The sequence below is a fragment of the Pongo pygmaeus genome, chromosome 11 (assembly GCF_028885625.2).
Source record: "Pongo pygmaeus isolate AG05252 chromosome 11, NHGRI_mPonPyg2-v2.0_pri, whole genome shotgun sequence".
NCBI lineage: Eukaryota > Metazoa > Chordata > Mammalia > Primates > Hominidae > Pongo > Pongo pygmaeus.
The window spans coordinates 117720377-118008734 of NC_072384.2; the positions used below are offsets into that span (position 1 = coordinate 117720377).

Sequence of the window (288358 nt, forward strand, 5' to 3'; positions counted from 1 at the left end):
TCTTATAGCGGTTCTATTTTAAGTTTTTGAGAAACCTTCATACTATTTTCCATAATGGTTGTAGTAATTTACATTTTCACCAATACCCCTTTAGAATGAATGTTCATGTTTTCTCTTCATAGGAGGCCAATTGTTTCTAGTCTTATTGTCAAGATGGTGACCAAACTGTCATTTGATAATCCCTCAGCACGGAACCTGGCACCACTGTGGGTGAAGCAAGCTACAGAGGCCGGATCCTCTAATGCTGTCTATTATTGTTAGACCAGACTTCTGCAGCTGGCTTCACCCAAAGGGCTGCAGAGTCTCCCTCCTTTCCACTCTGCCTCTGCTAAACTCAATGTCTGAGTCCTTGAGCACTTCAGTGAAGGGGCTTGATGGAAGGTCTCAGATAATATGTTTATTCTTTCCCAGACACCCTCCCCTATCCTCAGCTCCAAATCCATTTATCTCTCCCATAAAGTGCTTATTGACAGAGAACTTGAGTGCTCAGAATGATGCCAACTAAAGACAAGCCTCTCCAAATACAGCAGTCATGTCTCCCCTTGATCTCCCCAGGCTGAATCCAAAACAGCTGTGTTTCTGCCTCAACCTCAAGGATTAGCTTGGGGACTCTCCCTCCTCCCACCACCAACTGCTTTCTTGGGTCGTTGATTTTTCAGAGAGAAAATACCTGTGGTAGAGGCATGAAATAGCACTGCTCAACCTCTAGAAGAGGTTTGCAAGCTCATTCAGCCAAAAAGTAATTGTATTGAGCCTCCCAGAGAGTCTCTGCTCCACCCACATTTGCAAATACTCTTTTACTACATACTCTGTGTTTCTAAGTCTGTAATTCAGATTCTTCTTTTGTTAGTTGAGTGTGGGTTTTCAGGTATGCAGCAAAAGAAAAAGAGTCCATAAATAATAGAACTTAAGGGAGAGGCAGAGCTTAACACACGCATTTGAGCCCAATGTCTGATTTCATGTAGGTTGCAGCCTGATTTCTCTTGGGTCATTTCTACTCTAGCTAGGGCCTACTTGAATGATCTGATCTGGTTAAAGTTTATCATCCGAATGAATTAGCTACAGTCTCACTTCTACAGGAATAGCAGGATCAAATGACTTCCAGCTTGATATTTCCCTGAATTCTACCATCAAGCAAAATTGTCATTCATTCACGCTACAATTAGTAAGGCACTGTGCAAGAGTCACTTGGTTATATAGAGAAATCCTCATCTTCAGGAGTTTACAGTCTGGAAAAGAAGACAAGAGGTTCAATGTGGCACTTTGTTATTAGGAGATGCAGAGGCCTGGATTCAAATTCAGCTCCTGCCCTGGGAAAGTCCACTTAACCTCTCTGTGCCTCAGTTTTCTCATGTGTAAAATGTGGCTCACAATTGTACTATCCCAAAATGTTTCTGTGAAGATTAAAAGAGATAATATATGTAAAGCATGTAGGACAATGCCTGGCACCTAGTATTGCTTTTAGCTATTACTATCATAAGAGAGCTACAAATAGAAACAATATATAGCAAAATACTATGAGATGCTGTGTTAGTCCATTCTCATATTGCTATAAAGAACTATCTAAGACTGGATAATTTATTTAAAAAAAGATTTTATTGGTTCACAATTCCATAGGCTATACAGGAAGCATAACTGGGGAGGCCTCAGGAAACTTACAATCACGGGAGAAGGCAAAGAATAAGCTGGCACATCTTCACATGGTCAGAGCAGGACAGAAAGAAGAAGGAGGTGCTACACACTTTTAAACAACCAGATCTTGGGAGAACTCACTCACTACACAAGAACAGCAAGGGAGAAATTCGCCCCCATGATCCAATCACCTCCCACCAGGTCCCTCCTCCAACACTGGGGATTATTCAACATGCAATTTGGGTGGGGACACAAATCCAAACCATATCAGACCCAGAGGAGGATGAGGTGCCATTTATTTGGAGGAGGGCAGTATAAGGAGTGTGGTTATATTCCAAGTAAAAAGCTAAGCAACAGACAATAAAAACCTGAACTAGACTATACTATACCATACTATACTATATACTATTATTAAACAAGGTTTATGGAAGGCCATTGTTTTGGATTAGCCCCTTTCACTAGGCTCCAGCAGACCAGACCAAACCAGAATGGAGTCACTCATGTTAAGTGCCACATAATCAATGTTCAGGTGCCACTGAATTCTAAAATGTGAGAGTTTTCCAAAAAAACAGGAAATTCACAGCAACCAATCAAAAGGGGTTCAATTTACCCAAGCCTGCATGATAGAGAAGTTCCCTCTGCTTTAACTCTATGAGGAAAGTAATTTGAAAGCATCTATTCAAGTTTTGTTTTGTTTCTGCTTTCTCCAGCCCTTTTCTGCCTATAAAGCCAACCCTTTCTACTCAGCTTCTTGGAACATTTATTCTATTTTATAGAATGAGGTGTTGCCCTATGCTAGAATCACAAATAAAAGCCCACTAGACCTTTAAACTAGATTTGTTGTAAATTTCACTCTTGACAATACACTATACTAGAATAAAGACAAAGGGGCTGGCCAACTTTAAGAGATGTGGTGGTAGAATAAACAAGGGTTTGGCATGCATTAATTAGGGTGGACAGTTGATAAGAGGCAGTCAGAGGCTGTTCCAAGGGTCAAGTATCAGCAAGTTGAGGAATGATGGGGTCATGAATCAACTGGGAAGTCAGAAAGAAACAAACTTGTTTGTGGAAGAATGTGACTGGCTTGTTTTTGGTCATGTTGAGTTTGAGGCATTAGTGGAATATCCTGGTAGTGACATCTTGGATCTCTGAGACAAGTGTCCTCAAACTCCTGAATTATTGCCATACCTGTTACCTGCTTTTCCATCTTTCCCTCTTTTTTGATCAATCTAGCAGTTGGAAACTATGTTCAAGGGAAAGGATGAATTCTGGAGATACTGAAATGTCATCAGCAAAAAGACATAGTTGAGCGTTATGATTAAATGTCCAGAGAGAAGGTAAATATGGAATCTTGGACTAGGTGTGCATTTAAGGTTCCAGAATAGAAAGAACCACTTTGCAAAAGAAGAAAAAGAAGTGCCTCTTTCCAGGAAAACAATACACCAACCAGCCATCAATGTAAGTATTTCAGGCTCATCAGCAATATGAATGTCACTAATGCATTGCTCTACATAAAAGAGAGTGGAGAGTAAGTTAGGGAAGGCAAAGGAGGCTGGGTGCAGTGGCTCATGCCTGTAATCCCAGCACTTTGGGAGGCACAAGGTCAGAAGATCAAGACCATTCTGGCCAATGTGGTGAAACTCCATCTCTACTAAAAATACAAAAATTACCTGGGCATGGTGGCACGTGCCTGTAATCCCAGCTACTCGGGAGGCTGAGGCCAGAGAATCGCTTGAACCAGGGAGTCAGATGTTGCAGTGAGCTGAGATTACACCACTGCACTCCAGCCTGGTGACAAAGCGTGATTCCATCTCAAAGAAAAAAAAAAGGTATCTGTCAAGCCACCTTTGATTGAGTCATCAAACTATCATTCACTTTTTTTTTTTTGAGATGGAGTCTCGCCCTGTCACCCAGACTGGAGTACAATGGCGTGATCTCGGCTCACTACAACTTCTGCCTCCTGGGATCAAGTGATTCTCCTGCCTCAGCCTCCCAAGTAGCTGGGATTACAGGTATGCAGCACAACGCCCAACTAATTTTTTATATCTTCAGTAGAGATGGGGTTTCACCATGTTGGCCAGGCTGGTTTCGAACTCCTGGCCTTGTGATCCACCTGCCTTGGCCTCCCAAAGTGCTGGGATTACAGGCATGATCCATGGTGTCCAGGCTTTTTTTTTTTTTTTTTTTTTTCAGTAAAAGGAATTCCGCCAGTTCATTTGGAGTCTGATCAATGCTGGGCGAACAGATTAAATTCTCTTTAGAGTAGCAAATCTTAGGACTATAAGCTGAAGTGGCACTAGAAAGTCCAGCCATACCTAAGTCCAGGCTAGCCACTCTGGTCCTTTTCTCTATTGTATTCCATTAAAGACCCTGATATCTGGGACTAGAGTTCCTGAGCACTCTATATCCATGACCTGGTCTGGAAGCAGCTCTTCTTAGCTGTCCTATCATGCCACAGTAACTCCGGGTCTCTGAGACAAGTGTCCTGAAACTCTTGAATTCTCACATGCTCTTTCATCTTTCCCTCTTTTTTGATCAATCCAACCAATTCATGGCTTCCTGTTGAATGTTATTTTATAATAACGTGGTTTATGTTATTAACACTCTTTAATGTTATTCAAGCCCATCTTCTATCATGTCATTGCTCAAAAAGCCTCAACAGTTCCTTAGAGTCAAGCCCACTGTGTGTGAGCTTCTTAACTGGGCATTTGGAATCCTCCCCAATATCCTCCACTACCTATGATTTATATTTTAGCCAAACAGGACCCTTTATAATCTTGAACTTCATTGCATATCTGCACTTCTATACCAGTGCTGAATCCCAAACTGAAATCTGGTTCATATTTCATGAAACAGCTGGTTTTTACACCCACATCTTAAAATCTCTTTCTATTGCCTTACCTAGATACAAACTCTTCAAGGAGCCAGTAGAGTATAGTGGCCAAAATCTTGGATTCTAAAACTCAGCTGTCAAGGTTCAAATCCCAGCACTCACACCACAGTGCTGACTGTGAGATCATATACAAGTCTCTTTTCATTTCACATCTGTTTCCTTATCTGGAAAATCAAGAATATTAATCAGATATTAAATGAGATAATATACATTTAATCTAGTCCGTGGAACCCTGTAAGCATGCAGCAACTGCAAGCTAGTATGGCAGATGCTGTTGCTAGCCCACCCACATCCCCTTGGTATTTGTCTCTACATTCTCAACCTGTTTATAGAAAACATTTGTGACTCTATGTAGTCAAGATAGCATGCTCAGCTCTCATACAGGGCAAAGCAGAAGTGTCTGAGACGTAATCAGTCTCCCAAGAAGCGACACTCAGACAATGACCAATGGAGAGTCAGTGGATGAATACCCCTTGTTAGGAATAACTCTGAAACCTATTCTAGAATGTGGACAGCATAGAATCTCTTATTGTCTCCCAGACTTCCCCAGCAGGCTGTAACATCAGTTGCCCGCAATGGTAATTGGCTTGGTAGATACCTTCTATCAGCTCTGTTGCCTTCCCTAACTTACTCTCCACTCTCTTTTATGTATTTCCTGGGATCGTTTCCCAAAACTACTTGGATTCTTGTCTCCGGGTTGGCTTCTGGAGGACTCTAAAACCGTAATTGCTCTTATCACTACAGCTGACTTCTTTGAAACCATCAAAATACTGCTTTATTTGCATTTGTCTTCTGCTAGTTAGAGTCTACCTTCATAAAACCTAAAATCCAACAAAAAATTAAGACCAAAATACAAATATTTCTCACAGTACCTCTCACATAGAAGTTACTCAATCTGTATTTAGAGAACAAAGAATAATGGGAGATCAAAAGATTACTCTGTGAATATAAAAATAGAACAAGGACTATTGATTGGTTACTAAGAATATTTTACAAACTTTTATGGTTCGACACACCCTTTTAATTGTGATATGTCTACCTGATATATCTGCAGCTTCTCAAAATCCCCTCCCCTCGACGTCAGCATCAGGACTCCCCTCTTCCTCCAGCTAGATTTGAGAGACACTTGCCATTATCTCATCATTATTTTATCATGTTAATGTACTTGTGTAACCTTTTATATTTTCTAAATATGAAAAATATTTTACAGAGATTACATTTGATGCAGCTGCTTCCTGAAGACCTAGAGGTCACTTTAATCTTATAAGCACATTCTTCAGATTGTCGTGTGGGTGGGTAACTTCCGCCAGACTTTTCTGGAGATGGCTAATCCAGCCGTGGGATGTGGTTTCTTCTAACAGCCAGTCAGGAAAATCTTGCTTCTCAAACTCCTGTCTTGACCCCTTCCTGAACTTTGCCTCCTGGATCTTGAGGTCTGCCTTCTGTGGAAGAGAAATACTAGAATCACTGAACTGTGAACTAGAGCCCTGGGATTATCAACAGGTAATGGTGATACTGCAGCAGGTGGCTGCATGAGATTTGTGATTACAGACTTGAGAGTGGCTGTCACCTTTGGTGCTACCAGAAGTAGCTTTCAAAACTGTCCTTCTGTAACAGAGAATTCTAGAAGGGTGGTCCATGGACCATCTATATTAGAAGGACTTCTGGCTCTGCTTCACCTGCAGATTACTGGTCCTGCTCAGGCAAACTGAATCAGAATCACTTGTGAGGATGCTTCAATTTGCATTTTTAGACAAACTCCTCAGATGATAAGGTGACCAAATTATCCAAGTTTTAGCATCGAAAGTCCCACATTCAGGAAAGCCTTTAGTCCTGAGACATTTGGTCACCAAGTGGATATGTCTTATGTACATTGAATTCTTAGAGCTGTCTTACAGACCCCAAGGTATGCCACAGTAACACAGATGCTACTTTTACTCGGTAAGAATCTCTGAGACTTTGAGATGACTTTAATCCAGTGTGACATTGGGTGGGGAGCTCCCTCAGACATCGATCTTGATAAGACCCTTCCATGGGAACTTGAGTGTTTGAGAGACCCAGAGTGTGTGTTTTGTTACTTTACTTTTCCTTTCTTTTGAACCTCATGTGCAAGGAGTTGAACTTGGTCTTGAGTTTATAGTACACAATTTAATGCTGTATCTACAAGGCCCTTCTCTGGATTTATGTGGTTATTTATTTTCATTTCCCCACCAGCTCTCCATGCCCAGCAGGCAAACATTACAATGTGATTGTTTTATACTCTGAATTTGTTTGTATCTTTGTAAAGCATATAACATTGTTCCTGTGTATTTTAATTTAAACAAATTATATTCTGCTGCAGACTTCACCCTAACTCTTGCCTTTTTCCGTTAAGTATTGTGTTTAATGCTGCATGGTCCTTTGACCTGTTGTTTCTTGTGATAGGCAGCTCTTAAGGTGGCTCCCAATGATGGTGCCCTGTTGGTACCCATGTCCCTGTACAATCACCTTACCTTGATTGTGGACTATACCTAGTGACTTGCTCTTAGTGAACACAATGTGGCAAAAAGTGACAGTATGTTACTTTTGAGACTAAGTTATAAAAAGCCTTTGTCTTCTTCTCTTGTGCCCTCCCTTGCTGGCTCTGGTGGAAGCCAGCTGAAATTGTGAGAGCCACCTTATAGAAAGCCTAACAGCAAAGACTGGAGAGAGGCTTCCAGCCAACAGCCAGCAAGGAATTGAAGCCTTCAGTCCAATAGCAGTGAGGAATTGAATCCTGCCAACAGCCTCGTGGGTGAGCTTGGAAGCAAATCCTATTCTAGTCTAGTAGAGACTTGAGAGGGCCCATAGCTCTTGCCAACACTTGATTGCAGCATTGTAAGAGACCCTGAGCCAAAGGACTCAGCTAAGCCATGCTGGCTCCTAGCCCATAGAGACCATGATATAATAAATGTTTGTTGTTTTAAGATGTTAAACTTGGAGTAATTTGTTACACAGCAATAGATAACTGATATGTTTCTAATCATTGCGTGGTGTCCATAGCATATCTTTACCACATTTTACTTGTCCGCTCCCTGTGGTTGGGTTGCTTGCTGCCTGACTCTAACTCCTGCTACTACTGCAAACACCACTGCCATGAATATCTTCAGCAAGACCCCCTTCCAGACCTGCATGAACAGTTGTGTGAAATGTATATGCACAAAGGGACTGCAAGGGAAGAACCAGAGACTAGGGAAGAACTTGGAACAATAATCTCAGTTTCTTCAATTCCTAAACTGAGAGTATTGCTGTTTTTAAATGAAGGTATTTTCCCCCTAAGCATTTTGTTCTAAAGTTGAGCTGAAATAAAGAGGGGAAATAAAGAGACTACCAGATTAATGGGTTTTTTTCAATTGGGATGGTGGGGTAAGGAATAGTCAGGGTGGTCTGTGGAACAACTTGGAGGATTGGTGTTATGTCTCGAAAAGATATTCAGGTATGTTCCTCCTTTTTTACTCAGACTGACTGATTCATGCTGGGCTTCAGACATGAGAGGCTAGGAGTAGGAGGCATGCCTTGTTCAAAGGCGAGTGGACACATCTATAACCATTAAAACAATGTTTTTCTGTTTGGATTTAGTAAATGGCCTCAAGTTCCTGGAAATGTGTGCAGAGACCCCGTGGCCATGAGAAGATCTGTCATTTTATTTTTTACAGTAGGATGAAATATATTTGGAAGTCACTGGACTGTAGCTGTCCTACATCAAAAGACGTTTCATAACAAAACACTATCATGCCCCATTTATAGTAATAGCATGCTGTGCTCTGGCTGCTGTGGGCAAATAAAATATGTTCCTGTAATATAAACAGCCTCACCTTCCCTCTAAAGACTAAAAGGCCATGAAAGATTTATTTAAATAGGCTTTTGAAACATAGAGACACATGCAAAAACATGTTAAACATATAGATATATAGATAGATAGATGGATAGATTAGATATATGATAGATAGATAGATAGATAGATAGATAGATAGATAGATAGATAGATAGATAGATAGAGATGGTCAGAAATGGACTATAAACTCTAAAATTGAATAAATAATGTTAGAAGAGAGAATATCAGAGCCAGAAGGGACATTAAAAATTTTTCAGTCCAGGCACCTTTATTTTGTTGGCTTTTTCTCCAATTATTTTTATTGTGGTAAAATATACATAAAATTTCCCATCATAATCATTTTTAAGTGTACAGTTCTGTGGCATTACATACATTCACAATGTTATGCAACCATTATCACCATCCATCTTTATAACCCCTTTTCATCTTGTAAAGCTGAAACACTATATCCATTAAACAGTAACTACCCATTCCCCACTAATCCCAGCCCCAATCAATCACCATTCTACTTTCCATCTCTATGATTTTGACTACTCTAAGTACCTTATATAAATGGAATCTTGTTTTTCTTCTTGTGACTGGCTTATTTTTCTAAGCATACTGTCCTCAAGGTTCATCCATGTTGCAGCACATGTCAGAATTTTCTTCCTTTTTAAGGCAATAATATTCCATTATATGTATACACCACATTTTGCTTATCCATTCATCTTTCCATGGACACTTGGGTTGGTATTGTGAATGATGCTGCTATGAACAAGGGTGTGCAAATATCTCTTCAAGACTCCACTTTCATTTTTATTTTTATATTTTATTTTATTTCATTTTATTTTTGAGACTGAGTCTTGCTGTGTCACCCAGGCTGGAGTGCAGTGGTGCAATCTTGGCTCACTGCAACCTTCGCCTCCTGGTTTCAAGTGATTCTGCTGCCTCAGCCTCCCGAGTAGCTGGGATTACAGGCACGTACCACCATGCCCGGCTAAATTTTGTGTGTTTTGTAGAGAGGGGGTTTCACCATGTTGGCCAGGCTGGTCTCGAACTGCTGACCTCAAGTGATCCACCTGCCTTGGCTTCCCACAGTGCTGGGATTACAGGTGTGAGCCACAGTGCCTGGCCAAGACCCCATTTTTAGTTCTTTTGGTATACATCCAGAAGTGGAAATGCTGGATCATATGGTAATTCTATCTTTAATTGTGTGTAGAATTGCCACACTGCTTTCTACAGCATCTCTACAACTTTATATTCCCACCAACAATGCACAAGCGTTCCAATTTCTCCACATCCTGGCTAATGCTTATTATTTTCTGGGTTTGGTTTTGTTTTGTTTTTATAGTAGCCACTCTAATAAATGTAAGTTGGTACCTCATGGTGGATTTGATTTGCATTTCCCTAATGACTTGTGCTATTGAGCATCTTTCCATGTGCTTATTAACCATTTGTATATCTTCTTTAAAGATATGTCTATTCAGGTTCTTTGCCCACTTTGGAATCAGGTTGTTTTTTGTTGTTGAGATTTAGAAGCTCTCTAAATATTCTGGATATTAATCCCTTATCAGACATATGACTTGCAAACATTTTCTCTCATTCTTTTAGTTGACATTTTACTTTGCTGATATTATCTTTTGATGAATAATCTAAAAATTTTTTCATGAAGTTCCATTTGTCTATTTTTCTTTCGTTGCCTGTGACCTTAGTGTCATATCCAAGAAATCACTGCCAAATCCAGTGTCACGAAGCTTTTACCCTGAGTTTTCTTCTAAGAGTTGTATAGTTTTAGGTCTTATATTTAGGTTTTGATCCATTTGAGTTAATTTTTTGTATATGGTGCAGGTAAGCATCCAGCTTCATTCTTTTGCCCATAGATATCCAGTTCTCCCAGGACCATTTGTTGAAAAGGCAGGCACCTCATTTTACAGAAGAGGAAACTGAGGCCCAGAAGGAGAAGTGGCATGCCCAAGGCTGTGCCAGAAACAAAGTGTAAAATAGAACCTGAGCTTCCGACTCCTGGTCAGTACTATACATACATTTACATTTAACATAAATTTAAATTTAAATTGTTTGAATATGAAAATAAGTTATTTTGTTAGCTCTCAGGTTGACTAATGATGTAATTTTTAACAAATGAATAAAGGTTAGGTTGATAGAGCAGGTGATAATTTTAATGTGTTGTTCACCAATTCTTTGGTATTTCTTTTCTCAAGAGGTGGAACTTAATTCTCCTTTCTTTAAGTGTGAACTGAACTTAATAACTTGCTCCTAAAGATTAGAATGTGGCAGAAATGACAGTGAGTGGCTTCTGAGACTAGGTCATAAAAGGCATTACAGTTCCTCCTCGGTTTCTCTCTCAGTAACTCCTCCAGGGGACATTGGCATCTCTTCTGACTCTTTGCTTCCATGTCTTGAGGAAGCAGCCTCCTGCCTATGGCCATCTGAGGAAGCCATCTTGGAAGCAGACCCCACAGCCCCAGTCAAGCCTTCAGATGACTGCAGTCTCAGCTGACATCTTGACTTTAACTAAAAAAAAAAAAACAAAAAAAAAACTCCAAGCCAGAACTACCCAACTGGAATTTGAGAGCTGCTTTCAAATCCTGACCTATAGAAACTTAGATAATAAATGTTTGCTGTTTTAAGCCACTCATTTTTAGAGAAATTTGTTATGCAGCAATAACTAGCTAGTACAGAGAATTAACCAGCCCCTTTTAAATTACCACCACAAAATCAACTACCTATTTTATTAAAAGGTAAAACCAGCTGCTGAAGAACGTTTTTCCTCTCAAGGCTTTGGCACTTAAGATTCAACAGTAAGAAGGATTGAAGAGTGAAGGCTTCCTGGCTACCCTGTGGCATCCTGTGTTTGGTTTGAAGCCTGATAAGCCTGGGTTGCTCTTCCAGTCCACCTTGTAAGAGACTGATGTGGAAAAATGTGTCTCTTCTCAAGGGCTAACTCTGGAAGCTTGGGAAAATATTCTAGATTTGGATCACATTAAAATGGGTATTAGACCTAGGTTCTAGTTCCAGCTCTAAGATCTGGATGTGTCAAAATCCTTTTCCCTTTGTAGGTTTTAAGTTTGGCCTCTTTAAATAAAGAAACAATCACCCATGCTTTGTCTTTTAACTTGCTACTTAAAACAAGGAGCTGAAGACACTGGCCATCATCAAATAACTAATGGACAATTCCCACTGCCTCGCTGAAATTTGCAGTCTGACTGTCATCATCTCTTGCCTTTTTTTTTTTCTTTGGTTGTGTTTGTGAAACTGCCTTTGCAAAGATGATGAGAGGGAGTCTAGCATGGCCAACTCCATCTTGCTTCTAGCCTCATGGGCTGGCTTCCCTTGCTCATTCCTAGCCATAGGCCAAGCTAACCATGGGAGGAATTTAGTTTATAGTTTAACTTTGAAGCAAGGATGATAATATTTTATCCCTAAAACAGATCCCTTCCTTGTTCAGGTTCTGAAACTACTTTTGTAAGACTAATGAAAAGCCACAAGATTAGGATTATGGAAAGGGCCTGAATCCTGCTCAAATGGAGGCATCATTTCTATACTTCCTTACTGCTCAGGGGTTATGTGGCCAAATGTCACAGAGTTGTGACTTCCTCAATTGCTCCTGTAGATAACATCACTATTGTAGAACCTAAGGCTGATCTTTTGAGATGTTTTTCAGATTTTTGCATTCTGGCAACTAACTGATGCCTCCCAGACTCATGACTCAGCCAGTCCTATGGCCTCCACCCAGAGGTGGACTCAGCACATGAGGACTGTTTTCCTCACACTCCTGTGATTTCATCCCTAACCAGTCAGTAGCACTCATTCCCTAGCTCCCTGCCCACCAAATTTTCCATAAAAAGCCTAGCCTCTGAGCTCTTAGGGAGACTGACTTGAGTGATAAACTCCGGTTCTTCTCTATGGCCAGCCTTGTGTTAATTAAACTCTTTCTTTACTGCAATACCATGGTGTCAGTGAATGGTTTTATCTATGCAGCAGACAGGAAAAACTCATCAATTGATTACATTTGTCACTAAGTACTCTCAGCTGGAGACTCATCAATGATATTAAATTTTTAAAAACTACCAAGCAAATACAATTCAAGTGGAAGCTCACCTGTAGAGCAATGGGAACACACTGTTATTCAACAGGGCTGAAGTCTGAATCAGATGCCTGGAGATACGTTGTCTTGGCTTTGCCACTCACTGGCTATGTGATCTTGGATAAGTCACCTCACTGCTCTTGATCTCAGCTCCTTCTTCTTTAAGAAAAAAAAATAAAGTAGTGATAATTTTAATAGTCAACATTTACTGACTGCAATCTAAAAATGGGGTTAAGTAAATTGCATGCATTACCTTTAACACAACTCTGTGACATAGGAATTATTGTAACATAAACAGCCTCATAAAATCTGTATTTTACAGATAAGGGGAAACTAACTTTCAGAGATAATAAGTGGTGGAGCCAGATTCAAACCCAAGTTCTTAACCACCAAGTTCATAGTAATTATAAATCAGTTTCAGCTTGAATTTGAACTCTCTGGATGCTCGGATTAAGAAGAGATGTGACATCTGTGAAGAACTGATGGTGTCAGTCTGCCAGGCATTTAGTTATATGAGGAACCCAGAGTGAGGTTAGCATCAGGGAGTCACTGGTTCTAGGGCAGAGGGAAGATTCTACTTACTTTTGATGCTGGTCACTACAACGTTATGGTGCCAGCAAGAGAGCAAAGTAAAAACAAAAAGGCCTGGGATATTAGTATGCAGGTCATCTGGAGAATTGGTGCCAGCATCTTCTGTAGTAATTGATGAGGATGCCCCGCCATTGACATCAATGACATGACAGTGGACACTGGCAGGGATTGAATGCCTTGAGCAGACACCAGTGACAGTGTCGGCAGTGACTGGGAGTCATTACCCCAAATGTGCCAGGGCAGGAGGGGATAAGTGCACCAGATGTCACGTGGCAGCCCAGAGGAGCAGTTTGCAGAGCACATGTGAGAAACCCTCTGAGGCTACCCAGGAGACACCACAGGAGACAGAAACCCAGGACTGTACTTGAATGAAATTCGAGAGAGAGCTTAAATTTCTATAGAACAGAAGTGTATTTTCCTGAATAAATTTTGTGTTTGCTCTTGAGATCCTATTTTTACCCTCAGACTTGGGTGGTCTGAAAAATGTAGGTTACTGATGAGATGGAAGGGTGCGACTCCACAGTGCTCTGTAAGGGTCTTTCACTTTGCTTCATGATTCCCAGAATGACAGCATTTCAAACTCCATTGACAGAAACACCAGGGCTGGCAAATGCAGTGCAGATCCATTGGTGAATCTTGAAAGGATTTCTGATGCTAATTTGTTGCCCTTGGGACTAACTGGAGTTGAATTATGAATATTTCTAATGCGGTGGTCCCAGTACTTCTTGGCGAGGAAAGTGAATACTTTCTCTAACTGGCCACAGTGCTCTCCAGGGAAAGATGTTTGATCTGGGGCACTGAGGCATTCTTCCTTGCTGACTGTTGGGAAATACAGCTTCTCTGTGGGAAGGGGCTTTGCTGTCATCGTATTGAGGTAAGTGCCTGTAGGGAAGAGAGGTGAAGTGGGGGAGATGTGGACCACATTCCTCCTACCAGGAAAAAGGGGCTGGTTTCTTTCTGAGAACTGCTTTCTGCTGGGAAGGGGCTGGATGAACCATGTAACCCCACCTTTTGCTTGGAAATGAAGAGCTTTCCCACTCCAGAGGAAGGAGAGGGGAGGAGAGGAGGGAAAGGGCTGGAGAGCATGTTCCTCCCGTTCCCTCTCAAGCAAAAAGGAAAGCTGTCTTCAATTAGGAAGGGGAAGGAGATTCAAAACATCTGGCGGGAAAAGTGCTGGTTCTGGAGGGTCTTTGGGAGGAGGATGGAGGCTTGTGGACAGCGTGCCTGCCTTGCTGGACCTGACACAACCCTCTGAGAGTCTGTCACCACCCCTTCCTCTTCAGCTCTGCCTGGTCTCCTTGTGAGGCTCAGGCCTTTGGCTGCCTCCTGCCCTGGACTAAAGGAAGCAGTAATAGCAGCCGCAACCTGGGCAGCACAGCCCACAGCTTTCTCCTTGGGGTCAATGGGTAATTTGCACAACAGCAAGACCACCCATGGAGGCAGTACAGAGTTCACAACCTCTAGCACTTAGGCATCTAATCAGTTTGGTTTTGCCTGTGGAGATCCTCCCCTTGAATCTCAAAGCTACCAAGCTGCCTTCCTCCCCATCCTTCAAAATACTTCCAGGCTCCCATCTCCTCTTAGGAGCCTTCTTGAAATATTTGCAGAAACTTTATATTCCTCCTCCCCAACCACATACACAATGTCACAGCTGCCTCTTCCATTTGCTTGCATCTCCTGTGGACTGCTCACCTTCTCCACCCCAGGCGAAGCAGATGGCTGAGGGACATTAAGGTTGCTTGCAGAGCTGTGGAAAATTCTCTGGAAATCAACCTCCTGTCCTAGAGACCCCAGGTTTCCCAGGAGTCACAAGGCACCAAAGCCTGGAGGCTCCTTAAAGATCACCTGCTGGGTGGGATTTACTACATTCCCCAGGAGGTCACGGCCCAGGGCCTCTGATCAGGATTTCCCTTGGGGTGGGCAGATTGGATGTGGAAAGGAGGCCAGGAAAGGCCTTTTGGTTTTCTCAATGACCGACAGAGCAGAAGGGTGATCTGAGAAGGAGCTGGGCATTCCAGGATTGTGCAAATGTGGGCCCAGCGTCTGTTTTCCATTAGCCTCTTTCATTGAAACATGGTGGTCTCTTATGGGTTTAAAGTTTGCATTAAGCATCCAGTCCCTAGAAAGTTCTTTGTTTCATGGAAGGTGAACTCCCCATCCCACTTAAAAGCCATGGAATTGTGTGCCATATCCCAAAGGAGCACCCATTCAAAGGCACATGCCAAAGCTTCATCCCTGCCCTATGGGTCACGATGGCTTCTAAGGCTTTCAGCCATGATGGCAAGAAGCAGTTGACTATCACTTCTAAACCTCAGCTGGTTCATGTATAGGAATGCATATTGCTGCAAAATTATAGCATCATGGACTTTAGAGCTGAAAGGAATTTTAAACGTTGAGACTGATTTTTATTTGACACAAAAAGAAATGAAGTTCCAGAGAAGTCACGTGATATAACCAAGGTCACACAACCAACTAAAACACCTAGGTATTAGTCCATGTTTTGCAAGGACCTCTGACATTGCTGTTTTCATGATATACTGCATTAGAGTAAGACACTAAGAGACCCTAGGTATGAAAAAAAAGATGTAACATTAAAAATAAATACAACATTAAACTTAAAAAGGTTAGACTTCCACATTTTACTAAAGGGAAAATAAATTTTTGACCCCTAGATGTTTTGATTGCAAAATTCTGCAAAAGTTCGTTAGAGATGAGGTTTTCTATTTTTTGTTTATATCCTGCTCAGCCTGGTGCTTTGTAGCAAGTAGTCAGTCTTGCCAATTGGGTAGATAACCAACAATGATATATGCCATATATTTTGAGAGTAAGCACATTTAAAGAACAGGAGTCCCACACTCTCTTTTTCCCTTTGGTTCTTCCGTGAGGGCTCTGTGAGGGGGAGGAATTTCAGGAGTTGTTTAAGGGCTTGAAAGGGACACCGGGCCAGAATCTCCCAGCTAAACTGGTTCTGGCATTATCTTGCTAGCAGTCATTTCTAGTCACTTGGTATTTGTGCCATGCCTGGCCTCCTTAGGAATCTGAGGAAGCACTAAAGCCTGTTTGGTGTGATCACTTTTTCTGCCCCAAAGGCTTCCTGCAACACCAGCCAAGAATCCAACCCAATGAGTGAGTGAAGAGCCAGAAAGACCAGACTGGTGCACACTGGGACATTGGCTAATTTTAGATCCAGGGACTGGGTGGGGACCAGATATGAGGGTGGGGATCTTGGATGGAGGCCACTTGAAGATTCAAGGCTAAATGTTGGGGCCTAAGACTCTCCAAGAACCTGGAGGAGAAAGACTTTGTGGGTCCCATGGAGCAGGAATAAATAGGGGGTGCAGCAATGGGCACAGGAGTGTGAAAGTCTCCTGAGAAAAGTGGAAAAGGCCTTTTCAGTCTAGTAAGTTGATATATTAACTCACACCAATCTTTTCCTCCATTTCAGAAGCAGAATTTCATCCATTTGCATAGCCCTTTTACACTGATCCTTTTAAGACTGGAAGGCGATTGTTACTTGATAAACTCAAAGAATTGAGGACAACAGACAGATGACAGACAGATAGACAGACAGACAGAATAAAAATGAACACAAGTGATGACCACACCATTCAGAATCATAGGTTGCCGCTCATCCTTCCAGGCAAAGTTGGCTGTAAAATATAAGATTGACTCTTCTTTTAGTATTTTGAATTTTTTTCCATATCATTTTAATTGGGAGATTTGCTTGATTAAAATTTTCAAAGAGGATTTCAAAGGAGTATCCAGAACCTTTGAAAGCTGCTCTCATGGTTGAGGTGTGAGTGGAACATATTATTCTTCCGTTCCCTCACTTGGAAGCAGCAGTTGAAAATATTTAGGTTTTTTACTTCTAATTTCCTTTTTTTTTTTTAATTTTATTTCTTTTTTATTTATTTATTTATTTATTTATTTATTTATTATTATACTTTAGGTTTTATGGTACATGTGCGCAATGTGCAGGTTAGTTACATATGTATACATGTGCCATGCTGGTGCGCTGCACCCACCAACTCGTCATCTAGCATTAGGTATATCTCCCAATGCTATCCCTCCCCTCTCCCTCCACCCCACAACAGTCCCCAAAGTGTGATGTTCCCCTTCCCATGTCCATGTGTTCTCATTGTTCAATTCCCACCTATGAGTGAGAATATGCTGTGTTTGGTTTTTTGTTCTTGCAATAGTTTACTGAGAATGATGATTTCCAATTTCATCCATGTCCCTACAAAGGACATGAACTCATCATTTTTTATGGCTGCATAGTATTCCATAGTGTATATGTGCCACATTTTCTTAATCCAGTCTATTATTGTTGGACATTTGGGTTGGTTCCAAGTCTTTGCTATTGTGAATAATGCCACAATAAACATACGTGTGCATGTGTCTTTATAGCAGCATAATTTATAGTCCTTTGGGTATATACCCAGTAATGGGATGGCTGGGTCAAATGGAATTTCTAGTTCTAGATCCCTGAGGAATCGCCACACTGACTTCCACAAGGGTTGAACTAGTTTACAGTCCCACCAACAGTGTAAAAGTGTTTCTATTTCTCCACATCCTCTCCAGCACCTGTTGTTTCCTGACTTTTTAATGATTGCCATTCTAACTGGTGTGAGATGGTATTTCATTGTGGTTTTGATTTGCATTTCTCTGATGGCCAGTGATGGTGAGCATTTTTTCATGTGTTTTTTGGCTGCATAAATGTCTTCTTTTGAGAAGTGTTTGTTCATGTCCTTTGCCCACTTTTTGATAGGGTTGTTTGTTTTTTTCTTGTAAATTTGTTGGAGTTCATTGTAGATTCTGGATATTAGCCTTTGTCAGATGAGTAGGTTGCAAAAATTTTCTCCCATTTTGTAGGTTGCCTGTTCACTCTGATGGTAGTTTCTTTTGCTGTGCAGAAGCTCTTTAGTTTAATTAGATCCCATTTGTCAATTTTGGCTTTTGTTGCCATTGCTTTTGGTGTTTTAGGCATGAAGTCCTTGCCCATGCCTATGTCTTGAATGGTAATGCCTAGGTTTTCTTCTAGGGTTTTTATGGTTTTAGGTCTAATGTTTAAGTCTTTAATCCATCTTGAATTAATTTTTGTATAAGGTGTAAGGAAGGGATCCAGTTTCAGCTTTCTACATATGGCTAGCCAGTTTTCCCAGCACCATTTATTAAATAGGGAATCCTTTCCCCATTGCTTGTTTTTCTCAGGTTTGTCAAAGATCAGATAGTTGTAGATATGCGGCGTTATTTCTGAGGGCTCTGTTCTGTTCCATTGATCTATATCTCTGTTTTGGTACCAGTACCATGCTGTTTTGGTTACTGTAGCCTTGTAGTATAGTTTGAAGTCAGTGTGATGCCTCCAGCTTTGTTCTTTTGGCTTAGGATTGACTTGGCGATGCGGGCTCTTTTTTGGTTCCATATGAACTTTAAAGGAGTTTTTTCCAATTCTGTGAAGAAAGTCATTGGTAGCTTGATGGGGATGGCATTGAATCTGTAAATTACGTTGGGCAGTATGGCCATTTTCACGATATTGATTCTTCCTACCCATGAGCATGGAATGTTCTTCCATTTGTTTGTATCCTCTTTTATTTCCTTGAGCAGTGGTTTGTAGTTCTCCTTGAAGAGGTCCTTCACATCCCTTGTAAGTTGGATTCCTAGGTATTTTATTCTCTTTGAAGCAATTGTGAATGGGAGTTCACTCATGATTTGGCTCTCTGTTTGTCTGTTATTGGTGTATAAGAATGCTTGTGATTTTTGTACATTGATTTTGTATCCTGCGACTTTGCTGAAGTTGCTTATCAGCTTAAGGAGATTTTGGGCTGAGACAATGGGGTTTTCTAGATATACAATCGTGTCATCTGCAAACAGGGACAATTTGACTTCCTCTTTTCCTAATTGAATACCCTTTATTTCCTTCTCCTGCCTAATTGCCCTGGCCAGAACTTCCAACACTATGTTGAATAGGAGTGGTGAGAGAGGGCATCCCTGTCTTGTGCCAGTTTTCAAAGGGAATGCTTCCAGTTTTTGCCCATTCAGTATGACATTGGCTGTGGGTTTGTCATAGATAGCTCTTATTATTTTCAGATATGTCCCATCAATACCTAATTTATTGAGAGTTTTTAGCACGAAGGGTTGTTGAATTTTTTCAAAGGCCTTTTCTGCATCTATTGAGATAATCATGTGGTTTTTGTCTTTGGTTCTGTTTATATGCTGGATTACATTTATTGATTTGCATATATTGAACCAGGCTTGCATCCCAGGGATGAAGCCCACTTGATCATGGTGGATAAGCTTTTTGATGTGCTTCTGGATTCGGTTTGCCAGTATTTTATTGAGGATTTTTGCATCAATGTTCATCAAGGATATTGGTCTAAAATTCTCTTTTTTGGTTGTGTCTCTGCCCGGCTTTGGTATCAGGATGATGCTGGCCTCATAAAATGAGTTAGGGAGGATTCCCTCTTTTTCTGTTGATTGGAATAGTTTCAGAAGGAATGGTACCAGTTCCTCCTTATACCTCTGGTAGAATTCGGCTGTGAATCCATCTGGTCCTGGACTTTTTTTGGTTGGTAAGCTATTGATTATTGCCACAATTTCAGCTCCTGTTATTGGTCTATTCAGAGATTCATCTTCTTACTGGTTTAGTCTCGGGAGGGTGTATGTGTTGAGGAAATTATCCATTTCTTCTAGATTTTCTAGTTTATTTGCGTAGAGGTGTTTGTAGTATTCTCTGATGGTAGTTTGTATTTCTGTGGGATCGGTGGTGATATCCCCTTTATCATTTTTTATTGCATCTATTTGATTCTTCTCTGTTTTTTTCTTAATTAATCTTGCTAGCGGTCTATCAATTTTGTTGATCCTTTCAAAAAACCAGCTCCTGGATTCATTAATTTTTTGAAGGGTGTTTTGTGTCTCTATTTCCTTCAGTTCTGCTCTGATTTTAGTTATTTCTTGCCTTCTGCTAGCTTTTGAATGTGTTTGCTCTTGCTTTTCTAGTTCTTTTAATTGTGATGTTAGGGTGTCAATTTTGGATCTTTCCTGCTTTCTCTTGTGGGCATTTAGTGCTATAAATTTCCCTCTACACACTGCTTTGAATGCATCCCAGAGATTCTGGTATGTTGTGTCTTGGTTCTCGTTGGTTTCAAAGAACATCTTTATTTCTGCCTTCATTTCGTTATGTACCCAGTAGTCATTCAGGAGCAGGTTGTTCAGTTTCCATGTAGTTGAGCGGTTTTGAGTGAGATTCTTAATCCTGAGTTCTAGCTTGATTGCACTGTGATCTGAGAGATAGTTTGTTATAATTTCTGTTCTTTTACATTTACTGAGGAGAGCTTTACTTCCAAGCATGTGGTTGATTTTGGAATAGGTGTGGTGTGGTGCTGAAAAAAATGTATATTCTGTTGATTTGGGGTGGAGAGTTCTGTAGATGTCTATTAGGTCGGCTTGGTGCAGAGCTGAGTTCAATTCCTGGGTATCCTTGTTGACTTTCTGTCTCGTTGATCTGTCTAATATTGACAGTGGGGTGTTAAAGTCTCCCACTATTAATGTGTGGAAGTCTAAGTCTCTTTGTAGGTCACTCAGGACTTGCTTTATGAATCTGGGTGCTCCTGTATTGGGTGCATATATATTTAGGATAGTTAGCTCTTCTTGTTGAATTGATCCCTTTACCATTGTGTAATGGCCTTCTTTGTCTCTTTTGATCTTTGTTGGTTTAAAGTCCGTTTTATCAGAGACTAGGATTGCAACCCCTGCCTTTTTTTGTTTTCCATTTGCTTGATAGATCTTCCTCCATCCTTTTATTTTGAGCCTATGTGTGTCTCTGCATGTGAGATGGGTTTCCTGAATACAGCACACTGATGGGTCTTGAGTCTTTATCCAATTTGCCAGTCTGTGTCTTTTAATTGGAGCATTTAGTCCATTTACATTTAAAGTTAATATTGTTATGTGTGAATTTGATCCTGTCATTATGATGTTAGCTGGTTATTTTGCTCATTAGTTGATGCAGTCTCTTCCTAGTCTCGATGGTCTTTACATTTTGGCATGATTTTGCAGCGGCTGGTACCGGTTGTGCCTTTCCATGTTTAGCGCTTCCTTCAGGAGCTCTTTTAGGGCAGGTCTGGTGGTGACAAAATCTCTCAGCATTTGCTTGTCTGTAAAGTATTTTATTTCTCCTTCACTTATGAAGCTTAGTTTGGCTGGATATGAAATTCTGGGTTGAAAATTCTTTTCTTTAAGAATGTTGAATATTGGCCCCCACTCTCTTCTGGCTTGTAGGGTTTCTGCCGAGAGATCCGCTGTTAGTCTGATGGGCTTTCCTTTGAGGGTAACCTGACCTATCTCTCTGGCTGCCCTTAACATTTTTTCCTTCATTTCAACTTTGGTGAATCTGACAATTATGTGTCTTGGAGTTGCTCTTCTCGAGGAGTATCTTTGTGGCGTTCTCTGTATTTCCTGAATCTGAATATTGGCCTGCCTTGCTAGATTGAGGAAGTTCTCCTGGATAATATCCTGCAGAGTGTTTTCCAACTTGGTTCCATTCTCCCCGTCACTTTCAGGTACACCAATCAGACGTAGATTTGGTCTTTTCACATAGTCCCACATTTCTTGGAGGCTTTGCTCATTTCTTTTTATTCTTTTTTCTCTAAACTTCCCTTCTTGCTTCATTTCATTCATTTCATCTTCCATTGCTGATACCCTTTCTTCAAAACCCAGAGGCATGTTCTGATAGGTGGCCAACTGGCACTTTTATAATTTTGAAAAGAGCTGATAATTAAAAAGATGTGGGATGGGGGAAAATAAAGAGAATTCCTCCCTAAAAAAGTAAACAAGTACTAATTTTTTATTATTTGGGTGATCAATGCTAATCAGATTGACTTTATTTGGAGTCCCTGAGAACCACATGTTACCAAAAATCCGGACTCAGAATAATGCCATGTGTGAGATACTGAGCTAAGCGTGAGAAACTAGATCCACTTCTGTTTGGAGAGGAGGTGAAGAGGGGGATGAGGAGGAGGAAAGCCCAATTTTTCCTTTGTTTCCTTTGGAAATAAAGCAAGAAAGTGCTGAAACACCCTTCTTAGGCTGGTGGGAAATCAAGGCTAACTGATCCCAGGTGGATTAAGTAGCCAGCAAGTCCAGGAAATGTCTAGTCCACTGACTTTCTGACAGGTAGGGGATTGGGAGCTGGCTATGCCCACTTCAGGACCTTCAGGAATCCCACACCTGCCCTCTGAAGTGCTGCTGCCTTGACCGACCTTTTCACACCCAGAGCCAAGAATTACAGCCTGTCTGAGCTCACCTTTCTGTGACCTCCCAGTCCTACTCTTTTACCCGGAGACACATCTGGGGCCCAGCTGAGCTCATATGTTGGAAGGGTTTATCACACCCATCCTCCTCCAATTGCCCCAGGTGTCCAGGGAGAGGTGATCACCAAGGCAACAAAAGGACCTCCTGCAACCTTGGGTCACCCTCTGAGATGAACATTTGGAGAATGAGGTTAAGGGATCCTGGACCAGCATGCTTTTCCAAAAGGACACTGCTCATCCACCTCTGTAGGACTTACTGGGCCATCCTGACCGCACCACCCAGTGAATCCCACTAGAAAGCAGGTCCATACAGAGCAGAGGCCTTTTCTATTAGGTTGGTGCAAAGGTAATTGTGGTTCTTGCCATTTTTTTTTAACAGCAACCTAATACTTCAAACTGCATTTCCACTGCCTTGCACAATGCCTGGCACAAGTAGGAATGTAGCACATGCTTGTTAAATGAATGCAGGAGTGAATGAAGGAGGCTCCACAGGCCCCAATCTTCCTGACAATGTACTGTGCTCCAGAACCTAGGCCTTTTTTCTTTATCTCCCACCCTTCTTTTCTTGATCCATGCTTTCCTTTTCCAGGGCCCTTTCTCTCAGTTTCATAACACTTGGAAGGCACTTAGAGCCCATTTAAAATTGACATGACTATGCACAGGACCATACTCATGCCCAGTTGCATTAATTTGCTCAGGCTGCCCTAACAAAACACCACACACAAGGGACCTTAAACAACAGAAATGTGTTTTCTCACAGTTCTGAAGGCTGGAAAGAAGCCCAGGATCAAGGTATCAGCAGGGTTAGGTTCTGCTGACCTCTCTCCTTGGTTCATAAATAGCCGCCTCTGGCTATGTCCTAACATGGCCTTTTCTCTGTACATGTGTAGAGAGAGAAAAAGAAAAGGAGAGAGAGTGAGTACGAATCTTTGGTATCTTTTCCTCTTGCTGTAAGGACATCAGTCCTGTGGGATTAGGGCTCCATTCTTATGACCTTATTTAACTTTTTTAAATTACCCCATTAAAGGCCCTATTTTTGATTATAATCCCTTTGAGGATTATAGCTTCAACCTATAGATTTTGGGGGGATACCACTAAGTTCATAATATCAGGCAAGAGGAGTTCTCTGATGGGTCCCACAATCTGGAGGTACCACTCTGGCCCTCCTCTCGTCATGCCTTTCCCTAGAGCATGAGGAACCTACCAGATTATAGGGTCATGTCCATCCAGAGCTGGTGCTCCACCTTCTACACTATATTCTGGGTGCATGGTACCCCAAAATTCCTTTCCCAAGGAAGGACCCTGCCTCCCACTCAGTGAGTGGCCATGGAGCAGCTATTTCAGGGGAGCCAAAACAGAGCTTGGAATGTGAGCCAGTTTGTCTACACATGAGCCTGCCAGGCCCTTCATGACGTGGGAAGATGCCTGGGGAGGAAAAAGAGAGGGGGTAACCCAGGATCATGGGGCCAGAAGCTGGGACTACAGCCAGTTTACACAAGCCACCATATTGTGGCAGGAGGACAGTACATATTTATTTAATACTTCCTTAGCTTCCTGTAGAGCTTTTACATATTTAGACGTGATAGGTGGGCCTCCTTTTGTACTCCCCTGGGCACAGTAAATGTTACACATGGGCCTGACCTTACATTCTGGTTTGTCCTAGGACAATCTGAATTTATGCCTGATGTCCTGCAGTATTATTAATACCATCACACTTTCATTTTCAATTATGTCCTGTTTGGGGACAATAAATCGTGTGCTCTGCTCAGCTATGAGATACAACATTAACACAGAAGTTGGGGAACCGACCGAGATGAGGTTGATCTAGAATCATGAAATAGTTGTTAACCCACCCCTGAGCTGGCTGCAGGATGTACGAGATGTACAAGACACGCTTCCTCCCCAAGGAGTTTGTTGATTATGTCTAGGGCACCAGACTCACACTTTGCTTTCTCTAGAGAACAATGCAGGAAAGCGCACAGATATAGTTGAGTACTTAATTAATCAGGGCCCAAATATATGGTGTGGATAGTGAAAGGAATATGACTGTCTGCAGAATTCTCCAAACTAAGGCTTCTTAGGCTGGAGCACATAAAATGGAAAACTAGTTCAACAGAAAGAATAGTAATACAAAAAGAATAGAAATCTTTCTGTATATATAAAACAATAAAAAAAGAAGCCCATGAAACTCCCTTAATGCCTCTCACAGCCCCCTGGGTTAAGGACTGAGCAAAGGTTTGAGGCATTTTCTTTATCTGCATCCAAGGCCTTATTTCCAGTTAACACTCTCATCACATCCTTTCCTGGGGACAGGAGCCTGAGGAAGCTTGAACAGGCAGGGACCATCTGGACCAGCTGCACTGGCTGTAGTCTGGTTGTTTTAAATCTCACCTTGCTCCTTCCCTCTGGTCCCTCAACTCCCTTCTCCAGATGCTGAGGCCTATATGTCTTGATCTCATGAAAGCTCTGAAGCTCTGTGACCTTTTCTGACAACTTACTCTCTATGCTGATTTTCTTTTGCATAAAGCACCTGCCATATGGACACATCTTCCTAGTTATCCTCTCCTCTGTGAGAGTCCACTTGGATTGGAGTACCACAGTTAGGTTCACAACCCTGAGTCTGTATGGAGTCTCTGAGGTCATTACCTCTCTCTTTGTGCCAGTATAAGGGATGGTTTTTTAATTGAGATCTTTATTAATTTTCACATGTAACTTTTACACAATAGATAATATATCCCCACGGAACAATATTCAAAATATACAAAAGGGAATACTGTAAAAAGCCTTATGTATTCAGTTCCTTTCTAGTTTTGTGTATTTTTTCCAGAGAGGTTTATTTTCTGTCTCTTATTATTCCTTTAAAAAAATACAAGAGCGAATATGCAAAGCATATTGCTCTACACTGGCTTTTGTTTTAAATAAACCTTTTGTTTTAGAATAGCTTTAAATTTATAAAAAATTGCAAAAGTAGAATAGAGAGTTCCCATTAACCCCCTACACACACACACACACACACACACACACACACACACACAACACACGTTCCTCTACTAATAATCGCTTAACATTAGTAAGGTACATTTGTTGCAATTAATAAGCCAATATGACACATTATATTTAATGAAAGTTTGTACTTTACTCAGATGTCCTTTGTGTTTACCTTATGTCATTTTCCTGTTGCAAGATTACCTCCACGACACCACAGTTCATTTAGTTGTTGCGTCTCCTTAGGAGTCTCTTGGCTCTAACAGTTTATCAGATTTTCCTTGTTTTTGATGACCTTGACAAATTTGAGGAATGCTGTCAGGTATTTTGTAGAATGCTCCTTGGCTGGGATTTTCCTGAGGTTTTCACACCGTTAGACTAAGGTTATGGGTTAACACAGAGGTAAACTGCCATTTTTCGTATCAAAGGTACATGCTGTCAATATGACCTACCACTGGATGTTAACCTTGATCACCTGACTGAAGGTGTTTGCTAGGTTTTTCACTATGAAGTTACTTTGTTTTCTCTCTTTGCACACTCTTTGGAAGGAAGGCACTAGGTACAGCCTACACTTCAGAAGTGGGATTTATGCTCTATCTCCTTAAGAATAACTGCACAAATTATTTGAAAACTTTTTGATAAGGGATTTGTCTTTTCTCTCCCATTTATTTATTTATTTATCCAGTCATTTATTTGTAGCCATAGGGACACATACATACACATTTTATACTTTGTGTTATAACCTGTGTTAATCAGCTGTCATAACAAAATGTCATATACAGGGAATTTTGTTTTTTCTCTGTTCTAGAGACTGCGAAGTCCGAGATCAAAGTGCTGGCCAATTTGATTTCTCGTGAGGGCTCTTTTGGCTTACAGAAGGCCTCCTTCTCCCTGTGTCTTCACATGGCAAAGAAAGAGAGGGAGCTCTCTCCTGCCTTTTCTTTTCTTTTTTTTTTTTTTTTTTTGAGACAGAGTCTTGCTCTGTTGCCCAGGCTGGAGTGCAGTGGTGCGAACTCGGCTCACTGCAAGCTCCGCCTCCAGAGTTCATGCCATTCTCCTGCCTCAGCCTCCCGAGTAGCTGGGACTACAGGCACCCACCACCACACCTGGCTAATTTTTTGTATTTTTAGTAGAGATGGGGTTTCACCATGTTCGTCAGCATGGTCTCAATCTCCTGACCTCATGATCCACCCACCTCCGCCTCCCAAAGTGCTGGGATTACGGGTGTGAGCCACCGTGCCTGGCCTCTCCTGCCTTTTCTTACAAAGACAATAATCCCATGGGATCAGGCCCCTTCCCTGTGGCCTCATTTAACCTTAATTACTTCCTAAATAAATATCCAGTTCCCAGATACAGTCACATAGTAGGTAAGAGATTCAACCTGTGAATCTTGGGGGCATATAAGTCAGTCCATAGCATAATCTAATTCTACTTTATTTTGTTGCTGAAATTGTTCCAGTTTTGGCTATTGGGAGCTCTTTCAGTTGGCTCCTGTGTTCCTTTGATATAATCCAATCATTGAGGGCATTTTTTTTAGCACTTCCTTACTTTGCACTTTGCTTTTGTCATTTAATAATCCAGTTTAGAAATCATGCCCAATTGTGAAAATCTTCGTCATTTAATTTATAGCTAAAGAGATTGCTACAGAACAGTCATTTGGCTATCTAGTCTCTTATTAATGAACATTTAGGTTGTGTTCAGTCATTTGTTATTAGAATCAATACAGCTTTGAGTGACATAATATGTATGTTGGTATAATGTCAGATAATTTCCAGGATGAGTGTCTTAATCCATTAAGGCTGATGTAACAAAATATCATAAACTGAGTGGCTTGTAAACAATAGAAATGTATTCCTCAGAATTCTAGAGGCTGGGAAGTTCAAGATCAATGCACCAGCATATTCAGGGTTTGGTAAACCTTCTTGCTGTATCCTCAGGTGGTGGAGGGGTGACACTCTCCCTGGGGCCTCTTTTATTAAGGGCACTAATCCTCATCACTAGGGCTCCTCACTCAGAGTCCCCACTCACCTCCCAGAGTCCCTAGCTCCTAACACCATCACCCTGGGGGTTAGGATTTTAACACATGAGTTGTGAAGCAATGTAAACATTTAGTCCATCGTAATGGGGAATTGTGGAATCAGAGGAATATGTGCCTGTCCTTTTGATGGATGTTGACAACTGCCCTTCAATGAGATGGCTCCAGCATACATTTCCATAAGTAGTGGGTGGGCAGTGCCTATTTCACCCAGCTTTTCCCACATGGTGTATACATAAATTATTTTATTTTATTTTTTTACAGGTCTTAAATGTGGGAAATAGTCTATAGTTTGGAAGACACAAGAGAAAAATGCTCCACAGCTCGCCCTGGTGACTCACTACAACTTATGGAAAGATGTGAGATTATTCTGTATTCTAATGTATGTTAGCAGGCACACTCCACCCAAAGCCTTCCTGTGTGTTCCTCCCTGTGAGCTCACATCCCGTTCACCAGCTGACTGGGAAGGGAAGTCAGGACCAGCCCTGACCCCATCACACCATCATAACCTCGGGATGGCAGGGCTGGAAGGCACCTCAGACATCATCCTTTGCAGACTCCTCATTTTACAGTGAGAGGCATGACGTGTCCACAGCTGGTTAGTGCCAAAGCCTGGGACAGGCTTCACATTGTCCAGCTCTTAGTCAGATCACTGCTGACAATGTCTGCCTTCACTTGGAATTCAGCACCTGCTTTCAGTATAAACCCCTGCATTTCACTAAAACTGAGCAGACTGCTGGTTTAAAAAAGAGAGGTCCATCCAGCAGGGATGACGTTTTTCCTCCTTGAAAGAGGAAATTCACCTAATGGGAGACCTGGAGTCAGAATCTTTCTGATGTGTGACTTGGCACAGTAACACAATGCAGGATGCTGGTGTGTTAATAAAAATAAAAATTGCATCTGCCTACCTCAGAGTCGACAACAATGTCAAGGAGTTAATATGAGTACATCTGAAAATGTTACTAATCATGATGATGATATCAATGTCTTTTATTTGCAAGTTCCATTTGTTTTTACTGAAATAATTACTCCTGAGTGGGGCTAGAAGCCAAGCACTTGACAAGTTTGCTCTTTGAGGGGTTCTAGTTTCACTTCCCCATTCATGGGCGACCATAAACCACATACAGCAACCTTCCATTTGCTTTTTCATACCTACTTTCTCTCTTCCTGTTTTCTCCTTGCCCTTTCTCTCTCAGGCTTTTCTCCAGTGTGACCTTGTGCAAATCATTTTCCTTTCACGGCCTCAACGTCATTTGAAAAATAACAGACTGCACTAGATGACTTGTGAGTTCCTTTCCTTCCCTGAGATTCCATGATGACCTTACATACCATTTCTTTATTATTTTCTCTTATTCTCCAATAACACAAGAACTGTAGTCATACTGTGGGAGCCTGATATGGTTTGGATGTGTGTTCCCCCTAAATCTCATGTTGATGGGTGATTCCCAGTGGTGGTGGTGGAGCCTGGTGGGAGATGATTAAATCATTCATTAGGGTGGATCCCTTCTGAATGGCTTAGTACCATTCCTTTGGTGATAACTGAGTTGTGGCTCTGAGTTCATGCAAGATCTGGTTGTTTAAAAGAGCATGGAACACCTCCCCCCTGACTCCACCCCTGCTTTTGCCATGTGATGCACCTGCACCCCCTTCACCTTCCACCATGATTTTAAACTTCTGGGGGCCCTCACCAGAAAAAGATGCTGGCACCATGCTTCCTATACAGCCTGCGGAACCATGAGCCAATTAAATCTCTTTTCTTTATAAATCACCCAGCCTCAGGTATCCCTTTATAGCAACACAAATAGATTAGCACAGAGCCCAGTAATTTATTCCTTATAGAGATGTCTAGAACAGTGCACTTTTAAACAAATGTGGTAGCCTCCGTAGTTCATTCTGTCCAGGCCACCGCTAAAGCATTGGGATCCGTTCAGCATTCCTAACTGAAGAGTGACAGTTTCCAATCCAATAAATTTAGAGGAGAGGAGTAGCAGGAACTCCAAATCACATCACAACCATACTGGTTCAAATACAGATGTGCCGATTGTTAAAAGACTGAACTACTTCTTTACTGGTTGGTAAATAGTCACTGCTTCAAAAATCTAGGGTGACACCCCATTTTGATCACTTCTTGTTCACCCCATTTGTGAGCGAGAGATTCCCCACCCTACATAGAATGAGATGGCTGAACATGATACCCAACAGTGGACAGATGAGATTAACAGCAGTTTAGTAGTCACATTTACTCACAGCTCACAGGAGGAGGATGCCAAATGCCTTGCAGGGCCACATGGAGATTGCACTTGGGAATAGAGTGAGCAAGCAGAGGCTGTGGAAGGCAGACTCTGCAGTAACAAGAGGGTGAGGTGCCCCCTGATTCCCACTGGAGGAAGTAGTTGGTTTGTCTGAATACTTTTGTAGGCTTGCAGGGAACTAAAACTCACTAGGTTGAAGGCCACGTGGTGTGCAGCTGGTCTACATGAGAGGTGAGTGAAGGGGTATATGTTACAAGAACAGGAGAATTCACAGTTAGGCCTTTTTGGGTCCTGTGAAGCTAAAATATGTCAAGGCAGCACATGAAATTTTAGGCCTTGTAATAAACATGACCACTCACTTCCCAGCCCTGTACCCAGCTTGCATCTGGATTGCCCCAAGATCCAGCAACAAAAGCATTAATGTGTGATACAGCAGAAACCTCCAGTCCCTGATCCAACACAAAGGCTACTTGCCGTCCTTCTGATTTGGTCATGCACATGCTTTACCAGCTGTTAAATATTTTGAATATCATCCTGGCCACAGCCATTAACACATGGTAGAGCACTTTGACTCAGACCCTTTTTCTTTCTTCCTCCTTGTCCAAAGCTCCCAGGATTTTTATTCTTCCTATTGACTGTACAATTGGAATGGCCTGAAAAATCCTTATCTTCTTTAAAACCTTGTTCCATCCAGTTGGAACTAGAAAGGAGAATGAATTAATTCACACTGAGTTGCTGGTTATTCACTATTTCCAGGAATATTTGTGTTTTAAGAATAGACTGTGCTTTAAAGGAATTGTGTTTTAAAGAATAGACTCTGCTTTAAAGGCAAGCCATGAGCCTGCAAGCCAAACCTAGCACACACCTGTTTATGCACAATTCTCAAGCAAAGAATGATGTTTATATTTTAAATGTTAAAAAAGAAAACAGGAAATAACATGCAGTGAAGACTATATGTGGTCGGTTAAGACTAAAATATTTACTATTTGGATCTTTATAGAAAAAGTTTTCTGGCTCCTCACTTAAAGCAAAGATTATGTAATGGTAGAAATGAGGACAGTAATAATAGGCTAGGACACTGATTTTGGAGCAGGAGTTCTCATCTGGTTCAAGTGGAAATGCTAAAATCAGAGAGACAAACAGAGAATAAAACCAGATTAGAAAGCTGAAGTCGATAATGCTGAAAGGGCCATTGGCAGGAGAGTGTTCAGGACCAAAGAGCTGAAAACAAATGTAATGAGGCATAAGTATGTTACGGCAGAAAAGGTGGTTCTGGAAGGGTTGCCAAATCCATCCTTCTGATATATATTGTTTTCTTAAGGGCCCAGGAGCTGGGGAGTCTTCAAAAAACAAGGGTAGACATAGATGGAATGTGCAACAGTGAATTAAAACCATGTAAAACTGACCTACCTGAGGACATAATTTTTTGCTCTCTTCTTACCCTCATATGCTGTTACAAAGAAGAGGACTGGAGGGTTTGAATGGTGTCTTCCAAACGAGACATCCTTGTCTTTGAAATATTAAATGCTAATAAAATTGGCACTTGATATGGCCTGCAATTGAGATAAAGAAAATGGGTAGGCCAGGCATGGTGGCTCATGCCTGTAATCCCAGCACTTTGGGAGGCCAAGGCAGGCGGATCTTGAGGTCAGGAGATCGAGACCATCCTGGCCAACATGGTGAAACCCTGTCTCTACTAAAAATACAAAAATTAGCTGGACGTAGTGGCGCACACCTGTAATTCCAGCTACTCAGGAGGCTGAGGCAGAAGAATCACTTGAACCAGGGAGTCGGAGGTTGCAGTGAGCTGAGATCGTGCCACTGTACTCCAGTCTGGGGACAGAGTGAGACTCTATCTCAAAAAAGAAAAAGAAAGAAAGAAAATAGGTTAAAGTAACATGAGTAAGAACCTTTTTCATAGAAAGGATTGGAAAGGTGATAATGAGTGTCTGAAGGACTACGTGGAGTTTCTCTTCCTGGAGCCACCTTATGGCAGCCTGTTGTGCCCAGGAGCAAGGCCTTCCTGGCACCTGTGAATCCAACTTGGCATTTCTGCCTCCTGGAACCCCAACAGAGTCTTGGAGGCAGGCTTCTGCCAAGTGTCATGGCCCGGCATTTCCATTACGTGCTTGCATGCATCTTTGTTTCGAAGGGAGGATTGGTGGGTGGGGTGCTCCAGTCTGGGAGACAGTGGGTGGTAAGAGTTTCCAGGAGGACAGAGACAGACTGATTGGCCCAGCTAGTTAGGGCGCATGGCGTTAATGAGGCCACGTCATATCCTGGTCTCCCACCACACCCAGCCAGCAGTCTCCTTTCAGGGGTCACAAATTTCACTCTTCCCCAGAAAGGAAGTGCCAAGGGAGAGGGTGGGGATAACTCCATGCAAAACCATCTTCTCTGCTGAAAGAAGAATCCTGCTGGTGGATGGTTCTTGGCCTCTTCCTTACATATACCATCTCTCATTCATTTGGGACACGAACACATAGGACACTGTATCCATTAGTTTTGGCTGGTTAACAACCTTCCCCAAAAACTGATGAGTTAAATCAATAACTATTTATTTAATTGACAATTCTTTGGGTCAGCTGAGCAGTTCTTCTGGTTTAGGACATCTCAACTGATCATTCCCCCACTTGCTTATACATTTGCAGACAGCTGGAGAGTCTGCAGGGGGCTGGATGACTTAGGATGGTCCCACTCATACAGTCTAGCAATTGCTTAGTTGTCATTCAGGGCAATGTGGGACATAGGACTTTGTGTCTCTTATTCTCCAGTAAGCTAGCTTAACTTTCTTCCCATGCTTTGGTGGCAGAGGACCTAAGGGCAGCAAGAGAAGGCAAACTCCCATGCATATTGGCCTTTAAAAGTTACAAAAATAGGCCAGCTGCGGTGGCTCACGCCTGTAATCCCAGCACTTTGGGAGGCCGAGGCAGGCAGATCATGAGGTCAAGAGATGGAGACCACCCTGGCCAACATGGTGAAACCCCATCTCTACTAAAAATACAAAAATTAGCTGGGCGTGGTGGCAGGTGCCTGTAGTCCCAGCTACTCGGGAGGCTGAGGCAGGAGAATCACTTGAACCTGGGAGTCGGAGGTTGCAGTGAGCTGAGTTTTCACCACTGCACTCCAGCCTGGCAACAGAGTGAGACTCCGTGTCAAACAAAACAAAACAAAACAAACTTACAAAAATATTGGCTTAGACTTATTCTAGAAACAGAAGTGATAAGACAGTATTAATACATTTTACACAAATGGTGGTTATTTTAATGCTGATGCTATACTCAATGCTTTACACATATTATCTCATTTAATCTCATGAGGTAGGCTGTAAGCATCTGGTCCAAATTCACTCTGCTATAAAGTGGCAGAGCCAATATTCAAACTCCAAATTTAAACCACTATCACACACAATCACAACTCATAAATTTTAGGAATTGCATGCCTGTTCCAACCATGCCACCATTGTTCAAAACTCCACCTAAATTCCTGTTGTCAAATCCACAGAGTCTTGGCAACACAGAGGCCACTGGACAGAGGCATAACCTTGCGTGGCAGCTGCACAGGAATTGGATTTGGCTCAGGTGTTTCAGATGACTAAGGTGAGTGATCAAGCTGGATATTTTTGGATGACAACCAAAGTGTGATGAGAAAGAAAGACGATTCAGTTGTGTAGATTGTGAAGTTTTGTGTACCATTTCATCTTTGTAGTATTGGAATTGGGATTTTTAGCTCTTGTTCATAGAGCCAATGCTGCTTAGTCTTTCTGAGATATCAGGCAAATTCTCTTTTTCCATGTTTCAGATTTCTCCTCTGTATAATAAGGGACTTAGGTTCTACGGTTTCTAAAAGATCCTTCCAGTCCTAGAAATCTCTGATCCTACAATATATTACCCCTTAGAAATGATTATTTTAACTAAAAAGAATGTAAATTTCTCATCTTCAAAATAAAGACATGCCTTTTCCACTACCCCCACTCTCCCACTTTATGACATGGGGGAGATTGAGAAGATGCTGTTTAGTGACAGACCAGATTCCTTTGGAGACCAGGGAGTTGGGGGGAGTACAAATATCATATTCAGGACAGGAATTCAGACTTGAATGCTGCAAGTCTTGCCTCTCAACTCTCCATGCACTATCAATTTTATTATTTATCTACTGACTTTCCTGAGTAGGAAAGAGATCAGGTCAAGTAGCATACAATATCCTTCTTATTCCCATGCAGATGTCTGAGGCTTCTTTCCCCTTTGGTCCAATCTGATTTGTATGTCTTCTTGGTTAATACCCCCAGAGTGCTCTAGGCTGCTTTCTGCCTAAATGTCACATAAATCAAAGTGTGTAATCTTGCAAGGGTGAGGAGAAGTGGAGAGTCAGCCAGGATGGAGATGCTAAGGACAGACTGAGCCATCCCATTTCCCCACTTCCCAGACCTTGTTCTTGCCCTCCTGCAAACCCTGAGGAAGGCCTCATGGGGGGAGCTTGAACTCATTCCCACCCACTCCTGATGGTTCCAGCTACTCAACCTTTTACTAAATGGCTCTTCACAGCTGTTTCTAGTTACGTGTCTATTTATGTTGTTGGTGTACGTGTGCTTGTGTACCACGTGTGCATCTTATCCCCTCAGTTCCCCAGCTACCCGAGGCCTCCAGTGAATCCACATGATGTCATTTGGAATCCCAAGTGGAGGCAATCACAAAGCAACATAATGTTCAAATTCAGGAAGCATTTACAAAGGTTGTATGCATCTTCTTTGTCATTCATAAAGGCAAGGGAAGTTAGAATTCAGGAAATAAGATGCAAAGACTCATGAATGTCTTCAGATTCCAAAAGAGTAAATTTTACTATTGGAGTAAAGTTAGATTGTAATCCTCTTGAAACAGATACTTTTTCCTTTCTTAATCACCTAGATGACAAATGTAAGACTTATCCCTGACTTGGTCCATTGATTTGTTCATTCATTAATTCAACAAACATTTATTAAGTTTCTCCATGTGCACTGGACTGCTCAAAGCTCTATAGGAGATACAGTAATATGCTTTGCTGCCTCTGAATGGAGCAGTGTCCCTCCCAGCCTATGGGCATGGCTAAATTTTAGAAGGATTCTTCTGCTTGTCTTCAACTTCAAAGATCAGTCTGAACATGGAGTGAAATCACCAGTGTCCCTGGCAGGAACAGACCCTGTTCCACACCCAACACATCATCCTAATAGTAGGCTTTTGACACAGTCCTATTAAATAATGAAGCATGTCTCTGTCTAAGTTTATATAATCAGTGCTTCAAAATTCAGAAACTTTGCCCATCAGAGGTCAATCGGCAAGCTCAGTGAGTTCCTATAAACCAGCTTGAAAGGAATTACTGTCTGGAGGCATGCTCCCCATTCTGCCTGCCATGGTTGCCAAATGGTGGCTTTTCTAATTGTTTCATTCCTTTCTGCATTTATTAATTGACTTTCTAATATAAGGAAGAGCTTTCTTTTCCTTCTACTCATTTAGTTAAATCAGAAAAATCTGATTTTATCTAATAGGCTATAATCCTTTACTATTACAAATTTATTCTGATGTCCACGATGTCCCAGAGTTGGCCAGTAGAAGCGCCCACAATCTGGCTTCTGTATCCTTTTGAAATGTCTCCATCATTCTTTGGGAACATTCTTAATCTCTGAAAAAAAATATATATTTCAGGTTCATCTTTTACTTTCTCTCCCTTAGCCACAGAATCAGTCATTTTTTTTTTTCAAAGAGCCCTAATTCCTTTTAGTAGAGAATAATATTTAAAAACCAAGATCGGGAAGCCAGGTGGTCTCGCTGCACTTCAATTCCTTGGTTTTAGGCCCTCTAAGAATACACAGCTAGGAAATAGATGTATGTACACACACACACACACACACACACACACACACACACACACCTGCATCCACATACATCTCAATATTTATATCCACATAGGTCGATCTCTTTTTGTAGCTATCTAGATAGTATATGCCATGAGTTCTCACTGAAAGCTCCAATTCCAATCCAACACCACTGAAATGTTGCTAACATTTCCCCTCACCATGTTTGTAACTACCTTCTCTTATAAGGAGAACACTGGCTGCCATCTTCTATAATATATTTACTTATTTGCTCAGTACTAGAATTCACACAGAATAGTTTCAGAGTTGCTATCCTGTGCCTCTATGAAAAGCAAGCCTCCCTCCACATAACCAATGATTGTTTAGAATTTTATTCTTTGGCCCGAGCACATCTTGTCAAAGAATACATGGGTTAGTTCTTTCTTTAGCATCAGGTTAGTTCTTCTTTAGCACCAGCTTTATTTCCCCTCTTCAACATCACTTTGAGACATGCCCTGAATCTTTGTTTTAGCCATCTCCAAAATAAGCTAAAGCCTCATTTTTGGTGCTCTGGTGCTGCTGCTGGAGCCAACACATGTCTCTCTGGAACACCAAGTAAATATTCAATGCATGTTTGCTCACTCCGCCTTCCTGTGAAGCTAATCCAACAAATAGATGACAGAAATATCTTCATTTCCACAAATGCACTTGTGAGCTTATAATAAGAGTCTTATCTCCCAGGGCTATCCACATTCCCATGGCTTCCCCATTCCCCATGTTTAGATACCAAAATCTTTCTTCACTTTCAGACAAGTCTTAATTCATCTTCCCTATAAAGGCTTCGTAATACCTCTTTACCTAAACATAGAGCATAGCCCCACAAATGCCGTGTTCATAGATTTAGAAGCTCGTTTCATATTTATCAAGTTCTCACATTCTCCATCTTTCATATTTTAAAATATTTATTTAATTAAATTTATGAGCCAGAAATTGAAAAACATATGGAGTAAAGGGAAGGAAAGAAGGAAAAAAATAGCTCATTCATTCAACTTTTCCCAGCTGCCATTCCTGACTCAGGAGATTTGGCTGAGTTCTTGGGTAATGCCATGCAATAAAACTTCCATAGGGTGCCAAATTTAGGTCCAGCATGAAAAGAAAACAAAATCCCTCCTATAAGACAAACTATTCAATTTGGAAATGGGATTTTTTTTTAAGTCCTGCATTAAACCTTCATAGTGCTTGTTTCCACAAGGGCGAGAATCAGCCCACCCCTTGGAAAGCTTCTGAATGGGGCAGTATAGAAAATTTTAAGAAACATTTATTTCTCTGAATGGAGAACTGTTACTCTTGGGGGCTCTGCTTTCTCCTTTTTGGACAGAATCCACTCTGCCCTATCCTGGCTAGAAGAAGAGAAGGTGTAGCGTGCAGGCAGGGAGGACGATTCCAGGTGCTGGACACTGCACAATGGGTCCTATTCTTTGTTATTTGCAATCCATCTTTCTCAAAGTTGGCTCACAAGAAGTACATCTCCTTGTGCAGTTAACCCACTGGACTACCCTACCTGATAACATGGGTGGGTACTTTCTCAACACATATAAGGTCCAACACATGACAAGTGACAGAGTGAGATGAAGCTTTCCAAACTGGCATGAGTTTTGTACAGTTTCATATATGGTCTGGTTACCTGGTTACCTATGGTCTGGTTACCTGGTGACTTTTGTTGTCCTGTCTCTACCTATGTATGTATGTATCTCCACCTATGTACTTTTATCATCGTATCTCTACCTATGTTTTACACACACACACACACACACATTATATATATGTTATGTTGCAGTTAAATTTTATTATCACTTTTAAGATGGAAAGTTTTGCATTCCAGGAAACCCTCAGTCCTGAGAAGACTGGGGCATTAGATCACCCTGTGTTGCAGACTTTTTCAAATGGCAAGTATTAATTATTATTTAGATTGCACATGTATTTATGCCCCAAACTAAAATGCTCTGAAACCACATCTTTAATAGTTGGAATTCCAGGCTCTTTCCGTGGTTCCTTTGACCTGCTATTGCAGAGAATGTTCTGTGGCTGTGAATAAATCTTGGCCAATCTTCTATAAGCAAGAAAGGAGCCCAGATGCTCCCCTCAAGATGAGACCCTGAAAGAGAAGTCTGATTGTCACCACGTGATCTGCCAGGGTTTTCTAATGGATCTGCTATTTCAAATGATGATGAACCTGATTTGGCAAAGCCAGAGGCCCCTCTCATGACCTATGTGTAGTGAGAAGCTCCTCTGTGTGTCACTTGAATGTCGAACGGTCACGGCATTTATATTGAAATAATGATAACACTTTGCTCACAGGACACACATGCCCATTTAGATCCAGGCAAGTTTTAGCTCAGGCAGCACACTGTTTTCATTACTTCTTTCTCATAGTGAGGTACAGTCTAGTTTGTAAATCCAGACTTTCCCTTTCCTTGGAGTGAGTTCCTTCTCAGGAGTCTTGTTCTGCTGTCCTATGGCTTATCATCAGTTGGGAACACCCTAGTTTATTAGACACTGGGTGTGTAATACTCATACTGCCCATCTCTTCCTGTACCTATGGCTGCATGGATAAAAAGGGAAGGCAGGTCACCCATGTTTACTGGCCAGAAGCACTTGAACGCCAGAAGAAAACTCATCTATCACAGAGGGTGAGAAAGGAAGAGTTGAGGAGAGGGACTCTGCCATAGTAACTGGGCTGCAGGCCCTACGACCAGTCAAAATATTTTACTGCATGGCATTTTATAGCACGTAATCATTGTCTTAGTCAGTCTAGGTGACTATAACAAATTACCATAGACTGGGTAGCTTATTTCACAGTTCTGGAGACTAAAAGGCCAAGATCAAGGTGTTGGTAAATTCAATGTCTGTTGAGGGCCCACTTCCTGCTTTGTAGATGTCCATCTTCTTGTTGTATCTTCACATGGCAGAGAACAGAGGGAGGAAGCAAGGTCTCTCACGTCTCTTTTAATAGGGCATGAATCCCATCATGAGGGCTCTATCTTCATGACTGAGTTACCACTTAAAGGTCCATCTACAAATACCATCATCACACTAGGGATTAGAGTTTCAACATGTGAATTTGGAGAGGGACACAAACATTCAGTCCGTAGCAACCATTCATGCACTGGGGCTATGCAGGGGATAGACACTTTATTCAGCTGCAAATTCGTCTTGTACAAAGTTTCTCTTCTACGATGTCATCAAGGTCTGTCATCTGTTTATCTTTTTCTTCCCCAAACACTATAATCTGAATGGGTTGAAACCATTTTCTGATGGAAATGTATACCTTAGACCAGTGGTCCCCAACCTTTTTGGCACCAGGGACTAGTTTCATGGAAGACAATTTTTCCACAGATGGTGGGGTGGGGGATGGTTTCAGGATGATTCGAGCACGTTGCATTTATTGTGCACTTTATTTCTAGGATTACATTGTAATATATAATGAAATAATGATACAATTCATCATCATGTAGAATCAGCAGGAGCCCTGAGCGTGTTTTCCTGCAACTAGATAGTCTTATCTGGGGGTGATGGGAGACAATGACAGATCATCAGGCATTAGATTCTCATAAGGAGCGCATGACTTGGATCCCTGACGTGCACTGTTCACAATAGGGTTTGTGCTCCTTTGAGAATCTAATGCCATCACTGATCTGACAGGAGCCAGAGCTCAGGCAGTAATGCAAGTAATGGGGAGTGGCTGTAAATTCAGATGAAGCTTGTTTGCTGCTCACCTCCTGCTGTGCTGCCCAGTTTCTAGCACACCACAGACCATTACCAGTCTGTGGTCTAGGGGCTGGGGACCCCTGCCTAAGACTATTGCTCATTGTCCTGTGCAATTTTGATAAGTTCCATAATGCTGGCAAATTCACCACTATTATTCTCATTATTATCAGCGTTAGCAGTAGTATTCGCAATAGCTAACATCTGTTTAATAATTTGACATTACCAATATTCTTTGACAATCCTGAAAAAATGGGTAATTGAGATAATTTACATTTGTTAACTTGAGATAATAATGCATTTCTGAATGAGAACATGGAGCCTCAGGAGGTTCAGTAACTTCTTTAAGGTCACACTGCTAGCAAGTGGCTATCTCTATTTTTATTAAATTCAAGAGAACCAGAAACCTCCCTGAAGTCTGCTATCTCTAGGTCATTTAAACAGAGAGACACCAACTGGAGGCATCCCAAGTAAGGAGTTTTGAATCCATGATAACTTTGCAGAGGCTGTTGTTATAGGGAAGGTCAAAACAGATCTGTCTGAAAGCTGTCCCCACCCACTACAGAAGCAAGAAGGCCTCCAGGCTGAAAAGACGCTGGAGGCAATTTAATACAGCTGCCCTTAGCAGGATAGCACTTTGATATTCTCCTTTAAATATTTATTTTCTAATTTATTGAAAGGTGATAGTCACTGCTACATGGGGAAAGGGTGGAGGACGGTGACCCTTGCTGGATGCCTTCTACTTCCCTCCTTGCAAAATAATTTGCTGCATTTTTTCTTTGGAAAATGAATTATAGCATCAACAGATTCACCCTCCTCAGAAAGGAATTTTAGCAGTCATCAGTCCTCCCACAGGCCCCCTGGGGGTCTCGCATTGTCTGTTTGCACCTGCAGCCCTTCCCCCAGTGTGGCATGTCCTCATAATCTTTGACAACTTCATGGAATGCCCTCCTGGGAAATCCAATTTTATCCATTTTGCTGCATTTCTGGGTGCATTTTAGCATTTCTTATGGATTAGCACTTCAAGCAGCCATTTCATAAGCTTATTCTCCATCTATCTTGGCATTTATACACAGACATCAAATTGTATTAGAATTGAAAATGGAAGGGGGAAAGAGGGAGAGGTGGAGAGCATCTGAGTAATCAATTTGGTTCTCTCCTGCCCTTAGGCTGTGTTGACACAGCTTAGCTCTCGCCTGCTCCTCCCAGACAAGCTTATCTGCTGCACACTGAACTCCATTAATCTTCTTGAAAGGCAAATGTGTTCAGGACAATGTTAACACTTAGCTCTCCTGAAAAGAAGACAGATTCTATGAGGTACAGAGTCAGGGCTCCAGGGCCTGCACTGGCAGTTCAGACAGGCCTCAGCCAGAAGGATTCCGTGTGGAAAGAGTGGACAGCAGAGCAATGGGCTTTGTGAACCCAAATACCAGCATCAAACCAGGTCAAACTAAACCAAACCAAACTAAGGGAAACCAAATATCAACAGAAAACAAAGCCAGCCCAAAGACAACAACGACCAAATAAATGCCTGGCCCATTTTGAGGCAGCATTAGCCAGATTTACCTTTGAGTTTCAAGTGGACAAAACAATTAAATGATCATTATTGTTTAAATTTTAACAAGTGATTGGCATTGTGTGAGGAGTCCACACAATAATAGTAAATGACTTAAGAGAAAGAAGTATTATGGAGTATGTATTTTTGGCCATAAAGACACCTAAAGCATTTCCCTTTGATCACCATTGCATTCTCTGCCTTGTGGAGCTCAGAGCTGCCCTCACACAGACAAGAGGATGATCTACCTGGCCCTGTCTAGGAGGCCCTGCTCCAAGATCTCCCCTGATACCACATAGTCTCTGGGATCAAGTCATTGCACTGGAAAGAGGAATGAATTGGTATGTGTTTTGTGGGCCCCTTTGTGCTGACCCTCCCATGTCATGTCACCCCTGTCCCCCTGCCTCCTTCTTTTCTTTCAATAAGGAGATTTGATAGACCATTCTTATCACTCATAGATCTGTAATCCCTGGCTGCATCCATTTGCTAGCAACCCTGAAAGACACAGGGTAATTTTTAATGTTTCTAGGGCAGGAATTTGAATGGCCATACAGCTCTCTCCTGCACCCCAGTATCACAGTATTCATTTATTATATATGAACCGAATCTGGGAGGAGAGGGTTGCTTCTCAGTGGGGCCTTATTACAAGAGCTATGGAAACAATTTAATGCAACTCCATTGACTTACACTGAGTGATTTTTTTTTTAAACCTGCCATATATCCATCACAGACATCCAGAACCTATTGTATTGTACGTGTAGCCCCCATTCCCATGCTTACTTTGGGTAGGAAAGTGTCTGGGTAGGAAAGCAGGGGAAACATGTCACACTGGGGGCCAATTGGTTCACTTCTAAGGGTAAGTAATAGGAATCCCAATTTTGGCCACTTGATGTATGTCCCCAAACCAGTTTTCCAGGATTATTTATGGCTCCATGCTTTGCACTTATAGGGTGCCCTCAGAAGGCTTTTCTCCATTAACAATCCCATCAGGTGACTTTGAGAGCCACTTCCATGAGATGGCTGTGTTGACAACTCAGAGAGTTCCACCACAAGGGCTGACTCAGTCCGAAAAAATGACAGCACATAGATGGAAGGCAACAGGTGAAAAGCAGAGGTCAGACTTTCCAACGTTGGCCACTCTGGCTTTGATTACACCAGGTAGATGTGTGGCACTGAAACGGGAGAGTTCCCTGATGCCCCTCACCAGATGTTAAACAAGGATGTGGCCCACCTGTTCAGTCACCCTGCTGCTGAAACCCCTTGTGGGAGGGAGAGCAGGCACGCAGGCAGGCAGGCAGGTGCAGAGGCTGGGGTGAGTGCTTTGGGCTTCAGCCCCATGGTAGTGTCTAGGGATGGGTGCTGCAATCCAAGTGTTACAAAGCTCTTTCAGCTTTGCTGTCCACAGAGAGCTTGAGTGTTATCCAGCTCAATGGACCCTCTGCCTTTTTACAAGGACAGAAGGCCAGTGTGACAGCTTTCTGTATCCTAAGCTCTTGCCCAGTGTCCCAGAAAAATTGGGTCACACACAGTCTTGAAGGATGAATGTGAGGTTTTATAGAGTGGTGGAGCTGGCTTTCAGTCAAATGGATGGGAACCCAGAAGCCGGGGATGGAATGGGACGATGATCTTCCCCTGGAGTTAGGTTGCCCAGTGGCTGGACTCCTCTCCAACCACCCCAGCTGAACTCCTCTCAGTGTTCAGATGTTCCTCCTCTTCCTTCTTTCTCTGCCTCATCGTTTGGCTGTCCACCTGCTGGTCTGCTGGTTTGCTGGTCTGCTTCTGGAGCCCGGGCTTCGGGGTTTATATGGGTGCATAATAGGGGACATGGCAGGCCAAAAGCCAACTTTTTGGGCACGAAAACAGGAATGCCTGTCCTCATTTAGTGCCATGGATCTTCAGGCTTGAGGGTGGGGCCTTTGCTGGGAACCACCCTCTTCTACCCAGTATTTCGGTCTCCTGTCCGTATCAGCACCCTTGTGCAATTGCTCATGGTTAGGCTAGCTACTGCCCTCTTGACTTAGTAAATACCCTACAGCCACTGTCCCCATAGACATGGCCTGTAAATACTTTGTGTAAAAGACTTGCCTTTGTCTAATTATACGCCAGATGTTATGAGGGCCCACCAGCCAATGGCTCATATACAAAGGAAGCTTTCTCTTTTTCTAACCAAGTGACTGCCTTGGCCCATAGAGAAATGAACTCTTGTCACCTGTTAACACCTTCTTTCTGCTCCTTACTACTAGCTCTCCAAAAAAAAAAAAAAAAAAAAAAACAAACAGTGTGTATCTAATTGGTGAAGGTGGGCCTGGTTACCATTAGACAGTATTGTCTGTGCTACTAAGTAAGATTACTTTGCTTCAAAAGCAAAACATTCATTCTCTAGTGTGCTTTCCTGATTTGTGGAGGACTCACTTTACTCTGGCAGTATCTACATGTTAAGTGAACAAGCCAGGAAATCCTCCCTCTTTCTGTTTTTGCTTTTCCACCAGTGTCTGGGTAAGAAAGTGGGGTAGACATGTCATACTGGGGGGCAATTAGTTCAGTTCTAAGGGTAAGTAATTAGGAATCCCAATTTTGACCTCCCATTTGATGCATGTCCCCAAATCAGTTTTCCAGGAAGATTTATCATCTGGATAACAAAGCTGGTGTTTTCATCCCATTTGACTCAAGTATTTCTGTGTATATTTGATTGGCAAAAACCCTGGAGGGAAAGAAGATGCCTTCAACCTAATCTTTACCAATGACATTAGTAACATCACTCTGACTTCACACCTGCTGCTGATGCCAGAGCGCAGCCTCTTCTCAGAGCAATCCCAAGTAGTATCCTGTGAGACATAGGTGGTGTTTCACTTGTGCTCAGAAACCAGTCCCTTTCTGCTTCAGTCTCCTCATGGCAAAGTGTTACCCACAAGTCTTTCAAGGGAAGAGTTTCCCCATATCTGCTGCTGCAGGTGCCTCCCCTGATCCTCTGCGAGGCCACTGTGGTGCTCCCTTCCTTACACTGCTGTTGGTTCTTGCACAGAAATGGGAAGTTTGTCCTTAAGTTTATTCCGGGTAAACTTTGGCATCTGGTTTCCAAGGATCACTCCTTGTGGTCCAGATTTCATTACGGAAGATGCTTCAATCAAAAGCATCTTTAATTTCTGCTGAAATCCTCTCCTTCTATATCTGGTCAATCTCATCTTTTAGATTCTTAGGAGATTAGCATCTAACAGATTCTAGACTATTACCTTTATTTCCCATTCCCCTTCTGCGTCTATTGAGAGACCTTCCTGCAAATTGAGCCCTATTTGTAATTAATCCCCTAATCATGATAACCCCGAATCTCTATTTCAGTTCACCAGATCTATCATGGCCACAGATTTGATTTGTATAAATTTGGTGGCTGTATTAAATAGGATTAGGCCAAGTATGCTGTAGTTATAAACAACCCAAAACCACAGTTCCCATAACAACTAATTCTGGCAGAAATAGAGAAAGAAGAATTAGGAGAGCTAGAAGCTCACAAAATTGTAGAACCTCTTCTTGATCATTCAAAGGGAAATTTTCAGGCATTTTCTACTAGAGTTCAGATGAGGACAAATAGATACTTGTACCATTTGAATAACATTCAAAACATACTGGGATCACAGAGATATGGAGACACCATAGATTCAAGAAACTTTACATTTAGCTTATGTATGTATTTATATGCTATCTGATGCTCAGAAGAACTTGAGGTAGCTTACAGCACAAATATAAGCAATAAAATAAAGACTAAATAAGAACAAAGAAAGACAAATAGAAAAGTAGAAAATCTAGACCATGACAAAGAAGAAAACTGATGTATAAAGGCCAACATAAATACAATAAAAGAGTTCAAATTTACTCCTGGGTTTCTTGGCGTTACAAAGCAAAAGTGACATAATTATTATTAACTAAACAAATAAAAAAGACAGCTTCAGAATGCCCATTCTTTCAGCTAAGCAAACTTGAACGAAACATAGAATTTAGAATCTCCCTTGTCAGCCAAGCTTTTGTTAGATTTTGAATAGCAAACAGTTCAAAGTTGCATTCATTGGTGAATAGTTGGTGTTTGCAAAAGTTTTTGAGAGCAGACCTATAAGCTCCAAATCCTGATAGAAAGATAAAGTTGAGTAGCTTCCCCCAGGTCTTTTGCCTGCCATCTGCAAACCAGAGGTCTATACTAGGGACTTTGGGACAGATTCCAGCACACAAAAGGTCTCAACTGATTTATCAAGTGCTTCTTATGAAGCTTTTGCACAAGATTATTTAGAATTGAAAAATATTCCAACCAGTTGCTCAACCTGTCTGCTAAAAAAAAAACATAATGAAAGCTTTAATAATACTACTGTTTAATGTTCGATGCGGGGTGTCCCTGTTCCTAGGGAATCTATCAGGTTGAAATAGTGCCAAAATATTCTCCCTCAAATCTCAAAATTAAATAATTTACTCTTCACTTGAAAGTAAGTTGACAGAAACGAGTGGAAACTTGGAACTTGTAGCCAATTATGATAATTTCGGTTTTGAACTTGTTTTCCATATTAACTGAGGGCTAGATCTAACGGTTGAGGTCACCTCTGATTTGTAACAATGAAACAATATTATCAATGTATACAATGTATCAATGTACACCTTCTTTTCTTTATTGCATCATCATCTGCAACGTGTTCATCTAAGGATGGTTTTACTTAGTAAAATTATAAGCTAAAAATAAGAGAGACCAGAATACAATCTCAAAAGTATTCTATAATTTGTCAGATAGTTTTACTCAACACTCATTTTTCTGAAGTATCAAGGTGCAGGGATGCAGATTCAATACGGAAAACACTACATAAGAGTTTATGTTATATAGTTTGCCCCATATATGGTATCTGTTACAGGTCTAATATAGATTAAAAGTCCAAAAGAGTTGGAAGTCAACATATGTATGTTAAAGTCAACATATGAATGTTTAATTATAGTAAGAATTATTGGCTGGGCATGATGGCTCACCGTTGTATTTCCAGCATTTTGGGAGGTTGAGACAGGTGGATCACTTGAGGCCAGGAGTTCAAGACCAGCCTCACCAACATTGCAAAACCCTGTCTCTACCAAAAAAATACAAAAATTAGCCGGGCTTAGTGATGCATGCCTGTAGTCCCAGCTACTGGGGAGGCTGAGGCCAGAGAATTGCTTGATCCTGGGAGGTGGAGGTTGCAGTGAGCCAAGACTGCACCACTGCACTCCAGCCTGGGTGATAGAACGAGAGAGACTCTGTCTAAAAAGAGACTCTGTCTAAAAAAAAAAAAAATTATACTGACCAGAGTCAAGCAATCAGAACATTTTTCAAAAAATTATGGTTTCACCTTTTAGGCAGGATGTAATAGATTATCATTCCCATGGCCACAGTCAGACAAGCCCCTACAAATTACTCAAAAAAGTCACAATTTTGAAGAATCAGAGATCTTTGGAAGCAATGAGAACTGGAAAAATTAAAGCTATAGAAAGAAAACCATTTCAAAGTGATCTGATGAACGTGTCGTCTTTTTTTTTCCCAGTTGGGAGCATTTGACAATTTTAGATGTGGGATGAAAATTGCCTTATCTAAGACAGAGGGCACCTGCAGAAGTAACAGGCAAAGCTTTTGGCAGTCACACAGACTTAAAGTTACCCATTAGAAAACTTACAAGACTTCAAAGGCATGGCCATATGGGACACTTACCTAGTTTTGGGTGTGTAAGAAAGCCAAACAAACTAGACAGAAATCTTTAAAGCATAAAATTTTACACATGGTGCTAAGAAAAACCCATAAGAGCAGGGGGTCTACCTCAAGACATTTCCCAAATTTAGAATTTGTGTGGAAAGTAAGGCTGAAGAGCTACACTGACAATCTGTGAAGGTAAGGACTGAATCTCCCACCATTTTCAGGACTAATGCTCTCAATCACAAACTTAAGAGCCATACCTGGCAAACAGAAGAAAATCAAAGGAATGAAATCATGTTATCAATGTATACAATCATGTTACCTTCTTTTCTTTATTGCATCAGCATCTGTAACTTGTTCATCTAAGGATGGTTTTATTTAGTAAAATTATAAGCTAAAAATAAGAGAGACCTCATGCAATCTAGTTTAGAACCTTCAAAAGTATTCTATAATTTGTCAGATAGTTTTACCCAACCCTTATTTTTATGGCAGTATTTTTATGGTAGAACTGGGTTTTACAACTGAAACCCAGCCCAGGTTTAGTTCAATTCCTGATTATATTGAAGTAATTAATGACTGACCCTTTCCCTTTCTGCCTAACAGAACAAAGTAGACCACTCTTGGTATAGAAGTTCATCTCATCAGGAGCATCTGTGGTTCTTTTATATGCAATGTACATTCTACAATAGAGGCAGACCCAGAAATAATTCAGATATTGGAGTTAGAAGATCAGGATTCTAAAATAAGTACAATTAATATTTTCAAGAAAACAAAGGAAAAGGTGGACAGAAGAGATTAAAGTATAGATAAATTTAGTTAGCAATTTGAACATTTTTAAAAACAGCATTAAACAGATATTCTGGAAAGAAAATATACAATGTTTGAAATTAGGAACTCATTAAATGGACTTAGCAACAGTTAAGGTGTTTTTGATCCAAGTATTTTGCTGTCTCCAAACTGAGGTACAGAGAGGGGAATAAAGTAAAAAGGAACAAAAAACTGTAAGAGGCATGCAGAACATGTCAAAAAGCCTAACATATATATGATTGGCATTTTAGAAAAAGCAGAAAGAGGAAATGGCCCAGAAGCAATATTGGAAGACATAATGACTAAGAATTTTCAAAAGCTGGTGATGATCACATAGATTTACAAAGCTTAATGAAACCCAAGCAAGATAAATATAAACCAAAGCGTATCCAAGCACATGATGGCCAAATAGATGAAAAAACAGGAGCAGAGAGAACGTCTCAGTAGCATCCAGAGAAAAAAAGACAAGTATTCTCAAAACAGCAACAATAAGAATTATAACTGACTTCTCAATAGAAATGATGGAAGCCAGGAGAAAATGGAACAAGGAGGTAGAGGACATAGTTAAACTGCCGAAAGAAGGAAATACCAAACATAATTCTATACCCAGGGAAAAGACACTTTAAACTGAACGAAAAATATTTTTCAGGATAAGAAATAGTAGAATTTGTCATGACCAAGCATGCTCTACAGGAAAGACCAAAAAACGTTCTTTAGGAAAAAAAAAAAAAAAATCATTCCAGAAGAAAACATGAAAATGTAGGAAAGAATAAAAAACACTGGAAAAGATAACTATGTGGGCAAATATAAATTAATATTGATTCTTCAAAACAATAATTGCAATATTTTGTCATTTCAAATACAGTTGACCCTTAAACAACACAGGTTTGAACTGTGAAAATTCACTTATATGTGGATTTTCTTCTGCCTCTACCACTCTTGAGACAGCAAGACCAACTGTTTCTCTTCCTCCTCTTCCTTAGCCTATTCAGTGCAAAGGTGATGAGGATGAAGAACTTCATGATGATCCACTTCCACTTAATGAATAGTAAATATATTTTCTTTTCCTTAGTTTTTTTTTTTTTTTTTGAGACAGTTTCACTCTGTCACCCAGGCTGGAGTGCAGTGGCATGATCTCAGCTCACTGCACGCTCCACCTCCTGGGTTCATGCCATTCTCCTGCCTCAGCCTCCCAAGTAGCTGGGACTACAGGCGCCCACCACTGTGCCCGGCTAATTTTTTGTATTTTTAGTAGACATGGGGTTTCACCATGTTAGCCAGGATGGTCTCAATCTCCTGACCTCATGATCCACCCGCCTCAGCCTCCCAAAGTGCTGGGATTATAGGCATGAGCCACCATGCCCAGCAGAATTTTCTTCATAACATTTCCTTTTCCCTAGCTTACTCTATTGGAATAACACAGTATATAACACATAGCATACAAAATATGTGTTAATGAACTGTTTATATTATTGATAATGCTTCCAGTGAACAATGAGCTATTAGTAGTTAAGTTTCTGGGAAGTCAAAAATCATACACAGATTTTTGGCTGTACAACGTATCAGTGTCTCTAGTCCCTGCATTGTCCAAGGTTCAACTATGTATGTAAAACTAAAATTGATGACAAATGTAATGCATTGCAAAGGGAAGTAAGTAGAATTAAAAGGTTCTAGCACTGTGGAGAAAGTGGTAAAAGTGATAGTCTGTTTTGACCATAATAAATCAAGGCTACATGTCATAATCTCCATGATAATCACTAAAATATAGTTTAAAAAATGTTCATAGAAGAAAAAATGGAATAATAAAAATATGTTATTAATCCATTATAAGTCAAAAAAAGGATTAAAAAAAGATAGAGGAAAACAGGTGAGCCAAAGAGCAAACAAATAATACAAGGTCAGATATATACATGATTGCAATCTGATACACGATTATATTAGTAGTTACATTAAATGTTGGCTATATTCTCCAAGTAAAAGATTAAGATTATCAGACTAGATAACACAATATGGATTTGCAAGTTGTTTATTTTTAGCTACAAGAACTACAAGGAATGATATTATTGAGTCCCAACCTTAGAAGGTCTAAGTTCTATCATACTTGACTTAGCTGATCTAGAATTACAAAGTTGGGAGGTGAACTATAACTATTCAAGTCCAGGAAAATGATATTGATCTAAGTCAGATTTAGTAAATATCTAAAAGTTCTGAGATGCCTGATTACATCTAGTTTGTATTGCTTTAAAATTTAATCTAATATATTATAATGTTTTATAAACAAAGGAATTGATTAAGAATTCAAAACTTTTAGGTAAGTCGTTCTATCTTCTGGGAAATTAGACTCAATGCATGTTTATTAAAGGAAGATATGTCCGTATCAATCCCCCAAAATGAAAAACTGCAGTGAGAAAAGCATTTTCTCTCTCCCTCCATGTCTAGGAAGACTTGAGAGTAAGGATGAAGCCACTGAGTGCCTCACTGACTGTCTGGTTGGAAACCTCTGCAGCCAGGGACAAAATCCTCTCAAGACATTCCTTTAAATATGACTTTAAATGAGAGGCTGGAGAACGAAGCTACAAACATTGTTGGGTGTTAAACTCAACGAAAAGCCCAGTTTCTGTCTCAGAGAAAACTAAACAATTGTGTCATGTCTCATTCAATAGCCTCTAGGTAGTAAAATGACTAGGGTTGAGAATGAGGGAAGAAGCCTACCCCTTCTAAAAATGTTCAGAATCTTGATGAATATGAGCCTAAGGAATTAAAGAGGACTGAAAAGGGCATTTCTTTTCCCCCTGGCAGCTGCTCAATGCTAGAATTCCACAAAAAAAAATCACAAGGGAGCTGTTTTTCTGAGTTTGTCAGGTGTAGCTCCTTACATGGAAATGATTGTGTCAGTAAGACTGGATTATTCTGGTTTCAATGGCTGCATTTGTTATCTGAAATCTGAGCATTGCATCACATGAAAATTATTTTATTGTATGCTAATTTATTGAAACTCAGTAATCCCCGTAACATAAAAACCATATGGTTTTATCTTTATTTGGTTATTCAGGGAACACACCAAAATCTTGCAATGCCTCACAGATGTCATTCTGAACAAGAATTATCAAACAGTACCAAGAAGGAAAATATGATTAGTTAGGCTTTCAAAACCTCCAGATTAATGAACTCTGGATAAGCACGAATTAATCAAAATTTATTCAAATGTTACTGAATATCTATATATGCCATATATATTTACCTCAATTATTTCTTTTAAACCTTATAGCCTTTAGGTACATTGTTATTCCTGTTTTACCAAAGAGGTAATTGAAATTCTAAGAGGTTACACTATCTCTTTGAGGCCACAGAGCTAGTAATAAGGGTTTGGACCAGGACTTCTGAATCTAAGTCTAATATTCTTTCTACCACTCCTCTTGTTTGTCCACAATCTTTATATTTGTCATCACTGATAACCATAAATAACAGCAATGATAATCCAGAGAGTGGTACTTCTACACGTCTTTCTAATCTCTGCCACGTGATTTCATTCTATAAATGGATTCCTCTGAAATTCTTGAAAAATAAAATCTGAAATGCCAAAATGAGCTTATAAGATGTAAACTCATTACAACACTGTAATGAGTTTACAAGATAATAGTAATAATGATAAAGTTGGATGAAGATGAGGCTTTGAATGCCGAGTGCGGTGGTGGCTCATGCCTGTAATCCCAGCAATTTGAGAGGCTGAGACGGGTGGATCACATGAGGTCGGGAGTTCAAGACCAGCCTAAACAACATGGAGAAAACCCGTCTCTACTAAAAATAAAAAAATTTAGCCAGGCATGGTGGCATATGCCTGTAATCTCAGCTACTCAGGAGGCTGAGGCAGGAGAATTGTTGAACCCAGGAGGTGGAGGTTGCGGCGAGTCAAGATCACGCCATTGCACTCCAGCCTGGGCAACAAAAGTGAAACTCTGTCTCAAAAAAAAAAAAAAAAAAAAAAAAAAAAAAAGATGGGGCTTGAATTTAGGCATTCATACGGCAAGAAAGGCTGCATTAGTTTTCTTGGTTCTTTCTAAATTTCAATGACCAGAAATTTATTTAGGGGGCAAGGCCAGGAAGTACACAAATGTGTTTTGGCCTATGGGGGAGTGTGGGTGATGATCATGTGACTTCACTCGTGCGTAGGTGTGAGTGTGAGTCTCTGGATATTTAACAAGATCATCAGTTTAGACCCACATGCCCAAGGGCAGATGGTCCTGGTGGCTAAGGAAAAAGGCAACTGGAAAAACAAATTGAAACTGCTGAAGGAAAGATGGCTCAAGGCTCAGCGTTTCCTGTAAAGTGGCAAGTGAATTTAGCATTCGTGAAAATTTCCAGTGCTGTTTGGCATCCAGAGGGACCCAGGGAGTGCATTCTGCTTGCCTGTGCCACCTCCTTGCTCTGGCTGAGGCATAAATTGCCCTCTGACTCTGGCCTGGCACAGCACTGCCCCATGTTGAGGTCCATGCCCCTTTGTCCGCATCTGCTCTGCTCAGAGGTGCTCCTAAGGGTGCCTGCCAACTATGCTGCCAGGAAATGTGGGCACTGAGCAGAGCTGGTCCAGAAAGACGGGGAAAGCAGAAAGCAGAGAAAGAGCCCATGCCCTTGAGGGCAGAGAGCAAGGGAAGAGCGTGGGCAGGATGGAGTTGATAGATGGGAGCCCAGCAAAGGTACCACGCCCTCCTCACCTCCTCAAGCCACTGGCAACACCCAAATTGGGTACTGGTCTTTTCTGGGTTTTCCTCAACTCTATCTAATCAATCACATAACTCAAAGGTTCTCAGGGACCAACTAATTCAATCTTATTTAATTGAAGAGAAAAACAGACTCAGAGAAGTGAGATTCCTGTGGTCATCCTGAATTAGCCAAGGCCTGGGAATCAGGATGTGAGAGTCTAGTCCTTCCATATGCCAGTAGTTTTGCTACATTATTCTGACTAGGCTGAACTGTTTTGCCAAGAACATCCCAAATCCTAGCTGCTCACTGTCCCTTACACCCTCTCTACCTATTCTTAATTCTGTTTAATTCCTGAGTCCAAGCCTCACTCAGTTTACCCCTTCCTTCCACAAACATTGTCCTTGAGCACCTTGATGGGACAGGCACACAGTGAACCAAGTCCCTGCCCACCTTCTAGCAGTGGAATTTATGTTCTCCTAGAGCCAACATGTCAGAGGGTTTCTTCAACATCTAACTCCATTCATTCACTTACTTTATAGTTTCCGAAAACCGTCTGCATTTTTAATTTTTTAACCTGAACACTTTAATTTCCTTCTCTTCCCATTCAAATCTCCCAAAACTAAATGATTTAAGTATTATTTGAAGTAACAATTCTATTCACTCTGATAAGACTTTGAGTGCTTTGGTGAAAACCCCACAATGACCTCAGGCCTTATGAGCATGTCTAAGGAACGGAGGTTACTGCCTTTTCCCAGTTTTTAAGCCCAAAACAGCAGGGGTTGGGGATACATGTTGAACCAGCTGTATGAGAAGCAAGTATAAATGGAACATGTACACGCAGGACAGAAAATGTGTAATGGTTGGGCTGGGTGGCCATGGCCAGCTTCTAGAGACATTCCCACTGACAGCTAGATATGCAGAAATCAGGCTGAGGTCCACAGATGGACAGAACCACCAGGGAAGGAAGCACAGCCCCAAAAGGCATACACCAAGGCTTGTTCTGGCAAATGAGAACTCATGAGGCACCCAGGCTTCTTTCCACAAATCTCAAGCAGTGGAATATGTGTGTTCATTTGTTCTACTTAATAGTGGGTTATCTAAATCTGTTGTCTCTTTCCTTCTTTTAAAAATTATTTGTTTTGTGTTCTTTTCTTCTCAGAAAACCAAAAGAGCCTGCCTTACTATGCACCTATGGCCCTTCAAAGGTGAGAGTAGAATCTGCTATGATTTAGAAGCAAACAAGAAAAAGTACACATCAGGAGAGTAGCTGCTAGCTAAGACCTTGGGCTTTGGGGTCAGACAGGCCTAGGTTTAAATCCTGGACCTGTTGTTCTGGGGAAACATGTTTCTGCTTTCTCCTATATGAAATAGAGGCAGTGGGTATCCTGAACATGTCACCTTTACTTGTCCAACTTGTCAGTTAGGGTTTGGTTAGGGAAACAGAGCTGCTGTAAACATTATGGGAATAAGGGATTTTATTCAGAATTGGAGCCTGCACAGATGCAGAAGGAGGCATGAAGGGGGTATTGGAGGATTGGCCACTATGCAGTCTGCATCCTGAGTCTGTGGTGAGGCTGGTCACGTTCAAGCTTACAGGAGAATTGGAGAAAGCAAGCAACACAGCGGTGGAAGTGAGACCACTGAAGGTAAGCTTCGGAGGGGGTCCCGACACCACCACATCAGTGGATCCACAGCTAAGTGATTGGTGGTGGCCTGGGGTTCTGCTGTTTAGCAGGGACAAGAGTGGAGGAGACAAACTGGACTCAGAACAAACTGGGAGCCTCTGCATCCATCTGTAACTGTCTGGCCGTGACAGCGGTTAGAGACGAGTGGCTTCTGTGAAACTCTCACAATCTCAAATCTCCCATAAGTGCCTCTTTCAGCTAACTCTAAACTGGTACCATAGAGGAAATGGATTCTGAACACTTGGTCTCCAACCTTAGACAAATTGAATAATATGTCCTCTCCTGCTTCTTCTGTAACTGAATTTGCATTGGGAAGCAGGCCTGCCACTCTCAGACTTGGTGGTTTGAGTAGGGCTCACTTCAGCACCACCTTTTCCTCCTCTCAGCCCCACGGACTGGCATGAGACTCAGGCCTGGCCAACTGAATGTCACACACCTATGACCATCAGATGGCTCAGAGATGGACTTAGGACACCATCACAGCCAATGAAACCCTGTTAGGGAAATTTGTCAGAACGATACAAAGAAATAGCTCCATTTTTCCATAGAGATGAGACATAAGCCTGGACTAACTGGTGTCCAATTTGCCATCAAGAGAGCCGCTGAGAAGAGAGAGGAAAACTGGGGAAAGCGAAGTCTAAGGAAGGTGAGTAAGGACAAGTCCAGTTGAATCACTGGACCTGGAAATCAAGGCATTGCTGGATTCAAGGCCAAGAAAAATTGGAAGCTGGCTTGAATCAGGTTCTATCACCTGCAGTTGAAAAGGTGCAGACTAATACGATAACAAAGGAGCAAGTAGGCAAGATTCTGCCCTACAGTAAGTGCTCAATGCATGTCAGCTGGTATTATTATTATACAGACTTCTATTTCTAGCCCTTTTATTTCTACCACCTCTCTTCTGTGTTTTATGTAAAGTGCATAAGGATTGTTCTGTCTGGAAACATCAAACCATATAAAATGACACCAGCAGGTCCCTTTCTGTCTGTCAGTGTCCACAAGCTCAACAACCAGGATCAGCAGACAAAAACAGCTAAGCTGGAGTCAGTGTTTTTATGAAGAAACAGGAAAAGAGCTTACTTAGGAACTGTAGCTCATCCTCCAATATTCTCCATCCTATCACTCTTTTCATGACAGTTTCTTCTTGGCCCTGAAGTTGCCTTGTCATGGCTCCCTGCCTCTGTCCTTTCTCTATCTCACTTACATCTTCCAACGAGGAATACAGCAAGACCTTTGGATGAGGACCTCCAAAGCTCCTCAGTATCCTTAGGACACTCAGTGCAGAGCTAGAGGGACTGAGAGGAGGAGCTTTTGCAGGTTAAATGACTAGTGAATGGCCTTTCCTTATATTTCCACTAGAAATGGGATTAGCTACACCTGAGAAGGAATGACTTTGGAACAACTGATCCCTAGCTTTCCAAAATATGAGAAACTGAGATGCAGGGAGTAAACCACATAATTAATGAGTCAAGGCATATTTATAAAGTTCACAGGGTACATAGCATATAGCAGCTGTTCTCTATCTCAATTGAGTTTTGACTAGGAAATGGGCTTAGGATAAAACGCATGGGCTTTCGAGTAATCATTTGTAAGAAATTGTAGATAGTGACCACGGTTTAATAGCATTAGATAAATTATGAAAAGTCACTGAAATACGTCCTCTGGAAAATGTTAGAAACTCAAGTACAATGGCTTAGTTAAAGGCAGGTGGGGGAGAAACTTGAAGAATGTGGTGCAGTACAAGAATACCCCATTTTTCCCCCAAGGCAATGAAAATGACATGAAGTAATCATAGTTATTTATACAGGAACAATTTAGGAGACTTAGAATATTCACTTCTTTTGCCTTCTAGCTGAGCATCAAAATTCTCTCTCTGTCTCTGCATCTCTCTCTCTAGTTTCCACTTCTAGCTCCAACTATTTTAAATCCCTCCACAATGGAGCTCATAACAAACATAAAACAACATTTGTTTTATGTTTACAGTAGATGTTCAAGCTAATATTTATGTAGGTTTAGCCCTGGCATTAAATTAAGGTTTGGTTCACCAACAGGGTGCCTAGAGACTTCACCTCTATTTCCATGAGGGACTGAACAGCCTCTTGAGAAGGGACTCATCAAAATGGAAGAGTTGGCAATAAGAAGTTTGGCTAAATAACCAAGCACTGAAGTTGCAGACGAGAAAGGATTTGAAAGGCAGTACAGCGTCCAGGGGCAAGCTGGCAATTTTTAGCAGGAGGTGAAGTGATGCCAGCAGAGGTAACAGTGCTCAGAGGGACCAGTAGTCCCCAGGAGGAGCAGGGGAATCCCCAGTGGATCTGATCTGTTCAAGAGCACATGTGAGATTATCAGCTGGTGTTACAATTTTGGAGTGGTAGTGAGAAGCACTGAATTTGAGGTCACTCCATTTGCAGACCCCAAAGGGTGAAATGTTGAGAAACATGAGTTACACATGTATTTAACAACTCTTGTGTATTATCACAAATCCTATTTCACCTCTCATGCCCCCAAGGCTTTGTGTCCAGTTCCCTGAAGACTTCATCAATCCTCAGCCACAAATCACCTGAGAGCAACTCACCTTGCTTCATACTATGAAGCTCCCTGATGTCACAGCATGGCAGGCCTGTGGCAACCCCTCAACACTTATGCATGATCCCCAACAGCTAGAGGATTAACACCTATGGTGTAACCCTTGACCAGTGGGAAATGGAAATTAATTACTGTCTTTTTGTACCCCAGGTGAACGGTTCTAAAATGCATTTTATATCCAGTGGTGACCAACTCAATGATGCATCCTTGGGTTGACTCTCCCTCCTTTCCAGTTCACTTTCCCCGCCCCTCACTCCTGCACCTCAGCATCACATTCTTGAATAATCCACTCACACATCTGTCTTATTTCAGACACTGTTTGGGGGAATCAACAATAAAAATTTGTCATTTTGAGTTAAACATTGTTCTCACCTTGAAGACATATTTCCATACCTAGAGATTTCTGAAGTTCTCTCCCTTTTCCTATCATCTCCTTTGTGCTTTGTCTGACCTCCATATTACAGAGCCCCATGACATTTAGAGCCAGTACTGCTAGGGAAGTAGTTCAGTTGTGTTTTAAATGGTTCAGCAACTTGTAACATCAATTGAGAACCAGGGGATACACTTGGAGGCCAAGAAAAAAATGTTAGCTAATATGTACCATACGGTATGATTCCTTGGGTAAGGGAAAGTATATGCAAGTAACAGAGGAAAATTGAAAGTTGTAGCCCTTTTTTCGGATTTTAGATTTGGAATTAAAGTTTCTCTTCTCTTGAAAGACCTTCTTTTTGTGGATAATGACTCTGAAGACCAGAACAGTTGGCCGATTTGCCCTAGTTGAGAGTGGCAAATAAATGAAGAACTGAAGAATGTGTCTAACTAGTGCTCCTTTGTTGAGAAGATACAAAACAGTTGAAGGGTATGGATGAAGCCATTGGCTTATTCACGTCTCTGTTGATCATAATGAGATTAATATATATAGGACATTCACACAAAGAGGATATTGACTCAATGGCTTACAGATTATTAGAGTTAGAAGTGTTACCTACTACTAAAGGAAGAATGTTTCAGGTTTTAAAAAATACACCACACTTGCCTCAGTGAAGCAAGTCAACTTAGGTGCTGATACAATGCCACTGTAGCTGTACTGAGTTCATGAAATCAGATCCCACTCTCTTCACCTACCCGTATTGTATTCATCCTACTTTCCGTCTGCTGTGCCCTTCCCATTTGGTAACCTATTCATGAAACACCTGGCTCTGGGTCCTTCAGCATCACTCCATGTTTTACTGCTGGCATCACTTTTCTTGGCACAGAACCTCTTAGGGCTGCTATCCTAGGAGTAGGTGCTACTCAGGCTGGTTTAGTCCCAGGCTTCACTCACTTCTTTGGCCCATGCCCAGGAGGACCGGAAAGAACAAACTCTCTGCACATCTCTGCAGGTGGCCACAGAGCCCCCATCTGAGCCTTGCTGATGGAGAAGAGCATGCTGCCTCACAAGATAACTGTGTGGCTCTGTTCAAACACCTTGTTTAGAAGTTATTTCTTTTATTGCATTAGAATTTGCCTCATTGTAGCTTTTGTGCTTCTGTCCTGGTTCAGCCTTAGATAGCAGTGCAGCCTGGTCCATGTGAAAGCTCTTGCAATAGGCCTTTCTGCTAGTCAGGAGTTCTCAGACCCATCTCTACTCTTCACTTTTCTCAAGACTAATATCAGACTCCTGGGCTCTTCAAGGTTTCCTCATATGATAAAAGTTCTAAGCCCTCCATTGTCCTAGTCACTGTCCTCTCTGTTCCATCCCTGTCTGCCCTTCCAAGATGCTGCACCCAGAGATGAATTTGTCCTTCCTTGGGCAAGTCACCATGAGATGATTACTTTTGGATCATACTGAATTTGTGGGTTAAATAAACTCATAGGTCTTTATCTCATGCACTAAATCCAAATTCGATCTCTTGCCATAAATCATTTTTTGAATAGTTGAACAATAAGTAAATAATACACAAATGAATACTAATCAGTATTTGAACATCCTCAGTATTTTCAGCCCAGTTTGAGCCGGACATAGCTCATCTTGTATACTTCACTAAGGACACTTTATATGCTCAAGCAATTAATATTATGATGTCATGTCTCACAAGCCCCACAGTGTCACTTCCAGTCTCTTCACCACAAAGAACGTTGAAGCCTTTGTATTTTTTTGAAATCATATTTCTAGCCACAGGATGGGATGTAAGAAAAGTTCAGATTAGGATTATTCTAGGCTCCTGACTATAACTAAAATCCTGATTTTTATGGAAAGGAATGAGGATCATTCCTTCAAATTAGATTTTTGTGATAAAAAGAAAAAAGTTGGTAATCTATTCAAAGTTGTAACAAAAAGAACTGCATTTTCTTTGGAAAATAATAGTTGATTCCTTTTTGCTTTTTTTACTTATGAATTGGGGTGCAATAGAGTTTAATAAAAATGACGTGAAACACTCTTATAAAGCTAATTTATCACATTTGCTTCAAGGAATTGTCTTTTCTAACAAAATTGTGAAATGGAACTGAACAGTAGCATGATGAGGCCTCTACCAGGAGGAGGTACAGAACAAGGCAGGAGGTCAGTGGTTAAAGGACTCCTTGCTTATGCTCAAGAAATGTGGACCTTATTAGAGGTGACACAGTGAAATCAGTCACCTGATTTTGCAGGTGACTGTGGAGCAAGAATGCAAATCCACAATATTGGGATGAATGTGAGAGGAGAAGGGAAGGAGGCCATGAGGGAAAAAAGGACATCTAATTGGATCTGAAAGGAAGGGTAGAATTTAAGTAAAGAACACTGTGTACATATGGGAATACCATGTACTTTCTCATGGAGAGAGGCCTTCTGAGAGTCCTGCATTGATCCCGCTTCTTTGACCATCCCTTGTTAGCCAGCAGGTCATTTGGCCTCACTAGTTGCCTCAGTGCTGAGTGATAGACTCAGCAGTCCCCAACCTCTTTGGCACCAGGGACTGGTTTTGTAGAAGATAATTTTTCCATGGATCAGGGAGGGGATGGTTTCGGGAGGATTTAAGTGCATTACATTTATTGCACACTTTATTTCTAATATTATTACATTGTAATATATAATGAAATAATTATACAATTCACCATAATGTAGAATCAGTGGGTGCCATGAGCTTGTTTTCCTGCAACTAGATGGTCCCATCTGGGGGTGATGGGAGACAGTGACAGATCATCAGGCATTAGATTCTCATAAGGAATGCACAACCTAGATTCTTCACATGTGCAGTTCACCATGAGGTTCACGCTCCTATGAGAATCTAATGCCTCCGCTTAAACGACACAGGAGATGGAGCTCAGGTAGTAATGAGTGAAATGGGGAGCAGCTGTCAATACAGATGAAGCTTTGCTTGCTTGCTCGCTGCTCACCACCCGCTGTGCAGCCTGGTTCCTAACTGGTACTGGTCAGTGGCCTGTGGTTGGGAACTCCTGGTAGACTAACAACAGAACAAAGCCAAGTCTCAAGGAGAGACAGTTGTATAGATGCCTGCCTGCCCAGTCTCTGTTGTGGGGATCAAATCACACAAGACCTGCATTTAATTCTTTATGGGCTTAGGCTGTGAATTAATGTAAAATCTCAAGAAACCAAGATGACAGGCCAGGGACTAAAGAGCAAAAGACCATAGCTATGGTGGGAGAGGAGACAAAGTCAATCCCACCGGGACAGATGGTGATGACCCTTATCAGTTCTATTCTGTCATCTCATAAAGGTAAAGACTTGTGTTCTTTTTCTTAGGACAGTCCAGATGGTATTGGCTGTGCTTAAAGAAAATTCAGACATGTGTGGGTGTGGCTGGAATTGACATTCATGAGGTCTTCCGTTTTTATTTGAAAGGGGCAGCATAAGTATTTGTGAACATTGGATGGTGATGAAGAAAAAGAAATGGTGTGTAGTATCCTACTTGGCCTCACGGACCAAGGCTAGAAGGATTAGAGGCAAAGTCGAAAGAAGCTGCCACCATAAAGGGCTCTGTGAATGCTGTTTGGCTGAAATGTGTGACAAAGCACTGGGAAGTGTTTCATTGCATTGGCTCAGGCCATAGCATGACCCTTAACCAACACCTTAAGGTGATGGTCCCCTTGGCATAAATATTGGTGTTAAAAGCGAGGTTAACCTTAGTGATAGTATGGTTAAGATTCCCCTGCATGACTTTGGAAGTTGAAGACGCTGATCAGGAGAACTAGAGCAGGAAAGAGAAAATATGACTGGGGCTAAGTGGTGACTTGGTATTGACTGATAGGTGAACACAAGAATGAATTTCAGTGAGAACCCCAATAAATGTCTGGGGAGTGGAGACTGTGTATGAGCAGGACAGAAAAAAAAGCAGAAGATTCAGGTAGTGCCCTGTCATGTGTCTCTTTTACAGTCCTGAAATGAAGGACTTTCAGTGTTTTTCATTGAGCACCAATCAATTCCCTCTTTACAAAAGACCATATTGGAACAGCATCAAGGTTTAGGGATATTAAAGCAATACAATGACACTGGAATGACCACTGAGAACCAGCAAACTTCTTCAGCCCTTATATCCTCAGGCACTCTGGAAGCCATGAATCTGGTTTTCTTGCTAAACTGTGTGTACTGCACAGAGTACAATGGTAAAGGAACAAAGATTGGCTCTAAAATCTCTTGTAAAGGGAAGGGTGGTCATCCCTTTAGATGGCAAATTGAGTTTCTGTAATGGGGTTTGCTCTGATGTTGCATTTCCACTCAGGCATCAAGACATTCTGTTGTTTAAAGCCCTAGATGGGTGATATTTCTTTCATGTGCAAGGCCTGAATGCTTCACTGAGCTCTCTTTTATCCACACACACTCATTTAAACCTTGGTCAAAATTATCCTTCAGTATCTGCATCTCCTGAGCAGGCAGAAGGGTCAATGGGGATAATCAGGAGAGATGAGGTGCACTTTTCAGAAGTTGGAGCTGAGAAGGGGATGGAAGTATCTGTAAAGTCGTTGAACAGCTGCACGAACTATAGGGGAAGAATTTCTGGAGGCAAAAGGGGAATCGCCCTTTCCTCTTAAACCAAAGCGGAGCACAGCTCCAAAGGCACTTAGATGGAGAGTTCATCGGAATGTGAGCTCTAAGAGTGGCTGAGAATCTGACAAAAACAGCCATCTGCCAACCCAAAATTAAAACTCCTCTGTTTAGCACCCAGTAGAGAAAGTCAACCAGATTGACTTCCCAAACAAAGGACCTTAAAAGCATCACCTAAGAAAGTGTGTCAGGATCCACAGACATCCAGAGCATTCTCCATGGTTCATTACTTACATTATTCTTGTCTATTTACACATAATGTTTAGATGTAAAATCCTTACAATGAAAAGGGTGTATATGCTTTAAAAAAGGCACAACAGAGAAGAGTTGAGCAGGTGGTGTGCTGGCTCACAGATGGCCTTGAAAAAGAGGGTAATCCTAAGAATTAGAATGAGTTGGTGGTAGTTAAATAGAAAAGAACACAGCAAACTGCATCCCAGAGGCCTGCCAGTAGTTGAACTGTTTTGACCAACAACAGACAAGTGTGTGTGCTTTCTAATATAAAGCTGTGCCATAGTCCAGGCCAGAGGTAATAAGCAATGGAATAAGGCAGTAGGAACAAAAAGTAAAAGGCAGTGAGATGCAAAACCAACTTGGGTCCAGGAACCAGACCTTATCCATTTCAGAATCTATGGTGCATCGATGGCACCTGGCACAGAGTAGAGGCTCTGTATGAAATTTTCTATGGCAATGGGCTCTAGAGACTTTGGGGAAATGCTAATGTGGAAAAACATGTTTTCATTCTTTATAGGTGGGAGCCTCTATTTTTCCTACTTGCTTGCATATGATAATGAAGAATAATAATAGGAACTGAAATTCGCTCATTTGAGTTTCTCCCTACAGAGTAGGTAGATTCCCAACAGGGTACCTAGTATATGTTTGCTAAATTAATAAATGAATACACGAATGAATAGATAGGTGAATCAATGAACACATTAAAGAATGAATCAGTGAATCAATGAATGAATCCATCATTCAGTCAATGAGTCTTATTCATCTTCTTCTAGATAGGCTTATATCTAATGGAGTGAAAGAGCCCTGGACTTGGAATGAGAACCAGGGTTTATGCTTAATGTATTCCTTGCACAAATATTTACTGAGCACTTGAGCTGTACGCTAGGCTCTCTGCTACTACCATGACATGAAAGAATGCTAGAGCTATAGTGCAAAGAAGACAAACTTCCTCTTTTGTGAAGAAGAGGGAAGACACATAATAAATAATAATAATAATAAATATTAGTCCAGATAGCCGAAGGGTATGCAGAATTGGATAGGTAGGTAGGGACTCTTTTATAGAGGGAGGTCAGGAAAGGACTCTCTGAAAGTGACATTGGAACGGAAATCTGCACAATGAGGAGGAGCAAAATAAAGGCCTGGGGTAAGAGCACTCTAGGCAGAAGGTACAGGAAGTACAAAGGCCCTGAGGCAAGAATTGGCCCAAATTGCCAAGGTAGAGAAACAAGAATGTGCCACTGTACCTGGGACAAGCAGGGAAGGGGAGTGGGGTGCCATATAAGGTCAAAGCAGTAGGTGGGACTTCCTTATTTTACCTGATTATGAATTGGGATAATAAGAACAATAGCTCATAACTGTTGAGCATTTACAATATGCCAAGCATAATTGGACTGTCTTACTTAATCACCACAACAACCCAACAAGACAGGCAGGGTGATATTCAAAGTATTTCACCACTGGCATGTCACAGGCACCAACCAATCAGATAATGCCAGCCTCAACTATCCTCTAGCCATATAAGTGTAGACAGGCTTGATCTCGGGTACCACTATTTCTCCCACTTAACTAGGTTAGAAAGCTGAGTTTAGAGATGGGGTCAACACCTCAGAATTATGCAGCTGTCGATTTTACCACAACTATATGCTGAAATGGCAAGTAACCTACCGCTTATAAATGCTGCTTAGGCAGCTCAGGGGATTCTTTATGTAATGTGAAAATAAGTGATGTGGGGATTTACTATCCATACTATAGAAGAAGGGGCACTATGCCAGGAGTATGAAATCATAGAACTACTCCCAGTACGAGAATTTGAGGAAATTGCTTTACCTCTCTGGTTGTCAGAAAACTTCCAGCCATGGGCAGTAAATGTGGACGCTACTGGCATCTTGTGGGTAGAAGCCAGGGGTGTGGCTAAACATCCTACAGTGCACAAGACAAGCAGCACTACAAAGAATCATCAGCACTGGGTTGAGAAATCCTGCTATCGATCCCAGAGAGGTAACAGACATTGTGAGGTGTGATGTTAGGGAGTGGTGGGGACTAGAGCAAACTTCAGAGTATGCGCAGTACACTTGCTTTCTAAAGGCATTTCATATAAAAAATAATTTGTAAACTTTGTGGACTGAAGAGAACACATCTTCAGGCCAATTTCAGTCTTTTATGGCCTTAACCAGATTATGTTGCCCATAATTTTCTTTAAACAGATGAGGATAAAAGTCTCTTAGTCATGCAGGCATGTGTTTGTGTGTTTGGGAGGGGAGGAGGGTGTAAACATATATACATGCACACACATATATGCTCTTATACACAAACACATTGGCAAGAAGATTTAATTTTAAAGTGTTTTCAGAAAGTGAGGCCCTCATCCCCCTTAGAATCCAGTCCTGGTTTTTTCAATTCTGTAACTTTTCCCTCCTTCAGTTATACCAGCCCCCTTCCTCTTGTTCTGACTTTGGCAAAGATGAAGCCCAGCTGCTCTACTCCACCCATAAGAGGAGCTTCTGGTTTTAGTTTTGGTCCCTTCCTGTTGCCTAAAGCCCCTGGGAAGGAGGCACCCTCACTCACGTTACTCCTTTAGCCTGTAGAGACAGATAGGCTAGAAGAGACAGGTTGGCCCCACATTTACGATGTGCCCACAGAGTTATTTATGGTTTGTTTATCCACTCAATGTGGAGCAATTGTGGCCTCTGACTTTCAGCTCCAGGGTGCATTAACAGATTTGGGGGTAAATTGGCAGTGTCAAGCTGCATAGTTGTACTGGGCTTTTCAGCCTCTCCCCATAAAGCAAACACAGCAATAATCCCAGACGCTCAGGCACAGTGGCATTTCTAGAGAGACACCAATGACCCCATTAGTCGAGAAGCTGTGGGAAAGCCTGAAACAGGTGAGAAAGTGATGAAATTAGGAAAATGAAGTTCTCTGATCATCAGGCTCAGTGGATGGGCACAAGTGTGGCAGACATGGTACAACAGATGCAGACCATGAATTGGCACCATGATTTCAAGGTACTGGAAAACCAAAGTTTGGTGGGGCACCAAGGCAAAGTTTCTAAGGTCCTGTAGGCATCAGTGCATACTGCTGGAGGGTCAGTTCTGCATCAAGGAGATACATTTCTGCAATGATATAGGCATTTGAAAACCCTTGTATACTACAAACAACAGGATTGATGGAAAAGTAGGATAGGAGATTCTATCCAAAGCCTACCTAGGGACCAGAGCACAAACAACAGCAATCACTGGAAGCTCAGTGTCACTGGACATTAAAAATACACAATGACAATTGGTGGACATGTTGGCAGCCCTTCATTCAGAGTAGGTCTGATGGGTGCCGGGCAATGCTGATGATAATAGAGATCTGAGCTGTTGGGTCTGCTCTTAAGGTGGCCAAAGAGCAACTGCAATTTGCCAACAAGCATCTGGGGTGAACTTCTTGAGGAAGAAGGCCTGAATGCAGTGAAAACTTTTTAATTTTCTTAAAATATAGCTTAAAAGATTCTTGTACAAATACAGCATCCACAATGGGGACTTTTCTTCCTTCTTCCCACTGTTCCATGTTATACTGATGTTATTCACCCATATGTCAATGGTATACATTAATTCACATTACAGAAATGCTAGCAGTAGCAGAGGAGTCCATATGAGACAAGTGTATGGCCTGAGGCCCTGGGAACTAAAGCCCAAGTGCCTACGAGATATGCTCATAAGTTTCTAGGGCCCTGAGTGGTTTCCAACAAAGATGGAGCCTGGATTTGACTTTGAGTCTGACAGGTAGAAGTTAAGCATGCAAAGCCTTAAGTAAGTAGTCTGTGCAGTGACCCAAAAGCTCAAAGGAATGGTGGGGTAGTGATATGGACAGGAGGCAGGGAAAGACTGGGAGGAAGAGGGCGGGGCCCTAGCAAGGGCTCCACTCTCAAGCCTAGACTTGTGGGTCTAAATGACAACATACATTCCGTTTTCCTACCCAAATGTTGTCTTTTCCAAAACCACCCTGGCCCACTGTGCCCCCTACCCTGTACCCATAAAAAGTCCAAGCTCCACTGGCAGAGGAACAGAGTGGTGTGACAGAGAAGGAGAGAAAAGAAGAAGCATCTGAACATCAAGAGAAGTTCAGCCAGGGACAGTTGGAGAGGAGTTCAGCTGGGGACGGTTGAACTCCAGGGGAAGATTACCTTCCCACTCCATCCCCTTTTCAGCTCCCCATCCTGCTGAAGCCACTCCCATCACTCAGTAAAATCCTCTGCATACACCACCCTTCAATCCTTTCATGTGACCTGATTCTTCCTGGACATGGGACAAGAATTCAAGATGCACTGGGTGCAGGAACCCAAAAAGGCTGTCACACTGCCTCTTCAGTGAGTTGCTTAACACTGAAGCCATCCAGGAATGGCAAAGCTAAAAGAGCCTTGTTTGTAACACATGCTTTCTGGGGCTCCAGAGGTCTCAGGCAAACCCTAGATGCTGCCACAGGCTGGTAAGGGGTTTGTTTATGCCAAATGCCCAAAGGTACTCACCCCAGCTGCTGCACCCACTCACCTGTGTACACTCCTGCTCCCACAAGGGGTTGGAGGTTGGCAGCCGAGTAAATGAGCCATGCCCTTGTCACAAGTCCCAAGGAGGGGTCAAGGAACTCTCCTGTCTCAGCAGGGGATCAGAGATTCTGGGAGATACTGAAGAAAATGGGGCTCACTTTCCAGACATCAAGGTTTTAATGACACTTTTAGACATGAGAAAGCAGGAAGGACTTGGTGGGCAAGAAAGTCAAAACAGAGATTCAGCAAAGATCTGTCTTTTTTCTGGTGCTGACAGATTGAAGGAGAAGGTAGAGGAAATGATAGCTGGATGATTTTTATGGAATCAATGTTATTTAAATGCTTTCATTAAATTATTGTCAAGGAGGTATGGCTTTAATTGTGTATCACCTCCAAGAGAGGAGATAGTTATAAAGACCACCAAAAGAATTTCCACACACTAGGATTCAAAGGACTGGCAAAAGCATACAAAGTCAATAGCTAGCAAGTCAAAGACAAGAAGGGAAGAAACCCACCAAGAGTAACATGGACCTCCACTATGACTGATATTTCTGTCTGTTTTTCATGGCTCAGGCTTCTCCTCTGGCTTTTACTTGAACTTGTTCTAGATCATCAAATGATACCAAAAGGACTAGAAGAGATATTGCACCTCCACAAAACAATTTATTCCCTGAAAATATTGGCTACAGTAATCATAAGATCCTGAATCTGGACGGGACCTCAGTAGATGACACAGTCTAAGTCCCTACCTCTGTGCTATATCCCCAAAGGAATTAGCAAGCAACCACAAAACGGAAGTGAAACAGGAAACCTTGAGTATTTCACATAGCATATTTGATATAGAGGGCTTAACCACACAGACAAAAATGCACAAGTCAACAAGTAAAAATTATACACTGTGACAATTTATAAATGATTGTTCACAACCAATAATTCTACTTTTACATATTAATTAATTAATTAACAAAATCTTTAGATCTGAAATATTTTTTGTGAGAAACCCTCAGGAATCCAGCAATCTAATTTAAGTACTTATTTAACACCTCTATTTGCAAACATCATACTAGATGCTCTGCAGGCCCGAAGGAGAATCCTTAGACTCCTTGTTTCCTATAATTTATCAGAGGCACATGGACCCAGGGTTTATGGAGTCTTCAGCTTACGGAGTCTTATGAGGGCCCTCTCAAGGAAATTAATACAAAATTACACATAGAAAATTGCTAGGTCCTATCCCAGGGCACTGGAAGAAACAGCTGTAAGTGAATGCTCTGAAGCTTAAATTCATTCACTTCCTGATAAATCTATGCCTGTTGTTTAGAATATGTTTCTTCGGGTGTTAAGGGCTTGAGAAAACAACCCGGGTCCAGACCCTTTCTTCTTCCATGCCTCGAAATTCATAGCATGACATGGATCTAGCTTCGTCCTTACCCACCTCCCAAGACAGGAGTCTCCCTCTGTTATCAGGAACATTAGGTCGGCATCCTGGTGGGATGGGTTTGAAGAGGTGAGGGCTAGTTTTACTTTTTCCATTCATCCATCTAGTCACACACAACCACACAAAATTCATTTACACTGCGGTATGAGTTAAGCACTGTGTTGTATTGTAGGAAAATGGACACATCCATGTATTAGTTATCCATTGCAGTGTAACAAATTACCCCAATCTAGTGACTTCAAAACAACTGACACTTATACTATCTGACAGTTACTGTGAGTTAGGAGTTCCAGCGCAGTTTACCTGGATCCTCTGCTCAGGCTCCAACCAGGCTGCAAACAAAGTGTTGGCCAGGCTGCTTTCTCACCTGAAGACTGGACTAGGGAAGAATCCACTTCCAAGCTCATTCAAGTTGTTGGTCGAATTCATGTCCTCGAGTCTGCATGAGTGAGGTCCCAGCTCTTACTGACTTTAATCCTCAGGTCCTAGAGGCTGCTCCCACTTTCCTGCCACTTGGCACTATCCACAGGGGCTTAATCAGGTGGCTGTTTGCTTCTTCAAGGCCATCAGGAGAATTTCTCTCCTGGTTTGCTAAGATAGAGCCTTATATAATAAAACATAATCATAAGAGTGACATTTCAGCACCTTTACATAACTACATAACTTTACATAACTACATAACTACATAACTACATAACATTACATAACATAAACTAACCTAATTAAGGGAGTGTCATTCCAACAACTTTGCCACACTGTGTTGGTTGCAAGTAAGTCACAAACCCACACTCAAGGGGATTATACAAGAGTGGATTATTGGGGTCTCCTTAAAGCATGTCCTCCACTATCTACTTTGAAACTTCTTTACAAAGCTCTCATTTTGATGATTTGTTTCGGATGACTGAAGCCCACTCTCATTAAAACTATTTGGAAACTTCTGTCTAGTGACATTATATTAAAGCCAATCTATTTAATTTAAACAAGAAAGAGCAATGCTCCCACTTGGTAGGAGATAAGACTCCTTACAGCCTCAGCTATCAACAACATGGCTTATGCTATTTCTTTATGTACAAATCTATATATGTCCAGTGCATGCCAAATAAGGTCTGTAAGTGTTGAAACATAATAATAAAATGAATTCAGGTACCCTCATTCCAATTTAAGAGCTAAGCCATTATGAACTCCATTCTATCTACCTATGTATTTCTTCTTATGCCATTCTCCTACCTCCCAGAGGTAACCAACCATTCAGTTGCTGTAATTCATTTGCCTTTTTGATAATTTTGTGACACACATATTTAACAATAAAAGAGTGGTGTGCTATTGCTAACTTCTGAACTATAATAATGGCATCACATACCGCAAAGTGTTCTGAGGTTAGCTTTTTCCACAGAACATTATGTTTTTGAGATTGATCTCTGCTGCTTCTCCTAGCTGTAGATCAATGATTTCCACTCGCACAATTCCACTGTGCAAAGATGACACAAATAAGTAGACGTTTTTATCAATGTGCATTTAAGTTCTTTTCATTTTTCACTGCCATGAATACTGCTGCTGTGAACATTGTTATGCATCTCCTAGTATTCATATGCAAGTATTTTTTTCTGGGGTATGCACCTAAAAGTAAAATCACTGAGTCTTAGGGTATGCAAATATTCAACTTTACAAGGAATGACAAATTGTTTTCCAAAGCAAACTCTTATCAGCAACTTATGAGTTCCTTTAACCTATTTTCTCCTCAACCAGACTTCTTCATATGGCCAATTTAGAAGCTATAAAAGGGTATTTTATTTTTATCTTACTTTGTATTTTTTGAATATTAGTAAGTCTAAACATTTTATATGCTTATTTTCCATTTGTATTTTCTCTTCTGTGAGATGCTGGTTTATTTCTCTGTTGTTTACATTTTCCTTCATATATTTGTAGAAGTTCTTCATATATTCAATGGTTAAACTTTTGTTAATTCTCGTATCAATAAAATAGCTTCTCATAATACATGGATGGCTTTTCACTTTCTTTATATCTTTAATAAAGAGATATTTTATTTTTATTATAGCGAAGTGTATCAATCATTTCTTTCCTGGTTAACCTTTCTGTGTCTTATTTAAGAAATTCTTACTTTGGGAGACTGAGGAGGGAGGATTGTTTGAGCCCAGGAGTTAGAGGCTGCAATGAGCTATCATTGCACCACTGCACTTCAGTCTGGGTGACAGATTGAGATCCTGTCTCTTACCAGAAAAAAAAAAAAAAAAAGGAAAGAAAATGTTTCTTCTATATCTCAAGGATAAGAAAAATAAAGATATTTTATGTTTTCAATTTTCTTAACTGAAAAACAATCTAAATGAATAAAGAACCTAAATGAACAGACACTTCTCAAAAGAAGACATTTATGCAGCCAAAAAACACATGAAAAAATGCTCACCATCACTGGCCATCAGAGAAATGCAAATCAAAACCACAGTGAGATACCATCTCACACCATTTTGAATGGCAATCATTAAAAAGTCAGGAAACAACAGGTGCTAGAGAGGATGTGGAGAAATAGGAACACTTTTACACTGTTGGTGGGACTGTAAACTAGTTCAACCCTTGTGGAAGTCAGTGTGGCGATTCCTCAGGGATCTAGAACTAGAAATACCATTTGATCCAACCATCCCATTACTGGGTATATACCCAAAGGACTATAAATCATGCTGCTATAAAGACACATGCACACGTATGTTTATTGCGGCACTATTCACAATAGCAAAGACTTGGAACCAACCCAAATGTCCAACAATGATAAACTGGATTAAGAAAATGTGGCACATATACACCATGGAATACTATGCAGCCATAAAAAAATGATGAGTTCATGTCCTTTGTAGGGACATGGATGAAATTGGAAATCATCATTCTCAGTAAACTATCGCAAGGACAAAAAACCAAACACTGCATGTTCTCACTCATAGGTGGGAATTGAACAATGGGAACACATGGACACAGGAAGGGGAACATCACACTCTGGGGACTGTTGTGGGGTGGGGGGAGGGGGAGGGATAGCATTAGGAGATATACCTGCTGCTAAATGACGAGTTAATGGGTGCAGCACACCAGCACGGCACATGTATACATATGTAACTAACCTGCACATTGTGCACATGTACCCTAAAACTTAAAGTGTAATAAAATAAAATAAAATAAAATAAAATTTATGTTACAAAATAAAAAAATAAGATATGTAAATGTATAATTATATTTAAACCCATGAAATATGTGTTAATTTTATCAAATGCTTTTTGGCCTCTATCGAGATGGTTATATATAATTTTCTGATGTTCAGTTCATGTGAGGAATTAGATTTCTACATTTCTAGTGGGAAACTACTTTTGTTTTCTGAAGTAAACTTAATTTTATTATACTATACCATAATTTATATGCCATTCACTTTCTTAATGTTTTGTGTGGACAATTTTATATGAATGTTTGTATGATTGATCTGTAATTTTTTCTTTTTCTTGTGTCTGGTCTGATTTTGGAATCAAGATTATAGAGTGAATTAAGGAAAATTTTCTCTTTTTATAATCCCTACAAGAGACCATTTTCTTGGAAGTTTTGAAATGCTGGAACTGATACTCAGTACACATAAGCCTACCTGTACCCACTGTTTAAAATTTACATCTGTTCTGATTGGGTAGGGTGCACACTGTACTCATTAAGGATTATTTTAAATTATGCCTCGCAAAACTTGCTTAGAAAATAACTTGGGCTTGTGTTTTCTTCCAAGAATTATTGTTAGCAATGGATTTCATTTTAAAAATTTTTATAGAAATGTTCAGGCTTTCTATTTCTTCTTGAGTCCATTGTAATAAATTTTTTTGAGGATTTTTTTTCATTACATCTAAGTTTCCAAATGTATTGCCACACACCTTTTCATGTTCTTATCTTATTTTTTATACTTCTGCTATGTCTATAGTTACGTTCCTTTTTCATTTCTAATATTTTTATTTCTGCCATCTCTTTCATTCTCAATCTTGGCAGAAGTTGTTTCTCTGAAAACATTAATAGAAGAGAAGTTGTACTTTGTTGGTTTATTTATTTGTGTGATTAAGTTTTGTTTCATAAATTTTACTCTTATATTTATTGTTTTCTTTCTTCTACTACTGGAGATTTATTCTGTTTTATTTGATAATGACTTGTTTTGGATTCTTCTTTATATTTCAGTTACTTAAGTGGCTAAAACTTTATACCTTTTTTCCTAATATAACTTTCCTAAGGTAACTTTATACCTTTTTTCCTAATATAATTATATTAAGCTATAATTTTTCTTCTTAGCACTGTTTCCACTAGATGCTAAAAGTTGTATATGTAGTATTTTCATTCTACATTATCTCCATCTTCTCTTTTCAGGAATTCTATTGGATGTATTTCAGATATTGTCATTATGTCTTGATATTCCTTAACACACTTCCCTGCTTTCTTATGATTTAATCATAAGAATTTTTAAAATGCTATTATTACTCTTTTTTGACTCATGTTATTTAGAATTTTTTAAATTAATAAATATATGCATGTATTTTAATTTATTTTTTTGTTAATCATTTCTTTCTTTTTTTTTTTTTTTTTTTTGAGATGGGGTCTCCCTCTGTTGCCCAGGCTGGAGGACAGTGGCACAATCTTGGCTCACTGCAACCTCCACCTCCTGGGCTCAAGCGATTCTCCTGCCTCAGCCTCCCAAGTAGCTGGGATTACAGGCACCTGCCACCATGTGCAGCTAATTTTTTTTGTATTTTTAGTAGAGATGGGGTTTCACCATGTTTGCCAGGCTGGTCTTGAACTCCTGACCTCACTGCTCACCTCGGCCTCCCAAAGTGCTGGGATTACAGGTGTGAGCCACCATGCCCAGCCCCAATCATTTCTATCTTAATTGCACTTGGATCTGAGAAGATGAACTATAGCTATCTACATGTTAAACATTTGTTGAGACTTCTTAATATGGCCTGCAATATGATCCGTTTTCATAAATTTTTCACATGTGCTTCAAATGAATGTTTATTATTACTTTTTAGATATAATTTTCTTTAATGTCTATTAAATCAACCTTGTTTTAATATTCTATGCTTCTTGTTATGATAACCATCATAAAAAAATACAGAGACTTTCATTACTAGAGTTTCAAAAATGTACAATAATACTATTTACAAGAAAAGAAACACATCAGAAACCTAAGGATATGAAATGTCTGAAAATAAAAGAAGGAAAAATGAAATAATGGAAAAAGACATGGCAGAAAAACTAATAACCAAAAGAAAACTCTGGTATACATTGAAAATACAAATAATTATTTATTAATATTATTTTACTTCTTGACCAATTAATAACTGAGATATATGAATTGAAGTATCTCATGATGACACATTTGTATCAATTTTATTTATTTTAAGCATGGTTTATTAAATATAAGATCATAATTGTTAAATCTTCTTATGGAATTAATCCTTTTATTGTTATGTAGTAACTCTGTTACTGATAATTACTTTTATTTTGGATAAATATTATTCTGCTATGTCTTTTTCCATTACATTATTTTTCACTCTTTGATTTTCACACATTTCATGTCCTTATGTTTCTGATGAGCTTCTTGTAAACAGTATCATTGTACATTTTTAAAGCTCTAGTATTGAAAGTCTCTGTCTTATTTATTTATTTTGTGGAGACAGGGTCTTGTTCTGTCACCCAGGCTGGAGTCCAGTGGTACAATTACAGCTCACTGCAGCCTTGACCTCTCAGGCTCAGGCAATACTCCCATCTCAGCCTCCCAAGTAGCTGGGACCACAGGTGCCCACTACCATGCCTGGACAATATTTTTTATTATTTTTGTAGTGACAGGATCTCCCTATGCTGCCGAGGCTGCTCTCGAACTCCTGGGCTCAGGTGATTCCCCCACCTTGGCCTCCCAAAGTACACAGGTGTGTGACTCACTGCGCCTGGCCATCTCTGTCTTTTAAATGATGGATTTAGTCCAGCCACATTGGCAAGATTGCTGACATACTATATTTGGAATTGTTTCTACCGTCTTCTTTTTACTTCTCATTTGTTTTCTTTTTTATACCTTTGTTTTTTCCCTAGTCTTTTTTTAGATTGAATATTAGTCTTAGCTATGTTGTCTGTTTTTCCAATTTTACCTTTATAGTTATAACTTAATATTTTTAAAGCAGATACCTTTAACATGTACCATGCCGAGTTAGCTTTAAAATGCTTATTTATACTTTAGATATCTTTGTGAACAAAGTAAGGGTCTTTGAATATTTTAACTTCCATAACCCCTTCCTGACGTATATGCTTGATATTCACTATTTTGGATATGTCCTTTTAAAACCCCACACATCAGTAATTATTACCATTGTATATGTATTTATATGTTACATATATACTATATATATAATTTAATTCAGACAAGGTTTATTAATATCAACGATTTTCATCCTAGATTACACTTACCTGGGAAGCTTTTAAAAAATATTGATGTTTGAGATCCACCCAGGCTGTTTAAATCAGAATCATACTCAGGTGATTGTATCTAATAGGCAGGAATGGTTCACAATCAACTCTTTAAATACGTCTACATGTTTGCCAATTTCTTTGTTCGCTATTTCTTTTTGCTTCTCAGATATTCCTTCTGAAAAATATTTTTCTGTTTCCTGCAATACCTCTTTCATAGGTTTTTAAGTGAAGTTCTATTGTGGCAAATTCTGCTTCTGCTTGTATAAAATGCATTTATTGTGCTCTAGTTTCTGAAAGACAGTATTGATGGGGACACTATTTTTGGTTGACAATTTTTTTTTTCTGTCTTAGCTCTTTGGAGATATTTTTGTGCTGAGTATTGGTTTCCATTGATGCTGTGAGAAGTCTTCTGACAGTCTAAATTTCCCACATTTTTAGTTTAGTGTCTTCTCTCTGGCTGATTTTATCTTGGAGTTCTAGATTTTCAATACAATGTATCTCATTTATGTATGCTTTAAATTTGTCTTTCTTGTGTTTCCTTTGTGTATCAATGTTGTTTGCTGATTGTATTAGTCAGGTTTCTCCAGAGGGACAGAACTAATAAGATATCAGATGGAGATAATTGAATCATGGGAGCAGTTTCCCTAATCCTGTTCTCCTGACAGTGAGCTAGTTCTCATAAGAACTGATGGTTTATAAGGGGTTTCCCTCTTCACTGGGCACTCATTCTTCTCCTTTCTGCCGCCATGCGAAGAACGACGTGTTTGCTTCCCCTTTCATCGTGATTATAAGTTTCCTGAGGCCTCCTCAGCCATGCTGATCCATGAGTCAATTAAGCCTCTTTCCTTTATAAATTATGCAGTCTTGGGTATGTCTTTATAGCAGCGTGAGAACAGACTAATACACTAATCAATTCTGGAAAACTCTTAGTTATTTTCTCTTCAAAGACTGAATCTCTTCCATTCTCTCCATCTTCTCCTTTCAGAAATTCTATTGAATGTATATTAGATATTCTCATTATGTCTTCATATTCCTTAACACACTTGCCTGCTTTTCTTGTCTCTTTGTGTTGCATTGTGAGTAATTTATTCATACATATCTTTCAGATAAATAATAATCTCTTCATCTGTGTCTAAAATACACTGAGTGTTTAACTTTGACCATCGTAGTTTTTATTTTTATTTGGATGTTTTTCAAATCTGCCTGGCCATCATATAGTCTCTTTGTGTTTTTTGTTTTGTTTTGTTTTGTTTGAGAGGTCCAAATGAAGTAAACTGGATTTTTGCATAAGATATGGAAGTGTAATTTGGCTCTGCATTGGAACCTGTTTCTAGAGTCTCTTTTTCTTTTAAGTACTTTAGATGTTTTCTGATTATTTTCACCACCCCACAGTTTTTACATATCTCAAACAAAAAGAAAGCCATGACAATCTGTGAATTATGATGAGCATTAACAATAATCCCTTGGCAAAAATAAAATTCCAGAGTTTATCCTATCCATCTTGTGCTTTGATACAGAGTAGGTGTTATTAGTCAATAGTTACCAGACAAGTGTTATGTACTCCTGATGTCATTTATCTACAAAATTGTCCTTTAATTTGCCTATAATTGCCCTTGGGCAAGCCTAAACCCGAGGACAGATTGAGTGCCCACAGCTTTTCACGCCGACCAATTAGGCACATTTACATGACTGCCCTACTCTGCAGCTCAGATCTTGTCCAGAAGCCCAAGAGAAACATTACTCAGCGTCAATCAGTAACAGGATCATGGCTCCAGAGGTTTAACTGACAAGTGATTTTTGCTGATTGAACAAAATATTTTTCCATAACACCACCGTGTTGACTCTGTTACTAAGCAAATCTCCCACTCTGGATTTTTGATTATCATTAGAATACGGGAATGTGGGTGTGCTGCTGGTGATAGGAATGGAAAAAGGAATTATTTTCTCCATGTTCTACCTTTTTCCTCAGCCCTTTAAAATATTACTGTACTGATGTGGCTCTCACCTGACTAAATCTCCCTTTTCTAGAGATGACGCATCCTCACTGTGTTGGACATAGGAGGCAAGTCCATACAATGGCACCCACAGGTCATCACTGAGTGCCCGCTGACCAGACTGTACTTCTCACCTAATGAGCAATCACCATACCTTATTTTTCTTTCTGATCCTATATAGCAGCTCTTCCAGGCATACAAACTAGTACAGTTGATTGAGGGTTCACTCGGTGCAAAAGCACTCTTCATATACTATCTCAGTTAATGCTTACAAGACTCCTGTGAAATAGATAATATTAGTATTTCCATCCTATAGATGCAGCACTTGAGCATTGAAAGAGTTAAAATACTTGCCCAGGGTCACATGACTAGAAAGTTGCAGAGCCAGGCGTGCTAAAGACAGCTGCTTCCTTGTTTCATATCACCTAGCTTTACAGTAACACAACTCTATTATTTAAGATAATGATGTTAGTGTAGAGTGAGAATAAATAAGTAGTGGTCAAGTCTGGAAATAAAATAGAAAGGCAGATGAATACATTTACTAGGGAATTTTCTTTTGATGTATAGTTGTGACTTGTTTCATCTTCCTTTATGTACTGAAGATAACAGTGTCAATTTTGTATTACTTAGAGCAGAGTTTCTCAACCCCAACACTACTGATATTTCGGATCAGACAATTCCTTGTTGTTTAGGGATGGGCTGTGCATTGTAGGATATTGAGCAATATCTCTGGCTCTCCACACTAGATGCCAGTAGCATTTCACCAACCCCAGATGTGGCATCAAAAATATCTCCAGACATTGCCAAATGTCCCCTAAGGGGACAAAATCATTCCCACACTGAGAATCACTCATCTAGGGGATCTCTGAGAGCAAACAAAATAATTGCTCTGCCTCGAAAATTAGACACTGCTGGCACTCAGTTGGGTGGCCCAAGTGAGAGACCCCAGGGAGCCTTCTTTAGTTGGAATGAGAGATTGTTCTGAACCAGAGCTGAGTCAGGACCCAGTGTGCCCATGTCCTCTTCTTAGTAAGAAAAGGAAGATGTAGGAACTTAGGGCACAACCAGAGATCACTGGTTTATTTTCCAGATTCAACTTCAGGAAACTTAAAATAAGTGTTCTGGAACAAATGCTTAGTGATGTAGAAGGAGGAAATAACACCTCTCATTTACTGGAATATCAGATCACTTACATCACTTAATTCTTATGATAATCCAATAAGGCAGGTAGAATTTATCATTTCCATTTTACAGAATCAAAAAGGAATGCCTAAGAAGTTGAAAGACTAGCTCACGGTTAGAAAGTGAGGTAACTGGAACAAGGACATTGCTTTTTTTTTGAGATGGAGTCTCACTCTGTCACCCAGGCTGGAGTGCAGTGGTGCGATCTCAGCTCTCTGCAACCTCCACCTACCAGGTTCAAGTGATTCTCCTGCCTCAGCCTCCCAAGTAGCTCAGATTACAGGCATGTGCCACCACGTCTCGCTAATTTTTATATTTTTTTTTAGTAGAGATAGGATTTTGCCATGTTGTCCAGGCTGGTCTCCAACTCCTGACCTTTCTATCTGACTTAAATGTTTATGCTCTTTCCAATCCATCCCAGGAGTTTAGAGAGAATCTTCTAGAGATTACATGGAAACATTAATAGAAAACCTTCCTTTCATTCATTCATTTGTCCAGCAAAAATATATGTCCACCCACTCTAGGCAGATGCTATGCTATCCACCAAGGATACAAACATAAAATCTAATCCCAGCCTTAAAGAGCTCAGATTAGTGAAAGAAAAAGACATACATAAAATATTTATAATACAACATGCTAAACACAGTGATAAGGACATCCATGTAGATGGTACTATGGGAACATAGAAGAGGGAAACCCAATGCAGCCTTAGGAAAGTGATGGGGAGTGTTCTCAGGGAAGGCTTCATGGAAGAGGTGGTATGGGAACAGAGTTCAAAGATGTCAGGATTTGTCCTAGGAAATGACAAAAATCTCACAATTTCCCACTGAAAATCAACTGCTACAAATTGCAGTTTAGATATGACAACAGAAAAGTACACCAAACATTTTCATTAAAAGGAAAGACAGTATGTTGAGGGGAGAGACCCCAGACTTCTTTGCTGGCACAAGGTATATCATTTCTCAGGGGGTGCTGAGCAGGAAGACTGACTGCCATTTGTATTAGTCAAGGTTCTCCATAGAAACAGAACAAAAGGAGGGATGGGAAAAGGTAGGGAGAGAGAGACTTTAAGGAACTCCTCATGCAACTGTGCCAGTTGGCAAGTCTGAAATCTGTGGAATAAGTCAGCAGGCTGAACATGCAGGTAAGTTATATTGCCTTCTTGACTCCGAATTCCACAGGGCAGGCCAGCAGGCATGAAACTCAAGCGGAATTTCTACATTGCAGGCTTGAGGTAAAATTTTCTTCTTCCAGAAACCTCACTCTTTGTTCTTCAGGCCTTCAAAGGATTGGATGAGACTTACCCATATTAACCTGCATTATTTGAGTAAAGGAAACTGCTTTAGTCAAAGTCTACTAATTTAAATGTTAATCACACCCACAAATACATTCATAGCCACATCCACAGTGGTGTTTGACCAAACAACTAGGCATCATAACCTAACCAAGTTGACACATAAAATTAACCATGACACCATTGTTGTTCACTCGTTAATCTCTCCCAGAAAGAAATATAATTTTCCATCTGGAAACCTATTAGAACTGGGAAGTTAAAATCTCTACAGCCCAATGTTCTACAGGCTTCAGATCCCCTGGGAAAGTTGCGGCCTGGGGTGGGGAAGGAAACATATCAGCTAACATTCAGTTGAATATTTTAATACCACTCTTAGAGTCATAAATCCCAATATGCCTTAGCCCTAAAGCAGATCCCTGAAAGAGACAGAGTAATTCTTAAGGTTTTGGTAATTCAAAAATCCATTTTAAATATACAAAAGGAGCTCTTTAATGGGCCCCAAGGTGCATCTTTTCATAAAATAATAAATTAAGCGGGGTTTTTTCCAGTTCGAGGAAACATTCATGTATTTCTAACATCCTACACTAAAATGCCTTGACTTGAATAGCTGTGTGTGTGCATGGTCATGCATTTATTCATTTCTGTTTTTTCTTAACAGACAAAGAGATGGAATAATTTTATTCAGGTCTGATACACCAGTGTATGCCTGAGCATGTATATGTGTATATAACCAGTAACATCTCAGTTATTGGCATGATGGGAAGCATTTCTTTCCACGAACATAATTTGTTGGTTATATCAAGACGATCATTCCCACATTTAAATAGTGAAATTGTCCAGGAAAGAAGACTCCATGGTACACAACAGATTCTTAACCAGAAATCTTTAGCTTAATAACCAGTTTAATTTGTTGCAGAATCCACGTGCTTTGACAAGGAGTCCATACAAATAAACCTCTGACAAATCTAAGCTGAATTAATCAGCAGGAAGAAAAAAAAGTGCTTTCCCGTAAACTTCGCCCTGATGAAAAAGAGAGGGTGTCAGAAGTCCATGACAAAACCCAGGCACATCCAAAATAAGTTTGATTATAAAAGCGAGAACTCCTTTCTGGTTTTGTACGATGACTGGGGGAGGGCTGGCAAGAACATGATAAATTATTCAGGTTTAAGAGACAGTGATAAAAATGTAAATGCAATCCTGTCACGGAACCTTTGCACCAGCTGAATAAATTCAAACCAGAAGCTGAATCAGCATCTCGCCTCTGATTAAAACCAATTGAAAGCACAAACACAGGAAGAAGAAAACCTCATAAGTTCTTTGGAAATGGCAGATAAATTGATCAAGCATAACTGCAACATTAAGATGAAACAGTTTTACTGATACTGACCACAGGCCAAGGGGCCCTGCCAGCTCTCTTCAAATGGTAGCACTTGTAATTAAAGAACTAGGTCTTATTTAAGCTCAAAAGTGATTATTACTTCATTAATTATGGTCATGTCCCTATTCTTTCATTGTGACCACATTTTGTCTTTTCCCAAAAGCAGGCCATTAGCCTCATTTCGTCTTTAATGGGTAATATGTTCCTTTCTGAGCATGCTTTCTGTGTGCATAGATTCAAGCTGCTGAACAACAGCTCTACATCCCAAGCCGGTGCCCAACACTGGCCCTATACTTGCTTGACACTATGGTGAGAGAGCACAACAAAATTAAAAAAAAAATTTTTTTCATATCTATTCGAGACAGATCAAGAGATAACATACGAACATGAGCAAATGTATTTTTCTTCTACAGCTCAGGGATTAAAAGCTGGGGCTCGGAATCCAGGCTCCCTGGGTTCAAAGACAGGCATGCACCTCACAAGAAGTCAGGAGCTGGGCAGCCTTTCTTATCTCTAACACAAGGATAACAACAGGGTTTGTGGCAAGGATTTAATTAATGGAAAGAGCTTGGGATGTGTCTGGCACATAATAAGTGCTCAATAAATGTTAGTTCTTATTAACATTGTGCTTACATTAAACATATGCCACTGTCACTGGTAGAGGGTTGTGACTTCAAGTTGTCCAGGATCTTGGCATTTTAAAGAACCGGACAAAACGCCCAGCAAAGCAAAGAAAGAATGAAGCAACAAAAGAACGAAAGCAGGGATTTATTGAAAACGAAAGTACACTCCACAGTGTGGAAGCGGACCCATGCAGTGGCTCAAGGGCCCAGATACAGAAATCTTCTTGGGTCCAAATACCCCCTAGAAGTTTCCCATTGGCAACTTCATGCTCACCTCATGTAAATGAAGTGGTAGCCGGCAATCACTCTGATTGGTTGCAGAAAGCAGCCAACCAGAGACTGAAATGAAGTTACAAAGGTCACACTCCTGTGCAAACATCTGATTGGTTGCAAAAAAACAGCCAACAGAGGCTAGGGTAAAGTTACAAAGTTATATTTCTATGCGAAAAAAGCCTAGACCTGCAATCAGTCTGATTTATGGTGGACAGCCAATTTCTCATCTGCCTGGCAGAAAAGGTCAAAGGGAGTAGCCTCTGGTCCTTTTGTTACTTAGGCGTGGAAAGTTAGGGTTTTCCTTTCAAGTTAGTTCTAGGAAGTCAGCGTGAAACAGCCTTAGGTTCCCTGCCTCCAGACACTATTCTCCTGCCTCATCACCCACTTAGGAGTTAGACAATTCGGTTGAGTGCTTAAGGAAAAAGTCACCAGGCAGTCCATCCAGCCACTCCTGCGCATCTACTCAACAGCACAGCCTGGCGTGTCCACTTATACGCACACAAAGAATGCCATAAGAAGTGGGCTGCTGTGCACAGTCTCTCCCGATTTGGCTATAAGCCCTTAGGATTCATTTCAACGTCATAGTGTAGTGAAAATTATAGAATTCTATCAATATCAGGTAATAAAGTTGCTTAATGAGCCTATTCACAAATATCCGCTGAGTAGTCCCCATATGCCCAGAACTATGCCATGCATGAAAGGGCACAAAAGATCTAGAAAAGGCTGTAAAGCCTTCCAGATATTAACAACTATTTAGGGAGAAAAAGGCTTATCCTGAATTACTAAAAGATTAAGCTAGTATGTGAATTATGTCATTATAGACAGTGATCCAATAAAGCAACATAGCATAATGTGCTATTCACAGGTCTAGAACTTTCTGAAAAGGAGAATGAGAGGTGAGGAAGCTCTCGAGGGGCCCATGTGTTGGGCATGGTGGATACGTACACACACACACACACACGCACACGCACACACACACACTCACCCTGTCCTGCCACCATTAGGTAAAGTTTCCTGCCACTCCTTGCACATCCGTCATTACCAAAGAGATATTAAACTAGACAATTGTAAAAAAATAACACCTTCAGTGGCAAAACTGCCTTATGCAGAGATGTGGATGATTTTTTACCTACTTCATCTTTGCATGTGTCTCAGGGGAGTTTTCTCAGCGATTAGCAGGGGCACTGGCAGAAGACAATAGGCCTAGGAGCTTCCCTGGCTGCCCTCACCATTGCACCAACCCCAAACCCCCCTGAGGACATCTTGCAGACCAGTAACCTGCTAACTCTCATTCCTCTCATTCCTGTCTTGCTGTTTTCCCTGGCTAGCTCCAGAGCCAGCAGAAGAAGGTCAACGTCACTCTTAAACTATGTCAAACAGTGTTGTAGTTCAGGAGTGGAGGTGAACTGTTTACACATGGTCTTTGTTTCCTCTAGGCAGGATTTCATTGCTGATCCTGCCCTACAAGGTCATACCAGAGGGCACAGAATGGGCCTCCCGGCCTACATGCTGGTGTAACTGTGTCTGAAGGAAGGATCAGATTTAGGCCTGGACATGTTGCTTTTGTTGTTGTTGTTATTGTTGTTTAAACCAATTTATTGGCAAGTCAGTGACATAAGGGCTTCAGGGAAGTTCCTACATATCTTCCTCCTCCGTCACTCCTCAGCAGTCGTTTTTGCCTCTTCAATCAGCTTGTCCTCTTTGCCTAAACATTTCTGCTTTAGAAGGGCAAACTGTCCAGCTGATTCTTGAGCCACAGTTTTCAATTACAATGTGTGATGGAGTGCTTCCTTCTTTTGTGTGAAATTCCTATTGTGAGTGACCTCCCCTTTGAATGAATTAGGTCACAAACTGTAATGGCCCTTTTTTTTCCTGGTACTGCAAGCCCATTTATTTTTATTTTAAGAGACAGGGACTTGCTCTGTTACCCAGGCTGGAATTCAGTGGTGTGACCATAGCTCACTGCAGCCTCCAACTCCTGGGCTCAATCAATCCTCCTTTCTCAGCCTCCCAAGTATATAAAACTACAGGTGTGTGGGTATTTTTTTAAAAAATTATTTGTAGAGACAGGGTCTTGCTATGTTGCCCAGGTGGGTCTCAAACTCCTGGCCTCAAGAGATCGTCTCACCTCAGCCTCCCAAAGTGCCAGGACTACAGACATGAGACACCGTGCCCCGCCCTGAAAGCCCATTTTGAACCCAAGGCACTGTGCTGGAAATTGGATGAAGATTTTTTTAAAATAAGTCACATGTAGTTCTTGCTTTCACGTTGATAAGAATTTAGTATTGCTATGAAGTTGAGTAGGAAGTGAAGGCAAAAATATTGATATTCTTGTCAAGTGCATCCGAGTGAAGAGACCACCAACAGGCTTTGCGTGAGCAACCAGGCTGTTTATTTCACTTGGGTGCAAGTGGGCTGAGTCCGAAAAGAGAGTCCGAGAAGGGAGATGGGGAAGGGATTGCTTTATAGGAGTTGGGTAGGTAATGGAAAATTACAGTAAAAGGTGGTTATCTATGGTTAGCAGAGGAGGGGGCTCACAAGGTACATGGTGGGGAGATAATAAGAATGTCCAGAAGAAGAATGTCACGAGGTCGATTGATCGATCAGTTGGGGCAGGGCAGGAACAAGTCATAATGGAATGTTGGTCAATCAGTTAAGACAGGAGCTGGCTGTTTCACTTCTTTTGTTGTTTTCAATTGCCTCAGGCCATCTGGGTGTATATGTGCAGGCGTGGGCTCAGAGGCCTGACAATTCTAATATAAGGCAGAAGCCCAGATGAATGATACAGGAAAAGTTCTGGAAAGTTGTAGGCACAGGGAATAGCAGGAGCTAAATATTGAGGATGGAGAGGCCAGGGTGTTTGCAGGCCAGTGAGCAGATCATCTGGTGGAATTGTATGGTCACAGGCCATCCAAAAGCCCTTTCTGAGATGAAGCAGAGAACTTCAGAGAACAGCTGCCAACTGTCTTGCTCTTAGAACTTCAAAACTTGCCCTTTCTTGCATACCACATCCAATTTGGAGCCTGCTTCCTATTAGTTTATTGAAATGCAAAATGCATGCTAAAACCCTTAGGAGTGGTCTCAGATATTGAGCCCTTGTGGTTTTTAAAAATCAGAGAATCATTACTTGGGAGTGGGAGATGCATGAGCTATTTGCTCCTGGAAAGTGACATACTGAGGTTACTTGGCAGATGAGTCTCACACAGAATAGCCTGCTTGCTTTTGCCAATTTGTTAATATTAAAAACTGGAAAACTATGTAACTACTAAAAATACCAAGTAGAATGGGCTCCTTTAAAAACCTAGGAGCACTGGACATTCAAACAAAGGCCAAATAATTGTTTGTAAAGAATCCTGTGAAACAGACACTGTGCTAGGTAGGCAAGTGGATCACCCTCCCATGTTACAAATCATGCTGTGGCCCAGAAAACTATATTCCATAATATGAATGACAGGAATGAAGAGAAGAAGCAAGGCAAGAAAGGGAAGAGGTGAATAGTTACTAGAGAACAGAAGGAGGAAGCAAGGAAGAATGCAAAAGAAGAAATTGCACTTGCAGCATGTGGACCAGTATTTGGAAACTGCTGATTCAGATTAATTCCAAATTCTAGGACTATATCATGAATCTCTCTCTCTCTCTCTGTTTTTTTGTTTTGTTTTGTTTTTTTGTTTTTTTTTTGAGACAGAATCTTGCTATGTTGCCCAGACTAGAGTGCAGTGGTGCTACCTCAGCTCACTGCAACTTCTGCCTCCCAGGTTCAAGGGATTCTCCTATCTCAGCCTCCCAAGTAGCTGGGATTACAGGCACGCACCACCACATCCAGCTAATTTTTGTATTTTTAGTAGAGACGGGGTTTCACCATGTTGGCCAGGCTGTTCTCAAACTCTTGACCTCAGGTGATCTTGACCTCAGGTGATCGGCATCCCAAACTGCTGGGATTACAGGAGTGAGCCACCACACCGGGCCTGTATTATAAATCTCTTAAGTGAGCTCTTTAGCTTAGGGACAAAAGTATATACATTTTCATTTTGCTCATGAATGTTATGAGAGATTAAATTGGACTACCTACCTGGTTAGAAGGAGGAGGTTGGGGTCAGGTTTGGGAGGAGGTGTATCACCAGTGATTTCCAAATACTACAACATAGTGATCCCTTGCTGAGGCTCTGGGTTGCAGCGTCTGGTATCATTACCCCACCCTGCATTTAAGCATGGGCTTGGAACCAGGTGGAGGGAACAAAATATCTGGAAGGATTCCACCTTTTTACACCAAATGGCTTTGTGATCTTTCCCTTTGTAATGAAAGCCAAACCAGTCAGATTAAAACTATCAGCCCGTTGAATGAGATAATCTATGTGAAGTAAATACAAGTCACTGTGTCCTAGCAAGGTATCATTATGCAAATGGAGGTATAATGCAAGGTTCCTAACACCAGTGGTCTGAATGTGCTCCAGGGTCTCTGTCATCTTTAAACACATGTTCCCTTACATGAGGATATGCAGGGTAGATAAAAACTGAGAATGGAAAATTTCCCAGACCCTCTAATATCTAGGCAACTACAGTGCGGTCAGTGGAAATTAGATGTAGATGCAAGAGTGAAAAATAAAAGATTCTGAATTCTGCTTTACAGAATTTGGGGCTGTTCTGGGGCTTTCACTGAAGGGAGAGAGGTTGCTGGGTTGTAATTCCTAGCATGCATCATTCAGTACGAGGGAGGTTGTGCTTCGGTGACAGTCCTGTCCTCCCAAATATCAATGGCCTAAAACAAACATTTATTTCTCACTTGTACTATACATCCCTTGTGGCTTGGCTGTAGGTTTTGTGCTGTATCATCCTCACTGAAGGATCTAGCCCAATGAGGCAGTCCCTGCCTGGTCATTATTGGCAAAAGGAAAGAGATCTTTGAATGGTTTTGTACCAGCAATTTAATATGATAGTATGATAGTAACACACATCACTTTTACTCACAACTCATTGGCCAACACTAGTTATCTGGTACCAGCTCAGTCAGAAGAAGGGGAGCAAGAAATGCAGTCCCACCATGAACCCAGAAGGCAGAAAGCCAGAAATATCTAATCAACTGCATTCATAACAATACACATCATTGTATTTGAATAAAATTGCACTGGTCGACCCGGGTAAAAGGTATGTGAATGCTCAGATGCTATGGCTGAGTCTGCCATGGCCTTTTATGTTATTTATTTTAATGACATTGATAATTACTCTCTTTATTGATAGTATGGTCATTAATTTTAATGACATTGGGTAAAGTCATTAACTTTTTCTAAAGCCAGTCAGGAACACTGTAACAACTAGAGGCCACAGGGCAACTTCTTTAGTACAGGTGTGTACGTGAGTCACAGTGTTGTCACTGAGGTCATCTTTGCACTGAAGGTTAGAAACTCAAAACAAAGCTCAATGTGAAGTGACACTCAGAGTATACACTTGCCTCCTTGCTTAGCATAAATCACTTAACATTTCTAAATACATGTTTTTTGCCACGTGCTTGATAGGCAATGGAAATAATGAACAAAATTCTCTCAAGCAAGATTGGCCCTATGAACAAGTGAAGACAGTGGGCGATTTCAGCTGCTTCAGAATCACTCTACCTGTCTCAAGGACAAAGGGAAGAAACCCGCAATACTACATGCATTATATATTTTCTAGAGTACAAAAGTGGTGTGGCTCAGTACATAATGTCTGTGGATCTGATACTTGAAACAACTTACATCCCATGGCACTGTTGTTCGCCTCAGTGGATGTGGGACCTCTCACTGCTGGCCGGCCTCCTGAATTGTTCTCAGTTTCCAGGGTGTCTTCTGCAAGGCCTTTCCCCACAGGTTGCTGGAGACTTTATCACTGTTGCAGGAGGCCCAGCAGCTTCGCCCCAGAGGCCACCAGTGCCGCCCAGGAAAGGCAGTGCTACTTCTGAAGTGCTGGACATTGCTGCTTCCGCTGGGCATTGCAGCTCCACCGCTGCGGCCATCCATCTGTACACATCTGTCTGTCCAGCTGCACCGTGGAGCCCAAGACGTCATTCAAAGATTGCAACACCAAGAGTGCTCTTCCTGGGAGCTGCTACTCCTCAGCCACTGCTCACCATCCCTCTCCATTTGAGCTTTCCTCCTGCCAAAATATACTCAGAAGTTTGATGAGGTAGAGGAGAATATGATTCCATACCCTTTGTTTGGGGGTAGGAGAGGGGTCCATGGCAGTGAAAGTTGGGTGACGAATAATATAGTGTTTAGTAAAACTGTTCTATAAGCATTTAGTCACAGTCCTCTCCCTCCTAACAACCCAGGCCTGAGTGACTGGAAGCTGTGACCACTGTTGACTGAATATAAATTACCAAAATATCAGAATCAATCCTCACTCTCCAGCCATTGTTTTGTTACAAGTTACTTTAATTTATATAATGTATACCTGTGCTGAGAGCATTGGTAGGTACATAGTAGTCCCTACACAAATATTTTGTTGTAGTTGTTGCTAAGCATTCAAGTCCTTCCTTGAGAAGCAGGTATCTCTTAAAAATTCCTAAGGGTCATTGCAACCAATGATCTTCTCAAAGATCGTCAAACAATCCCAACTATGTCTGAATCTCTTCTAAAACTCATATCCACACAAGGATTCTGCTAGCCAGAAACTGTTGACTTCACGTTGTTCGTAAGAAAACTAAAGCTCAGAGAGGTTAAGTAACTTCCTCAAGGTCACAGAGTGACAAGTGATGGAGCCAGGATTCAAACTCAGGACTGCCTGACTTTGAACCCATTTATACTATGGATAGAATAGAGGGTTAGAGCAGTGAATCTCAACCAAGGGTGATTTTACCCCATCAGGGGACATTTGGCAATCTCTGGAGACATTTTCAATCTTCACTGCTTAGGGAGAGGGAAGTACTACTGGCATCTAATGGGTAGAGGCCAGAAATGCTGCTAAACGTCCTGTAATGCACAGGACAGGCCTCTCCCTACAACGCCCTGCAACAAAAGGTATCAGGTTCAAATGTCAACTGTGCTGAGGTTAAGAAACCCAGGATTGGAGGAACATATTAATACATTAAATTGCTAGGAAAGAAAAATCCGGGGACAGCAGGAAGAACATATTGAAAAAATACATTTATGATTACAGGTTGAAGTAGGATTTTGGTAAGCAGAGGTAGAAGGCAAGAATAGTAGAGAGAACAGCATGAACAAAGAAGGAGAAGAAATATAAGAGATATTTGCAGGAAAGTAAAAGTCCAGGAGCGGGGAAGAAGTGGAAGTAGAAATTGAAAAGCTACGTTGAGACTTAATTTGGGGAGGCCTAGAATGCAAAGAATTTAAGTGTAGAGAGCCTGGAACAAAATTTCTCAAAGTATTTGTCTTGAGCTCACCACGCTCACCAAGTAATATGAGGGTTTGTTAAAAAAAAAAAAAAAAAAAAAATTCTTTTTTTTAATCCAAGCATTCTGCATCAATGCAATTGATATATGGCCTTAGACAATTTCGGTCCTATCCCATCACTTGAAGAAGGAAAAACTGGGGCCCAGGGGATGAGATCACTTCCCCATGGTCACTGGTGACTTAGTGACTGGGCTGGAACTGAAACCAAATCTTGGGATTAGATCCAGTTTTTATGATATATAGTTTGGTCCCTGGGATCTCAAAAGCACAGCCAGTTTTTTCTCCCTCTTATGATTCTTCTTGTATTTGTATAGAGAAGATTATCGGTGAATCGTCTTCATTATTTCCCTATTCCTCCTTGAAGTGCCCAAAATGTGCAAGGCCAAATATTGTGGCACAAGCCAAATAGCATTTTTCTACTAAAAAAGAAAAACATTGTTGAGGAAAGAAGGTCGGAATAAATGGAAGGGCTATTATTTTGCCCTTGGAGGCATTTTCTGAGAATCAAGGTTGAGGCCCGACAGGTATTTCCCATTTCAGCTTTGCATGTGGGCCCAACTTGAATGAAGAATTGAGATTTGGCTAAAGAGGCAAGTAACATAATCCTAAAAAGAATCCCAGGGACGGATCCAGGCGAGGCAGCTTGTACACAGAGCCAGGCGTCTTTGACCCACAGAACATTTCACAACCTGAGAGCTTCGTTTTGGAATTTTTGTATTTATTCCTCTCAATTGGGAAAAAAAAAAATTACATTCCCACTGCAACATAAAGGTTATTTATTTCCAAACAAAAGAATTAGGAAATGTGAACTTTAAGGCTTTAAGACTAACATTAACTCATCGGCAAGAGACAGATGGTATTTAGTATCTTCAATGAAGAGGCTGTTAAATGTGAACTTAATACATCTGGGATGAGTCATCAGGGTGAGCTAATTTGCTAAAACTTTAGCTTTTGCATTTCCTGATTAGATTTTTTTCTCTTTCCATCTTTCAATCTGGCATCTTCATCCCTAACAATTTTCCATTTAACACAAGGGAAATACTTTGAATTTTCCTTTATTTGTAGTTTCACCAGGGTCATTCTAGGGCATTTTCCTCAGGCTTAGTTTAAAATTGTGATGAAACAATTTAGAAAAAAGACTTTAATATGGAGATGTCATTTAATATGAAGGTATCAAGTTATTTAAGAGGGACATTATATATAATATTATGTATATATTTATATACTACATATACATGAATATATTTTATATATTTATTTATTTTCCCCCTTTCCAATGATCTTCTATTAGTAGTACTTCCTTCCACATTTGCTTATTTCTGCTAAGTGCTTATGTGACTCCCATGTATAATTTTTTCAGATTGACGAGATAGGATTTTGGTTTTGCCCTTTTTTCCTCAAAGTGTCCCTTTAGTGTGCTGGATCTCTTATTAAGTCTATGAGATAGAAATCCTCGCTGTCATGTATGTATTCAATAGATGTTTCCTAAATGTCTCATATGTATGCCTCCTCTTAACAATTCCCATGATGTTTAGGAAGCTGTGATGGTGCAGTACATCACCAGGAAGAAAATGTTATCATTAGACACCTACAGAAAACACGTTGCTTCAGACTGTGGTCCAAAGTGTTTGTTGGCTTTTCTTATTGAGTTATCTATCAGTCTGTACAGAATCCACCCCCAGGGGACATGGTAAAATCCATCTTTCTTTCTCTAAGGATCCCTCACTCTCTTCTGCAACTCTGTTCTTCCCCAACAGTCCTGGCTTTGCCTTGGGATTTGTCAGATCCTTCCAGGGAAACTTTTACTGCATCAGTGAGTGTTTCTTTTGCCAATACTTCTTGAGAATTTAGAGGTGATAATTCATCTCATCTCTCTCATTACCACCACCACTTCAACTTTGGAATCAAGGAGTCAGATAATAGGAAAATCAAAATATCAGCATGATGGCAAATAAAGCCATTTTTGAAACTATTGGTCTGGGCCCATGGCCACAAAGGAATTCTCAATTCCCAGATTTAGACCTTGGGGCCTCTTCTCAAGGGAGTGAGAGAGTCTGCAGAGAAGCCTCTTTAACCCAGAGTCCCTCTCTCACATCCATTAGGCTCCAGGAGTCAGGAAAGAAGAAGTCAGTTCTCTAAACAGCCTCCAGGAAGTAGATAAACCTGACCCCTAACCTCCATGAGCTCAGTAGGGAAGAAAGGACAAGGGTGGATGCAGGAAAACAACAACTCAGACGGGACTGAGCCACAGGTTTCTAAACCTTGAAACCCAATCGCACAAACACGATGGGGTGGGCAAAGAGAGGCACGTTCTTCCCAACTTTTTCTTGCTGGGTAGAGTAGTGGAAATCTTCTCCCTTTTTGAAAACATGAAGAATACAGAAGGTCTCCTCTAACACTCTCAAGATTCTGTTTTCTTAAACTATTAGGTTGTAATTAGACTAGTGGTCTACCAGGGCTTAGGCTGTTCCCTTGGGTAGTCTCAAGGCAGTCCTACTCCTGCCTTTGTGAGGTTTCTCTCTCCATATCAACCCCCTCTTCCTTGTGTATACTGTCTGGATCATGGTATACAGTTTAATCTTTGCCCTGGTAAACTCTAATACTTAAACCTCTTAATACTTAGACAAGTATTTACCTAAGTATTAAGTAAATACTCTAGGCTTGAAATGTATTCCTTATTCTATATATTATCTCAGATTGTCACTGGCCAAGATGCCCAATAGAATTCATCAGAAGTTATACACCATGCCCAAATAATACCAATACAACCTAAAATACAATGTCAGTGCAATAAGAATAACTCAAGTTTGAATTTGAACTATCTCCTAATATTAAACTCCTAGAGAGCAATCAAGTCCAAAATTCAAATCCCTTTTAATATTATAATCTAAAGAAATTAAAGGCCAACATTCTTAAAGACTACAAAAATTAAAGCCATATCTTCTCCATTTGTAAAAAATATTGCTTAGTCTCACACATAAGGATCTTTAGATTCCTTAATAGAGTGTGGCTTCTGCATTTATAGCCCCTCACTGAAATAAGGGTGGTTCCTTTAGAATCTCCACAGTTGGATTAATCAAAGCCATGTTCATTGCACCTCTAATCACAATAGCTAAGATAAGGAAACTACCTGTTTGTTGATAGATGAATGGATAGTTATACACACACACATATATATACACACACACACAATGGAATAGTACTTAGTTTTTTTTCAAACATTTTAAATTATTTTTAAAATTTTATTTATTTGTTTATTTATTTATTTATATTTTTAGAGACAAGGTCTCATTCTGTAGCCCAGGCTGAAGTGCAGTGTTGTGATCATAGCTCACTGCAACCTCGAACTCCTTGGCTCAAGCAATCCCCAGCTCAGCCTCCCAAAATGCTGGGATTACATGTGTGGGCCACCTCACCCAACTCTATTTAATCTTAAGAAGGAAGAAAATCCTACCATTGGCAAAAATATAAATAAACCTGGAGGACATTATGCTATGTAAAATCAGCCAGACACGGAAGGAAAAATACTATATGATCTCACTTATCTGTGGAAGTAGAAAAGTTGAAATCACAGAAACAGAGATTGGAATGGTGGTTACCAGGAATGTTAGCCAAAGGGTAGAAAATTTCAGATGTGCAGGATGAGTAACTTCTGGAGATCTAATGTCGGCATGGGGACTATAGTTAATAATACTGTATTGTATACTTGAAATTTGCTAAGAGAGTAGATCCTAAGTATTCTCACCACACACACAAAAGAAAGTAATTATGGGAAGAGATGGACATGTTAATTAGCTTGACTGTAGTATTTGGTATATTATGTGTATGTATACCAAAAATATCACATGGCACACCTTAAATATATAAAATTTTCATAAAAATAAAAATTAAATTAAACATTTTAAAAAGCTAAGTTTTCAAGTATCCTAATTTCTAAAGTATAAGAAAAGTTAGTAGAGGCCAGGCAAAGTGGCTCACACCTGTAATACCAGCATTTTGGGAGGCCAAGGCAGGAGGATCACTTGAGGTGAGGAGTTTGGGGCCAGCCTGGACAACATAGCAAGACCCCATCTCTACAAAAATTTTTTTAAAAAATTAACCAGGCATGGTGGCAGGTGCCTGTAGTCCTAGATACTAGGAAGGTTATGGCAGGAGAATCACTTGAGCCCAGGAGTTGGAGGCTGCAGTGAGCTATCATCACGCCACTGCACTCCAACCTGGGCAACAAAGTGAGACCCTGTCTCTTAGAAAAGAAAGAAAAAAAAAAGAAAGAGAAAAAGAGAGAGAGAGAAGGAAAGAAAGAGAAAGAGAGAGAGAGAAGGAAAGAAAGAAAGAAGAAAGAAAAAGAAAGAAAGAAAGAAAGAAAGAAAGAAAGAAAGAAAGAAAGAAAGAAAGAAAAAGAAAGAAAAAGAGAAAGAAAGAGAAAGAAAGAAAGGTAGGAAGAAAGAAAGAGAGAGAGAAAGAGAGAGAGAGAAAGGGTGGGAGGGAGGGAGGGAGGAAGGAAGGAAGGAAAGAAGGAAGGAAGGAAGGGAAAGAAGAATAGAAATGGAATTATCACAGCATATATCAAGGGACTCACAACACAAGCAAAACCCCTAGCTCTAGAGCAAGTATGCAGATGCATACATAAGTACATACACGCAGACGTACATATATTTCTCAGAACCCAGTTTTTACTAAAATCTAGATGTATGTTATTCTTTCTGAAGATCAGAATAATGACAGACGAAGTCCAGAGGGTAGAGTAGCCAAAACAACTTGATTTACCTAAAAATCATTTGTAACTAACTTCTCACTTGCCTTCCTTTGTAAAAGAAGCTAGATAGCTAACTACTGGATTCTCCAGCCAGTATCATCCACATGACACGAATCTGGCCAACACAGTGTAAGTAAAAGTCAAATAGTCAAAGCCTCAAGGATAAGATTTTGACCCTCAGCCTTTTTGAGGCTTAGAATCTAGATGTGGAGCCTGGAATGCAGCAGCCACCCTGTGACTAGAAAGGCAAAACCATATGCTGAAAATGAAGGAGCTGAAAATAAGAGAAAGAGCCTGGATTCCTGATGGAGCCCAGAGTTATTGCCCTAGTTTGCCCACTTCTGGATTCCTTGCTTATGTGAGGAAAGTAAATCTTTATATCATTAAGAAATAAATGAGGCCGGGCACAGTGGCGCACGCCTGTAATCCCAGCACTTTGGGAGGCTGAGGTGGGTGGATCACCTGAGGTCAGAAGTTCTCGACCAGCCTGACTAACATAGTGAAACCCTGTCTTTACTAAATACAAGAAAATTAGCCGGGCTTGGTGGCACATGCCTGTAATCTGAGCTACTCGGGAGGCTGAGACAGGAGAATCACTTGTACCTGGGAGGCAGAGGTTGCAGTGAGCCAAGATCCGGCCATTGCACTCCAGCCTGGGCAACAAGAGCGAAACTCCATCTCAAAAAAAAAAAAAAAAAAAAAAAAAGATTTCTGTGATTTCTGTGATGTGTAGGTAAACACACTTCTAAATGATTCAAAGAAAATTCCAGTTCCAGCCTTACCACCATACAGGTCAGTCGGTGATGGTTGCCCAATGCCAACAATCCATAACAATTAGGAGAAATATCCCATCGGTAGGTGATTTTTCCCATCCATGGGGAAACCATCCACCAGTGAATATAATTAGAAATTAAACTGATGACATTACACTCACCAGACCTCACTTGAAATGTCCTTGTTTCCCACAAAGCCCCTTAATTTTTTTTTTTTTTTTTTTGAGCTTCATGATCCTGCCTCCCTTCTCCCTGCCCCTCCCTGGAAGTACTGAACTATTAGAGCTATTCCCCAGGCTTGATCAATCCTGCCTCTTACGAATAATTTTGATGCATGATTATGCAAACAACAACTAAGTCTGACCAAAGACCACCTTCAGGAAATAGCAAAGCCAGAAAAAAAGAGAAGGCAAGGTAAAAACTAATATCCTCTCACAAGTGCCAGGTACTGCATCTGGCCTTTGGTGCCACTGCAACCTTTGCCAGGTGCCGATGGTAAGGGGCTCACAGCTAATCGTCTGGACACAGCACATTCACCTATAATGACGATGCATCTTTGGCTGTGGCAAGAGACACATGAGAAATATGGAGTGTTATGGGGCTCAGAGAGTAGAAAGTAACTCCTGCTCTGGGTATTTGGGGAGGCATCATGGTGGAAGTATTTGCATATTCTACCCACCTTTTCTATCCCAGCTCAAAAATTGCAGGAGGAAAGAGAGCAAAAAGGAAGCACCTGGGAAGAGAGAACAACATGAGCAGAAAAAGCACAGAGGCAGAGAAGAGTTGGGCATGTTTGAAAGCTTTGATACGTTCACAAACATTGATTACATAGTCTGAAGGCAAATTGGAAGAGATTAGCAAAAAGTTAGTTCAGGTCAGATAATGAGAGTCTTGAATACAGGCTAAGGTGCTCTATTTTCTAGACTGTGTGAAGCCATGGATGGTGGAGAGAGGTGGATGGAGCTGAGCTTCGAGGCAATTGATCTGGCAACAGTGTAGAAAATAAAGGTGACTGCCGTAGTCTTGGAATGAGAGAGAGACTGAAATGGGAAGGTACAGTTCCTAAGATCTGATGCCTAATTGGATGAGCTGAGCCAAGGAGAGAAAAAAGACACTAATAATAGAGGGCTCTAGATGATATGCCTAGGAAGAGAGTGAGGACTTTAATTGGAACAGGCATACCAGAAGAAGAGAAGACGATATGTTCTACTTCTAATTAGCAAAAAAATTATCAAGGCAGAAATGTCCAGCACCCTGTTGAAAATGGTGAACCAGAACGCTGAAGAAAAGATGTGACTAAAATTGGAGACTTAAGAGTCCTCCCTACATAGAATGTAATGGAAATCATGACAATAAATGAATCTTCCAATGGAAAAAATACAGAGAGAGATGATGGTAAGCATCATAAATTCAGGGGCGATTTATCTCAGAATCATGTAAATACTAACAACACAGAAACTTAAGGGGGGAGAGATGTTCTACACTGAAAAAAATGAATATACTATTATCTCTGAGGTATGCAGTGAGTGTAATTTTTAATACTTTTAAACCAATTTTTATTACTTCTAGGAATATTGAAAGAATACAAATGTTATTTTTAAAGAAAACGAGAAGGTTACTTAGCACAACATGCTAATGGAGACAAACTAGCAATGTAAATGCCTTTTGTGATTTTTAAAATTTAAAAAGAACATTTCAATCCGCTTGTTGCTGTGTTTAATATTCATTTGTTTATTCATCCACCATCATTTAGTAAATATTTATGGACGGCCTATTATGTGCTAGGTAGGCACTGTTCTAGCTGGACAGGGCTTCACTGTGGACAGACCATCAATAATCCCTGACCCCCTGTTGCTCTCATTCTCCCTTCCCTTGCTAGAATGCAAGGTTTCACAGACTCTTTTTAGGTGAGTTGTACACCAAACCTCTTCAACTCGTGGAAGACACATACCATTATGAACTTCCAGGCTCCAGTTCACTTCTCAAGTTTCCAGTTCCTTGGCTGCAGAATGAAATAATCATTCCCACATTTCAGGGTGAAGAATAGAAATGGCATATACAGAGCAGCCTTCATTGTGTGCCTTAAAAGTTCACTGTGAACTGTAAATAGCAATGGATAAGAGAACAGAAATTCTGGGTTCTAGGTTTGGATTCTGGCTAGACTTCAGTCTTATTATCTAAGTCATGTAGATAGATAGATGATAGATAGATAGACAGATGATAGATAATTGATAGAGGATTTGACTCAAGGCTGCCTAGATCCATGTCTTCCTTTAATATTTCTTTTTTTTTTTTTTTTTTTACTTTTATTCTAACTTCAGGGATGCATGCGCAGGTTTATGAGATAAACTCGTGTCATGAGTGTTTGTTGTACAGATAATTTTGTCACCCAGGTATTAAGCCTAGTACACACTAGTTATTTTTCCTGATCCTGATCCTCTCCCTCCTCCCACCCTCCACCTTCCAGTAGGCCCCAGTGTCTGTTTTTGTCCTCTATGTGTCCATATGTTTTCATCATTTCACTCCTACTTATAAGTGAGAACATGTGGTATTTGATTTTCTGTTCCTGTGTTAGTTTGCTAAGGATAAGGGCCTCCAGCTCCATCCATGTTTCTGCAAAGGACATGATCTTATTATTTTTTATGACTGCATAGTATTCCATGATGTATATATACTACATTTTCTTTATCCAGTCTACCATTGATTGGCATTTAGGTTGATTTCCTGTCTTTGCTATTGTGAATAGTGCTGCAGTGAACATACACGTGCATGTATCTTTATGATACAACAATTTATAACCCTTTGGGTATGTGCCCAGTAATAGAATTGCTGGGTCAGATGGTAGTTCTGTTTTTAACTCTTTGAGGAATTGCCACACTGCTTTCCACAAGGGTTGAACTAATTTACACTCCCACCAACAGTGTATAAAGTGTTCTCTTTTCGCCACAACCTTGCCAGCATCTGTTAATTTTTGACTTTTTAATGGCCACTCTCACTGGTTTGAGACGGTATCTCATTGTGGTTTTGATTTGCATTTCTCTAATGATCAGTGATGACCTGTTTTTGTATGCTTGTTGGCCACATGTATGTCTTCTTTTGAAAAGTGTCTGTTCCTGTCCTTTGCCCACTTTTTAATGGAGTTGTTTGTTTTTCACTTGGAAATTTGTTTAAGTTCCTTATAGATGCTGGATATTAGACCTTTGTCAGATGCATAGTTTGCAAATATTTTCTCCCATTCTGTAGGTTGTTTACTTGGTTGATAGTTTCTTTTGCTGTGCAGAAACTCTTTAGTTTAATTAGGTCTTATTTGCCAATTTTTGCTTTTTTGCAGTTGTTTTTGGCATCTTGATCATGAAATCATTGCCTATTCCTATGTCCAGGGTGGTATTGCCTAGGCTGTCTTCTAGGGATTTTACAGTTTTGGGTTTTACATTTAAGTCTTTAATTCATCCTGAGTTAATTTTTGTTTATGGTGTAAACAAGCGGTCCAGTTTCAATCTTCTGAATATGGCTAGCCAGTTATCTCAGCACAATTTATTGAATAAAGAGTCCTTTCCTTATTGGTTGCTTTTATCAGCTTTATTAAAGATCAGACAGTTGTAGGTGTGTGGCCTTATTTCTTGGCTCTCTTCTGTTCCATTGGTCTCTGTGTCTGTCTTTGTACCAGTACCATGCTGTTCTGGTTACCGTAGCTCTGTAGTATAGTTTGAAGTTGGGTAGCATGATGCCTCCAGCTTTGTTATTTTTGGTTAGGATTGCCTTTGCTCCTAAAATTGGTTCCATATTAATTTTAAAACAGCTTTTTCTAGTTCTGTGAAGAATGTCATTGGTTGTTTGAAAGTGATAGCATTGAATCTATAAATTGCTTTTGGTGGTATGGCCATTTTAACAATATTGATTCTTTCTATCCTTGAGCATAGAATGTTTTGCCATTTGTTTGTGTCATCTCTGATTTCTTTAAGCTGTGTTTTGTAGTTCTGTAGAGATCTTTCACCTCCCTGGTTAGCTGTATTCCTAGGTATTTTATTCTTTTTGTGGCCATTGTGAATGTGATTGCATTTCTGATTTGGCTCTCAGCTTGACTGTTGTTGATGTATAAGAATGGTAGTAATTTTGTATGTTGATCTTGTATCCTGAGACTTCACTGAAGTTTATCAGCTTAAGGAGCTTTTGGGCTGAGACTATGGGGTTTTCCAGATATAGAATCATGTCATCTGCAAATAGGGATAGTTTGACTTCCTCTCTTCCAATTTGGGTGCCCTTTGTTTCTTTCTCTTGCCTAATTACTCTGGCCAGGACTTCCAATACTACGTTTAATGGGAGTGATGAAAGAGGGCATTTTTGTCTTGTGCTAGTTTTCAAGGGGAATGCTTCCAGCTTTTGCCCATTTAGTATAGTGTTGGCTGTGGGTTTGTCATAGATGGCTCTTATTATTTTGAGGTATGTTTCTTCAATATCTAGTTTATTGAGAGTTTTTAACCTGAAGGGGTGATGAATTTCATTGAAAGCCTTTTCTGCTTCTATTGAGATAATTATGTGGCTTTTGTCTCAGTGCCATTCATGTGATGAATCACGTTTATTGATTTGTGTTTGTTGAACCAACATTGCAACCCATAGATAATGCCTTGATCTAGCGGACAAGCTTTTTGATGTGCTGCTGGATTCAGTTTGTCACTATCTTGTTAAGGATTTTTGCATTGATGTTCATCAAGGATATTTGCCTGAAGTTTTCTTTTTTTGTTGTGTCTCTGCCAGGTTTTGGTATTAGGATGATGCTGGCTTTATGGAATTAGCTAGGGAGAAGATCTTCCTCCTCAATTTTTTGGAATAGTTTCAGCTCTTTTTTGTACATCCTGTTGAAGTTGGCAGTGAGTCCATCAGGTCCTGTGCTTTTTTTTTTTTTTTTTGGTTGGTAGGCTATTACTGATTCAATTTGGGAGTTCATTATTGGTATGTTCAGGGATTCAATTTCTTCCTTGTTCAGTCATTCAATTTCTTCCTTGTTCAGTCTTGGGAGGGTGTATGTGTCCAGGAATTTCTTCATATCTTCTAGATTTTCTGGTTTGTGTGCATAGACGTGTTCATAATACTCTCTGACAGTTATTTGTATTTCTACGGAGTCACTGGTAATATCCCTTTTGTCATTTCTAATTGTGTTTGTTTGGATCTTCTCACTTTTCTTCTTTATTAGTCTACCTAGTGATCTATTTTTCTTTCATTTTTTTCCAAAAACCAACTCCTGTATTTATTGATCTTTTGATTGGTTGTTTGTGTCTCAATCTCCTTCAGTTCTGCTCTGATTTTGGTTATTTTTTTGTCTTCTGCTAGCTTTGGGGTTGTTTTACTCTTGGTTCTCTAGTTCTTTTAGTTGTGATATTATGTTATTAAATTGAGATCTTTCTAGCTTTTGGATGCAGGTGTTTGTGCTATAAATTTCTCTCTTAACACTGCCTTAGCTGTGTCCCAGAGATTCTGGTATGTTGTATCTTTCTTCCCTCCATTTCAAAAAACTTCTTGATTTCTGACTTAATTTCAGTATTTACCAAAAAGTCATTCAGGAGCAGGTTATCTAATTTTCATGTAATTGTGTGGTTTTGAGTGATTTTCTTAGTCTTGATTTCTAATTTTATTGTGCCATGGTCTGAAAGAATGGTTGCTAAGATTTCATTTCTTTTGCATTTGCTGATAGTTGTTTTAAGCCCCATTGTGTGGTTGATTTTAGAGTATGTGCCATGTGGCAATGAGAAGTATATATATTCTGTTGTTTTGAGGTGGAGAGTTCTGTCCTCTAGATGTTTATGAGGTCCATAGACCTGATCAAATGTTGAGTTCAGACCCTGAATATCTTTCTTAATTTTTTACCTGAATGATCTGTCTAATATTGTCAATGGAGTGTTGAAGTCTCCCACTACTATTGTGTGGAAGTATATGTCTCTTTGAAGGTCTCTAAAAACTTGCTTTACAATTCTGGGTGCTCCTGTGTAGGGTGCATATATATTTAGGATAGTTAGGTCTTCTTGTTGAATTGAACCCTTTACCATTATGTAATGCCTTTCTTTGTCTTTTTTGATTTTTGTTGGCATAAAGTTTGTTTTATCTGAAATTAGAATTGCAACCCCTGCTTTTCTATGTTTTTCCATTTGCTTGGTAGATTTTTCTCCATCACTTTATTTTGAGCCTATGGGTGTCATTACATGTGAGATGGATCTCTTGAAGACAGCATATCATTGGGTCTTGGTTCTTCAGTTTGCCACTCTGTGCCTTTTAACTGGGGGCATTTAACTCATTTACATTCAAGGTTAGTTTTGATATATGTATATTTGATCCTATCATCATGATGTAGCTGGTTGTTATGCAGACTTGTTTGTGTGGTTGCTTTATAGTGCCACTGGTCTGTAAGTGTGCTTTTGTAGTGCCTGGTAATAGTCTTTCCTTTTCAGATTTAGTGCTTCCTTCAGGAGCTCTTGTAAGGCAGGTCTGGTGGTAACAAATTTCCTCAGCATTTGGTCGTCTGAAAAAGATCTTATTTCTCCTTCACTTATGAAGCTTAGTTTGGCCAGATATAAAATTCTGGGCTGGAATTTCTTTTTCTGAATATTGGCCATCAGTCTCTTCTAGCTTCTAGGTTTTCTTCTGAGGCTGTTAGTCTGATGGGCTTCCCTTTGTAGGTGACCTGACCTTTCTTTATAGTTACATTTAACATTTTTCTCTTTTATTTTGACCTTGGAGAATCTGATAATAATGTGTTTTGGGGATGATCTTCTTGTGAAGTATCTTACTGGCATTCTCTGAATTTCCTGAATTTGAATGTGGGCCTCTCTAGCCAGGTCAGAGAAGTTCTCCTGAATGATATCCTGAAATATGTTTTCCAAGTTGCTTCCATTCTCTTCATCTCTTTCAGGGACACCAGTGAGTCACAGATTTGGTCTCTTTCTATAATCCCATATTTCTCGGGGGGTTTGTTCATTCCTTTTCATTCTTTTTTCTCTATTCTTGGCTGACTGTCTTATTTTACAAAGCCAGTCTTCAAGCTCTGAGATTCTTTCCTCAGCTTGGTCTATTCTGCTATTAATACTTGTGATTGCATTATAAAATTCTCATATTATATTTTTCAGTCTATAAGATCAGTTATGTTCTTTTTTAAACTGTCTATTTTGTCTGTCAGCTCCTATATCTTTTAATTGCAATTCTTAGCTTCCTTGGATTGGGTTTCAACATACTCCTGCATCTTGATGATCTTCCTTCCTATCCATATTCTAAATTTTATTTCTGTCATTTCAGTCATCTCAGCCCAGTTGAGATTCCTTGCTGGAGAGCTAGTGCAGTTGTTTGGAGAAAGGAAGACACTCTGACTTTTTGTGTTGTCAAGAGTTCTTGCACTGGTTCTTTCTCATCTTTGTGAACTGATGTTACTTCAATCTTTGAAACTGCTGTCCTTTGGATGTTATTTTTTTTCTTCTATCCTATTTGATGACCTTGAGGGTTTGATTGTGGTATAAGGTGGATTGAGTCTATTGGTTTCATTTCTGCAAGATTTTAAGTGGCTAAGGCTCAGCTCCTAACTCCTGGACTATGTGCTCAAACTCTGAGGGACTAGTACTGAGCTCCAACTTTGTTCTTTGGCTCTTCAAGGTTAGGAACCTACTGTGCTGGTGGGGGTGTCAAGGTACTTCTAGACTTCTGGTCAGCACACTCCAACAGGTGGTGTCAGCCAAAGTGTTTTCTATGACAGTGGCAGCAGGATCCATCACCATTTGCACATGCCAGCAGCAGCAGCAGTGTGGCAAGGTGCATGCTAGTCTGCTGCAGCAAGGTGCTAGCAGATACTGGAGTGTCAGCCTTTTTGCAGGTGTTCACAGCAGCAGCAGAGGCAGCGTGACTTGGTGGTGTGCATGGTGACTGTGCATACAGTCACACTGGTGGTATTGTTAGCACAGATGTGGGATTCTGGCAGGTGCAGGTCTGTGTGTGCCTTCTTTGCATGTTCATGCAGGCGAGGGGGCCACTCAGGGCAGCAGAGAGTCCTCTGTTCTGAGTGCCTAGTTTCACTTGTCAGCAGCATTGATGCAGGGGCGGGGCTCTGTAGGGGCAGATGGGTTCTGTGCCCACCAAGGCTCAGACTGCAATGGCAGTATGGTGGTGGGGGTTAGGGTGTTGGGGGGGCACTCACATTGGCAGCAGCGGCAGGGCAGGATGCATGCTCACACGCATGCTGGCAGGTCAGGGAAGGCAAAATCTGCCCAGGCACACACGTGCTGGCAAAGATATGTAGAGGGTGGCCATGGCCCAGGGGAAGCTACAGTGGGCAGAGGGAGTGAGCAAGCTGGTGCATGTCCATGGGGGCTGCTCTGCTGGAGCTCTCTGCTGGTCAGGTGTGGTCCACCAGTGCAGGAGCTGTGATGTAGGCCCCCAGGGCACCCAAGGCTGCACTGCAAGCAGGTGTGGTTCAGCTGGGGCTCTGGGAGAGGCCAGCAGACCAAGGGGTGCACAAGAGCCCTGTCTGATGGGCAAAACCTCCCCTCACAGTTCAGATCTGACAGTTCCCCAGGGCTAAAATCTTCTATGGGAAGAAGGCAAGCCTAAGGGGATGGGCATCTACAGCCAAGCTCTGCTACAGATGCTCCTGCACCAAACCCTCTGGGCTCCACAGGGACTAGAGTACTGTCCCTACCACTTCTCTAGGCAGCTCTCCCTGCCAACTCAAGTGTCCATGGTGGTAGAGGGGTCTCCCTCTGCCAGGATTCAGGAGACCCATGGCGAGAGCAGGTTGCTCCTTGCCAGATCAACTCATATGTTCCCCCAGTCATTGGGGGCCAAGAACAAGTTCTGGTGCACAGCAGCCCCATGTGGGATTTCCAGCTCCTTTCTCCTTCAGCCCAGCTTCTGTGTCTTCCCTCTGTCCACTCTCAGTGCCTTTCCTCTGAAGATCTGTTAGGAGCATGCCAGTCATCCAGGTACCTCGGTGGCAGCTGTTCCACTTAGCTGAGTCTAGTTGACCATCTTGCCTCAAATCCCTCCTTTAATATTTCTGCAGATGTCTTCCTATTTAGTTTTACTTAACTATGCTACTTGGTAAAACAATTTATGGAGAATTAATAGTAATAATAACAACACAGTTAATAGTAATAATAACAATACAGTTAATAGTAATAACAATAACAACCAGATAGTTTCTACTGAGGATTTTTTAGATACTACGCCTTGTGCTAAGTCCTGTTCTTGAATAAGCTTTTTTAATATTTCTAATTACCCTTGAGTTGGGTATCATTATTATTTTTTGTTTGTTTGTTTTTGAAGCGGAGTCTCACTCTCTCGCCCAGGCTGGAGTACAGTGGCACAATGTTGGCTCACTGCAACCCCCACCTCCAGGGTTCAAGCAGTTCTCCTGTCTCAGCCTCCCCAGTAGCTGGGACTACAGGCACCAGCCACCATAACTGGCTAATTTTTGTATGTTTAGTAGAGACAGGGTTTCACCATGTTGGCCAGGCTGTTCTCAAACTCCTGACCTCAAGTGATCTGCCTGCCTCAGCCTATTAAAACGTTGGGATTGTACAAGCATGAGCCACCATTCCTGGCCAACTTGAGTATAATTATTATCCCTATTTTACAGGGAAAACAGAGGTGACTAGGGGTAGAGAAACTTTCCCCAAATCACATTGCTAGACTGTAGTTCAGTTGGGATTTAAACTTTGGCAGTCTGGCTCGAGAATTACTTCTAGGATTTTGAGGCATGCTGGAATTTGCTTGTGGCTCCTTTCCTTCCCCTGGGCTTCCAAACACAATGGTCTGTTTTGGGAATATTCAAGGGTGCCATTTTAAAGCAACAATGTAAGATTCCTCCAACTCTATACGCTGCCCACTCAAGGTGTGGTCATCCACCTTGCCCAGGGTTGGGAGATGAAGGAACAGGTTCTTTCCTAGCATGTATTGTCCAGATGCTGAGTTTTTCCAAAGGATACTGAAGTCTTTATCTCACCCTACTTTTGACAAAGGGAGTGGTTGAGGTGGTTATGGATGAGGTGTTTCTCCTGCCATGCTACTTCAGCTGGGATGACTTATTGGATGTCTTCCTAATAGTCTGTAGAGCAAAAGAAGTGGAGGGGTTGGGGTTTCTGGGTGATAAGGGTAGAATAAATGGGGGTGGGGCAAGAAGGCAAGATTTGTATTCACACAGGGGACTGCCTTCAGGGTGCCGCACAGTGGAGGCTATTCATCAAAACCATTAGGGCCCCAGGGACATGAAGCCTAGGGATTTAGAGCATATTCCATCAGTTTAATTACTGGTGAGATCTGAGGTTACAAAGGAGAAGCTAATCAAATAGCTGCTGACCTTCTTCTAGCTACACTGACCCCACATATAAGGTTCTCCTAAGTTTATCGGCTCCTTACCTCACCTCTCCTTATTCCCCCTCCCCACTTTTTGCAGTTGGTAAAATGACAAGCTTTTTCCAGTTCAATGCTCTTAACCCAAGGAGATAGTAGCTGCCATGGCAGAAATAAAGGCAGCAGATAAATCCAGTTGAGAAAAAAGCCCATAAACTCACAGAGGCCTTGTTCCTCATTTCTGCCAGGGTGTTGAGCTGGAAACAAGCAGATATTCCTTTGGTCAGTATTTACTGAATATATGTTTTGTCTCAGGAATAGGAGACATAGCATTGAAAAACTCACATGGGCCTCCTACCTTCCTAGAGTTTAGGGTACAAGAAGTCTTAAACAAGCACCACGAGTTAGAATATGAAATGCTATTCATATGAAACAGACATGATAGGGGAAGTATAGGGTATATGGGATCCCAGAACAGGAAGGTACAGCTAATTTCACCCAGGAGGGTGACTTCATAGGAGGGTGACTTTCCTATTCCCTAGAAAAATCACTCCCCTTTTTAGGATTTTGTCCTAGGAAAAGGTCATCTTATAATGAGACTTTTTCTGGTCACCAGAACTATTCCTAAATCAACAGAAACTATGGCCTTCAATTATAAGCAAGATAGCAAGATGATGTATCTCAGTTGAAATGCAGTGGCTTGAACTTATGCCAAAATACTAAGTTTGAATTTGTGAGTGCGATCAAATTTAGTAACATAATATTTTAGAACATTCGTAGTTACCTGTCAATGGCAACTTAGTTCATAAATCTTAGCTGCTCTGGAAGAGCTCAGCATCTGAGAAGGATGCCTGCTCCTGTCTGAGGTGGATGTACACTGCTTCATGTCACTGTACTCAGAGCTGATAGGAGGTGTCCGTGAACCTGTTGAACTTTTCCCAGCCAGACAAGGTGGACCCATGACTCCTCTGAGGACCTGCCAGGTACCCTTCCCTCTGAGCAGTTGCAACCTGCTGGGAGTCAGAAGTAAGAGATGCCATTCAAGCTTGCTGCTGCTTTGTTCTGAACTGGTGAGTCTGTTCCCTTCTGTGTAAAAGACACCTAGATAGAAGAAAAGAATCTGCTATTACTTCTACTTTTAGAATCAGGAAATGGCTCTTTATCTGGAGTTAAAGAGTGGGAATCCAGGCAGAATTCCTGTGGGAAGTAAGGGTTAACTGAGATCTGAAGGATGGGTAACAGCCTGGTTGAAGTACACAGGAATTGTTCTAAGAAGAAACATCTTATATGAAGACTCAGCTCTCTGAAGCACAGAGACCACAAGACATATAAGGCACTTGACAGTGTTGGGGCAGGCTGAGGAGGTGACGCTTGTTAAGTCACGTAAGTCACGTTAAAGAATTTAAAGTTTATCCTGAGGTCAAGGGGAAGTCAGTGAAGGGTGTGAAGCAGAAAAGAGACATGTTTGGGTTTGCTTTTTGAAGAAATATTATTCTGGCTACAGCATGGAGAAGGAATGGAAAATGGACAAAACCAGAAGAAAGAAGACCAGTTTGACAGCTGTGGCTATAGCCCGGGAAAAGAGGGCAGCAACTTGAGCTAGGGTGGGAGCAGGAGGATACAGAAAATTAGACACATTCAAGAGATTTGAGAAGCCAGAGTGATGATGATGGATTTAAAGTAGATGGTAAAGGGCCAGGCATGATGGCTCATGCCTGTCATCCCAGCACTTTGGGAGGCCAAGGCAGGTGGATCACCTGAGGTCATAAGTTCAAGACCAGCCTGGCCAACATGGTGAAACCCCATGTCTACTAAAAATACAAAATTAGCCAGGTATGGTGGTGCATGCCTGTAATCCCAGCTACTCGGGAGGCTGCAGCAGGAGAATCACTTGAACCTGGGAGGCGGAGGCTGCAGCAGGAGAATCACTTGAACCTGGGAGGTGGAGACTGCAGTGAGCTGAGATCGCACCATTGCACTCCAGCCTGGGCAACATGAGTGAAACTCCATCTCAAAAAAAAAAAAAAAAAAATAGATGGTGAAGGAGAGAAAATCAGGGATAACTCCTAGGTGCCTGGCTTGAGCACCTACAGGAAGGAAGGGGTCATGCATTGTGTGGCATGGACTGAATGTTTATGTCCCCCAAATTCCTGGGTTGAAGCCCTAGTTCCGATTGTGATGGTATTAGAAGGTGAGACCTTAGATAAGGTCATGAGAGTGGAGCCCCTGTGATGGGATTAGTGCCCTTATAAGAAGAGGAGTAAACAGAACATGTTCTCTCCACCATGGGAGGATATAGCAAGAAGGTAGCTGTCTCCACACCAGAAAGAGGGTTCTTGCCAGATGCTGAATCTGCCAGCACCCTGATCATGGATTTTGCAGACTCCAGAACTGTGAGAATTAAATGTCTGTTGTTCAAGCCACTCACTTTATGCTATTTTGTTATGCAGCCTGAGCTAAGGCACTGTGGCAGGGAAGTGGAGGTAGAACAATCCAATTTCAGATAGGAGCAGGTGCAACTGGGGGGCTGCCAAATGTCCCAGTGGTTGAACAGACAGCAGAGGTCATGTGAGAAGTCCAGGCTAAACTATAGACTTAGGGGCCATAGCCCTATGAAGGAATGTACAGCCATAGGCATATATGAGATGGCCAGGGTGATGGGCAAGGGTGAGAAGAGAAGAGGCTTGGGGGCATCAACATTGAAAGCAGCAGAGACTTAGCTTTGTCCACAATGATGTTCACAGTTCCTGTGGTCCAGAGTAGGGAGGAGTCCAGGGGTCATATACTGAGTCGTGGGCAGGTGATCCTAGTACATAATTCTGCCCCAGACAACAGCTTTTGTTTCTAGCCTAATAACAGTGGGGCTAGAAGGAGCTGACATCTATGAAAGAACCTAAGTTAGATAAGTGAAGTCTCCTGTCTACATCACATAGATTTAAAAATTTTCTGTAACTATAAAACATTACACTCATAATAATTCTCACTGTGATTCTAGCTATTATTCTCTCCCATTTTAAAGGTGAAAGAGTTTAAGTTCAGAAAAGTTACTTGGCTCATCCCAGGTAATTCAGGGACAACGGCAGAGCCTGAAATCCTTCCTAGTCCTCCAATTCAGGTTCACTCCTCTGTTCCTGTCTTCTTAAGCTCCTATTTATTGCAGCTATATGTTTATGTTAATTTATTCTCTTCTTAACCTGTGGATCCTCTCCATGAAAACAAATAAGAAAAAGACACTTTGGCTGAAGAGGTGGAAAAATACAGCAGGAGAGAATTCCTCTGAGACCTAAGATACCCTGCCCTTCCCCCTTGGCCTCTCAGCTGCGGCCAAGTCCTGGAGAAAATCGGGCATCTGAACACAGGCCGTGTTTGTCCCTGCTCTGGCCTTGTGTTCTCATTCCTGCCACACCATCATGGATAATGAAAGTTGACTGGCTGCCGGGGTTTCCTTTCTCTCTGCCACTGTCATTTCCATTTGCCAGGTCTCATGCCTTTTTTGCACAGAGTTGTTGTGCTTGCGCTCTAATTTGCCAGGCAGTGATAAATTCCAAGAAAAACCCATTCTTATTGAATTATTTTTGGAATGTTATGCAAACAACTCTAAATTGTGTGGCAGCCAACTCCACTCTAAGATCTAGTTTTGACTTTATGTTAATTCAAGTAGAGGAGAGAAAGAAAGAAACAAAAACTCAAAATGCTGAGATACCATCTTTCATTCTCAAGGAGAATTTTTTAAAGTCTACTCCTTTGATACAAGGGTCTAAGCTCCCTTGCAGGACTTAGGCAGTGCAGATCACACTCCCGTACCAGGAGTCCCTCACAGAATACACAGAGGGAAAACCTCCCTCTTCAGTTCTCTAGAAGAAGAAAGCCTGGGCCAATTAGCCAGGTGTGGTGGTGGGCACCTGTAGTCCCAGCTACTCGGGAGGCTGAGGCAGGAGAATGGCGTGAACCCAGGAGGCAGAGCTTGCAGTGAGCTGAGATCATGCCACTGCACTCTAGCCTGGGTGACAGAAGAAGACTCCATCTCAAAAAAAAAAAAAAGGAAAAGACTGGGCCAAATTGAAAGCCCACTGAAGCACACAGGGTAAAGCTATGATCTCCTCTTTGGGAAAGGATTAAGCAAGACTTCTTTCCTTGAGTTCAGGCCTTAATAGAAGATGTCTTGTCCCAGGAGACTTTTTAAAACAAGAAAAGCAAGTAGCAATAGCTATTTTCCACCCCTGTGCCCTCTACAACCACCTCCAAGAAATAGTTTAGAATGAAGTTCTGATTCCACTAGAGCCAATACATTTCTGATTCCAGGAGTGAACAACTGTCATTTCTCTATTTCCACATTTTCTAGTCAAAGTCCTTCTTTTTGTTTTGTTTTGTTGATAGAACATTCCATTCTCCACTTGCTGTCCATTTTAGAACTTGCTAAGCTAATAAGATGGATACCTGGAGGCGCTGAGAACTCTTGTCCCCACCATAAGGGCACTTGCATGAGACTGAAGCCAGGACAGGAGTGGGGAGAGTTGAGAGGTGGAGCGGACAGAGTCCTGGGCACATCATCTGAGCACCTGCTTCAGCCCTTGCCTGAGCCAGATCTGCCTCCAGGCTCTGTAAATACAAGAACGAGTAAAAGCAAGAATCTTCACTACTAAGATTTCCCAGTCTCCATTTCTTCATCTGAAAAATGGAAAGGACAGCATGCAGAGCTTTTAACTGTGTTCTGTAGACTCTGCAATTCCAAAAGTCTTGTTAAAAATGTCATTGTGTGCACAAGTATCTGACTATACACAACAGAATTTGTGAAGAGGAGGGACTGAAATTCCTGAGTTAAAATGTTTATCATGACAGCAATATCGTGACCCCCTATTGTCTGAAGATTCCAATCAAAATTCCTCCCCCTGGCTCCCCAGCTGTCTCTGTTTACATTTTCAGCCTTATCCCTTAACATACCTTTGCATTACCTATCCTCTGGCCAAACCAAGCCCTGCACTATTGTCTACTTGTCCTCAGTGCTATCCTCTGGGTCCTTGCAATCATAGAGTCTCCTTTTCATGGAACGCCCCGTCCACCCAACCTCACCTCGCCTAGTTATACCTCCCCATCCTGCAAAGTCCCATTCAAGATCTGCCTTCTGCAAAAGTCCTCCCTCAACTCCCTGTCCCGTTCTGCTTCTAAGGAAAAGCTCCTGTCTCTGAATCCCCAAAGCACTTTATCTGAATCTGACTTATGTTACTGAATCAAGGTCCCTTTATGCATCACTTCAGATTCCCTTTGCTCAGGTGATTCAGGGGGTTCATGGCTCCTTGTTCTGTCCTAGTTGCCGCTGAGGCCAGCAGAACTGTGTGGACTCTGGCCAACTGCACAGGGACACAACCGGGCGGTGCCTTGCTTCATGCTCATGCTCTAAACCTCTTGCCTCCTGTCTTAGCATATTCCTGCTGTTACTGAGACATTAGAGCCAGAGGAATATACACGGGTGCTCAGTGGACATGCATGTGCCCCCCTCACACACACCACACACACATGCACACACACACATGCACACACACATACATGCATTCACACACACACACACATATGTACAAGTAGTTAAGGGAAGTTAATGCTCCCTAGATTGAAGCTTTTGTCAGTGGGACACAGGAGCCAGGGAAAAATTTCTTCTCTGTTCTCTTTCCCCTGCCAACCCTCTAGGAAGAGGGTCTGTGAGAGTGATCAATTATTTACACTTATTACCAAGTGGTATCCAGCTCAGGAAACCTTTCCTTCCTTTTCTCTTTATTTCTCCTTTCCTGGGTTTGCATTCCCCGATAAAGAAGTAGCATGATAGTTTTTGCATCCAGTTCTGATTTCCGGGGCACCCAAACCTATCACTTTTTACTTGATACTACAGTTGCTCATGCATGTACCTTGTTCCACCCAACTAGACTACATAATTATTGTGAGATTCTATATCTGCCTTACAATCTAGCATAATGTTAGTGCTCAATATGGTCTGTGGAATGAATGAATGACAAGAGGTTTTAGAAAATGTAGTGTCAACAGGGACCTGAAGACCCTAAACTGACACACTCAATATGGAGGGATGGGAGGGGAATGTGTTCTTACATTATGACTTCTGTTCTCAAGCCAATAACTGGTTAGTCTGTTGGATGTACCAGAGCACAATTCAAACCAAAGGATAGCTTCTTTCTTATGCCAGTACAATAGTGTGCACAATAAGGCAGAATATAGAAAATTATTAGGTCAGACTCCTTATACAGAACAGAAGGCAGCCAGACACCAGGGAGCAGAACATAGGGAAAATAAGAGGAGAGAATTCCCTTAGAGGTAAAGAAACCGATGGCCTGTTACTTTTCACAATATTTGCAAAGGAGAAAGGCAAATTCACAATGGGGCTAAAGAACCGTCTCAAGAGAGACCTTATTAGAACTGTAGGAGGAATGGGATGGTCCCAACCAAAGTCTGCTGGAAGGAAAGGAGACCATTGTCCCAGGGGTGGGCAGAACTCACCCCGAATGACTGCAAGTTCCTTTTATCACTACCCCACCAACTCTGATTCAGTCTTTTTTGCATCTTGTTTCATTAGGGTTGGAACCTTGATACCTATGTGAAGCCTTGAAACCACTGTGGTCTGTGCCTGTATCCGGGCCAACAAGGACATGACCATGGCAGTGGAGAGGCACCCATCAGTCTGCTTTAGGGCAGTTTTTAACAATGGCACCTGCAGAAGGAACTGAAACAATACTCACCCATAACTGGGCAGCTCAGAAGCTCTAGTTCCCTCTCAGCCCTGTATTTGGAAGCAGGACTGTGCACTTTGGACTGTGTCCCGGCAGTTCTTGGACCTCAAAAGAGTAACACTAGTCCTCCTGCTAATGAGGACTCGATCAGCTAATTGCAAATGAAAAGATGAGACCGCATTCATAAGGGGATGAAGTGGTTCCTCCTGGTCATTCCAGGACTTGCTGAATCTGTCTGCACTAAGTACACTCTGTTGACTAAAACCTTTCTAAGGTACCAGGTGTAGCCATGGCTTAGTGGAAAGTATGACCCATGCAGAGAAAAACAAAACAGGAGATGGGCAGAGGACAGGAGATGAGTAATTGCACCTGTCAGAAAATGAGGATAATGGTTAAGGATGCTAGCATGGAAGCTCTGAGTTTTGTGGAGAAAAACACCAGGGCAAATACGAGGAATTATTTGTCCTCAATCTCCCCTGGAGAAGGTGGAGTTGATCAGTGGGGCCTGGTGGCCTGTATGACCTTCCAGCCAACAATATTTAAAGTGCCTGCTTACACTCAGTGGTTAGCACAGGCATTACACAACCCCATCCCTGCTGCCCACCCTGCAGATACAGGCAGCTCTGATTTTGCGACGTGCTATTTTTAAAACAACCAAATCATTCTACATTGCCCCCTTGACAGCCTAGAGGAAGGAACTGGTTGCCTCACCAATCTTTGGCACCAAAGTGCTTCACTGCGGATGTGTTTTTTCTGCTGTCATACCGTCCTGATTAAGATTAATTGTCCCAGTTGAAGTGAGTCACTTAGAAAGGATGGGAAGGGTGGAGGGAAGAGGACAGTTTGCTTCTTTTTCTTTTTTTTTTTTTTTTTTCCTACTTCAATGTTTGTTCTGAAAGATCCAGAAGAATACAGGAGTGTAGCAAAGGAATTTAAAGTGTGGAACATGTAATAAAGGAGACCAAGTGAAAAAGCTATTATGGGCTCCATGTTTATCTTCAGCTCAGTGACTTTCAGAGGAGCATGCACTTGGCTGGGGAGCCTGGAGGGTGTGACTGCTCCCTGCCAGTTGGAGGGCCTTGACCTGAACTCTCAAAAATTCAGCTGACCTCGTCCAGCCCCAGCTACTCTAAAAACAAGGCTACAACATCTCCCCTCACTGACACAGATACACCCCATATGTATATATTGGAACCTCAAAAGTTCATTTTGGGTACAGAAATCATATACAACCAAGGGAGAAACTGAGTAAGAAAAAGAAAATATATAACCACTAAACTCAAAGCTGTACCAAAGAGGAAAGAGATATTATTTATAGAACAGCTTTCACTTGCCAGGCATTAGTGCAAAAGTTGATTCTTTCTGAGCTACTTCTCCAGAACTCAGATTTGCACATCCTCTCTGAGTCTATCCCTCCAGCTCTGAGAGGCTCCCACTCCCTGGCAAGCACCTCAGACTCCTTTGTTGATGGAGTGGGCCTGGCTGAAGCAACTCAGGCTATTTTGGGGATAGTTATAGAATACTTATAGAGGCCTTATTCAAAAACTCATGACCACTACTCTCATTTCAAATTAAAAACATCTATCCTCTATCCTTTTTTCCCCACCTTATTACCTTAACAAAAAGAAGAAAGGTTTGGCAAGGAAAGAAGTGTATGGCCTTGCTGATTCTGTGCATTCAATAGAAATCAAATTGTCATGACTTGTGAGGAAGAGAATTGGGCAGGGTGTCAGTAGACTGAAGCACACAACATCCAGCCCAGAACAGGCAACATTTGGTAGCCATTGGCTAATGAATGAATGGATGAATGAGTGAACTTAGGTATGAATCCCAGCCCATCAACACCAGTTGTGTGCCCTTAGATAAACTACTTCTATTTTCTGGACCTCAGGGATTATCCAGTTCAACAGAGGAAACCAGCCTTAGCATCTAGCTCAGATACTCCTCTTACTGTCCCATCAGCCTGGAGTCTGTATATTCCTGGGGGGCTGTCTTGACATTTCCTTTTTCTGAAAAGACCATTTGGAACCATTCCTGTTCTACATCTACATCTTGGGTTGGATGAACCTTGAACATGCATATCTCGATTCCAACTTGAGCCCACCCAACAGCTTAACTGAAATTTTCTCTGGGTTCCAGTGCTCCAAGTCCAGAGGCTTCCATATCTGCTCTTGCCAAATACAAGTGGTTGGCAGATAAACCTGCAGTAACTCATCACCCCAACAGTAACTCATCTGTATTCACTCCACCCCAGCTCTACACAGACAAGTCACCACAAATGGATTGATGGTGATTTGAATTCATTGCCTACATGGGAAATTTCTTTGAGGGGAGTATCTGGCTACATCCTTAAGTTACAGATAAGATACTTCTTATTCTCAAACAAGTAGCCAAGGAATATTATCATAATCCTGTCTGTCCTAGTATTTGATACCCTCATAATTGTTATTCCTCTAACTTAATCAAGGTTTATTTATTTTCAACCTCTCCCTCTCTCTCTCTCTTTCTCAAAGAGTTGGAAGGATTATCAGCCATACGAACATAAGTCAATGCAATCTTGGCCAAATTTAGGTAAACGGACAGGATGCAGATAATGCTGGTGACTCAGAAGGTTGAGCCGAAGGTGCAGAATCTAGATAGCTTCAGCCTTCCATTGTCCCGTGATGCTTGCTCTGATAGTCCCTCCATCTCTTCCCTGCATTCCAGACTTGCTTAAGAATTAGAGAATATCAGACCAAGAAATCTCAAGATCCATTCCAGCTCTACTCTCCTCCTTTCAGGGATGCGAAAGCTGAGGCTCAGAGAGGTTAACATTGCCTTCCAAAGTCACAAAGCCAACACAGCCCAGCCATGCCCCATGTCTCTTCCACTACCACTCAGGACACACCCAGTCACTTCAATTCCCACAGGACCATTAGGCTTATACTTGCAGTTGGAACAATTTTAGCAACAATGTTTGCTACTGATCAACCCAAGCTTCCCTGAAATGGAAAATAGGGAAATGCTGGGGCAAGAAAGATAGCCAAGGGATTCACAGAGAAATAAAAGCCCCAGAAGAGAAGCCTTCATGACCTAATTGTGGCCCTATAATCCCAGAGCATGCTGGATATTTTGCTCTCTTTTATTGCTTTTATCTTTTTTTTTTTTTTTTTTTTTTACTTGCCCTTCTCATTCTTATCCCCACTTAGTTTTGCATGGGAAAGAGAAGGTCAAGGATCTGGAAAGACAAGGAAGGTATTTTATTGGCCAGAAATTGGCAAGACCTCATATTCCTGCTTTATCAGTATGCCTGACCCATTGATTGGAGATGGTTCTTTACCTCCTGGCTCCTTTTAGGCCCTGTAAATTCACGCTTTTTAATTTTTACAGAGCAGTTTATGGGCTGCAAAAAGGGGAAGCTGGGGGAATCTGTTGTCAGGGGCTGCATTGAGCAATGAACCATCTTCTCAGTGTTCTTTTTCTTTCCTCCCACGGGGAGTCTTGTAAATGAGCACTTGGACTTTCTGAGGGAGATTGAAAAAGGCTTTTGGGGGTCAAGGCATGAAAGAGCAGACGGATTATGAAGGGGCCTTCAGGAAAATCTGAGACACCGTCTACCTCTGGTCAACTTAGTTATTTGTGGGACAGGAGGAGATTCCAGCAGATCATTCTCAAAATCTACTCTGAACTATTCAACCTGTGAGGAAAAGAGGAATGTATGACCTGATGATTTAAGCTAGAACTGATCAACTTTTTTAGGAGTTGACATTTTGAAAGGAGTGATCTGGGGACAATGTGGAAGGATCTAAAGAACTCAGTGATTTAGAATTCTCTAACTCTCTAAAATTCCTCTAGAGCACCATGATCTACACTCAGCATCTCCATAGCAGCCAGACAGTCACTTAAAGATGGTAACTGACAGAGACCAACCAAGACATGAGAGACAAAGAGTCAAAGCTAAACTTGAGAAAAATGTTATCTGTAAGACAGTTGATTAAGGGGCAAAGTAAGTTGCTATAATTTTATTTATCAATTGAGCAAAGCTTGAAAGATGAATTAGATTTTTTAAAATGCCCTTACCTTTTTAAAGCTTGAGAATCTAACCAAAAAGTAGAGTTAGGAAAATTGAGGAATCATTATCACCACCACCAACATCATCATCATTATCATCACCACCATCATCATCATCATCACCATCACCATCATCACCACCATCATCATCACCATCATCACCACCATCATCATCTTCACCATCAACACCATCTTCATCATCACCCACCTCTTAGTGAACATTTATTAAAAGCTTGTTGGATACTTGGCATCTTTTGAGTGCTTTACATACATGATTTCAGTCCTCACATCATCTTTCATGAGACAGGACTGTTATTAGCCATATCCTACAGGTCAGGAGAATGGGAGGAATTTCTCCTCACATGCTAAAAAGGGGTGGTAAAGAGAAGAAAACTCAACCTTTTCCAAGGTCTAATTTTAGCCTCTACAAGTTAGAAAGCAAATGCTCAGAAGATTTCAGCTTCCTTTTAGACTTCCCAATTTTTCCTTCCTCTCAAAGAATAAATGAATTAATGCTAATATACGGAAATTCCAAAGGAAGAGAGAAGAGGAAGGTGGCTTTTAGGAAAAAACAAAATTAGACTGGTTTCTGCAGTAAATTTGGGAAGATCCCGACTACAGTGATTTGAACCCTTGCTTGTGCTCCTGTCTTGGGATGTCTTTGCTTGTCTAGCTTCAGAAGACTTCCGGAAAAGCCCCCACCTATTCATGGAATGCTCTACTCTATCTCACCCTCACATACCTGAGAACCCTTAGGAAGGTATTCTCCTGAGTGAAACTCAGTGCACTTGAACCCTCTATGGGTGGTATAGTGGGAGGGAAGGGGGCCTTGCAAGCAAGGCTTTGGGTCAATTTCTGCAAAGTGCTGCCAACAGCAATTATCCACTTAGCCTAACAGGGCCCAGGAGGGGTGATATTGAATCTCTGCTCTTTCCTGTACCTTAAGTTGTATTACAATAGGTCTGCTGAGCTTTCCTAGTAAGTATCCCACACCAGAGGGGTGGTAGTTATGTCGTTTGATGCCTGAGGAAGGTGCGAAGGGAGAAAAAATATTACTGTAAAAGCAAACTAGAAAAATTAGAACTGGGAAATTTCTACAAGGGAAACATAACATATCATTAAATCAATTTAGATTCTTCTGGGAAGAGGTGTATGTGAGGGGGTGGATCAGGATGCTAATAAACAGTGCATACTGGAAGTTTCCAAAGGAGCAGAAACCAGACTCCTTCCAAGGACTGGGGTGATGCATTTAGAGAAATAACACCCTGGGATTGTCATAGGCAGCCCTGCCATATTCACAGCGAGGCATAGTGCCAGAATCCATGTATTTTCAAATTAATTCTCAAATCCTCGGAATTATCAAGCATTTTATTTGCCTTTAGAGGAGACTCGCTTTATACACCATAAACATTTCATTCAGGCATTAAGTTCTGGGCTCTGCCTCTCGTTTACTTAACCCTACTCCTGCAAAGGCAGCCGACTTTCTGTCCACTTTCTTTGACTGAGCCTAGTGCAGTTAAGATAGGATCTCCAGTTGCTTGGAGCTAACAACATCTTTTTATATACTACTTACCCTTTAATTCCTGCTGAGGTTTCAATGCAGATGCCCTGATGCTATAGGCACAATAATGTCCTCAGAGATGGCTTCATCCCCGAACCTGTGACTGTTACCTTACACATCAAAAGGACTTTGTAGCTGTGTTTAAGGATCTTGAGATGAAGAGGATTACCCTAGATTATCCAGATGGGCCCAATGTAATCACAAAAATCCCTAAAAGATGGAAGAGTAAAGCAGAAGAGACAGAGAAGGTAATGTGATGATTTTTTTCACAGAGGTCAAGCTTCACCTCCTCGGAGAAGCCTATTTTGTCTTTCCTTGTGAAATCAGTTGTCTTATTTGTAGCCTCTCTTTGCATTATCTACCACAATCACCACCACAACTGTGGGATGAGTGCGTGTGATTATTCTATTAATGTCTGTGTCCTTCACTAACTCATGAAGGCAGGGACCGAGCCAGCTTTTGCTTCCTTCTGAATTCCCAGCACACAGCAGGCACTCAATAAATATTTGTTGAATAAATGAGCAAATGAAAGGGTGAGCAGAATCTAACCCCCCTACGGTTCTGAGTATTCTTTAGTGTGGGTGGAAACACAGCAGTCCATGAGGCACCCCACTGACTGGTTCTTTGCTTCTTGTTTTTGTATCTTGCTCAGACCAGAATATTTATCTTTACATATGGTCTTAATACATTTCTGCTGAGAGAACAGCAGTATCTGTGACTCCAATCAATGGCTCAAGGAGTTTGCAGGGATGGAAATTTTCCTTTTTCTATGTTATGATTTGTATTCAGATTATTCTGATTTAACTCTTGACCCAGCAGCCCCACCAGTGTACAATGATCTCTGTTGTTAGACTGGAGATCTCCTGCAGCTTTTCTCTTCTCTGAGTGTGAAAGACCATCCACTTATTCAAAGACCAAGATCCAGAGCCCAGTTTTGCAATACCCCAGGGGGATCCCATTTTCAAATAATCAGAACAAACTCTATTGAAAATCACTTCAACCTTAGTGCACCCCTGCATTTATTTTTAAAGGAAGTTGAGAGTGAAGTTACAAAAAAAAAACAAGAGCAGTAAATACTAAAACAGCAGCTACACTTGATCCAGACAGTTATTGCATACCAACTACGAGTGAAGCCCTGAAATAAGGTTGGGAGGCACTGTCTTTTGTTGGCACACTCTTATTTCCCTTACGTCTCTGAGCACAAGTTCACTTTGACCCTCACAACTTGCCTGGGAGAGCGACAAGGTGTTAATCTCTTTAAGTGCTGAAGTCACAGGTAATTACTCACTCTGTTTATCTGGGTGCTTCATCTTTGTCTTCCTGTGCTCCTCATGCTGTCTGACACATAGTAGGCCTAGAGGAGTATTTTTGAAGGAACAAATGAATGCCTGGCTTCTTTCTAAAGGGAGATTTTTAAATTGATTTGCCCAACATTACTCAGTTAGTAAGCAAAGAGCCTTCAATGTGCAGCCTGCTGACCTAATTCCAAGTCCAGCATTCCTGCCTCTGCTGTCCATGAAAGAACTCCTAGGCAGGAAGGATGAGGGACAGTGGGGACACACACCATATGAATGTGAGGTATATGACGGGAAGTTTAAGTATAATCAGACAAGGAAAAGTGGCACAGAAGAAAGCAAGCTTTGAGTTTACCCAGTCAAACAGCAGGAAGAATGTAGCTGGACAATAAAGACAAATAATCCAGCAGTGATGCCTGGAACTTTCCCCTTTCCCCAGCTGTAGCCACACAAACCAGGGAGAGGCCCCAAAACCAAGTGAGTCAGGCACACCCCTGACATGGCAGCCAGTCCAACTGGGGCATTTTATCGCCCTCAGGATGTTTAAAGAAGCAAAACACTCGAAGGATATGAATTCCTGCCCCATTAAAGAAAGTTTATTTTACAATATTTAACATTTCTTTATTAAAGGTGAACAGGCAGGATATAAGCTCTATAAACTTTCCAAGGAGAAGACATTGCTGGCATTCCAAGTGGAGAAATCATTGCCCTGTGGGAGAACCAAGGCTTGCCTATTTCACTTTACAGGTGCCACACAGGGCATATTTTTCTTACAGGATTGTAATGCAGATGGATGAGCTTTTGGACATTAAAATTGTAACTGGATTTTTCTTGCTACTTCATTACTGTGCCATTTAAGGAAGAGGCTCATGGTTAATTCTCAGGGTAGGCTTGCCCAAAGCATCCCTTGTATTATGGGCAGGGCCTTGTCCTCAAATTGTACTACATAAGATGTCAGCTGGGGCCTCCCTGCCCTTCAGAGATAAGCCTTCCTCCAAGATTTCAGGGCCTGGGGTATGAGTGCCAATGGAGGTTGCTGGTCAAGCCCCTTTCTCTTCCCACCTGACCCTATCAGCACCAGGACCAGCTCACAAGTAGGAATGTGGACATATGAGGGTCCGGACACTCAATTTCTATCCACATCCCCACAAACAAAGCTCCTCGGTGGAGTGGTCCACCATCCGGAGGAAGAACCTAGCTGAGAGTCCTGCACAGGCCTAGAAAGCCAGATTGGAACCATTTGGACAGGGGATGCCAGTGGCCCATGAACCTGGCAGGGCATGAGTTCCAGATGCACACACCACCATACTGAGCACTCTCCTAACCCCATGGAAAGGGACATCCTGAGGACAGCCAGAGAGAAGCCCTCTTACGTACTTGGCCCAGGTTGCCTGGATCTGGGCTTGTGCTAATCATGATTAGGTAAAGTTGATTTAAACTCCCCACAAAGCTTGAAGCTCCTGTGTAACATCTGTCATTGTCTTGGGGCTTGCGTCCTCACAGTCTTCTCCCCTGGTTCACCTCTGGCTGCATTCTACTTGTTTCACTCCACACCAACCCAAACTTGAAATGTCACTGCTTCACAATTTCTTAGAAAAAAAAATTCTCATACCTAGCATTTTATTTTTAGTTCACTCTACTGAAGACTTGGATGTTGAAAAGCTCCTTTTATCTCTGCATCCTTCTCTCTCCAAGGAGTGAAGAAAATCCCATTTCTATTGTCATAGAAAGAGTCTAGAGACCATCTTTTAGGGTCTGAATTTTTTGTTGGGATCTTACTCTCCAAATAGAATGGTTTATCAAGGCTTAAGAAAGATTTTGGGAAGCAAAATGTTCTCCTTATTCACATATGTCCGATTGTGCACAAACACATGCATCACTTGCACTCTCTTCTTAGTGGAAGAGAAACTAATACAAGGGGTCAGCTGAGGCATACTAATGGCGGAACAACAGGCTAAAGTTCCCAGGGCTTACATATTCCTTTGTCCTAAGTCCTGGTTGTTGAGTCTTCTTCATTTTGAGATCTGGGCTAGAGGAGAAATCCCTCCCTGGAACACACTGCCCTTGCAAAAGAAGGAAATGAGCTGCATAACCTGATGATGTTTTTGAAAGTTTCTGTTCAGATGTAGCCCACATAACTTTTGCTCACTTTCCATTGGCAAATGCAAGTCATATAGCAAAAGCTGATCCATGCGATGTGTGTGTATAATTCTCTTAAATACATGGAGATTAACTAACTGGGGACAGTAATGGTACAATATCCATCAAATAGTAACCTCCTTATCATCCTTCAAGAAGCAGCTAAAAATGTCATCTCCTCAGTATCATTCCATGGAGACATCTCTCTCCCTTTTCTGTTCTATGGCATTACAACATTGAGACTTTCAGGACAATGTGCTGTTTCCCCTACTATTTAGTGAGCCCTTTGAGGGCAGTGATAATCTCTTATTTTATTCTATCTTCCCATTACTTAGAACAGTCCCTGGAGCCTAGTACATTGTGCTATTATTGCTTACTTAGGGGGACAAAAAGTGGCACAATAATGCATGGAATCAGTCTTGAAATCCAAGGAATATTAAGAGAAAGTTATAAAGGAGGAGATGGAGAAAGACCAAAAACTGACTTTTGCACTTTTAAATTGAGATGTGTGTGTATATATATATAATAGATAGATGATACAAGAAATACAGATGAGGCAGCTGCATTTATAAGCCTAAAGTTTTGGAGACATTTTCAGGGTGGAGATATAAATTTGGCATACATTGGCAGTCATGAGCACATAGATGGTGTTATCACCTAAGAAAAGAATGGAGAAAGAGATGTTTATGATGTGTTTCCCATTTCCCACTTCCCACTTCGTGACTTGCCCAGAGACTGTAAGTCAGAACCTCTCCTTGGACAGACTCTTTTTTTTTTCTTTGAGATGGGGTCTCACTCTGTCACCAAGGCTGGAGTGCAGTGGCACAATCTCGGCTCACTGCAACCTCCGCCTCCTGGGTTCAAGCAATTCTCCTGCCTCAGCCTCCTGAGTAGCTGGGACCGCAAGCGTGGGCCACCATACCCAGCTAATTTTTTGTATTTTTAGTAGAGATAGGGCTTCACTGTGTTAGACAGGATGGTCTCGATCTCCTGACCTCGTGATCTGCCCACCTTGGCCTCCCAAAGTGCTGGACAGGCTCTTAAAGTGCCTCCTAAAAGGTCAACCTTGGTTGACCATAGGTTTTTCATTAGAATGGAGGCATATACTCAGCCTCAAAACTCTAATTTGACCTTCTGTTCCTTTGGGCTTACTTCTGCATGGAGCTGGGTTATATTCTTATAGGGACCTTCAAAGTGCATTACCCGTCACCCCTGGACGCCTGTTGCATGAGCCGTCCAAACCACATGTCTGTCACTCTCTTCCCTCCTCTTCCCCCATTTGTCATGTTGGTAGGATGACAGCTCTGTATTGAGTGAGTAATGAGGGCCAGGCATGATGACAAATGCCTTGCATGTGCTATCTCATTCCATCCTCACCACAACCTGGTGAGGGAGGCATTGACTCAATTTACGGATGTAGTATTCAAAGCTCGGAGAGGTTAGGTAATGTGCCTCAAGTCAGCATGAGTAAGAAGCAGGTCTTTTGAATGGAAGTATCTCTCAGTGTAGATTCCATGCTCTCCATAAGCCACAAAGCTGCCTCAAACACAAAAAATCATTGAGAGCTGAGTCTTCTAGAAAGAGATATTTACACTTTGCAGATAAAGAAACATACGTACATACACATGATACGTCTATATCTGTGTGTAGATATAAGTATACTTGGATTTTTTTTTAAAAAAATATGTTACATAATTTCCTGCATTCTTAGATAATGAATAATATTTAATAATTCCTCCATACTTTTATTTCATGTCTGCTCTGTGCCTCGCATTGTGTCAAGAGCAGTGTTTTGAACTTATTTTGAATTGTTGTCCTCCAAAATTCTTAAGGGTTTGCAATTTAACCGAAGAGAGATAAGCTACATGCTGCTCTATGATCACCCTGACCCCCAATATGATGGTATTTGGAGACAGGGCCTTTGAGAGGTAATTAGTCATGAGAATGGAGTGCTTGTGATGGGATTAGTGTCCTTCTAAGAGACAGAAGAGAGCTTGCTTCTTTTCTGTCTGCTCTCAGCTATGTCAGGACATAGCCAGGAAGAGGGCCTTCACCAGAACCCGACCAGCCTGGTACCTTGATCCCAGACTTCCATCTTACAGAACTGTGAGAAATACATGTCTGTTGTTTAAGCCAACCAGTCAATGGTCTCCTGTTACAGCAGCCTGATTAGTTCAGACACATACATATGTATGTGTAAAACAAGGACAGATCATATTAAGTGGAATAAGATACTTCTTTTTAAATGTTAAAGGCCTTCTAATTTGCAAGTCTTTTTCCTGTGTATAATTTCATTTGATCTTTACAATAATTACCGCTATTTAGCAGACAGAAAAAATTGAGGCTGCGAAAATTTCAGTATTTGTTGAAGACTACACAACTAGTAGATGCCAAAGCTGGGAAATAAAACCCAGGTTCAAATCCAAGATTCCCTCTGGTAAAGTGAGGCTGACTCTTTACGGGAACAAGCTTCTCTCCTGTTCTCCAGGACCTCTGAGGAAGGAGATCTCACTCCCTTCTTCCGGCACCCAGGAACCTTGCTCCTTTATAGGAATGAAGTTCTGGTGTTCATTTTTGCTAAGCTGCACTCGTGGGTTTGGCTGAGTGATGCCTGAGGCTGGGGGTGGCGGGCAAGAGAATGTGTGTGCCGTGCAGCTCCTGCCAGCCCTGCAGAGCTGGCATTTTCTACAAGAATGCTTGCTTCTCAGAAACACTGTTGATAATGAGGTTGCTCATTTTTAAAACGCTGTAACTGATATTCTGGGAAAACAAACCTGGTTCCAGAAGTGCAGCTGTGGTGTTTGGATTTAAGGTTGGAGGTAGTTGTTTAAGATGAGCTTTTAGCTGGCCTGCCGACCTGTCAATGGACTGCGACGGGGCGGCACAATCAGGCCATTGTACTAACAGAGAAATCTCAGGGCTCTTCAGAGCCTAAGAGGATTGTGAGAATTTCTGAACCTGGCACCTACTAAAGTGGACTTTTCACCTCTTGGGACCCTGGTAAAAATGAAGAGAGAGAGAGAGAGAGAGAGAGAGAGTTTCAAATCAAAGGAAATGTGCCACAGATTACAAGAAATCCCCTCTAGCCTCAATCAGACTTGGAGGACATGCAAATGCATTTGAATGGAGGAAGACTATTTGGGGCCCCTGGGAAACAGGGTGGCACAGAGCAGTTTCCTGGCCTCGAAGAGGATGCAGTTTTCCAAGATGTGGGGTTTGCTTGTGCATCTCCATGCGCAGGGCAGGGGGCTCAGCACAGTAATAACCAGAGTCACACACCATAGGCAGATCCCTGGCTCTGCTTGGAGGGACAAAGATTCAGAGCTGGGCGGATCATCAATAGACCATCTGCACCAAGCCCCTGACTCCTAAACTACATTCTTTCCATCATACCTCTCACCCCATGTCTATTTTCTCAGTATTGAATGAGAAAGGAAATGAATGTTTACTGCATCTAATTATGTGCCAGGTGCTTCATTAAATTTATAATGGAAATCACACAGTATGATAATAGCCAATATTTAAGAAGAATCTAGTAGGTGCAGGCATGAGTCTAATTGTTGGATACACATTAACTTATATTTAATTCTCACAGTAGCCCCAAGTGGTAGGCTGTGGTGAGTATCTGAGACAGAGGCACAGAGAAATGTTTTTAGCCAGCAAGTGAAAGAGCTGAGATTCCCCCCTATGGCTGTCTGACTCCAGAGACCTCCTCTTTGCCTCATGCCAAGGCTACAGCCTGAATCAGATAAGGTTCTCTGTCCCCAGTCTGGACACATGGCCCCTTTTGAAATTGTTCCAGAACAAGTTTCTTCCTCTTTTCCTACCTGACGATTCCTCCAAGAGGCAGAGCCAAAGGAACCTTCCACTCCAGGATTCATCTGAAAGTCCTCAAAGACAGCATTTCTTAGCATTACATTGCTAAAAGTTTTAAAAACCTGCCAGTCCTTAAAAGTTTACCAACCCTACTGAACCACTAGGTATCTAGTGGTGACAACATTGGCTATATTTTTTAAAACTGGCATACATTGTACTCAACACTTCTGTTTGTTCTGTGTTCTGCTTTTAATTGGTGCTTCATATTCTACATAACCTAATTTAGTAAGTCTTTTCTTTGTGAAATATGTATGTCAACTGATAGAAAGTAGATCCATTCTCAAGGAGATAATCATAGGCTGGAGCTAAAGAAGAAACATTTTTACAAAATGCAAACATGAACATGGTAACCTTTGGTTTGCAAATTACCTGGAGATTTTTTAACCCTTTGGGATCTTGTTTCTCACTCACTATCTCATCAGTCTGGCTTCTTCCCACAGCCTTGCCCTGGAGGCTCCAGGCACAGAATTACAGTGGCACAAGCCCTTCTAGGGTGATTGTACCTTGCACACACAGCTCCCTGAACACATTCAGACCGAGGACCACATTCCTTCTACCTGGCTAACGCCTGTGAATCTTCCAAAGCACCATCACCCCCTCCAGGAAAAATACCTTCACCAGAGAGCATCTGGGAAGTCAAGTCCACTTCCTAGAGGTTCCCCTGTACTCTGTGTCTACTACCTGTACTCGCGACACCTATCACCTCCAACTGTTATCGGCCGAGTCCTGATGACACTGTGAATTCTTTGAGGCAAAGACTATATTCCTTTGACTCTATATCCTCAGAGTCTTGTTACCATCCTGGCACACAGCAGAAGCTCAAAAATGCCTGATGAGTGAAGGATACACATTTATAAATCCACTGTTTAAATAGAGATTGTTTTAGGGTTTTAAAAGGGCCCAGGCATATGAACCTCCTTTGTAAATCACCCCAAATCAAATACAATGTTCACAATAACATACAAGGATGGGCTCCATCAAACTAATTCAAATGCATAGCTGCAGCCTGTTCTTTGCTTTTATTTTAGTTTTTCGTATTGGGAAGATTTTTTTATGGGGGCGATGTTTTGGAGTACTGTGGTACCATGTTCTGCACCATAAAGAAATTTTAGTGTTTAGAAGTCAGAAATTGAGTCTGACTGTGAACTACACCGAAGTGCATGCAAATGCTGAGCCATTATAATATATCTAGATCTACACAGGTAGTCATAGCTAGATACAGATAAAGGTATACATAGATAGAGGTATAGACACAGATACAGATATTGTTATATAGATAAATAGCTGGATATAGCTTCTTGTTATATACAGAGGAAGGTCTTGATCTTAGATTTAATACTGAAGACAGGCAATAATTAGCAAACTCATAAATTCGAGTAATGTTCATTTAATTTCTGGCAAATGAAATCATGATATATTTGTTTGAATTCAGTTCTCTCAGTATATTACATTTATTAGTCTCCCCTCCCCAACATGCCCCAGAGTGTGAATTTAGGTTTCAAAAGCCTTTGTTAAGTTTTGGAGATCACTCTAGTCTATGCATTGTTTTTATTAGTTTGGTTCCATACAGACCATTCTCTAATTTTACTTTCATATGTGTTGAGTTAGTGCATCCATGGGCAGGGGGACCAAGAGAGGAGGCCTGAATGCAGATAGGAGAGGGCCAGAATAGAAACAGGAAATTCAAAGTAGAAAAGGGTAGTGTGTGTGTGTGCATGTGTGTGTGTGTGTGTGTGTACAAAAGGGAGGAAAAGCCACAATCAGGAAACCCAGATCTTTCCTCCCTCTGCCTCTCCAGCCTTGGAAATTCTGTCTGAAATACAGCTGGCATTCACTTCTTATATACTGAGCCTCGTGACCTTGGCTGGTACCCATGTCCACACTACATTTATGGCATCCAAATTGCTAATTTGGTGTTGAGGTGGATGGAGGGAGGAGGGAGGAATTAAAGGATGGGAAGGAAAAAAAATACCCCAAACTGCAAAAGTTAAATTTCCGGCCAGGTGGCTTCCAAACCATCCAGCAGCCTTATTCAAGGCTTTGAAGTCTTGAGCCAAACAGTTCCAGATCTTCAATATTTACCCTACAGTCTCCAAAAACAAAAGTTGACTGTGTTCCTTGAAGTCAATCTCACCAGCATTTCAGGATGACAGATGGGAGAGGCTGAAAAGAATTATTGGATGACCTGGAACTTCTTGGTAAGCATTTGTTATGCTTGGCTCTCTCTCTCTCTCTCTCTCCACTCACTCAACACACACACAGACACACATAGACACACACACACATTTTCATTGTTTTCCTTTAATTTTTAATTTTTATTTTTATTTGAGACAGAGCCTCGCTCTGTCGCCCAGGCTGGAGTGCAGTGGTGTGATCTCAGCTCACTGCAACCTCCGCCTCCTGGGTTCAAGCGATTCTCCTGCCTCAGCCTCCTGAGTAGCTGGGATTACAGGTGCGCATCACCATGCCCAGCTAATTTTTGTATTCTTAGTAGAGAGGAGGTTTCACCATGTTGGTCAGGCTGCTCTCAAATTCCTGACCTCATGATCTGCCCATCTCGGACTCCCAAAATGCTGGGATTACAGGCGTGAGCCACCGCGCCTGGTCTCTTGTTTTCCTTTTAAGCTTACTCTGCCTTCCACCATCAGTTCCTACTCTGCCCCCAACCCAGTCATCTGCTGCATTATTCATCATGTATATCAAGAACTCACCCTGGAACAGCAATGGCTAACCCAGCTCCCTAGTCTAAATTCCTTTAACCCAGCCACTTACATCCATGGACTAAATACAAAGAAATAATAGTAGAGCCAATTCTGTAGGTGTGGTAGAATCTCTATGTAGCTATGGACTTATGCAGGGCAGACCTTTGGGAAGGGGAAATGGGTGATGGGTGAACATAAAATTCTGAAACTGAAACATATTCAGGAGGCAAAGACTCCATCCCAGTCCAGCCTTGATGAGTGCTTGTCACTTGCTTTTCTCCTCACTATCACCCATCTTTCTTTGCTTCTCCAAACCCCATTCATTGTTCAAAGTTCTCAGTGGTAGGTATCACCATCAGAGTCACTCAGTGAATATGTACTGAGAACCTACCATGTGCCAGGCACTGTTCCAGGCTTGAAGCTAACAAAGTGCTGGCACTGCTGGAGCTCATGTTCCAGGAGTGGGGGACAGACAATAAACAAATAAATAAGTAAATCTTCAGTGTGTTGGATGTGGTTCATGGTACGGCTAAAAACACTGCAGGGTACATAGGAAAGAGAGAAGGGGAGCAGGGGCAATATTTGTCATATGGGCAGAGCACAGAAAAAATGAAGGAACAAACGAGAGGCTGTGTGAAAGAAGAGCCTTCCAGCAGAGTGAACAGCCAGAGCAAAGGCCCTGAGATGGGAGGGTGTGGCTTGGCCAACAAGCAGCAACAAGGCAGGTTGGCAGGGCCAGAGGGGACAGGTGGGAAATGATGCAAACCAGAGAGCTTTGGGAGGACTCTGACTTTACTTCTATGTGAGATGGGAGCCTCTGGTGAGTTTTGAGCAAATGAGTAGCGTGATCAGGCTCATGTCAGACTTTGAGCTGCAATGTTGAGAATAGACTATAACTATTAAGGGGAAGAGCTAAAGCAGCCAGACCAGAGTCTTCTTCATCCATCCACACTTAGAAGGAAAGAAATAATGGCGACTTGGACCAAGATGAAGATAGTAGACATTGAACTCTGGAAGTTCTTTGAGGGTAGAGCCAACTGATATACTTACTGATGAGTTAGATGTGAAGAATAAGAGGTGTCAGGGATGACTCCCAAGTTTTTGGCTTTAACAACTGAAATGGGAAACTAATTTCTTCATCTGTGCTCCCAATTACTTTTATTAATGTTAATATCATAACATGTTAGTAACAATTGTGCATGTGGGCATCTCTCCACTAGATGCACTGTCTCTTAACTTTCAAAGGTCTTTTGATAGGCTGGGACTCTACTGAAAGCCATGGACTCTTGCCACTGAGGAGGTAAGTATACATACACAGATTCATGCACACATTTACATCTTGAAAAGGTTTACTTCTCTCCCCAAGTTCATCCATAGAACCCCTGAGTTGTTCACGGATCCAGGATTAAGATTCAGGCACTAGATTTATTTGTTCTTTTAATACATTATTATGGAGCACCTGGGACATGACAGATATAATGGGTGACCAAAAATAGCTAGACTATTTTCTCATGGAGACTGTCATCCGATGCAGGAAATAGACAAGATGTTAGTAAACAAATAAACAAGTAAATAATTATAATTTATAAAAATAGCCATGGAGAAAAAAAACAAAGCAGGGTGATATAACCTACTATAATATAGTATAAAATAAAACAGAAACCATCCAGGTCTTATAAACAGAGGAGATTAATACAAGGAGTTGGTTGAACACATGATGGAAAGAATAAAGGGTAATGAGACCAGAGATGAGCAACATAAGAAGCCCACTACCACTCCCAAGGATGGAGGAGAAGTCAGAAGAGAGGGTACAACTAGAACTCAGACACCTAGACTATCTGGAAGCTAGAATCGAAGAAGAGGTGCTGCTTCACAGCAGTGAGGACTAGGAGCGAGGGCTTGTCTACTGGAGATGCAACTAAGACAGAGCATGAGCGAGTAAAGTACTCTGGCTCCTCCCCTCCTCCCACTCTCCAGTTTTCTAGTAGTGCCTCCCCTTGACCAAATCTGGCCAGAGCTAGTTCTCTGTGATTCAGAGCAGAACAGGAGAAGAACAGAAATGGATCAGAGAGCAATCAGGTAAGCAGCTGACACACAGGGGGACCAACTTAGAAAAAGTGGCCACATAACTGCTCAATGAAATAAAAGAGGACACAAACAAATGGAAGAACATTCCATGCTCATGGGTAGGAAGAATCAATATCGTGAAAATGACCATACTGCCCAAGGTAATTTATAGATTCAATGCCATCCCCATCAAGCTACCAATGACTTTCTTCACAGAATTGGAAAAAACTACTTTAAAGATCGTATGGAACCAAAAAAGAGCCCGCATTGCCAAGTCGATCCTAAGCCAAAAGAACAAAGCTGGAGGCATCACACTACCTGACTTCAAACTATCCTACAAGGCTACAGTAACCAAAACAGCATGGTACTGGTACCAAAACAGAGATCTAGACCAATGGAACAGAACAGAGCCCTCAGAAATAATACCACACATCTACAACCGTCTGATCTTTGACAAACCTGACAAAAACAAGCAATGGGGAAAGGATTCCCTATTTAATAAATGGTTCTGGGAAAACTGGCTAGCCATATGTAGAAAGCTGAAACTGGATCCCTTCCTTACACCTTATACAAAAATTAATTCAAGATGGATTAAAGACTTAAATGTTAGACCTAAAACCATAAAAACCCTAAAGAAGACCTAGGCAATACCATTCAGGACATAGGCATGGGCAAGGACTTCATGTCTAAAACACCAAAAGCAATGGCAACAAAAGCCAAAATTGAGAAATGGGATCTAACTAAACTAAAGAGCTTCTGCACAGCAAAAGAAACTACCATCAGAGTGAACAGGCAACCTACAGAATGGGAGAAAATTTTTGCAATCTACCCATCTGACAAAGGGCTAATATCCAGAATCTACAAAAAACTTAAACAAATTTACAAGAAAAAATCAAACAACCCCATCAAAAAGTGGGCAAAGGATATGAACAGACACTTCTCAAAAGAAGACATTTATGCAGCCAACAGACACATGAAAAAAATGCTCATCATCACTGGCCATCAGAGAAATGCAAATCAAAACCCACAATGAGATACCATCTCACACCAGTTAGAATGGTGATCATTAAAAAGTCAGGAAACAACAGGTGCTGGAGAGGATGTGGAGAAATAGGAATACTTTTACACTGTTGGTGGGACTGTAAACTAGTTCAACCATTGTGGAAGACAGTGTGGCGATTCCTCAAGGATCTAGAACTAGAAATACCATTTGACCCAGCCATCCCATTACTGGGTATATACCGAAAAGATTATAAATCATGCTGCTATAAAGACACATGCACATGTATGTTTATTGTGGCACTATTCACAATAGCAAAGACTTGGAACCAACCCAAATGTCCATCAATGATAGACTGGATTAAGAAAATGTGGCACATATAGACCATGGAATACTATACAGCCACAAAAAAGGATGAGTTCATGTCCTTTGTAGGGACATGGATAAAGCTGGAAACCATCATTCTCCGCAAACTATCACAAGGACAGAAAACCAAACACCGCATGTCCTCACTCATAGGTGGGAACTGAACAATAAGAACACTTGGACACAGGTTGGGGAACATCACACACTGCGGCCTGTCATGGGGGTGAGGGAGTGGGGAGGGATAGCATGAGGAGAAATACCTAATGTAAATGATGAGTTAATGGGTGCAGCACACCAACATGGCACTTGTATGCATATGTAACAAACCTGCACGTTGTGCACGTGTACCCTAAAACTTAAAGTATAATTAAAAAAAAAGAAAAAGTGGTCACCTAGGGCCACTCTAAGAAACTGAAATTTAAGTTGACATTGGCTAAATAAGAAGATGAATATCAAGGGAGAGAACATTCCAGGTGGAGAGAATTGTAACAGAACATTCCCAAGATGTTAAAAAGCTCTGTCTCTTTGGGAGTACAAGGCCTCACTTAAGGCCAATCTGGCTGAACAGCTATCCCATTCTTTACACAATCAGAGGAGGAGGTTAGACATATGGCTATTCTTCCATAACCAGCTGCCAGGCGGCATATTGCCATGGAAGCAAGCTTCAAACCAAATTCTACTAGATGCCCACACATTTATCAGTGAGCCTACAGAAAGGCAGTCCTACCACCTGCTCTGTCCTTTGGCACACCCCACAAGTACCTTGCTTGAAATGTGAACTTTGAGGTAAAGGCAAAAATATTCCAACACCAAGATTTATTATCAGGGTCCTCTGCTTAGCAAAGGCACGCAAGGCCAAATGGAGTCATAGGCTAAGGAGGCAACTCAGAAAGTCCTGGATTGCTGGGCTTGCCAGGTTCTTGTACTTTATTTATGCAAAGGCAGAGGGGTTACACAACCTTTCAGCTATATATCTTTTATTTCATCAATGAAAAGTTATTCATCAATGAAAAGTTATTTGTAACATCACTTATACTAATTAATATACCTTCTAAAGCATATTCAGAAATTGACATTTAAAGTACATGCTGAGGCCATTTCTGAAGCATGGATTCTTTATTAGGGCAACTTAAGTATAACCTAGCTGCCCCTAGATTGTACATGGAAACTAACCTGCACACTCAGATAACATCATACCGTTTAAACGAAAGCACAGTAAAGTTAATTACAGACAATGAAACAGAGAGGATGAAAGGTGCCAGTGCTGCTGAAGTTTCACTGGTAAAGATGAGAGTAGATTGACACGAGGCTGCAGAAGTGAGAAGGGGCTGTCTCATAGGCCATCTTAAGGGATGTGCATCTCATTCACACTGCATTGCAGGACTTTGAACAGGAGGTAACGTAATCTGATCATGCTCACTGCTTTGTGAAGCATGGATGATAGAGGAGGCAACGTGACACTAGGTCATTGAAAGTGTTGGAGTTACTGGCATCAACCCATCATGGTGGTAGTATAGATGGAGAGAAATGGAGACAGATGAGCTGTGTTTTGAAGATAGAAACTGAGGAATTGTGTCAGTCTGTTTTGTGTCACTATAAAGGAATATGTGAGGCTGAGTAATTTATAAAGACAAAAGGTTTATTTTGGCTCACAGTTCTGCAGGCTGTACAAGCATGGCACCTGAATCTGCTTGGCTTCTGATGAGGCCTCAGGGAGGAGCTTCCAATCACGGCCAAAGGTGAGGAGGAAGCCGGCGCATCACATGGTGAGAGAGGGAGCCAGGAGGGAGGAGGAGGTGCCAGCTTCCTTCCAAACAACCCGCTCTCACGTGAACTAACAGAGCAAGTACTCACTCATCACTGAGGGGATGGCAACAAGCCATTCATGAGGGATTCACCCCCATGATCCAACACCTCCCCCCAGGCCCCACCTCCAGTGCTGGAGATCACATGTCAACATGAAATTTAGTAGGGACACACATCCAAACCATATCAGGAATGAGACTGGATGATTCTGGAATGGTGGTAAGGGAGAGGTTGGAATCAAGGATGCCTCCCTGGTTTGTAGCTGATGTAGCTTGCCAAAGAATGGTCTATTTTACTAAGATGGGAGAGGCATAAGCAAGAAAAAGATTTGGTGGTGAAGTGGAAAAAGTGAAGTCAAAAAGGTTTCATTTTATACTTTTGAATTTTGTGACACAAAAGCAAGGAACACACGCTTGTCTTATTTATCTATGTATCCACCTGCATGGCCTTGACTGGTGCTTAGTACATGTCTCAGTAATTAGAAAGAATAGGCATGCTATTACTTTTGTCACTTATATTAATGTTTAACACCTCTCCCTGCGCCTTCCTCTTTTTCTCCCTCTCCCTACTCCCCTTTCTCTTAACATATATAAAATAGCAGTTCATTTTCATATGGTGGTTCAAATCATCAAAGACAAGGTAAACCAACAATATAATACATTTTAGACAGAATTAAACGTTCTGTAAGGCTTGAGTTGCAAGGGTGTCACCAACAAGAAATTAGAAATCAAACAAGCTCAAGTAAATGCAGTTTGGAGTCTGGATGAAAGAATGCATCCCAAGAAATCCCATGTCTCTGAGATGGATAAATAGCCTTCTATTCCAATTGAAGATCTATTAATGCATTTCCCTCTCGCAATGCAGGTGGTGCCATTGCAAATGCTATCATTCCTGTGAGTAGATGTGGCTATAATTTTCTCATCTGTAAAATGAAGGAATTACAGTGGATTATCCCAAAGACTTGAAAGTTCCCTGTCAGATCCTTCTCATCTTCTAGAGTTATACGGAAATGCCTTTTGGGGATCAGGAACACAACAGCTCCAGCTGTGGCAATCTCTCTGGTAGAGCCCCCATAGAATACACTGAAGGGCACCATCTGTGTAAATATAACACAAGTTGGGGGGAAGCATTGAAATATCTTTATCTATCTATCTATCTATCTATCTATCTATTTATCTATCATTTCTACAGAGAAAGGAAAGCCCTTCTTGCTATCATCTGGAAAAATATTATTCTCCCTTTTATTTCTTTATATCACACAAGGAAAGAGATAATAGTACTCTGTGGCTTACTACATTTTGGAAGCACAGTTTAAGAATTTTCAAGCAAGAAAGATCTACTGAAAGGCTCAAAAGTAAATTAAAATTTAAAAAGTATTCATGCTATGTCTCATAACTTACCAACAAACCTTCCAGGACTGTTCACATATTAAACTGTATATAGTACCTTTTTCCTGGGAAGGGAAATAGATATAGGCCATAACCAGACAGAAAACTTTACTGTGAACACAGGATGCATATTTATGAAGTCCAGAACATTTTACAAAACATGTCATTATAGTCTTCTATTCAATCATGAATCTATCCATGGTTATAATTGAGTCCAATTTGGCCCTGAGCCTCCTGGTAGCCAAAGCAAAACAAAGCACAAAATCAGCTACAAAATACTCATTATGATGAAGAAGGATGCATACCATTTTGAAAGGACAACAATGAAATATTTTGTTTAAATAGCATGAGGCTGCAGGGAGCAGAGAATGATCTGGTAACAGTAACTAACTCCTCCGCAGCAGAGGCTGTGACATTTCATGTGGCTTGTTCTTCACTGAAAGTCAAGGGCATCATGTTAAAGTACAATTCAGTGAAGGACTAGAGCAAAACAGACCTTGAGAGGTGCAGCTGGAACCAAAGATAAAAGCAAATCTAGAATGCACTGTCTGATATGAGGCCATGAACCACATAAAACTGGAAACATTAGTCATCCAAATTGAGATAGACTGTGGGCATAAAAGGCTCACCAGATTTTAAAGTTTTTGTGCCATAACAATGAAAATAAGGGGAGAATATCTCAACATGTTTTATATTAATTATGTGTTGAAATGATAATATTTTGGATGTTCGGCTAAATAAAATATATTACTAAAATGAATTCCATTTGATTCTTTATTTCACATTTTTAAATGTGGCTCTTAAAAATTTTTAAATTACATATATGGCTCACAGTTGTGTCTTGCATTATATTACCGTTGGATAGTGCCAGCTCTGGAGAAGTGAGCACTTGCCACTTCACATTGGGCTTGCTGCTTTCTCTCCTTGCCCATCATTCTCCCCACCTATGAACTGAAGGACCCTAATACCCATCTCCAAGAGTTAAGTGGGCTGACTTGCGGAAATTGCCAAATACACTTCCTGACATAGCATATGGCTCAGCAGTCTTCCTTTGCTACTTCTCTGCCCTGAAGCCTACCTTTGGGGCTGAAAGTGGGAAAATATTGTGACTCCTGCAACAGTCCTGCCATGAGATTTCCCTGTGACCCTCCACTCCCTGAGGTCCACGACTGTTTCTCTGCCTTGAGGAAGTGCAGTATTATGTGATTTCAGTGTCTCAAGACAGATAACTCTGGCCCCCTGGAATAACCAGCAGGATGACGGAGGTTGGGAGGGAGGCTGTTTATAGAAGACAGGGGTCAAACACTGCTCAAGGACTTTGTTTAAAATTCTTTTTTAACCACATAGCTCTATGTTTGGGTTTGCTTCTCTTATTAAATAAATATCTGGAGAGTCTTCATGGATCACCCCAGATACGTATGGCCAAGGTTTTTAAGATAATGAGTCACACTCTTGAGTTACGCTTAGTGGATTCCCAAGTTGGGGCATCTAAGGATGGTCAAGAGGGGTTAGTGAGGGATGGGGTGAAGTTCTTCCCAACAAGGCCAAGAGAAGGAGACCCTTTTAGAGTTATGTGCAACATCCCTGCTCACCAGCAAATTGCATAAATTTCTTATGGAGTCAGTTCAGGTCAGTGAGAAGGCACAGGGAAGAGAACGACCAAGACCTTATGATATGAAAGAACAGAATTTAAGAGAACAAGAACATCTTGTTAACTTGAAGTTTGCCCAAGACTCAACTTCGTGTTTGAATGAACATGTGCCAATTATTTCAGATTAGCACAAAAACAATAAATTTGTGTTTTGTTTTAACAAAATATTTTGAAAAGCTGAGGACATATTTGGAGTTCTAAATTTGGCATTTGTAGTTCTAAATTTGGTCCTTGGCAAATTTAAGTCACTTTCAACTCAAACTTTCCTTAAGGGAGAATCAGAGATAGAGGAAACAGTAAATAAAAAAAAAAAAAATACTTGGGGTAAAAGAACATTTTTAAGTTAATAAACTTTATTTTTTGAGTAGTTACAAGTTTACATAGAAGTTGAGCAGAAAGTACAGAGAGTTCCCATATACTCCCTCCCTTCCACACACATGCAGTTTACCCTATTTTTAACATCTTTGCATTAGTGAGATCAATATATTTGTTACAATTGATGTACTAATATTGATACATTATTATTAGCTAATGTCCATAGATTACATTAGACTTCACTTTATTGTGCAGTTCTATGGGTTTTGATAAAGGCATGATGTGATGTATCTACCATTACAATAGCATGCAGAATAGTTTCACTGCCCTAAAAATACTCTGTGCTCTAACTATTCATCCCTCCCTCCCACCAGCCTCTGGCAACCACTGATCTTTTTCCAGAATGTCATATATTGGAATCAGTCAGGATGTAGCTTTTCAGACAGGTTTAACAACACACATTTAGGGTTTCTCCATGAGGATTTTAAAAAATTAGGAAAATAACACCTTTCTGTAGAGATGGGGAGAATAGGAACAAATAAAAGGCAACTTTTAGGCTGAGCTACTATCTCTGGCTCGTAGTATCTGAGAAACGGAAAGGACAAAGTCACCCTGGAGGAGAAGAGCCTAGGACAAAAGGAATGATGCTGTGTGAGGTGGAAGGGCAGGCACAATCACACAGGCACCTTGGGAGGACGGGGCTGGTGGCAAGGGAGGGGGAACGTTGAGTTTATTCACAAAAACCAACTTGATGACTGAACCATAAAATAAAGTGAAGTTTTGCCCATTTTCTCTACAGAAGACAATATAACCCAGTTTTCCAAAAGGAGTGTAGGTGAAATTTCTCCCGGAAACAGGAATATAATATAATACCATTCAGATCTATTACTCTATTGTTTTTTTCTTTAGTTGAATTCAATTCCTAATTCTTGACTCAAGAGTATAACTTGTCCCTTCAATGGGTCAAACTTGTTATTTTTTTTTTCTAGATAGTTTTTTTCTCCATTCCCATCTTTTTTTTTTTCTAGAACCACATATTCCAGTTCATTTCATTAGGGGATCCTTACTGCAATACAGGGGAGTTTGTGTTTAAAAAAAAGACCCCGAAAAAGCACCATTCTGGAGAAAGCCTCACACTCTATGTGGTATTTGACTATGTGCTCTAATGACATATGCTCATATCTCCTCTGAAAAACACTCAGGGAGCCATGGAGAAGAGGGGCAAAGCATTTTTCCAGCTTGAACCCTTTGGAGTGGTGTCAGAGTTGGAGGAAAAGGGCAGCCATCCTGCTAAATGCACCAGTGAAAGAAAATATTCTGGCAGTGTGAGATGGAAAAAATAGAACCTACCAGAATGACTCTTAGGAAGAGTACCATAAATGCTTAAAGGGAAAATGAAGTCACTTAGGGACAAGGAGGTGAGACCCTCCTTCCTCCAAAGGTTAGGCTTAACTAACCCTGGATATTTGATGATAACTAAGGAAGATGAGTCCATTTGACTCAGGTCTTTTGTTTCTTGAATGCAGTAGGCAAATTTGGGGCCAGAGTGGAATTACCAAGGACAATAGAAAACGGACTGAGTGTCCCACCCAAGGGTCTTTCTCCTTTTCTTTTTCTCCTATATCACTCAGCTTTCTCTACAAATTCACTCTGAACAAGCATTTGAAGGAGTGTTCAGAGTATCAGATTATTTATTTTCCTGGCATTCTCTAGTGTTTCTCTGGCCCCTGGTAAAGTCAAGTGTCCACATCAAGATGCATCTGTCTGAAAGGCAATGCTGCCCAGTGTGGGTGGCAGCAGCCTGAAATCAACAGGTTTGCTTATTCTAGTTCCTCTGTTTGGAATTTTTCTCTTTCTTCCCTCTATAGCTGCCTATCTAAACTCTTTCTGTAAGGTCCAGCCCAAATGCATCTCCTTCAGTAAGCCTTACCTGGGATTAATTTATTCTTCCTTTGTAGATTCATAATTACTTAGAGGTAGAAACAAGGAAAGTATCATGAAACTCTATAACAAGGTACAATGTGATGCCTCTCACTAGAATGTTAGTTCTGGACATCAGCCATGTCTTCTTTCCTATCTTTGTGTAGGACTCATACTGGGTATTGCAGTTCACACAGAAAAGGTACTAGATAATTTTGTTTGTTTGTTTTGTTTTTACTATCTTTACTGTTAATTCAGGGGCTACCTAAATTGCCATCCATTGTCCAAAATCACCCTCTGGGACCAAAACCATGGGATGTGACCCACATCAGCTGCTAAGCAGCCGACGTGTGATGTGAAGAGCTCCAGGGGGCCTGGCCCTAAGAGGATATTTACCATTTAACCATGGAGTCAATGTCTGGCTAGCATCCATCTGTCTTCTCCCAGTAACATCACTCTGGGTTTCCTTTGGGAAACACTCCTCCCCAGTCTTCATTCAAGTAGTTTGGATGGGGCTAAATCTACGCCCTAGTTGTAGAGGTAGATGTATGGTGCAGACCTACCTTGCATTTCACCTTCTTGGACAGAGTGTTTGCTTCCAAGGTGGCCACAGGACGCAGGCTGGATCAATGAGATACAACCTTAGGATTTTTGCTGGAACTCTTGGGAAAGAGAGGCTCTTCTTCAATGGTTCCTAAGCCTTGAAATGTATGTCTAGGGATACCATTCTGTCACCTCATGCCCAGAGCCTGACAGAGAGTAATCTCAACACAGGAAGGAGAGAGCTGACATATGGTAGCAGGTAGAGTTGTCCAATAAAATAGAGAAAGCAGTACAGGGACATGTTTATACTACAAAAAAGTTGTTCATTATTTATATGAAATGTGAATTTAACTGGGTATGCTCTGTTCTTATTTGCTAAATCTGGCAACTTGAGCAGCAGGCAGCCTCCATCTTGGGTACTGCATTTCTGAACCCTTGCATTAATCTACACTCCTGGGCTTCTCAGTTATATGAAGCAGTGGCTACCAGTTTTTTTGTTTGTTTTTGTTTTTTCTTAAGCCAGTTTGACCTGGCTTTCTATTAATTCTGTTAACTTGCAACACAGAAGTTACTCAGTCATGTAGAAGTTCTGCCATCTTTAAGAACAATAGGTGTTCTCTTCTAAAAGAAAATATCCTCAGGAAAATGTCCTGCAGGCACCAGCGGGTCATATCACTGGGGCATAGGCCAGAGAGGTAGAGAGCAAGACTAGGAATCTCTGCCAGCTGTTGGGGGCATGGAAGGTACTCAAAGAGATAATACTTTATGCCTGAAGGGAGTGGAAAATAAGCCAGTGACAAGGCCACCTGGAGCAGGATGGAAACACTAGGGCACCACAAGCTGCATGGGCTAGGATCAAAGGAAGTCACCATCACCAGTGCAGGCAGCTCCAGGCATTCCCTCGTGTCCCCAAGAGTAGCCTACCTTTAAAGACCGCACTCCCACCCTAACTTCTGGGCTATTTACAATGAACAAGAACAGACTCAAATCTACAATACAAACCCTAAGTGATGGAAAAAAGCCAAAATATTCTTGTGGTTTGAGGGGGTAGAAGAAAGAAAGGCAGGGGAGGAAGGAGAGCAATTCATTTCATAACAGCCTCTGTCACTTGCCATCCCCACATGGGGGAAGGACAAACTGAGGGCAGTCTGGGTGGGAGAGCAAACAGAAAAGTGTCTCTCTGGCACCTGAAAGCAAGCAATCTGATCCCAGGGCCCCAGAGACAGGGCTGGAGGACAAAGCTTTGCTGGGGTGAGGGAAGGCAATGAGCTCTGTGGATTCCAAAGCTTTCTCTGCCCTGCCCTGTCTCCGGGCACCAGTGGGTCATGTCACTGCAAACAAACAATATGGGGAAGACTGCCAGGAGAAATGACAAGGGTATTTGCCAGTTGAGAAGGTTTCTACCAGTCAGTCTGTACTGGGCCATCAAAGAGTTCCCTCTTCTTGACTTGGATTTCTAACACATTAGCGAGAGCCTTTTTTTTTTCTTTTTCTTTTTAGATGGAGTGTCACTCTGTCATCCAAGCTGTAGTGCAGTGGCATGATCTTGGCTCACTGCAACCTCCACCTCCTGGGCTCAATGATTCCCCCACCTCAGCCTCTCAAGTAGCTGGGATTACAGGTGCATGCCACCATGTCTGGCTAATTTTTATTTTTATTTTTAATTTTTTTGTGTATTTTAGTAGAGAAGGGGTTTCGCCATGTTGCCCAGGGTGGTTTCAAACTCCTGAGCTCAGGCAATCCACCTGCCTTAGCCTCCCAAAGTGCTGTGATTACAGGCATGAGCCACCGCACCTAGCTGCGAGAGCCTTAATTAAGCAACTTCTGTGTGCTGGGGTGCCGGGCTTAGTGGTCATTTACATTCACTGCACAGTTATTTTTCTGGTTTTCTAGCAAAATCTTTTGAAAATGTAAGTCAAAACTAGTATTATCCCTATTTGGGGAAACAAGAAACTGAGGTGTGGACCTCCTTAGATCACACAGGACATGAATGCAGAGGAAGAAAGCCTTGCAGCCATTATTAATCTCTGAATCTGTCATCATTCTTCTTTCCAGAAATCGGCATGGTGGCTTGCAGGCCAATACTGGCAAATCCTCTTTGTAGCAAGTCCCTACAACTAACTACAATGGAATCAAGTTTTTATTATTGCTTTCAAAAATTCAATGTTGTATTGGTGGAGATAATACCAACCCCACAGTCATGGCAACTGAAGTCTCTTATTGAAAGGATGCTTCAGTCAAGCTTGGAGAAAGGTTCAATGTTATCACTTATTACTGATCTTTGGTATTCTTTGTTTAAAAGGTATCATTCCAGTCTTATATATATATATACAGATACATGTATACATTTGCTATTATTACACATATTTTATGTTGTTTTTTTCATATTCATATTCACATAAGATTTTTAAAGCCTTGAAGGCAAAACAAGCTGTTACCTTTCTATTATGATCAAAATTTATAGCTACAAATTAGATTGCATGTTCACCATGATCATCTTCACCAACCTCATAATCAATACAAAAAGCCTCTCACAATTCAACAAACATTATGGAATGCATACTGTGTGTTGAATACCAGGTATAAAGTAGCAGATAAAACATAGTCTTTAGCCTACATATTAGTGATGAACTCAGACACCTAAATGGAATATTTAATTAAAATATAATAAAGGAAATGATGGAGACAGGCAAAGCTTACTATAGATACCAGAGTGGTTGGAGAGAGCTGAAAAGACCCCAAGCTGGGGATTTCCAGGAACACTTCTCAGAAGCAGTGGCAAGTCTTTTTAATTTTTAATTTTATTTTATTGTGTTAAGAAAATTTAACATGGGAATTTGATGGCTTAACACATTTCTAAGTGTGCAATACAGTATTCTTGACAACCATTTTGTAAAGCAGATCTCTCGAACTTACTCATCATGCTTAACTGAAACTTTATGCCAGCCGACTAGTAATTCCCCACTTCCTCCATCCCCAGCCCCTGATAACCACTGTTCATTCTTTTATTCTAGGAATTTGACTGTTTTACATACTTCATGTGTATTAGTCCGTTTTCACACTGCTGATAAAGATATACCCAAGACTGGGCAATTTACAAAAGAAAGAGGTTTGCCAGACTTACAGTTCCACATGGCTGGGGAGGCCTCACAATCATGGTAGAAGGTGAAAGGCACATCTCCCATGGTAGTGGCAACAGAGAGAACTTGTGCTGGGAAGCTCCCCCTTATAGAGCCACCAGATCTCATAAGACTTATTCAGTATCACAAGAATAGCACAGGAAAGACCTGTGCCCATGATTCAATTACCTCCCACTGGGTCCCTCCCACAACACGTGGGAATTCAAGATGAGATTTGGGTGGGACACAGTCAAACCATATTATTCCTCCCCGGCCCCTCCCAAATCTTATTTCTTCACATTTCAAAACCAATCACGCCTTCCCAACAGTCCCCCAAGGTCTTAAATCATTTCAGCATTAACTCAAAAGTCCACAGTCCAACGTCTCACCTGAGACAAAGCAAGTCCCTTCTGCCTATGAACCTGTAAAATCCAAAGCAAGTTAGTGACTTCCTAGATACAATGGGGGCACAGATATTGGTTAATACAACCATTCCAAATGTGAGAATTTGACCAAAACAAAGGGACTACAGACCCCACACAAGTCCAAAATCCCTCCTTTGACTCCATGTCTCACATCCAGGTCAGGCTGGTGCAAGAGGTGGGTTCCTATGGTCTTGGGCAGCTTTATGTCTGTGACTTTGCAGGATTTAGCACCCTCTCCTGGCTGCTTTCACAGGCTGGTGTTGAGTGTCTGTGGCTTTTCCAGGCACACAGTGCAAGCTGTCAGTAGATCTACCATTCTGAGGTCCAGAGGATGGTGGCGCTCTTCTCACAGCTCCACTAGGCAGTACCACAGTAGGGACTCTGTGCGGGGGTTCCAACCTCACATTTCCCTTCCGTAATGTCCTAGCAGAGGTTCTCCATGAGGGCCCCACCCCTGCAGCAAACTTCTGCCTGGGCATCCATGCATTTCTATACATACTCTGAAATCTAGCTGGAGGTTTCCAAACCCCAATTCTTGACTTCTGTGTACTTTCAGGCTCAATACCACGTGGAAGCTGCCAATGCTTGGGGCTTGCACCCTCTTAAGCCATGGCCTGAGCTCTACATTGGCCCTTTCAGCCATGGCTAGAGCTGCTGGGATTCAGGGCACCAAGTCCCTAGGCTGCACACAGCACAGGGACCTTGGGCCCAGCCCACTAAACCACTTTCTCCTAGGCCTCCGGGCCTGTAATGGGAGGGGCTGCTGTGAAGGCCTCTGACATGCCCTGGAGACATTTTGCCTATTGCCTTTGGGAATAACATTCAGCTCCTCATTACTTATGTAAATTTATGCAGCCAGCTTGAGTTTCTCTCCAGAAAATGGGTTTTTCTTTTCTATCACATAGTCAGGCTGCAAATTTTCCAAACTTTTATGTTCTGCTTCTCTTATGAAACTCAACGCCTTTAACAACATCCAAGTCACCTCTTGAATGCTTTGTTGCTTAGCAATTTCTTCCACAAGATACCCTAAATCATCTCTCTCAAGTTCAAAGTTCCACAAATCTCTAGGCCAGGGGCAAAATGCCACCAGTCTCTTTTCTAAAACAACATGAGTCACCTTTGCTCCAGTTCCCAACGAGTTCCTCATCTCCATCTAAGACCACCTGAGCCTGGGCCTTATTGTCCATATCGCTATCAGGCTTTTGGTCAAAACCATTTGACAAGTCTCTAGAAAGTTCAAAACTTTCCCACATTTTCTTGTTTTCTCCTGAGACCTCCAAACTGTTCCAACCTCTGCCTGTTACCGAGTTCCAAAGCCACTTCCACATTTTTGGGTATCTTTTCAGCAACACCTCACTCTACTGGTACCAATTTACTGTATTAGTCCATTTTCACACTGCTGATAAAGACAAACCTGAGACTTGGCAATTTACAAAAGAAAGAGGTTTATTGGACTTACAGTTCCACACGGCTGGGGAGGCCTCACAATCATGGCAGAAGGTGAAAGGCACGTCTCACATGGTGGCAGCAAGAGAGAGAACTTGTACAGGGAAACTCCCCCTTATAGAACCATCAGATCTCATGAGATGTATTCACTATCACAAGAACAGCACAGGAAAGACCTGCCCCCACGATTCAATTACCTCCCACTGGGTCCCTCCCAAAACAAATGAGAATTCAAGATGAGATTTTGGTGGGGACACAGTCAAATCATGTTATCATATAAGCAGGAACTAACTTTAGCATATGCAATCCCTGTATATGTGTGATTCTTTGAATTGCCCTGCAAGCCAATTCTAACATCTTGATGGTTCCCTTATTAATTACTGAGCAATATAAAATCTTTGACATGTGCTCATCTTACAATATCTAGGCGTTTTGGTTTTACCTTTTAAGAATAGATTAGCTAAAGAGAACACACTGCATGTCAGTTTTCCCAGAGCCTCACCATAAGCACAGCTTTTCCTCAACATTATGAAAAAATGAAACTTTTCCTTAGCAACATTGCATAGTTATTTTTTACATTCCTGTCCTCTTAAAGGGAGCCCCCATTTCCTTTCCCTCTCATTTCCCCTTTTATTTCCCTTTCTGCCACTCCAGCCAAGTGATCTTCATCCATTCCCTTGCAAAATTAGTTATCTCTTTTTTTGCCACCCCCACCCCAAAATTAATTTTCTATAAAAGCTGATACTCATCATCATTACAGTGTAGCTGAGATATAAACATTAATGTGCACCCTTTCCTACAGCATTTCTCTAGCATTTTGCCAGGGAACAAAGGTTTCAGCTAGAGAAAAAAATTCTAAAGGTTGAGATTTCTGGGAGAAAATCACAGGTCATTTTGTAGTAAAGTATAAAGGCTTTTCAGATACTCTGAAATCAGACTTTGTCACCTTGTGTCCCCCAACGAAAAATAATATTTTTGAGTGATAACAGTACCAAATAGACAAATCAGGCTGTTTACCAGTGGAACAGCTCCAGGTTATGAAAAATAATGCTGAAGGACAGGGTCCTTTGCTAGAAGAATGTCACTTGAGGTACAATACTCTGTCTTAAACAGTCAAACAACAGACACACAGTAGAATAAACATGTTGAGCACACAAAATGAAGAATAACAATGCATTGGGTGTGTGTGTGCAGTGTGGGAGGGAGGCAGTGTCAACTCTCTGCTGCCACCTGCTCTGGAATGGAAGACGCTGGGTGTTCAGAAGACAACCATGTTGACTTTCCTACCCTGGCTCTCTGTGATCTGCCATCTCCAAACCTTTTAAGTCTCCACACAGGGCACATGGAAAAGAAGACAAGCAGCACTTTCTGAAAACATGAGTAATGGGAAGGCTTGATTAAATGAGCAGGCAAAGCCATCCCAGGGGCTTCTCCTGATATTACTTGTCTTCATGATGTAACCTGCCCACTCTCTATGATCCGTAGTTAAATTGCTAAGATAGGTTTTTGGGTTGGAACCAGAAACCATCAGAGTCTCGTGGCCTTAGGGATCAGGATTGCTACCACCTCACGCCCCCACTCAGTTTAAATGGGGACAACTGATGTCTAGGGACACTTCCAGAGGTCTCAGGCTATAATTAGCTGATGAGTATCCAATCTGAGGTCTTAGATATAATGAGCTGTAGCCGACAAGGAGAATTCAGGCACCAGCACTTACCAGATATGGCAAGCTCCACCTCTCTCTTTATTCCCTTCATCTTGCTTCTGCCAGCACTCCCACAGACCTTGTGCAGGGCAGTGAGCCCATGGGAAAGAGCCAAGAATTCCTTCATCTGGGGCTGTGCCTCTGCAACCCTGAAGATTTAGGGCCAGAGATGATCCGCTTTTCAGAACTCAACAGCCAATCTTTGGAAAGAACCTATGACTCAATAGCAGGCACGCGATTCAGCCTGCACCCCTCCACCCCTCTGCCCTCACACCCCCAACTTCCAAATATGGATAGAGTTAATGTCCCACTTCTGGAACACATGTGATTGTACAGTCATTCTTCAATCACACCACCTGAAGATGATTTAGTCCATGGAATTCATCAGAGAACAAAGAGCAAACCAACTGCTGATTGATTGGGGTGGTGTCAGAATCAGAACTAGAACACAGAGTGGGAAATATTAGGGCCAGGAATGCATCAGCTCATTTAATTAATTGTCTGAGAATCTTTGGTTCTAGTTTCTCTTCTGCTCTTCTGTTTTATCTCACTACCAAATGAGATAATTTAAAATAACGTATATAAAAGTGGTTTGAAAATAATAGTATGGAATATAATTGAAATAATAATTGGAAAAACAATGAAATGAACATAATATGGAATATCTATTATGCACTGGCCAAGTGTTTTATATAAATTATTATATCTAATCCTTAAAGCTGAAGCTCAGAGAAGTTAAGAAATTTGCCTATAAACACAGAGATCTGTCTGATTCAGAAGTTCCTCTTTTGACAGTGCAGCTATACATCTCCCAAGCTGTTTACTTGGGGTATTGACCCTGATGGCTGTTCTAATGCTCTTCAGCTTTTGCACTGGCCCCTCTAGCTGTCTTAATGAAATACAAAACAAATCTCTACAGTGTCCCAAACAAACTCCTTCATATGCCTCCACACTCCAGAACAACTAATTGCCAACAAGGAGTTAGTGATGCAATGGCAAGGTGGGTGGCTTTGTATGACCAAGAACAAAAAAGGATCTTGCCTGAAGGACATGTACATTCCACCAACTCCTATGCCAGGAGACTCATTTCCTTTCAAATACCACCCATTTCACAGAACGTGTCGCTGCCCTGAGTAAGCCCCACCAGCTCTGTGTCTTTATTTTCCAAACTGGGCTGAAACAGTGGGTGTTTAATCATTGTTTTTATGAGCTCCTGTATGTCAGCACTTTGATAGATGTTTTAAATAGATCAACTCATTTAATGCACTAGTACAAACATGAAATATCCCCATTCTACTGGTGTGAAAACTGAGGCCAGGAGAGGTCAAATTGGAAATTATACATCCCTGATCAGAGCCACTAACCAAGATGCAGAAAGCAATGAAGAACCTGCACAGCTAGGAACTGACAACATGTAGGTCTTGGTTAGTGGCCAACTTATTTGACCGGAGCATCCTTATGGTTATTGAAGGAAGGTTGTACATTATTGTGGTTCCCTAAGCAGGTTGTACAACAATTCTCTCCCTCTCTAAAAAGGCTGATGTCACTTCTCTAGGTGATGTTTTGTGGTATGTGATAGGGCTGGATCACATATCTTTTAGACATCTATTATTTCATTACATAAGTCTTAGGCTCAAAGGAATTTTTAGGAGTCATTTAATAAAATAACATGCGTTGAATCCTTCCATCTTTTTAATACTTTATAATTTCTTTCTTTTTTTTGTTTTTTGTTTGTTTGTTTGTTTTTGAGACAGAGTCTCTCTCTGTTGCCCAGGCTGGAGTGCAGTGGTGCGATCTCAGCTCACTGCAACCTCCACCTCCTGGGTTCAAGTGATTCTCCTGCCTCAGCCTCCTGAGTAGCTGGGACTACAGGCGCCCACCACCACGCCCGGCTAATTTTTATGTTTTTTAGTAGAGATGGGGTTTCACCATGTTGACCAGGCTGGTCTCGAACTCCTGACCTCAGGTGATCCACCCGCCTTGGCCTCCCAAAGTGCTGAGATTACAGGCTTGAGCCACCGCACCCAGCCAACACTTTATAATTTCTAAGCACTTTTACATGCATTAGTTCATTTGACCCTCACCACTCTTAGAAATTGTTTCTACCTTGAAGAATTTTGTAAGAATTCAATGGAAAGTGTTAAATGAGAAAATGTACGTTTAGCACAATGCCTGAGGCACATAATATATGCCTGCTAAATGTCACCTATTATAAATGCTAATTCTTTGGAAGTGGTAGGCAATGTGGTCTATTTCCTACCACACTCCCAAGGATCTTCAGAGGATAGAGAACTGTGGGTTTTTTTGATGACCACGTCTTTCCCTCAATTTTGCCATCCTATGTTTGTTTCATTTGCTTGTTTTCTGGTGATAGGTAAAACTCATGTTGTCATGTACCAGCATTCTCCAGTTAGATTGCATTATAATAAGGTGATAACTCTCTCTCTAACTCTGGAAACGGGAAGATCTAGTGTTTTCATGGCTGGCAGATCTGAGAGGCTGACATCAAGGACTGACTTGTTGCTCATGATGGCCTTTGGAATTCTCAACCAACAGCTTTGTAGAGCTGGGTCAGGTCAGGCAGTGGATTAGTCCACTGGACTGAGCTCTCCACTTGGGAGCCAAGAGACACGAGTTAAAGTCTTCTTCTTAACCACTGAGTCACTAAGACTTGAATCGGGCTCCTAGCCTTCCCTGCACGAATCCTTGCTCCTCAAAACCACTGGCTTCTGCTTCCCTCATTTGTGCTTCATAAAGCCCCACTACATGAAGTTGGAGGAATTGCTTCAGGGGATGTAGACTTGAGGTATTTATTTCTAGTCAGCTTAAATATTTAGCCAGCCACAGAGTAAACAAGATCATGGATTATCCTTGGCAGTTAACCCCAAAAGAAAGTCAAAAATAAACTGGGAGCATGGGCTTAGAAGTCATTCCCTGGTGATACTCTGGCCTGTGGGGACTTCATTGGGCACTGTCTCCACCCTGAGCATGACCCAGCCCAGTGGCCCCAGCCTTCATGGATTCACAGCATACAGTAGCAGACCCACCCTCAGCACTCTCCCTTCTTCCTTCCTCCATGGGGTTCCAGGATGAACTCAGCTGCAAAGTGGGTCATTTGAGCCCACAGTGGAGATGACGGCTATCATGGTAGTGTGTTGGGACCCAGCCCAACATAAATGCCTGGTGGGGTAATTACTGAGATGAGACTGGATTTATACCAAGCCATTTTTCTGTTGGTGTGGATGTGAGGCTACTGCTTCACCCTGGGAAATCATAGCGTTCCTGTTCATGTATCAAGACCGTCCTCAGGAAAGCCCTGAGACAAAAGCTCAAGGCTAGCTGTCTGTATAGAAAATGGGCTCACATACAATCCACCAGGAAATACCCCACTTCTCTACTGAGCAGAAGCTCTGGGAGGAGAAGCTTTGTGCAAATCCCCCCTCACCTCCTCTCTCTTTCTCACACATACAAGCACACATACATATATGCCACCCACCAAATCTAAGGGAATATTAACATTAGAAACAAATATTACTTTAAAGATCTGGGAAGAAATGGAGCCAAATAAGATGGATGAGCCTAAAAGACCACATGGCAATTCTCAGGACTTACTAGCAAATATCCATCCTGCTGAATGTGACAGGACTCAGTGGGGTAGGTGCGATGGTACGGGTGGTGTGTATGAGTTCAGTTGTGTCCCCATAAAATTTATATGTTCACATTGTAACCCCTAGTACTTCAGAATATGACCTTACTTGGAAATGGGCTCTTTCCAGATATAATCACATTAAAATGATGTCATTAGGGTGGGCCCTAATCTGATATGACCGATATCCTTATTAAAAGGGAGAATTTTGATACAGGACATGCATAGAAGAAAGACAATGTAAAGAGAAATTATACGACGGCCATCTACAAGCCAAGGAGAGAGACTTGGAATAGATCCTCCCCTCACAGCCCTCAGAAGGAGCCAATCCTGCAGATACCTTGATCTTGGACTTCTAGGCTCTGGAACTGTAAGATAATTAATTTCTGTTGTTTAAGCTGCACAGTCTATGATACTTTGTATGGCAGCCCCTGCATGGGTGGAGGCAGAAGCATTTTCCTAGCCTGCAGAAGAAAGCACTCTGGGGGATTTAAAACATGGACTCTCTCTTTATTTTGGTCTGAGGCACACACTGTAAACACTGGAGCAACATTTAGTAAGAAGGTTCCAGGCCTCCACAACCATGTTACACAGTATTGATGGAGAAGGTTTCAAGAACTCTCCTCCTAATCCATTCCCCCAACATGCTCTTTTCTTAGCCAGGAACTTAAGTAAACAATGGCATAGTCCTGGAAAGTTCTATGGGTTTTATTTCTTCACTGTGGATCTGCCATATGTTCATCTGTATTCAGATGCTTGAACATAATTTTTGGACTAACTATGAGCTCCCAACTAAAGTTCCCAACATAAGGAGACTAAGAGATTATCTGACCCCATGCTCTCATGTGATCGGTGAAGGAACACAGACTTATCAGAAGCAACTAGCAGGAAAGCCCCCAGCTGATTGATACATTCTGTCTAGTGTCCTAACTCCAAATCCAAGGCTTTGTCCTACACAACACATTGGTTTCCCGCCACATAAACAACTTTCGGTGTGAGAAATCTGATTTCATTCTCCCTTACTGTATCTAAGGTTCCCTTCACTTAACCGCCTCTTCGGTGAGTAAGGAATAACATAGACCCTTGCCTTAGAGTGAGGGCCTTTGAGATCATCTAACTCCAGTACAAAGTTGATGTTATGTGGTTTGTCAGTCTCTGATTAGACACTTTCAGATATGGGAAACTTTACTGCTTCATTTCAGACAGCTCTAGAAATTCCTTGAGATGAATTAGAAATTCATCTCAGATTAGAGATTCCTTGAAATGCACCCCAAAACATACCAGGCTTTTGAGGGCAGAGGTTTTTTTGTTTGTTTGTTTTTTTAAGTCACTCAGCTTGAGCCAGTGCTGGGGGCCTTTGATCCTCCAAAGTCTCTGTAATGATTAAGGTGGTTACATTGGTTCAGATGGCACCTCCTTTCTCCTGGGGATCACACCAGAGCAGAACTCACTTCTGGATGGTGGAGCTTGGTGCCCCACTCAGAGGATGCCAAAATTGCCCAGTCTTTTGGGCAGCAGGACTTGAGAGTGACAAGGGGTAGTAACTCCAGTTTCAAAGAATCTACACAGCATTTGAATTGAAGAGCCGAGATTCTACCAGTAAGAAAGAGCATCTGCTTCTTTGCAAAACGCAGGTAAGGTGGCAGCTAGGCCACAGTCGGGGCCTGCTCAGGGCTGCTCCATCCTGCATGCTGCAAGCTGCCCCTGCTGCTGGCTGCTGGCCCCTAAGGGAGCACTGCCGCAGGAGAGGAAGTGGAAGCGCACCAGAGGAGAGGAAGTGCATGGCCAGAGAGGAAGCGCAAGGCAGGAGAGGAAGCCACAGCAGGGCTGTGGGTCGTATGGCCTTTTACAGCCCTTCCACCCAGAGGATTCCTTTTGGGTACCCCTCTCCCACTCCTTTAAAAAACTCCACTGGCGGCCATGCATAGATGAGATTCTAAATACTTTCAGGCTACCTTTCTGGAGGTCAGAAAACATGGTCATATAGCCCAAGCCTTGTAAGCCTGCATGGGCTATTGAATTTCCATGGACATTTTGTTTTTGTAGGCCTAAACAAGAAGGCTAAAGTTAGAAAGATAGTTGAGCTCAGGGGGCTCAGCATTCTACAGGCTTGTATGACTAAAGAAACCCACTTCCACCCACTCCATCCCCTTCCCAGTCAGGAGAAATTCCTGGTCGATGAGTTAGAGAGACTGGGTTGGAATAAAACAAAATTCTTCACTGGACATAGCTGTTTGGACTGTGATTATTATTATTTTTTATTTATTTATTTTTGAGATGGAGTCTCACCCTGTCGCCCAGGCTGGAGTGCAGTGGCACGATCTCAGCTCACTCCAACCTCCACCTCCTGGGTTCAAGCGATTCTCCTGCCTCAGCCTCCTGAGTAGCTGGGACTACAGGTGCATGCCACCACGCCCGGATAATTTTTTGTATTTTTAGTAGAGACAGGGTTTCACCGTGTTAGCCAGGATGGTCTCAATCTCCTGACCTTGTGATCCACCCACCTCGGCCTCCCAGTGTTATTTTTAACAATAAAGTAACTGCTACCAAATATTGAGTGATTACTGTAATGCCAGGCATGCCTATTTCTTTTAATCCTCCAAAGTGCCTGTGAAATAGGTAGCAATTGTCATGTTAGAAGTGACAAAGACAAGATTTAGAGACATCAGTAATTTGCCTACAATTACTAGCTGATGAGTGTGAGGCCAGAATTATAATCTAGGCATTGTGACAGTGGAGTCCAGTGTCTTACTGTTTATAGTATGCTTGTGACATGTTGTGAAAAACACACGTAGATGTATTTGCATAGATTCATAAAGTTCACATTACACATCCATAAAATCACAGAGAAGCAATTCTATCTTGATATCTATTTCTCTCCCCCTCTCTGTATCTGTATCATTAATATCAATACCTATATGTATACCAACCTATATCTAAATTGATTTGCATCTTCCCATCCAGCAAGATCTTGCTTTGCAAATGAAGTTGCCTTCTTACTGCTTAAGACTGGTGGAAGTCATTGGTTCCAGAACTAAGAAAGGGAGGAAGTGTGTGGGGCCAAGGTAGCATGGCAGTAGTAAAGAGTGAGCATATTGCCTTAGAGTCTCAAAAATACCATTTGAGACCAATTTTGATACTTAGAATATACTATGCTTCTAAATAACATACTCCCTTCTTAATTTAACAAATACTGTAAAAATTTCAGAGAATAATAAAGTCATGTTCTATGAATCCACCACCCAGGTAGCACTTGTTGTTATTTTCAGCATGAAAAATCAAAAGAATGCATGCACATGGTTAAAAAGTAAAAACATTAGAGCAAAGGGAAGAAAATAAAAAGTAAAAGCCCCTTCTCACCCCCATTTCACCTTCAGATCCTCTCTCCAAAGACAACTGCCAATAAAGCATTTTTTCTGTCTTTTGTACAAACAAGTTTACACTCTGAGAACTATGCCACTTGTGTCTCCCTTTTTTATTGGTATATACTATTTCATGGATACCTAAACTCCTGTAGTGCATCTGGACCTGATTCAAAGGTTTTGATGGACAACCAGTGCTATTATTAATGAAATATTGATAATAAAAACTCACTTTTATTAGGCATTAATTATGTGTCACTCACTCATCTAAGCACTTTATATGTATTTATTCATTTAATTCTCACAAAGTTCACATTTGGTATTTGGTTGGGTACCTCCCTTTGCCCACCATCTCCCCAGTCCACTGTGCACCTGACCTGCAGGAAGAGCAGCAGCAGCAGCTCCGTTGTCTCTGGCTTCCATGTGGGATCAACCCATGGGTGGCACGGAGGGTGGAGAGCAAAGTGGGGTGTTTGACCTCTCACCTGCTGTTTCCCCCTTTGTGGGCCAGCTCCTGTCAGATGGTCCATCACACACAGCTCTCTCCCTGCATTTCAGAAACTGTCCCCTTCTCTCACAAATACCAGGCTGAGGAGTGGCAATGGCCCACCACTCCCACCAGCCAGGAGCATGGCATTGTCCCTTCTGGCCTCTTTCACCCTGTCTGTGTCATTGTAAATAGGCCTTTTTTCTTAAACTCTCTTTAAATCACTCAACTCGAGAGCGTACCTTGTTTTCTGCTCGGATGCTGATTGATAGAAATATGTGCCATTGATCCCCATGATATCACTGAGAAAATGGAGGCACACAGCCCATGGTGGACATAGGACCCAACCCATGAATTTGCTCCCCAGAGACTGTGCTCTCACCCCTGCACTCCCTCATCTCTACAAGGTCACCCATCTTAGGGATACACCTCTAGGTCTATTCATATGACACCTCAGTGGCTCTTAGGGCTTTGCCAATACAAACAGTGTTTCTGTAAATATCTTTATATGTCCATCTTGGTAAATATATAGAATTATATCTATCGAGCATATTCTTAGCAATGCCTAGTCAATGTGTATATACAATTTTTAATTTGAGGGGAGATTGTCAAATTGCTATAGTAGTTAGTCAAATTAAATGTACTTGTATACCATGACCTGGTAATTCTACTCTAAGTAGATAGATTTAGATATAGTGATAAGGATATAGACATATCAAAGAAATGCTCAAACATATCCATAAAGAATGTTTATTATAGTTTTGTTTTGTTATTTTATTTTATTTGTACTGTCTTTGTTTGGGGCAGTGGCGAGAAGTTGGTGTTGGTGATAGTTCCTCATTGGGAGGGTTCTTAGGTAAACTGTGGTGGATGTTCACCATGAGATTTTGTGCAGCAGTTTGAAGCAAATGTATGCATAATAATATTTTAAATATAGTGCTGAGTGAAGAAAATAAGATGTATGCCACAATGCTACTTTTGTACATTAAAAAAGAATCCACAAGAAACACTATCTCACATTTTGCAAAAATACATGCAAAATGACACACATTAAACAAACAGGGAGGGATTGCCTAGGAGAGGTGGGTAGATGGGTATAAAGAGGAATGACTCAATCAATCAAGCAGTGGAGGGGAGGAGGGGGCCATGATAGAGAAAGATATTGTCACATTTCCTTCCAGAAAGGTCATGCCATTTACATTACTCCCTACAATGTAAGAGAGTGGCCATTTTTTCCATAATATTTCCAATGGTGAATATTATGAAACTTGCAAAAAAATTTCCACAAGCTAATGGCTGTTATCAGACCAAATTTTTTTTCCAGTCTGATGATTTGTGTTTTTCCATTGTGAGTGGAGTCAAACCATTTGAATGTCTTTTTCTGTAACTCAGAATACTTTGCATTGTTGGAAATGTCCCATGCACTTCAAGGGGTTGGCAGATCCACCAGGGCAGTCAGACAAACAGGTCTTCCGCCATCCACAGGCACAAAGGAGGCCACGTGTCCAGTGGACACACAATCCATGAGTATGAGTGCCACGGTTATCCCCAAACCTCTCTTTAGTTCTGACAGCACCAGTGTCTTGGTGACTTCATGACCTCTCCAGACCAGAAGGCCATCTGTGCTTGGTTGGCAACCCCAGCTGCATGATCAGATTATTTCAAACTCTGTTTCAAATTCACTCGCACTAAATGCACCAAAAAAAGCACTGTTCTCTCTGTGCTGAGCTATTTAATGTTGTGGGGCTGTTTCCATGAGCCCTTTTTGTTTAGCTGGACTTTTTTTTTTTTTTTTTTTAACCCTCCCCCCTTCCACCCTTCCTTTTTCTTTTTTTTTTTTTTTTTCTTTCTTAAATGTTCTTTTCTTGGAAGAAGTTGTTCCTTTGCCAAACATAAATGAAACTTTGGCTCCAAGTTCAGCTCAAAATTTACTAGCTGATAAATTGGAAGTCGGGAGTGGGTCGTGAAGGTGGGAGGAGAGGGGAGAGCGGGAGGGAGGTTTTCATTTGGGGGCAAGTTCAAACTTGGAATCAGAAGCTATTAAAGTGTCTGATGTGTGCTGAGTCATATGGAGGTGGGGGCAGGGGATGATGCTGGCTCCTTGCCAGACACACGCACTGCCCAGGTTGATGAACGAGCCTCCAAAGGCGCTACAACAGGATTATAATTTCACTAGCATTTTAAACATAATATTAGAAGCCACGTGCATGACACCGAGCAAGCAATCAGCATGGGCCTCTTGTGTTTATGAGACTGGTCTTAGAGTATACATCTTTCTTAAACTCTATATTCCCACTCAGCTCTACCCCTTTCTCCTACTCTCCCCTCCCTCCTCCAACTGAGTCTCTCTAGGAACTCCCTGGCTCCCCATTCAACCAGGGGTTCTATGGAGCCATGGAGAAGACACCAGTGCTGAGAGGAGAAGCTTTCATATAAAGATAATGATGATGGTGTTATTCACTCATCTAATATTGAAAGGAATCCTATAAAGTAGATAATGTTATCCCCATTTTTACAGATAAGGAAAATAAAGCACAAAGACAAAGCTAGTAAGTGCAGAGCTGGGATGTCAATCTAGGATTTCTGCATTCCTAGCCTCTCTAACCTCTGCCCCTCATTCAAGTGCCTTCGTCTCACCATCCTGCATTTCCCACAGGATGGTCCCAAGGTTTCTGACCTTGGCACACGCTGTTCTCTTATAAGATAGAGAAAGGCAGTAAAGGGTAGAGACTTCCAGGTCTTCAGCCCCTTCCATTACACTTCCTTCCTCAAATCTTAGCACAAAATCCATCCTAATATTCATCACTCCTTTTTTTCTTCCAAACTTTTATTATGGAAAATTTCAACCACACAGAAAGTTGAAAGAATAGCACAGTGAACATCCATGTATTCACCATCTCTTTCCTTTCTTCCCTCCCTCCCCTCCCTCCTCCAACTGAGTCTTTCCAGAAGCCCCCGATTCAACAAGGGGTTACAAGGAGCCATGGAGAAGACAATTAAGGGTTCTACAATTAAGATTTTGCCTATTTTTTCCATCATATCTATGCATCTCTCCATACCTTTATTCCTCTACCCAATCCATCTTATTTTTTGATGCATTTCAAAGTACGTTGCAGACATTAGTACATGACACCTCTAATCACTTTTATGTTCTTTTCCTTTTTACTTTATATGAAATAAAAATCACAGTTAACAATTATCAAGTGCTTACTGTCAGGCACTGTGCCAAGCACTTTCCTTGCATTACATAATTTGAATCTCATGGTTACCCTATAAGTACAGTTACCATCTTCATTTTACAAATGAGAAGAACTGAAACAGAACAATGGTGTCAATTAACATTTTAAAAGTGTTTCTACGGGCCATTCACAGTGCAAGTACTTTTCATGCATTATCTCAGTTAATCCCTTATAGCAATTTCATAAAGGCAATACTATTACAGATGAGAAAATTGAGACTTTGAGAAAAAGATCCTGCAACCTAATAAGCATCAGAACCTGGGTTTGAATTAAGGGAGTCTGACTCCACTATTCTTGGCTTCGCCCCGGTTAGCAACCGTATTGTAGCATTTTTCTTTGCTATTGTGTTTTAGTTTTTTGTCTCCACTAATGTTTTTCACCAGACTGTGGCCTCTCAAGGTCGAGTCATGTTTTAGTCTTCTTAGTTCCAGGCCATCATTCAGATACAAGTAGGCACTTCATAGATGTTTCCTGAATGGATTCATAAACAATGAATAGCAATAGCTGAAAGCCCCACATCTTAGAATGAAGTAAAACAGTGGTATGTTCATGACCATTCTAGAAAATGCAAAGAAAAACTGATGATAGGTGCTGCTGATAATTTCCTGAGGTTTTCTTTACACCAATAGGATGTACAACTAATCAAAGGCCCTCCACATCATGCAGTCTGGGTAAACTGGAGATGGGGGAGACAGCCTGGGGGAGTTCAGTGCTCTTGCCAACCAAGGCAGGAGCACACCCCCATACCCTTTGGCTCACCAGGCATCTTTTATAAGCCCACTATGTGGCAAACACCAGGCTAAGGGATGGGGAGGACATAGAGGTTAAACCTGCAAGGCCCCATCTTACAGAGCACATAGGCTAACAGGGCATAGGAAGAGACGAGCACATTCATAACCATGACAAAAGTCATGATGGGCTTCACAAGAAAGAGACAAATCCATTTTTTAAAGGACTTCCAAGGAAGGAGAAATTAGATTATGCTGTAGAGAAGAGGCTCAGCAACACGCTGTTGGAGAAATTTTATTTGGGATGGGCACAATTTTCGATAATAGAAATGTGGCAGGGAGTAAATGAGCAAAGGTGGGAAAATGCAGTCCCATGATGCTCCAGTTGTCAAGAACATCGAAAACAGACCCCCAGGGCCAAGTTACCCCCCGTGGAGTAAGAAAACAGACAACACTAAGGCCAAATTCATGCACTATGTATGTTTTTACCCACAGCAGCACTATGGAAGAAGCAGTGACTATAACCTCACTCACAGGTTGAAGCTCATTCAAGGTGCCTGCAGCAATGGATACCAAGGCTCTCCTGGGTGGTGCCACAATGCAGCAAAAGGCACAGTATGGGAGAAGAGCTTGAAAGACCACACAGATGGAGTGTCCCAATCACCTAGACACACGCTGTGCAGTGCTCACAGTTCTTTATATTATCTCATTTGACCCCTATTAACAACAGATCCCAGAGCTGTTATTGGCCCCAGTGTTTCAAATGAGAAAACTGAGGCAATGAAAGCTTAATGACTCAGTCAAGGTCACATGGCCTGGAAGAAGCGAAATCATTGCCTCTAAATCTAATTTTCTTGGTGTTGTCTCATTAATGGATAGGAAGATCAGGGCTTTGGAAAAGAGTGTCATGCTACAGAGATAATGCTTTTTTTCCCCCCCAAAATCTGGGTACTTCACAGTGAGTCTAAGAGTTATTAACTGCCTCTACTAGAGTTAATGAATAAAAAAAAAAAAACTATGACTTTTGAGAAATTAGTCAAGTCTGCCATTGGGATAAACTAGATGCTTATTTCATAGAATTTACTCAGGAGCACCTTTTGCTACAGCTTTGTGATTGCGAGCTTGGCCTCTGGAATCAAACTGCCTGGGTTTCAATCCCAGCTTACACTTACTGGCTGTGTACCTTTGGGTATGTAACTTAGCTTCTCTGTGCTTCAGTTTCCTTATTTGCAAAATAAAGAGAATAATCGTATCTACATATGCAATTAGTAAACTTTCAATCGTGTTTGGTACATATTAACTGTCTGACAAAAGTAGCTTGATTTGTCATTTGTATCCAATTATATCACTTTTTTGTTGGGTGCCTTTGGGTTTCAGAGAATGGAGACCTGCTTGGATGACCTCAGATGCTGGGGGCTTATTACAAAGATACATGGCATAAAAGAAGACAAGGGGCCGGGCGCAGTGGCTCACACCTGTAATCCCAGCACTTTGGGAGGCCGAGGTGGGAGGATCACGACGTCAGGAGATCAAGACCATCCTGGCTAATATGGTGAAACTCCGTCTCTACTAAAAATATCAACAAATTAGCCGGGCGTGGTGGTGGGCACCTATAGTCCCAGCTACTTGGGAGGCTGAGGCAAAAGAATGGTGTGAACCCGGGAGGCGGAGCTTGCAGTGAGCCGAGATTGCACCACAGCACTCGAGCCTGGGCGACAGAGCGAGACTCTGTCTCAAAAAAAAAAAAAAAAAGAAGACCAGGAACTTCACAACTGCATGACTGGCCACATAGATCTGGAAAATCATTCTTTATCTTTTCAGCTATTGCATGCATAAATTGCCATATTGCCAAACTAGTGTTTGTCTGCTTGTCTGCAAAGTAAGAATCCTTTACTCCTGTTACTCATTTTTCCTCCCTCTCTTCTTTTCTTCCTTTTGTTTGTTGTAGAAGGTTGAGTAAATTGCACTCCTCAGTCCATGGCCCGTTATTTATCTTGTTTGCTTATTTATTTCATCTCCATTCCTTCATCCTAGTTTTTCTTCCTCCCTCCCTTAGGCAAACACTCTTATTTGTGTTTAACTTAGATCCTTTGGTTTGTATGTGTTCTTAGAAAACATTCATTTTTTAATCCATGTATTTTTAATTTAAAAAAATGGTACTTTGCTATATATCTCTTTTTGTTCCTTACTTTTTTCACCCAGCACTGTTTATCAATTCATCTGTGTTATTAGATGTTCAGCCAGGCTGTTCATGCTCACTGTTGCTTCATTTTCCATGATGTATACTCACCATATGCTGCCTACCTAATCTGCATTGATGGATTTCCAGATTGCCGCCAACTTCCTGTCACCACAAACAACACTATAATGAACATCTTCAAAGATAACTCCTTATGGATCTGGGTGAGATATCCTTGGAAATACATGTAGGGTCCATTTTAATTTGACTAAGTTGTGTCAGATTGCTCACCAGAAAGCCTGTTCCTGGAGACACTCCCAGCAGCAGTACACAAACTCCCACACCCACACCAACCCTCTGGCATGCTGCAATTCTCCAACCTTGTAGCCATTGCTTCTCCGTCGTTCTCCTCTTTCCACAATCTTGCTGCTTCCTTGGGCTGTTTCTGCTCTCACTGCCCACCTACCCCATCCTGCTGCTACCTGTCCTCGCCGCTTTTTTCTCTGGCCTCCCCTACACCCCATGTGGTTTCTTCGTATTCATGGCTTCTGCTTTTTGAATAAACATGTTTGAATATTTTCTAGTATTCTTTTTTCCTCCTTGTCTTTCTCTTTGACCTTCAGACACTCTAATTGGGCTCCTTAGTTGCTACCCAGTCTAGCAACATCTGTGAGGTGAAATTCCGGTTTTTGGGGTGTTTTTCTTTTTTCTTTTTTTTTTTGAGATGGAGTCTCGCTCTGTTGCCCAGGCTGGAGTGCAGTGGCACGATCCTGGCTCACTGCAAGCTCCGCCTCCCGGGTTCACGCCATTCTCCTGCCTCAGCCTCCCAAGTAGCTGGGACTACAGGTGCCCACCACCACACCTGGCTAATTTTTTGTATTTTTAGTAGAGACAGAGTTTCACCATGTTAGCCAGGATGGTCTCGATCTCCTGACCTCATGATCCACCCACCTCGGCCTCCCAAAGTGCTGGGATTACAGGCATGAGAGGTGAAGTTCTTTTTTGGGGCCACTTCTTATGACTGCTGTGGATCGGCTCAGATGTCTACCCTTGGCCCAACAGATGTCTCCAGGATGTTGAAGGTCACCAGTCTAAACCCTATTGACCCCTGGGGAAGGAGTATCTGTTACAGGCTCTTTCCATAGAAGGTGGCTATGGCTATGGCAGGCATTCAGAGTTCTACGGACTGCTCAGTATACACATTCATTTGGTATTTTGTTAAATTCACGATTTACCAATTTTGATGTGAAGTGGCCACAGTTACACAAGAAAAACACCAACCTTGAAAATTATTTTATATGTAAATGTTACCAGAAACGGGTCCCAATCCATACCCCAAGAGAGGGTTCTTGAATCTCATGCAAGAAAGAATTCAGGGCGAGTCCATAGAGTAAAGTGAAAGTGAGCTTATTGGGAAAGTAAAGGAATAAAAAATGGCTACTCCATAAACAGAGCAGCCCTGAGGGTGGCTGGTTGCCCAATTTTATTGTTATTTCTTGATGATACGCTAAACAAGGGGTGGATTATTCATGCCTCCCCTTTTTAGACCATATAGGGTAACTTCCTGACGTTGCCATGGCATTTGTAAACTGTCATGGCACTGGTGGGAGTGCAGCAGTGAGGATGACCAGAGGTCATTATCGTGGCCATCTTGATTTTGGTGGGCTTTAGCCGGCTTCTTTACTGGAAACTGTTTTATTAGCAAGGTCTTTATGACTTGTATCTTGTGCCAACCTCCTATCTCATCCTGGGACTTAGAATGCCTTAACTGTCTGGGAATGCATCCCAGTAGGTCTCAGCCTCATTTTACCCAGCTCCTATTCAAGATGGAGTTGCTCTGGTTCAAAAGCCTCTGATACAAACACAGTGGGAAATCACCTATTCCTTGCCCATTGTTAATCTTGAGCCCCTGTTTTCCTCCTTACAGTACTTCCTCCACATGGTATTGGAGAAATTATGTCTTAATCCAGAGAATATGTTGTTCCCCTTGCCTGGAATATTCTTTCCTAACTCCCTTTTGCCCTGACTAAAGTGACCCCATTCTTCTGACATTAAATGTCACTTCTGGTAAGATCTTCACTGACCTCTACTCTAGGATAGGTTCTCCTACTGAATGTCCCCATCTCCTATCCTCACACACACTACACTTTATTATAATTACATGTTGTCCTGCCCTGCAAGATATGAGTTACCTAAGTATATAATTGCACCTGTTCCTTTCACTACTGCATTTCTACTGTTCAGCAAAGTACTTTGCATCTAGTATGTGCCCAAAAAATCTGTGGCTGCCTTTGTTGAATGACAGAGAGGGATATCTCTGGGAGATTGAGTATAAATCCCTGTCCTGTTATGACATCTGAGACAAGTCATAGTTCCTGTATTATCTACCTCACAGGGTTTTTATATATGAAAATGTTTTTTCAAATTGTGAAGGTCTACAAAAATAAGACAAAAGCATTTGATGGGAAAAGACCCTCAGATAATTTTGTGCCTCTTCAGAGAAATTTAAATGATTTAAATGCCAATTGCTTGAGTAAGTGAATAAAATAATACTCTCATCCTAACATAATTTCATGAATCGAAGATTATCATCAAAGGGGTGTTAGAGACAGAGAGACTCTGGAGCTTATCCTTTGTTCTACCTGGAAACGAATTGACTTGGAATCTATGTGACTTGCCCAAGTCAAAAGCTGTAAACAAACAGGGCTCAGAAAAAGGGTCTTCTCTAGGCCTGCCCTTCACATACTCAGAAGCATGTGCACTTGTAGGAGGAAGCCTGTCCAGCTGCACTTGGTCTCTGAATGCTTACAGCAGCCAAGCAGCCTCCTCTTTGGCTGCTACCAAGCTGACCTTTGATTCGAGCTTCCCACAAGCCATTATTTCTTAAAATCATGGAATCATCAAATTCTCTAGTGCTTTTTTTTTCATTTTTTTCTTTTCTCTGTGCTTCACACTGACCCATTTCTTCTCATTGACCTATGAAGAAGTAGCAAAAAGAGAGATGTGCACATTGAGTCAGAGCCTTTATGTGCTATGATCCAATATGTACCACACTCCCCACATTAGTTGGCTGGAGAGCTATCTGGGGGTTTGAGAATCTAGACCTCTGATTTCCAAGCAAGTTGAAGTTATTCCCAACACACATGGCTTCCCAGTAAGAAGAATTCTCTATATTTCTGTGTGTGTGTGTGTGTGTGTGTGTGTGTGTGTGTGTGTGTTTCTGGTTGCTACAGGAATTAGAAGCAGTGGCAAAAAAATAATCCTAATAAGGAGTCCTTTGTGCCCAGCTGTTATAAAACAGGATTTTTCACAAGCATTTACTCTCTCCCCACAACGAAGCCTTAAAGTGCAAAAGTTCACCCTGAGCATTGCCCACTGCTTTTCTTTAAACCTTCCAAGAGACACACAAGGCTCTTATTTTTCAGGGCCCATCTGGCCATAAATTGCAATAGACATTAATTTATGAAAACAAATGACACCAGCCTACTGCACGACATTCTGAAATGGGAGTATTAGGCAGGGCAATAAAGCAGGAATAAAATAAAAACACTCAGACCCCGTAGCTGCCCTGGCAATGCCCCAAGCCACACAAGGACCCTCAATATCCCTGTTCCAAAATACTCTGCTCTTGCAAAGTTATGGTTATTTGATCATAAGACATGAAATTCACTTTTTTGGCCAGAGTGTGGCAGGAAATTAAACATATCCAAGCCTTTCTCCATGTGACCAGAATCACCATTCTACCTGCAGAGTTTACATCAATGGTGATAACCACACATAGAGCAAAGGAGCTGGATTATCAATACTGACAGATGATTTCGCTGGTGGTTAATCCATTCTCCCCAGAGTCTAGAGGAGTTATTTCATTCTTGGGACTCTTGTCTAAGATTTGGTGTGTGGAAATTCTAGTAGAGTCAAGGGGATGGTTTACAGGCATGCAGAGGAAAGGTAATTTTAACCTCCTTATTATATACCTGCAATTGCCAGCATTAAGCAGACAAGCAGTGCCAACTCAAATACCATAGGAAAGATGCAAAAAAAAAAGGGCTGAGTAATGTGTCTGTGACTCTAGGCAAGACAGCTGGCCTTTCCAGTTTTCTGTTTTTCTGGATGCTTGAACCTAATGTATCTTAGTTTTTCAGACATGCATACTGAGGGCAGTAAGACGCACATATACATGCAAGAAATCTTTGTGCTCTGAGAGACAATCAATAGGTATAACTTTAAAACTCATTTTCATTTTATTTACTTGTTTATTTTTTGAGACAGAATCTCGCTCTGTCACTCAGGCTGGAGTGCTGTGGTTCAATCTTGGCTCACTGCAACCTTCTCCTGAGTTCAAGCAATCCTCGTGCTTCAGCCTCCCAAGTAGCTGGGATTACAGGCATGTGCCACTCATTTTCATTTTAAAAGGCTACACTTAGCATTAAAAATTAAATGGAAGCTGGAAGAGGGGTTATAGTCTTCTCCCGCCAGTCTCTGTTTCATCAAATGAAAAGATACAAGACTCATCAGACCCAAATGGGGGTTAAAAGATCAGCCTCTTTATGCTGAAGGATATACCTAATCATTCTCTAAAAGTAGAACTTCTAGAAAATTTTTAGAGAGTAGGACTTAAACCTTGAGCTCAATGGAACTTCCTTCTCCTCCTACTCAAATCTTGGTCTCAGGACTCACCTATTTGGACAGCTGAGTTGAGAGTCTGACATAAATTCACCTGCCTAGCCACCAGCAAGGTAGCTACAAGGAAGCACAGGGCTGCCCCATATCCTCTCCAGGATATCCTTTCCGGGCCCTCCATACTAGCGGACCTTGTCTAGAGAAGTTTATCTCATAGAATTTCCTATGAGGAGGAGATTAAAGACTATGATCCTGCAATTCCGCTGAGAGAACACAGAGCCAAGAAACTAAGAAACGATGCCACGTGTGAACTGCATATGGCATTTAACACTGTCCCCTATCCACTATTAAATGTGGTTCCATGAAAGTCAGGTCCTCAACAGTCAGGTTAGCTAGTCCTCCCACTTTGGGGAGGGGCAAATAAGCAAGTGGAGAGAGAAGATGGAAGTATTGTATTCTTTCTTTATAAGTCAAAATGCAAACATGAGAAGGAGAGTATAACTGTTCCTCCTCTCAGTTGGAATTTCCTTACTGGGGGAATTCAGGAAACAGGAACATAACCAGTGAAAGAAACTTTGGCAAGACCTTCCTCAGAATGTTTCAAGACTGCGAGATAACAACATCTCAAGTGGGACAGAATTCTAATTTTTCTCTCTTGAAATGTTTCCAACCTTGGAACTGCATTCATGGTAAGATATCTGATTGATCCCATCCTGCAGCCTTCTTGGTTGGTCCTGGGGGTGGGTGGGCAAAAAATAACACCCCTCCCTATAGAAGGCCATGTTTTCCCTGATCTGCTGGAAGGTGAAGTGATGGCCCAAGGCCTAACAGCAGGGTCCTCACCACTGAGGAAGAGAGAGAATGTTCTGTAGATTTTCCCGAGACTGACATATATAAACTGTGAATCATTCACTTGAGGACAGGATGGGAAGAGCTGATGGAAGCCAAGGGGGAGAGAAAGTACAAAGGAAGATTTCCAGAGATAAAGAGAACAACTCCTCAGTGAGCCAGCTTGGAGAGAACAAGTGGAGGGAGGCACGTCTTCAGCCTGTCGTTAGCAGATGTTTACTAACTCACTGTGGTACTGGAGCCAGCTGTGGCTAACTGAGGAACATTTTCCATCCCAGATCCTTTGTGGTGTAAAAGAATAAAGTAGAAAATGGATGGCACCAGATTGTGTCCATGATTTATCATTTTAATCTTGTCACCAAGAATTGAAGAGACCCAGGCTAGGGCAAAGGAAAAGGCAAAAATATATATATTTGACATGAATCAGTTATTTGAGGTCAATCCGGGAAGTTTTTTTAGCACACAAAAAACGTCTAAAAGAAAGAAAGAATAGTAATCTAGTAATCTCTCATGGCAAACTTTCAAGGGTGAAGAATTTAATTTACTAAGGATGTACAGCAGCACGGTGTAAGGATGGAACACTAGCTCAACAACTTAATAGGGATAGAATTCCTGCGATGGCAGAGTTTCTCCAGAGGTCGCTTGACCGTTACTCAGACTCTAAGAAGAGCTGTTGTCAACCCAAACATGGCCATGGTCTGTTCTTATGACTATGACTTGTTCCTGCAATTTGTAATATTTGGAATCAGCATCCTTTAAGAATTAGAACTTACGACAAATTTTCTTTCACCTCTTTCTTCTTCTCAGACTCTTTCCTATTTGTTCCTGCTTCAAGACTTTTGTACTTGCTGCCCTTGTGCCTAAAATGCTCTTGCATCAGCTCTTTACCTGGCTGATTTCCTTTCACCCTTCTGGTCATGGATTAAATATCATCTCCTCCAACAGGCCTTCTCTTATGGCCTCATCTAAAGCAAAGACAATTTCCTATGAGATTCTATCCCATTACTCTGTTTGTTTACATAATAGCAATTAACACATTATCAAATTTTAATAATTATCAGATTATCAAAGAGGAACTCAAAAGGGAAATTAGAAAATATTTTGAACTAAATGAAAATAAAAATTTGTGGTATGGCACTAAAGTAGTACTTTGGAAAAAATATATTGCCAAATGCTTAGATTAGAAAAAGATACAAGTCTCAAATCAATTACTTCAGCTTCTGCCTAAAGAAAATGAAAAAAAAGATACTTACCAGGGGAGATACCATGATCATCAAGAAAATGAAAAAAGAAGAGTAAATTAAATCCAAAGTAAACAAAAAAGAAATGATAAAAATCAAAACAAAAATCTATGAAATATAAAAGAGTAAAACAATATAAAAAATTAATTAAACAATGAAATAATAATTGTTTCTTTAAAAACATCAATAATCAACCTCTAATCAGACTGATCAGGAAAAATCAGAGAGCAAGAAAGGACACAAATTACCAGTATCAGGAATGAGAGGTGGTATCACTACAGATTCTACCATATGAAAAGGACAATAGGAAAATATTATATATAACTTTATGCCAATAAATTGACAACCTAAGTGACAGGCAAATTTTTTGAAAGACACTGTGTTAGTCTGTTCTTTGTGTTGCTATATGAAGAAATCTCTGAAACTAGGTAATTTATAAAGAAAAGAGATTTGATTGGCTAATGGTGCTTCAGGCTGTACAAGCATGGCACCAGCGTTTGCTCAGCTTCTGGGAAGCCTCATGGAGCTTTTACTCAGGGAAGAAGGCGAAGCAGCAGCAAGCACATCATATGGTGAAAGCAGAGCAAGAGAGAGAGTGTGTGTGGGTTGTAGGAGAGGTTCCAGACACTTTTAAAAAACCAGATCTCAGGAGAACTCACTCACTGTTGTGAAGACACAACCAAGCCACGAGGGATTCACCCCCATTGCCCAAACACCTCCCACTAAGACCCACCTCCAACGTTGGGGATTACATTTCAACATGAGATTTTGCAGGAACATATGTTCAAACGCTATCAGGCACAAACTACCAAAGCTCACTCAAGGAGAAATAGGTAACATCAGCACAAATAACTTTATATCTAATAAAAAAAATTAAATTTGTAGTTAAAAATCTTCCCACAAAAAAAACTTCAGGCTTAGATGTCTTCACCGGTGAATTACATTTTAGAAAGAATTAATACCAATTCTACATAAACAACTCTAAAAGTTGAAAAGGACAAAATATTTTCCAACTCTTTTTATGAAATCGGGCTTACACTGATACAAAAGTCATACAAATACATTATAGGAAAAGAAAATTACATACTAACTGTCTTCAAACATAGATGTAAAATGTCTATACAAAGTTTTAGCAAATCAAGTTCAACAATATGTACAAGGAATTTTACAAATGACCAAATAGGGTTTATCCCAGAACTGCAAGGTTGGTTTAATATTTGACAACAAATCAATGCAATTCACTACTATTAGCATACTTTAAAAAATAAAAATCATATGATATTTCTGATAGATACCAAAAAAGTATTTGACAAAATTCAGTGTTCATTCCTTACCAAGAAATTAAAATTAAAATTAAAAAACCACAAACCTTCAGTCAACCAGGAATAGAAGAGAACTGCCTCAATCTTACTTAATGGTAAAAAGCCAAATGTTTTTCTCCTAAGACAAGGTACAGGAAAATCATGTCTGCTCTAACAGTTTCTATTTACTGTACTATGGGTTTGAGTCAGGGCAGTCAGACAAGAGCAAGAAATAAAAACCATCCAGATTGGAAAAGAGGAAGTGAAACTTTCTTTATTTGCAGGCTACATGACTGAATAGTAGAAAATCAGATAGAATCTACAAAACATCAATTGGATTTCTACATGGTAACGATGATAAAATAGCAATTGATGTTAAACATAATATTGTTTATAGTAACATCAAAAATATGAAATATTTAAAGACAATTCTGACAAAATATGTGAAAGGGCTATGCCCTGAAAATTACAGAACATTGTTAAAGAAATCTTTAAAAACCCAAATAAATGGAGAGATTACATCATGTTCACAGGTCAGAACATTCATGTTGTTAAGATGTCAGTTCTCTCAAGATTGAGCTATAGATTGAGTGCAATCCGAATCAAAATTCCAGCAGATTTTTGGTATATTTAACAAACTGTTTCTAAAATTCATGTGACAATTTAAAAGATCTAAAACAAATTTAAAGCAAAATTGAAAAAGAAAAACAAAGTTGGATGACTAACACTATCTGAGCTCAAGATTTATTGTAAAAGCTGAAGAAATCAGGACAGTGTGCTATTGGCATCAAGACCAACAAACAAACCAATGGAGCAGAAGACATGGTCCAAAAATAGATCCACTCAGAGATGGACAACTTGGTTTTTTACCAAGGTACAAAGATCATTTAGAGTAGGAAGGGTAGGCTGCAAAAAATTGTGCTGTAACATTTGGATATCCACATGCCAAAGAATGATCTTCAATCCATATTTCACATCATAATAAAAAATTAACCCAAAATACATCCCACTATGTAAAATCTAAACTATAAAACCTTCACAAGACAGCACAGGATAAAAACATTTGTGAACTTGAATTAGGCAAAGATTTCTTAGGTCTTATACCTAAAGCATAATCCATAAAAGGAAAATAAATCATATATTGGCTTTCAAAGTTAAAAACTTCTCCTCTTCAAAAGACAGAATTTTGTAAATTCTGTAAAGAGAATTAAAAGATAAAAGGCAGCCTAGGAGAACATATTTGTAAGTAATACATCTGACAAAGAAGCTGTATTTAGAATTCATAAAGAACTCTCAAAATTCAATAATAAGAAAGCAAATAATCAAATACAAATGGTCAAAAGATTTGAACAGACAGTCACTAAAGAAAAAGTATGGTTGGCAAATAAATAGACGGAAAGATGCTCAACATCAGCAGTTGTTAGGGAAATGCAAATCAAACTAGAATTAGATACCACTACAGAGTTATTGGAATGGCTAACATTGAACACACTGACCCATTTCATGTGTTGTCAAAGATACGGAGTGACTGGGACACACACATTGCTGTTGGGCATAGCCACTTTGGAAAACAGTTTGGCAGATTTTTAAAAAGTTAAATATATACTTACTGTATAATCCACAATCCCACCCCTAGGTAAAATAATCACTTATCTTCACACACAGAAAACCTATACATGGATGTTTACTGCAGCTTGATTTATAATTGCACAAAACTGTAAATGACCCAGATGTCTTTCATCAAGTAAACGGTCATACCAGATTTGGCATATCTTGTACATATTATGGTACTCTATTCAGTAATAAAAAAGACACATTCTTTTTTCTATTGATGCAATCCATAACACAGGTGAATCTCAAAATAATTATGCTGAGTTAAAGAAGCCAGATGCCAAGAAAAAGATGCATCGACCAGGCAAAATAACAAGTGCTCTGCCCCCACTAACCAATGGGATTCAAAAATGATTTTTTTTTTTGTCAGTTGTTCCCATGGCATGAAACACTTGCTCAGAATCCATACCTCTTGATTATGCCGTTAGACAATAGCTTATTATCTGTGTGCATTTTGGGATCATATACTTTTATTTCATTGGACAGTTCTCATCCCTATTACCACCATCGCCACAAAGCCATCTTCAGAGTTATGATTTAGAACTCAAGAGCTGCTAGACCTATGAATTGGGCAGCTCAAGAATTCCATGGTTCAACCCTGAAGTTGCAACTTTGATGCTTCTAGCTGGAAGTGGGACAAACTTGGTCATCTAAAGATGACCCCCAAATAAATAAAATTCCTGATATCTGCTCAGACTACTCCTGCCAGAAACCTCCAAAGTCAGGTTCTCCAGAAACAGCCTAGTCCTGGATTCTGACTCATTCAAGTCTTTCCCCTTACTTTCTCCTGAAAATGTGGAGCACAGGGAGCTGCTCCTGTCCAGAGTGTGGACAACTGGAGTGAGATACTTGGCAGGTGAAGCATTTGCCACCACCTTCACATATAGGTCTCTACTTTGTTTTTGCCTTACCCTTCCAGTTTGAGCTGAGTTGTTTTCTTCATAGCCTTTAAAACCAGGTTTGATTTCTCATTATTTTTTTAAATCATATCATCAAGTCAATGATTTCATGACTGTTTTTCTGGCTAAAACCCCCAGTTTAATTAATCTCAGAGGAATCTTTTTGTGTGGTCTCTCCTTACGGTCATCTCCCATCTCATCTGTCCCATCCTTATGAGGGGGATACAGCCGCTCAGCAATCGTGATTCTTCCATGCTGCTATCCACCCTTTCTGTCTGGTTTTCCCGAGTTGCAGGGATTGCACACCCATTGGGATTGTGAGACTTCTCAGAACTAGCTTCTTCACAGAAATTCTTTCTAACTCTTCCAGCCCATGGAGCTGCATGTCAAGTTACACATTCTTAAAAGGTTCATCACTGACTAGGCTCTATCTCCCAGTTCCTCCCCAGTACTCTCCAACCCTACCACTCCTCTCCAACTCAACCTACTGGCATCATTGCCTGCTCCAAACTGTGAGTGGGAAAGTGAGAGGAGAAATTTCTGCATCAGGATCCATAAGCTGAAGTGAGTGGGAGAAGGACTTGAATACAGTCTGTAAACACCTCAGGGAGAGTTAATTAAAACCTGAGGAACCAGAGATACCAGATAGTCCTAGCATATCTCAACAATGGCAACTTAGCAGTTTTTATTAGTGCCACAATCATACTAAAGAAGGAAGTGAGTGGAGAGGTGCAAAGAAAACAAAAAGAAAAGAGAAGATGGTGGGGAGGACAGAAGCCTAGCTTTTGCTGACTTCTTGGACTGTTTAGTTGAAATCCAGGAGTTCTGAGAAAGTTTAGTCATGCCTCTCCAGCTTTGCCCATCGCTGGACTTTTTCAGGGTTGCCACTGCCAAATATTTGAAAATTTTTGAGAGATTATTTTTTTGTGGAAATATAGCCAAAAGTTTCAGGGAAATAGACAAGTTTCTAAGAAGCTGGACTCCAAGAATGGGTTCAGTGTGAGTAGAAACGAATATTTTAAACAAATCTAGTACTAAGACTATGGCTATATTCAAAAGTGATTAAAAGTATTTGAGGATTAGTGAGAAAGATACCAAGTGGTATCAAAGTGTTTATTTTAAAGATGAAACAAAGAGATTAAGCTTCTGATGTGTTGATAGAAGGCTAGCCTGTTTTAATAAAACTATTCTCCTTCTTTTGCTTTTTCTCCCTCTTTTTATTTTCATTTTACTTATAATCCACTCCCATTAGCCTTATTCACAGCAGTGGCCCCAAGCAGTCTCAACCATGCGTCTAAGATTCTATTCAATTCACTACTTGGTGTCAGTACAGCCCAAAGTGTCACCTCTTGGGATGATGGCCAAAGGTCCTGAAAACTGATACAAATTTACAAAAATAACTCACCATCTGCATTTCATATCCTCATTTTCTTCTTGTCCATCTATGCTTCAACTTGTACCTCTCTTTCCTTGACAACCAGAACCTCTGCATTAGCACGCAGTGAGCACACAAATAAGATGATCATTTTTCCCGAGTTCTCTCATCTCCAGCCCATGATGTTTTACTGTTGCATAAGATTTCACTCCAGAATGTCCTTTGGGCCTGACATTCCTAGACGTCAAACATCCCATCCCTACTTGATTTCAAAACTGTATTCCATAAGTAAAATTAAGGAGGACTCCTAAGGTAACGTTTTCTTTATCTGCTAATTAGTGGCTTTCTAACTTTGCTAGACCAAGCCCTCCAAAACACAAATATAGAGGGAGTACAAGAAGGCGACATAGAAAAAGAAAGCAAACATCTAAGTACATTCAGGGATCTCTGTAACATTCAGACACAGAATGTTAGAACCTGGAAGGATCTTAGGCAATATGGTTCAATTCTTGCCAGCTTCACAAGTTGTAGCATTAGCTAGGTGAGCTTGGACATACCATTTACACTCTCCAAGCTTCATTCAGTGACAGAGCCAGGTTTGGGACCCAGATATTCTGACACTTTTCTTCCATGAAACCTTTCCAATTACATAACCTACAAGTGTGCTCACTCCTTAGTGCAAATGTAGAAAAACAAGCTTTGTGTCCATCAGGGATGAGCAGTGTACCCCCTATTGAAAGTATTTTTGCCAGACTTGGTTGCTCATGCCTGCAATCCTAGTGACTCAGAGGCTTGAGGCAGGAGGATCTCTTGAGGCTAAGAGTTCAGGAAGAGCCTGGGCAACATAGAAAGACCCAAAATCTAAAATAAATAAATCAATAAACAATAGTCAGGTGTGGTGGGGTGCACCTGGAGTTCCAACTACTTGGGAGGCTAAGGCAGGAGGACTGCTTGAGCCCAAGAGTTTGAGGCTACAGTGAGCTATGATTATCACTGTACTCCAGCCCAGGTGATGAAACAAACCCTCATCTCTAAAACTAAAATAAAACTAAAGATAGATAAATAAATAAATAAATAAATAAGTATTCTCAGCACCCACAGCTGCAGCTGTGAATGGTCAGATCAGCTCCAGAGGGCCACTGTGGGAGAGGCCCCAAAGCAATAATACGGAGTCCACCATCAGCTCTGAAACCACCAAGAAGCAGCAGACCTTTAGGAGAGATCAGCACTGACCATAAGTTTTCCTTTTCTAGAGAACTATTTTCTCTCGCAAGCCCTCATCCCTTATCAGGTCCCCAGACCCAACCCCCAGCCTCAGCTCTAGAAAAGTGAATCTTTAAAGACCCAACACTTGACCTGGCTGGCTAAGGGGTAGAGTGCTGTTCATTCATCATGGAAAATTTCCTAAGGAAAAGAAATGCATTTATCTTAATTCTGCCCTTATGTTTATACGATTCTTTTCCTGAGGACTTCTACTCTTAATAGAAAGGAGAGAAAGAGGAAGAAAAGAAAATCTTTAAAGAACATACTTTATAGCCAGCCCTATGTACTGGGTCACGGCTGATAAACTAAGCCCCTTCAAAAGGCTTGAGAGCAGAGTAATTTAGATTTCCATTACCCAAATAACCAGGGCTGTGTGCTCAGACCATTCCCTGGGTATATTCTCCTTCTTTGGAGGCCACCTATTTCAGCCCATTAGACTTGCCTGAGAGGTTGTCTTGGGGTTACCATTGCTTCCCAGGACTTTAGCTGAACTCTGGGAAAGGCAAGCTGAGGGACTATTGAAAAACACAGACAAGAAAAACGGAGCTAGTATAAACAACAAAAATTTACGTTATGCAATTGGCAGAAGTTTGCCAGGGAGGATTTTGAGTGCTGGAATATATTTTTAAATCTCCATGAATAACTTAAGATCTAGGTCAAGCCAGGGGCAGAATGAAATAAAAATAAAGAAAATAAAATGAGAGAGATACTGATTTGATTCATTTTCCCATCTGTGAATACCCTGAGATGTAGGCTAAGGAGAAATGCTTGTTAATTTGTGCAAGGGAATTTTTTCTCTGGTTTACTGTGTTATCCTTCCTTTTGGCCTTTGTCGCTCAGTTCCAAACATCACAGTACACTGATGCCTTAAACCTGCTTTGCAAATGCTCATGTCTAGTATTTTGTTTTCTTCTTTAAGCTCAAACCTTTGCATTCTCAGGCCTTCCATCAGCTTCATGAAATGCACCCCAGCATTGCTCTCTTGACCTGGGTGTCCTCTCCTCAACCCTACCCCTCTAACACCTTAGCCTTCTAACCACCTACAGTCAGTCCCATGTGGAGTTCTGAAGACACAGGTCAAATCTGCCTTTTGAGCTTTCAGACTTCTCCAGCCCTGTCTCCTTTTCTTCCAGGGATCTAATGACCATACTGTATCCCATATCCATGCGCAAATCACCAGCATTTTCTTGGGCAAAATTACCTTTCTCAGAATCCAGGGCATAGCCTTCTGAAATTCTCTGTATCTGCTTCCCTCAGAAATCCTGGTAATAGGTAAGAATTTGAAAACAATAAATTTAGGCCAAGTTGTTAGTACCCGAAAACTGACCTCATAGGTGAGCCAATTGGGCACTAACAATAACAATGCAATTTTTGATTTTATTCTGTCTCATTCTATCTTCACAGTCACCCTGTGAGGAGGCATAGAGACATATTACAGATAGCTGAGGTCTCAGTTAGGGGCAAGACTTGTCTAAGGGGATGACAAAAGCTTCTCATCCCACTCAGAGTGAAACTAATCTTCTTAGCATGGGCTTCAAGGCCTTTCATGGTCTGCCCTGTCTTTCCCTCTCATCTCATTTTCCATGACTCTCTGACTCTTATTTTCATATTTTCTGCTAAAATATAATTTTCAAAAGTTTAAAAACATCACTTTCATAAAAGAATAAATTCAACTCATTAATTAATGAATTAGTAACCTGTTAATATTGTTACAAAAAAGAATTTGAAGAACAAGGTATGTAGGGTGACAGAAATGTTGGCGTGAATTTACTGATAGATGCAAAACTGCCTAAAATCCAATAGGAAAACTAAGTATAATGTCTGGAGCAATAAAATTGACAAGGCTTTTAGCTAGAATAATAAAAAAAAAAAGAAAGAAGGCTCAAATTATGAAGTCAGAATGGAAGAAGAGACATCATTACCAACTTTACATAAATAAAAAATTTTATAAGGGAATGCTATGAACAACTACATACCAATGAATTAGATAACATACCTGAATTAGATAAATTTATAGAAGACACAAATTACAGAAAATTACTCAAGAAATATAGAAATAATGAATAAATCTTTAACAAGTAAAACAATTGCATTAGTATGTTTAAAACTCAGCAAACATTCAAAGAAAAATTGATACCAATACTTCAGAAACCCTTCCAAAAAACACAAGAGCAAGGAACATTTCCCACCTCGTTATCTGAAGTCAGCATTACTGGGTCATCATACAAAGTGACACCATAAGAAAACAAAATGTCAGATCATTATCCCTTATTAATATAGACCCAAAAGTACTCAACAAAGCACAAGCAAATTCATTAAAACAACATATAAATACATATATACACTAAAACAAAGTGAGACTTATCCAAGAAATGCAAGGTTTGTTTAACATCAAAAAATTACTTAATGTAATATGCCATACTAACAGAAGAAAGAGCAAAGCATTTTCTTATGTCCTTTCTCAATGGACACAGAAAAAAAACTGACAAAAGCCCAATGCCCATTTAAGATAAAAATGCTCAACAAACTAGAACTAGAAAAGGACTTTCTCACCCTGATAAAGATCATTATGGAAATCCCACAGCTAATATCATACTTAATAGTAAAAGACTGAATGTTCTCCCCATAAGATCAGGATTAAGATGAGAATGTACATTCTTGCAACTCCTATTCAACATTGTAAGGGAGGGTCTAGCCAGGGCAATTATTTAAGAAAAAGAAGTGAAAATGAAAGTCAAAGTTTAAAAAGGAAAAAGTAAAACTATCTCCATTTGCAGATGGCAAGATTTTCTATATAGAAACTATTTACAATTTCACTAAAAAACTATTAAAACTGGTAAATGAGTTGAGCAAGTTTGCAGAATACAAGATCAATATGCTAAAATAACCTGTGTTTCTATGCATCTGCAGTAAAATTTCTAAAATGAAATTAAGAAATCAATTTTGTTTATAATAATATTAAAGAGAACAAAATACTTAGGAATACATTTAATAAAATATACACCAACATCATTGAAGGAAATTAAAAATTTAATGAATAGAAAGATAGTCCATGTTCATGGATCAGATGACTTCATATTTTTTAAGATGAGTATGCTTCCCAATTTAACCCACAAGTACAAAACTATCCCAATCAAGTTAGCAGCTGCTTCTTTGTAGAAATCACTAATTGGTCCTTAAATTCATTTAGAAATGCAAAGGACCCCAAAAATCTAAAACAATCTTGAAAAACAACAATAAATTTAGATAACTCAAACTTCCCAGTTTCAAAATTTACTACAAATCTATAGTAACCAAGAAAGTGTGGTACTGACACAAGGCTAGATGTATAGATCAATGAAACAAAATTGAGAGTGCATAAATAAACCATATTTTTATGATCAGTTGATGTTCAACAAAAGTGCAATGACAATTTAATGAAGAAAGAATACTCTTTTTAACAAATTGTGGAGGGACATCTGGACATCCCCATACAAAAGAATAAATTTGGATCTCTACCACATAACATATACAGACATAAGCTCAAAATGAATCATAAACCTAAATGTAAGAGCTAAAACACTAAAACTCTTAGAAGAAAACAAAAAATAAATCTTTGTGGCTTTATGTCAAGCAATGGTGTCTTTGATATAACATCAAAAGCACAGGCAACAAAAGAAATAATATAAATTGGATTTAAAATTAAAAACTCTTATTTTGCAAATAATACCATCAAGAAGTGAAAAAGACAAACCTCATAATGGGAGAAAATAGTTACCTATACAAAATAATACAAAAATATAGCTATCCATACAATTGAATATTATTTGGCAATAAAGAATGAAGTATCGATACATGTTATAGCATAGATGAACTTTGAAACCATTATGCTAACTGACAGAAGTCAGTTTTCAAAGACTGTATACTGTATGTTTACATTTACATAAAATTTTCAGAATAAGCAAATCTATAGAAACAGAGAGTAGATTAGTGGTTGCCTAGGGCTTGGGAGATGGAGAAAGCAAAACATGAAAAAGAATGAGAACGAGCTGCTAATAGGGATAGGGTTTCTTTGTACGGATGAGGAGGAGCAATAAAATGGTCTAAAATTAGATCGTTGTGCTGTTTGTACAAGCTTGTGCACATACTGAACAATACTGAACTGTAAGCTTTAAATGGATGAATTGTATGGTATAAGAATCATATTTCAATAGAGCTGCTTAAAATGTATTGTTTGGGACTATCTTTTCTACAGGGTAGAATTCAGTCACATCTCTATCAGACAAAATTCATTGTATTTCTTTAAGGAGGATCATTTGCATTACTGTCAGTTTTCCACAAGTAAAATAACTTAGAAAATGGAAATTCAGTTAAAGAGAAACATCTCAATATAATCAGATATCCCCAGAGGATACCCTAGACAATGCTCAGCCCTCTACTGAATGGATACTTAGGTATCTCTTGCCCATTTCCAAGTCCTGCAATTTCCCTTGAAAAATATGAAGCTTGTTCTAACCACAGGACCTATACCAGTTCTATCCTCTCTACTTCAAGCATTCTTCATACATATATTTACCTGGCTCATTCCCCTTTTTCATTCTGGTCTCTGCCCAACTGTTAGCCTCTCATTAAGAGCTTCCCTAATCACATGTATTAGTTATGTTTAACACATTGTCCCACAAAGCTGTGGCTTTAAATAACAAATATTATCTCAGAGTTTCTCTAGGTCAGGAATCCAGGATTATCTTACCTGGGTGGTTCTCGTTCAGGAACTTTCCTTCCACCGCAGTCAGAAGGTTGGTAGGGGCTGTAATCATCTGAAGGTCTGACTGGGGCTGGAGAATCTGTTTCCTAGATGGTTCCTTTACATGGCTGTTGACAGGAGGCCTCCATTCCTTGCGACATGAACCTCTTTATAAACTGCTTGAGTATCCCCACAACATGACAGCTAACTTCCCCAGAGAAGACAATCTAAAAACAGGAGGAGGAAGACACAGTGGCTTTATTATCCAGCCTGAAAGCCATATATCATCACTTCTACTTTATTCTATTTGCTAGAAGAAGTCACTAAGCCAAGCCCACACTCAAGGGGAGGTAGCTTAGGCTGCGCCTTTTGAAGAGAAGGTGAAAGAGTTTGCAGACCTATTTTAAAGCACTAGAACACACCCCTATACAAACACATCTCCTTGTCTGGTACTTTCTACTGCCTTATTTGATTTTTGCTTCCTTCATAAAATTGGTATTATTATACTATATATGTATGTGTGAATTATTGCTTTCCCCACCACAATATAAGATCAATAAAAATATTGCATTATTTCACACTGAATACTCAGCACATATAATAGTACAAGACATATATTAATTCAATGACTGTTTTGTTTCCTAATTAAATGAACATATGGATGAAGTTATAAATTACAGGAGCAGAACCAGGCTTGGAAACTAGGTACTATGACTCCTAACCTATGCTATTTCCCAGTATTTTACCTTAGCGGAATTCTAATGGTTGAAGGCACCTCAACAGTGATTCTGTGTGAGGAAAGGGATCCTCCCAGTCCTCCATGACATCACTCAATTGAGACCTCTTCCACCCTTCACAGATCTAAAACAAACCCTGCTGACCAAAATTCAAGAAAGTCTTTCTTTGATCCATATGCACAAACAAAAATCCTCTCATCTTTTAAGAGTCTGCACGGGGCCTTGGAAGGGTGGGATATGTCTGATACCCCCACATTTTCTCCTCTCTTTGTAAAGAGAAAGTTGAATAGCACTGAAGCAGCCTGGAGCCCAGGGTTTAATACAAGTATTGCAAGTGGGTTTAGGAGTAAGAGACCTTGAATGCTACCTTGCTTGTTCACTCCTGTTTATTCAAGATTTAGCAGCATTTCTGAAGCCAAATATTGATGCTCCTTGGCTCTGGAGAACAAGGAAATCCACACACAATTAGGAAACAGACGGTAATGGAAAGTACACAAGATTGGGCATCCAAATACTTTGTATCTATCACTAATTTGCTGAAAATTTTATTTTTCATACCTGTAAAATGGCAGGGTGTGGCTGAGGAGAGTATAGACAACTTCAAATTCCTATTCAGGTTCTACTGTTTTATAAGTTCGGACATGTCTTAGCATCCCTTGGATAGTCTTTGCCAGTTTCTTTCTAGGTATTTCAACAACAATCAGCATGGGACTCACTTTCATGTTTCTCTCCCTTCTCTAGCAGCCTTCAGATTCTAGGAAGATGATATGTATAAAAGAAAAAAAAAGCCATTTCTCAATGATCTTTTTAGTACAAAGAAAAGTGATGGGAGACATTTAAGACAAACTGCCCACTTCCCGCACAATGTAAGGCAAAACACCAACTTCAGGGGACTGGAGAATGGAAGTCTTATCTCTTCCCTATCACCTCCCAGCCAGTGGGAAGTCAGAAAGAATGGTGACTCCTCACGCTTACAGAGGGCACTGTTATTTCAGACTATGGTGAGTTCCCCAGCTCTCAGCAAGGGTACCATCTCACCACTCCCCTTGGTGCCCTTGATGGAGCTTCTCAATCAACACCAAAGGAGACGCAGACTTTAGGGAAACTCCAAGCCTTAGGAACTACCTCATTAAACTGGTGTCTTAGCTGAAGAGACAGTGGTGGGGGTGAAGTGGCAACAAGATGTTCATATGCGCCCTCTGATTAATTTACAGGGGGAAATTGTCTTATAACTTTCCACCTGAGTGTCTGCCTCTGCAGAGCCATGGAGCAGTGCCCTGGAAACAGTAATAGTGACGATAACAATGAGAACAACACCCACTCTGTTTAAGCCCTAGCCCCAGGCAACTTCCTTACCTGATGTGACACCACAAGGAAAGGACATGGCATTTTCTCCCTCGGGAATGTCTGGGAAATCCTATCCTTGCTTGGGTCTTGGGCTGCCACATTTCAATCAAAAGCAAAATGGAGAAAGAAGAATTTAAAAAGTTATTAGGAAGCAAGGAACAAGTGAAAGGAGAGAAAACTCAGTTTTTTTGCTTTACGGCCTGTGATATATGCAAGCTAACCAATTAAAGAATGTCAGAGCTAGAAACGTTCTCAGAGATTTAGTTCAATGTCCTTCTGTTTTAGATGAAGAAATACCACAGACAGGTGAAGGAATTCATTCACAATCTCATGGTGTGAGGATCACTCGATGGTTAGGAGTTATGGTTGCAGACAGAAATGAACGGGCCTGAAGAACGGAAGAAACAGGTGAGAAAGCCAAGATGCTGATTTCTATTGAGTTTTAGAAACCATGATCAATAGTATTAGTGACTCTTAAGGAGGGCGATAAAAGGGACAGAGTCCAGGATGTTTCCAGATTTCTAGCATGGGAGACTGGTTACATCTTGGTGACATGTATTAAGATGGGAGATACCAGAGAGGAAACAGGTCAAGAGTTTGAGACTGTGTGTCTTATTCGAGAAGGAAATTCAGTTGCAACACCCAATAATCAATCAGGGTTGGAACCCAGGAGAGAGGTTCCGATTTGAGAGACAACATGTACTGTGGGTGACAATCAAAGCCATGGGAATGGATGAGGTCTTTGAGAAGGAATTTGTAAAGGGAAGTGGAGAACAGGGCATCTGAAAGAGATGGGTGCTTGAGAGGCAGAGAGAGAAAAAAGAAATGGGGAAACTGAGGAGTGGCCACTTGTGTTGGGGGTAGAACCTGGAATAGGGTGTGGGAGTCAAGAATAGCTCACTGCAGAATCTAGAGTCCATGGAGCCCACATGCGCTTAGCCAGGCTCTCAGACCTTTTGCTCTTTCCTGGTCAGGATGAGGCAGGAAAGTCTCCAACATATTTGCTCTGATTTGCTCTCCTGCAGGTCCCAATATGAAGTTTTGAGGCTCCTGAAGCAAAGTCAATGTTCTCAGATACAACCCAGAGTGAATGCCTCTAGAATCAGCCTCTGCTAAGAGATTTCCCAAATGCTCCATATAGCCCATTCGTAGTGTCCTGCATTGAGGGTCTGATGTGCAGATGTGTCTCTTTAGATAAGGGTGCTGCTCTTTCGATATCTGTTGAATTACAATGACTTGGGCTGTCTCTTGTTTAGAAGACTCAGAACTTTGCAGAAAAGATGAGAGAAAAAGCGAAGAGAGGAAAAAGAGTAAGGAAGAGCACGGAAAAAAAAAGCAGTTAAAATAAACATCTAAATAGAAGTCTCTGTGCTTTCAAAGCTTTGATTTCTCAAGCAAAACATTTCTTAAGTGAAAAAGCCACCCCTTATTCATTCTTTATTTTTACCTTTCTAGTGTTTGGTGTAAAGTAGGAGCATAAATTGTGTCCCATGAATTCATTCAAGAGTCCTAATGCTAATTCTATCACAAAAACCCAGCACAAAATGCCCAAGCATTCATTATAACAGGGTTTGAGACCCAATGTGCTGCTCCTTCATGCTTCTCCTGAGAGCAATTTTCCTTGGTTACCCTCATCCTCCCTTTCATTGGCTTCCCCAAGCTCTGGCTTCTCCAAAGCATTTGAAGAATGAGTAGTCATTCTTCATGCTACCTGTTCATTTTTTTCAAAATGAAAAGTTGTACAAAGTATGCAGAAAAGCACAAAAATATGCATTTGTCTTAAGAAGCCAGGGCTGTCCCAACATATTACTCCCATAAATTTCCACTGTGGGTTCCCAGATGGGTTGGATGGTGCTCATGATTCTTCAGCTTATTTCATGCCTTATGCAGCCAGCTCCTAGGGAGGTATGGAAAATGAAAGAGCCCAGTCTGGAATCTCAGACCTTCGGACTGCCAAGGGCTGGTAGGGTTTCCCCAGCATCCAATCTTCATCCTTATAAGGGTCTGCTCTGCCAAGGACCCATTCTCTTGATTTCAGCTCAATGATCTTGTCTGCCTTGGCAGGGCCTGCTCACCACAAGCTTGGATGTCATGGAATTTTGGGGAAGAAAGAGGATTAAATACTTCTCCATGTTACTTCTTGCCTTCGCTGAAACAGTTGACTGGACTCTAACACTTGGTTTGGGGAAGAATTTTACCCCGAAGCCATCTGGCAAGGCTAAAGACATGTCTTTTTATATTCTGCTTTCCTTGGGAGTAATAGGCCAAGAGAGATTCATGTTTGTCTCACAAAGAGGAGGTGACCGTGGTTTCTGGCGACACCTTGCTTTAAGGCAGTGGAGTCAAGAGGAAAGAGGCTGGAAAAGCAGAATACTTACTCTACCTCCACCCCTCACTCCCCTGGGGACTTGTCTATGGTCAAATCCCTAAAGACTCTCTTTTCACATTGATAAATCAGGGGCAAGAATCACATAGCTGACCCCAATTTAGTAAGGCCAAAACAAGAGAGGAGTAGTGAGCATTTGAGAAGCACTGACATGGAAATTATAAACAATGAAGCCCTCTATACACAGGCTCTTGGCTGAGCTTTAGAGGTGGATTTCTTCATCTGGTTTGGGGCATGTCAGTTCATCCATATAACTCCTGCACAAATCTGATCCAAAGTGTGCAACTCGATTCCTTCTGCATCTCCTTCTCTCACCTTGCTCATTTCTACAGGACACAGTATATTTCAGCACATAACTGCACATCAAGTAAAATTTACTTGGAAGGGGTGGCAGCTAACCAGAATTTGAGTTCTTGTTCAGTGACATGGAATGTATGAAGCAAGGGCCTGGCTAAACAGCTTTATATAATACGACCAAGTAGGGTAGCACCAACAAAGAATTTGACTAAGCCTTTGGAGCTTCTTGTCCTGACCAAGTTCACCTGTAGTGAGGAGAGAATACCCACTCATGGATCACTCAGGTGGTGACAAGGAGATGAGGTAATGCCTTTACTTTCACAGCATATGAGTGGCCTCTCTGGGCTGTGGGCAGAAGCTGTCATGGCCTGGAGGCAGGTCCTGCCATTTTGAAAGTGCCTCCATATCACCCTTCCACATTCCTTTTGTTTTTGTAAATGTATGTCTGTCTATATAATCTCCCCCTCTATCCTGGCGGGAAACTAATTTTGTAATGGAACAAAATCAGTCAGCTAGAGTGTCCACTAAATCGCTGTTGAGATATACAAAGGGGCTGGGTTGATATTTGATGTAGAAGAAAGAAAGAGAAAGTGGCCCTGAAGATGAGCCTGGGCCAAGAGGAAAACAGATCAGCACCCAGAGACTTGGGAGGCACAAGCATGACGAATTTCTAACTTCTGTCTTGGTGCAATGTCAACTAAATGTGTCTTTCCACTTTACATCTCAAAACTTAGGTAATGGGGTAGGAAAGCTTAGTGTAACTGAGACAGAATTGAGGACAATGAAGTCTGCTGGCCTGGCTTCCCGCTGTAATAACATGCTGGATATTCATCTCAGCTAAGCCATTTCAGACAATAAAGGAAAGGTCTTAGGATGTCAAATAATTAGTACTAGGCCTATGTCGCTGCTGTACGTTGTATTTATGTCTCACTGTGTAACACAGAGCAAGTCACTGCTCTCTGGAATTTTTCATCTGTAAAATTATATTACAGCTAAGAACTGACCTACCAGAGGGCAAGAGAGTTCCAGCCCTTTAACACCCTGGTATTGCATTAGGGTTGCTCAACCCAAGGGTCATGATGCATAACTCTCTGGCCATGGAGCGTCGTTTGTGTGGCTAGAATTTCCTGCTGTGCCCCCAGCCCAATGCCAGGAAATCTCTCCTCTGTTATTTTATTGATCTTTTGTTCGTATGTGTTGTTTCTTCTTTTCTTTGTAGGCTATGAGAAATTGAAGTAAAAGAGGAGGGCTAGTGATCTAGTAGGAACTGGATTTCAGTTTTGAATCTGAGCACTTGGTGACAGGAGATAGGGTGTTGATAGGTTCACCCATCACCTAACAGCAGAGCAAGGAGAAGATAAGATGGGATGCCAAGCACAATAATAGATTTCTGAAGGGTCCCAGGGCCCATGCAGAGGGCCCAGACCCACACAGATCCCTACAGTAACTTAGGAGCTGGCACAAGGCAGTGAATTTAAGGGCAGTTGGTCCTTCACTCTAGGTATGTCCCTTTATGGTTTGGGAGCCAGGTGTATGCCAGCTTTTCAGGGGCAGGCATTGAAAGCTGCTGTGGGAAGCACAGCTGGCAGACCCTCCAGATTCTCGAAATTTCACCACTGTCCCTGGTATGTTGGCTAGGCCTGCCTCACTCCTTTCCCTCTTACTGACTCTCAAGAAAGGGATGCCAACCTGTCTGCTTTGTCTGGGAGACTTCCGCTGTGTTTCTGAGAAATACTGGCTATTGAGAATACCTTCCGGCCTCTGGTCCTCCCCAGTTCAATCAGCCACAGACAGGGCACTTGTTCCCTCCTTGCACCTTGAGGGACAATCCACCCACCTGCCTCCTCACTCCTCGCTCTCAATGTTTACCCAGCCTAGGCTGGAGCCCACTTGAAATGGGGAGGGCCAGGGCAACTCTCTTCAGAAGCAAGGGGTGTGGGCGACTTTGTAATGTCTGAGGCTTTGGGTTTCTGAAAATGTCACTGTGTTTTTGCTGAGTCATGGCCAGTTTTCCTGATCTCCATTTTTCCTCTTACTGCTTTTGCCCCTTCTATCTGGTCCTCATTCCTGGAACTCAGATAGCACAAAATGTCTCCTGGGAATAGATGCACTGAGGCACTGCTACCCTCTTTCTCTCTCTCTCCCTATCTCTCTCTCTCTTACACACACCCACACATACACACACACACACACACACACACACAGAGGAAACCTCATGAAATCTACAGGAAAAAGTATTAGTTTGGTGCAAAAGTAATTTGCGATTTTTGCCATTCCTTTCAATGGCAAAAAACACCATTACTTTTGCACCAACCTAATATTTGGCATTCAATTACTTCTCAAGCGACTGATTGCCTAATCTCTTTTCCTTTAAAAAAATGTATGTTCTACCTGTAGAAAACAATATATAGTTTTGTTTTTTAAATTATTCAAACTGAAAAGTATAAAAAAGTTTAAAAAATCATTCCAGTATTCCATCATTAAGACCACCCTTGTTACTTTTATGTAAGAATTGTTCTTGTGATCTCTCAATGTATACTGATAGGCGTAACTTTCTAAAAATGAGATCTTACTGCTGTTTACTTTTTAAAATCAAAAGTATTAAGTTTACCTGAATTTAGACTAAGAAAAAGATTATTAGGAACCTTTAAAAATTCCTAATATAAAAAATGTCACTTTAATACATGAAATATTCATTCCTAAAAGGATTCTTTTTGTTTGGAGTAGGGGGAGAAGTTGCAAAACTTTAAGATATGGGAATGACGATATTTTTTAACTCATTTATTTTAGACCCTGGCTTTTAGGGCCATGGCTTGTATTTTACACTTGTTTAGAAGCTATGTTCTTCAAAAATAAAATTAGAACTCACCAGGTGTTTTAATTATTCTTTACACTCCTGCTTCAACACTTTTGCATCGTGCTTGCTATCTACGTAACACTAAGAATCCCCCTCCACTGGGACAACCATCTAGAAAGGGGGAAGAGAAGGAGAGGTTAAGGAAGAGACTGAGAGGATCAGATCTCTAGAGAAAATCCATTTGAAGCAAGGTAGACTGGCTTTCTGCCTAATTCCCCCTTTCTTTTAGCAATAACAGTTTAATAATTAGCTTTAGCCAGATTTTTAGATAATTAATCCTCCCACCACAACCTGCCCTACACCATTGTGACTTGGAAAAAAATTAACCCCATTTTAATGGTACTGATCTACTTACATATGTTCTTATAAAACTGCTTTAAAAATTCAGTATAAGTAAGTGTAACACTTAGAAAGCTGTGGGGCATGTTTCAGTACCAAAGCATTACTGAATTCAAAACAGCATGGGTATACCGGTATTCCAACCTGTACTCACATCTCTTCTAACATTTCAGGATGTGCCATAAGATAGGTCAAGGTTGCTTATTAAATTTTCAATCTTCTCCTGTTCTTTGGCATCCCAAACTCCCTGACCCCTCATACTTCCTACCCCAGGAGAACTTGCCCTTCCATCCACAGCATTTTATCCCGCCATCTTGGTCCCTCAATCTTCCCCCCCTCCTTTTCTCCCCTTCCAGTGTGCTCCACAGTAGTCATGAGCCTGGGCGCTTGCAGCTCCCGCTCAGGAATGCGCTTGCCTTGCTTTCGTCCTTTCTCTTATCAGAGAGGAGTGGGGAAGCCAGAAGATGAGCAAATATGCCCTAAGAGGGGAAAGGCAGGGTCTGTCACCTCCACTCTGCTGATGATTGGTGTCATGTTGCACTGGCTTTGTGGCTAGGCCCTTGTGAAAGGTGTGAATAGTGGTGGGGTGGGGGACAGATTGTTTGAAACTTACCATCTGTCTGCCGTTGGTTTTGTTGGTTTCTCTACTCCTAGAAGCAGAGGAAAAAGAGGGGGAAGTTAAATATGTGGTGATGGTACTACCTTTTAATCAGCGTCTCCAAATATCCTCCAGAGCAGATTTTCTCAGCATTGGCCAGCATGAAACGAGGGTCTTTTTAAAGATCATTTTCTTTCTTGGATCAAAGTTTCTTTGTTTGTGATTCTGAGTTCCGTTCCTGTGTGTCTCTGTGGTAGGGCCTTGAATAGAGGACTAGGAGAAGAATAAGAAGAAAAGTGTATATCAGGTGCTTTTAAAAAAATCAATTCAAACGAAAATTGCAAAAGGGTGCCTGGACAGCTAGGCTGACACTGACCAGAGCTGGAGAGAGAGGCTCTGCCTGGTAACAGAGCTCTGATTGGCCGAATCTGTGCAAGGAATAGCCCTATAGGGACGGCTCTGAGCTGTGCTTCTGCAGGCAGCTGAACTTGGCAGGCACAAGCAAGCCCCGCAAAGACACGCTCAAAACAATCCAGAGTACAGACAGCTGCTGGCGAGAAGAAGCTGTGTACTGACAGCACTTGGGGTTGTGAGCCTGCCACTTAACTCTACAGCCTACTGCCTCTGCCTCTTGTGGTTAGATTTCTGTCTTGCAGATGATTAACTCTTTGAGACATGGTCTTACCAACAGTGGTAACACAGGCAGGGAGTGTCTTTGAAAAACAATTGGCCAGGGAGTCAGGGGTCTAGGTCTATACCAGGCATTAAATGCTGTATGTATTAGCATGAACAGGGTGTCTGCTTGACACTGTGGTACATGCTCCACACCACCAATCCCTCATACAGCCCAAGGAGATAGAAACAGTTACGATCCCATTTTCCAGAGAAGAGAACAGAATCAGGCCCCGCACACACAGTCTGCAACTATTTGGGGGCACATGTGGACTCTCAACTATCTGCCAGTCGACAGCAGTTCAGTGTCAACTGGAAGATAGGCTGCTCTAAGGGAACGATGTCTTCTGGCCAATTTTGGGCTGAAATTGAAGTATTAGGTAAAGCCAATTGTTCCTATTATTAAAAATAAAACACTGGGAGAAAAGACTGAAAAATGAATATTTTTTAGTGAGGAATTAATAGATATTTGTATTCACAAATTGAGTACTTGAATGCAGTTTAAAATGAAGGGACTGGCCAGGTGTGGTGGCTCATGACTGTAATCCCGGCACTCTGGGACTCCAAGGCGGGAGGATCACCTGAGGCCAGAAGTTCAAGACCAGCCTGGCCAACATGGTGAAACCCCGTCTCTACTAAAAATACAAAAATTAGCCTGGCATGGTGACATGTGCCTGTATTCCCAGCTACTCAGGAGGTTGAGGCAGGAGAATTGCTTGAACCTGGGAGGCAGAGGTTGCAGTGAGCTGAGATCACGCCACTGCACTCCAGCCTGGGTGACAGAGCAAGGCTCCATCTCAGAAAAAAAAAAAAAAAGGAAGGGATTGTATCTATATGCATGAAAATATACAGTTCAAAAACATACTGTTTACTGAAAACAAATTTAAAAACAATTCATGCAGTGTATTATTCAGCCAAAATTTTACAACTACAAAACAATACCATCTATTATCTGATATATAAAATCTGTAATGAGCTAATAAAAACATGGACTGGAATAGTATATATCAAATTATTGACAGTGGTCATTGCTGGAGAGAAAGAATCAAGACTAGGATGGAGAGGAGGAACAAAATGGCTTTCAATTTTAACTGTGAAATATACTATCTGAAGCCTAAGTGAAAAAAGTAAACATTTTAAATATGAGTAGGGGATATGTGTATCATATTATTCTTCTGCTTTCTCTGAATTAGAAAAAAACAGGAGGGTCTTTCCCGGGGGCATCTTCATTGTGCCATCCTGCTCATGCGATGGGAAGAAATTCATCCCTGGTGTTATTGCTCCTAGGAACATCCTGTGGGAGATGAAAGTGTGTGTGCTGTTTTGAAATTAAGAGCAAAGCAGGAAAAGTCAAGAGTCCTCTTTTTCAGAGAGAAAAACTTGCAGAACCTGTGGAGTTGTTACCCCCATGCTGTTGAGAATCCTCACTCTCCCCTTCCCTTCTCAGCCAGAAAGCAGCCTTTATTATTTTTTATTTTTATTTTTTGTACAGGGCTCCCAGCCAGCCTCAAGGGTCTACGTATGCTAATGTGATTGCTGTGTTTTTCTAACCACTTCAAAGGTTGTGTTCACTTATCTGTGAAAACAAGTTCTCATTCCTTGCACCCTATTTGCCTTCATGTCTCAGGAAATAGGGATGGGCAAATCACTTGCCAGGGGGGGAAGAAAATAGAGGAATGTTGTACACACACCCTACTCTGAAGACCAGAGCGGAAAGGGAACCTATCTGTGTGTCCCAAGGGGGCTGTGAGCAGGAGAGAAAGACAGAAATACAGCAGAGAGATGTGACTTACATGTCTTAATCTCCCCACGCCTGAGGTGAACCCCAAGATCAGAAGGAGGCATAGTGAACATTTCCAACTAGATATGGAAGAAACCTGAGAATATTTGGAGGAGGTGACCAGCAACACTGTTTCCCAAACACAGCTTAGGGGAGGCTGGGAGCATCTTGGAAGAGCCCCACACAGAGCCATATTCAGCATGGCCTGAGTGAGGGTGGCAACTTTAGCAGTGGAGCGGGAAAGTGACCAGCTAGACAAGCCTCCAGCAGCACTGCTTGCACTCCATGGCCTGCCCGGGGTGAACAGTGGACCTAAGAATTCATAAGTGCTCCAGAGAGGGACAAGGAGGTACTAAGAGGGCCCTGAGTTAAGAAAAAGACATCACATTGCCCCCAAATGCCACTGGGGACCAGTGGTGCAGAGTGAATCAATCAGTGACTGTGATACACAGTTTAGTTTGTCCTCTGTCATAAGAATAAATATCAGATATCATAATCAGGGAAAGCACAAAGAAGAGAGAGCTTCTGAGAGCTGTTTACCTGGAATTTAAATTTTTCATGTTCACTTTAGTACCTCTTTAAATGCTCAATTCCTGTGAAAACATATATTGTAACCCAGTGCTATCACTCTAAAAGCTGTGGTAGAAGGTGTGGAGTTTTAAGTATGGAAGAGGGTATGTGCTAAATAGAAAAGGTAAATAGAAAGCTTTTTAAAAATCTGGGTAAATGCACACACATATCCACATGCAGGATGCACAAATGAACCCTATGAGGGCTCTGACACTAAGAAACTGGCAGTAACTAGACTACAGATTCAGCAAGAACAAGTCCACAAACTGAGCAGGCAGTTAATGAGCTTAGCACCCATCATCCCTGGCTCAGAGTATGGCCCTGGAATTCTTTGTTGCAATAAAATATAAAATAGAACCTGAAAAGAAGCTTGGCTATGAGCAAGTAAGGCTTCCTTCATTTGCCTGGTCCCGCAGGCTCTCTGTTGCAGTGGCGGCAAACCCACCCAGATGGGTTGTGCTCTGCAACTTCAAGCAGCCCTGTCACCAGTGAGGGTGGTGGCAATGCTCCAGGCCCCTTGGGGCAGGGGAGGTAAGAAGGCATGCCATCTGGTGCTGCCCCCCTTGCTGACCTGGGCAGCGGGCACATTCCTCAGTTCCCTCTGACCCATGGGCTGTCCTGAACTGAACTCTGCCCAGCTCCATCCCCTCTGCTCGCCTGCTCCCTGCAGAGTGAGCCCGCCCCTTGCTGGCTAGGCTTTCCCTGCCTTATTTGGTTTAAATTACTTTTTTGAACTTTGGTCTCATTATTTTTGGACCATCATTTGGTCTGGAAGATTTTCTTTCCACGGGTTCCTTCTGTTCTTCCTTTTCACCCTCTTGAATGTGCTTCCCAAGGCCTCTTTTTGCAGTTTCTTTTGGGTGGTTTTTATTGCCTTCATGCATCTAATCTGAGTAGGAAGAAGCTCCAAGATCATTGTTATCTTCCCGCTTGGAATCCCGCTTGTTTGGTTGTTATGGGAGCTCCTCCATTTAAAGGGCTGGGGAACTCTGCTTCTCCAGGAGCTCGTGACCCAGCTCCCAGAATGGCCTTTTCCAACACAACATGACAAACCAGCTTCAGCGGCAACCCTGCAGGGCCACAACCCATCCTCACTCTCAGAAACAAACCCATAGATCTGGGGCCGCCCCTCTAGGCACACACCTAAAGATACCATGGCACTATTTGTTTCTCTCCTCTTATAGCAAGAGTTTGATTTTGTAGTTGAACTGGTTTGGATGGTTAAGGCTGCAAGTAACAGAATATATCTCAACTGACTTGAGCAATTAAGAAAACATTATCTCCTATAGCAAAAGTCTATGGGTAGGACAATTCTGAGGCTGGTAAATTCAGAGCTCACAGACATCAACAAGGCCCTGGTTCTTTCTGTCTTCCTGCTTTAGCACCCTCATGTATGGGCTCGTCCTTGGGTTAGCTAACCTACTGGTGAAAGGTGACTACCATAGTCTTACCCATTGCTATGGTCTGAGTGTTCATGTCCCCCCCAAGTTTCCATGTTGAAACCTAACCACTAATGTGATAATATTAAAAGGTGGGGACTTTGGGAAGTGATTTGGTCATGAGGGGGGAGCCTTCATGATTGGGATTAGTGCCTTTAGAAAAGAGGTCCCAGAGACCTGTCTTGCCCCTTCCACCATGTGACGACACAGTGAGAAGCACCATCTATGAACGGGGAAGCAGGCTCTCACCAGACACAGAATCTGCCAGTGACTTGATCGTGGACTTCCTAGCTTCCAGAACTGTGAGAAATAAATTTCTGTTGTTTATAAGCTACTTAGTTTATGGTATTTTGTTGTAAAAGCCCAAAAGACCAAGACACCCAGACACCACAACATCCAACAGAAAAGAGAGCTCATCTATTCGCACATGAATACACCTTTCATGGAAACCCCTCCATGGGATAAGGCCTTCTCTCACATCTTATTGCCCGTGCCCAAGCCAATTCCTATCAAGAAGAACAGGACCACTATTGACTCGGATCAACCATAAATAAAGTTCTGGAGTTGAAGATGGGGCTCCATCTTTCCATAAGTTCATAACTTCACAGAGGAAGGCAGAGGCCTGAACCTACCAGTAGCCTTTTTAAAAGAGAGAAAAGGGGGAATGTGTTGATGGGTGGACTCACAGCTCTGTATGCTACCCTGTAAGGGAAAATCCAGATTTCTGCCATAAAGTTTTTGATCCTGTATTTCTGATTCACCCTACTTCTCTCCAGTAACTCTGATGTTTTTTGTTTTCTAATGTCTCTATATTTTTTATGTCTCCTGGGGAGGCAGAATAGTATAGCAATTAAGTACTTGAATTTAGAGTTAATTAATCCTGGATTTGAGGCCTAGCTCTACCATTTACTAGCTGGGAACTTTTTCAAGTTACCTTATCTCTCTGGATTTTTGTTTTCTCATTCAGAATAGCAAACACTAATAGCAACCACTTATATAGAGATTACTATATACCAATCAGTCTCCTAAGTCTTTGCATATATCAACACATTTAAGCTGCACAACAATGCAGTGAGATAAATACTCCTACTCCCCACTTTTAAAATGAGAGAGGCTGGGTGCAGTAGCTCATGTCTATAATCCTAGCACTTCAAGAGATCGGGGTGGGAGAATCCCTTGAGCCTAGAAGTTGAAGACCAGCCTGGGCAATGTAGCGAGATCCAGTCTCTACAAAAAACAAAAAACTTAGCCAGGAGTGGTGGTACACACCTGTGGTTCCAGCTACATGGGAAGCTGAGACAGGAGGATTGCTTGAACACAGGAGGTTGAGGCTGTAGTGAGCCATGTTAGTGCCACTGCACTCCAGCCTGGGTTAAAGAGCATGACCTAGTCTCAAAAAAATAAATAAATAAATAAATAAACAAACCAAGGCACAGAGAAGTTAAGTGAGCTGCCATAATCACACAGCTTGTGAGGAGCAAAGCTGTGATTTAACGCTATAGAGTCTATGACCCCAATCACTTCATCACACTGCCTCTCTCCCCCGCCCCCCACCCCACCACCCAGGAGTTTAAGAGTGGAGATTTAACAGGCAGAAGAAAGAGAAAGGAAAACAGCTCTCTATCCAGCGTGAGAGAGAGGACTTCTGAGAGGAAAGACCCTCATACTGTCTCTTAATGAAACACAGAAGCAATCAAAACAGTGCTCACAGGCTGAAGATTATTAAGAAGATAACACAGGTCAAACATTTAGCAGAGTGGCTTGAACACAGCGTATACTCTAAATATTAGGTAAGAAATTCTACACAATCACTTCACATGTATACAAGTCAGCCTGGCATATAGTGAGAGAATTAAACAGCTCCTTTCTGGTCCTCCTTGGGCCAAACCTCTCTCAGTTTCACAACTTGTTCTAGAACCTAGCCCGTGGTTTACTTACTAAGTATTCCTTTTACTTTCCTAGCTATTAATAGAACAAAGCAAAACCTCTGTGAGTACAAAATTATGTGATCCAGAGCCTCAGCCTGTGTCTACCTGACTGCGACCTAGAGAGTCCTGTCCAAATCCTTCTCCAGATCTAAAGAAATCCCCCATTGCCATAAACTCATACTGGTCTTAATTCTGTTTCCGCAGCCATACAGTTCTACTTCTCATTTTATTCTCCTTCAAAAATTGTGAAGTATTTCTAATACAGGATATAAAAAATTCTAGAGAACAAATTAAAACACACACATGTGCCACAACCAAAATTTTGAAAAATATTAATGTTATCATATATGTTTCAGGCCTTTTAAAAATAAATAAAACACTAAAATACAACTGAAGCCCCATCCCCTCATTTTCTTCCCCTTTTTGGTAACCCCACACCTAAAGATATGTATCCCATTTCCATGAGTTTTTATATTTTTAGTACATTTTTATACAAAAACATTTATTATTGTTTTGTGTACCTGGTAACTTTAAAAATAAATGATGCCATACTGTTTATAAGATTCTGCTCCTTGCTTTTTAGTAAATCAATGTTTATTTTCACTTCTTTTGTATTTTATCCTTTTATGCTTCTTTTTTAAATCTTTTTTTTTTCTCCTTCCCTGTCTTGTGTTGGATTAATAGGGCTTTAGTTATTCTCTCCACATCAACACCTTTTCACCAATCAGCTTCTGACTTAGACATTCTACTGTCTTTCTTCCTTCCTTCCTTCCTTCCTTTCTGTCTTTCTTTTTTTTTTTTTTTTTTGAGACAGAGTCTTGCTCTGTCACCCAGGCTGGAGTACAGTGGCGCAATCTTGGCTCACTGCAAGCTCCACCTCCTGGGTTCACGCCATTCTCCTGCCTCAGCCTCCCAAGTAGCTGGGACTACAGGCACCCGCCACCATGCCTGGCTAATTTTTTTGTTTTTTTTTTTTTAGTAGAGACAGGGTTTCACTGTGTTAGCCAGGATGGTCTCAATCTCCTGACCTCATGATCCACCCACCTTGGCCTCCCAAAGTGCTGGGATTACAGGTGTGAGCCACCGTGCCCGGCCTGTATTTCTTATATTTTAATGGTTACTGATAAATTGTTAAATATACATATATATACAGTCTTGCATCACTTAACAACAGGAATATGTTTGAGAAATGTCTCATCAGGCAATTCTGTCACTGTGCAAACATCATAGAGTGTACTTACACAACCCTAGATGGTATAGCTGATTACACATCTAGGCTATATGGTATAGCCCATTGCTCCTAGGCTACAAACCTGTACAGCATGTTTTGGTAATGAATACTGTAGAAAATTGTAAGTATTTGTGTATCTAAACATATTTAAAGATAGAAAAGGTATGATAAAAATATGGTATTATAATCTTCTGGGACCACCATCATATATGTGGTCCATCATTGACCAAAATACTGTGCAGTGCCTGACCTCACAGAAATTTTTGCTAAGTTCTAAATTTATTCATAATTTCTAGAATCCTCTTAAACAAAACAGAAATCTTAGTATGTTTTAACTAGTTTATTGAGCACTCCCTACCACCAACATTCTTTGATGTTATTGTCTAGACTTTTGGTCCCATTTTTTAATACAAAATTTATTTTTATGTAGTTAATAGTTAATGCACTTTTACTGAACTAATTTACAAATTTTTCTCTCTTGCTCTCAATTGTTCTCTCTGATTTCTCTTTTCTCTTTTTTGAACTAAATGCAAGGGTCTGGGAGCAGTAAATTTTCTTAGTTCTTTGGTAACTTAATGTATCCTTATTTTGCCCTCACAATTGAATAATTTAGCTGGGATGAAATTCTAGGTTGACTTTTTTCTTACTGCTATGAAGATATCAACTCATCTGTAATGGGGGGGTCTAATCTAGCTGAAGATCATTCTTTTGTGAATATAATCATTAATCCTTTATGAGTAAGCTGTCTTTTCCTTCTGGTAGCTTCTAATATGCATTTATTTTTATTATTCATGTTCTACAGTTTCACTACAGCGTAAATAGATGTGGTTTTATTTTCATTTGTTCTGTTTGCATTTTATATGAACTTTCACCAAAAGATTCACGACTTCAATTCTGGAAACTTACATCATTCTCTATTTATTTTCCCTGGAACTCCTAATCAGATGCATATTGGAGTCTCTCAATCCATTTCTATACCCCTTAACTTCCCATACAAACATTAATATGTTTGTATGCACATATATGCATAATTTTTCTTTTTGTCTATATTTTGTTTATATTCCTGAAGTTCTACTTTCCCATTGTAATAGATTATTCAGAGAAACAGAACCAATATGGTGTGTATATATATAGAGAGAGATTTGTTATAAGGAATTGTCTGACACAATTATGGAGACTTTCAAGTTTAAATCTGCTGTGTGGGCCAGCAGGCTTGAGATGCAGGACAGCTGATGGTGCAGATGAAGTCCTATTAAGTGATCTGCTGGAGAAGCTCCTCTTACTTGAGAGAAGATTGGCTTTTGTTCTACTCAATCCTACTCATCTGATTTGAAGAGACCCGCTCATGTTATGGAGGGCAATTTGCTTTACTCTGCCAATTGAAATGTTAAATTCACCCAAAAATATCCACACAGAAACACCCAGAATAATGTCTGACCAAATATCTGGGTAACCCATAGCCCAGTCAAATTGCCACACAAAATTAATTATCATTGCCATTTAAATACTCTCTTTTTATTGTTTGCTCTAAACTCTACTTCAGAATTTATTCAATTTATTATTTTCAAAAATAGCAATTTTTTAGTACACAATTTACTATTGTTACTATATCCTCTTATATAGGTTTAATTTTTGCTTTTTGTTTCATCATTTCTTATTTTATCTTTTAATTTTTATTATACTTCATCTCTGACAATCCTGAAGACTTCATTTTAAATCATTTTCAAATTGTCCTATCATTTTCATTTCATCTGAAGTGAATTTATTTTCCCACATTTTATTTTGTTAAGTGCTTGTCTTATGGTTAATATTCCCATGTGTCTCGGATTTTGGTTTTATAGGTTCATGTTCTATGAGTCCACTTCAGGTTATATATGGGCAGTTTGGGATTTCTATCTTGATATTAGGAATATCAGATTTAATCTCTGTATTAGTCCATTTTCACACTGCTGATAAAGACATACCTGAGACTGGGTAATTTATAGAGAAAAAGAGGTTTAATGGACTCACAGCTCCCCGTGGCTGGGCAGGCCTCACAATTGTGGTGAAAGATGAAGGAAGAACAAAGGGACTTCTTACACGGCGGCCGGTAAGAGAGAAATGAGAACCAAGCAAAAAGGGCTTCCCATTATAAAACCATCAGATCTCCTGAACCTTATTCACTAGCACTAACAATATGGGGGAAACCACACCCAAGATTCAATTATCTCCCTCCAGGTCCCTTGCGCAACATGTGGGAATTATGGGAACTACAATTCAAGATGAGATTTGGGTGGGGAAACAGAGAAACCATATCAATCTCTAAGCTAGCTGGTGCCTTGACCTAGGCCTTCCCTCAGGGGCTGTGCTCCACCTTCTTCTGCCTTCCTAGACATGCAGTTTTATGTAAGCCATAGATTTATGTTGCAGCATTTTTCCCCAGCCTCTTCATGACTTGACAGCAAAAGCAGAAATATGGGGATTTCTATACCCAATTTTAAACTAACAGAATTGCATATGCAGCTCCCTCTGCCTACTTTTTTGACCCGTGGCCCCACAGGGCTGGAGATTCAACTACATTGACATGGCTTGTATTTTACTGATCACTGTGATGGGTCAAAAGCAGAGTAAAGGCCTCAAAACGTGAAGTGATAACATGGTTTTGACTAAAATTCTCCCATTTCTATTCTCCGTCTATTGTTACAGCTTCTCTAATGTGTTCTCTTTGTATTCCTGGCATTCTCTGGAGGCTTCTGATAAAAACAGGGTCTTTAATTGCCCCCCTTTTCCAGTCAGGTCCCCAATAAGAAACAGATGTTGTACTCAAATGGGGTAATTGAGGAGAGTTTCTAAAGGGACTGCTTGCAAAGATGTAGTCCTAGCTAAGATAAATTGGAAAGGATTGGTGAAGCTCCCAAGCCAACAACAACAGGCCTAGTAGAGAACTATCACTGTACTATAGGAGAGAGCTGCCTGGCAGGAGTGCTAGCCTTTGATAGACGAACATGGTCCACTACTGAACGTTAACTTGGTAAAGAGAGAGACAAAGGAGTAAATACTCCCAACTCCTTCTCCTGCCCTTTGATCCTCTGCTTCCAATTGGCCAAACTCAACAGGAAATCAAACTGCAAGGGACCCCTTAACATAGTCAAGAAAGGTCAGCCTCTCAGGGCACAGAGTAGGGCAAGGAGTGGATCTGGATGTGGTAAAGAAAGAACACGCAGAATATAGAATAGCCCAAGACTACATTTCTCAGGTCAGTTCCATCTTAACAATACAGATATAAATCATCTTCCTTTTCCACTTCCCCCTCTTTAGCTAATGCCTTTTTTACTTTTTTTTTTAAATTTCATAGGTCATTTCTTGAAAGAGTTGTCTAAAGGCACTGTCTGTACTTTATTCTTATTTGCTATTCAACCTCCTGTTGTTCAGTTTCTGACTTTATAGCCCCCTGAAATTTCTCTCCAGGAAGTTACTGCTTTCTTGCTGAATTAGAAACCCAATCCAAACTTTTGGATGCTTATCAACTGCATCGAGGCACTCCTTGCCTAAAGCCTTCTCCCCTCTTGATCTCTGTGTGACCACTTTCTCTCAGTTCCCCTCTCTTGAAACTGCAGAGGCAGCATGTAAGAGGAGCAACTACCTGGGCTGAACTAAGACCTGAAGGCCCCAAGGGAGTGAGGCTAGTGATAGCCAGAGGTGTGGTGCAGGGTGCAGGGTGGGGAGCATGTCCCAACAGAAGAAACAGCACATGTGGTATCCATTGCTTCTTATTTGCCATCAGTGGCTGCATGGTTGACCACCAAACTCTATAGGGTCACTCTGAAGAATAGAAAAAGCTGAAGTGGTCTAGAAGAAATTAGATTTTCTATAGGAAAGACATAAGAAAACTTGGCAGAGGTACCTGTTTTTAAAAATACATAAATCTCGGCCTCAGCCAACACTTATTTGATGTGACCCTTTCACCCAAGACCACTTTTTCATCCCACTAGAGCCTCAGTTCTCAGCACTGAGCAATATCAGCTGATAGCCTTTCATCCAGCAGGACAACAGAACTGTGGGACTCCCAGCAGAAACAAGGCTGTCAGTGAGGCCTGTCCTGGTGGGCTGTCATCCTACGTGGAGAGGTGAGAAAAGTAGGGTGGAAGAGGAAGCAGTGCTGAAGACTGAGGAGGCAGGTGGAATTCAAAGTTGGTCTTTTTTTCTTTTCCAAATTAAAGAGATGTTTTCTCTGCCACAGCTTCTGGGCCCTGATACAGCAATAAGTCAAACACCAGCATTCATCCCCTTGCAAATGGGAACCACCTCCCCACCTTGGAGCACAGACAGATTGCAGTTGAGAGGCCCAGTGGAAAAAGCTGAGTATGGCTGGGCAGCCTCACACAGGCCTTTGCCTCTAGATCCCCTTGAGCTCCCTTCCCAAGAGTCCTTGACAAATATGCAGGGCTAAGAGGCTGTCCAAGGAATGCAGCCGTCTCAGCCATTCATTACCAAGGCTCAAAACCACAGGGGCAGGAAGAGCAGAGAGAACTGGGTAGGATCCGTCTCCGGTGAGGTTTGGAAACAGGAGATACCCCTGACTGGGCAGGCTGAATTGATGTGGTCTGGCCTAGGGGCAAGGGGATGGACAGAATGACCATCACCACTCTCAGCCAGCCTGGTGGGTCTATGAAAAGAGATGTTTGATTCATTCTCGGGCTCTACCCAAGTGACTCTGAAATATTCCTAGACAGTTGCCAGGACAGTCAATAGTGGGTGAAACAAAGACCCAGAAGCCAAAATTCTGGGCTTCCGAGCTGCTTCCTTCAACCTTCTTTAAGTGTTTTCCTTTATGTTTGTTCCTTTATGGCTTGTTCCCCTTCTCTGATAAACCGTAAGACCCCTGAGGTCAGAGGTACTTTCCTCTCCTGCCCACTCCTTCCCACTTCTGCTTTCTTTCTCCTGAAAACCTGTGCTAGGACACCTTAAAAAGAAGAATTCCTGATGGACTCAAGATGATTTGTCTAATTTGCAACTGGTCAGCCACAGGGCTATGGAGAGGGTGAGCAGGATTGGGGCTGGCAAGAATGATGAGAAGGAACAAACCTGGAACCATGATTACTCATTCATGGTCTTCCAGTTTACACTCTACTGTGATGACCATGGAAGAGAAAAAGAATTAGTAAAAAAGAAAAAAATACATAGACAGACTGCCCTCCCAGACACAGAAAAATGATTTTCTTACCTGTAAGAAAATTCCACCAAACATGAAGATTAAATGGGGACCTAAAATCTGATACCTACCAGTATCTGGACACACCTGGATCCTGTGGATGTGGCTCTGTGCAGACAGACAAGTTGGAGGGGCAGATGGAATTAGTCAAGCAGGCAGAGTCAGAGAGAATAAGTCAGGAAAGCCCTCCCACAGGAAGAATTTTGAGTAAGGATTTGTGAATGAGAAATCCAGAATAAAAAGAGGCAGGTACAGTCCTCTACAGAGAACTATGGTCAGCAGGGGATATTCACATGAGAGCTGGGCATGCAGACCAGGACCAGGAAACATTCTAGGAGAGCCCAAAAATAAGGGGAAGTGGGCACATAGTGAAATGGGGCTGGGGGAGTGAGGTGATGCAGAGACACTGTCCTAAAAGCTCAAGCTGAGGAGACTGGATTGAGTACAAAGGGACATTGGGAGCCAAGTCAGAGATCCATCCCAGCATCTCTGGAGGTCTGTAAGAAGCTGTGGTCTCTCTCTTCTCTCAAGGAGAATCGCAGGAGCTCTGATGCCTCAGAATTTCCCATGCAGGCAGACCAAGGGGAGAAGGAGAGATGCTTTCTCCAAAGAGCTCAAGAGGAGTCAGAAGAAGGTGGGATTAGCAGCCAGCAGGAAAAGGCATGGACCTCTGGTAAAGCCTTTAGAGATATCTTCCTTTCTCCTGCGGTGGGTGGGGGGAGGTTGTGATGGATATAAAGAGGCCTGATGGAAAGTCTGGATTTACATCAAGTGTGAGGGGAAGGACACTGGAAAGGACGGCAGTACAGGAAAGTCAACACGTCACTGGCCTTCATTGTATTGGCCACCCAGGACTGAGTTCCGGCATGAGGCTTGTCCATGTTGTTTTTTGTCTGCCCTACACCCACAGCACAGATGGCCCATGGTGTGGAGGAGGCTCATTTCAAATCCATCTTCAGTCATCTAAAGTGCACTAAAGTTCAACAAATGATTTCAAGTCCATCTTCAGTCAACTTCAGTGGACTTTTAAAGTTCAACAAATGATTTTTCAATGTCTATCTCAAGCCAGGCACAGGTTTGTTACTGGAAAGCAACACAGGATGTTAACAGAATGGATGTTTCTGTCCTAGAAGAAATGTCTGCATTCTACAAAGAAAAATGGCAGCCAGGCACCATGGCTCATGCCTGTAATCCCAACACTTTAGGAGGCAAAGTCAGGAGGATCATTTAAGGCCAGGAGTTCAAGACCATCCTGGGCAACATAGCAAAACCTAACTTCTACAAAAAAAATTAAAACATAGCCAGGCATGGTGGCTTGCACCTGTCATCCTAGCTACTCAGGAGGCTGAGACAGGACGATTGCTTAAGCCCAGGAGTTGGAGGTTACCATGAGCTATGCACTCATGCCTAAAGCTAGGCAACAGAGTGAGACTCTGTCTTTAAAAAAATAATAATAATTTTTTAAAAAAGGAAAAATGGAAACTAAACAAGTAAACAAACGGGCATAATCATTTAGTTGCTGCTAAATACTCTGAAAAAGATAAAATATCCAGACCAGGCCAGGCGTGGTGGCTCACGCCTGTAATCCCAGCACTTTGGGAGGCCAAGGATAGTGGATCACAAGGTCAGGAGTTCAAGACCATCCTGGCCAACATGGTGAAACCCCGTCTCTACTAAAAATACAAAAATTAGCTGGGCACGGTGGCGGGTGCCTGTAGTCCTAGCTACTCAGGAGGCTGAGGCAGGAGAATCGCTTGAACCCAGGAGGCAGAGGTTGCAATGAGCCGAGATGGCGCCACTGCACTCCAGCCTGGCAACAGAACGAGATTCCATCTAAAAAAAAAAAAAAAATTCCAGGCCAAAGAGGGAAGGAAGTGGCATGCTAGAGAGTGACTGGTAGTGCCAGGAGGTGAGCAAAGGCCCCTAGGAGGACTGGATGTCAGCGCTGGGACAAGAATGGCAGCAAGGGGCAGCCCAGGGGAGAGGTAGGGAGAGCGCCCCCTCAGCAGAAGGGAGAAGCACGCTCAATGACCAAGTCTGCTGCTGGTGTTTCAGGAAAGGGTTCCTGATCTAGACCCCAAGAAAGGGTTCCTGGATCTCAAGGAAGAAAGAATTCAAGGCAAGTCCATACAGTAAAGTCAAAGCAAGTTTATGAAGAAAGTAGAAGAAGCAAAGAATGGCTACTCCATACACAGAGCAGCCCTGAAGGCTGCTAGCTGCCATTTTATAGTTATTTATTGATTATATGCTAAACAGAAGGTGGATTATTCTTGCCTCCCATTTTTAGACCATATAGGGTGACTTCCCGACGTTGCCATGGCATCTGTGAAGTGTCATGGTGCTGGTGGGAGTGTAGCAATGAGGACAACCAGCGGTCACTCTCGTCACCATATTGATTTTAGTGGGTTTTAGCCAGCTCCTTTACTGCAACCTGTTTTATTAGCAAGGTCTTTATGACTCGTATTTTGTGCCAACCTCCTATGCATCCTGTGACTTAGAATGCCTAACCCTCTGGCAATGCAGCCCAGTAGGTCTTAGCCTTATTTTACCCAGCTCCTATTTAAGATGGAGTTGCTGTGGTTCAAATGCCTCTAACACTGGGGCTTATAAAAAGAAAATTAATAAGATATTCAATGTTCAGAGTGACGGCTGTGGCTAAAATGTCACACCCACAGACAGAAAAGAGGAAAGAAAAGTAAGCTATTGAATGTTTAAGTGGGACTTAACAGAGGCCAAGACAGGGACAGAAAGACAAAAAGAAATGGGCAGCGGGAGAACAGCATGTCTCCTATGTGTGTGTGTCTGTGTGTCTATGTGCGTGTGTGTGTCTGTGTGCATGTGTGTGTCTGTGTGTCTGTGCGTGTGTGTGTGTGCATGCATGCAACTCTCATAGTTAATTGGCTTGTGCCCATGGAGTTGGTAAGAGTGCGGCCACTAAGCTCACGCCTGAACACTGCTATAGGGGGCTGGGCAGAGGCTGAATCTGTCTCCAGGAAAGTAATTTACAGGAGTGGAGAGAAAAGCTCTGTGAGCCAGCGCCTGGGGCCTCTCCACTCTCTGGGACAGATCGCTGCCCGTATTTTCAGGGTCTGTCTTTCCACAAGATGGTCAAAGCCTCAGGCACAGGGCTGTGCTCAGTACGTCTACAACAGCCACGTCAAGCAAAAGCAGAGACTTTCTTTGCACCCTCAACCTTTATTATTGTTTCAAGTCAAGGAAATAGGGAGATGGCTGGCACTGAACACTGGACTAATTTCCAAGATTTGTGGGTTCCAGGCCTGGCTGTCCCACTAACTCACATATGACTTTCCCTTTGTGGGTTTTACTTTCCCTATATAAAAATTAGGAGACTGGATGCTGATTTCTAAGGGATTTTCCAGCTCTGATAGCTTCATAAATATAGGAAGTTCATAATAAGAAGAGATACATGGGAACTCTAAGCAGCTACAGCATAGCAACATCGAAAATCAAATGGACCAGGGAGATGAGATATATTGGTTCAGAAAGTATTTGGCTGCAAGTAGCAGAAAATGTAACAAAGAATGGCTTAAGCTAAAAGGGTGTTATTTTCTCTTAGAATAACAACTGAATAGGTATAACCTGGAGTCTATGCTAGGTAGGAAAGAAGTGAAGTTTGGTTAGGGGTGATTGGTATTCAGCTAATGCACTTGGCGGATAAGAAAAACATGATAACTTCAGAGGCATCTGGCAAGCAAGGGAGAGAGGGCCAAAGAAGACCAGTGTGGTCTGTGCAGGGATTCAGTGGTTACCATATCAGAGGAAGAGTTTTGGGAGACAAAATCACCTGCAGGTGGCCTTGAGACAGGGTTGCTGAAGTGCAATGAGGAAAAAGAGGAAACCAATCTCATCTGGACTTTGTTCCTTTCTTAGCATCCCTTAGAGATCACAAGTTCTTATTTTTATTTTATTTTATTTTATTTTTGGGAGAGATGAGGTCCCGCTATGCTGACCAGGCTGGTCTCCAATTCCTGGCCTCAAGCAATCCTCCCGCCTTGGCCTCCCAAAGTGCTGGGATTATGGGTGTTCCAACCCAACCACAAACTCAATCATCCCCACTCCACCCTCTTCTGCCTTTCCCAACAGATACATCTAGAACATTAATAGAAGAGGTAGCAGAGGTGAGAACACATCAGCACAGATACCAATACCAGCCTGCCCTGAGTGGACAGTAACCGGCCTGCAAATGGCAAAGCTAGGAAGGAAAGGAGGCTGGTGGCATTGCAAGTCTCTACCTCAAAAGAGGAGGCATTGGGGTGGCAACATTGCCAATGGGCTACAAGTAAGAGTGAGAGCCAGAAGAATCTACCCCACTGTCTGCCAGGTATACCACAGAAGCCAAGCAAACTGCTTCTTTCCTGGGGAGGGTCTCTGTGCTCCAAGAACCACGCTCATCCTAGCAACAGGAAGCTCTTTAGTGCCAGCCTATTGCAATGGACTTCAATGGCTATTTCTCCTGTTAATGCCTTTTCTGTTTTGCTCTCTCAAGATCTTAACTGCAACTGCCCCTATTACTCCAGCTGAGATTACAATTTTTGAGAAACCTGCAAACAGGACAGCTTTAGAGTGTACCCCAAATACAAGGACATAGAATCAAATTCCATGAACCCCTATAAATCATGAGTCCACTGGAATGGAAGCCCCATGGGGGCTAGACTTTGCTGTTTGCTCACTGATGATTCTTGAGTGATAAGAACCAGGCCTGGCACATAGTAGGTACCTTCTATGTGTGTTGAATAAGAGCAGCTGTGTCAGAGAGCTGCTCCAGCACTGCACCCAATAACATCCCTCCCTGCCAGTAATCAATCATCTTGCCAAAGACCAGGTCCTTTGACTCTTCCTTGCCTCTGGTGAAGTTTCTGTGCACCTGAGGTTAGGGAGTGAGCTCTCTTCCTCTTCACAGCCTGGTGTCCTAGGTACCTTGCCTCTCATAGAACTCGTTCCTATTTCTCACAAAGTCTTAACACTCAGATACCCAGCTTGCCAGCATTCAAACATGATGCTTTCCTCTGCAGCCTAGAAGACAACCATACTTGCCTTCTCAGGGTCAAAACAGCCTCAGAGCCTCCCAGAAGCCAGCTCTTGGGTTTCTGTCCCGCCCCCTCCCCTCTGCCACTTGCTAGGAGTTTCCACAAATGCTGTGGCCATGACTCATTTACTTGTTTGATGAGGCACAAAGGGGTCAAGGGGTGGAGGGAGCAAAGAGTCCCAGGCTGCCAGAGACTGGGCAGCTCAGGAGGAAGCAAACTCTAGGCAAACAATCACTCTTGTTTCCCCACTGCCCCACCAGCCCACCCATTCCTCATGGAAACAAAGTGGATCTGAGGTGAAACATCTGTTTTGCTTTGAGCAGATTTCATTTGTCTTTTCTTTTTCTCCTTTGTTTTAACCTCTCTCTGCCACTAGGAAGCTTGCCAGATCAACCTCACTTAATCCATCTCCTCAGGGACAACCAGCCTTCTAGAGGGACATTTTCCAGTTGACAGACTTTAAGGGATGATTTGTCCCTTTTCCTCCCTTGGACTACCATGTATCTGAACTGAGATCAGAGCATTAAACAATGTCTGCCCATTCCATTCACCCAACAGTTTTCTATTGAGAGGGAAGTACAAGCCCAACACTGTGCTAGTTGCTGGAGATACAATGATCAGAAAGACAGACATGGTCCTTTGGAAGCTTGCACTTGTATTCCAGTGCAGGAGACAGAAAAAGGAGCAAACCAAAAAATAAATAAGTCACCACAACTTGTGATACATGCTCAAGAGGTTAATAACCAGGGCGTTTGGAAAGCTAATCATGGGGGCAGAGTCACAGAAGGTCATAGAAGATCAAGAAGTTCATTTCATGGAGACGACATTGAAATGGAGATACTGAGGATGACAAAGAGATAGCTATGGAAAGAAATGAGTGAAGAGGATTTTGAGAAAAAAAAGAGTAATGACTATAAGGGACAGAAAAGAGCTTAATGTTTTGTTATACAATTCTCAGAACTGTATAACAAAATTTTTATAAAAACTCTACTGACTTAAAACAGAGCTTAGTGAGGCAGAAGATAGTGGCACAATGAGACCAGAAAGGAAAACAGAGGCTAGTGTGGCAAACCTTGCAGCCCAGAAGGAAGCTTAGATTTTATTCAAGGTGCACTGGGAAGAACATCACTAAAGAACTCCGAAGAAGGTCATGGGTTCCCTGAGAGAAATCCCTGGGGGCCTTACTAGAGTGACGCAGACTCACCCCTGCCTCATCCCCCAACTTTTGTCCTCACCTCCTACCCCCACGCCCAGTCCCAGCAACCGGGGTGTGGGTGGGCTAAGATCATGTTTAATTATTTCACAGATTCTTCCCTCCTCTGATAGAGGCCGTGAAAAGACATACAGTTCAAATCAGTCCATTTGGCAAACTCTGAGCAACTGGAAATTTTGGTCAATAGTCAACACTCAGCAAAAATGAGATTTTTGAATTATTGGAAGTTTCAATGATCCAGCCTCTACCTGTCTCCCATGACTGTGAATAATCCCAAATTTGTTATAGGACAGCACAGGCTTTCTTCAGCCAGAGGATGTTAGCCAGATATTTCTACTCTGGGTGGCTACAAAAAATGATATCTAATAACTGCCCAGACTTCTTGTGGTTGGAGACTCATGATACACCCAGATGTGCAGAGAAATTGTGCTTCTTTAAATTTTTATAATGGATATGACACTCCCCAGATCAGTGCTTTTAGATAAAATGTTCACATTCTCAGACTTCATTGCTCTCCCACCCTGTCTTTTCCCAATATGGTTTCTGGGCATAGGGGAATGGCTTCTTGTGTCCTAAAAGCAGTGAGGAGAGAAGAGGCCCTTGTATCCACAGATGCCCTCTGGATTCTTGGTGATCAATGCTGTAGAGTGGGACCATTTAGGAAGATGGTTCTATACTGGCCAATCTCTTGACATTGGCTGTGGAGGGCCTTGGCTGACACAACTCTATGGTCTAATTTCTCTTTTGGTTTGGCTGCAGCCCAGTAGCCCTAGCTGGTGGACCTGGCCCACCTTGGCTCCTGCTTTCATTATGGATGGTGCTGAGAGCTGGCTAGGACTTCCTGTGGTTCTAGTCCAGGTGAACCATTCCATACCTACAAGGCCTCTGTAGCCCTGCTCCAGAAACCCAGTCCCACTGCCCTCAGTGAGCTCATTTTTAGCATCTCAACTAGCTTCCCATCCCCAAGTCTAAATCCCGTCCATACCTCCCAGGACCCAGGACAGCTTGAGAGAACAAATCCCTTGTTCTTTCTCTTCCAAATCATGGGGACTCAATCAATTTTACTTTGATGTGGCCACTGCCAGGTTGGTGCTTTCCAGGTGAGCCTCTCCAAGAGGTAGGGAAGATGTTTCCTAGTCTTCAAATTTTATTAAATCTAGATATTTTGGATCTTTCTTAAGTGATTGCTCTCACCTGTCATTCCATGTCCTACTCAACGTCTTCCTTTTCCTTTTCCTTTTTCCTCATTTCTTTTCCCACAACCCCTTGAAGAACAAGCCTGGGTGGCCAGCCTTTGGGCTGGTAATTTTTCTATGTAATACATTCCTTCTTCCCGAGTTATCCATCTTAGTGATAATACAAGACTGTATATTTATGTTCCTCCCCTTTTTATCATCATCTGTGGCATAATTCTGAATAATTAATGGAATCTAAAAGGAGCATCTACTTGATCTTGATCTTTGAAGCATTTTCTTTTAGGTGGCAACATATAACCTCTATTCTTTCTCTCTAGATCCAAATACACTATCAGGTTTGGAGTAAATAGAACTTTGCAAATACTGTTTATTGATTTTCAATATTCATATAAATGTTCAAAAAGTTAAAAAGACCTTATGGTTACAAAATGGCATGTAAATATTATAAACTTGTAAATTTCAAAAGGGTGGGATGCTTGACGAATACTGGAAGGTGAGTGGGTCAGAGAAAAGAAGAAGGGAAGTGATTGGACACTGACTTTATTCAGAAATAATGGAAAAACAAAAATATTTTCTAAATTTTTCAGTGTATAGTGTTTTTAATATATTATTTAATATAATAAACACATTTAATGGAGGGAATACTGGTAATAGGATAAATTTCTCAACTATAATACTATCAAAAGATGTGACTGAAGTATTAAAAGATGCTATTAAACAATTTTTAATGAAGGTAAAAACATGATATTTACATTTTTGGAGACAACCAACAGAAGGTCTAAAACTAGAAATCACTCTATGTTTTCTTCTGAGGAGTGAGGCTGGTACAAAGAGAATCATTTTACTTTTCACTTTATACATTTCTAAGCAAGGATTTATTTCCCCATGAGAAAGCCCTCGTGGGGAAGACCATATATGACATGAGTGTCAAAGACTGAAGAGTGTTTCATAGGAGACAGGAAGTGGGAGTTGGGAGGTGGTGCAGGGAGGAAGCCTCAAACACAATAGTCCAGTTTTGAAGACTGCCTGCATAGTGGTGGCAGGAGCAGGGAGGAAACAGATTGGGCACAGGAGCTGCCAATCTCAGAACTGATTTTTGGGGCACATTCTGACGAGACAGACCCTACAAAGAGGCTCAGCCGGGTAGGCATGGCCCTGCCAAGATGCCCTGTTACCTGGAAACAAGACACAGCAGTGTGAGAAGGGTGCAGATAGACGTCAGTATTCAGGTGTAAGACAGCTCTCCACCCCAGCCCCATGATGAGGAAGAACCCGGGCCATGGCTGTGGGTTGGGAGTTGCAGGCAGGGACACCAAGAAATCCATCCAAGCAAAGTGACCTCAGAGATCAAATGAAACAAATATAAACAAAATTCCAATCCAATAATCTGGATGCCAAAGAGTATAACCCAAGCACTCCGTGGATCCTCAGCACTCAATCTTAGGTATGGAAAGAAGGAGGAGGAGCAAAGGAAATTTCAGAAAAGACATATCAGAGCTTGGAGGAAAAAACATCAAAGGCCAAGAAAACAGCAAAAGCAAAGGCACAAAGAAGGGATAGCACCAAAATGAAGGAGATGATTAGCAGTGTAAACATGAGTAAAGCCCTAGGAGAACAAAGACCATTGTGAGAAAAGCTATTAAATCCTAGGGCTCATAAGAATTCTAATTTCCTCTCTACAATAATACTATTCACCCCCTTTTTTCTTCCTCAAATCCCATAAGGAATAAGGCAGATGCCAAAGGAGACACATCCTGGTGGTGATTCTGATGATTATTAATAAAGGGAGGGAGGGGCTATTAGAATAGGGAGGGAAAGAGCACAATCCGAAGTCTTCCCCAGTTGACTCTGAAGCACTTTCTCCATGCCTATCATCACTGCTCTATGAGCAGCAATACGATATTCTGCTCACACGACCTCTGGGCAGTTTACTCTCTCAAGTCTATGTTGGGCATGTTAGGTCCACAGTGGCTGAGATTAGTTGTGTCCTAGCTAAGACCTCTTTGCAAGTTGTTTCACCATCAAAATTATGTTTCAACTATTTTCATTCCTCCCTATCTCAAATCTCCTAACCACCCAAAGAAACTCACACAAATCCAAACCACTTTGCACGACTCAACATGCAAATATTTCCGTGAACTGAAACAGAGAAAGAGGTTAAGTCTATATGTGTTAGCCGCCTTTCTTTCCCTACTGTGCCCAAAGCACTTGTTTTCACTTGCTCAGTGAGACTCAAAAGACTAGGTGGCCATTCTTTTTCTCTCTGCAGATTAGAAATCTCACTTTTAGCAAGGTTTTGATTCTGTTAAAATTTCATTTCAAGAAATCATTTAGAAGAACCCTGTGGTTTGTTGTAAAATTTGCTCGTGCAGAAAACTGAAATTTTTGGTTAACTAGTATCAGGAATAGAGAGGTTCAGCTCTTTAAACACTATCAGTGACACTCAATGATCAGCCCAAACTACTGGCCTTGTAATGCCTACTTGTTTGTAAACCTGCAAACCTATGCTGTTGGTTTCGGGGAGACAAAAAGAAAGAATAAACCATGGCCTGGCCCCCAGCGAGTTATACACAGGGACTAGAGCAAGGATTGTTTTTGTAATTTACTGCAATTGAAACATGGAAACAACCTGAAAGTTCAGCAATAGGGAACAAGTTAAATAAAAATTAAAATATAATTTAAGTATAATTAAATGTATATATAATTTTAAATACAATTAAAAGTGTAATCATTATAAGACTGAAATACCTAAAACTATGCTGATAACAAATAATCTCCAAAATATATGGCTCAATAAAAAAGGAAGCTAAGATATAAAACAGTAAATATAGTGCGCTACCACTTGTGCACAAGGGAACTTATACTCGTTCCCTCATCCTCACCCCCACACACTCTCTGTGCCTCTATGTCTCTGTACATATTTATGTTGTCACAGAATAGCCCTGGAAGGATTCTCACTACACACACACACACACACACACACACACACACACACACACACACAATAATGGTTATCTCATTCAATAACTTTCAGAGTTTTAATTAATTAAATAGAAAATACATTCCCATGGTTCAAAAATCAAAAGGAATGGAATATATATATATATATAAACATCTCCATCTCCTGTTCATAGCTTCCAACCAGCATCCCTCCAAGGAGGCAACCAATGTGACCAGTTTCTTGTGTATCCTTCTAGAGATATTTGATTCATTTCTCTCTCTCTCTCTCTCTCTGTGTATGTGTGTGTGTGTGTGTGTGTGTGTGTCTCTCCGATATGGTTTGGCTGTGTCCCACCTAAATCTCATCTTGAATTGTAGTTCCCATAATCCCCATGTGTCATGGAAAGGACCAGGTGAGAGGTAATTGAATCGTGGGGGTGGTTACCCTCATGCTGTTCTCATGATAGTAAGTGAGTTCTCATGTAATTGGATGGTTTTATAATGGGCTTCTCCACCTCCTTTGCTCTCATTCTTCTTCTTCCTGCTGCCATGTGAAGAAGGACATGTTTGCCTCCCCTTTCACCATGATTGTAAGCTTCCTGAGGCCTCCCCAGCCCTGTGGAACTGTGTGTCAATTAAACCTCCTTCCTTTATAAATTACACAGTCTAGGGTATGTCTTTATTAGCAGCATGAGAACAAACTAATACAATATTTTTTGTACCTTTTTTAAACCATGGGCATGTGTTGACTCTATTATTTATTTATTCTTTCTATTACAGTCTAGATAATTTTAAAATGACCCATGGGAAGCAGACATGCAGAGAACAATGGCATGTTAGAAGACCTTGAGGAACTCAGATGCTTTCATGAGTTGAAGCACCAGGAAAGGCCCCAGAGAGAAGAAAAGGTAGACCTTATCACACCTTATCAAGTGTGTCTATGCAGAGAAAGACCTGGCAAGAGTGTCTATGCAGAGAAAAACCTGGAGATCAAGCTGCTCAATAGAAGAAGTGTCTAAGATGAACTAAGAATCTGGCATTTGAGTGCTAGGTATTTAAGACCAGACACAGCTTTCAGTGTCATTTCTATGAGGGAAAGACCCTAGATTCAAGGCGAGGCCCAGTCAGCACCTTTAGATAATCCTTCACCTGGCCAAACCGAGATAGAGGGGGAGAGTGTGGTTAGCATTAATGCTCAGGACTAAACTGTTTATGAAGCTATGTAACCAAATCCCACACTTTTCAGAAATACCAGTGTTGGTTTGGGCTTTTATAAGAGTTCCAACCCTTTTTATGACTTTTTCTCCAGCCTCTTTCTTATTCTCCTTTTGCTTTTGGTTTCACAGCATACTTTGGCCTGCTCCCCTTCTCTTCGATTTGAGCCAATTCATTGTTTCTCAGGAGAAACTGACTAAGAAGCAATTGCTCTTTGGACACGAATTCTTTTCATGGGGTGTTCTCACTTAATATCAAGTTCTCTCCAGCTTCTAAAGGCAAGAGAGAAATACCACTCAGGTCCCCACTTTGAGTGAGACCAGGAAGAGAGTCAGAGTTCTGAGAAACTTCAGAAATCCATGCTGTCTCAGAATGGAGGACCATGATCCACCTTCCAGGCCCTCATAGGTCATTCCCAGTCCGGAGATGTCAGGAGCATCTGCCTTCCATGGTGAGGCAGGGATCCCTTTGATTCATTTATGTCAGGCCACATGTAAGGAAGAGGGGAGTCACTGTCTATTTTACTGCCAAATATCTGGCAGCAGTTGGATCAGGGTTAACCCTTCTCTTCCAGTACAGACATAACTATTCCCTGAGCCTGCTGCAGTGTCCAAACCACCCCCAACACTCATTCCACTGGAAGAAAGCAACAACCAGTTACATGACTGGCAATTCTTGTAAAGACAAGTCACAAAGCCATCATCAGACATTTGCAACTGAACTTCTAGAAAGCAAACTCACCCTTTGAGCCAAACTCAAACTTATATTTAAGTTCCAGCATTCACATCTAATGGACTGACATCTTGGCTTTGTCAAGATGTCAGTCCATTAGATGTGAGGGCTGAAATTCAAATATAGGGGGAGGTGGTGAGAAGATGTGACAGAGACATTAGAGCAGACCTATAGGGAAGAGCCACAAACTGAACTGGAACAGACCTCAGGAATTACCTAGCTCAACCCCATGATTTTACATTCAAGGAAATTGATTCCCAGGACTACCAATGTAATTGCAAAGCTAATTACTGACGGGAACAGGTAAATTCACTTTCGTACCAGGGCTTATTCCATGGGATTGATTCATGGAAGCATGCCACTTAAGAACTGAAGTGCTCAGGAATGAAGGTCTGAGATAAGAGTCAAGAATTTCAGAAGAATTGAAGGTACTTACACCTGTTACAAAAGATAAGGCAAAAAAGTCAGGTGTTCCAGTTATTGGTGTGCGACACACCACTCCAAAACTTAGCAGCTTTAAAATAAGAACAACACTTCTTTTGCTTGTGCATCTGAAATGTTGACAGATCTCTGTGGGGACAGCTCTTTTCTGCTTCACTCAGCATCAGCTGGGGAAGCTGAAAGGCTGGGATCACCTGAAGACTTGTTCACTTGTGTGTCTAGCTGTTGATGCTGGGACATAAGATGGAGCTGTGGCCGGAGCCCTGCATGTGTCATCTTCATGTGCTACTCGGAACATGGTGTCTGGGTTCCCAGTGGGGTGTCCTGAGAGAAAGGCAGGCACAAGCCAAATAGTTTTTACAACCTAGCCCTGGAAGTCACACAGCATAACATATGCCACATTTTATACATCACGGCAGTCACAAAGCCTGTCCCATCTTCAAGGGGAGGGAAATTAGGCTCCAACTTTTGATGGAGGAATGCCAAATAATTTGCAGGCGCATTATAAAACCACCACAGTAGGCTACTTTTCAAAGCTAATTTAGGGGTTTCTTCCCAACTCATTACTGGGCCAGCCCTGGTCAAGATGTAAATGTAGGGGCTTCCTTGGGCCAACAAAAACTCCACAATGGTGGAATATCATTTCTCATTATCCTGGCTTCTGGAATTCCTGAGTCATCCAGCTCACCCCAGATTCTGTAGCTTAAGACTTAGGAATCTCAAGAATAGAACACAGAAAGTGAGTCAGCTCATTTTCCAGGTTCCTAAAGCTGAGAATTAAATTAAGTCCATCAGAATAATAAGTCAAGTGGCTAGTGAGAGTTCCAGTGAGGGAAGAATAGAGAAGGCACCTACCAACCTCTGACAAACAAGAAGAGAGTAATAATTTTAAAGTTCTAAAAAGGAAAAAAGAAAAAACCCCACAAACCTATGGTTTCAGATTTCCTAGGAATTCACTGGGAGAAGCTGGATCGGTCTCACCTTTTCTGGCTACTGATTACAGATCCATGGACACAAGGACGACCTCCCCCTCTCAGGTTTAATAAGGCCAGGCAAGATGCTCTCCAAGTTTCGCAGGCAAGGTGCAACTTGAGGGGACCAGAGTGCTCCCTAAACATTCATGTTTTCTTGGTGAGCTTTCTAAGTGCCTCCATCTCTCACCCTATAGCATTCTTCAGAGCCCAAGTAGAACACCTTCTGTCTGCCTATATTAAAATGTGAAAATTCATCACATTAATCCCTTAGTCTTTCAATTCCATCACCAAAGCTGGGGGTGAGGCGGGGACCCAAGGTCCTAAGGACACAGTATGATGAAGCCACACAGAATGGACAAACTTTGACAAATGAGGATGTCGAAGTCAGGTTATGGGCTACAGAAATTGTAAAAGTGGAGGGAAAGAGGAGAGGAAGGTACAGAATACCTGGGCAGGTGAGTTAGAATGAAGAGGAAGAATTACTTAAAAAGTGGAGAAGTATGAGCAGAACAGATAAAAGGAGAAGGAGCTCTAACACTCAACACAGATGATGAAAATTTGCTTCCAGGAGGGGTTAAGGAGCTGAATTCTCTACCTCTGTGAAAATCCACTGAGACCCACCATTTGTGGGCATTTATCTTCCATGGGTCTGATGTGTTGGATAGATAAGTACAAAGGGCCAAGGGAAGTGCGACCTACCACCTGATCTCATTAATTCTGCTCTCTCTCAAGCACACGTTTTAGGTATTTTGTTATGCAACTATTGTGGAAAAATCATAGCCTTTAGATTGCCCTGACTCTGGCCCCTAAGGAGTTAAAGTACATCTTCACCCTTCAGAAGACTCAGGGTCAGGCCTTTATGAATCACAATCTTAGAGTTCAAGGGGACTTTTGAGACCACTGTGAGGATCCCCAATATGACTCTCCCATCAGAAGCAGCTCCCTCATCTCCCAGAAAGCAGTCTCCTGTGGGCATTGTGCTCTCAGGGGATCTTGGAGGAGTGAATTGGGCTGGAGGACAAAGCCAAGATGTCAGTCCATTAGATGTGAGTGCTGAAACTCAAATATAAGGGGAGGTGGAAAGAAGATGTAACAGTGACAAAAACAGAGGAGGGGGCAGACAGAGGGGAGAGGGAAGGAGAGAAAAGAGACAGGAGACAGAGAAAGAAAGGAGATGGAGGAAAGAGAAAGAGTTCAGGCACACATTTGTATGTGCGTGTGTGAGTGCTCATGTGTGTTTAGAGAAACATCAGGGAGATGAAGAGAGACAGAGAGAAAGTGAAGGGAGGCAAAGCAGGGGTGAGGAAAAGAGGGAGAAGAGACAGGAGAGAGAGAAAGAGAGAAGAGGGAGGACAGAGAAATTGTGCAGGCACATGTGTATGTTTATTTCTATGTGCTCATGTGTGTTTAGAGGGACAACAGAGAGGAGAGAGACAGCAAGTGAAAGACAGAGAGAGGGCAAAGAGGAAGGGAAAGATGAAAAAAAAAAAAGTTGACACCTGAAAAGTCTTTCCTTATGTTGAGGCCACAGCAAATCAGATGATAATGAAATTCTGCATAGATTAAACGCCCATCAACAGAAAACTTGGAAGCAAATGAGGAATTATATCACAGAAACTCAGTGTCATGTAAATCTCACTGAACAGGGAAATCAAAATGTTAGCAACAATTACATTCTTCTTATAACAAAATGGGTTCCAAAAATGGAAAAAAAGAAGAATGGAAACACTTCTGGAAATAATTAAAGGGGGAGCAGGGATCATGGGTCGAGGGAGCTGGAGACAGAGGGAGGGGTGTGCTGGCAGTGATAAATATAGAACCATAATTTAAGAGACAGTAGGAAACGCTTTGTGTGTGTTAATTGGAAATGCATTCTGGAGGCTGCAGTTTGCTCACCATGAATGTCATGACCTTGGGTTCCTTGAGGGAATATGGTCTCCACCCTGTCCCCATGGTGAAGAGAAGAAGCGAGAAACCATGTCATTCAATGGATGAAAGAAGTTCCAGTTTATATGGTGGAAGGAACCATTTTTTTTGGTCTTGTTTTTTGTTTTTCTGTATTTCATTCTTTGGATTAAAGAGAGAAACACCGTGGGATTACAGCAAAGTCATCTTATTTGCCAAGGAAAGAGACTCAGAAATGAGACAGGTTGAAAACACTCTCATCCCATGCTGTAGTGGCAAGATGGAGTCTCCTCTCTGCTTTGGCCTCCTGAGATTCTGGTTAATCAAATGAGCATTTGGCCCAATGTAAATGGAGGTGCTGGGAACTGACTTTGGAAAGAGCATTTATACCACTTCTCTGGGACGGTTCTTTTCCCAGAGACCTGGCTGTGCGTCTCAGGATGGAGAAGAACGGGTCAGACTGGCTCACTGGAAAGCTCTAGTGAACTGCAAGTTGAAGTCTGTTATATATTTGGAAGAAAACTCTTGGTTTCTGAATGAGCAAAATGATCAAAGATAATCCTTCACTAAATTCCTGGCAACTCACTTCTACTCCTTTACTTATTTTTAAAATTGTTTCCTCCTTCTATGCTTAGTTCTAAAATGCTCTTGTTGTGTTCAATTGTGTTCAAAGATGACCTGAGGCAGTGATGCACAGGCTATAGTTGTATCCCAGATGTAAGCACATTAAGAGAAAAGCATGAACTTGATAAAAACACAGGCTCCCAAACCATCCCAGACATACCTAATCAAGATCTCTTGGGCTGGGAGGGTGGGGGTGAGGAGGGCAGGAAATCTACATTTATAGCAAGCTCCCAGGTATGTTTATGTGGCCATCCCAGCTCTGGTCTCCAGACATTTGGAAGCCGCTAAAAACAAAACTCCTTAAACTCCTTATTTTGTAACTATGTAAATTAAGACTTGGATATGGAATTACTACCAAAGGCCACACACAGCTGGACTAGAACTCAAATATGTCACTTCTCAGTCCAGAATTTTTTTTACTATACCTGAATCTCCTTCAAAGCATGACAAAGGCCTAAATTCTGTCTACCACCTCAGTCATTCCTGAGCCTACATCTAGAAATTCCATGGTCATGATAATTGATGATGATGATGATGATGATGGTGGTGGTGGTGGTGGTGGCAGTGGCAGCAGTGGTAAGCTAATGCTCACCTAATGCCTACTATTTGCTTGCCATTATATAATAACTTATTTAATCTTCAAAACAATTCTAGGGGATAGGCTCTATAATTGAATTAAGGCACAGAAAAGTCAAGGAAGTCATGCAAGGTCACATAGCTAGCAGAAGGTGGGACTGGGATTCAAGCCCAGGACAGGCAGAAGACAGAAGTGAGCCACTTCCTTAAAACACATCTCTTTGCATTTTAGTACTTTTCCTTTTTGTCATGCATGATGTTCTCATTGTCAGTTACCTCTCTCGACCTTAACTTTTCTCCTTACTTCCTCCGCCTTCCCCGCCCACCTGTTTGTAGGTACAACAGAATATGGCAGAATGATCCTGGAATGAAGGAGAAACACTCAGCAGGAACCCCAAAGATGACTAGGGATATAGGCAAGGACTGTGGCTTATTAAGGTAAGTGCTAAAAGGTCTTCTTAGGAGTGAGCATAACAGGCAGAGCCAGGCATAGAGCCAACTAATGTCATGCTTTCTCTTCTCCCAAACCCACCCCAGGTTCCTACAAAATTGAAAGCAGGATCCAAATAAGAATCAAAGTCAGCATTAGCTTTATTTCTTTGCCCCCAAATACATTGATTCTGCTTTACTGTGTTGGAGGACATGATTTGAGCCTTCTTTGGTTCAGAAAGATGTATAGGGAACCTCCTTTCTGCCATCTTCCTGGCCTCCCTCATACCCATAATTGAGATACGAGGACCCATCTTGGAATAAGTAGAGAAGGAAGAGAAAATTCTAAGCTAGTTACTATAAGAGAAAGGCCACCAAAGCAGTGACCTTGGACACAAGCTCAGCAATCAGATGAGTTCTTCCTCCTCCTTCCTTGGTAGGGCTGGGCAGGGGTCAGGGGCTGGGGGCATATTGGGGGAGTAGGCGGGAGGAGTCAGAAGTCTTTCTCTGATTGTATTCTCTCCTGGGGGATGAAGAAGAAGTCCCTTCTCCTCTACAGAAGTATGAAGAGTAGGGTAGTGGGTGTTATCTACTAACACCAGGGCTTGTCTCTGACATGCTCCGTGGCTGTCTCTATGCACTAACTACTCTGTAAGTGCTGCAAGCTCTTTGGCCTCTATTTCCTCAGTGCAGCTAATTTTCCTTGAGTCATTCATACTCTCTTCCATTCTCCTCTTGTGACCAAAGAAACCCTGAATGTTGAATAGAAGAAACCCAGCTCCATGACCATGCAAGCAATGGCTTTGAACACGTACAAACAGGTTAATTCACCTCTGGTCCATGCTTCCAATAACAATGAAAAGTCAGTACAAAGCATTAACCCATTATGACATAACATTATCTTGGTTTTCCTTGCTTGCTCAAAATAAGAGCAAGTATTCTTGATTGGGAAGAGAAGTGGGGCAGAAAGATGATAAAAGAATCTTAGGGAGTACTGAGGATCATCACTACCACTGGACGCCAGAGCTGAATCCATGGAAGGTACTGCTTAACTCCAGAGAGGCCCTATCTGCCTTGCCTGCAGCATCTCCAGCAGGAAGCTCTCAGTGTATGATCCACCTCCGCAGCCCCCTGGGAAAGCTGTATCATGAACATTTGGGATCATTTCATATTTCATAAATGGGCTTAACTCACACTCATGAGGTCAACTGGAAGGCCTACTGGATTTAATTATGCTAGAAAGGGAGTCAACCAGAAACATCACGCATGAAGCAGCAGAGAGGCAGCTGGGAGAAAGTGAGCAAGCAGAAGGGAGATTTGATGTGATATGAATCATCCCACTAGGATGAGGGGCCGAACCATGCAGCACCCCATGGGGGGAAAAAAAACAAAAAAACAACCAGCAGTCCCTGAGCCAGACAGAATCCAAAGGAGATTCTCATCCCGATCTATTTCCAGGAAGGCTTTAGGAAGCTGGTTGAGTTTATGTCACATTGGTGAGTGCAAAATAAGCCGTGTAACATGCTACACACTGTTGTGTCCGGATCCTTAAAAAAAAGTGATAAAGCTATCGAAGGTGTTAATACATGCAAACTCTTTCTTCCCATATTAGTTAGTTCTAAGTTCTGAGTCTAGGGTATGAAGTCTACAGATTTGTATAACTTGACTCGGGGCTAACTTTGATGGAACGAAGAACAAGAATACATGTGAAATCATGGAGGAGAGACACTGACAGAAAGTCACAGAGGTGAAAGAAGAATGAGGAACTGGTGAGCACAGACTTCCTATAGTGACATGGATTCATGGAACAGAAGGAACACATTGACTAAACCAACACAGGCCAGTAAGATAGGTCAGGGCCAGGCTCCTAGGAATTGCTGTGGCAGAGGCTGCTCAATTTCTTCCAAATCATTTCTCTTTTTCTTCCCTAATAATACACTTTTTAGCTGAGCATATTGCTACTCATGAAAAAGATAGGATTTTCCAGCCTTCTTTGCAATAAGTGTGGCCACGGAACTAACTTCTTGCCAATGGGATATAAATGTGTGTGTCATATGGCAGCCCCCTGTAATCTCCCTTAGGAGACAGATGGCATGCTCTCTTGGCCTCTTCTTTATCGTCCCTTTCTCCACCTGCTGCCTTAAATATAGATGGCACCATCTTGGGCCATGATGATAAGGGCCACATTCCAGAGATGGTAGAGTGATGAGCTCCATGGAGACTTAATTTGCAAGAATGTTGTAGAGCAGAATTGTCACATCAGTCCTGGAAGGCTTATCTCCAAACCTTGTGTTCCATCTCTGAGAGAGACAGCCAACACCCTGGAATAAATGGCTGTCTATTTGGGACCAGGTTTAGCTGCAAGTGACAAAAACAACTAAAATAACTATCATTTAAATGAGATAGAAGTCTTTTTGTTTTTCTCATATAAACAAAGATCCACCTCCTCTGTTTAAAATCTTCTCTCATCTCTAGGACTAAAGACTATTACCAGGTAACAGTTAATCCTCTCTTCTCAGAAGTAAATTATTCAATTGGGCCACCTCTCTTTGAATGTAGGCCTTCTTTCCCCACCATGTCTCTTCATTGTCCTCTTGATATCTGCCCTTCCATTCTTCCCTTTATTCCTTTTGAGTTTGGGAGAAAATCCAGTTAGGGGCTAAAAATGCCTTAAGTCAAAGCAAAGCTCCAGGAAGTCTGCAGAATCAGCCATATGACTTGAATGTTGGGCCAGCAAGCCAGCAGAAGGGCAGATTGGCTTAAAACCAACTCAACGTCCAGCTCCCTGAACATGACCCTCGAGGCAGTGCGGCCCCAAGAAGAGAGAGAGAGGAAGTGGGCTTCCAGTACGGGAAAGCCTACACACTTGAGTGGTTCTGCAGGCCCAAGGCCAAGATGCACAACACCCCCCAGCTGCCTCCCAACCCCGATCATTTGGGATTGCCTCACCCCTGCGCTTTTTCATTACCTGACCTAAGGACCTCCTGAGGCAAATAAAGTTCTCCATGTAGGGTGAAGTTAGTGAAGTGAAAATAATAAACTTTCATGAGCGTGTTTCAATTTTCACTTGTGTTTATGGCCAAAGGTGTTTTTTATTTTAATAATCGCTGCTGGAACAAGGGCAAGCCACATGCTGCTAACTTGTTAAAGAGAAGAGGAAGGAGGAGAGAGAAAGAGAGAGTGAATGAGAGTGAGAGTCTGTTAAGCTGTAAATTTCCCAACAGCCTGCTCTAATCCTTCCAGTTTTGAATCCCACCCTTAAAACCTTAATGACAGAGAAAGGGATAAAATATTATCTGGACCATGTTCTGTTGACAGTTTGTCCTGGGCTCATTTTAGCCATGATAATTCAGTGATTTTTGCGTGTGTGTGTATGTGTGTGTGTGTGTGTGTGTGTGTTTTAAGGGAGAGACATCAGCATTCTGTGGTACCATTTCATAATGTAGAGTGTGTAAAAGGGAAGGAATTTGGAAGAATCAGGCTCCTTCCAGTTGGACATCAACTTGACCGTTGTTTTCAGCTCACTTTTATCTGGCAGAGTTTCTGTTTGCTTTTAAATGTCAGAAAAGGTTAAGAAACCTTTGAAATCTGCAAAAGATTTTCTAGACGTATGAAGAGGATGTCCACCCTATAAAAGCATAAATTAATCACCCCTCCCCACTTTTGAAATTGCCTTTTAAAGGGAATATATCTGAGGAATCAAATTAAAGACAAAAGAATTCAAATAAATGCTCATTTGTGGGTCTGAGTATGACTTCAGAATGAGAGGACCTGGAAGTATATAAATGTTATATTTCTCTCTGTCTTTATCATCCGTTCTAACTCACATTTTCCCAAATCATGAAGATTCAAGAGAAAATACTGTGGCTCAGAGAGCATTAACATATCCCCTGGCCCTACCTCTAAAGCTGGCTGCAGTAGTGAGGGACTTAAGGCCCCCAAGTGACTAATGAGCCCTCTGTATGTCTAGAAGGTGCTTTTTTTTTTTTTTTTCACTATCACTGGTGTCTAGTACAAATGCATGGGGTGAATGAGCAGATACAAGCTCTCCAAGTCTCAGTAGACTTTCCTATACAGTATGTGCCAGTCTGCAGACCACCACCAGAGTGTACAGAAAATATACCTCTCTGAGGTCAGGGGGAAGCGTTAATAACTAACTTTATAGTTTAAGATGCTACTCTGATGTACTTAAGTTCAATACTTTCAAGAACCTATCACCTTCCAAAGACAGAGGCTAAGTCTGGGTGCTCACAGAGGACAAAAGCCTGTGGGCTCTCAGGCCACCTGTTCACCTGAGTGCCCACGGAGACATTCTTTGAGCATCTGGTTATCAGTGGCTATCAATCCAAGCAGATTGCTGCTGAATTGTCCTTTGCTCCTGTCACCTGCCTGTTTAGGCCCAGGGGCTTTTCTTACTGCATTTGCAGATACAGGTTCCATTATGTTGTTCTGTGCCCTGCAAAGGCATGGAAATCTCAGTAAGGAACCATATGCTGAGACTCACAGCACAGATATTTCCTGCCTGGGATTCTGTATAAGAAGCAGGGCCTCTCTTTCCATGACCTACGAAAAGTATGATCTTACCACTTTCCCTTTCATTATCTTCCCCACTTCTGCCTGAGGGAACATTTTCTAGGATGGATCTTTCCAGGCATTTTTTTTCTGCGTTTTGAGTTCTCCCCATCTCCCTAAGGTTGTGGGCTTTAAAGACAAAAGCTACAAATAGCCTTTTATTTCTATTCTCTAGCACTATCTTAGCCCTTCTTTGCCCTGAGAACATAACACTGAATTGAAAAGTGTGTGTGTGTATATGTGCCCATGCAGCTACACACATGTGTACTCAGGCACATACAGGGGCTAGGGAGTGGATGTAGTAAAGTATTGGAGGGGAGAAAGTCAGTTTATATCTTTAAACTCTTCTTCTATGTTTATAAATACACAAAAGTGGGGTGAGGAGCTTTTGATACTCCCAGCATTGAAATACCGACTGTGGAACCTTGTCATTTTTAGTTCTTAGAAAGTTATTAGATAATTAATCTAAGCAGCGTATATGGTTTATTTCCCTGAAATTGCTTCTGCTTAATCTCTGTGTTCAATAAACTGGAGTAGAAATAGAGTTGAAAGGGCTCTGATTTTCTCATGCAAGCCTTGGAGGACAGGACTGAAGAGACTTACCCTGAAGTAACCATAGAAGGACAGCCCACAAGGACTTTCCAGCCCTCTGTTCCAGGGGTCAGGCCACATCATTGCACAAGCAGTTGAAGGTAGTGTTTACAGGCTGGGTGGTCAATATCAACAGCAAAGGGAGGAGGGCATGATGTGCTGTGACACTAAGGAATCACTAGTTTTCTAAGGAGCAAGTCCCACCCCAAAGAAATAGAGCTAATCTCGCAACTTGGCACCTAGAAGGGGAAAGGCACAAGTCAGAGTAGCCTCACAAAGCAATGAGGTGCCAATTTCCACCTCATCCTTAAGTCATAATTCTCTAGGCCTCAGATCACTCAAGCTAACCACTCCTGCCAGCCGAGGCTTTCTCTCATCCTATTCATTACAGCACAACCCAGAACTCTTACCATAACATGCAGAAAAACAGGCCAAACCATGAGGTGAGGGCTGCAGCCAGGTAAAATGTATTTTATATCCATAGGGAGAGCAAGCCTTTATAAAATATTTAGGCATCTTAAATCTCAATGTCTCCAGCTCAGTCGTCCTACTTCTGGAGTCCTTTCCCTACTCACTTTCCTGGCATCCTCCTCCTCATAAATTCAGAACATTTCTGCTGTCATTTCTTCCAGAGGATAATTGTAGATAGGAAGAAGTTAAACGTGGGGGTCTTCAGACCTGTGTTGGAGCCCAGCCCCTAACAATAGCTGGATAATTCTGAGCTTAGTAATCAGCATATGGGAGACCTCCACTAAGTGTCTGTCAAGCTGAATCCATCCACAATCTCAGGAAGATGCTATCAGTAATTTGCACCTTCAGCACATATTTGTTCTAAAGCATGGCTACCAACTTTTTCTGTGTGCATATTATTTTTAAAAACCAAGAAATTTTATAAACCACTGTCTTATGATTAATATCTATTGATTAATAGAATACATCAGAACCCAAAGCTATATAAATTCAGCACCCTCTGAAATATGACTCATTTTTTAATCAGAATATCTACTGTGTTTAAAAAATCATAGTACATATATGTGCATAGTATATTATCTATTAAATCTATTATAATACTTTGTTTAAAATGCAAATTTCTGAGGCCCAACCCTAGAATCTCTGATCCAGTGGATTTGGAAGTAGAGTCCCAAAATCAACATTTTACCCACTGGTGTGTGTGAGTGTTCTTGTTCTTGTTTTTGTTTGAGATGGAGTCTCACTCTGTCACCCAGGGTAGAGTGCAGTTGTTCAATCTTGGCTCACTGCACCCTTCACCTCCTGGGTTAAAGTGATTCTCCTACCTCAGCCTCCTGAGTAGCAGGGATTACAGGAGCCCACCAGCATGCCCAGCTAATTTTTGTATTTTTAGTAGAGACAGGGTTTCACGATGTTGGCCAGGCTGGTCTTGAACTCCTGACATAAGGTGATCCTCCTGCGTTGACCTCCCAAAGTGCTAGGATTATAGGTGTGAGCCACCACACCCGGCCTGGTGTGTTTTTTATAATAGTGGTAAAAATAAAAAACACTGTCCCGAGGGGGCTTACTTGAATTAGATGTCTATTTACTATGGCAGCTTTCATAAATTAAGTAAATAGGGCTTTAGTTTTTAGGCCATTAATACTTTGTATTAGCTTTTCTCATCATCTGTCCTTAATGTTTTGTGAGGTACATGAAGGTAACTATCATGAAGATTCGTGGGAAATACTGGTTCAATGGCTAGGTCATCAGATTGCAGAGGTGATAAAGATGGAATTTAGTACCTTGTGAGTATCTATTAAAGAACACTTTTTCCAATTTTCTTTGTCTTTCACTGTATAGGCTTAAAGCCTGCAAGTGTCATTTCTAGCCCTGCAAAGAGAAATGAAGATTGTGTTACTTGTCATTGGCTCCACACCAGTTTTACAAACTCAGTTTTGGCCAGAGTTATTCCTTAGTTGTGTGTCTTCCAAATCACACAATCCAGAGATCCATAATTGAACAACTCATGTAGTGCTAGAAGTTTAGCTCCCCTTCTCCAATAAACATGGGGATGACCATAGCATCACTGTTGCTGGTCTGGGCATGGCCTAAGGCTTGTCCATTTGGGAGTCCAATTAGAGAATATGGATGGTTTCAGAATCCATTTTGTCTAAAAAGAAAGGAACTTTCCCCTTTCAATAATGCTGTGGAATTTCCAACCTGATTATTAAGAGCTCTGATGAGTCAAACTTAGGCTGGGTTTCTGGCTTCGCATAACTCCCACATTCTTTGAGTTTTGGATTTCTCCAGAATCCATCACATCTAAGACCCACAATGACTTCAGTTCCTATATTATATTAGAGATCTGAGGAGCATAGCAAGAGTCTGCTTCCCTAGCCCTAGTTGCCATTTAATTCAGAGAACAGAACTCTTAATTTATATTTCCCTTGACAAACAATGGCTTGACTTACAAAGAAAAGGCATCTCAGGAACTTGGACAAACTTGAGAGGAGAATTAAATTAGAGGTTAAATTAAATTCAGCCTCCCCACTTCAGCCAGGTTCTGCCATCTCTAGTTACTATAAACAATTGGGATTCTGAAAGTGTTGAAAAAAATACATTGACAATCTGCCCCAAAGGAGAAAGGAATTATAAGACCATTTTGAGCCTCTATGCTTCTCAGCAGTAATATGGTTATACAGGACAAATTTAGCCCAGAGAAAGACACCTAGCTACTGTTCCACTAAACCCTTGGAAAGGGGAGTAAATGGTCCCAACATTTGTCATTTGTCGGCAAAGTCTTCTTCTAAGACATGCATGGAATCCATAAAATAATAGGCAACGTCTCCTGGCTCTCTCTCTCTCTCCCTCACTCCCCACCACCTCATGCCCCACAAAAGGAAAGGGTAGATTTTCATCCTACTTTGCAAACATCTGGGGAGTATCAACCTTGCGCTAGGATTTCTATAGGCCAAAATGTTGAAGATAAGGGCCACAGAACATGTGTAACATAAGATATGCCATGCAGAGATAGAAATTCAAGCATCATTTTGTGTTGTCCTATGCTTCCTATGAACAAGAAAATTACTTTTTTTTTTTTTCAAAATATACAAACCAGAGAAGGGGCACTGATTAGCTTTGCCTTGGCTTCAGTGGTTGAGGTATAGTTCTGTAATGCTGTCTTCCTTTCTGCAAAACTGTGGCAGCCATCATCTATCCTAATTTTCCAACTTGAGGAAACCTACTTCCACCTTGAGAAAGACTCCTATACAGAAACATTTAGGGACTCGTAAAGGCAAACTGAGCAAAGACAAGATGTGTGCTTTTCTCACTGTGGCTTTGGTCAAGTCTGTTCCTCTCCTGTGGCCATGGTTTCCCCATATGTATGAGACAGCCAGACTAGACCTCCGAGGTTCCTTTGAACTGAAACAGTCTACTGGTCTGTAGGACTCTGCCTCCCCTTCACCTCCACCTCCCCACATACACACACAACTCCCTTCTCTGCCTTGTGGTAAAACCCTGGCTCCCTCCTTTTTATTCTTGGCTTCTATACCCAGGGCCCCATACTGTCAGAGGAAAAGGAGTAGAATAGATATTCCATACTAAACAATTAGAGTCTGGCTGTTATTTGTGTTACTGCCTCCAGGTTGGGGGTGGGATAGTATTTCCATTTTAGTAAGACCCTATGGGACTTCAGCATCAGTACAGTTGATAGAAAAAAGAAAGAGGAAAGGAAATAACAGACTTTCCAAAGATCTTTACTGGCCACTCAAGTCTCAATGTGCCATTTTTATGAACAACATGGTCCTAGAAAAGTCTATCTCACAGAAGAGGAGGGAGCCATATTTCAGAACCATTAGGAGAGAGTGAAAGGAAACAAAGGCTTTTGGGAATTTCAGCAAGAGGAAGGATTAAAGCAAAAAGGTTGCTGTTTAGGATATGCAGGGAGAAAAAGACCTGAGCTGATCAGGGATAGTGAGTCCGTATGCAAAGGCTGCTAGCCTGGAAGACATGGCTAAATGACCATAGCTTCCCATGCAGTCTCAAATTGCCTCTCAATGCAGCCTCCAGGAGCTGCCACCATTGATCTATTGTTAGGGGAGGCTGAGCCTCCTGGACATCCATTAGGTTATACTGAAATAGGCAATTGCAGACCTGACAGATAGGAGTTAGAAAAGAGCAGGGGAGCTCCTCTGACATTTTCAGGGTGATGGCATGAGCAGCTAACCTGATGCCTAATGAGCAGGGCCACATCGGAGATCGAAATGCTTGAACCATGGTTGACCTCAAATTCTAAGGGGTCATGGCAATATACTGTTCTCTCTGCTACTCAAAGTAGAAGCCACCTCTACAGCCCATCAAGTTCCCTGTCCAGTCTCTCCTTGAGAACTTCCAGGAGCAGGGAGCTCACTACTTTTTGAGTCTGCTTCATTGCCAGGCAGCTCTATTAGGAAGTTTTTCCTTGAGTTGAGGAAATAACTTACCTGTCTGTAATATGCACCCACAGAGTCTAATTCAGTCTTCTGAGACCACACAGTGGGAAAGAAATAACTAGGGAATTGATTAAAATCCTGTTGTCGAATAGAAGAGCTGAGAGGGATACCCAATTTACTAACTAGCCTGCAGCTATTCAGCTCCTGTGGAAGTCCAATAAGGTAAGTCCCAACACCTAGGGCAGGCTTTGCACATGGAAAAGTGGCCAGAAATGTGGGAATTACAGGACCAGAGAACCTGAGCATGATCAGAAGTTCTCAACATCCAGGGATATAAAGAGTGGAAAAAATAAGTTATCGCTAGGGTCACTCTTATTATTTATGTATAATTTGTTCTCAATATCTTCTCAACGCCTGCAACAGGGCTTGGCATATGTGAGATGCTCAATAAATACATGTGGAAAGAAGGAATCTCTAACCAGAACCTTGTTAATGGCTCTAAGTTTTCATCATCAGATCATTTATGCAAACAACATTTAATAACCACTGCATGTGTGTTAGGCACTGGAGAGTTTAGAGATAAATGTGACATGAGCTCAGAACTGAAAATCTGATGGGGGAGGAAAAATATTTACCCAAGTAGCCATAAGTGCACTAAGAAAGGGTCAAGATAAGATATGGTGAGCCCCCTAAACACAGGGACATATTGTAAAGAGAGTTAACAAAAAGCCTTGATGTAAAAACTCTTCAACTAGTGTCACTCTGTTAAACTTGAAGCTCAATATTCCCTCTTCAATTGACAAGAACACAGACTAATGACTCAAACTAAAATTCTAAGATGTGAATTTCCCGATGGAGCTGGAGGGAGAAAGTTTCCCATGGAGGGTCCTTGTTTCTGGCTCTCATTTTGCTTCCTGGCAAGACCTCAATTGGCACTCCTCCGAACGACCCACTATACTGTAAACTTCTTCCTGGCAGCTCACCTTCTCCCTGGACTTGCAACTGCGAATCGCATACCTGGCTGCAGCCAAGATAATTTCAGGAAATGGTACTTTGGAAACTTGTCTTTAAAATGAAAACAGATAAAGCAGCTGGCAGTGGAGCCAAGGAAAACTCTACTTTTTCTGAAAAGCAAGCAGCTTATTGGCACCAGAAACCTACCTGCCCAACGCCATCACTACCACATCCTCTAATAAATGCACCAGCATACACAGGATACACAAACGTTCCTCAGCAGGGCTGCAGAACACACCCTTAAAACCTGAGGAACTTTTTCCCACCGCCCTTTGGAGGACCCTACAGCCCCTGGAGCCCTTGGAGGCTCAAACCCACAGGTCTGCATTGTATACTTCCTTCTAGAGAAACCCTGATGGCTTCTTCCTCCACACTGGAGACAATGTAAAGCAAATTGAGTGAAATTTTTGTAGGCATTTCTAAGTTAGATGAACCTTCTAGCAATTTTCACTTATAAGCAATGACGGTTTTGTTCCCAATTTAGTAAAAGGAAAAATAAAAGATGCGAGTTGGGACCATTTCTGCTATGAGGGTGGCATTAGTAAGCTGACCTTCACTCTGTGGGAGGCAGCTGAACCCTGCTGAGAAATGTCATTTAAACAATATTCCCTTGCACAGTTGTAACACTTTCCAACTTACAAAATGTTTTCACTTGCCTGCTTTCATGAGAGCCTCACAGCAAAGTTGTGTCATTGCCAGGATTATGGTCATCAGTGCATGCAGATGAGGAAACTGAGGCTGACAGACAATAAGCAGTTTGCTCCAGTACATGCAGAAAGGAAATGACAAATCCAGGACTGGAGCACAGACCTCCCCTGCTGCATTCAGCCTGCTTCTTCAGGGGCTCGTGGCTGCTTCTAATCTGAACATCAGATCATTCAACAAATCTGAAATTCCCCATAAATAAAAGCTAATAGAACGTCTATCTTTCTATAAATCATGATAGTTCTTGGTTCTTGGGATCAATTTCATGAAGCTATAGCAAAATTGTCAGCATTTTAAGTTTTTAGAACTTAATCCTCTTCCCTATAGAATGGACTTGGGAGCCAGACTCAGGGAATTATTTGGGTTCATAGAGTAAGGCTCGACTCTGGGGCTCTAGGAAATCAGTGTAACTGGTGGTAACCTGAAAGGTATTGAGTGTCCCTCCAGGAAAAATATTAGTTATTAAAATGGTGACTTATCTGTTTGTTGTCAGATTCATTGCCAAGCCTTGCTCTGCCCTGTTCTGCATCACAGGGGCTGACCTCCTCCTGGTACATTTCCCAAGCTCCTGTTCCATCTGGCTCCTGATTAAGTTTGGCCAATGGGAAGCCTCAGAAGAACATTAGAGGAAGGAAAAAGCCAAGGTATTTCCCCTGTTTCATCTGTTTATTAGAGACATTGCAGCAGCAGTCCGGTCTCTTCTGGGGTTCCACTTCCACCAGGAAGCCTCTCCCTTTGCAGTCCCAGTTCCTAAACTCTGCTAACATCACTTCCCATCTCAGTCACTTTAGCCCTAGCTAGAAATATCTTCCTGATAGTCTAAGGCTTGCCTCACCCATTTGCCTGTTTTGCTCTGTCAATACCTTTGGAGCAAGTTTCTTATATTAAGGTTCATCTCTTGACCTGCCTGGCGTAGATTCTGTTTTCCTGCCTGAAACTTAAACAATACAGCTACCATTTTATATGCACCTTTCTTAGTTTCTGCTACTCTGTTTAACAATGTTTGATGTTAAAGAATCTTTTAGTTCAACCAACTTCCTAAACAAGGAAGAGCTTGGACAGTGGTGTACTGGTAACTGATATTCTCCAAGAAAGAAAAACTTTGATTTATAGCATTTGCCAATTTCCACGGTGCAACTACTCCCATCATGGCTGATTTCAAGCTACCAGCATAATGTCACTGAATATGGATTTGGAAAGAGACACACAATAAACTTGAGCTGCTGCAGCCGCCTCATGGGATATCTGAGCAAGGACAACTGTATACCCTGAGGCAGCTGAACAGAGAAGGGTTTTGAGCACAGTGCTGAGTTGCTCTAAATAAATTACAAAAGTTTTTGAGGCTTCAGAGAGTAATGAGAGGCCCAGAAGAAAGAGGAAGCTGCAGAGAGCCAAAAAGGAAAACAAGGGAAAAAAATGTCAAATAGGAATTTGGGGAGTGAAGTGTTAAGAGCTGTGAGCTGTAGCTTCCCCCTAGAGAACTATAGAATCAACTATAGATCTCCTTATCATTAACGCATTGAAAAGCTGAAATTATTTGGGAGGGTGAATTGAAGAGCCAAGGGAACTGCCAAAGAAAAACAGAACCACAAGTGGGTTACAATGGATTGTAGAGTGGCATCGTCAGAAGGGGCCTCAGAGATCCTATATTCAAACAGTGTTATTTAACAGATGAGGAAACTGAGCCTCAGAAAGGCCAAGACCATCCTGGCATATAATGGCAGAACCCCAGTCTAGAATGGGTTTCCTGACAAGGGCATTCATTCATTCAATAAATATTGCTTGGTGCTAGACATCTATTGTGAGCACCACAGACATGGTCTTTATCTTCAAGGACTTTACCATCCACTGGAAGAAAGAAAGATTAAATAGCTTATCATAGTATGTAACTATTTTTTCATGTGATGAGTACTATGAAGAAAAAACAGAAGGCACTTTAATAGATCTTACACAAAGACCTAATTTAGACCAAGGGATACAGAAAAGCATCTCTGGGGAATTCTGACCCTGAACTGAGAAAGGAATAAAGAACTTGAATCTATCAGGTAAAGATGAGGGGAAAGAGGGCTCCAGGTAAAGGGACTTCAGACACAGTGGCTCTGCTTCAGGGTTTGGTCCCAAACAAATGCCTCTTATGTAGTATATCTTCTCTTCCATCACTACACACTCTGAAATTTGTTATATCCTCTAAGCCCTGAGTTATAAGCAAGATGATTAAACTTTGTCATAAGGTAGTATCTTGAATTTAGGTGCAAATATAAGTGTGTGACTAGCTGTTATCCATATACTTTGGAATGAAAACTGGTGGGTGCCTTGGGCCTGGGCAGTGCTCAACTCCTGTCAATAGGAGCCAGCAATGCGCCCTGTAGATCCCAGGCCAAAGTGAAGCCCTTGCTTCTCTCTGTGGGCAAAACTGAGATAAAGGAACACATTCTCCAGGCCATGTCATTGTAATTTTACCTGCCAAAACTCATTGCTGATGTCCCCGTGCCTTCCCTAACCGGTGGAGGTGGACAGCATACCCTGGGGAACCTAAAAATTCCTGAGCTATGGCCCATTACCCTCTCCACCTGTGGGGTTGAGTCTGAGCCATTTCTTTCCCCCAGGCTTCAGAATCCCTTCTCCCAGCTACATTCCTCCCATCTTGATCTACAGAGGCTGGGAAGAGACATGAAAGCTTGCTTTTGCTCTCACGTCAAGTAAGTCCATCAATTATGCTTTCTAATGTTTAATTCCATTATTTTATCATCAAATAACTGAAGCCAGGTTTATCTTCAATTTGTTTTGACCTCTCCAGCCCTTAACTTTAGACAAAGCAAACACTACTAAAAACACCCCGAATGGACTTGCTACAAAAATTTCGGTAAATTTTATTTTCCTCATCTCTAAATTAGATGCATAAAGCCAACCTTTGCAGAGAAGTGACTGTAAGGAAGAACAAATAACTTACTTGTCAAATTTCTGGAGGTCTTCCTGTAGCACCATCTGGAGAGCCCAGTGCTATAATTCCATGGATATGATTGTGAGGTCTTTTGTGAGGAATGTCTTTTTTCAGGCAGCTAGAATTCCAGCCCACTAATATTTCATGGACTTGGCATGTTGACATTCCTCAGACTCAGTTTCTCTCCTTTGCAAAATAAGATAAATAATATGGTCTAGTCAACTGGCACCATAAGAATAGTTCTCAAAATAATTTTGTGCACTTTAGAAGGAAAGACATCAGTAACATTCAAGTTTTTTGGCATTGTTTTTTTCATATTGAATCACTCCAAGGTAAGGGGTTTAAAAAATCTGAGTGGGGAAATCAGCAAAGATATCCACACAAATCAGTATGTTTCTTTTTGGCATATGGCATTACTATGCATTTTGATGTTAAGGATAAGCAATTTTCATCAGTATTTTTTAAATGTGCTGAGTCTTTTCTCTCAGGCTCCTGGATTCAAGGGGCTGAATAGATGGGAATTCCTGCTGTCTCTGGAGAAGAGCTTACTTCCTTTCCCAGGCTTCCCAACCCCACCCAGGATCACTTGTCATTGAGATTAACCTTTGTGGAGAGGCACCCAGGAGCGCAACTCTCTGGGAGTGTGACAACTTTTTCAGGATATCAGGAAGTGGAGAGTGTGTGTGACCCAGGAGGGACACACATCCATGTTACAGAAGAAGGCTGAGGCTGCAAAACATGCCCCAGAAAGGAAGCGGATGATACACCTTCGCTACCTTGCTGTTCTGAAACAGGAAGACATCCATTTGTCCTTCTGGGCATTCAACATTCCACTCACAAACTCCCCTCCTGGAGTCTCTCTCTGGTTCAGTGAATCGTATGTTCCAGAAACCAGCCCTTCCCCCACCTCAACCCAGAGGACTTACTATTTCTGATGTGAAAGGTATTGATTCATGAGTTCTTGATGGCTGATGGCTCCCTGCTAACGCCCTTCCCCCTAGTGCATTTATTAAACATCCTCCCCACTAGTGCATTTGGCAGGTCCCAGAATTCTGCTTTCTTGTGTTCCCTTCCATTTTCTTCATTGTAAGCCCCTCCTCCGTCAAATAAACCCTAACTTGGGTTTAAGACCTTCTTGGAAGATGATTCTATACCCTCCCTTTCCAGACCTCCGCAACCCTCACTCTCATTCAAATGAGAGAATCACTAAAGGGCTCCTTGTCCTTGCCCCCCAGCAGACCCTCATAAATCCACAGTGAGTTTTTTTTTTAATTAAAGCATCCAAATAATTAATGATCCACTCCATTTGTGCCATTGAAAACCAAAATGTCACACGGTTGAAAAGACCCAACCAAATAATTCAGTGTACCCTATAAAGCTTTAAAAAAGCAGAGCCCAAGAGGCCTGCATGACTGGTTTCTGTGCTGTCTGAAAAGCTTGGTTGGGTTTTGGGCACTTGATTGGATTCCAGGAATAATGTGCCCTGAGCACAAAGGGCTCTTTTGATGTGTCTGTGCCATAGCTCCTCCCCTTTTCCTCCTCACTTTACCTGGGATACACATTCTCCTTGTCTCCCAAGTTGGAAAAAATAACCCATGGAAGAGAGGAAAAAACAGCAGAGGGAAAATCTAGGGTGGAAGTGGGGAAAAATTCTGCAGTTCTTTGTCTGAGTTTGGTTACTAAAGTCTAGTTATTCCAGAAGGAATAGAAGTGACGTTTATACAATATCTGTGACCAGACAATGGGAAACCGTAATGATAAGATGTCTCTTGTTTGAATGTGGTCCCTTGAGCTAAAGGTAATGAGTGAGTCTTCGAGCAAGGACTTGCCACTTTCAAACAGTCAGAGGTATGGCAGGTTACTAACCCTAGAAATCAACATGAATTTAGATGCCTAATCCAGCCAGAGAATCTTATAGATAGTGAATCCAGCCTGTTGGTTTCCTATGGGTACCAGAATATTCAGGAAAGATGGAAAGAAAGAAGACAGAACTTCCATTGCTAGAATGTCCTTAAAAAGTGGAAGAGCAAACTAGAGGCCACGACTGTATAAGCAATGGCCCTAAGAGATAAGGACTGGGGGTCTAGCCCCAGCATCCAGATGTACAGATTGGCAGCAAACTGCAGTAAGCTGGTGCTAATACAGGGCTATTTTTGTCTGTCTGGGCTAACTTGAAGAGGACGTTTTATCCTTCTAGCCTCATTCTCCTTATCTACATAAAGATGGACTTCTACTGCACCACCATCAGCTCTGAGATTCTATTTCAGAAATCTATTGCTGCCCCAAAATTTGATGGCTAACAACAAGAATCTACTTATTTAGGTCTTTTTGGTTTTATCTCAACAGTGTTTTATGGATATCTGTGTAGAGATTCGTACATATATAGATTCATTGGTAGATTTATCCCAACTATATGTTTTTGATATTACTGTAAATGGTATGCTTTTTAAATTTTATTTTTAAATTATTTGTTAAATATATTTATTTACATATGTATATAGAAATATTGATTTATATATACCAGCAACAAATCATCAGCTCTGAGATTCTGTTTCAGAACTCTATTGCTGCCCCCAAATTTAATTGATTTTTATAGATTGAATTTGTATCTAGTAACTTCACCAACTCACTTACTAATAATATTTTATAGATTCTCAGTCTGTCTTCTCACCATCAACTCTCAGCTGGTGAGATCACAAGGAAGATGCTTGATATATCTTTTAGGTTTCTTAGGTTGTAAGCAACAGAAGTGACTCTGACTAGCTTAGATATAAAGTAGAATCTATTTTAAGGCTATGGGATAGTTCTGTGAATCACAGAAAAAAAAATGAACTGTTAGACCTCAGAAAATGAGATGGCCTAGGATAGCATTCAAGGCACAAATCAACTATCTCTATCAGGACGATCTCTGGACTTACCCCTGTGTAACTTCTCTTAAGATTCAAATTCCTCAGAGAGCAGGTCTTGTTGGCCCTATTTATCTCCGGCCCTTGGCCACATTGCCAGTCGATTGAGAGGCCCACCAAAACTGCATGCAATGCCAGAAGAGTGCTACCCCAAAGGAAATTCAAGGTACTGTTATGCAAAGGGAGAATTCATGCTGCAGGCATAAAACAACACATGACCGCCGTGTACGATATCTAATTAGAACTTTCTGCTCCTCACTCATCAAGTGTACAGACTAGCACTTAAAGTTTCGGTGATAATAGTGGTGATGGAAAAGATTACAATCTCAGACAGCCCTATCTTCCTATCTAGCCATCAAAAGCACTTGGGTTCACTGTCAATGATCCATGTTATTCATTTATACATGAAAGTAGATCCTTCGCCTAGCTTGGCCTGCCTGGGCTTCAATCTACCTCCCTCTTTCCCATTAATATGTTTTGCACTGTTGAAATAGGCCTGATTAGTAATCAAATACATCTGTGTTCTATCTTGCTTTCTTGCCTCTATCTTCTGTCTCTTTTTAAGGGTGGTGGTGTGTTTACTTTGCTGCAGTTACTTTGGAATCAGAGACCTAGTATTTATCCTGATACAATCAGTAACGACATTGAATTCTCTCTGCTTGTTGAACTTTTTATACACTATGTGGGCTTGAGCACACATAGAGCATAAAAGATGTTTGTGGGTTTCCTAGGTGTTTTTAATCCATCAGAAAATGGATTGGGGTAATCATGATCAATTTTCCTAAGTAGGGAATTATAGTGAAAAAAAGTGAGGTTAAAAGGCTCTTATCTTCGCCATCACTCATCCCCACCTTTATTTATTGCCTTCTCTGGTTTTCATTAGCATGCTGATGACCAAAGCTATAGACATTTTCATCCATACTCTGACTGCTGCCCTGATTTCAGTTCCAAGTTATGAAACCTAACCTAAACCTTAGAGGGGAAACTACAAACTGTAACTTTAAATTTCAGTTTACAGAGTCCCCCAGGATGATTCCAGGAATTGAGTTGGGAGGGGTCCTGGGAATCAGAAACCAAACTACCATCTCCTTCCTCCTCTGAAAGGACCCGAGGACATTTGAAACAAAACTCATAAAAGACCATTTTCACAACATCCCAGCTGAGAAAAATTGTAAGAGAACATCTCACTCAACCTCCTCCCTGCAATTGCTCCTAACTAATTCCAGATAGAAGGAGGTGTCTCTTAGTCTTCAAGATCACTTGAAGGGCATTTCACAATTCCCCATGGTCACCTGTTTCAAAATATAAGAACTGAATGCCAGGAAAATATTCCTCATATTCAAATACCAATTCTTTCTTCAATTCAGACCATTTGGATAATTAAAGTATAACATTTCAGAACTGGAAGAGGCTTTAAATAGTCTAGAGGTTATGACTGGTAACCAAGGATTGAGACATATTTTACTAGGGCCACAGAAAGTTTAATTTTTGAATTTTTGTATTTGTTGCCAATGCTTAGATATTGAGATAGATCCTTTCAAAAAAAAAAAATCCAGATAGCTGGGATCTTTAGAAAACATAAAAGATCTGGAAACACAGTGGTCCTCATTCCCATGGCAGCAATTGGAGTTGGGTGCTTCTCTTTGGATTGGGGTTGTATGGAGAAAATAAACTCTAGTTTATCATAGAACACACCAGATTTGCTTGCCTCATTTACCCTAAATGATTAACTCTTACCAGCATCTAGGCTTGTGATCTCTGATTTTTGTGGACATGAAAACTAAGAACCAGAAAAATGATCTAACTGAGGTGACCAGCTGTGCAGGTGTGACAAGAGCTAGAACCCAGGGCTCATGCCTCCTAGGCCAATGATCTTCCACTACAGAGCACTGCATTCAGGCTCTTACTATGCCAACCTGGGGCAACTGAAGAAGAAAATTAAATAGGGCAGGGAGTTGACATAATAAAAGTTAAAACCTACAATTTCCATATGCCCTGTGATCTTCTGTAATCCTTGGGTCAGCTCAGCAGTCAGGTGATAAAGATGTTCCCTGTGGAACCTTAAAGAAGACAATTGGTTCATGCCCAGTTTATTGTGAAGGAAAGGTTCAGTGGGAAGACTAGAAGATACAAGTCCATTTTTATGATGGGGTATATGTGAGTGGTTTGTTTGAGGAGTAGTTCTCAGTACTTTAATCAAGAAGGTACTATGCCCATTTTCAACTCCAAGATGTAGTCTGAAGACAAAAGAAAGAAAGTCTTACAGAGAATATGAAGGGCACAGGGGGAATTTTGTCTATCAAAAAAATTTAAAAATAATGATTTCAATCTAAGTGTCTGTTTACAAAAGCTACTAAAATCAAAGGTCAATTTGGTAAAAATGAAAGTTTAATAGTATATTTCTCAGGAAATTATCCAAACTAGTTAATTATTCCAATGTAGACACAATATAAAACAGTCTTAGTCTCTGAAGAGGGAGTGATCAGTGAGCAGAGTACAAATTCTATGTTAATTCTCTCTTGCCACAAGAAAGAAAAAAAATAGGTTAAACATTTAGGCAACATTTACAGCCCCAAAGTACCTGATCACTTTGGTGAGTTCAGGCTCTGAATGGGCTACTTATCATGTGGTCCAAACAACTGAAGAATTAAGTACATCACTAACAACCACTAGTTGTTTCAGCCAAGTACAGAAACCTTTGAAATGGTTTCTGGCTGTGAATGTGGCTCAATACAGAAAAAAAGTGGCCAAAAGAGCCTTTCAGATTTCTTTCCTGTAGCCCTTCACCCATAACCAAGGAGGGCTGGAGAAATAGCACTTCTTTCTAAGAGCAGAGACATAATTTGAGTTTGAGATAGTCATGTTTAGTTGGAGTTTGAAGGAATTTAAATGGTTTATTATGACCAAGGAGACACTTGCAATTGGCATTCACGTGGACAGCAGATTTTGCTAGTTGGAAAATTTGTGAGAAAAGACTTAGCCAAGAGATATTTCTCATGGCCAACTTATTCTTAATAAGCTTGATGGCATTTGAGGGTTATAACAAATTGATTAATATCCTTTCCCTCCCAGAGCTCACTAGCCAGGAGGGGCTGCCTTTACCACTTGACCATTTCCTCTTCTCTCCCAAAACTTCCTCCTTTAGAATACCAGAACTAAATTAAAAGAGCATCTGAAAGGGCCAATCCAGAATCTAGTGGTTTGAATAAAATCATGTATTGTAGACACCCTCCCTTTTGATATTGGTTAGATCCCAGAAAGGTTTTCTAGGTGGAGAATTTCTTTCCCCTAATGATGGTGAAGACTTTTCTAAAGAAAGAAGAGGAATCTCATATTAGAAAACACAACATAAAATGGGAACGACATTGCAGATCCATGGGGAAAATAATATATGTTGAGATAACTGGTTATTAATATGCAAAAAATATTCTAATTAGATCCCTACATCTAATTAATATGAAATTGTATTTAATGTTGATTAAATGCATAGATATGAAAGAAAACTTAAAACCTTTTAGAAGAAATCTTAGAATATCTTTAAAACCTTTGAGTAGAAAAGAATTTTTAATCTATGACAAACAAAACCATTTAAAAAGCAACAACTTTAAGGAGGCTCGACAAATTTACCTACATTAAAATAAATACAAAACTTATGTACAACAAAAGATACTATGAACAAGTGAAAAAGATAAGCAATATAGTAGCAGAGGAAATTTGCAAACATATAACCTATGAAGATTAGTATTTAGAATACATACAGGACTCCAAGAATTAACAAGAGGAAAACAACCATCAAAAGCTCTAATATGCATGTAACTGGAATTCCAGAAGGAAAAAAGAAAGATGTTAGGGCAAAAAAAATTTTTTTTGAAGAAATGATGATCAAAAATGTTTCCAAATTTGACAAAAGACATATTCAAGCAGCTCAGCAACCCCCAATCATAAATTTTATAAATTCAAAGAAAGCCCTGCCTAGAAACATTGGAATCAAACTGCTGGAGACTATGAATAAAGAACAAATCTTACAGCAGTTAAGAAAAATAATACATTACATACAGAAGAGCAAAGATTTAAATGACAGTGGATTCTCATCAGGAACCATGGAGGCGAGAAGACAGTGGAACAATATCTTTAAAGTGCTGAAAATAAATAAATAAATAAATAAATAAAACTATCAACCTGAAATTTTGTATCTAGCTAAAATATTCTCAGGAATGAAGATAAAATAAAAATATTTTCAGATAAAGAAAGTCTAAGAATTCATTGCTTGCAGACCTGTGCTACAAAAAATTGCTGAAGGAATTTCTTTAGACTGTAAGAACAAGACACTAGAGTAAAACTTGCATCTTCAGGAAAGAATAAAGTATCAAAAATGGTAAATATCTGGTGTATAAGTCATGGTTCAACCAGAGGAGTATTTATACAGTCATGCACTGTATAATGATGTTTTGCTCAATGACAGACGCATACATGATGGTGCTCCCACAAAATTATGATGGAGCATATATAGAAATCTGATATATGGCACTTGATACTGGCATTGTAGATCAAGTAGAGGAAATTATGGTACTCAGTAATCATGCTGGGATATTTGGTTTTCCATATGGAAAACTACATGTACATTTTTATATATTATATATTTATATTTATATAAATATACATTTTTAATTATATTTATAATATAATTATTATATGTAGATATACCATCTAGGTATATATATAATATATACCATCTAGGTATATATATAATATATATCATCTAGGTTTGTGTAAGTATGCTTTATGATGTTTGTACAATTACAAAATCACCTAAGGATACGTTTGCCAAGACAATCCCCATCCTGAAACAGCAAATGACTGTATGTATGTATGTGTTAGAGATAGAAAAGTGTATATAGAGATGCATACACAGAAGGGCAGGGGAGTTGTGGGGAGAAGATTATTACAGAGAATTGGCTTATGCAATTATGAAGTCTGTCTAGGGCAAGTGGCCCAAAAGAGAAGATGAATAGACTGAACCCCACAGGTAGGAGTCTCTGGGCTCAGGGAAAGCCTAGATCCTCTTTTAAAGGTTTCACACAAGATAATATCCTTTTTGACTAATTTAAAGTCAAATAGTAATGATTGGGGGCTTTAATTGCATCTACAAAATTTCTTCACATCAGCACCTAAATCAATGTTTGACTGAATAACTGGAATGGTAGTTTAGCCTAGCCAAGTTTACATATCAAAAAGCTATTACATCTGAGTAAATATAAAACACTACTTTCTTTCCTTTTAAACTCTTTAAAATACCTATATTTGCTTACACTAAAGTGTTAATATTGGTGGAGTTTTTATGAGATATATGTAATATAAAATATGTTGACTATAGAATAAAGGGACCAATAGTGTTGTTGGGTTTACACCAGTGGTAATATTAACTTTTAGTTGACAATGATAGGTGATAGATAGATAGAACCGTTAAGATATTTATAATAATCTATAGCTTTAAGCCAATATAAATTAAAATAGAATACTAAACATATTCAAATAATCCAAAATAAAGTAGGAAAAGGGGAACAGAGGAACAAAAAAGAAATAGTAATATAATAAGATAGTAGATCTAAATTTAACCATATCAGTAATTACATTAAATGTTAATGGTCTAAGCATTAAAAGGAAGATATTGTGAGAATAGATTTTAAAAAGCAAGACTCAAGCACGTTGCCAACAAGAGACACACTTTAAACACAAAGATACATGTAGTTTGAAAGTAAGTGGATAATGGTAAAGATACACCATGCAAACAGTAAGCTTAAGAAGACTAGAGTGACTATATTAATAACAAATTAAAAGAGTAGACTTCATGACAAAGAGCACAACCAGGAATAAAAATTTTAAAAAGGACAATTCACTGAGAAGACAGTAATTATAAATATGTTTGTATCTAATAGCAGAACCTGATACTCAATAGAATTAGAAAAAAAAAACTCTATAATCTTAGCAGATTTTAGCACTCCTCTCTCAGCAATTGATAGAATAACCAGACAAAATATCAGTAGAGACACAGAAGATCTGAACATCACTGTCAACCACCCTGATCTGATTGACATTATAATAGAACTCTACATTCAGCTGCAAAATATCCACTCTTTTCAAGCAGGCATGGTACATTCACCAAGATAGACCATATACCTGTACTGCAAAACACTTGTCAATAAGTTCAAAGGAACAGAAATCATGTAAAGTATTTTCTATAATCATAGGAGAATTAATCATTAATAACATATCCAGTAAAATCCATATCTAGGAAAATTATTTAAAAGTATGTCATTTGGAATGTCATTTCCAATTATTTGGAAATTAAATGACATACTTTCAAATAACTTATGGATCACAGTCAAAATCACAAAGAAAATTTTAAAATGTTTTGAACTGAATAAGGGAGAAAATACAGTATCAAAATTTGTAAGATGCAACTTAAGTAGTGTTTAAAGGGAATCTTGCAGCTTTAAATGCAAAAGAAGAAAGGCCTAAAAACAACAGCCTATGATTCCGCCTTAAGAAGTTCAAAAAAGATCAAAGTAAGCCCGAAGTAAGGAGAAGGAAGAAAATGAAGATAAGAGTAGAAACAAGTCAATGAAATTGAAAATAGATACCTAATAGTGAAAATTAGCAAAGCCAAAAACTGGCTCCTTGAAAAAAAAAAAATGGACAAACTCTTAGTTATACTGACAAAAAAAAAAGAAAGAAAAAAGAATACATCACCAATATCAGGAATAAAAAAAATATCACCACAAATCCTACAGATTTTAAAAGGATAATAAGTATTGGAGCAACTTTAGATGATCATATTTTATAGCTTAGATGAAAGGGATAAATATCTTGAAAAATGTAACTTACTAAAGTTGGCATGAAAAGAAACAAAATCTGAATTGTCATTTTTGAAATGAGAAAATTTACTGCATTATCAAAAAGCTGCTTCCCTGAAAGAAAAACAATAGACAAGTGGCAAAATATATGAATGTGCAATTCACAAAAGAAGAAACTTGAATGGTTCCTAATTCTATGCAAAGATGTTTGACCTCAGTAATCAGAAAAATGTAAATAAAACCACACAGAAAACATTTCACACTAAGCAGCTAAAAAATAAAAGCCTGACAATAAGAAGTAATAGCAAGAATGTAAGAAAAACAAAACTCATAAACTTCTGGTAGACATGTAAATTGGTACAAACACTATAGAGGGCAATTTGGCAACATCTAGTAAAGTTCACAAGGCAAATATCCCATAACCCAGAAACTCCACTCCCCATGCATGTGCAGAGGAAACGTGTATAAGGATGTGCATGGAAGCAGTTTGTAATCGAAAATGTTGGAAACAAACTAAACATCCATCAAGAGGAAAACTGATAAAAATATGTTTTCATCTATTCATACATGGAATTTTAAACATAAGTTAAGACTAGAGATATATGTTCAATTTAAATACAAAACATTAAGAAAAAAACCAAGTTGCAGAAGGATACACAATTATACCATTTATTTAACCACTTAATATATGAAAACAATGCTACATAATTTTAAGGATACATAGAGAGAGAGTAGAAATGTAAAGACAGACAAGAGAATGATAAAACTCAAAATCAATTACTGTTGTCCCTACTGAGAAATAGGGGAATGGGATGACAGATGGATACAGGGGATTTAAACCATATTTGTAATGTTTACTTTTAGGCTGGTTGGCGCATACAAAGGTATTCATTAGCGTACTCATTGCACCTTTATGTATGCCTGAAATATTCTGTAGTTTAAAAAATTAGAGAGGAACTGGAGTCAGAAATATGGCTGCTGGGCAAAAGATGGAGGCTTCAGTCATAATGAGGAATCAGACGCCCTTGCTGAATGCCCTCAACTGTTTTGACTTCTGGAGGGGCGGGCCGTGATTACAGCTGCGATTAGGTGACTCACCATAATTATGTTTTGTTGAAATTGAATTTATTGAAGCATGAATCATTCTGCCCAAGTCCTACCTAATTGCTCCAACACTGTGGATGGGAAGGATGGCGGAGAAGTTTTCCTTGGAAGTCATTATAGAATGAATGTGCTTGTGCACGTGCGTGCATCCCAGCACACAGTCTGCCACACTCACCTTACAGAAAGCCAGCAGCGCGGCCCCCATCCTTTGTGATGACATGAGGTTGCCAGACAATCTTTCCTTGTTTAGCTGTGGTTTCTTCGTCTCCTACCCCCTACTCTGCTTTGTGAGCAACTCACTATTTGGCCGTTTGGCTCCCCGGGGGTCTCTGTGCCTCAGACCACAGGCCTCTCTGAGAGTTGTTGATGCCTCAGAGCGGCTGACTTGTAGATTGTATCCATATTCCCCCAGCTCAGACCTCCCACCACCGCTCAGCGGACAACTTAGGGATGCCCTCAAAGCTGCGTGCCTGCTGCAGAGCTGTAATTTAAATCAACTTGGGAGCTCTGACGAAGCAAAGAGCAACCTCAGAGGGTGGTGGGAACCGCTGGGACTCCTGCTCTGTGGCTCATGTACAAGGAGGAGAGGGTGGTGGACTGTTAGAGACTGTGACTCACTTGCAATCTCATACAGGGAAAGAGTTCCAAGCCTTTCTCCTCTCCTTTCCCTAGCATGTGAAGATGGGGAGACCCATTGTTTATCTTCGTGTGATACAAATTGAACAAACAAAATGGACTGTTCCTTTAACAGGTTGACTGTAAGCTAATCATGATAAAAAAAAACCTAACTGACTGTTTTCCTACCCCAAGATGGGTAGCAGAGGCAAACTCCATGGTTGTAATAGCAATGACAGCAAACACTTTTACACCATTTACCATTTGCAGGCACTGTTCTAACTAACCACTTTACACATTTTAACACATTTAATCTTGACAACTTCATGGGTTAGTGTCTTTACTCGCCATATTTTCAGGTGAGGAAACTGAGGCACAGGGAGTTTAAGCAACTTACTAATAAATGAGGAGGTTTTCTGGCCCCAGACTCTGCTTTTAACCACTCCCCTATATGCTTTGCACATGGCAAGCATGGTGCTGAGTGCTTTACAAAATCATCTGACTCACTCCCATTTGACAGATGAGAAAACTAAGGCTGAGAGTTGCAAAGTAACTCGCAAAGATTACACAAATAGTAAGTAGCACAACCAGGATCTGGAGCTAATTGCCCTGACTGCACATCTATCCCACCTACCCCTTTCATTTCCAATGACCTGCCTGGTGTGGAAGCCCCAGCAGATGAGGAATACACAAGGCAGAGTAGTCATGAGCCACAACTGATAGCATGGTAAAGCTGTATTCCAACCAGTAGCCCTTTAGCAGGTGCTCCCAGCAGGCTCCGGGGCTTCCTCATCTGCCTCCGGTTCAGACTAAGATTTGGTCTTTTTCCGATGACTCCATCTTCTTCTGAAGTTCCAATTCCATTGTTAAACACAGTAGTGGAACTGGCATTTAAAAAATCCATTGACTTTTTTTTTAAATTTTTTAATCTCTACTCGTTAGAGTCGACTGTTAAAGAGTAAATGCTCCAGGGAAGAGGTAACATTTTAAACTCATGTTGACAAACTTTTGGGGGAATGAACTGGGTGGTAACTGACAAGGACCCCTGGGTATGGATGCACAATAGGGACTTGAAGAGTCAAAGAGGAAATGAGGAATAAAGCTTCACTAACTCATTCACTGCCCAGTTGTCCCAGGGACAAGTCTGGGCTCCCATCCTTTGTCTTCTGGTTTCTTCCCTCTAAAACACCACAGACTCAAAGGTGGCAGATCAGAGCAACTCTAGAGACCCTTGCAGATATGTCAGAGTATCAAGGGCTCAAGGGCCAGTTCAATCCTTTCATTTTATAGACCAAGAAACCAAGACCTCAATTGCTACATGATTTGTCTATGGTTATACAGTTAAACGGTATGAAAACCAATAATAAAATTCAGAAATAATGGTCTTGAGAAAAATAAGCAGCCCTAAGCCACTGTAGGAATTTTCATATGTCCAGTCCTCTGATTTTCTCTCTTCCTGAAAAGCTCATTATTCTTTAGTAGCACCACAGAAATGTCCTTTACACAAAAGAGTAGAAGTGTCATGTGGTTGAGAAACAGGGTTTGGACTCATACACTCCACATTCCAGCTCCAGCTCCGACATTCATAGCCTGTGTTATCTTGGGGAAGTCACGAGTTTCAGACCCTCAACTTCCTCAACTGTCAAACAGAAAAATCGTAAAACCTTTCTTATAGACTTGTTTCAATCATGAGTTAAATTATCATATTTGAAAGCACCTAATATAGCTTCTGGTACATTTTTGGGGCTTAGTGAATGCTTTGTCATTGCACTTTGATCAGAGGAGGAATATTTGGGATCTTTGAGGAACTTAGTTTGATTTTCTATCCCAATGGACCACCAAGCCCTTGCCTTATTTTTTTTTAATCCCAAACATTTTTATAATTGAGTCATCTACTCCTGTTACCTTTTCCTTTTTCCAACCTTTTAGTTTGGCATCATTCCCCAGCCTAACAAATTTATTGCCTATTTTATCATTCAGAATGGAGATGATGGTAGCAATCACTTTTCACCTCTGAGTTTTACGGACACTCACCTATCACACTCCAGCTTTGGCTTCTCCCAGATGGACACCTATTCATTGGAAAGCAACATGTGGAATGAGCTGTGCGGACACTGGTATATCTACCAAAGACCTCTGGGATTCTATTTCTCTCATGCTATTAGTCACAGTACTTGATGCCCTGGTGCTCACCTCCTTCTTGAAAGTTATGCCATCCTAACCTCCACCATTAGTCTTTTCCAATTATCCTCTCTTTTCACTAATGTCCTCTGACTTCTTCAATTCTTGTTCTTTCCTTGCCCCTTAGCCACAGCATCACTTGAGTTTAATACATATCCATCTGCATTAATTTCTGTGACTAGAACAGTGGCAATCCCACCCCCTTTTCCCCTATTTGGAGAGAGACATGGGAAGAAAACAGCTTCTCATTAAGGAACTTAATCAGGTCTTATTTAAGTAGTCATCTTAAAGCTATGGCTGAGGCTTTGGCCTACAAAGTAAAGCTTAGACCTTAATATTAACAGCAAAGAAATATCCTCAAATACCCTCTATATGTAGAAGATTTTATGAAAATCTGAGGGAGAAGCAGGCCTCTTATAAATGTTTTGTCATTAAATTTTAAAAGAAGCATATTTTTTATTAAAATTTTTTAAAGAGGCATACTTCATGTTTCAATGAATAGATGGAAGTTAAAGGAAATCACAAGAAACAGAAGGGAGTAACATTCCAAGGCAGGCAGAAACATAGAGATAAAGGTAGCCATAAAAATGTAATTTTCTGAGATTTTATCTACACTACCCTAATTATAGCAAGAGAGTTGTACTATTCTTAAAAAGCAAAATACAGATTTAGGCTACTTCATCTATTTATATGACTTAAATTACAACAATTTTTAAACTTAGTACCAATATTTATACAACTCCAAAATAAATCTGTGGAGTTGATAGTATTCTTTAAGACATCCTCTTTGTCTATCATCATCTCACCTCCTTTCTCCATCTCCTGCAATGACACCTCAATTTGCCCAGTTGCCGGCATCAACTTGAAAGCATCTTCTCCCTCCTTTAGTCCCATATTCTTCATAGCTAAACTCTGCCAACACCACAGGGAGTGGGCAAGAATGACCACAGTAGATTCAGATGTAATCAGTTTGTTGCTTGGGATACACCATACTTAGCCTGTCAATCCACCTGAAAAAGGAACAATAAATTCCCATCCTTACTTTTCATCACCCAAATTAGCCCAAACAAATTAGATTGGTAGAACCATTTATTCCCATCTGGTTTCCACAGGACATGTAGACTCAGAAAAGTTTTCTTTTTTTGTTGTTGTTGTTGTTTGTTTGTTTTTGTTTTTAACTTTTAAGTTCGGGGGTATATGTACAGGTTTATTACATAGGTAAACTTATGTCATAGGGGTTTGTTGTACAGATTATTTCATCACCCAAGTATAAAACCTAGTACCCATTAGTTATTTTTCCTGATCCTCTCTCTCCTCCCACCCTCCATTCACCCTCAATCCGACAAGGTGGGAACCATTGGATGCCCATAAGCCTCTGAACCTTGTATAATAAACTACTTGGGGCTGTCTTTTCTTTAGATCTCAGAAACCACAATGAGGAACTATTTTCAGTGACTTTAGTCAGGGGAGCAAGATGGGAGTTTGATAGACCCCAATATGTATTGTTCCTCTCTGTGTCTATGTGTTCTTCTTATCATTTAGTTCTCACTTATAAGTGAGAACATGTGGTATTTGGTTTTCTGTTCCTGCATTAGTTTGCTAAGGATAATAGCTTCCAGCTCCATCCATGTCCCTGCAAAGGACATGATCTGGTTCTTTTCTATGGCTGCATAATATTCCATGGTGTATTAATATATGTACCACAATTTCTTCATCCAGTTTATCATTGATGGGCATTTAGGTTGATTCCATGTTGCAAAGATTCCTTAAGATTCCATCTTTCCTTTAGTTTCATAGCCTATTTTGCCCATTTCTCCCATTCCTCCTTTCTTCCATTTCTTTACCCCCAGATGTCCAAAGCAGCCTCCTGACTTATATTCTTGTTCCCCTTTCTTCCCCTCTCTTTAGCCTAATTCATTTATATTCCAGAGAAACTGAGCCACATTTTCACCATTTGTTGGTCTCAACTAAAATCAAAAATTTGTCATTAATATGCTACCACATGTAAATAGGCAACAAAGTAAATGATTTTGACCTAAATATTTGAGACATTGGCTCTTGGTAAATACAAAATCTCCTTCACGTCATGAGGACATGTATTTGAGCAGACATTGGTTAAGGGGTTGAGGAAGCTTTGTGTCATATTTTTGGGGAAAGACCATTATACCTCCATCACTACACCATCTGAAAATTTAGAATAATCTGTATCAGAGACTAGATGGTCAAAAACTTAAATTGCAGAAGACATAACATCACTTTCTGTGCACCTATCAGTGTGCATATGTAGACAATCACTTCCAGAAAGAGGGGAGACTGGGCAGCTGGCTGGATGTACTGGGACATACTGAACCATTTTTTGAATGTTTGGGGCTTGGCAAATAAATGTATTGTGCCCGAAGCACCTTTTTCCCTTCACTTAAAACCCATGTGTATTGGAAAGGAAATTTAATTCTTATGTTTCTGATTTGCCCACATTTAACCCATCAAAATCCAACTTGGTGGGAACCATTGGACGCCCATAAGCCTTCTGAACCTTGTGTAATAAACCACTTGGAGCTGTCTTTTCTTTGGATCTCAGAAACCACAATGAGGAACTATTTTCAGTGGCTTTAGTCAGGGGAACAAGATGGGAGCTTGATTTTGCCCTCAGATTTCACCACAGCCAACAAATTCTAACTTTGTTCAGATGCATTGCCACGCCTTGTATTTACTTCTTGCCAATAACCTGAGGTCTAGTAACCACTGTTTTTGTGAAAGTCAAACAATATGGACTGATATTCAACTCCAAAATGTGCTGAGCACTGTGCGGGTCTCTCGCACTGGGTCTCAATGTCCTCACCGGTGTTATGCAACTCACTTACCTGAACCTTTGAGTAACTCTTCTTCCCTCTGCACAGTCTAATTATACAGGAGATACTGTTCCTCATAAAGGATAATGGATTAGGATGAAAATATTTAAAAAAAAAAAAAAGGAAATAAGATCCTGTAAATGGGGTGAATGTGGTGGCTCATGCCTGTAATCCTAGCACTTTGGAAGGCTGAGGTGGGCAGATCACTTGAGTCTAGGAGTTTGAGACTAGCCTAGCCTGGGCAACATAGTAAACCACCATCTCTAAATAAATAAATAAAATTTTCAGCTGAAAATAAATTTGCAATAAATAAATAAATATAAAAGGTCCTGTAAATGCAAAAAGATCATTATAACCTATATGCTGACAACATGGATTATGGGAACATTTGCAGAATATGACTGAAGTTCACACAATCGCTATACCCATCCAGATGTGTGTCTTTAGACTACTTCAAACCTAATGTCGAAATTGAGATTGTGTTTGGCCAACTTAATCACCTACATCAGTCAGAGGAAGATGAAAGAAAAGTCATAACTAATACGCAAGTAATTATTATCCAAATTTGGCTTTTTATTTCTAAGAATCATAGAATTAAATTCAAACATTTAATCCCTCTCTGCTTGGGCCTGTTTCACCAACATGTGGGAGAAAGAGGCAGAAAACAATTTATTTATAGGCCACCTGCCACTGTTTTCTTGCTGAACTGGATACATGGTAGGCGAAGAAGCCAGGTGGTCTGACCTGTTCACAAGTAATCAGGAGCTAGCTGTTCTTCCTGCAGCAGAAGCCAGAGTTCAGAATTTCCTGACTCATGCCCACCACATTCTCAATGTGGTGTTTCCTTAAGCTCCAAGTGCTCATACACATCATTCCTGGAGCTCACATGCCTCCCTTTCAAGGCACACTGTGTCTTTCTTCCTGAGTCCCACAACAACATATGAAGGGGAAAATATGGGTATAAAAGTCTTTTCCCACCTTTCCATTGAGACCATGGTGATATTTATGCCCCTTCATTTCATCCAGAACCCAGCTCTGAGACATGTGGCTATGAAACCTTCCATCATTTTAAGACTTTTGAAAGTACAATTTCCAGCAGAACAGTGGTTTTTATTGTTTCTCTCTGGTTTCTGAGCAATTTAGGCCATCTAAAGAGAAAGACCTGAAGTTTCTCTTGTCATTTCAGCCCAAAAATAGGGGGAAATGATCATTTGAAATCCAGAAAGAGAAAAAAAAATTAAAGAAGGAAATTCTTGACTTGGAAGAGATTACGTATCTGACTAGAAATAAAATGGGATACAGTGAAGTTAAAAACATGAATTCCTACCACATTATCACTAACATGAGCTATTCCTCCTGAATTGCCTCCAGCTAGGGAGCTGTGGTAGGAAGGGTACTTAAGGCTTTGAAATCAGGTCTATCCAGGTTCAAATCACAGCTCTGCCTTTTTCTGCCTCTATCCCCTCATCCTTATAAGTGTCAGCTGAAGAATGATGAAGTCATAATTTTGGAAAGGAGATCTTTATTTCTTATAAACGGTTGTAGCCTGCAAGGTAGCCATTTTGACAGGTTGGGAAGTGTAGCCTCCAGCCAGAAGCTGGAAAATGGCACTTTGGTGGGGGTCGGGGGAGGCATAAGACAGGAATTTATGCTGACCAGCTTGGCTAAGCATACATATTCAATAAACTATAGGAGAAATCATGAATATTTATGAAAGGAGTAACATGCACATGCACAATTGAGCTCCATGCCTCTTCATGGGTGGCATGTTCAAAAAATGACAGCATTACTATTTACAATAGTAAGGACTTGGAACTAACCCAAATGCCCATCAATGATAGACTTGATAAAGAAAATGTGTCACATGTACACCATGCAATACTATGCAGTTATAAAAAAGAATGATTTCATGTCTTTTGCAGGGACATGGATGAAGCTGGAAGCCCTCATTCTTAGAAAACTAACACAGGAACAGAAAACCAAACACTGAATATTCTCACTTATAAGTGGGAGTTGAACAATGAGAACACATGGACACAGGGAGGGGAACATCACACACCGGGGCCTGTTGGGGCATGGGGGGCAAGGGGAGGGAGAGCATTAGGACAAATACCTAATGCATGCGGGGATTAAAACCTAGATGATGGGTCGATAGATACGGCAAACCACCATGGCACATGTATACCTATGTAACAAACCTACATGTTCTGCATATGTATCCCAAAACTTAAAGTAAAATTAAAAAAAAAAAAAAGATGGCATTAGAATGATCCAAAGGTGCAGTTTTTGACTTTCTAATGTCAAAAGGTAAAGCACAGAACATGTAAACCCTCACTGTGCACCCTCTGTTGACGTCAGAACCACTCCATGGTTGGTGGTCTCTTATTAGGAAGGAATACATTGTAAAACTGGTGAGTTATCATGTCAAAACTGCAAAGAGAGAGGGAGAGTCCTGTCACGGCCTCAGATAATTCGCTAAAGGTAATAAAGGAAGGAGTCGTCCCTTTCTTGTTTTCTAGAGCTGATTTCTGCTTACTCTAGGAAAGAATTCTGGTTAAAGGTTAATAACGAAGCGGCATACTGGGACGTGTCTGACCTCCCATCTTGTCATGGCTAGGAGCTCAGTTTTTAAGGTTTATCTGGGGTCCCCTTGGCCAAGAGGGAGTCTGTTCAGTTTTTTGAAGGACTTAGGATTTTATTTTTATTTCTCATGAGCAACAAGGCTTATGATCTATAAAACAGGGAAAGTAATACCTTCTTCTTAGGCTTATCATGAAGATTGAATGGACTATGTATTTAAAGTATCTGTTACAGAGTTGAAAGGTCACAAATGATACCTATAAAGTGTCTAGCCCACAAACCTTGCTGTTTTTCCTGGAATTTTCATTGGTTACACCTTCAAGTTAAAGATTGAAAGTTACTATTAAAAGTCAAATATGTGACCTAGAAGAAATAACAGCAATCTCTTTCAGTGATTATCATCTTGGTATATGTTAGTACCTAGCCTAGTTTTCTGATATGATAGGGGAATGAGATAGGTAGATTTTAATGGCTAGAAGGAAAGGGAAAAAAGCTTAGAACATGGTATGCTGAGAAAGCAAAGAAGTGGGCAAGAATTGTTGACACTCCAGGAAGTGGGATGCCAAATGAGGGTGGGAAGCCAGAGGAGAGGAGAAGAGACTTTCTGCATGAGAAGACATTTCATATTTTGCCTAGGAGCCCAGGAAATGATTGCCACCACCAATTTATGCTTGCCTCACTAATATACCACCTCCCCCAGGCAAGTAACTTTGCCTTCATCTGCAAGTCTGCCTGGAGCCTCATTTCTTCATGAAGCTCCTCACAACAATGTACACGGTAGTGAGGCAGGAGAATAGGGTCTGGAGGCAGGGAACCTAAGGCTGTTTCACATCTACTTCCTAGAACTAAATTGAAAGGAAAACCCTAACTTTCCATGCCTAAGTAACAAAAGTACCAAAGGCTACTACTCCCTTTGGCCTTTTCTGCCCAGCAGATGGGAAACTGGCTGTCCGCAGCAAATCATACTGAGTGTGGCTAGTGTCTTTGTTTGCAGCTTTGTAACTTCACTCCAGTCTCTGAGTAGTTGCTGTCCACAACCAATCAGACTGATTGCAGGTGGAGTCTTCATTTGTGTAGAAGTATATAACTTTGTAACTTCACCCTAGCCTCTGATTGGCTGCTCTTTGCAACCAATCAGATGTTTGCACAGGAGTGTGACCTTTGTAACTTCATTTCAGTCTCTGGTTGGCTGCTTTCTGCAACCAAACAGACTGATTGCGGGCTACCACTTCATTTACATGAGGTGAGCATAAAGTGGTCAATGGGAAACTTCTAGGGGGTGTTTGGACCCAAGAAGATTCTGTCTCTGGGCCCTTGAACAACTGCTTGGGTCCGCTCCCACACTGTGGAGTGTACTTTCGTTTTCAATAAATCCCTGCTTTCATTCTTTTTTTACTTCATTCTTTCTTTCCTTTGCTGGGCATTTTGTCCAATTCTTTGTTCAAAATGGCAAGAACCTGGACAACTTACAGTCACAACCCTCTACCAGTGACAGTAGGAGTAGAATGAATGAGGTCGGATGATCCAGGAACTCAGTGGGAGTTCTAGACATCCATGCCCAACAGACATCATTGTTAGCCCTCATGAACCAGGGTCTTTGTATTACTCTTCTGTGACAAATACAGAGCAATCGAGTTTCACTCAGAAACCTTAGACCAGTCACGAAATATAAAATGACTGGTTAAACCTCACTGCCTAAATGACGAACATTGTCATTGCACCTGCTTCGGCAGGACGGGGAGAGGAGACAACGGGATTCTAGCAGCACAGGGAGATTAACGGGCTGGGATAAGTGATACCTTAGTGATTGTTTTCTGGAAACTGATAAATTTGCAGACCACATGGAAGTTTCACCTGCCTCAAAACTTGCATAGTGCTCAATGCCTCTGAGGGTGGGAGCACTCGTTAAAGACATTTACCTGCAGGTGTTTTAATACAGACACTGCCTGAAGTGATGTATAAAAGTTGATGAAAACAATAGACTAAACAAAAAGCTTAAAAGGAAAAGCTAGACAATGAGATGTCCGCAGGGCTTGGAAAACTCTAACTTATTCTTGGAAGTCTGGAAGGCCACACCTATGCACAGGGCTGTGCCTATGCTCAGGAAAGATCTGAGAAGACCCTGGTTGACCTTGAGGCTCTGTGCAAGCAAGAAATAAATGGAATTAATACCAGTATCTATCAGTTGATGAGTGGGCAAACAAATTTGTAGTATACCCACACAGTGGAATAATATTCATCCTTAAAAGTAATGAAGTACTGACACATACTACAACATGGATACACTTGAAAACATTATGCTAATTAAAAGGAGAAAGAGGCCACACACACATTGTATGATCCACTTATATGAACTGTTCAGAATAGGCAAATCCATAAAGACAGAAAGTATATTAGTTTATGGGGCTATGGAAAAGGGACAATTAGCAGTGACTGCTAAAAGGTATGGGGTTCCTTTTGGGGATGATGAAAATGTTCTGGAATTGGATAATGGTGTTGGTTGTACAATTTTGTAAGTAGACTAAAAGCCCCCAAATTGTATACTTTAAAATGGTGGCTTTTGTATTATGGGAAATTTTATGTTATATAAATTACATCTTGAGTTTGAGTTTCTGTAAAAAAAAAAAAAACACACACCAGATGTGGTGGCTCACGTCTGTAATTCCCAGTACTTTGGGAGGCTGAGGTGGGTGGATCTCCTGAGGCCAGGAGTTCAAAACCAGCCTGGCCAACATGGTGAAACCCTATCTCTACTAAAAAATACAAAAATTAGCTGAGCGCAGTGGCAGGCACCTGTAATCCCAACTACGTGGGAGGCTGAGACAGGAGAATCACTTGAACCCAGGAGGTGGGAGTTGCAGTGAGCCTAGATTGTGCCACTGCATTCCAGCCTGGGAGATAGAGCAAGACTTCATCTCAAAAAAAAAAAAAAAAAAAAAAAAAAAGGTGGGGGGGTGGGGAGTAATGGAGGTTGGAGTATTTCTTCTCCTGGCTCTTCCTTTCCATTTAGCCCTCTCTGGCAGCAGGCATATATTTTTTTTCTAAATGTCCCACTAGGCAGTTTCTCCTTCATAGCTTCCATTTTCACTAGACTCCAGTAACATTGTTTCCTCTCCTTGCCTCTTGGTCTAGAAGTGGCAAGGTTTTCCACCATTGTTATTCTCTGGTGGCCTCAACTTCTTTCTTTCCTTAACGCTTTTGACACCACTGGGAATAATGTGACTTCATTAAAGTCACAAACTATTCAGTGAATTGTTTCTTGATGGGCCTCTGACTGCTATACAGGTGTTCCCACCTGTTAGTGAAGCCATGTTCTTTGAGGCTCTGATGCTCTGGAATGAGAGCTCCTATGCAGGATGACAATATGGCAATAGAATTTTTGAGGAATGCTGGCGTTTTCTAATATACTGTTCTCAACCCCATTGTCATCTCATTCTCTATTCTCTTGGGAAATTGCTTTTCCCACAATGGCTTCAGCTATCACCTCTGTACCTATGACTATTCAACTTGAGGTTTTTGTCTCTATGTGGATTAGTAAGTTCTAGACACACCTTTTCAATGTGTGCTTAAGTTTTCCCCATGAATGGCTAATTTCAACTCAGCAGGAATACTTTTCTCTATTTTAGTGAATAGCACTATCATCCAACCCTTCACTCAAATTAGATACCTCAACATTATCTTTAAGTCCACTCCTCTCTCATTGTCCAAATGGGCTTCAAATCTCACACTTCAGAGATATTTATAAGGAGTATCAATTCCCCTGCTCCTTTCATTGTATATCCTTCACACCTCTAAATGTCCTCACTACTACTAGTTTCTTCTTTGTTCAAGACATTCCTTCTTCTTCTGTCATCTTTTTAAGAAACCAATTTAATCATATTGCTCCCCTGCACAAACCTTTCCTTGACTCCTCACTGCCTACGGAATAAATTCCAGACTCTTTAATAAGTTACCCAAAGCCTTCCCAAGCTGACTGCAGCTCATCTTTCTAGCTCTTCATTGATCTTCACACACCATACGTACAATTCTTCATTTCCTAAGCATTTCCTGCTTTTCCATGCCTCTGTGCAATTGTACATCTCATTGCCTCTGAGTACAAAAGCTCCGATGTTGATGAATCTGATAAAATATTCTTTCCACAGGTCTAAAACAATTCATTTACTCATTCAACAAATCATTATTGATAGTACAATATATGCTGAGTAATATTTTGGGTGTATAGTGGGGAACAAGATTGTTCCTCGCTATAGTCCTGTGGGTCTCTTCTCCCATAGTACCCAATGTCTACTGGGGACATAAATGTTAACTTGATAGTCTCTGAACTCCCTCCATAATCATAATCATGAACAAGTGCCACGAATGAAAATTATAGGGTGCTATATCAGGTCCTTTATGAAGCCCCCCAGGCTAAAGTTACCCGTTCTCCTCTGAGTTCCCATAGTGGTATATTTAACTGGTGTTTGATCATGTCTGCCCCAATAGGATTTGAAGTAGAAATTGGGTCATGTTTTAATCTACAGTGGCAGGCAACATTTTTGGCCTGAAGCATATGCATAGGGGATGACTAAGTGAATAAATAAATTAAATAAACAGTTTTAAGCAAAAGACTGACTTTGAAATTATCCCGAAAATAATGAGAGTAATAGTCCTAAGAGTGTTTACAGATCGCAAATGTTCCCTTACTAGCACACAAATCTTCAAAGTTTTCTAAGGAAATATATCTTACAAGAAAGTATGCTGATGAATTCAGTGTTTCATTGACTCACTAATTTAGGACATTCTCCTTTGAAAAACTCAGGATTTTCATTTTCATCTGGAATGAAATGCGGACACCCATGAATCTGGACAAGGCTACTGTATTTGTGGGGTACTTGTCTGTTGATTGCTACCATCACAGGCGTTGGCCACCCCACATCTGGTTTATTGACTAAACTTTTATACCTCTCTTATTAATCCATTTTTAACATTTCACCCTTTGTGTGCTTGAGTTAATTTTTCATCTGAACCATTGAAATGAAAGTTTTAGACATTATGACACTTCATCTCTAAATATTTCATTTTGTATCTCCTAAGAACAAGGACATCTTCCTACACACCCACAACATCATTATCACTCTCAAGAAATTTAGCATGGATGTGACAATATTATCTAGTATATAGTAAATATTCATATTTTCCCAATTATCACAATAGTGTCTTTTATGGCTGTTTTTCTAAATCAAAGGTCAAATCTAGTATCATAGGTTACAGTTATTTGTTGTATCCCTTTATTCTTCATTAACAATTCCCTCACTTATTTATTTATTTATTTTTTTTTTGCCTTTTGTAAGAGTGAGATTTTTGCAGCACTCAGGCCAACTTTTTTGTAGCCAGCTCTACAAATTTGGATTTTTCTGATTGTTTCCTCATATTTATTTATTTTTTAAATTGACAAATGAAAACTGTGTATATTTATTATGTACACTTGTTGAAGTATGTATACATTGTGGAATGTCTAAACTGAGATAATTAACATATGAATTATCTCATATACTTATCACTTTTGTGGTGAGAACCCTTAAAATCTACTCTCTTAGCAATTTTCAAGAATACAATATATTATTATGAACTATAGTCACCATGTTGTACAATAGATCTCCTGAACTTAGTCCTCCCATCTGGCTGAAATGTTGTATCCTTTCACCAACATCTCCCAACTCCCCAGCCCCAGCCCCTGGTAACCAGCAATCTACTCTCTATTTCTATTAGTTCAACTTTTTTAGATGCTACATGTAAGTGAGATCATGAAGTGTGTCTCTTCCTATGCCTGGTTTATTTCACTTAACATAATGTTGTCTAGGTTCATCTATGTCGTTACACGTGACAGGATTTCCTTCATATTTAAGGCTATTCCTTTGTGCATCTATACATATTTTCTTTATCCAATCACCTGTTGATGGGCACTTAGGTTGATTCCGTAACTTGGCTATTGTGAACAGTGTTGCAATGAACATTGGAGTGCAGATATCTTTTCCACATAATGATCTTGTTTCCTTTGGATGTATACTCAGTAGTGAGATTGCTGGATCATATGATAGTTCTATTTTTAAGTTCTACACTGTTTTCCATAATAACTGTATTGTTTTCTCATATTTAAATTCTGATTACGCATATTGGCAAGAATATGACAAGTTTTGTTGTGTCTTTCTCGGTGCATCACATCAGGAAACAGATTATCCCAATCTATCTGATGACTGCTTAAAATGGTGTTTACTAGATTATTCTAATGTAGATATATCTTTTTCTTTTGCAATTAGTAAGTCACTTGTGAGGTTAAACTTTATATGAATATCTTGTGACCCAACAACCTTTCACCAAATAATTTTCAAACTCCGTCATCTGCAACATTCGGCTAGCATTCTCTGTAAAGAACTCGTCTTCACCCTCCCACCTAGTTTTGTTTTGCTTCTTGGTTTGTTTTTGAAATCATTATTGTTTAATTCAGTGCATTAAAAGGCATTACGATCATTATTCTTTTTGATTCTCAATTTGTCCCTAATTTGACTAGTGAGTATTTCTTCAAGCTGGCGCCTGTGTTTACTTGATATGTTCCCATTAGTTATTGAACATTTTCTTGGGACAATAAAATATTCTCCCAAAATTGTACTTTTCCTTCCTCAGAGACCTGGAATATCTTTTATTGAATGAACTAAGAAATCTAAGTGTTTAAACCACGAGTTTATTCTAAAACCTTCAAATTGAATACAGAGAACTCTTCATCTCCTTCCCTTCCATATTCACAATTCCCTTCCCTCATGGCGGTTAACAACATCTAATATTGACTTAATTCTCTTTCCTATAATTTGCAAAAAGTAGTGTGGGAATTACTACACCAGTACCATAACCGACAACAAACATATAGAGTAAAATTTAAATTTCTTTTCAGTTCTTTTTTGCACTTAGACTATATCCCACAAAACATATTTGGTCAGGGTATTGTGTTGAAAATCAGTTTCTCTGTGGGTTGTGTTATCAGTTGGTTGTATAGTTGGGTTCATTTGTTTCTCTTTGTGTTCAAATTAGAGTATTTTGTCCTTTTTAGTTTTTTTTTAATATGTATGACTTTACCATGGCTTAAAAGTCAAAACTATATAAAAAGTTATATAAAAGTTCACTCCTTCCTCATCCTCTCTACCCTGTTCTCATTCCTATCCTATACCCATTGTGCAGACAATCACTTTATTAGTTTCTGGTTTATTCTTCCCATGGTTCTTTTTGTAAATATAAGTGTGTGTGTGGGTGGGTGGGGGGGGGGTGCTTTCTTGTTTTCCTTCTCTTTTTTTACATAAAAGCCTATTATATGTACTCTTTTGCACTTTGCATTTTTTTTTACTTAAAACATATCAGTGTAAGTAACCCTAAGCAATTTAGCAATTAATAAAAATCTTCATCATTGAGACAGAGTCTCACTCTGTCACCAGGCTGGAGTGCAGTGGCGTGATCTCGGCTCACTGCAACCTCCGTCTCCCAGGTTCAAGCAATTCTCCCACCTCAGCCTCCCGAGTAGCTGGGACTACAGGCGCGCACCACCACGCCCAGCTAATTTTTTTATTTTTAGTAGAGACAGGGTTTCACCATACTGGCCAGAATGGTCGCGATCTCTTGACCTCATCATCCACCCACCTCGGCCTCCCAAAGTGCTGGGATTACAGGCATGAGCCACCACGCCCAGCCCTTCATCATTCTTTTCTACAGTTAAATAATTGCCCCAAAGTGTGGATGTGCCAGGGTTTATTCAACCAATATTTTATATATTGGTATTCAGGTTGTTTGTTATTTTACTCCTACAAATTATGATTTGATGAATAACCCTGTGCATATGATTCTTTTGTTTGCTTTGGTTTTGTTTGTTTGTTTCTTTGTTTGTTTTGGAAGTTTTCAGAATAAAGTTATAGGAGTCAGTTGCAGAGTCAGCAGATAAATGTTACTCTGCCATATCTCCCTCCAAGCTGATTACACCACTTGAACTTCCAAAGGCAATGTATGTGACTGTGTTATGAGCCAAATTATGTCCTCTGAAAATTCACCTGTTCAAGCCCTAACCCCCAGTGCCTCAGAATGTGACTGTATTTGGAGAAAGCACCTTTAAGGAGATAAGTTGTTCTTGGCCTCCCAGCCTCCAGAACTGTGAGAAAATAAATGTGTGTTGTTTAAGCCCCTCAGTCTATGGTATCCTGTTGTGGCAGCTGAGGCACACTAATACAGCCTATTTTCCCACAGCTTCAGCAGCAGAATGGGTTGTTAAACTTGTGAATTTTTGCCAACTCAATTGGTTATAAAAGTATAGTTTTGGTCTGTGTAACCGTTTTAAGAGTGCAGCTGAGCATCTTTTCATGTGTTTAAGGGTCAAGTTCCTGTAATTTTTGTGGAAATTCATGATTTTTGTTTTTTCTCAATTTTTAAAAATGTTTTATATATTAAGGAAAGGGCATTTGTCTCTGATGCATGTTGCAAATATTTTTGCTTTTTTAGCCACACAATTCTTTATTAGTTTTATGTAGTACAACTCCTCAATCTTTTCTTTCATTGTATATGGATCTTTAGTCACATTTAGAAAGCCTGTCCTATATTCAAGTTACAAAATATTCATTCATGTTTTCTTCTACTATTTGTATGGATTGTTTATTATGTATTTTTCCATTTAGATTTCTCATGCCTTCAGAGTTTATTATGGTATACGGTGTAAGGTGTGGATCCAGTTCTGTCTTTATGCAAATCGTTGTCCAACTGTCCCAATACCATTTATTCAGAGGTCCATACTTTCCCAACGATTTCAAATGCCATCTATATCAAATAATACATTTTTATGCCAGCTTAAATCTATTTCTGATCTTTCTATCTTGTTCCTCTGGTCTCTCCATTCATGTGCCACTACCACACTGTGTTAACCACCAAGCAGTTACAGTACGTTTTAGTATCCAAGAAGACCAATCTCCCCTTATTGCTTCCCTCATCTCCCTGTGTAGGGTCTCCCAGACATTCTTGCATGTTTACTTTTCTATATAATTTTAGAATGAACTTGTTTAGGTCCAGAAAACAAAATAAAACAAAAGCTTGTTGACATTTTTCTCGCATTTAAGTTAAATTCACATGTTAACTTGAGAAGAGCTGACATCTGTATGATGTTGAGTAGTTTCTCTCCAAGAACAACAGATGCCTTTTTACTTGCTCAAGTCTACTTGAATGTCTTCCTGAAGTGTTTTAGAATTTTCCTCATTTAGATTTTGCATATTTCTTTTCAAGTTTCACCTCTTTTTGTTGTAATTATAAATGGATGTTTTCTCTTCCATTACATCTTGTAATTGGTTATTTTTGTATATATGAAAGCTATTGATTTTTATAAGTTAATTTATATCCTACTGTCTCATTGAATTCCTTATTTAATTTCAATTAGTTTAATCATGAATTCTCATGGGTTTTCAAGCTTTACTATCATTTCATCTGCATAGAGAGTTTTTTCTTCTCAAATTTTTACACCTATATCTAATTGTATTGATTAACACCTACAAGACAATGTTAAATAGTAAGGAAGATAGCATCCTTATCTTATTTCTGGCCTTAGCAGGAATGCCTCCCAGGCTTCTCAATTAAATAAATGCTAAGTTTAGGACAGAGGTACATGGATATGCATAAAGCACATATACACAGGTACACATATGTAAACTGTGTGAAGTCTTTCTTTTTAATTGAGTGCATTTTTTCTATTTCTGTTTAATTGAGTGCATTTTTCAGGAATGAGTGTTGAATATTACTGAAGATCATTTCAGCACCTATGGAGATAATTGTTTGATTTTTCTCCTTAAATCTATTAATAAGGTGAATTATATAAATTAATTTCTGCATATTTAAAGTCTGCATTCCTGGAATTTGATATTGATGTTTTATTAATATGGTGTTGGAAACTTTTGGCTAGTTTTTTAATCTAATTTTAGCATCTATATTTACAAAGGCAATTGGCTTGTAGATTCCTACAATAATAATGATCATTTTTATCACCATTAATATTAATCTTTATTAGGCTTCGAAAGCAACATTATATGGAGAATTTGGAAGTTCTCCATTTCATATACCTTGGAAGAATTTATTTGAGATTATGTGATCTTTGAAGATTCATAGAATTCCCTTATGAAACCATATTAGTCCAGTGTTTCCATGTGGAATAATTTTTGACAACTTTCTTCACTTTTTTTCTACTCTGGAGAATGGTCTGCTTAAGCTTTCTATATCAAATGGGACCTGTTTTGGTGAATTACATTTTCATATGGTATAATCAATTTCATAGTTTCTAAATGTTTTTTCATAGAGTTTTGCAAAGTAGTCCACCTGGGATTTATTTTCCTTTTTATAATGATTATTTCCTTCTAGTCTTTTCTTATTTTGTATATTTGCTCTTTGCCTTTTTTTCTTGATTAGGTTAGTTATCAGCATATTGTTTTTCCTTTTTTCCCCAAAGAACCCATGTGTTAGTCCATTCTCATAGTGCTATAAGGACATACCAGAGACTGGGTAATTTACAAATGAAAAGAGGTTTCATTGACTCACAGTTCCATAGGGCTGGGGAGGCCTCAGGAAATTTACAATCATGATGGAAGGGAAAGCAAACACATCCTTCTTCACATGATGGCAGTAAGGAGAAGTACAGAACAAAGAGGGAGAAAAAAGCCACGTACACAACCATCAGATCTCGTGAGAACTCACTCACTACTATGAGAAAAGCATAGAGGTGACTGCCCCTATGATTCAATTACCTCGCACCGGGTCCCTCCCACAACACGTGGGGATTATGGGAACTACAGTTCAAGATGAGATTTGGGTGGGGACACAGCCAAACCATATCAACCAGCATTTTGAATCATTAATTAGTTCTTTTTTTTACTCTTTTGTATTACATTAATTTCCTCTTTTATCCTTATTATTTCCTTCTTTATACTTTCTTTTTATTTACTTTGTAATTTTTCTCGGTTTTTAAGTTGGGAATAAAATTTATTTATTCTAATTTTTTTTTATTGATTTAAATATTTAATCCCACAGATTTTCCTCAGATCACTGCTTTATTTATTTCTCATTAAATCAGATGTGCATATTTTTATTCTATTATTGTTTTTTGAAATTCTGCAATTTTAGTTTGTATATCCTTTTTCACCCAATAGTCATCTAATAGATGTTAATTTCCAAGTAGAATAATGTTTTTAAATTTTCTCATTAATTTCTACTTCATGGAACTCACTCAAAAACTTTCTTTGTGACTACAATGGGCTGAATGCTTATGTCCCCCTAAAATTCACATGTTGAAATCCTACTTCCCAAGGTGGTGGCATTAGGAGGTGGGGCCTTTGGGAGGTGATCAGGCCATCAGATATCTACTCTTATAAATGGGATTAGTGCCTTTATAAAAGAGACCCCAGAGAGCTAGCTAGTCCCTGTCCCTATGTGAGGACACAGCAAGAAGGTGCTGTCTGTCAACTAGGAGGTAGGTCTTCAACAGACACCAAATCTGCTGGCACCTTGATCTTAGACTTCTTAGTCTCTAAAACTGTCAGAAATAAACTTTTGTTGTTTCTAAGCCACTCAGTCTCTGATATTCTGCTATAGCAGCCTAGAGGAAGACAGTTACTCAACATGAGGTCAATTTCTGTGAACATTATATTTGTGCTTAAGAAGAGAGTATATTCTTAATATTAGCAAGAGTGGAGGTTTGATATATATCTATAATGTCTACCTTATGAATTATGTTGATTAGATTTGAGTGTCTTTATTTTATGGTTTCCATTTGTCTGGAATACCTCTTTATTCTTAGTCTTTCTGAATCACTTTATTGTAGGTGTGTCTCAAATGTATCTCACAGAATTGAGTTTTGCTGTATGAGTCAATTTGAAAATATTTTTAATTGGGGAGTTATGTAATTTATTAATAAGCTTATTAATAAATTATAATATAATATAATTTAGTAATATGACTGATGTACATGGTCTCAACTTGTATTCTGTGTAAAATTATGTATATAATTTTTCTTTCTCAGTGTGGTTTATTTCCTGTGCTATTTATTTTTTGATATCTAGGAAGATTAATATCTTTGTTGCAGTGCTTATCTTTTTGCCACTACCTATTATAATGCCGTTAGTCTCTTTTCTCACATTTACCCTGCTACTTATTGTTTTATTTGCTTCAAATTATATTCTTCATTCCCACCTATTGTCTATGCAACAATATATCACTTCAGTTTTGTCATCACATATAACAGTTGTACTGTTCTTCCCCCCATGACTCTGTCCTTGTTTAAGTTACAGATTTACATTGAAATATATTCAATGCTCACACAGTCCATTTTCCAGAGTTCCTCAGGTCCGGGTCCTATCTTGGTTAAATGATGTTTCTTCTATAGTAGGACCATTAAAGTTGGATAGTGATTGCAGTGTTCTCTGGGGTTCTGCACATAGAAAATCGCTTGATACTTGAAGCTTAGCTCATCTACATAAAAGCTATTCCACAGTTCCTTTAGTTTCCTGAAGATGTGACTGTGTTATTCTCTTACTTTAGAGGAGAAGTCTGATTTTCTTTCATAGGTAAGTGATTTGATACTTTTGCCTGGAGATCTAGAAAAAAATTTTTCTTTATCTTTAAATTACAATATTTTCCTAGTATATGTCTTGGACTTCACCATTCCAGGTTTATTTCCCCAGGGATACTGAGGAGCCTTTAAAGATGCAGATTCAAGTTTTCTTTTAATTTCAGATATTTCTCTTAGTCTGTGGTTTTAAATACTAGTGGTTTTCTATTGTAATGGCTTTCTCCTATCAATTATTTTATCTGTGATTTCTTTTGCTTTATTCCTTATTTTATTTTTATTCCCTTTTTCCATGGCTTTCCTCGCTGTTTCATATTTTCAGTCAAATCTCTTTTTCCATGGGTACTTTATAATTTGGCCTTTAATTTTAAGATGATTTTGTCTTTTCCTTCCGTATCTTTCCTGAGTTCACTCAATTCTTATTTAGCATTTTCCTGAAAAATAGGGTTTTTCACAAAATAATAGGGTTTTTCACAAAATAATAGCGTTTTTTGGTCGTATTTCTTCTATAAAGCTTAAAACTTCTGATTTAAGTTTTTGTTTTCTATCTTCAAATGGTTGTTTTAGGATATTTAATTCAGTGTGGGTGTTCTGTTAAAGTTTTCTTCCACCTCATATTTGATTTCGGTAGAAGCATTTTCATCTGCTGGAATGTTTTAATTCCAGTTGTTGTTTTTTTTAAGTTATTGGCCTTGTATGAGTGTCGTCTGCCATTTTCTATTCATTTTTAGATGTTTAAATATACAGTTGTAGGTAGGCGCAGTCATGGCGTTTGACGACTGACCATGTTTCTTAGTTCAAGAGCACCCTCTTCTGTCGGCATGGGAAAGTGTAGTTTCTTCACTGACAGCAGCTTTTGTGGGGGAGGGGTTGGCGTGTCTTCTGAGCTTTGAGATCCACTTTTGCTTGGTAGGACACTCTTCCTTCGTTCCTCCCCTCCACTCAGACGCCTCTGAAGCCCTGCTGCCACGCGGCCCCCTCCCCTCCAGAAATAGTGCCCTTTCCACAGGCCAGCCCGGCCCCATGGGCAGTCAAACCCTCCCTTTCATTCGCATCCTGAAGCAACGCCCTCAGGCTACCTGGCCTCTGAGTTGTTCAAGCTATTTCTCAGTCAGGTGCGAACTTCTCTTTCTGGAGGTTATTTTCTCTGTGGTTTTGGACACTAATGCCCCCAGGCACCTTTCTCCTTTTCCAAACAATCTTCAGGCTGATTCTTTGCTCCAGCACTTGCTCTGGAGACCACCTTGTGCCTGGGAGTTTACTCCCTTATCTGTAGGTAATTTGAAGTTTGGAGTATTCTCTCTATCTCAGTTATACTGTATGTGTGTGTATATTGTATGTTTTATTGTATGTGTGTATATGTATGTGTGTGTGTGCATATATGTACATATAGACAGAGAGAGGGAGAATCTGGAATCTGGAAGTTAAGTTGTAGACTCAGGAAAATCTTAAAGCTGTTTTGAACATAAGATAAACTACAGTTTAGGATTACCAATAAAGCTTCACTAGACTCAGGTCTCCCAGCTTCCAGGCCAGTTTTCCTACTAACACCTGATATGCTCTTGGACAAGTCGTTTAACTTCCCTGGATGCCAGTTTTCTCTCTTGGTGGAAAACTATCTGTAAGTGTCTTTCCAGTAATATTCCATGTGTGTTTTAGACTGTTCCTCTAGTGTTATGACTCTCCTCTCCATAGAATACACACAAAAGAAATTAACCTGCATCTTACAATTCAGGCCTCAGCATCACAAAGAAATTAAGTTCTGTGTTAACTGAGTCTTGGTGTCATGTAAATAAATATAAACTTGTTTCTCTGGCTGTTTCAAAGAGAACTGGGGTCTCTGTTCATTCGACTGGTAGCCCTCTAAGGGATGGGCGCTCAGTTGGGAGCTGCCACATGTCTGTGTTGGGTTTTATTTTTTCACAAGGCCAAAATGTTCCCTCTAGAACACACAGTCCTCACCAAGTTCAGAAAGAAGCCAACTGCCCTTACCTCCTCCCCTCTTCTCCATGCTCCTCTGGGCTCAGGGTCCTGCCTCTAGACCACTCCCCACAACATAAAACATCTCCATTCCTAGAGAAGACCATAATTTTAAATAAATAAAAACAGGGAAGGAACAGGGGAATTGCAAGGGTAAGTGTGAAAACATTCAGGGTCACCATAACCCCTCTTGCTCAATAATGTGAATTTATGTAGCATTCTCAGTTTTCATGTGCCTAAAATAATGATACATACTCCCCACCCATAGTGGCTGAAGAGGCAATATCACAGATGATTCATCCCAAAAGGGCCCTCCAAAGGTCATCCTGGCAATGCCCTTGCCTTGCTTCGAAATGACTCTTGCCTGCTATAAATAGATGCAAATATTGAGTGGGTAGGGAGAGTCTCCTATTCTTAAAGCTGGCAAGGTCAGGAGATGAATCTGCCCCCTCAGTCACCTGCTCACAGGTTCCCACGACTTTGACATTCAGGAAGCCAAGAAGAGATAAACTTCCTTTATCAGGAGCCAATCTTCAACACTAGTCATTTGAAAACTATATCCAACTGTCACTTGTAGATCCTCTATCTCTCTGCATCTGTATCCGGAATACTGGCAGCAATGATGACAACAATAGCAGATCAGCATAAAACCAAAAACACACACATTCATAAAAACACACACAAACACACACATACACACCACACACACACACATACATGCATACACACAAACACACACACACATACATACACACATGCACACATGCATACACACATGTACAAACATGCATACACACATACACATGCATACACCATACAAATGCATACACATACACATGCATACACACATATACACACATACACACATCCATGCATACACACATATACACATGCATATATACACATACACACTACACACATACACACATACGTGCATACACACATGCATGCATACACGCATACACACATCCATACATACACACAAATAAACACACATGCATACACACACACACACACACACACACACACAATTACGTAGAGTCTCAGAGGAAAGAAGAAGATCTGTTGAACTGAAAAGTATCCTTAGAGAAAGAATTGGGAAACCAAAGGCAGAAAAGAATAGACTTTCATAGCCCCTGAGCACTCTAAAATATTGCAGAGTTTCCTCATCTACTTTCATTTTCTCCACCAGTCCAGCTTCACCCCTAGAGGTCAAGAAGGCTCTTTTTGATTCTGTCAAAGTCTCCCTGGCCAACCTCTTTGTATAAGAAAACAGAAAAACATTCAGACATGAATCTGACCCTTTATTCTCCTGCTTAGGCTCCTTCATTGGCATCCCCTATCTAAGCCCAGCTAAGCTAAGTCACATAAATAGCTACCTTACCAAGTGGAATGTATCAAGTGTGATAAGAAATGCAGGGAGGAACTCAGTGAAAGGAGAAATTAATTCCAACTGGAGAGATCCAGTTCCACTGAGAAGGTGGTATTATACAGAGTCCCAGAGCAGGCATGGAGGTGGAAAGACTCCGAGGTGCAATGTTCTAAGAAACAATGAGTGTGCTGGGCTGTAATGAAGCATGCATATCGGGAGGTGGCAGGATATATTGTCATCAGAGAGTAGGCTGGGGCCATGTCAGGGAACACCTGAAATGTAAAATTTCCTGTATCCTTGAATCACTTTTTTGGCTTCACTTTTCTTTTTCTTTTTCTTTTTTTTTTGAGACAGAGTCTCGCTTTGTCGCCCAGGCTGGAGTAGAGTGGCACGATCTCAGCTCACTGTAACCTCCGCCTCCCAGGTTCAAGCAATTCCCGTCTCAGCCTCCTGAGTAGCTGGGGATTACAGGCGCACGCCACCACGCCTGGCTAATTTTTGTATTTTTTTAGTAGAGACAGGGTTTCACCATGTTGGCCAGGCTGGTTCTGAACCCCTGACCTCGTGATCTGCCTGCCTCGGCCTCCCAAAGTGCTGGGATTACAGGCGTGAGCCACCGTGCTCAGCCTTGGCTTCACTTTTCTAATGTCTCCACATTTGGTATCCAGAATGGTCATCATATACCACAAGCCTGGTCTTGTTTGATGCATCAAGATTTATAGCTTTTAAAGTGCTTTGAATTATACACTAATAGATTAATAGATATTAATTGATAAATTAATAGATAAACATTAATAGATAAAAATAACAAAAATAGTCCACCTTTGGAGGTAATATGCTTAATGTATTCTATGTAACCTTGGAGTGAACTATTTCTGATAACTTCTTGTGGCCCAAAATGTTACCCTGCCCTAAAGAAATACTAACTGGCTCAGTTGAAGATGGGCATGGTACTTTCCATGTGAGGATTAGAACAGCAGGAAGGTCCTTGCAGAAAGAGAGATAATATAGCCATTGTAAAACATTGTATCCAGTCTGCAAATGATCATCTTAAAGAAGTCCTTAAGCCCATTTATGACCTTAGAGCTAAATTGAACTCAAGTAGGAGAGCTAGTACAACATAATAATCAAATCAAGTACCAGGCAAAGAAATGGCAGAAATAAGACTCAAATCCAGGTTTAACTTGGGTGCAACTTGGGCAGTTAGAGCACTTCTCCAAGTGTCTTTGTCTGTAAATTAGAGATACAAAGAGTAGCTACCCCTTAGAGTGACTTTGAGGATGAAATGTGGTAATAGACATTGAGCTTTTAGCACCATCTCTAGCACATAAAAGATGCTCAATAAATATTCAGTGATTACTGTTGAGTGAATAAATTAATAAATATAATTCAATACATGTTAATAATTCAACAATGAATTGCTAACCATTAATAATGAATAATTCAGTAAATGTTATTAAAGGAAAAGGGGAACATATAGATATTATTACTATTCTCCATGGCTATCATCACCATCATGGATAAAGATAGCTGTTTAGAAGAGGGAAAAAAAGTGAAAACTGCAAAAGCAATTAAACATCCCCAGCAAACACAGGTTTGATAGAACTAGAGAGAATGACAGGAGTCTCTGAAATGGCTCGGGACTAGGAGGAAAGACTTCTGGATCATGGTCCTGACCCTGACACTAATTGATGTATAGTTTTAGGCAAGTCACGTCACTTCTGCAGTCCTCAGGGTTTCTAACTTCAGAATGACCACATTGGGCTGACTGATCTCCAAGTTCCTTTGGCTCTCTGACTTAATCTGAGGTTATGAGATAGAGGCCTGCAAAGCCTAAAGACCCTTGAAACCCAATGGCTCTTGAGGAGAAGTTTCTTAACAGTATTGCAGTTTAGTCAGGAGACTGAACTAGAGAACCCAGGTGGACATTCTTTCCAGCCAAAGACTCAATACTTCTGGAAAGATTAAGGTCACATTTGTTTCAAGAGGGTCCAGTACAGCAAAGACCTTCCACAGGGAGTAGTAACTATTCCTGATAGGGAACCTCCAAACTGCAATAGGCTTTACCCTTTTTTATCTTTCCCCTTTCTTCGTGCCTCAAGTCAGATCATAGCAAGAAGACACCTTGGAAAATCCCCTCTTCTCCTCCGCACCTCCCAGAAATGCCCAAAAAGCAGTTTAATGCTTTTTCGTAGACTTAGAAAACAGTTCTGTTCTTCCCTGGGCTCAGAGAAGCCTCCCATTTTGGAGCTCTTATCTTCAAAACCTTGCCAGGGACAGGCACTGGTGATTCACAACGGTACTTAATGTGATTTAGACTTATAAATCAAAAGACCGCCTAAGAGTAAATTCCAGGGAGCCTTAGGCCAGACTCAGGGTCCCTGTGTGTAAACAATCAAGTCTAACCCCCTTGGCTGGCAGGCTCTCCTGTCTCAGGGGACAGGAGGTAGGACCGCCTCTTGTACAAGTCTTAACATCGTCCATGACCTCAGTCTGCTTCTAGTGGGACTTTGGGAGACCATCCTCTCAAATTTGAGCCATTTCAACCCAATTTCTCCTCCGCAATCCAAGGAGAAATAAGGCCTGCCATCTCTGCTGGGGGATCTTTCTGGCACCAGCTAGATGGATCCCTGGCACTTTGACTCACAATTCCTCCCCTTACACAAGACAACAGTTCCTGAGGCCTGCATATTCCAGGCATGAAACTGACAAGAGCAATTGAGCTGTATCCAGCTTTCATATGGGAGCATATGAGGTCAGCTCAGCTTTTGGCCTCTGCAAGGAGGGATGTAGAAAGTCTCCCTACAGGAATATCTGGTGGCATCCTGACACCAAGCCTCCTTTTATGTTTTCAAAATTTTTTTAAGTTTTATTTTGTTTTTAATTGACACATAATAGTCATATATATCTATGGGGTACAGTATGTTTTGATACATGTATACATTGTGTAATGATAAAATCAGAGTAATTAGCATATCTGTCACCTCAAAGACTTATCAAAGTTTCAGGATACAAAGTCAACATACAAAAATCAACAGTGTTTCTAAACCCCAACAGCAAACTATCCAAAAAAAAAAATTAAGAAAACAATCTTATTTGCAACAGCTACCAAAAAAATAAAGTAGGAATAAATTTAACCAAGGAAGTGAAAGACCTCTACAATGAAACTATAAAATATTCATGAAAAAAAAGGACACGGCCAGGCGCAGTGGCTCACGCCTGTAATCCCAGCACTTTGGAAGGCCGAGGCGGGCGGATCATGAGGTCAGGAGATCAAGATCATCCTAGCTAACACAGTGAAAACCCGTCTCTACTAAAAATACAAAAAAATTAGCCAGGCGTGGTGGCAGGCGCCTGTAGTCCCAGCTACTCGGGAGGCTGAGGCAAGAGAATGGCATGAACACGGGAGGTGGAGCTTGCAGTGAGCTGAGATTGCACCACTGCACTCCAGCCTGGGCGACAGAGCGAGACTCCATCTCCAAAAAAAAAGAACAAAGAACAAAAGGACACAAATAAATAGAAAGATATCCTGTGTTCATGCATTGGAAAAATTAATAGGGTTAAAATGTCTGTACTACTCAAAGCGAACTACAAATTCAATTCACTTCCTATCAAAATACCAATGATTTCTTCATAGAAATAGAAAAAAAAAATCCTAAGATTAGTGTGGAACCACAAAAGACCCTGAACAGCCAATGTAACCTTAAGCAAAAAGAATAAAGCTGGAGGGATCACACCACTGGACTTCAATATCTACTAAAAAACTATAGAAACCAAACCAGCATGGTACTGGCATAAAAACAGACCCATAGACCAATGGAATAGAATACAGAACCCAGAAATATATCCAGGCATTTACAGCCAACTGATTTTTGACAAAGGCACCAAGAACAAACACTGGGGAAAGAATCATCTCTTTTATTCTAGTAAAACTGAATATCTACATGTAGAAGAATGAAACGAGACCCCTATCTCTCACCACATACAAAAATCAACTCAAAATGGGTTAAAGACTTAAATGTAAGACCCAGTGCTTTTTTAAAACTACTCAGCAAATGCTGGCTGTTCTGAGGGTTCAGGTGGCTTCTCAAATCTCTGTGTTCGAGGGCTCATGACTCATTTATACTTCCTGGAAAGTGTCAGGAACTATTTCCAAATGGGCAACTGGTGAGAGTGAGATGTCAAGGGCAATGTGGCCTCAGTCTCCTAGCCTGGCCCTCATGGGGCGCCAGACTAGGGTGTCATTGCAGAAACGTATGTTCTTGGAGTTTGGTTTCTTTTTAGCATCCAGCCTTTCTGCAGTGATTGTTGCAACCTCTGAAGGAGCAGTTCTTTCTAGCAAGGCCTTTTTAGGAGTTCCCTCTCCCCCATCGAGGTGTTAACCTTAAAATCTCATTTCTTCCCAGCTCCACACTAACTCAGCAATCAATCTCCTCTTAAATCGAAAAGTGTTGTCTCTGAACTGAAAAGGAATCGACGTTTATGGAGCCTGGTCTGCTGAGAAGAAATGAGGATGGGATAGCTGCCTTCAATGGCTGAATTCAAAGCTGTCAGGAGATCCAAAGAGCACACAGTTTGCATGGCACTCAGATGTTAGACAAAGGAGGAAAAGTTAAAGATGGGGGATTTGGGATCAATATAATGAATACTGTTATCAAGCACAACAAAAGGCCAGACATTTTATACACATGGCTATTTTGTTCTCCTGAAACATCTATGAAATGGGGATTAGAATATATCAGGAAACAGGCTGGAAAGGAGGAGGTGCGTTGTCAGGCCCCTGCAGCAGTCAGAGCGCATATGGTGTATAAGCTAAAGGAAAATTCTAGATTGGATGGGAGAGTGATTCTCAACCAGGGATGGTTTTGTGTCCTAGGGACATATGGCAACATCTGGAGACATGTTTGATTGTTATGAATTGGGGAGTGATGCTGTATCTAGTGGGTATAGCCAGGGGTGCAGCTAAACACCCTCACAATGCACAAGACAGCCCCTCACAATAAAAAGTCCAACTGGCCCAAAATGTCAATAGTACTGAGGTTGAGAAATCATGCATTAAATGATCTTAAGATCTCTTCAAACTCCAGAACTAAATTAGGGGCCTTAATTTTTCCTCTGCATAGATGGGATTTCCATTTAGCCATCCAGTGTTTCTCAAAGTAGAGCCAGGGAGAGGACAAGGATGTCAAAACTATCTCACTGGGACCCTTTTAAAACACTTAGTCTCTAGCCAAAGAAGACCCAAAAAGCTATAAAAGAAGCCCAAAAAGCAAACAAGTCCCCAAAAGCCTTTGGCCCCAAAGAAATGACATAAATTTTTCCTCTATTTCCTAAAGACTTGGCCATTAAATGTTCTCAATATAAATCTGCAACCCTGGGGACACCAAGTTAGCTAAAGATTCACAAGGACTTGGTGGGAATATAGGAGATTCCAGAGAACTCAAAAGGAGAGGATGAAATGGATGGAATCTGCCAATTCAGTGAAAATCATTTCAATGAATGCCCAATTGGTACAAAAGCTAATTCCCTGAAAAGTCAATTTACTGAAAGCTAATGCCCAGGGAGTCAGTTCTTAGAAAGATCAATTTGCCAAATGACCAGTACACTCACATTACCAAATTCATATGTCATAACGTTTAATGAAAATATTTATCCACTTGATGTTCTGCATTTAATGAAAATCTTTTTGGAGCATTCTAATTTTTTACTGGAAATTTTCTTCTAGCTAATTCTGATTTCTATCTTGAGTCTAGAATTAAATTTTAATTTATATTTAAAATTAATGTTATTTATAATTCTGCTTTATTTGAGTGCTTTTAAAGTTAATTTATTTTAGTTTCAAAGTTTATTGAAAATTTACTTTGCAGAAATTTACTTTCTTCAGTTTATGGAAAGGATCAAAAAGAAAGGATTTAACCAAGGCCAGGAAGGGGTGCGAGGATGCCCAGAAAAGATTTCCCACACTAGTCCTGGTCCACTATAGTCAAGGAAGAATCAACTTAGAAACAGCAGGAGCAACCATATCACTTTTTTTTTTTTTTTTTTTTGAGACAGAGTCTCACTCTGTCGCCAGGCTGGAGTGCAGTGGCACGATCTCAGCTCACTGCAACCTCTGCCTCCTGGGTTCAAGCAATTCTCGTGCCTCGGCCTCCCAAGTAGCTGGGATTACAAGCACACACCACCACACTCAGCTAATTTTTGTATTTTTAGTAGAGACTGGGTTTCACCATGTTGGCCAGGAGGGTCTCGATCTCCTGACCTCATGATCCACCCACCTCAGCCTCCCAAAGTGCTGGGATTAAAGGCATGAGCCACAGTGCCCGGCCCCATATCACATTTTTAAATGTGGCTATCAATGACTAGAAATAATAAACCAACGTAGATTGACTGTATGAGAAATTGACAGCAGAATGCTAGAAACGCAAAGAAAAAAATAGCACAAAAACACAAAACTGAGTTTTTTAAAAGGATCTCTAGTTGCTTAGCTGATTTACCAAAAAGGAATAATTTCACCTTTGTTGCAAACTATGACTTATTTCTGATAATATCAATAAAGTCTGCAGATTCCAATCACTACTTATAAATGCTATGTATCAACACATTTCTGCAGGTGTATTTTGCAGGTAACAGAGTTTTTTTTTAAGCTACTTCTGCTTTTTATTGTATTTAAATGTTATTGCCCATTTTTTAAACCATTAAGCCCTCTTTAGTAGTGTACATCAACTCCTTATACAGGTTATCTTCCTTAATTATGTATTTCTGACAATTCAACATTTAAATATAATTTTATATTTAAATCCAAAATCATTGGAAGCATATTAGAATTTTAAATTAAATCTAAATTCAAAGTAATTATTTAATATACAGAAAATCAAAGGTTTACATTTAAATTTGAAAACTAAGTAAATCAGTTTTAAATTACATTATATTAAAATCAGTATTTCAAAACCTACAAAGAAAATCAGAAATAGCCATCAGCCAAAACAGTTCCTCATACATATTGTCATAATATGAAAAATTACCATGTGAAATGTTGAAATGTTGTTAATAATGATAAAATATGTTTCTTTGTGTCACATTATTAGAAACAAAAATAAGACATTCCTGTTAAATTCGTTAAAAGATTCCTGGCAAAATGACTAAGCACTCTAGTCAAATCTTATAAAGGATTCAATTTGGTCAACTTGCACATTAGGAAATAGGTAAATTGATCATTTGGCAAATTTGCTAGTACTTGCTTTTCAGGGAATTGACTCAGTCCCAAGAGTAGTGAAATCTGGAAAAAGGGAGTAAATTCTAGAAGGAGAGTTTGAGGGGAGCTGGGTAAGCTGTTGTTTTTCCCGTAACATCCTTCTTAGAGGCTGCAGTCTGCCCTAGGGGCAGAGGCAAGAAGACTGAGTCAACGAAGTAACCAGCGACTCTTCAGTTTGTCACCATATGTGGACCATATTCTCAGTGGCTGTGTGGAGATACAGAGGCACAAGTTCCTGACTCCAAGCCCCTTCCTTGTGAAGAAAATCAAATGCTTCAATTAACCAAAACTACTAAGCTTTATCAATGGAATCTATCCTTTTGGTGTGTGTGCGTGCATGCATCCATGTGTGCATGTGTGGGCACAAATGATCAATGCAGATTACAAATGCTGGAAAGCTCAACAGACCTCCATACAGATGAGTAACTATAAGGTCATGCCATTGGATCTCCTGGTGAGAGTCAGTTAAGATCTCATTTCACTTCTAGGTTGAATGAATTGGCTTTCTGCTCATCTGGGGACTAAGTAAAATACCCACTAACTGGTAAATTTTTTATGGCGTTTAATCTGGCATATCCAGATTAGTTGATGAATTAGTTCAGCTGGGAACTCAGGAAGCCCTGAGTGGCAACAGCGACTGGAGGCTCAGGTACAGAGGCTGACTTGCCTCTGCAGGCCAACATGAGGTTTTGGTCCACCACTCCACAAGGAAAGGGGACAGAAGGAGGCAGCCATATGCTGAGCCCCTCAGAAATGTGGAGCCCCTCAGAGGTATGCTGTGCCTCACCCTTTGCAAACGTTCTCTCTTGTACTCTTGAACAACTCTATGAGTAGACAACTTACAAATGTATAGCCCCCAGTCTAGACTCTTCTATGTCTATTGCTTTCCAACATTGTTTTAGTCTGTTTTCTGTGGCTTATAACAGAATACCTAAAATTGGGTTATACATAAAGAAAAGGAATGTATTTCTTACAGTTATGAAGGCTGAAAAGGACAAAGTCGAGGGTTCACATCTGGTGAGAGCCTTCTTGATGGTGGGGACTCTATACAGAGTCCCAGGGTGGCACAGGGCATCATGTGGTGAGGGGGGGCTGAGCTCAGATCTCTGTCCTGCTTATAAAGCCACCAGTCCCATTCTCATGATAAACCTCTAATCCATTAACCCACGAATGGGTTAATCTATTATTAGGAGCAGAGCTCTCATGACCCAATCACTTCTTAAAAGCTCCACCTCTCAATACTGCCACACTGGGGATTATGTTTCAACATCAGTTTTGGAGGAAACGAATATTCAAACCATAGCAAACGTCCAGTTGGCAAATGAGAGTTGATTCCTGTGCAATGTCTTTTCCCAAAGGTGGCTTTCTCTGGCCTTCCAATTGCAGGATCCTGCAGCATCACGGATACTCTGCTTCATGTAATGTTTGATTTAGCACATAGTAGATTATACAAATCATAAAACCATGGACAACTTTTACTTGCCATTGTATCTTAAGTACCTACCACAAAATATGTAAAGAGAGAGCTCAAATAACATTTGTTGAGGCAAAATTAATGAACAATTTAACTTTCTACAGTATTATAGTCTTTCTTTTGAAGCTAATAAAACTGAAGCAAAGAGAGATTAAATGAAGACTCCAAGGACACACAGCTAGTAAGTGCTAGATTCAGGATTTAAACCCCAACCACTGACAATGGCTCCACTGTGCCATCTTAACATTAATTGACACCCCTCTTAGGCACTGTACTGGTTGCTACTTAACATTTAACCCATTTTATTCTCTCAAGGGTCTTGTGAAAGTGTTCATGTCACACAATTTAGAGATGAGAAATCAGGCCCAGAGAAAACCAAAAACAGAGCTAGAAACTGCTGGAAATGCAGTTTGAACCCAATTTGTCTGACTCCAATTTTCTTTTCAATATATAGAGGCAGTATTATATAATGTATATTAATTAATATTTAATATTAGCAATAATATCATTACTATATAACACATGTCTATACAGTCTACAAATTATTTTATAACTTATCACCACACCCCACACCCACCAAAAACTCTGTTAGACAGGAAGAGTTATTTTTTTTCATCAGTAGGAAAGCTAAAGTTCTGAGAAATTAAATGCCCTGTTCAAATTCACAGGGCTGGTCAGTGGCAAATCTTAGAGATTTTCTATCCCATGCTGTCCTACATGTTAGCCACCTGCCACACACTAAAATTTTAATGAATTAAAATTAAATAAAATGTAAGAGTCAGTTCCTGTTGATTCAACAGTTGCATTTCAAATGCTCAATAGCCACTGTGGCTAGTGGGTACCATATTGGAGAGTATAGGACATTTCTGTCACTGCAGAAAGTTCTATAGACCAGCACTGAATTCTTGCTACTACAGGGCAACAGCAGAAGCATCACCTGGGAGCTTATTAGAAATGCAGAATCTTTGGACCCACCCCAGACCCATGGAATCACAACCTGCACTTTAGCCAGATCCATGGAAGATTTGTGTGCATATTAAAGCACTGACTTAACCACTCCACCTTAATTTTGCAGATGAGAAACTAAAATCCAAACAGGTGAACCAACTCGGCTAAAGTCACATCCAGGGTTAGGGGTGAAGCTGGGGCCAGAAGTCGGGACTCAGGCCTCTGCTACTCTGCCTGTGAGGAGGCACCAGGCCAGAGGGGCCTTCGTGGCGCCTGGCAATGGAACAGGGAGAGTGCTGATGGCTCCCTCCCTGCAGAAGCAGATAAGAGAGCAACGGTGCTCGCCCAAAGAGGAGGAATGATGCTGGTGTCTGGCAAGTCTAAGAGGCCTGGGAAGGGAGGGAAGCTGGCTTTGGAGGGAAGTAGGCTTTTGTCCCTCCCACCTCCCATCCAAGCTGAGAAGCAACAATAGAGAGCTGCCAGGCTAAGGGGGACAGGGTCCACTGACGGGACAGGGTCCACTGACAGGCCAGGACTGTAGCCAAGAGAGCGTTGATTACGAAGTTCTCTCTGCCACAGTGAGGGCAAGGGAGACTTCAGTCTGAATCCCTTTGGTGGGTTGCGTCCAGCTGCTCTTCTGTCCTGGGCTGCTACCCATTCTTCCCGCTGCATCACCATGAAGAGGATGCCTTCAGCCAAATGAGAACCCAAACTGTCTCCATCTCAATGCTTTCAATTTAGTTAATTTAAAAAGAAGAAAGAAACAATACGCCCTTAGCATCTTTCAGGATCTGAAATTCTCAATCCACTTGCTACTGACACAGAACTTTAACTCATATAATGGTTTTAAAACATTGCCACAAATTCTTTGACAGTCCTCTATTGAGAGGTAGGGTCCATCTCCCCGCCCCTTAAATAGGAGCCGGCTTATAATATTTTGTTCAATAGTGCATAGCAGAATGAGGCTAGGTGATGACTAAAGCTAGGTTCTAAAGAGCTTCACAGTTCCACCTTGTTCACTGGGACACTCACTCCTGGAGCAGCAGGTATCCATGTAAGAATTCCCAGTATGACACGACCATGATGCCAAAGAGGCTGCAAGTACATGCTCCAGATGACACCATCCTAACCACGGCACCAGATATATGAGTAAAGAAATCGGCCGTGCGTGGTGGTTCACACCTGTAATCCCAGCACTTTGGGAGGCCGAGGAGGGCGGATCACAAGTTCAGGAGATCAAGACCATCCTGACTAACACGGTGAAATGCCATCTCTACTAAAAAAAAAAATACAAAAAAATTAGCTGGGCGTGGTGGTGGGTGCCTGTAGTCCCAGCTACTTGGGAGGCTGAGGCAGGAGAATGGGATGAACCCAGGAGGTGGAGCTTGCAGTGAGCAGAGATCGAGCCACTGCACTACAGCCTGGGCGACTGAGTGAGACTCTGTCTCAAAAAAAAAAAAAGAAAAAAGAAATCACTGCATGTTCTCACTCATAAGTGAGAGTTGAACAATGAGAACACATGGACACAGGGAGGGGAACAACACACACCAGGGCCTGTCAGGGGTTGGGGGCAGGGGGAGGGAGAGCATTAGGACAAATACCTAATGCATGCAGGGTTTAAAACCTAGATGACAGGTTGATAGGTGCAGCAAACCACCATGGCACATGTATACCTATGTAACAAACCTGCACATTCTGCACACGTATCCCAGAACTTAAAGTAAAATTTTAAAAAAAAATTTTTTTCATAAATGTTAACATAGAAATTATAAAAGACACAGCCAAATTTTCTGATTAAATTCTTCCAAAAAAAAAAAAAGAAGTCACCTTGGAAGTGGATCCTCCAGCTCCAGCGATTCCAACTTCCCATGCTTTGAGTCATCCAAGCTGAGGACCAGCACATTGTGGAGCAGAGAATGACTCCACTGAGCCCATTCTGAATTTCTAACCCTCAGAATTTGAAGATCATGATAAAAATGGTTGGCATTCTACACCACTATGTTTTGGGGTGATTTTGCAGAAATAAATAAGAAGACAGGATATAAGAGAGGTATATTGTGCTGTGAAATGGATGGGTTCTCAAGAGAAAGGTCTCTCTCCAACTGTCAGGTTAAAAGCAAGTTTCTTAGAGCTGGTATGCTCAGATTTGCACTCCAGCTCTGCTTCTCAGTGATTCTCTGCACTTGGGTGGGTTGCTTAACCTCTCTAGCTGCTTCTGCAAAATGGGATTCTTGTGGTGATGATTAAATGGGAGAATGCTCCCTTCAGGGAGTGGATCACAATGAAAAACAGTACCAGTATGTGCCATCGGCTTTGCAGTTCTCAATGCATGGCCATGAACACAGAGTGTTTATAAAAATGTGTTTTGATGAAATAACGGCTAAGTGGTCTGGATTCTGGAGATTAGAAATGATGTAAATCTAGGAGGCTAGAAAAGTATTTTAGCCAGTAGCTCTGCTCAGGAAGTAGCCATGTAGTATATCAATTTGCCTCCATGGTCTGGGAGTTGTGACATGTCATCTATTTAGATGACATTGACAATATTGTAATCAAAAAGGAAGAAATGCCAAGTCTAGAATGTACTATGCTTCAGATGATGCCTTTGAGGTCTGGAGTCCTGGCTGTGGTCCTGTACCTTATTTGACTTCACAATGGGCCACCTGGTCTAGAAACTGACTTCTGTGATCTTGCATTGTCTTCTTGTGATCTTACGATCTAGTTCTCTCCCAAACTAAGACCTCTATTAGAAATGACCCTCCATCACATCACTAACCCTAGCATGTCATACCTCCCAGGCTGGAAGTTCTTCTTGGGGTCTAACATCAGTGATCTCTCTCTCTCAATCTCTCCACTCCCACCTTTTCTTCCCTCACTCCCTCTTACACACACACATACATATCTCACATTTCTCATTCCAGTTCAGTCCTCACAGAAGCTGGAATAGAGATAATCAACTTCTTAGAATTAAAGCATCCTCTTTTTGTTCAGTACTGGCTCTTTAGTTACTGTTTGTCTTGTCACAGTCCAGGCGAGAAAATGTCAAGAATGTCGGATAAAGAGAGAGAGAGACAGAGTAAGAGGTGTTTTCCAGAACTGAGCACCACAAGTGTGGCTGCTGGGGTGTCCTGCAGAGAACACAGAAGCAGCATCCACAGGCCTGCCATCCTGAAGTCTCCTTCCTCTCTTCCAAAGACTGACGTCAGCAGGCTCCGTCAGAAAGGAGAGCCAATGGTGGAGAGAGGGAAGGAACTTTATCTTTGGAATTCTGTCTTCTCAGTGGTCCAGAAAATTCAAACAGGGCCAGGTACTCCATGTATCTTCCCAGATGGGCATCAGGTACCTGACACGACCTGGCACCCCACATTCTTTCTCCAATTTCCCTGTCATCAGGGGCTTGACAACTCTAGCAGCCAGGGAGAGGCTCTGGGTGGGGCAGCGGCAGGAAGGTTGGAGGAACGTGTTCCAGCCCTGGAGCAGGGAGGAGAGCAGGTGTCTCTTCTAGCAGCAGCTGGAGGGTTGGAGGTAAGGGAAAGGGGATATTGCAATCAAGAATGCAGGCTGGGATTGAGAAGGTCAGACCTGCCATTTTGCCATTTCTGATCTCTCAAGATAGACACAATTTCAGGGTTAGAATGAAAGAGGAGTAGAGTGAGACAGAAAGAAAGTACAGAGATAAACAGTCTGGCTTCATTCTTTTCCTGGCTTTGGACATGCTCTTCCCTTATTTTTCTACCTAAGAAGAGGTCTTGCAGTGTGGACAGAATCCTCTGGATTCCGCTGCCATTGAGTTTTGCTTCATTTCTCTTAAGTTAACTTTTTGGAGCTTCATTTTCTCCATCTGTAAAATGAATTGCACAACCTCAGAATTGTAGTAAGGATTAAATAAAGATAACACAGATGAAATACCCTAGCAAAGTACTTGACCAACTCAACATTCTCTAAGTGTTAGTTCCCTCTCCTCCCCTTCTCACTGTGCACCTTCAAGAGAGAAAACAACCTCTCTGTCAAAAATTGGCCAGAGAACAAGGTGCGGGCAGAGGTTCTGAGACATTAAATGGCAAATTGCCGCAACTCTGATTCAAAGCATGTAATCATTGTGAAGTCAACCTTCATAGCTGATATTTTGCACCTGTTCTTAAAGAGCTCTATGCCTTTCAATTGGATGAGCTTAGTCATCTTCATGAACTGAAGATGCTCTGGGTGAAGTCAAGAGCAAAAGTACCTTTTATGCCCAACTCAGGTTGGAGAGTTGCAACCTAGGAAGTGAAATGCTTTTCCCAATGCTGGTCAGGAAGGACAGAGACAGAAGGGAGACTGGCATATTATGGATTTTTCTTCAATAACTTCTCTATTATTGAAGAATAATCCATAATATGCTGGTTGCATAATATGCCAGTTGCATATAAGTCTCAGGTTGCAGAGATCTTAGCAATCCAGAGATATTCTTTTGTGATTGGTTAATAGTCAGGGCTTCCACAAAAGAACCTTGCAAAAAATTGTGGAGGCTTTACAAGACTAGGTAGAGACAGAATTCTCACAGTGTTCTGTCTCCTGAGAAAGAACTGGGTGGTGTCCACTGGTTCTCACTCCCTTAGACAATCCTGCATGTGTGGGTTCAGGATTCCACAGGCCCTGCCGAGACACCTAGCTTCCAAAGCTCCATACAGCTGATGAGTCACGGAATCTTGAGGAGAATGTGCCCTAAGTCAGAAGCTCTCCAGGGATGCAATTTTCATCCACCCAAAAACCACTTCCCTCCAGCCTAAATATTAGGTAACAGCATGCATCTGGAATGCCCAAGTGCCTATAAAAGATTATTACTAAGTAAGAGTAGATGATGATAATTAATTACCCTCCATTAAAGAGAAAGTCCCTGGAGCAAATGCATCAAAGGCAATATTTTACTGAGTTGGCGATTTCTTTGGCTCTGCAACAAGATGACTCGTTAGCCTGCATCTTGAGTCCATTTCTCTCTTGCATTCTGGCTTGTGGAATATTCCTTTTGACTTTGGACAATTTCATTTAATTCCCACCTTTCACCCCATCTCCCATCCAGTAATCATTATTACTAAAACTTCACACCAGGCCACAGACCTATTTTATAGCACCCCTTTGATGGATTAATTTATGGTAACTCTCCTTCATTACTAAAGCCCAAATCAAAGAAAATGCTCTTAGAATGGAGACCTGCCATTTTGCCATTTCTGATCTCTCAAGATGGACACAATTTCAGGGTTAGATGAAAGAGGAGTAGAGTGAGACAGAAATAAAGCATAGGGATAAACAGTCTGGCTTCATTCTTTTCCTGGCTTTGGACATGCTCTTCCCCTTCTTTTCTTTTTTTTTTTTTTTTCCTTCTTTTTTTTTTTTTTTTTTTTTGAGATGGAGTCTCGCTCTGTCACCCAGGCTGGAGTGCAGTGGCACGATCTTGGCTCCCTGCAAGCTCTGCCTCCTGGGTTCACACCATTCTCCTGCCTCAGCCTCCCAAGTAGCTGGGACTACAGGCACCTGCCACCACGCCCGGCTAAATTTTGTATTTTTTTTTAGTAGAGACGGGGTTTCACTGTGTTAGCCAGGATGGTCTTGATCTCCTGACCTTGTGATCCGCCTGCCTCGGCCTCCCAAATTGCTGGGATTACAGGTGTGAGCCACCACACCCGGCCCCCTTATTTTCTACCTAAGAAGAGGTCTTGCAGTGTGGACAGAGCCTTCTGGATTCCACTGGCATTGGGTTTCTGCTTAACTTCTCTTAAGTTAACTTTTTGGAACTGTCAAAAAGTTAACAAGAGAAGTTAAGTTAAACAAAATCTACTTCCCAGCCAACACAAGAAAGACTATGGAAAATAGACATCCAAAGAGATCATAGGATTGATCTCCTCCTCAACAAATCCACTTAATGGGTAAAAGTGGTCAGAACAAGGTGTGCTATGATTCCAGAAGAAGTCAACGGACTGGGCCAGATTTCCTCCAAATCTATGACAGAATCTATGAGTAGCACATTACTTTGTGATTCTTGGGAAACTCTTCTCTTGTCCTATAGTTCTTAATCAGCAGACCTGTGACCAGTGGGAGAGGTCTGTGATTACTGAGCAAAGTTGACCACAGAAAGAATATCCATATTCTCAGAACCTCATCATGACTAATCTGGGAAGCAATCTTGGAATATCCATGTTTCCTGAAAAGAGTACAGAAGCTGCGGAATCAGGAGCTGAGAAGGCTGTGTAGTTCCTGGCTTTGTGACCAGGAGACTCTCTGGAAGTCAGTCCCCTTATCTGTAAGAAAAGACAAATAAAGAATTCTTATCTAATGAGTTCTCGGGAAATTGGGAGGAGATAATTGATATGTGTCAGCATCTTGCTCAGCTCCTGGGTATGGTGCCTTCCATCATGTCAGATAATCACCATCTTGCAAGAATGAGGGCAGGGCCATGAAGCAGGCCAAATGCCAGAAGATTGTCTGGACCTTTGCAGGTACCAAACACATCCTTGTTGAATGAATCAATGCAATCATATCTATGGTTTGTGGCTAGGGCAGCCAGAAGATTGGTAGATTGGCATCAGTAAGAGCTATCTGGACATATAGGAAGTGCTTTCCAATTGCTGAGTTGCAGAGATCTTAACAATCCAGAGATATTCTTTTGGGATTGGATAATACTCAGAGCTTCCACAAAAGAACCTTGCAAAAAATTGTGGAGGCTTTACAAGACTAGATGGAGCCAGGCCTCCATCAGCCAATTCTGGAGAAACACTTGCATGCTGGAAAACTGTCCCTAGGACAAAAAAAAAAAACAGTATGACACTGATACCATCCTTTTAATCATGATAATTATTGTTAGTGCTTGGCACAGGCAAACTCCTAATCTCTGTAACCTGGTAAGGGTTCTTTTCTAACCAAGGACTCAAGGATCAAGTTGTCTCTTCATCTCAGCATATGCCTTTCATGGTTGTCCCAGCAAGGTAAAGAAAGATCGAGGTAGCACAATGCCTCTTTACTGCTTTGGCCCCAGTATGGCACAGATCATTGCTGATCACAGCTATCAGCCAGAACTAATCAAATGGGTCCAATCCAACTGCAAAGGGAGCACCTGAATAATAAGTGAGCGCTAAATGTCTCTACCACTGCTGAGGACTCAACAGATGGGCAGTCTGATGTCTCACCATGCTGATAGCCAGGAAGCTCTGGATTTCCTCCCTCTATGTTTTAATGACTTAACCAGGGGTGGTAAGGGAGGCTTTTAGAAAAGATTCTCAAACACAGGGGCCCAGGGATCCCTGGGAATCATTTCTTACTTTGCCATCATCTTTTCTCCCTTTTTTTTCTAATAGATGGCTCTCAGAGGGGATTACCAAAGCAATTTTATGGTCTTTATAGCTGGTTCTCTCCCCAGTAATTCAGCTGAGAGTCAAAGATCACAGAAAACCTGGCACCTCCCTCATCTCACTATCTCTCTGGAGAATGTGGGCCCTCCTCCCTCTCTGGAATACATGGAGGCCGCCAATTACAACATAGATTCTCCTGCCAGCTTCAGCGCTGTCTGCCAGGAGTAGGGCTACTCCCAAGAGGTTGACAACCTAAAAGGCCTTCATCACTATTCAGAGAGCCATAGCCCTGGTCCCCACAAGACTTTAAAAATGGCTCCCTTTGGGTAATTTCTAGTGCTGCTTTGCTGAAGCTCCTTGCATACCAAAGTTTACAGCAAGAACCAAAGCACCTGCCATGCCCCACTCCCACCCACCCCCTTCATACCCTTCTCCCTTGCTCTACCATCCTCACCTGGGCTTCTGACTCAGCCTGCAGATAGCCTACAGGTCAAAGTCCACTTCCACCTGACCAGCCTGTGACTCTCTGAAAAAGAGACCAAAGCTAGCCTGAGGCTTTTAGAGGAAGGAAACATAGGCAGTTTGAAGTCCTAGGGGCTGAAAACCTAGGCCTACATTTCTGGCTATACTTTGCCAAGTTTTTTCCACAAGCATGAGACTGTGGCAATTCTGAATTGTCCAATCCCTGGCTGTGGTTCAAGCCACACTTCTAGTCACCTTCACAATACACCCCTTACCATCTCCAGCTCCCCGACTGCCCTCCATCTCCTGGACGTCTCAGAGCCCCGGAATTTTCCTGCAGCCAACTCATTGAGAGTCTTGTAAAAGCTGAATACAAGAAGAAGAAAAAGAGAGGCCAAGCTTATTAAACTCCTCTTCAGCTGGCTGCATGGATTCTTTTAAGCCCACTGTTGGATTTCTTTGAGGTCTCAGTACGTGCTGACTTGCATGGCTGGTTTGGGGGATAGGGAAAGGAGGTAAGAAAAGCTTTGCATTGGATAAATAAAAATCCATTTGTTAATTAAGGAGACATTAACAAGGCCATGGCCTATATCAGGCAGCCTACACAGAAGGTTTGATTCTTCAGGAATTGAAAACAAGGAAATAGAGAAACTCCCCCACCACACTGCATAACTTTGTTCTAGGGCTGCTAAGTTATTCCCTGCTACTACATCAGCTGTGAGAGCCCTGTGAAACATGCTGTGGTTAAAATAAACTCAAGCCCCTAAGCATATTTTTTTAAATGTGTTAGGTTATATAAAACAGTTAATCTCCTCTATTTTCTCTTTGAAAAAAAGCCTAAATTATTAATTTTCTATCCAGTCATTTTATGCTCTCCTGCCCTGTCTGTCTTTTTCACAGCAGCCCAATCTGAATGAGAGACATGAACAAAGTGATTTAAGAATTGTTGACTGGAAAAGGAGTAAGGGGATACACCAATAGCCCTGGTCCACACAAGACCTTACAAATGGCTTCCTTTGGGTGATTTCTAGTGCTGCTTTGCAAAAGCTCTTTGCATGCCAAAGTTTATAGCAAGGACCAAAGTGCCTGCCATGCCTCCTGCTCTCCACCCCCTTCATAGCCTTCTCCCTTGCTGTACTAGCCTCACCTGGGCTTCTGAATCAGACAGGTTAGGATCAGAGTTCCAGGTCTTCCTCTCTCATGGACAGGTTGCATAGCCTGTTTGAGACTGGGTTTCCCCATTTATTCAGTGTGAGCAGACTATGAAATGTTGGAGATTATATGTGACTGTTTATAATGTAACTAATACACTCTAGGTGTTCAATCAATTACACATTGAAGAATGGCATTATGAAATCACATTGTTATTATTAACACCACCTTCCACTCTTTCTTTACTTCTCTTGAACAGATCCAGTCTACCCCAAAAGGACCTTAGCCATTTCCACATAACCTAATCAGTAAACTGGGCTCATTAAACTTTTCTAAAAGATGTGAATAGGGCAGACAGAAATTGATATGGTTTGGCTGTGTCCCCACCCAAGTCTCTTCTTGAATTGTAGCTCCCACAGTTCTCACATGTCATGGGAGGGACCTGGTGGAAGGTAATTGAATCATGGGGGCAGGTCTTTCCTGTGCTGTTCTCATGACAGTGAATAAGTCTCAGGAGATCTGATGGTTTCATAAGGGGGAGTTTCCCTGCACAAGCTCTCATTCTCTCTTTGCCTGCTGCCATGTAAGACATGCCTTTTGCCCTCTGCCATGATTGTGAGGCCTCCCCAGCCTCACATGGAACTGTGAGTTCAATAAACCTCTTTTTCTTTATAAATTACCCAGTCATGGGTATGTCTTTATCAGCAGCATGAAAACGGACTAATACAGGAATACAACAGCCTCAGGTCACTACAAGCTCAAATTAATGCCCTGCCTTCTGAAAAATTTACACATCCCCCTCCTCTTTCCACTTATTGAACACTTTTATATGGCTGGCCCTTTGCTAAGCTCTTTGCGTTCATGGTTTCAACTGGACATCACAACAACTCTGCTGTTTATAGGAATCCTGGGATCCTGGCTGCTGAGTTGCTTAGAGTCTCTCCAAATTTAACCACCAGCCTGCTATAAAAACCTCTTGTAGCATCCCCAAACCCCAAACAGATCATAGAAACTCTTAATTTTGGGCAGACATCATGCTTTTTATGTCACAGAAGCCAGTCTCATGAGTTTCCGGGTAACAGTCACTGGTATGTAATCCTCCCAAAACCCTCTCCCATGGAACACTACTTGAATGCTCCCTCTGGGTATGAGGTGTCCTAGAAGGAGCCCGGCTGGAACACCAAAATTGTTTTCACAAAACCCTTGTATTACTGCTTCCCCTTCCTATATCTGGTAGTTCCCCAGTGGCTATTCTAAAGTTAACCTTGTAGTCCTCCTTTCCCATATTGCACCTGTAGGGAAATGAGACACAGACACACAGGCAGCTGGGAATTTTTGTGATGCTGAAAAGATGAGAGTTGAAGGTTCATGGATTTTGAGCAATCACTAGCGAGTAAATCACATCCGATCTTTCTAGTGCAAGGAGCAACATGCTCATTAACTCATAACTACAGAAGAGTATGCCGAGGCCAAGATGCCAGACTGTCTGGTCTCCTGCTTTGGGCATTTGGATGTCTAAAGCAATCAGGACATATGTCCATGTGTCCTCTCATTCAGTATCTTGAAGGGGGAGACACTCTGACATTACTTCCCCTGACACTGGCCCAGGAAACTTGACCACTGAGTAAGCCCAATACAAGCTGGAGGACTCAAGTTGTAGATTTTTGTTTCTGTTCTGACTGGTCCACCTCCAAACTGCTTTCAAGATTGAGGTCTACTGGCTCCTAAGAACTTCAGTCTTAGTATTATCAAGTAAGGCAGAGAGAAAAGGGAAGGTTTAGGAGGCGGACAAATTTTGAGTTGAATCCTAATTCACCTACAGCCATGCATTGTTTAACGATGGATAAACGTTCTGAGAAGTGTGTTGTCAGGTGATTTTGTCATTCTGTGAACATCATAGAGTGTACTGACACAAACCTAGATGGTATAGCTTAGGACACACCTAGGCCATATGGTATAGTTTATTGCTCTGAGGCTACAAACCTGTACAGCATGGTACTATAGCAAACACTGTAGACAGCTATAACACCATGGTAACAATTTTTATATCTAAACAGTAAAAATACAGTATTATAATCTTATAAGACCACCATCTTATATGCAGTCTGTCATTGACCAAAACATTATGTGGCACATGACCATACTTATTAGTGATGATTTGCCACTAATCTTTATCTATACAGTTCCTACAACTAGAAACTGGAAACAATAATGTCACAGTGTATCTAAATACTACCTAACAGCAGAAAGCAGTAACAGCTACATTTATTTAGGGTCACTGCTCACTACTATTCAATTTTCACCTTTACCTTTTTAATGGTCAAAAATATTCTCTTGAGTTTATAGCTCCCCATTTTCCTATGAAGAAGTCAAAGTTCAAAGAGATTATTGAACTTTCCCAATTCACACTAAGTGGCACATCTTGGATTGAAACACAGATCAACCTGACTTCAGTGTCCGTGCTCTCTCCCCAAATCCTTGCCCTCTCAGAGACTCCTATTCTCATGTGCGGCTTCCAACAGTTTGGACTTTGGTCTGCAAGGCTCTCCACGGCCCAGCCTCTGGCTCTCTCCCATCCTATCTCTTACCAATCCCATCTCTGACAGTATTCCTGGTCCATTGTCCTGCTGGCTTTTCCTTGAATACACCAAGAACTCAGGGCCTTTTCCTTTGTTCCCTCTGGCTCTCCAGTTGTAAGAGGATATTATTCCATTCCTAGCTTCTTCAAAGACTAGGCTGCCTATCATTCCTTGGGGGGGTTTTGTTTATTGTACTTTTTCTATTTTCTTTGAATGAATTTACATGAGTGTTTCTATCTTGGTCTAAAAGTTCTTAAGGAGCAGAGATTGTGACCAAGAAGATTTGTTTGTGGGAACTTGATATTCACTTTAAGGAGATAATAATAATGATGACTTACTTGTCATTACTGTAGCCTTGGTGCCTAGGACAATGCCTGGGACATAGTATGCACTCAATAAATCACTGTGAGATGATTGAATTTGGAAGTTACAAGAACACAAATACAAATCATGAAGCCTCCATCTTCATTTGCGCTCCTCACTGTAATTTCTTCATATCTACATCTATTTCCTTTTAGAGTTAATTATTTGAGAGTAAACATAAATAGTGCCAATACCTTGCCATCGACTAACAGCCCTAACTGTATTGATTGGAATAAAACACTACCTAGTTAAAAAAAATCCATGGCTGTCCCACCAGCCTGCTACCCTTCCAGATGAGCTCTGCCTTTGAATTCTATCGTCCTGATGATGCTTTGGTTCCAAGAGAGGTCATCTCCTATCTAGTGACTTGACACCAGCTTATGGATATTTTATTAAAAGCTGCATCCGGAGGGCTCTCCAAAACATCCAGCAAAAAATTTCTTTCACTAAAGGTAAGGAAATGAATAGCAGTATTCAAATCTCAGAGGAGTCATTACACACAGAGAGGAGGCCAGCTGTTCTCTGTCTTTTCTGAAGATGTAACGTGAGGAAAAACTGCTGAAATCACAACAGGCAAGATGGAAGTTGGACAGGTAAGCATGCCTAAGATAAAGGAATGGGAGATAACAGAAGAAAAAAGTAGAAGTATTTCTTTCCTCCGAAAAATCTGAAGTTGCACAAGGCTATGCATCAGTCTGGGTTGATTCAGCCATAGACCACTTTGAGAATAGAACATATGCTAAAGGACAAATCCTTTGCACATGAAAGAATGTCCATCAAAACATAAGCATCATTTTGCCCATGAAGACAAATTTTATCTTTTTTTGCAATACAGTATACATTTTGCTTCAGGAAAAGAAGTCTAAGAGATGTAGGGATTGAAATTCAATGTTTGTGGTAATCTTGGATTCAAAACTTGATTTTTCTTATACAAGTGATACCCATAAGCAACAACAAAAGAAATCCTTGAATGAAAAAACTTAGACTTGTGCCGAAATTTGATTTTCCAAATATTAAAGATCTTTTACAGCTGTCCTTGTAAATGGGTCAATAGTTTCACAACCTAACTGTATATTGCTCCCTAAAGAATGGGAGTTTTAGAGGAATATTCTTTTAGTCAATTTTGTAGCAATATCAGACAGACCCGTAATGATGTGAGGAAACAAACCTTGGCCTCAGAGTCGAGAGACCCATGGTGACTCTAGCATTGGCAAGTAACTTCACTTTTCTGTACTTATTTTTTTCAATTAGGCAAGTTCCTTATCCTTTCTCAGTGTCTGTTTCTTTTCTTGTAATTGTAAAATCTGGAGGTTACTGTCTTCCTCTAGATGTGTTAGAGGATTAAATAGAGTAACAGTCCAAGTCCTAGTATATTGTAAATTTTCAATGTCAATATTTTTTCCTAAGGAAGCAGTCAAAAAAAGAAATTATTTTCCCTCCTCTCTAATTCCAAACAAATACCCAAAACCTTAATATTTCTTCCCTCAGTGACGTATACAACAGATAAAAGAAGTTGGCTCTCAGTTTCAGCTTAACTTCAGACAAAGTCTAAACTATTCAAACAGATGGTTCTGGCATCCACCGTGAGGAATGGCCCATGTCCTGCTTTTTGGAAGCAGTGTTTGGAGTACTATGAAACAACTCAGAGGGGATAGCTGGGTGCGCACACCAGGGGGATTTACTGCACATGCAATGGGTGCCGATTCTCTTCTAAAGTTCCCATGTTCTTAGTGCAGCACAAATAAGCAGTCACCGAACTTGAAGAAATGACATGAAAGAATAACTGGCAGCCCTACCAGAGTGGTCATTTTTCATGATCAGAAGGGTCGCCCCAAAGCTCTGGTGTTCATAAGAACTTGGAAGCCTGAAATCTGGGGAGCACCCAGATGTTAGCTTGAATTTCCCAACAACCTGAAGGGATGAAGAATCAGAGTTGTATTTCTAGTTATTTAAGGAAAATAGATGCAATATTTCTTGTACACTGAGGTTTGTGGGCTAAGAGCTGTATCTATAATCAATAGCATATCTAGGAGCACAGGGTCAGCCCTATACACAAAAGGCCTGAGAATTTCCTGAGATGATTTGAATAGGAAAAGTTATTTCTGGAAGTCTGCAAAGGCTCTAGGGAGACAGAATTCTGAGAGGCATCTGATCAGAGAAGAGAGAAACAGTTCAGAACAGAACACAGAGGGAATGGTGCATGAGGAAGGTCTTAGACAAAATAAACTAAGCAGGAGGCACCTAGATAGTCTCTAGATACTTCAACTCTTTGCCTGTAGACATGAAGCAGTGGCTTGTGAGAAAGTCTCAGGCACAGCCTGTCACTGTCACTCAGCCGAGCACTGGAAATGGGGTCTTTGCTTTCCCCCACCACTCACAACTCTCACCTTGTGTTTTATGCTGCTGTGGCCTCACCGTTTCTGTCAAGGATCCATGCAGCTGATGTAATTCACATTAAGGTGTTAAATCATGTGATACTTAAAAAAAATTAAGAAATAGATTGATAAATCCCTCTGCAATAATATTTCATACACTAGAATATCAGTAAAAAATAAATGTGACCACTTTGGACTAGACCAGTTGTCAAAGTGGTTTGAAGATCCCCTCCATTAGAATAACTTGGGGCATTTTTTAAAATGCAGATCCTTGGTTCCCCCCCTAAAACTACTGAATCAGAATCTCTAAAGCTGAATCCCAGGGATCAATGCTTCAAACAAACTTCCCAGGTAATCTTTATGCACGATAAAATTTGAAGACCCTTACCTGCCTGGATGGTGAACACTGACTCTTTTCCAACCTTGAGCATCTTGACTATATCTCTATTTAGCATATATTTCACTGCATGATATTTGGTTACATATCTGCCTCATCCATGTAAACTTTGTTATAATAAAGAGACTGAGAAAGGAAACAGATGGGAAAACTAGAAGGCCTTGAGAAGAAGACATAATAGTATCAATAATGCTGATTAATTATCAATAATCTGATGATTGTGAGAATTTAATTACATTTAAATACTGACGATTGTGAGAGTTTATTATATTCTACAAAGCACTCAACACAAGTGTTAGCGTTCTTCCCCCTTTATTCCTTTACGCTTTCTATGAGTAAACTAGAATGTGAGTTCTTTTTTTTTGAGACTGAGTCTCACTCTATCGCCCAGGCTGGAGGGCAGTGGCGTGATCTCGGCTCACTACAACCTCCACCTCCCAGGTTCAAGTGATTCTCTTGCCTCAGCCTCCCGAGTAGCTGAGATTACAGGTGCCCACCACCACACCGGGCTAATTTTTGTATTTTTAGTTGAGATGATATTTCACCATGTTGGCCAGGCTGGTCTCGAACTCCT

General features: G+C 41.0%; 3 long non-coding RNA genes across 9 annotated transcripts; 2 read left to right on the forward strand and 1 right to left on the reverse strand.

Moving 5' to 3' along the window:
• The first annotated feature begins 5063 nt into the window (after window positions 1-5063).
• On the forward strand, window positions 5064-8069 carry LOC129031469 (uncharacterized). Of its 2 annotated transcripts, none has more exons than XR_008501049.1 (4): window positions 5064-5103; window positions 5887-6028; window positions 7159-7298; window positions 8004-8069. It is a non-coding gene; the product is annotated as an uncharacterized LOC129031469 (long non-coding RNA). The 2 variants fall into 2 exon arrangements; XR_008501048.1 differs by having other exon boundaries at window positions 5066-5103; window positions 7163-7298.
• Window positions 8070-10327: 2258 nt separating this feature from the next.
• LOC129031467 (uncharacterized) lies at window positions 10328-56948 on the forward strand. Of its 2 annotated transcripts, none has more exons than XR_008501044.1 (6): window positions 10328-10382; window positions 27643-27737; window positions 28575-28662; window positions 33135-33229; window positions 53131-53176; window positions 55705-56948. It is a non-coding gene; the product is annotated as an uncharacterized LOC129031467 (long non-coding RNA). The 2 variants fall into 2 exon arrangements; XR_008501045.1 differs by having other exon boundaries at window positions 56163-56948.
• LOC129031468 (uncharacterized) lies at window positions 34445-184610 on the reverse strand. Of its 5 annotated transcripts, XR_010122881.1 has the most exons (7): window positions 184483-184610; window positions 184211-184379; window positions 177639-177721; window positions 176841-177036; window positions 176650-176720; window positions 175552-175772; window positions 85666-86809 (listed from the first exon to the last, which is right to left on the reverse strand). It is a non-coding gene; the product is annotated as an uncharacterized LOC129031468 (long non-coding RNA). The 5 variants fall into 5 exon arrangements; XR_010122882.1 differs by lacking the exons at window positions 85666-86809; window positions 184483-184610 and adding an exon at window positions 34445-35285 and having other exon boundaries at window positions 184211-184473; XR_010122880.1 differs by lacking the exon at window positions 184483-184610 and having other exon boundaries at window positions 176638-176720; window positions 184211-184465.
• Window positions 184611-288358: the final 103748 nt, after the last annotated feature.